This window comes from Limanda limanda, chromosome 13 (assembly GCF_963576545.1).
Source record: "Limanda limanda chromosome 13, fLimLim1.1, whole genome shotgun sequence".
Lineage (NCBI taxonomy): Eukaryota > Metazoa > Chordata > Actinopteri > Pleuronectiformes > Pleuronectidae > Limanda > Limanda limanda.
In genome coordinates, this window is record NC_083648.1 from 2,791,295 (window position 1) to 3,028,794 (window position 237,500).

General features: G+C 42.6%; 11 protein-coding genes, 1 long non-coding RNA gene and 2 pseudogenes across 16 annotated transcripts in view; 9 read left to right on the forward strand and 5 right to left on the reverse strand.

Annotated features, from left to right (window-relative positions):
* The window catches only part of LOC133017781 (receptor-type tyrosine-protein phosphatase N2-like), a gene marked incomplete at its 5' end in the record, with an annotated part of 140,385 nt that extends 122,180 nt beyond the window's left edge, over nucleotides 1-18,205 (forward strand). Inside the window, 8 exons of the mRNA XM_061083968.1 lie at nucleotides 1,822-1,895; nucleotides 4,401-4,478; nucleotides 6,039-6,158; nucleotides 7,136-7,302; nucleotides 9,576-9,629; nucleotides 13,441-13,505; nucleotides 17,615-17,688; nucleotides 18,134-18,205. Of these exons, the coding sequence (XP_060939951.1) occupies nucleotides 1,822-1,895; nucleotides 4,401-4,478; nucleotides 6,039-6,158; nucleotides 7,136-7,302; nucleotides 9,576-9,629; nucleotides 13,441-13,505; nucleotides 17,615-17,688; nucleotides 18,134-18,205 (704 nt within the window). The remainder of the gene's footprint in view (nucleotides 1-1,821; nucleotides 1,896-4,400; nucleotides 4,479-6,038; nucleotides 6,159-7,135; nucleotides 7,303-9,575; nucleotides 9,630-13,440; nucleotides 13,506-17,614; nucleotides 17,689-18,133) is intronic.
* Nucleotides 18,206-37,652: 19,447 nt separating this feature from the next.
* Nucleotides 37,653-46,289, forward strand: lactb2 (lactamase, beta 2). Its single transcript, XM_061083971.1, has 7 exons — nucleotides 37,653-37,867; nucleotides 38,914-39,074; nucleotides 39,176-39,296; nucleotides 40,345-40,523; nucleotides 44,694-44,842; nucleotides 45,062-45,149; nucleotides 45,688-46,289. The coding sequence occupies exons 1-7, from the start codon at nucleotides 37,746-37,748 to the stop codon at nucleotides 45,729-45,731; spliced, it is 864 nt and encodes a 287-aa protein (XP_060939954.1). The 5' UTR covers nucleotides 37,653-37,745; the 3' UTR covers nucleotides 45,732-46,289.
* A 1,195-nt stretch (nucleotides 46,290-47,484) lies between these two features.
* Nucleotides 47,485-95,964, forward strand: LOC133017779 (nuclear receptor coactivator 2-like). 4 transcript variants are annotated; one of them, XM_061083965.1, is made up of 23 exons: nucleotides 47,485-47,625; nucleotides 56,343-56,408; nucleotides 67,038-67,148; nucleotides 68,206-68,378; nucleotides 71,170-71,273; nucleotides 72,322-72,499; nucleotides 74,187-74,375; nucleotides 75,651-75,740; nucleotides 76,758-76,898; nucleotides 77,125-77,272; nucleotides 79,783-80,983; nucleotides 83,698-83,938; nucleotides 84,052-84,273; nucleotides 84,862-85,059; nucleotides 85,150-85,255; nucleotides 85,353-85,515; nucleotides 86,042-86,332; nucleotides 88,608-88,685; nucleotides 90,160-90,616; nucleotides 91,439-91,676; nucleotides 91,753-91,909; nucleotides 92,762-92,830; nucleotides 92,978-95,964. In XM_061083965.1, the coding sequence occupies exons 3-23, from the start codon at nucleotides 67,057-67,059 to the stop codon at nucleotides 92,987-92,989; spliced, it is 4,548 nt and encodes a 1,515-aa protein (XP_060939948.1). In that variant the 5' UTR covers nucleotides 47,485-47,625; nucleotides 56,343-56,408; nucleotides 67,038-67,056; the 3' UTR covers nucleotides 92,990-95,964. The 4 variants fall into 4 exon arrangements, with proteins under 4 accessions (XP_060939948.1, XP_060939947.1, XP_060939950.1 ...); XM_061083964.1 differs by lacking the exons at nucleotides 47,485-47,625; nucleotides 56,343-56,408 and adding an exon at nucleotides 58,042-58,271; XM_061083967.1 differs by lacking the exons at nucleotides 47,485-47,625; nucleotides 56,343-56,408 and adding an exon at nucleotides 58,042-58,271 and having other exon boundaries at nucleotides 90,160-90,430.
* A 1,945-nt stretch (nucleotides 95,965-97,909) lies between these two features.
* Nucleotides 97,910-99,710, reverse strand: LOC133017785 (uncharacterized). The gene is made up of 2 exons (XR_009682787.1): nucleotides 99,552-99,710; nucleotides 97,910-98,721 (listed from the first exon to the last, which is right to left on the reverse strand). It is a non-coding gene; the product is annotated as an uncharacterized LOC133017785 (long non-coding RNA).
* A 337-nt stretch (nucleotides 99,711-100,047) lies between these two features.
* Nucleotides 100,048-102,682, reverse strand: LOC133017784 (ribonuclease inhibitor-like). The gene is made up of 3 exons (XM_061083973.1): nucleotides 102,042-102,682; nucleotides 101,478-101,651; nucleotides 100,048-100,273 (listed from the first exon to the last, which is right to left on the reverse strand). Exons 1-3 carry the CDS (start codon nucleotides 102,293-102,295, stop codon nucleotides 100,087-100,089), a joined length of 615 nt encoding a protein of 204 aa, XP_060939956.1. The 5' UTR covers nucleotides 102,296-102,682; the 3' UTR covers nucleotides 100,048-100,086.
* LOC133018200 (protein NLRC3-like) lies at nucleotides 102,449-108,704 on the reverse strand. Its single transcript, XM_061084518.1, has 6 exons — nucleotides 108,697-108,704; nucleotides 108,317-108,430; nucleotides 107,663-107,865; nucleotides 105,064-107,449; nucleotides 102,780-102,925; nucleotides 102,449-102,465 (listed from the first exon to the last, which is right to left on the reverse strand). Exons 1-6 carry the CDS (start codon nucleotides 108,702-108,704, stop codon nucleotides 102,449-102,451), a joined length of 2,874 nt encoding a protein of 957 aa, XP_060940501.1.
* Nucleotides 108,705-115,767: 7,063 nt separating this feature from the next.
* Nucleotides 115,768-132,438, forward strand: LOC133017782 (ATP-dependent 6-phosphofructokinase, platelet type-like). 2 transcript variants are annotated; one of them, XM_061083970.1, is made up of 22 exons: nucleotides 115,770-115,841; nucleotides 116,942-117,019; nucleotides 117,126-117,315; nucleotides 117,408-117,573; nucleotides 118,477-118,521; nucleotides 118,630-118,738; nucleotides 119,262-119,357; nucleotides 119,639-119,731; nucleotides 119,974-120,099; nucleotides 120,249-120,313; nucleotides 120,476-120,545; nucleotides 122,516-122,662; nucleotides 124,472-124,542; nucleotides 124,621-124,708; nucleotides 125,606-125,758; nucleotides 128,110-128,262; nucleotides 129,164-129,328; nucleotides 129,871-129,932; nucleotides 130,465-130,576; nucleotides 131,354-131,453; nucleotides 131,573-131,678; nucleotides 131,978-132,438. In XM_061083970.1, exons 1-22 carry the CDS (start codon nucleotides 115,770-115,772, stop codon nucleotides 132,126-132,128), a joined length of 2,418 nt encoding a protein of 805 aa, XP_060939953.1. In that variant the 3' UTR covers nucleotides 132,129-132,438. The 2 variants fall into 2 exon arrangements, with proteins under 2 accessions (XP_060939952.1, XP_060939953.1); XM_061083969.1 differs by lacking the exon at nucleotides 125,606-125,758 and having other exon boundaries at nucleotides 115,768-115,841.
* A 526-nt stretch (nucleotides 132,439-132,964) lies between these two features.
* Nucleotides 132,965-146,244, reverse strand: pitrm1 (pitrilysin metallopeptidase 1). The gene is made up of 26 exons (XM_061084084.1): nucleotides 146,143-146,244; nucleotides 145,207-145,309; nucleotides 143,798-144,056; nucleotides 143,422-143,536; nucleotides 143,198-143,294; nucleotides 142,940-143,100; nucleotides 142,551-142,677; nucleotides 141,657-141,745; nucleotides 141,398-141,526; nucleotides 141,076-141,189; nucleotides 140,787-140,883; nucleotides 139,779-139,913; nucleotides 139,543-139,681; nucleotides 139,344-139,460; nucleotides 137,566-137,695; nucleotides 137,329-137,449; nucleotides 136,185-136,261; nucleotides 135,897-136,062; nucleotides 135,706-135,806; nucleotides 135,495-135,615; nucleotides 135,341-135,391; nucleotides 134,557-134,669; nucleotides 134,157-134,282; nucleotides 133,887-134,032; nucleotides 133,467-133,569; nucleotides 132,965-133,305 (listed from the first exon to the last, which is right to left on the reverse strand). The coding sequence occupies exons 1-26, from the start codon at nucleotides 146,169-146,171 to the stop codon at nucleotides 133,212-133,214; spliced, it is 3,060 nt and encodes a 1,019-aa protein (XP_060940067.1). The 5' UTR covers nucleotides 146,172-146,244; the 3' UTR covers nucleotides 132,965-133,211.
* Nucleotides 146,245-148,288: 2,044 nt separating this feature from the next.
* On the reverse strand, nucleotides 148,289-152,617 carry LOC133018201 (NACHT, LRR and PYD domains-containing protein 3-like). Its single transcript, XM_061084519.1, has 6 exons — nucleotides 152,341-152,617; nucleotides 150,081-151,932; nucleotides 149,816-149,989; nucleotides 149,552-149,725; nucleotides 149,424-149,470; nucleotides 148,289-148,863 (listed from the first exon to the last, which is right to left on the reverse strand). Exons 1-6 carry the CDS (start codon nucleotides 152,615-152,617, stop codon nucleotides 148,289-148,291), a joined length of 3,099 nt encoding a protein of 1,032 aa, XP_060940502.1.
* Nucleotides 152,618-164,297: 11,680 nt separating this feature from the next.
* Nucleotides 164,298-166,050, forward strand: LOC133017714 (gastrula zinc finger protein XlCGF49.1-like). Its single transcript, XM_061083870.1, has one exon. The coding sequence runs from the start codon at nucleotides 164,369-164,371 to the stop codon at nucleotides 165,152-165,154; it is 786 nt and encodes a 261-aa protein (XP_060939853.1). The 5' UTR covers nucleotides 164,298-164,368; the 3' UTR covers nucleotides 165,155-166,050.
* Nucleotides 166,051-178,053: 12,003 nt separating this feature from the next.
* Nucleotides 178,054-179,491, forward strand: LOC133017715 (gastrula zinc finger protein XlCGF49.1-like). Its single transcript, XM_061083871.1, has one exon. It carries the CDS (start codon nucleotides 178,178-178,180, stop codon nucleotides 178,877-178,879), a length of 702 nt encoding a protein of 233 aa, XP_060939854.1. The 5' UTR covers nucleotides 178,054-178,177; the 3' UTR covers nucleotides 178,880-179,491.
* Nucleotides 179,492-194,369: 14,878 nt separating this feature from the next.
* LOC133017713 (gastrula zinc finger protein XlCGF8.2DB-like) lies at nucleotides 194,370-195,316 on the forward strand (annotated as a pseudogene).
* An 11,652-nt stretch (nucleotides 195,317-206,968) lies between these two features.
* Nucleotides 206,969-207,984, forward strand: LOC133017716 (gastrula zinc finger protein XlCGF57.1-like; annotated as a pseudogene).
* A 5,257-nt stretch (nucleotides 207,985-213,241) lies between these two features.
* On the forward strand, nucleotides 213,242-220,606 carry LOC133018203 (gastrula zinc finger protein XlCGF8.2DB-like). The gene is made up of 2 exons (XM_061084521.1): nucleotides 213,242-213,309; nucleotides 219,740-220,606. Exons 1-2 carry the CDS (start codon nucleotides 213,242-213,244, stop codon nucleotides 220,509-220,511), a joined length of 840 nt encoding a protein of 279 aa, XP_060940504.1. The 3' UTR covers nucleotides 220,512-220,606.
* Nucleotides 220,607-237,500: the final 16,894 nt, after the last annotated feature.

The following is a 237,500-nucleotide window of genomic DNA, read 5'->3' on the forward strand; positions in this document are numbered from 1 at the left end:
ATTTTTAATACTACAAACCAGTACAGCACAGACGTTTAATACATCTTCAAATTAAAAAAAGAAATTAGCTTGATGAACTCTACAAAGAACTCACCAAGGCAATTTCCTGTATGTGCAAATATACTTGGCATTTAAAAGTATTCTGAACCAGTGGGTTTATTTTGATAAATTCATGTTGCTTGGCCAGGCATGGTACAAACCCACAGAGTTTGATTTGGGGTCAAAGATTAAAAAAACAACCATATCTTATATCATAAACTTTTCACAATGTATTGGAACTTGTAGATTCACAGATATCAGGATATCTTATTCTGAATGTAGGCTAAGGACTTAATGGGAATATAAGGGTGAATATAATCAAGAATAAAATAGGCTAGAATGAAAAGTGAACTGTCAGGGTAAACTTGAACTGTACTTGGTTCATATTTAATGTCACAGTTTGGCATGTTTGTCTTCAGAAATCTGCACCAGCCGTTAACATCCGCAGCTACAAATCAAAATGATCAGGAGCGATATCAAAAACTCTAATGAACGTTCCTATTAGTTAGCATAAAACTGTGAAGTTGAGTTTGTTGAGATTTTTTTTGTTGTTGGCACATTTGGAACTAAAGAGCGTCTGATTTAGCCGGACGTGATATGTAAAGTGAAGTAAACAAACCCGGTGTTCTCCGAGCTCGACCTCTTATTATCAGAGGCCAGGAGCAGATGGGGGGGGGGGGCAGAAGGGCTGTAAATTAGTTTTCTATTAAAGCTCTCCTGCACCGACCTCATCAATGATTAAAATGTTCTAAGCTTCTGTGGAAATAGCCCATCTTAAAAAGTGCTTTCCCCTTCTCGGCTTAATGGAATCCAGGTTGTCAGCAGGGAGAGCAGTTTGTCAGGGATACATTGCTCCTCCTCCTATTTGAAGCACCACTGGCTCCTCCCACAGATTCTCAGAGCTGCTTCTGCCACAGTCAGAGCTTCACTCAGAACAGCACCATGCAAGAAGCTGGGAAATGTGCCACTGACCAAATGTATTCAGTGACCCAGCAGAGCGAAGATCTCCTGAACCTGAGAGAGGGAGAGAAGATTTATCCTCCTGAATAATCCCCTCATCTCCAAAATACACGTCTAACAAGCAGCAGCCACCAGACTCTTCAATTTCACGATTCTGTGCCTAATATTATAAAACGTAATTTATGTTTCTCCTGTTGGAACTTGAACCTTAAAACCAAGGCTGTCGATCATCGGCTGTAAATAAAGATGGACGACGTGACAGTGAAGTTAAAACCCTCTTGATCGCCCCCTTGTGGCTGGCTGCAGTATAGCTCACAAACCATAGCACATTGAGAGCTAAGGACACACGTTGTTGACTGTTTCCTGAACATTAGAGCATGAAAACATTATCCAGTAATAACACAATTTAAAATCATCAACTTGACCCTGAGCTCCTTTAAGTATTGAAGAGCGGACCTGAGTTTGTAAAGACTGAAGCACCGAGAGTTTCAGAACTCAGCCCTCGTGACTGTGAAGCGTGAATTTGATCGAGCAGTCAGAGATCAATCTGTTGAATCTCTGAGGGAAGTTCCTCAAACAAGTCCCCTGATGGTTTTTAATCTCCGAAATGAGAACAGTTCCATTTCCGAGCTGAAAACATCCTTGACGAACGAGAGGGGAATAAACTCGTCCGGTCACGGAGACGTTGAGTTGACGGTAGAAATGAACATCAAGGCCTCAGCAGTGAAGGTTCTGTCAGCTGGAGAATCTCCTGATCACATGTGACATGACTCGTTTCATTCCTCTGACCAAATGCACTGAATTCCTCCGTTTGTGTTCCAGATGATCACTCCAGAATCACCTTGAAGGTGGAGAACAGCCAAGGAAACTCCGATTACATCAACGCCAGCCCCATCGTAAGTACCCCCCCCATGCCAGCCTCCCTCTCCGTCCCCAGGGGGCGTCACGGCAACAAAGGCAGCCGACCGCTCTGCAATATCAATTTTGATGCAACGCTTGCTTAGCTCCAGCAGCAGCTCCACTCCAGTGTGTACGTTCTGCTCCATGAATATTAATCATTGTTTTACCAGAAACACCTCGGGTGAGGATTCACTCGGGGAAGAGGACGAGCTCACTTCTCATTTGTGACAAGAAACAAAAGATCTGTCGGCTGCTGGGAAATGATTGTTTTTGACCTTGGGTTATGCTAATTTTACACGAGTTTGTATTTACTGTTACGGTGCGACTCGCCGGTAGGAAGGAGAAGAGGGAAGTGAGGGAAGAGAGGGAAGAGAGGGAAGAGAGGGAAGAGAGGGAAGAGAGGGAAGTGAGGGAAGTGAGCGAGTGGATCAATTTGGAAACAGTGTTTGGATTCGTAGGTTTACGTTTCCCTGGAGGCAGATACAGTGTGTTCCATTAAAAGCAACAGAGACGCTATGCATTTCAAATCTGGGCGTCGCACCAAAAAGGAGCTGAGAGAGTGTGTGTGTCTGTGTGTGTGTGTTTTTGTGTGTGTGTGTTTGATAAAGACACAGAGAGAGAGAGAGAGGGAATCAAAACTATTGAGGAACAAAGGAACAAGTGCGAGAACAGCAGCGACACGTGTACACACTTTGAGGCAGGCATGTGCAGACACTGAATTGTACTCGAACACAAGAATGAACACACGCACAGACACGCAAAAAGCACACACTCTGAGGTGAAGACCCATTTCACAGCTTCTGTCATTCGTACATTTCCGTGTATAAGTAGACGCCGCCCACGTAGGCGATGACGACAGGAAACCAAAACAAACCAGGTCACATGGAAACAAGGTTTTTCTTTTTGAAACGTCTCTTTAATAAGCAGTGATTCAACCTGGTTGAGTTAAAATGTGGATAAAATATAAGATTATGGAGGTTATTTAAATATGTGGAGCCTCATTCCGTCAGCTTCTCTCTCTTCTCTGCCACTGTAACGTTTTCTCTCTCAGCTCCGGTGATATTTAGTCGTCAAATCTGCAGCGAGTCGAGAACATGAAGCACAGTCAGAGATATTGGCTGCTGCAAATCAATATCCACGATTTTGCCCTCACAAGCTTCAAGTGTTTACCAGACTCACGTATATCTGTAGAATTAAATAGCATCTGACATCTGAGTGTGTGTGTGTGTGTGTGTGTGTGTGTGTGTGTGTGTTTGTGTGTGTGTGTGGGAGAAAGAACAAAACCCAGAGTGTAATCGTTTAAACTGCAGAGAGAGAAAAGAGGTGAAGTGATGAAGAGGAGTGTGCAGAATTGTTTTCTTCTTCATATTGTCTCTACCTTTTCCTCCTCCTTCACCTCCATCTCTCCTCAGCCTTTTACTCCACCATCCTTCTTTTCTGTTTCCACTCTCCTTCAGTTTCTGAATCCCTCCATTCCCTTTCTTTCTCCGTCTCCGAGGCTTTAACACTCGGGGCAAAGACACAATGTGTTTGACCACATGTTGCTGGATTCTGACCAGTTTGGGCTTTTAAAGCTCCCTGAGAATTTAAATTTCACATTTCCTCCTTTGTATAAATGTCTGAATATGTGAAACCAGGGGAAACCAGGACTCTTTGTTCAGTTAAAGCAGAATTATGTGCAGGATATTGTGCGATGAAGCCGTAGAATCCACTGAAACCCCAGTTCTTCCTCCTCTGGATGTTTTAATGAGCAGAAGTCTCCGGTTCCTTGTCGCCTTTTTCTCTCTCTCTCTCTAAGTTACAACATTTTAAGTTCATTAGAAGTGCATTATTATTGTTTGGCATTCATAAAGGGAACAGAGGAACATTAACGACAATTTTCGCGAGGCAGAAAAGCCCCAGAAATGATCTGTCTTCTCTCTGTAATTGCTTCCAGCTAAATTGGTCCTGCTCATTATTACATTTACCGTACAATTTGCATGGTAATAGGCAGGAGTGTCACTCACGTCCTCTCAGATTCACCTCACGTCCGCGTCCTGTCTCGAGCTCTGGACGCCTCGGCCGTGCTTCTGTGATTTCCATTATGCTAAAGAAGTCACCTGCAGCTGCAAATACGAGAACTTTAAAACATATTAGTAACCTGCAGCTCAAAGAGACACGATTCGACTTGAAATGATTTAAATGCAAAGCGGAGGTTTGACAAGGAGAATTACACGGAATAGAATGGGAGCTTTGGTTTTAATTGGATTGTGTAGAAATAAAGTAACAATAAGAGAGGTTGGTCCTGGTTGATATTACAGCTTGTTTTAACGCAGACGTTTTAAAACACACAAGAGGAAAGAAACAGTGAAAAGAAACATCAATATCTCCTTTAAAAATCAACACAATGTAACAATTTAAAAGCTCAGCAAAACATATTTACCAATAAAGTTAAGTGTGAGTTCTTCAGTAATAATTTGATCAACATCTATAACCTCACTTCATCTTCTCTCGTCCTCCAGATGGATCACGACCCCAGGAACCCGGCTTACATCGCCACTCAGGGCCCCCTGCCCTCCACTGTGGCCGACTTCTGGCAGGTAAGCAAAACACACACACACACAGACACACACACACACACACACAAAGACTCATGAAATACAAATCAATACATTCTCGCCTCTTAAACAAGAGTTAACCGTTTTTTATTAGTGCATCGAGTCGCATGGGAGACCGGCCGGTTCTGTGAATGTCGTTATTAATGTCTGTTTCATCATCACACTCACTTACTACCACACACACACACACACACACACACACACACACACACACACACACACACATTCAGGTCCAGTGAGACACATTTTTAATGCAGGAGACAGTTTGCCCACTGTCCCAAGATTGGGTTTGAATCTAAGACCAGGAGATGGATGAGCTAGTTAGTTACACAGTTGTGTTGTGTGTTGTGTGTTCTTCGTCCATGAACCCGTCTCCTCCACTCTCCCTCGTCTCCCTCTCCATCTTTTCTCTCTCTTCTCTGATCTTCATCATCGTCGTCCCAGCTGAGAAAGACACGGTTGAAGCTTTAGTTTGAAACTCTGCGTCTCACCGAGGATTCAGCTCAGGTTCATCCAACAGCTCCTCTGTTCTCCGGCTCGATCCGGGCTTCTTGTTTTCTCGTGACCCGGCGACTCAACCAGCTTTACCGCGTCTTATCAGGCTCTTTAATCAGCCGCCGCCAACGTTATTACACGACATCGTCCTCGCCAGGATCCTGCTGAGACGCCCTCGGGGCAGAGACACCGAACGCACACACGCTCCAGCATCATGGATCCGTCTGAGTTCTATAGGAAAGAAATACGAGTTGAAATAACTTCACGACCTGCTCTCACTCTGTCAGCTGAAGCAAATTAACACCATTCGTCACAAAAAGGGAAAGTGCACGGTCACATCCTGAGGTGCACGAGACCGGAGGGGGGTCTCTAACGAGCGCTAACTCACAACCCCACGCAATTAACATCCGTTAGAAGTCGGTCAAGGTGCAGCAGACTGAGCGGCAGCTGGATCCGTCTTGATTATCTGAACGGGACGATGTGGGAGCGCTGTTGTTTTATGGTTTCCCATTAACAGCTGACTGGGGCGGCGAGGATATGACTGCGAGCAGGAGAAATACGACCCGGCGCTCGCTGTGGAACGACCCGGCTGGGAGAGAGAGAGGGAGAGCAGCCGACACACAAATTACTTTTTATGTCACAACCCTCGACATCGTTGTAGTTGGAAAAGTGCACGTGTTGTTAGATTTCATTTTTACAAAACACACGCACACAAAACACATAACTTCAAAACCATGGAAGGCACCAAAGTTAAAGGAGCCTCATCATGATCAGGAAGCGTTGACAGCTTCATGTGAGATCTCCAGTCACGAGAAGGAGAATCCAACTCTCAGGAAACGGCCGAGGGACATTTCAGGAAAATCATTGTAAAGAACCTTTGGTAACTGAAGCAGACGGCGAGTTCCTCCGTCACAGACACTAAGCTAAACAAAGTCGTTCCTCTAAACAAACTGATTGTTCACTCGCTCCATCATGAGATCAGTTTGAGATGCTGGCGTTGCTCCGGCCGCGGTGACGAGTCTCACGAGGCCGTGCTTCTCTTTGCAGATGGTCTGGGAGAACGGCTGCGTGGTCATCGTCATGCTGACGCCGCTGGTGGAGAGCGGCGTGAAGCAGTGCTACCACTACTGGCCCGACGAGGGATCTAACCTCTACCACATCTACGAGGTGAGACACGTTTTTAAAGTATAAAAGCATTAATATTTACTTCTATAAGAGGGCCTGCATGGAATCTGATATGTCTTCATTGATTTGATCTAATTCTCCCTAAAAACATTACAATTTATTAACTGAAATTCAAGTTTTGACAAGTAAAAGATTATTTATCCCAAAAAATGTTCATCCCTTAGTACATAGGTCTTCAACAGGGGGTCCGCGTGGTTGATTAGACAATTTTTCTATATTTTTAAAATGTAAAAATTAGACAAATTTAAATTGTTTTAAATACACATTAACATAATTCCAGCATATTGTAGTGAACGGATAAATGGAGACAGAAGATGTCATCTTTCATTCAGCGACACACAATAATAAAAACATGGATTTATGAACCTGTGTATTATTTAAATAGCTTAGTATTGAATGCACAATAACAGGGTAGCTATGTTTATACATAGCACTAGGCCCAGTTTTTTTTTTTTTTTTTTTTTAACAATATCACTATTGAAGTTTCAAGTGCATATCAAAGTTTATGACGAATTTACAAACATTTTCATTTATATCCCCTCGAACAGCCACTCATTCACACAGACAAAGAAAAATAAATAAATAAAATGGACAATGACAACAGACATCAAACTAATGGAGTAAAAAAAAAAAATTAAAAAAAAAAGGCAGAATCATTTCACAACCTGTTATTCAATCAGTGTTATCCGTTTCATTGGTCAAAAATTACATAAATGATTCCCAAATATAATCAAACTCCTCCTGTTTACCTTTAACAATGTATGTCAATCTCTCCAGTCCAAGACAAGTCATCAACTCCTTCTTCCATATTGTCTAGGCCCAGTTTAATATAAAACACAATTTTTTACAATATATATAGTAGGGGGTCCCTGCTCCATCTCTCCATCAGTTTGGGACCCCTGCCTTAATAAAACATCTCAAATTAAAACATGAATAAAAGCTCTGTGTGTTATTCGCAGGTCAACCTGGTGTCCGAACACATCTGGTGCGACGACTTCCTGGTGCGGAGCTTCTACCTGAAGAACATGCAGACCAACGAGACTCGGACCGTGACTCAGTTCCACTTCCTGACGTGGCTGAACCAGAACGTGCCGGAGACCAGCCGCACGCTGCTCGACTTCCGCAGGTAGGGAGCTTCTTCCAAACCCGAGAGGACGCCAGCGCCACCTGTAGGAGCTGTGATAAAAGATGTGAATCTTCATGGAGATGCTTCCAACATTTATAATTACTTTTCTAAGAATGTCTACTTTATTGGAGCTTCTGGTTTGAACCGATTCCTGCTTCTCATGTTGATGGAAACATTTTCCAAGGCCGTGAGGAAACCTTTGGAAGAGAAACCCTCAGAGATAAATCCTCTTTGATAAGAGGATTCATTTCCAATGTGTGATGAAGACTGGTCCCTGTGGTGGTTTGTTGAACTGGTTAGGAGTAACACTTTCATGCTTCGGCTGAACAGAGGCAGCTTGAGTTTGGGAAAAACATCTGTGAAAAAGACAATTGAGAAGGTTTGTGTAACTTAAAAATCAAATTTAGCTCTTATTGTAAAACAAGGTAAGAGCAGGACTCATTCCCCACAGTCCAGGAGTAAACTTTGTTATCTGGCACTCACTTGCTGATCTCTATGATCGCATGTGTGTCTCACCTGGGGATTCTGGGAAACTGCCAATTTAATGCAACACGATGAAACCTTCACGGAGCCAAACAGCGCCCCCTGCAGCCACACGCTTTTCTTTTTTAGTTGGGTTCCGTGTCAGAGCAATGAAGTGGTTTTCATGGTGAGACGTCTAACACAACTGAAGGCTGACGATTACCCATGATCCTCTGCTTCCTGAACCAGAAGAGTAAACAAATCCAAAATGTTTTTAAAGGTTGTGTATGTTCAGGTCGAGGCGTGAGGATGAAGGAGGAAACGTTCTCCATGGTCACACTCACTTTAATCAAGCTGCTGATTTAGGGTAAAAATCAGTTTCCCAAAGATCTGCAGCTGATTGAGTGACGAGGCCACGTGAGGATTTTATGGAAAACCAAGTCCAGATGACTCGTGACCCTGAAAACCCGGCAGAGGAGAATCTGTTTCTCCTGAAGCGTCCGAGCATCTTCCAGTCGATGACGGTGGAATCGAAGACGCGTTGAGGGAACCGAGCGAGCGATCCTTTATCTCCGGCCCCTTTTACAGCCGCTCGCCTTCGCCCTCTTCTAACCTGATGTACTGTATAACACCATCAGGTGGGAGTCGCCCTGGCTCCTCCTCTCTGATTCACTGAGGACTTTCTCCAGCGTTAGAGCTCGACTCTGGTTTACGAGTCGGCCGCGGTGTCGCTGGCGCTCATAGATTAGGTGAGAAACCAGGAGGGAGGGGTCTGGCGGGCGTCGCCAGCCACCATCAGCTGGGAGTTACTGCCTCTGCTCGCCAGGCGCCGGGGTCACGACTCGATGAAGGAGGCGGAGCCGAGGGAGAGATGTTTCACTTTTATCACCGAGGACAAAATGCAACTTGTTTCTGTGTCGGTCGTTTCTTCCTCCTCGATGGTTCCTTCCTGTTTGTGCTTGTGCCGGCATGTGTTTATGTATTTTTTTTTTTTTTGGTTTAACCTGACTCACACCTTGACTGAGCCGCGATTCGCCCCCCCTCCCCCCTTTCCCCCCCCCGTCTTACCAGCTAACTTGCGGTTGCCAGTGTCATTTTTGTGATGTTGCAGCTAGTAATATGAGCCCAGTTGCATAGTCACAAAAGTGATCATTGGAGACTGTGGCTCTGCAACCACGGGGCCTCAAGGACCCCCCCTCCCCCCCCTCCTTCACTTCTACTCCTCTTCCATCCCCTCCCTCCCTCCCTCCTCTCTCCGCCTCCTCCTCCATCCCTCCTCCTAGCTCCTCCTCCTCGCCGTGCCAGGTGACCTGAGGTGACCTCTCGCCCCTTTTTGCTTGCTCATGGTTTGCTCGACTGCCTCCAATCTCCTCCCACCTCCTGCCCCACCCCCCCACTCCCTTTCTCTCTGTCACCCTTCTCCCTCCCCCCCGGATCTGTCGCCTCCTCCTCCTCCTCCTCCTCCTCCTCCTCCTCCCTCCTGTCTGTCTCACTTGATGATTTCTGAAAACGTCAGAAGAGAAACTTTCTTTTCAACGCTCGCTTCACCCCCCCCCCGCCGACTGTTTCCATGGTGACATCACTATTGATGCTGTTGATTCTCAAGCTTCGAAAAATATCTTTGTGATGATACTAACGTTGTGGGAAAGTCAATTAAAGAGACAGTTTCCTAATAAACACTAAATAAATAAACCGTGAACGAACTGTCCTGTGCACCATGTTCTTCTTTTCAGATTCAACATGTTCTGCCTGTGTGTTGTTATTACACATTAACAACCGGTTTCTTCTTTCTCTTCTGTGCTTTTTTACAGGAAAGTTAACAAGTGCTACCGGGGACGCTCGTGTCCTATCATAGTCCACTGCAGGCAAGTACCTGAATATGAATAAACCTGAGTTTTTACCATCTATTCCAGGGGTTTTCAACTGGTTTTGTCCCAGGGCCACCATTCAGACTAGAAAGTAATCCGCGGCCCACTGATGTGCATACGCGCACGTGTGCCTACGTGTGTGTGTGTGTGTGTGTGTGCATGTGGATAGAAGGAAGTTTTAACATTTGGTTTTCCATGTTGGTTTTATTTAAAAACCTCAAACAGATCTAGAAAAATCTGTGAAAAAAACACAAAACGGTTGATTTTCAGTGCTTAAGACTTGAAAACAAAATTAAAATGCAGTTTGTAGTTGTACTGCATCTCAGAACCATATGTATATCAATATATAACGTTCATGACTTAAATGTACAGACATGTAGCTGACATGTTGAGAGAACGTTAAAGTAACGGTGATCAATAACAATCAACATAAACTGGGGCTACAACTGAAGAGGGAAGATGACAATATGTCACAAATGACAATCACACAATATCACACAAACAATTGAGGCCTACTTAAGTTTAACCTCATGATCACCAGCACCTTTATATTATTTGAGACATATTTTTCTTATTTTAGATATTTTTCACGATATTCAAGAGTAATCTGGAAACATGTTGAAATATCAAAAGCGAATTTCGCGGACCCCCTGCAATGCCGTCGCGGACCACCAGGGGGCCACGGACCCCCGGTTGAAAACCCCTGATCTATTCCATTATATCTGTATATCTCAAGCTCTGTTGTGGTTCCTCTCCTGTCACTCGTCGCCGTGGAGAGGACGACAAACTCTTTAAATGAGAAATTAGTCCGAAAGTTGTGATTTGATTTGACAAAGTGTCCACGGAGGACGGTAACTTTTAATTAGTCACTTCAGAGTTTTGCAGTGTGACGGTCGGAGCCGATGGGTGAGAAGGAGATGAGCAGAAGAAGGCAGCGTTGCAGCAGCTTTATTTGCATATACACAGCTTGTGTGTGTGTGTGTGTGTGTTTGTGTGTCTGCAGACCCACACCACCTGAGGAAATAACTCAGACCAGTGAGACATAATTAAATCGCTATTTAACGGAGAAATCTGCGACAGTTTTCTGCAGAGACTCCCTGCAATGATTGGATTAGTGGAAAAAAATAACTTCCATCCCAGATTGCCGTTCTGTCTGTCTGCTCTCTCCACCACTAAGTGATGTATTATTCAATATGGCGCTGTGGCTCTTCCAGGATGATGAACCTTTACGTCTCTCAGGCTAGATTGCGAGTTGGCAGCAGCGTATGAAACTTGTCTTTATGAAGCATCAGCCTCAGCAGCTGGAAACATCCTGAACTAACTCTGCTCGTTCTGCACTCGGTTTGCAAACAAATGGACGGAGATCGCAACCGTATTCTCAAGATGGACGACATAAAATCTCCTCAAAAATTAAGCCAAAGCGTCTCAATCGCCCCCTGGTGGGTGGCTGCAGTATAGGTCGTAAACCCAGCCTCCTCCGCGTTAGCAAATGAGACGTGCAACTCAAATGTCAAAATACACGGGAGATTCTCGAAGATGTTTTCAGTAAATTTAGGTAAAGTCCTTATCACACTGATGAATGTTTTCATGTCCATGATAAGTTTGGTTTTGAATTAGATATTTGATGATATAAAAGAAATCCCATAATCACTGCTGCACAGACTCCAAATGACGTCCAAAAAGTAAGATGGCGGCACCGTGAACCAGATGTTTTAGTTTCATCTCACGGGAGGAAGTGAAGAAGCATCGTTCATCTGTATTTACAGTTTCTAGTTTCAATATTAAACACGTTAGTGGAGTTTATAAAATAATCGAACTTTTCACAGCATAAAATGCAGCTTAACCTGCTTTAGAGGGAAATGTAGTTAAAACCAGAGGTGTAAAAAGTACTGAAATATTGTACTCAAGTAAAAGTACCTTTACTTTGATGAAATTTTACTTAAGTACAAGTAAAAGTACCCATCTACAAATCTACTTAAGTAAAAGTAAAAAGTAGTTAATTTAAAATGTACTTTAAGTAAAAGTTACTTAGTTACTTCCAACAACTTGATGGGGGCCGCTCCTATAGAGTGCAAAAAAGGACAAGGGGTCATAAATCCAATCCAACAACAGTTATTTTTAATTAAAGGAGAATCTTTACAAATATAAGTGCAATGACATTAAACATGTCAAACATTAAACATTTAACATGTCAACACAACATTTAAGAACTTTTGGGAGGACATGTCAAGACATGAACCACATGACCTTGCCTTTAACTATGTTTTTTTTTTTACTCAGTAACGGATGTAATTTCCAATGTAGCAATACAAGTACAATACTTCAGTCAAAATCTACTAAAGTAAAGGTAAAATTACCCATTTCAAAAACTACTCAAAAAATTACAAAGTACCCAAAAAAACTACTCAATTACAGTAACGTGAGTAAATGTAATTCGTTACTTTGCGCCTCTGGTTAAACCAGATGCTTAAAAACAGGACATTAGAGGATGTTTGTAAATTAAAACCTTGTGAAAACCGGATGAGTCTCCGGTTCGGTTTACAGGTTGTTTCCATCGTGCCGCTCATTCCTCTGCACAACCGGCCAATCATGTGAGAGGACGTCGTGATGAAAGGATCACGAACGCCTCATGTTCACGCTGTAGAGCTCTCGAACCTGTCGTCCGAATCCGAGTGTGAACAGACATTTATCAGCCTGATGTAGAGGGGGATGAGCAGTGAGCAAACAGACGAGTGCAGATGCAGAAATTCAATAATCGCACCGGGTTCGGAGAGCGTCTCTTTCTCCTCGTCTCTTCTTGCCTTTTCCGTTTCTGTCACACCTTTTTATCCATCTCTCTCTCTTTTTCTGCTCTCCGTCTTTTTCCTCCACCTCTCTCTCTCCTCGTCTCTCTGGTTTTAAATAGACTGAGGGAAGGCGGCAGACGTCGTTACATGTTTACTCGCAGCCGTCGAGCTTCTCTCACACTCGTCACGCGTCTCTGATCGTCTCGTAATGATCCTGACGAGGTGGAACAACCCGGAGTAAACGCACACACACACACACACAGACACACACACACACACAGACACACACACACACACAGACACACACACACCGTCTCAGATCAGAGTGATAGTGGCGTTTGTGAAGAATATGCACACACACGGAGGAGGGTGGGTACTACTCAATTACTGTGTGTGTGTGTGTGTGGGCTTGCAGAAAATAGCCCCAGTGAAAATGAAATATTCACAAAATATGGATGCATGCCAGAACACACACACACACACACACACACACACACACACACACACACACTCACACACACACTCACACACACACACACACACACACACACACACACACACACACACACACACACTGGTCCATGAAATAGAGTGGTCGGGGTGAAGACATCAATTTTCAACACTTGAAATAATTCAAGGATACAAAATGTTCCCTCCACATCCTTCACAGAGTCTAATTCATTTTTTTGAATTGTTGTTCAGTTTGTGTCGTTGCTAATAGACAATTTTTATTCGAGGACAGAAGAACATAGAAGCAGAGAGTCGTAACCGAAGAAAATAGAATGTTCCGGTGGTTTATAACATTTGAGATAAGAAGACGATTGAAAAGATCTTCTCACGTCAGCGGCAGCCGTCGTGGTTGTTAGCGATAATGCTAAGCCACACCCCAATGCCCCCTGTCAATCATATTAAGTTATGTTCATGTGTGACATCATCAAACAGCGACTCATGGAATTAACGCTCCTCTCTCTCTCTCTGTCTGTCTCTCTCTCTGTCTCGTTGTCTCTCGCCCGCCCGTGCAGTGATGGAGCCGGACGCTCTGGGACCTACACCCTGATCGACATGGTCCTCAACAAGATGGCTAAAGGTTTGTTCCTCTTTCTAAGCTCCTCCTCCCTAGAGGTGTTACTGTGGCAACACGATTTGTCCTCCTCCCTACAGAGTGTTTGAAAATACAATTTTTACAGCCTTCAAAATAATGATATTTAATTCGATAATCAAAGTGATGAGCGAGGAACGAATAATCACGAATCCTCCGACTAAAACAAAACAACTGTTACTGTCATTACTACAAACTCACATCTGTATAACTACAGCTGCCTCATGAAAATAAATTAAACTTAAACTCTTTAAAATCCAAAGAGGAAACGTGACTTTTATAGTGAAATGGGAGAAATAAAAGATTTAAGAGGTGAATGAAAAGAGAAAGTAAAACTTCTTCCAGCGTTTAAAGTCCACAAGCTGTTTTTAAATCAGTGAATCTTTATTCAAAGTGTCATCAGGACTCAGTCGTTGGTTTTTAAACACGACATGAGTGTTCGATAATTACTATCATTAAAGTATGATGTAATAAACACAGGGAAGTAATTATGTAGGGGACTGAATATTTTATGGGGCACTGGCAGTTCATGCATAGCATTAAATTAAATGCTTCTCTCTGAAGTTCTGTCTGATTACATTCAATTATATAGTAATATAAAAGTACGTAGATTGATTTTTTGGAGGAATTTTTAGTTTCTCGGTTTGTAACGATCACATCTGTTTGAAAAGTGGGACTAATGTGCACTTACAGGAACAAGTTGTGAGGTAAATACTTAAAGCTCTTAATCATACTACAGGCTTCTGTTTGATAATGAGATGGGAATAAAGGCTTCTTCGATTTTTAGAATATTGGTCCTATCTGCTAACATTAAGGAGGCGGAGTTTATAAACCTTATTGCTGCCTGCCACCAGGGGGCAACATGCGTGATTGGTTGAGTTAATTCAGCGATTTATTTCAGCCAATCCATCCCTAGGAAAATCGAACAGAAAAGTGTTTCCCTACTTTAACATTTCAGATGTTTTGAATTCGCTTATTGCTCGTGTTCGTCTCTTCTTCCGAGCTTGATGTCAGTCGATTTATCTTCTGCAGTACCGCCACCTAGCGGACTGGAGTGGAACAGCTTGTTGTAGCCATCAGCCACTAGTTGAAATACTACGAAATGGAAATTAAGATTAAAGTGTTTATCAGTAAAAATGAAATAATTAAAAAAATGGTAGACTTCTTTATAGAAGATTTGATCGTAGCTGTGTCCTTGTCTGAGATTTTGCAAGTGTGTGTGTCTTTTTATTTCTTTATAAGTGTGTGTGTAGGTGTGTGTGTGTGTAAGTGTGTGTGTGTGTGTGTGTGTGTGTGTGTGTGAAGTGTCCCATGGTGGTGCTGCTGTAGCAGAACGAGCTCCTGGGTCTTTAATTCCAGATCAAAGGAGTCTGTCGGGCATCAGGGGCCTTTTCCCAGAGTCCCACTGTGCTCAGGGGCCACTCCTCCTCTTCCTCAGCACCCAGGGTCCGTGAGGAAGAGGAGGAGCGGGGGGGCGGCTGAGGCTGAATCCCAAAACTCAATGACACAGAGTTTTTCTTTTTTACATCATCTCACCCGGCTCCAGAATGAGGCGAGCGTTTGTAAAAACAAAATGGAAACTGACAGAAACATGGGTAATGATGCACAGCAGGGGGGGGTGAACACAGATGTAAACAGCCGATGGAACAAACGAGGAAGAGTTTTCAGCTTTTAGATTTTCGGTGCAGCTGGAAACACTGGCGTCATTAAGCAGCTCGGTCGTGGTCGAGGGTTCGATGGTGTTTTATTCACCAGTGAGAAAACTAGATGGATCCAGACTGAGGTCAATATTCATTCTGGTTTGTTTGTAGAATCAAAGTGGATTTGATCTGATTTAATGCAACAGTGATCGTTTCTTACTGAAAGTGTAAACGTGACCTGCAGTGACTGTAAAGCTGTGTTTACTATATTGATTTATCATATTGAATCAGATCAGTGGGTCATGAGCTCCAGCTCTATAACTCTGAGTCTCTGTAAAACTCCAGACTTCACACATCAGGACTCAAAAGAATCTTTTAAACTCAGATATAAAAATGTAGAAATTTGCCCCGAGCTCGTAACATTTTACAACCAATTCATAAAAATGATGATGACGACTTTTACAAACTGTAGATAACGTTTTTCCTCCTTATCCACTGTTCAAAAAATATTCAGAAAAATGATTTTAATTTCCAGACGAGTTTCATTTTGTGTCTTTTATAATTTTATATAATCTCAGTTTTTTAGTTTTTTGTGTTGGTCCAGAGAAGCTCGAGAGCCACAGGGCCACGTCCTCCATCCTGATCAAAGACTCCTTCCTCTTCCTCCTTCTCTTCCTCTTCCTCCTTTTCTCTAACACAGAATCACCCCTCCTCCTCTCTCTCTTCATTCCCACTCTTCTCACAAACGAATGAATTGTAGATTTGTCCGAGGATCATTGGAGGTGTTTCTGTGGTTCTCACGTTTTCTCGAGGTCTTTTTGTTTCACTCCTCCACTCCCCCTGTCCCCCCCCCCCCCTCACAGCTTCACCTCCACCACCGCCCGCCACCGTTCTCTTCATCTTAAGAACTGAATGAAACCCATCGAGTGCCCGAGAGCCTTTCAGCATCCCTCTGTTTCTCTTCTCCCTCCCGAGTCCAGCTGCTGAGCTCGGCCCTCGGCTTTCGCGCGTCTTTCTCGACCTCCTCAAGAGTCTTTCTTTTATCTCTCCTCTTTCTCCTCCTACGCCCCCCCCCAGTCCTACTCCTCGACCTCCACCCTGCAAAGGAGGGAAGCTCAAAATGAGGCTGAGGTTTTAATGCCATTCCTCCTTTTTTCATGTATCCAGCATTTTTTTGCAAGGGAAGTGTTTTTCTTTTCTTTTTTTTTTAATGCCGTCCATTTTGAGGTTTTTTTAGAAACGGCACAATAGCCCTCGGCTTGTTAAGACCCCCCCCCCCTCCCTCCCGGACGAAAGGACAGCAGTGAGTAGTGCGCTGCAGCTTTTCTGGCTTGAAGGGAATCTATTGTGTTTCTGAAAAAAAAAGCAAGAAAGCTAAAAATAAAAAAAAGTGAGACAGGAAGAGAAACTGGTGTAAATGAGCAGTTCTCCCAGCGTTCAGTTCCCTGCTCACACAGACCCTGAAGAGACGAGTGATTGTGTCACAACAAGAAGAAAGAAAAGAGAATTCTTCTGCTTCTTGTTTCCTCTGGGTTTGGAAAGAGGAGGAGGAGGAGGAGGAGGAGGAGGAGGAGGAGGAGGAGGAGGAGGAGGAATTAGATGTTTTTACTTTTTTGTTTTCTTTGTGTGTTTAATTGTTGCTCCCGCCTCTTTCTCCCCAATCTTTTCTCAGCAGGTTTTAAATGACTTCTTTTCCCAATAACCTCCGGTTTTCATCGCCAATGGCAAAAGGTCGATTTGAGCTCAGAAGAAGAATGAATTAGATAATGATACTAAAAATATAAATAATAATTAACTTTATTTATGAGCAAGATTATGCAAACATTTCCTGGAACGAGGTTTTGGTCTGAATCCAGATCAGGGGGCAGATCAAGGAGTTTGTTTCCCACTTCCTTTAACTTCTTAGTGATTTCTGAGGGAACAATTTATGGATCCTCATAAAAAATAATATTTATAAGTGTGTGTGATTTAGTGCAGCTTGATTGATTGAAGGGACGGTTGCTACAGCGGAGGTTTACTAAATTAGATTATGATTATTGTTACTAAAAAGAACTTGATCTTGGTCAGAAACTCACAAACAGACACGTGGGAGTTTTACAGGAGTGATGAGCTCTGCAGAGTTTCTTCTCTCACACCACCACCTAGCTGTTTGTAGTGTGTGTGTGTCTGTGTGTGTGTGTGTGTGTGTGTGTGTCTGTGTGTGTTTGCTTGTGCAAAGAGGATGAATGTAATCTCCTTTGGCTGTTCTAAAGGGAGTCTGTATAAAACACCAGATTGACAGATGTTAGCTGGATTATCTGGAACGAGCTTTGAGCGCTGGCCAACACCATCTTATATATGTGCTCTCTCTCTCTGTGTGTGTGTGTGTGTGTGTTTGTGTGTGTGTGTGTGTGTGTGTGTGTGTGTGTGTGTGTGTGTGTGTGTGTGTGTGTGTGTGTGTGTGTGTGTGTCCGACAGGTGCCAAGGAGATTGATATCGCAGCGACTCTGGAGCACCTGCGGGACCAGAGGCCAGGAATGGTTCAGACCAAGGTAACACACACCTGAAACAAAATAATATAACGTATAACTCACCACAGAGTCAGGAGGTACTTTCACAAGATGAATATATTGTAAAGCCAGAAAGATAAAAATCCTATTTGTGGTAATGACGGCACATTAAGTGCACACATCAATTAATTAAACGCACAATTTCAATGCACAGTGAAGTCGTTTGCTCAGGATTCATTGTTTAATAAAGCTGGGGTCGATTCAAGAGAAGAAATCCATGCTCCTTCTTCATTCAGAGTATTGCAGAGTATTGCAGAGTATTGCAGAAATCATAGCCACAGTCTCAGGTTTAACCCCCTGAGCTCGACTAGTCACAGGATCAGGACAGACTGAATCCTGAGAGTCAAAACCCAGGGCAACATTAACCTTCCATTAACTCTCACTGAACTCTCTTCTCCTCCGTCTTCCTTTCTTCTTCTCTCCTCAGGACCAGTTTGAGTTCGCCCTGACGGCCGTGGCGGAGGAGGTGAACGCCATTCTGAAAGCTCTTCCGCAGTAGGAAGGAGACCCTCCTTCTGACGCCCCCCCCCCCCGACAGTACTCCTCTTCTCCTCCCCCTGTCCTACCTGGAGGACGTTCCATGTTATTCCTTTTTGTGTCCTCCTCCGATTCTTTCCATCCCCTTGTTTCTTCTCATATTTGTCATTTCAGTCTCACCGTTCCTCCCCCTTTTCTCCTCCATTCCTCCCTCCCCTCCTGTTGTCTCCTCCTCTCCTTCCGTCTTGTGGGAGGAGTCAGTCCTGTACATCGGTAGAGACCTTCCTTCCCACGCAGCCTGTTTTCCAAAGTGACGTTTCACTGCATTTAAACACATTTTGATAGATTGGTAAAACAAAGATGTTCCTCTATGTTCTTTTAAAAGTATATTCATATAGTTTCTGATTATTAGAAGAGCATTGACCTGATCGGTCGTAGATTCGAGTGAGTGTACGATGTCGATCATCATTCGTGTTTTAGTGCCAATGCTTTATTTTCTAAATCAGTTTTCATTCAATGTGCTGGAGTGTCACATTCCCCCCCACCCCACCCCCCAAAAAAACACGAGTGGCTTTATTTTTTCGTAAATTTAAGTGGTGAAACATTATACTGCATCCCATTTTTTTTGAAAAATTAAATAAGATGCTACGATTGGAAACGAGATGAAAATAGCATGGATGTAATTAATATTTTTTTTTGTCGTGTAATTCTTATCATCCAAGTAGTAGCAATATTGTGTTTCTTCAACACAAGTCGATATCGTGGCTTGTCCGTGAAGTTACACTAATGTCTGCCTTAATAAAAACACAATAGACAAACTGGTAAATGTGTTTAGCAACTGGGAAACGAGGCTCGTGCGTTAAAGCCTCATTTTAAAACGACGTGTTTCCGACTTGTTCTCCCACGATCAAAGGGGGGATAGTTTTGCCTCGATGTAGCATTAACGGATGACGTGTACGTACATTGTAGCTGAAACTGTATCGCATTGAAAACTAGTTTGCGTTTTTTCCCAAAATCATCTTGCAACAAACGGCAGCCTTTTTCTAATCTGCTCTCACTCACAACCCAACGTTTGTTTGTGGTTTCTTTAAGATTCTCGCTGCACAATTAAAATCCTGATCAATCCTCGGATCAGTCGCCAAGTCGCCTGTTTATTGGAAGCTGATGTCAACGTGTGGAAAGCTAGCATTAGCTTCGCCGTGAGCCAAGATGGATGACTTGTCTCTGCTTCCTTCCTGAACAAAACTGAAGCAAACTTACGGCGTGACAGAAACCATCTTTGAGAAGAAACATATTTGATGTACACATATATATTTACGGATTTGGCCGATGTCCCATCAGCTAACATGGAGGAGGCAGCGTGTAGAGGGACTAGTGGGCGATCAAGGCGCTTTGTCCTCACTCCTGTCACGTCGTCCATCTTTAAATCCAATCTCCAATAACTGTGCATAAAGATGGACGTCAGTGGAATAAGAGTAGAAGCAGATTAAGATATTTTGGCTTTGTTTTTGTACAGTAGGAGGAATCTGAGACGTGTCATCCATCTTTATTTACAGTCAATGACTCTAAAGATGACTTTGGGAAACCTGCTTTTATTTCACGCGTTTCATCGACTGTCGGTAAATGAACAGTTTTGAATATTTTATCCGTGAAATTCTAGTTTTCTTCGTCCGATCTTATTCGAATCACCAATAACATGACGTAGACACATTCTGCTACTAGTGCATGGCTGTTGACTCAGCAAACCAGTCGCTGTGTTTTCCTGTTGCCTCGACGACGGTGACACTTTTAAAATGCGTTCTGCACAAGGACCTTAAAAAGTGCAAAAGCCAAGGATTATTATGGTCTGTAAAGTGTGCAGATCGTGGGTTAAACTGAGCTGAGAGGTGTTGCCGTGGCGTCATGATGCAACACTGCAGCAAGCTGGTGTCACGTTGTCGGAATCGACTCCATTTTCCATCAGAAAATTGAAACACGCTGCGAGAAACGTTCCCGTTCAAAGCTCGTTTGATGTGGAACGGAACATTTCTTCTTTCTGCTTGTTTGAAGAAACCGTCTTGTGTGTTGTGAAAATAAGCGGAAATAAGAGAAACGGCATCGAAGGAAATTAAATGATCACATCCCGCTGGTCGTTTCATCCGTGTGAGTCAAAACTGAACTTGTTATAATGGGGCTTTTTCCTTTTTCTTGTTTTTTTGCAGTGATGTTGTGTCATTAGCCCAGTTCCCCCCCGTCGCTGTTCTTTCTTTCTCTGACTCACTCCCATCAAGTATCAACAGACGGCTGCTCTGTTGCATTCACACTGTACATAAATCAAAAGGAAAAACAACAGAAGATATTTTTGTTCTATTGGTGTCAACAGATTGTGAATAAAGTCTCATTGTCGATGCAGTATTGTGACGGAATCCCGACTTGTGAGTTTTGTCTCTTTGCTTTGGAGCCGTGATCAATATGATCTCACCTCACCCACCGGTGGATGGACACACATAAAGTTATCGTCTCCATGATTGAATCACAACAGTTGTGTAGTCGAGATTGAATTAAAGGTGGATTTGGAAGACGGGTGTGGTCCGAGGAAAAAGGTGCCGGAAGTAGTGGGGTTGAAAGTTGAGACACTTTCTCACCCTTTGTCCACAATTTGTTAATTTATTCAGCCTTAACGTACGAAAAGAGAAACATCCCACGTACTTTCATCAATCCACTAGAGGGCAGCGCAGAGTCAAGAGTTTCTAACAACAAAAAAAAGTTAGACGGTAAAGAAGGTTGAGATAAAGTAGCTCTTAAATATTATTATGGATTTACGATGGATTTACGCAGGAGAAGGGATGGAATCCATTTCCCCACAGGTCCTTTACGTTGGCTTGGTCTTTAAACAATACTTCCACTAGAGGGCAGCGCAAATTATCTTCTCAAAAAACGCTGTTAAAAGTTCTTCCTTGTGTCCTATGGTCGTCTCCCTTGGACTATTGGCTACATCCCTCCCCCAGTGGTTGCTGGTGGTACTGCTCTGTTCTGTCTCTGCCCAAAAACAGATCAAATTAAGTACGAATGGAAGGTCTCGTCTGTTTCTATACGTGTAGCTAACGTTAAATGAGCCTTAAGAGATCGGGTTAGAGGAGATCACACCTGTCGACTCTGACTAATCAACGACAAATTGCTCGAGGACGTCGATGCTGAAACGTAACCACACAACTTGTTATCCTTCACTCATCCATCCAAAGTTTTAGGTCAAAGAGGTAAATAAGAAAGGTGCTGGGTCTGTTTCATTCCAGCTGACTCACAAAACTATACTCTCGAAAAAAATATAAATCCACACCGTCATGATCGTCTCAAAGTCAAAGCTGATGCCGTCATATTTCAGCTTTTTACCAGAAGGTTTGTGCAGCTCTGAAGAAGAGTGTAAATAGTCATTATTTTTCTTGTTATCATCATCATCGTGTTATTCGCTGCTGCTGCTGAGGCACAACAATCACACACAGATACATGCATTTGCAAAAAAATGTATTTTTTAAGAGCGAGGGAACGAATGTTGATTTTCTCTTTGACACGAAGGCACATTTCAAATCGTACGTTTGGGATTGAAAAGAGGTTTTTAAGGTCGTGAAAAAACATAATTACACTTTTTCTTCCCCCGTGTAGACACGAGTGTTACCAGACTCCCGGTGGTCGACTTTTTTTCACATCTAAACAAGATGCCGAGCCTGCAGCTGTAACTGGCCCCCCCGCTCTGCCGCCGGTTATTCTCCCGCCGGATAATGAGGTTCACCGAGAGGCAGCACGGTTCAAAATCATCGGCTGTTATTTGTAAAACCACAGAATAGCTGTTCGCCGTCCGAGTCTTCTCCGACCTGCTAATGGGAAGTCGTTATTCTTGCAGCGAGAATAAATCAGAAAAGGCTTTTTTTGCAATTCACCTCCTGGATGCAGATTTCTGAAATGAGGCTTCTGCAGTTGGAATATTCCGTCGGTACATGAGTCAGCGCCGAGCGTTTGAGGGTAGGCAGGTTTTTGTGATTGTTGAGTGAGTCAATAAAAGAGACACACACACAGACACACACCTTCCCTTCCACATCAGTCAGTTTGATTTAACTGAGGGTTTATGGAGCTCACATTAAATAAAACTCGGTCATGAAAACACAGCTGTGAGGGAACAGGCTCCGGTCAAGAGACTTTTTAAAGGTCAACTAAACAGGACTTCTGGAAAGTGTTCGGACCCAATTCTCTGGACGTTCTCCGGAGTTCGTGTTTCACGTATGAAGAACGCAGCAGGAGAGAGTCTCGGGTTGGACCTCCGGAGCAGCAGGAGGAAGGAGAGGATGAGAACATTCCACTGCAGAGATCCTGTGTGTTTGTTTACAGCACATTGACGCCAGCAGCCGCTCTTATTGTGAAAAGCTCTGGAAGGGATCATGGTTTAAAGGACATGATAGTTCATATTCTCTTTACCTCTATTTCTGCTCCTGATGAAATCTTTTATGGTTTCGATGCATCTGTTTATGAGGATTTTCTAAAAGGTCAAATGAAGAGAAATCCTCAGACCCCCTGAGCCTGAGTGGGTGAGACCCTCAGGAGGTTGTGTTGCTGGTTTTAATGGTCTCAGCCCAATTCCCAGTGATATTTAAAACCCAAATGCAACCAGTGCAACGTTCAGGTGCGTTTGAACGGTTCTCTGTCCGGTGAGTCTTTCAAAGGGGCTTGAAAGAAATGATTGAAATGAAAATAAATAAATAAATTCTTTAATTTAAATCGCCCCTCTGATCTCTTCTCATTACGACCTCGTCCAGTTGGATTCCTAATGAAACCCCCGGCTGTGACTGGCAGACGCCACTCGGTCCCTTCTCCCTCGCCTGGTTCACCCGTGGTGGGAAACACTTCTGGTTTTTAGTTGATCATTTTCATCGGTGTGGGCACGTGCAGCGACCCCAATATCCCCCCCCGCCACTCATCATTAGCACCGCTACGAGCAACGCAGGCAACGAAGGCCCTCACGGGGAATTTAACCATTTGCATAGAAAAATTGCTTTCCTCCACGCGACGAGAAAGTACTGTTTTGCATAATTAGAAATGATGTGCGACTGCCGGGCCAGACTGACCTGTGCACGTGGGAGAGGGAGGAGGGGAGTGGGGGGGGGAGAGGGAGGAGGAGACGGACGAGCACAGCTGAAAATACTGGAGATTAAAAGAAGGAGTGTAGATGCAGGTTTTTACAGTTTTTGGAATAAAATATAACAATAAATTACTATAACAGGCAGTGCACCACAATGTGTGAGCGTGTCTGTGTGTGTGTGTGTGTGTGTGTGTGTGGATGCTTTCAGTGTGTTTTCTTATTTATTTTTGCACATTTAGAACCTATGTTTCTGTCCTGTTTGAATATGCATCGGTTCCATTAAAACAAATAGTTCAAAATAAAACCTTTAACTCTTAAAAGGTTAAAATGTAAAGATATGAACAGCGTTGAAAACATTTCCAGAAAATCTCGTCTGAGTCGGGATTTTTTGTTTCTCATGTGAAGAAGCAGCAGGAGATCGTCCGGGTCAGACTCGTTCACAGCGACAGGTCACGTGTTCTAAACGTCATCAACACGCATCTCAATACACAGTCTACGTGTTATCTGTGTAGAAACCTTTAAAAACGAAACAGTCTCAGTTAAAAGTCAACTCTGACGTGATGCTCATGACCTACACGATGAATTCTACACGAACAAGGCTCCAGTCTGATGAAAGGAGCAGCCTGGCTGTCGGTCTGTGAATGGAAAACACTGATTCACAGCCTCCACCTGTGTTTCACTCTGAAATCACGTCTTCTTGGAGGTTGTGAGAGTCGAGAGGTTGGTGAGCAGCTCAACTCATCGACCTGCAGCTCCGATCTGCTGAGGTCGCTCCAGTGTCACCACAGAGCGTGACTTTCCGTCGAGGCCATTTTGCAGCAAACTGGCTCCTCTATCTGTCTCGCTCCGGTGGCCTCGTGCTGGAGGGGAGCAGAGGAGTGAAGAAGAAGAGGAGGAGGAAGAAGAAGAGGAGAAGGACTCAGCGTGATAACAGAGCCGGAGATAAGACGGACACGGGAAACCCACACAACCAGCAGCGGCTTGTTCACACGGATGTGTTCAGGAGCTATTTGAGCTGGTCACAGCTGGCCAGATCTGGAACACACACACAGAGAGACACACACACACACACACACACACACACACACACACACACACACACACACACACACCACCCAGCACCTTACACAAACTTCATTATCGCAAGTGCACACTGTACTCGCCACTTTTGCAATCATGCACACACACTTGTTTCCTTCTTGTGTGTCTCTATGACTTTATCACTCACTCACACTCACACACACACACACACACACACACACACACACGCACACATGGCAGCAGGTAATTCCGACGTCCAGACTTGAGTAATTTTCACAGATAAGAGCTGCAACAGAGCAGAGAGAGAGAGAGAGAGAGAGAGAGGGAGAGAGAGAGAGAGAGAGAGAGAAATGTCTTTACAGCCTTTTAGAGGACACACACTTGTCATCAGAAGCCTTTGATGTTGTCTTTTCTATTTGTTAACAAATAAATAATCACTTTATGAGGTTGTGGATGATGACAATAATGTTTCAGACTAATTAAAGAATGATAACAAATCACCGTCTGTGCATCGTTAGCATTCCACGCTGCGCTAATGTCGTTTCTTAATGTGAAGTCATTATCAATCAATCAATTTTTATTTGTGAAGCCCATATTCACAAATCACACTTTGTCTCACAGATCATAACAAGGAGGAACATCCTCTGTTCTTAACCCTCAGCAAGAGGAAAACTACAGATTCTTAATTCACAACATGCCTCCAAGTGTCCCGATATTCAAATTCAACTCGAAACATCGTCATCTACATCATATTTTTAACCTAAATCCAAAGTCCTGATTCCAAAGATCCAGAGCGGATGCTGTAGAATCATATTGGGCCAGATTGCATCAGCAGGACTTTAACATTTATTCCTGATCTGGAAGCATCAACAGTTTCCTCGTTCTTAGAGGTTTTAACAAAATGTGATTTGTGAAGCCCATATTCACAAATCACACTTTGTCTCACAGATCTTAACAAGGAGAAACATCCTCTGTTCTTAACCCTCAGCAAGAGGAAAACTACAGATTCTTAATTCACAACAAAGCCTAAATCCAAAGTCCTGATTCCAAAGATCCAGAGCGGCTGCTATAGAATCATATCTGACTCTCGATCGACCCAGATTCTATCTGCAGGACTTTAACATTTATTCCTGATCTGGACTCAAATGCATTCAGAAAACAACAAATGCAGAATCTCCACAGGGACCTCGATGCCTCAGATTCACAGGAAGCATCAACAGTTTCCTCATCGATGGAGGTTTCAACTCTCCGGCTCTGGGAAGTTCTCTGCAGCTTCCAGATCATCAAACACTGTTCAGCAGCATCAGGTAAAATGTGTTTCCACAGCACAGGTGTTTCCGGCAACGTTTGGAAAAGTGTAGCCACACTTGAGACTGCTCTCGCCTCCACGTTGCATCATCTGATGTAACAGCTGTAAATCTGATCTCTCGGTGGGGGGGGTGGGGGGGTGGTGGAGGTGTTGTCCCCTTCTCTCCGGCTGGCAGCAGAGGCTTTGATCAGGCGGCTCTTTGATGCAGAACGACCTCGCGTCTCTTTCTCAGTTCATCTCTTTCTCTTCTGTGCAACATGAAGCTAATCCAGAATCTGGGAGAAGAAGAAACTTACAGGAGGATGAAGAAGTTTGACTTCAGTTCACTGAGTGTGTTGAGATGCCTTCAGGGGTTAAAGTCAAATGGAGCTAAACTGGAGGCTGTGAAATCTTAAAAAGTCATTGCACTATATGATGTCATTTCTAAGCTTCATAGTGACATCATGATGACATAATTCCTACAATATGGTCACGGTATATACACTTTTATTCTGTTTCTATATTCCTAGGATGCTGAAATACCTGGTGTTGAACTACATGTTGTTTTTTTCTGACTTCTTCATGAGGTCACTTATCTCATGATCAATAACAGTTTCAGATTGTGTCTCTATTATTTTCTGCGTTATCTTAGAAGATGTGTTTTTTTAACCATATTTTTCTTGACCTCTGACCAATCAGCTCCAAAAGTCAATCGTCTGTTATAAACTCCTGAGAAATGTTCCCATAAAATTCAATGAAGATCCATCCATGTGTTGTTGAGTTACTTTGTACGTGTACACACACACACACACACACACACACACACACACACACACACACACACACACACACACACACACACACACACACACAGGGCAGAAACCCATACGTAATAATAATGCTACCACAGAAAATGGTGAAATAAAAACTCATTTCTCAGTTTCTGATTTTCCAGTCCAGGAGGCTACTTTCCAATTGAATGAACGCAGCGCCCCACTGTGGTCATGTGACTCACCCTGGGACCCCTGAGTCACCGCAGTGTTTTAATGGATAATGGACCAGATACTTCTCTAGGACACTTCATGTAACTTTAATAATTACAGCCCTGACCTTCCCGAACTTCTTCTTGGCACATTTAGTCGTCTGGATAAAAAACAGGAGCCGGAGCAGAGAGAAGCTTCGACTGGAACATTTTAACCACGAGCTCCAAAGAGTCCAGCGGGTCATTTCCACTGAGGTCAGAGGAAACGTTTCCTCCTCACTCCCACATGTTGTCCGTCTGGTTTCCCTTCACTCTTATAGTTTCAGGTTGATCTGGTTCCTCATGTTCAAATTCTCACCTGGACTCTGACGGGCTAAAAAAAGGTTAAGATCAAATGTTTATTTTGGTTTCAAGTTATTTTCCTCAAAAGAGGCTGGAAAGAAAAGATAAGATAAAAGTAATTAAATGGTAAAGACGTGTTCTTTTTGTATTAATGCTGCAAAAACGATTATAAGTGGCTGAAATACCAAGATTTCACATTTCTATTATCACTACACATTTTCCTTTTTTATTTTCCTTTAATCTGTTTTTTAGCTGAAATTCTTTAAATGGTTGTTTTATTCATGTTATGCTCCTGCAGAGGACGACCGGGGAGCCTGTTAAGCGTGTTCGTTTATCCTTTAAGAGAAGAAGAGCCGAACTCGGTTTGCTCAATCAAAGTATTTATTTAGGAAACAATGAACAGATTACAGCAAAGCAATGGGCTTCCAACACGTTAGTCGTATCAGAGCGCCACAAACATCCAACGCTTGTCCATTTTATAATAGTAGATCTTTGTTCCTCCTCCTCGGAAGTGCGCAGGCGTAATCCATCCTCCTGGCTTTTGGAATACGGAAGTAGCCAAAGAATATTATCAATTGAAGAAAAGATTATTATGTTTTCTGCTATAGCAAAACAATCCTGACTGTGTAAACATTCGCATCCTCGAAACTAAACAATGTCACAAAATGAAGTCAACAAAGTCACTCTGTCCGACCTCCAGAACTTATCAGACCGATGCTCGAAATCTATGTGAGTTTAATGAATCTGAGGGAATTACGCTTTAATAGAAATGAGAACAAGTGAAACATTCATTCTTAATTTGTAGATTAAACCCTAGGAAGGAAAGGTTATTTATTAAATAATTTGTACAAAGGCCTCATATCTAGCTAAAACTACTTATATCTTTATTGTTAAGAGTTCTGTCAGCAAGGACTATAGTTAAAAATTTGAAATCCTAACAAGCCACTCGTCCGCAGACAGCTGACTTTGGGTTTTGCATGAAGTAGAAATAGGAGCAGTTCCTTTCAGCCGCAGGAGGAAAACGTTTGTCGTGAACAGAGACTCAGAGATTCAGAGGAAATCCTTTGGAATCCTGAGAAGCAGACAGGACGATGCAGGTGTTCTGGAGCAAGGGATTTGGCCAGATGACCCAGGACTGGATTAAACCACTAGGCGGCCTCCCCAGTGAGGGGGGGACGAGTTTAATTGCAGAGGGGCCGAGAAATTATTAAAATATCCACCTCCCTCTGTGATATTAATCCTGTCCGAATTGATCCTGGAACCATAGAGCTGGGTTGGCAACAGCGTAATTAATGACGGCGCCGTTCCATTAGAGCGAATCTAAATTAGTGACAGGATGATGGAGACAGATTCTCTGAGACAGCTCTGGAACAGATGATGGAGTGATGGAGAGAGAGAGTGATGGAGTGATGGAGTGATGGAGAGAGAGAGAGTGATGGAGAGAGAGAGAGAGTGACGGAGGCGCCGGTCATCAGCATTTCAGATTCGCTCCTCCGTGAGGAAACCAGCCATCCATAATGCATCGCATGTCTCCTAGCAACAGCCGGGAGCCTAGCAACTGGATCTTAGCAACAGCAACAAACTGCCGCCTCCTCGTCCGCGGACCAATCGGAGAGCGGCGTGCCGGATTCGGCGCCGCCAATCAGGAGGAGTGAGGGCCGGTTAAGTGATTGGAGCCAGTGTGTCTCGTTGCACAGCTGATTAGACACACACACACACACACACACACACACACACACACACACACACACACACACAGGAAACAGATGCATTTACAAACACGACACACACATAGACGCAGAGTGAGTAAAAGTTAGAAAACACACACACACACACACACACACACACACACACTCATTTACTCACACACACACACACACACACTCATTTACTCATTTACTCACACACATACACACACACACACACACACACACACTCATTTACTCACACACAGACACACACAGACACACACACACACACACACACACACACTCATTTACTCACACACAGACACACACAGACACACACACACACACACGCACACACACTCATTCACTCATTTACTCACACACACACACACACACGCACACACACTCATTTACTCACACACACACACACACACACACACACACACTAATTTACTCACAGACACACACACACACACACACACACTCATTTACTCACACACACACACACACACACACACACACGCACACACACACGCACACGCACATGCACACACACACACACACACACACACACACACACACACACACACACACTCATTTACTCATTTACTCACACACACACACACACACACTCATTTAATCACACACACACACACACGCACACACACACGCACACGCACATGCACACACACACACACACACACACACACTCATTTACTCACACACACACACACACACACACACACACACACACACACACACACGCACACACACTCATTTACTCACACACACACACACACACTAATTTACTCACAGACACACACACACACATTCCTGGATCCTCTGTCGATGTTTAGTTTTTTCTGAATTGCTCAACATGTACTTTCACCACCTTCATCATTATTTATTCTTTAGTTTTGTGTCCAGCCTGCTGCACAGTTAAAGTTTAAAGTTCCTTGCTCTTATTTGATATTATCTTTAAATATTTCCCTCTCTGCTTCCGGCCCTTTTACCTCAGAAAAGCAGCTGAATATTATTTCTGAAAAACCTTTTCATCTCTCACAGTTTAGATGATGAGGTCGGCCGCTCCCCTCTAAATGGCTTCTCCCTCCTATCTGTTCTCTGCCTGTTTTCCTGGAGGCTAAAGCTAATATCACCCCCCCCCCCACACACACACACACACACACACACTGAGGAGCCTCGGTCCACCCGCAGGCCAAAGACAGACAGACAGGAGGGGGGGAGAGAAAGCTCCATCTTTAACTTTAAATGAGCAGTGTAAATGGCGTCTTCGGGCCTTTTACCCCAGATCCAACATGGCCTCTCGTCCGGCCGGCACACGGCAGCTTTTCAATTCACGAGGCCGAAGGTTTGAGTTTTATCTGGAGATTCATTCCCTCGGTTTAAAGAGAGAGAATGAAAAGTGAGGCTTAAGTCACCTGCCTTTGTAAGAGCTCATTTTTCATTCAGCACCAGGCAATCTTCAGAGCCACAGACGAGGAAGAGGAGGAGGAGGAGGAGGAGGAGGAGGAGGAAGAGTCAGTCGAGGTTTGTGAAGTGATTACTTGAGTGAGTCGTCTCTAGTTTCCTCTTGGATTGATTGATGTCCGGCTGAGAATGAACACAAACACAAACAACAGTCCATAATTAGCAGTTCATCTTGATCATAATCTCTGTCACTGAACATTAAAACAGTTCATGCTCTTTGTAAAGATGAATGTGTGAATCTGGATTTGACCAATTAGGGGCTTCTGTTGTCGGCGGTTGTTTGTGGCTTAAAACATTTTCTTTTCACCGCCTCAATAAATCAATTATTACCGTTTATCAGAGCAGATGCAGATATCGATATCAGGGATTGAACCATTCTCGATTGCTGATATATCAGATGATACATTTGTTCCTGGAAGGATTATGATGAAATTGGATGGAAGAAAGTGGGATAAGGTTGTGAGATCAACATCTTCTTCTAAGTCTCAAAGAATAAATAGATTTTCACATCATCAAATCAATCAACTTTAAAACAGAAAAATGAATGATTATCAACAAAGTAAGTCAATAATGAACATAATTATTTCTAGCATTCAAGATTAATATACACAAGCTCCTATATGCACGTCTAGACTATATAGAAAAACATGTTTTGCAGCACTATATACTTGCCTCTGTGTGTGTGTGTGTGTGTGTGTGTGTGTGTGTCTGTGTGTGTGTGTGTGTGTGTGTGTGTGTGTGTGTGTGTATGTGTGTGTGTGTGTTTGTGTGGGCAGATGCTATTAAAACGTGTGACTCCCAGATGAAGACCAGACGACAGGTGATCTCCCACAATGCATCAGTGTGGGCCGACATGAAGGTGAGTGAATCACCCGTGGAACTGTAAATAAGTAATTAAAGGGAACTCGCTGTTGACATGACATGCAATCATCCAGGATTACGTTTGGACTTTTGGAAATTTAATATTTAAACCTTTTCTCTCACCGAGGTGGTTTGAATCTGAATTGCAAATGTCCTCGGGTCATCGGCGGACGCCACGGCGCTTTGCGGGATCGTGATTTTTGGAGGGAGGTGAAACAAATGACCGGGTAATGAAAGGCTGTCTGGAGCAGATGATGACCTGTGAAGGAAAACACATTCCTGAGAGAGAGCTGGGCCGAACTCGTCCTCCTCTCGACTTCTATAGAAAACAAGTTCCATTTGTTTCTGTGGATCAGATCGGAGACAACAACATATCTGAAGAGCACCAATCCTGAAATGTGTTAAACAATCCAACACATAGCAGAGTCCTTTCTCTTATTGGACAGATTTCAGACCTGAAGTGAGAGGGTCTGGTCCGCAGAGGATTTCGTGATCGGCGCCACCAGCTCACCCCGCCCTTTACCGCTGTTACCTAGCAACAGAGCTGAAGTCGCACTAGCCGAGAAAGTTTGAATGCCTCTTTGTTTTCAAACACGTTTACCGCTGTTTTTTTAGGGAGGTTTAGGCGTGATACTCTCACATCGGACATATTGATGATTGTCATCTCTTTAGAAAACGGTGAATCCAGAGACAGGTTCATAACACTGGAGCTGTTGCGTCTCGGAGATGGAAGGATGAATTCCTAGGCCACGTTTGAAGGAGCCTTCGAAAATCGTAACTTAATCTATTCCACTATCTGAGGTCCGCAGATACAGAAAGAGATACGGCAACTTGAAAATACCTGAACCTGGACCTGGAAACAGAAATCAAACGACAGCATATTCGAATTTGATCTAAAATATGAGAAGCTGAGTCATTTCCTTAAAGACTTCTATAGAAACAACCAGTCGCCCCCTGCTGGTCATTACAGAGAAGGCAGGTTTCAGGCCCCCCAGGGCAGCAGTGCAAATTATTTTGTTCTTATTTTTTCATGTTGTGTATTCGTGTTGCTTGGCTTGTGGATGTACACTGAAGAAACACATCAGACCTGTTAGTGATAATCACCAAATCTTCCCGTCTTTCATTCCGCTCCCACTCGTCCTTTCCCTCTTTCTTCTTTCTCCCCCCCCCTCTCTTATCTCTTCTCTGCCTTCTTCCTTCTCTCCTTCACCGTCTCGCTCCGCCTTTCTCTCCCTTCTCCCATCTGCTCTGTCCTTAATTTCCCCTTTTCACTCCCGCTCTCTCTCCGCTGCCTTTCTTCAGTTCACTTCCTGTTCAGGTTCCTTTATTGGTCCTGAATGTTGCATGAGCAGCTCTGTGAAATCACTTGAATAAACCCAATAGAGAATCTCTGCCACGTAACAATAAGAGTCTCTGCATCCGTCTCTCTCTCTCTCTGCCTTTTGTCAAAACCTCCACATATTTTGCCAGTTTCCAAACTCGCTCTCTTGTCCTTGTTCTCTCTCTTTCACACACACACACACACACACACACACAGGTTTTTATTTTAGTGAGGACCAATATTTCATAACTTTTCACCAGAGATCCAGATTTAAAACCAAGGTGAATCAGTTTTTTTAACGCTTTTAAACTCTCTCCTCACACCCAGGGCCTTAATCTTCTCCAGGGTCTACTTTGAATTTTACCCTCTAACCCGAACCCTTACCAAATATTAATTTTTATTTTGTTTCACGCAGGAAACTCCCCGGACCTCTCACCTAAATATTCACATATATGAACCTTGTCTTTCTTGTTTAATAACAGACATAAGAACCCTATTATTCCAGGTGTTTTAGATTTCAGCGCCAGGATCCTACAACAATATCACAGCTGCTGTGACAAACTCTTGAAGATTCATCTTTCAACTCTTCTTCTCTCCTCCTCCTCTTCCTCGCTTTATCTCTTCACCTCCGCTGCGACAGAATCCATCACCAACTTTCTCCTTCTCCCTCCTCCTCTAAATTTAAATCTCCCTGATTCTCTCTCCTCGTCTCTATCTCCTCCATCTCCCCCCCCCCCTCTCTCCCTCTCCCCCCTTCTTCCTACTTATTTAATTTGGTATCACATTAAGGCTTCGGAGGAGAAGGTTAATTACGTAGCATTTTGAATTATGAATTGTGATACAGTGTAGTAACATATTGCCTCATTTCTCACATCAGACTGATGACATTTTTCACAGCTACTTTGCAGGTATCGAAGGTTTACTCGGATCTTTCATACGACTTCAATCTTTTTTATTAACTTGATATAATCTTTTTTTTAAAGCCCACATGACAGATGAAAGGCTTCGCCCCAAAATACAATATAATATAAAATTAATAACGTGTAGAAAATGACTATCTGAAAGTCCTGTCAGTATTCCTCACTTAGCATTAAGCTATAATGTGGCAGTGGTTATATGATAAATAAGGCAAAGGTACGGCTCTCTCTTTATCTTTACACACCTGTTGAAGTTAAAATTACAATAACAATATAACACTGATGATGTATTTAACTAAAAGATTTGGTAACGTGTTGTTAATCAGACACGATACGGAAACAAACATCTCATAAAACTAATAATTTCGACTGTTTGAGCCAAAAGAGAAGCCACGTTATTTAGATCGCCCCCTGGTGGCTGGGTACAGTAGATGTCATAAGTCCTGCCTGCTCCATGTTCGGAAAAGGGATATGGATCAGAAACACTAAAATACATGTTAACTTTTCTTTCTACAGGTGATCTAAGAACGTATGATGTTTGTTCATGTTCAGGATACGTTTGGTTTTAATCGGCTCTTTGATGATGTAATAAAGAAATTTATTTATTTACAGTCGATCTATATATATATATGTTAAAGGAGACCATCTTTGTTCAGGATCCAATTGAATGTTGCTTGAACTAAGATAATAATTTAATGTTTAACGACAACATAAAGCACGTCGACGCTCAATTTGTAGATATTATAAAGACGTGCGTAACTCAAATATAAGTACGGATTTGTGTTGAGATCAGACTCCCACATTTACACTCTACTTACTGTTCCTGACCCCCCCCCCTTCCTTCCCTTCCTTCCCTTCCCCTCGCTCGCCCCCGTCTCCAGTCATTTACATTTATATTGAATTAGAAGCCGTGGTGGAGAGCGAGTGGAGGCAGCCGAGACTGATCATAATGGGAGATTACGGGCCGACTGCACCACCATTATGTCGTGTAATTACAAAGAGAGAGGGAGAGAGAGAGAGAGAGAGAGAGAGGAGGATGGATGGGACCCCTCGATGCCCAGATGTCAGGATCCATTTCATTTAGGGGAATAATGTGTCTCTGTTTTTTGAGGCCATCTTTTTTTCCACCTGTAAATATTATGGAACGCTGGCCCCTTGTTATGGGTCACGATTTATGGCATCAAGAAGAATGTGTGGGAGTTCACCACTGCATCTTCATCCCGCCCCCATCTGGTGCTCGACAAATATATGTACACACTCACACACACACATATACAGTATGTATAACTTTACCATTTGTCTATGGCAGGGGTTTTCAACCGGGGGTCCGCGGCCCCCTGGTGGTCCGCGACGGCATTACAGGGGGTCCGCGAAATTAGCTTTGATATTTCAACACATTTCCAGATTCCACTTGAATATCGTGAAAAATATCTAAAATAAGAAAAATATGTCTAAAAAAATATAAAGGTGCTGGTGATCATGAGGTTAAACTAAAGTAGGCCTCAATTGTTTGTATGATATTTTATGATTATCATTTGTGACATATTCTGCATTACTTTGTCATCTTCCCTCTTCAGTTGTAGCCCCAGTTTATGATGATTGTTATTGATCACTGTTACTTTAACGTTCTCTCAACATGTCAGCTACATGTCTGTACATTTAAGTCATGAACGTTATATATTGATGTACATATGGTTCTGAGATGCAGTACAACTACAAACTGCATTTAAATTGTTTTCAATTCTTCAGCACTGAAAATCAACCGTTTTTTACACAGATATGTCTAGATTTCTTTGAGGTTTTTAAGTAGATATATCTAGATTTGTTTGAGGGTTTTAAATAAAACCAACATGGAAAACCAAATGTTAAAACTTCCTTTCTTTAATAATTTTAAAACAGCGAATTCACCAGATTAATGACTAACTCGTCCTCTTCTCAGGGAAACATGTCATCATGGATTGAAACACGAGTCGCTATGTAAAGACTCATCTTCATTTCCTCCGGTTTTACAAAAAATGAAGCTACAATATCTCAGAAACGGGCGCCGCCATCTTGAACTTTCCACGTCAGCGCAGTAGAGTGACCGTGGAGAATCCAGGTTCTGCCAATCAGCTGAAATCCATAATGCACCGTGTGCTTTTTATTTTCAAGATATTTGGAAAATGTTCTTTTTTGAGAATAAAACTGTAACCACAGCAGGTCGTGTATTTAACAATGTGCTTGAGAACAAGATGGATATTTCTGGTGGAGAATGTGATTTAAGTTCCTTTTCTCTAGAAGTGTTTAAAATGTTCTACATCTTATTTTAAACTTTGCTGCATCCTTTAGAACCAGGTGGAGATGAAACAGGAGACAAAGGCTCTGCAGTGAAGGAGAAGATCATGTCCTCTTATCCAGGTCGGAGACAGCTGCTTGAAACTTAATTTATTTCTGGTTTCGATGCTGAATTTAAATTCAATCAAATATGTATTTTTTTGCAGGTAATTTCAAATAAAGCAGACGTTAATAAAAAATCTTCCTCTGCTGCAATTTCCTCATCTTCGTCTTTTGAGTGACAGCTCATTACATCACATCCAGACCCTAAAATCACTTTCAACAGGAAATACATGAAATTAAAGAGAGAGAGTAGATTTTTCTCTTGTCTTGTTTGTGATTCAGAGGATTTGGTACAACAACAGAGTGGATTTGTGTTCAAGCAGTGAATTATAAGGCTGTAATTTACCTTCACAAACAATCTCAGGAGCTTTCTAATTCTGTGTTTCTGTCATTTCTGGCTTTGATGAACGTATAATGTCATTATTAGCTGACTCACTGTGAAGGCAAATTATAAGAAAATAATTATATGTAACAGCGCACGAGAGCGAAACGAAGGTTAACATTTTCGATTAGAAGCAGAGTCGAAAAAAGAAGAGGCGGTAAAAGATCACCTACTTTCCAGGAGCGTGAAGAAGGAGAAAAACAGACAAAACAAATAGTAATAGTTGAAAGAGGTTTTCTCAGGGTCGTCCATCAGTAAAAAAACTGGATGGATGGAGGAATCTCAGATCTTATTGTGATACACTTGTATGCTTTATGTCTCATAAACATAAGAAGCTGCTGCTCAGATTGAAGTGCAGGACGAAGTTGGTTTTTATTGTAATATCATTAAAATACAATAAAGTCACCATGAGATTAGCTCTTGAATGAATGATTATGTGATATTTCATTAACCCTCCTGTGGGTGGAGGTCAGAGGTCAGAGGTCAGAAGCTGTCTGCAGTTGTACGTGGTTGATCATCTTTTAATGATTTTCGGTTCCCTGCAGTTTGAGCTGTAATAAAAACACCCATTTAAACTTTGGGATCGATGAGGGGAATAACAACAGTCATTAAGCCTGAGCGTCATTATCATTAACGAGTAATACAATTCTCATTCCGTTAGACGCTGATAATCTTCCACCAGTAAATATTCCAGTAAATATTCCAGTGTCACTTTGGACGTGAGCCTCGACTGAGCCATTATCAGATTGGACGATGGCGCCACCTACTGTTTGGTTCGTCATACTGGGATTTTCATGGCCATTTATTGTGACAGATATTTAAAAATATAAAACATAATAAATATCCTGATAATAGGCTCATTTGGTTGTGAGATGTGTTTGATTTTGTTGCAACTTACTTGAACTTTTATTAAACATATTCATGAGTGATATTAACCATACAACATATTCTTATCCAGTTTCTTTTGTATATATTGTTGCGGTAACGCAGACTACACACTTCTTTCTTTCTATATTTTAATAATAATGAATATTTCTTATTCTGGTAGAGTCTGTGTGACCATAGACTTAGTTCAATAAAACACGTTATTTTATGAAGAACGTAAAATATGAGCACAATGAACTTTCCCACAAATTAAGACATAAAAGCAGAATAGTATCAGATGTGTTTTTATATGTAAAAATACTTTAAACATTGACACACTTTTACATTTTGTTACAAACTGTTGTAAATATTGTTATTTTGTTGACGTGTTCAGTTACCAAAGCATCTTTTGACTTGTGTCTGTTTTCTTCCTGTTAATAAAGTTTGTCTTGGTAGTTTTCCTCTTGTTGAGCGTTAGGAACAGAAGATGTTCCACCTCGTTAAGATCTATGAGACTTATCGTGAATTGTGAATATCAGATAAAATGTCATTGGTTGATAACAAAGACAGATTAATTTGAAAAACATGTATAGTAGCTGCAGTGACTGCATAACAACACATGAATTAGTAACACAGAAGAGGAGGCACAACACACATTCAAAATAAACCATATACCACCACAAGAGGCATTGTGGAGTTGAAGCTTTTACTTTGAAGTCTTCTCCGTCACACAGTCACACACACCGGAAGTAAACATTGATGACGTGGATACCGCATCCTGGTCGCTTCCTGGTTGCTTCTTGTGTCCACCTCTCTCACTTACTGCTCATTGTGTGGTCGCTGTGTGTTTGTTGTGTGTTTGTTTCTCTGATTCTCCGGTGAACCACGGTCCTCCGGCCCCGGTCATGAGCGCCGTCCTCCCCCGGATCGAGCAGCTCTCCGCCCGGGTGGTCCGGGTGCTGGGCTGCAACCCGGGTCCGATGACTCTGCAGGGGACCAACACCTACCTGGTTGGCACCGGGCCAAGGTGACGTCACATGACACACTATATATATATACCTTTATATATAGATAAACACATAGATCTATATATAAAGGTATAGATATATATATGAGGGGGAAAGAACCTCAAAACAAACTCCACTCGGAACTTTATATATTGTTTTTTTCTCTCTTGCAGCGTTAACTATCTGCAGAAATGTAATATAAAATAATCCTAGTAATGTTTTCACGAGTTTGTAATTATCTAAAATTAGTTGTTTCTCTACCCTAGAATAGTTCCTTTATATTTAAATACTTTATATTAACATCAGAGTGGGTCCTGTCTACGGAGGCAGCCATGTTTGTTTTCTACTACAGTAGCCCAGACTGGACAAACTAAACATCTATTGAGTTTCTATGATAACTGTAGCTACCACAGGTTCTCTGTCATGTGTGTAAGAGGGGGGGCTGAACAGTTGATAATTGAGTAGGATTCGTGCTTATGAATGTCAGGGTTCCTACGGTCATGAAAAACCTGGAAAAGTCATGGAATTGTTAAATGTGTATTTCCAGGCCTGGAAAAGTCATGGAAAACAATAAAACCCCAAAAGTTTTGGAAAAGTCATGGAAATTTGTTATATTCATATTTTCACGTCGTTCACTTACGCTGAGTTTTAAATAATTCATATGCTTTTAAAGAAATACGTTCAAAATATAAGCAGGCATACTTCGGTTTGTGTCATTTAAGGTATACTGTATGCCTTGGAATTCTGATCGTTAGTTAAAATACTACATTTTGTAACTTTTTCACGTACACACCGAGATTTCACAAAATGTTGGGTCATGGAAATTTGGTTCAAAGTTATTGAAAAGTCATGGAAAAGTCATGGAAATCCATTGGTCAAAATGTGTATGAACCCTGGAATGTGGATGAATCAATCGGTAAGAACAGGACCTGAAAAACGCTGATTTGCAACGAGGAAATCAAGGCGACATTTTTTAAATAGCAAACTGATCAAGTAAGTTGAACAGAATAGAAATAGACGTACAGAAAAGTCCAAAGAGATTAAAATAATACATTTGTGGTTCCAGACGTGTGCTGATCGACACGGGAGAATGTGCCAGGCCTGAATACATCAGCAGTCTGAAACACGCTTTGACCCAGTTCAACACCAGCATCCAGGAGATCATCATCACGCACTGGCACCACGACCACACGGGCGGCGTGGAGGACATCTGTAGGGACATCGCCGGTGAGGGGCAGGTTCAATGACCCCCAGGGCCTTTTAACCACGTTTTAAAATGGTTACTCTCCATCTCTGACCACCACATCCTCCTGGTTTCCCTCCTGCAGGTTCTGATGTGCGAGTCAGCAAACTGCCTCGGACCGGGCAGGTGGGAGAGTCGTCTGGAGAGAAGAGCTTCACCTACCTGAAGGATGGAGACCTGGTCCAGACAGAGGGGGCTACGCTCAAGTCAGTTCACTTTATATGTGTTCAATATGTAGACGGCATTTCAATCTAGCAGCACTTCATAAGAAATCAAAACAAAAATGTATTGAGAATGGAGCTATGTTTCAAATCTCAGGGTTCCTATGGCCTGGAAAACCTGGAAAAAACCTGGAATTGTTAAATGTTATGTGCCCACAGGGACCAGTTCCATTAGTGTTATATACAGTGCACGTGTAAACAACTAAACTGGGATTTGTGACAGTCGCACCAGAAGAAGTAGAATATAAACAGTTCAAGACAAAATCAATAAACAGAAACACAAAACAATAATAATAAACTTTTATGTAACACTTGTTAAAATCATAGTTTACTAAGTGCTTTGACAGCAAAGCAAGAGAGATGCAAAGTGAGACAACTACGTTCAGGTTTTAAAACAAGGTGTTCAAGTTAAATGAATTCTATAGAGATATGTCACATGAAGACTTGAACTCATAAAACAGTAATATGATGGTAAAAATAAACAAAAAGTAAAAGAAAACGATAAAAACACAACATCACATGGAAAGTCATGGAATTGTTAAATGTTTATTTCCAGGCCTATAAAGTGCTTAAAAAAAATTAAACCCCAAAAGTTTTGGAGAAGTCATGGAAATTTGTTTTATTCACATTTTCATGTCGTTCTTTACGCTGAGTTTTAAATAATAACCTACTTTTAAAAGAAATATGCTCAAAATATAATCAGGTATACTCTCTCATACTAATTGAAAAGTTGGGTGGGGAAGCAGGATAATGCACTATGCCAGGGAAGTGTAGATTTAACCATGCTTGACTACAATACAACAGTCAAAGACCTCAATCAAACTATTGTCTCATTCATTTGTGTAATTCAAGGTATTCTGTATGTTTTGAAATTCTCATTGTTTGCTTAAAATACTAAATTTTGTCACTTTTTCATGTACACACCGAGATCTCACAAAATGTTTGGTCCTGTAAATTTGGTTTAAAGTTATTGAAAAGTCATGGAAATCCATTGGTCAAAATGTGTATGAACCCTGATATGTGTATTTCCCAGAGTGCTGTTCACCCCGGGTCACAGCGACGACCACATGGCGCTGCTGCTGGAGGAGGAGCAGGCGCTCTTCTCTGGAGACTGCATCCTGGGCGAGGGCACGGCCGTGTTCGAGGACCTGTACGACTACATGAGGTCTCTGAAGGTCCTGCTGGACTCTCAGGCCGACCTCATCTACCCCGGTGAGTGAGCTGCAGCTGGTGTCCTGTGTCGTGAGAGGCTTCCTGTGTGTGTTCACAAACACACACAGTCAGCACATCTGGGAGCTGCCGTTAAATGTGGGTCTATAAATGAATGATACTTACAACTAGGGTCGCAAAGGGGCGGAAAGTTTTCTTTTTCTCATCTTATCCTACAGAACAATGCCACGTGCACTCTCTCATGTGTGGAGACATTTCACCCCATCCAATGTAGAAGGAAAGGCTGTGTACATTTGCAAATACTGTGCAAAGACCTATGTTAAGAATGACACAACGATGCAGAAGCATATAGTCAAGTGCCCAAAGTTTCCTCAGGACTCAAATCAGCCTATGACAAAACAAAATGTTTATATTTATGTCTGTATATGACAAGGTAAATACAGTTAGTATAAATTACCTACAACATTTTCAGTTTATTCCCGTTAATTCCTGTATACTCCCGTTAAATCCCGTTAATTCCCATGGAAAGTTTCCAACTTTGAAAATTCCCGGAATTTTGCAACCCTACTTACAACTCACAGACACATCAGTATCTGTGTTGATGTTTGCTCATATGAAAACTTTTATTTTACAGAATAAACACTGCAGGTTAGATGTGAATTTATGTTTATATTTAAAGTTAAAAGATTTTTTGTTCTAAATTCAACTTCCACCTTATATATTTTACTTGAATTATCCTATTTTTATAGTTATCGTTACATTTCTTTGTCGTAAAGGTTTGATAACATCTAAGGAATCATTGACAAAGACCTATACCAGCTCATATATCAGTATTGGAAATTTTTTACTTTCTTATATTGGTATCGGCCTCCAAAGATCTGTGTTGGTCAGGTTCTACTAATAAGAGAGGAGTGAGGGTCAAGTGTTTTCATGTGAGGAAGTGTGTTGGGAGTAACTGCAGTGTTGTGCCCCCCTAACGGCACCTCCCGCCCCCCCTGGAAGGTCAAGTCAATTATTCATTTTATTTTTTATTTTTTAATATGGCGCCAGATTTCTACATAAATCATTTTAAGGTTACATTACCTATAAAACAGGTCTATAGTTTGCATTTCTGTCTCGACATGGTCGCGCGGTTAGAGTTCTCCTCTGCTCTCTGTATCACACACACACAGGTGAGCTACCTCCCACCAGCGGACAGAGAGCATCCATCTGAAAACATGTCGCATGAACCACCTGAGAAGCAGTTCAAAATATCCACGTTTTTTAGCCGGAGGAGGAGCTCTCCTGCTCCGGGTCCGAGTTCAGAGAAGAGCCTGAGTGCTGCACGCCCTGCCCCAGACAAGAATCTGCTCAGTCACCACCGGATGACAGGTTCTGACCCAGCTTGGCTGTCAGAGGGGCAATACTCCCCCTGGTTGTACAAGACTGATCTTGATAACTTAAGTATTACACCGGACGCCGAAGCTCCGCGCCGCGCTGTTCTCCAGCGCGCAGGCGCCTGGCTGTTCTCACGGGAAGTGCATTTCTCAGCGCCGGTCAGCCCGCGATTCTGCTTTCTCCGCTTGTTGTATTTAACCGTGAACGCACCTCGCCTCGCAACCTCAGCCTGAACCATTATTAACCCCGCTGCGTCACTTCCTTCTATCACTGTTTAATCTATTTTCATCGGACCATTGTTCAAAACCGGCAAATCTGACGTGAAAAGATTTCATTTATAGACGGAAGTTTCAAAACAGTAACTTAACACAAACGAGGGTTATGGCGAAGTGCTCTATTCTAACGAGTCCTGTTTGATTGCTGTGGTAACAGTGATTTCAGGTGGTAGAGACGTCGTTATGCGGAGATTGCTAGTAGGATCTCGACTTTAGTCTTCTTTCACTTTAAGCGCCTGCTCCATGACGTCTTTACAGCGACTTCAACCACTGCGTTTCCGTGTTTTCCTGAAAGGGCTTCGTGTAGACGAGTTAAACATAAGTACCGGATCCAAAAATGTTTCCGGATTCCGGCAATCCAGGTTACTCATGAAAATCAGTAAATACATACATTACATACATACATATATACATGCATGCATAAATAAATAGATAGCCAGATAGATAGATAGATAAATTACAGTTCATAGAGAATGAATAGGGGATTATTTCAGTTTTCTTTTTGGTTTTAGGCAGTGGTGGGAAGTAACAAAGTAGAAATACTTTGTTACTGTACTTAAGTAGATTTCTCACATATCTGTACTTTACTTGAGTATTTATTTTCCTGACGACTTTTAACTTTTACTCGCTACATTTGAGCACAAATAGCTGTACTTTCTACTTCTTACATTCTCAAAACTGGCTCGTTACTTGAGCAGCGGAGGTTGGCGGAACGTGCAGCTTTACGCACGGCGCCCCTCTCTCTCTCGCTCTCTCTCTCTCCCTCTCTCTCTCTCGCTCTCTCGCTCCTGCAGGAGCTCGGTTCAGTCTTTATTATTAGGGCCCAGGCACTGACAGACATGTGGCCCTATTCAAATTGTAAGGATTATTATTCAGGCAAATTAATTGGCTTTTTGAGGGCTTTTATTAGGTGACTTTACATCATTTTTTGAAGGTATTCCTTTTTCGATTCACATTCGTTTTCCCTTTCCTGCTTCGTGTCAACATCTGCACATAAATACAAAGCTCGAAGCAGCAAGTGGTTAACTTTTCTTAAAGAAAATATTGGAAGTAGTTGGTTTAAACAAAAACTGTTGGCAAATAGACTATCATAGGTTGGCCGTGTCTACTTAGTCTTACACGTCCACGTAAACAAAACAAACAGATTTAAAACAAGTCGAGATGGAAAAACAAACAACACAACCAATTATATAAGCAAACGCAAAAACAACTTTCAGCCAACACAACCAAAAACAAACACTGTGTCATGGACTACTACTACTGCATATTCACGCACACAATTCATTATTTTAATGGACCTCCCAAATGGAACCCTGGGTAATCAGGCTCAGTTTTCCACTCACTATAATGCCAATATAATTTTTGCAAAGATATTATATATCTATATATTGCCAATTCCAATCCTTAGTCGCCCTTTGTGCTGACTCAACACAACTTAGAAGCTGTTGAGTCTTATATATGTATTGTACAAACTGGCTAATGTGTACAACTTCAGGCAGGGTTGTGTCTTCACTTTGTCGTCCCTACAGGCAAGATACCCTACAGGTGTATTGTCACCCTGCTGGAAACAAATGCAAACACAACCGCAGGCCCATTCAGTGAAGATAGTCTAATGATAAATAAACAGGCTTACATGTAGATTCGTGGACAAGCTGGCGGGCAGGTATACAGGCAGGTAAACATCCAGGCAGTTAAAATGCAAAATACAGCTAATAGACACAAAAGGTTCATTTGGTCTATTAGTGTTCTTAGGTAGAATCAAGAGGAACTTGTTTATTCTGTTGTGTTGATTCTTTGTTGTCTCTAGAAGTTCAGATACCACTTGTCCAAAACTATTTTAACCTCAGCATCTCGGGTTCAAAATTTGTAAAATTATACATTATATATATAGTGTTATAATTTTTTAGTCAGTTGAAATAAAATTTGGTACTTGTACTTTTACTTTTGATACTTAAGTACATTTCAACACCAGATACTTTTGATACTTAAGTACATTTAATATGAGCAACTCTAAGACTTTAACTCAAGTCATTTTCTGACGGGTGACTTTTACTTTAACCTGAGTCACTTTCAAGTAAGATATCTGTACTTTTACTCAAGTATGGCTTTCAAGTACTTTATACACCACTGTTTTTAAGAATGTTATGTCGCATACGTAGTCAGCATTAACAGGCAGTTGTGAGAGGAAACCAGACCCGGCCATTTATAGTCTCCCTGCCAGTCCTACAGAAGGGACAAACTGGACAAACACATGACGTCCTCTGAGCATCACAGAATAGCCTGTCAGCGCCGAAATCCAATGTACAGTTCAAAATCATTAAAAGAAACACAATAACATCATGATTCCTTTAAGTTTTTGTGTCCGTGTTTGTCTGTAAGCCTAGGGGAAACACTGAACTGCCTTGCTCAAGGGCACCTCAGTGGACAAGGGGAGTTCTGAAAAACTTTCTTCTCTTATGATTTCTGATTTTTTACAATCAATCGTTATTGTTCCCTGTTGTTCAACGTCAGTCTGAGGCTTGTTCATTAAAAAGTCTTTGGGTGGCTGTTGTCTGCGCAGGTCACGGCCCCGTGGTCCAGGACGCCGGCGCCAAGATCAGACACTACATCAGCCACCGGCAGCAAAGGGAGCAGCAGATCCTGGCGGCCATTCAGGACGGAGCAGGAAAGCCCTTCTCCTCCATGGAGCTTGTGAAGATCGTGTATAAGGTCAGGACGAAACCCTTTGTGTGAAAAGATTTCCTTGGAACCTTATGACACTAAAGCTAAAGGATTAGATCTATGGAAGCGACCTTAAAAGGACAAAGCCCTTCCACCAATCACACAAGTCTCTCTTCTTTGTTTACGGAAGGGATAATAGCCGTGCTCGGTTTTCTCTTGATTCACAGTAAGAATGCTTCTAACAGCTTTTCACCTCTTCTCCTCCAGGAAACCCCTGAGCACCTGCACCAAGCAGCTAATGTCAACCTGGTCCATCACTTAAAGAAACTGGAGAAAGAAGGACAGATTGTCTTGTGTAAGTAACTCTCTTACCACTGAAGAATTCATTCTGCATCAGTTTACATAGTTTATACAGATGCTCAAGTCAAACTAAAGCAACTTCGCCAGATTAAAATGAGTTTCATGATTCCGTGACGTGGAATAGAGAGAATGTTTCCTCTCTCATTCCCACTCCTCACCCCGAACGTCTGCCAGCTTCAACGGTCCAGCAAGTGAAGCTGAACTGTAGATCAGTCAAAAAAGACTTAGAGGTTAATTAAAAACAAACTGCTTATCTCCAATATTCAGCAGGAAACTTTAAAAGTATGGATGTATAATATGGATTGAAGGATAGACTGAATAAATCCCCATGTGTGGCTGCAGAGGGCGCTGCTGCTCAGTGGAAGTTACATAGTGTCGCTTTAACCAAATCAGAGAGTCTCAGACAGTTTGGATTTTATGTGTGAATATGAAAGTATGTCCATGTGCTGGAATGTAAATCAAAAGCTACACTCACTCAATGCCATCTACATTTTTTCATACTCTAATTATTGTTTTGTTCTTGTTTTTTACAGCTGATGAGTCCTCAGAGAACATCAGATGGAAGAGTAACCTGTGATGTTCACCAAGACGATGAGGAAACGGACTCTGAAGATGTTTTCAGACATGTCCTGCACGGACTCGTTCACAGCAACAGCAACAGACCAAGCTGGAGGCGGAGCAGCAGGAAGTCGAATCAGACTCAACGACTGTTAAAGATGAAACGTGTTTTTCTAACCTCACCAACATTTCAGCTTCTCTCGCCTTGATAATTAACCTCACTGTGACCTGTGCTGCTCAGATATACCTCCAATCACTCACTAGGGGGCAGTATCTGCTAAGTGATTTTACTGGGTGATAACTTGAGGAGTAAAATGTTAAGCTTTGCATTTTTGTTCCTGCAAAATTAACCAAGATTTTTTTTAAAGATGAAACTCGAATGTGAATCAAGTTTAATGTGAATTTAAACTAATGAATCCTCATCATTGTGCTGCTGGTTATTGTTCTGACCACAAATGAGGATTATTGTGTATTTGTGATAATTAAGAGATCATTCCAAGGTAGATAGTGATATTTATCTATATTCTGATAACAAATAATAAAAATGACTAATATAAATAAATATATTCGTTGTGAACTTTTGACCCCAGTTTTCATGTTGACTCACAGAAGGGATGTGGTCGGTGTGGGGACTTTTCTACACAAAGTGATAATTTCTCACTAACTTGACTGAAGGCAGCGTCATCACTTTGAACTTTGTACACATCAGACCTGTGAACCCAGCCAGAGTTCCACAGTAACACACTGATGTGCCCACAGAGACCAGTTCCATTAGTGTTATTCACAGTGTACGTGTAATCCACTAAACTGGGTTTTGTGACAGTCGCACCAGAGGAAGAAGAATATAAATATTAACAGTCCAAGACAAAAATAATAAATAGAAACACAAAACAATAATAAAGTTATTTTATTTAGCACTCTTTAAAATCAGAGTTTACTTAATGCTTTTACAGCAAAGTAAGAGAGATGCAATGTGACAAGGAGGCGAGACAACTACGCTTAGGTCATAAACAACGTGTTCAAGTTAAATTAAAACATATAGAGATATGTCACATGAAGACTTGAACTCATAAAACAGTAATATGAGGACAAAAAATAAACAAGTAAAAGAAAACGATAAAAACAGAACATCACATGAAAGCAAGTCTATAAAAATGGGTTTTATGAAGTGATTCAAAAGAAGTCACAAAAAAAGGTAAGAATATATTATGTTATGATATTGTAAGAATAAGGAAGAGTAAGTATAAGACAATGTTCTGTTATAAGAATAAGAGTTCGCAATATAAGAGAATATTATTATAATAATAAGTTAAAGTATTATAAGAGTGTTATTAGAAGAACAAATAAGAGCAATTATAAGAGTTATGTTATGTGTGATATAAGAATATAATAGTAATTATTATGAGAGTACATATACAGGTATATATATATATATATATATATATATATATATATATATATATATATATATATATAGTAGAAGGTGGGGGGGAATATATTATGTTATGATTTTGTAAGAATAAGGAAGAGTAAGTATTATTAGAGAATGTTCTGTTATTATAAGAATAACATATCTTATGTTATTATAATAAGTTAAAGTATTATAAGAGTATGTTATTATAAGAACAAATAAGAGTAATTATATGTTATGATATTATAAGAATATAAGTAATAGTAGTTATTATAAGAGTACATATGGGGGGGGGGGGGGGGTGTACAGTCAAACATAGGCAGCAGGACCGTGGAGTCTCGGCTCAGTGGGGCCAGAGGCACCAGAGAGCAACATGGCGGCTCCGGCCCTGGACGCCTCCTCGTCCCGCTGCTGACCCGCGTCACGACCCGAGTCCCGCACCGGACCGCACAGACCGACCCCCGGTCCCCGCACAGCCCGCACAGGGCTCCTCGACTCCCGGGTAAGTTCCCCGTCGGTCCCGTCACTTCCAGACATTTAAATAGGACACCTTCCCCCCCCTTAAATGGCGCCGCGACGTCCCCGTGACGACACGTAAAGGCTCGTGTTGACCCGGGTGAGAGAGGCAGGTTAACCCGGGTTAGAACGCGTGTAGTGTGTTGAACCAGCAGGTTGTTTCCCACTGGGACCAGGCTGGTTAACTGGTCCGGAACCACAGCTGCGGGGTTGATCTGCGTGAATCTGCGGGACCACTTCCGGTCGTCAGGTGTCAAAACAAACTTTCAAATCCTGGGGGGATATTTTTTTTTTTCGTGACACGTGTTTGTGTTGATTTGTAGTTTGAATTTGAAGTTTGACGTTTTCAAGTCTCAACTTCCTCAAGTGAGTCGAGCCTGGCCGGGCATTTCCTCTTTGGGTTTTTCAAAATAAAACCTCGCTTTTCAGCAGGTTAGTGAGCTGTTCGCTGACTCAGCTCGGGAGACTGCGTGTGACGACACATCGCGTCACAACAACGCGACTTGACTGGGCTAGTTTGAAGAAAGGCATCAACAGGTGGAACCCCCCCCCTCCCCCTTCCGACCTATCGAAGTCGACGCCGAGCGGCAAACCGATTTTTAAAAGACGTACTCATCCTAGCAAGCAACGAGACATGTGATGCTAACGGTACACACGTTAAAATAACAAAAGGGTCATTGGCGTGTCCAACTTCAGCTCTTGTTGCTGGGTAACAGCAATATGTGCGGGACCCGGGCCACGACGGAGGCGGTCTACGTCACCCGGGTAGGCTAGCTTGTCCCAGTGATGATACTTGGCTGTCCGATTACGAAGGGTTCCTCAAATGTAGTTGACAAATGCGTCCTTCCATCCCCGATAAAACAATGTCTCCAATGGGTGGAGCCAGGCTAATCCCAGAATTCACCAAGCGCTAAGCGACAAACCGACTTTTAAAAGACGTAACGGCGCCTGCAAGGTGGGCGTGGACTTTAGAAATGGAGGAAATAGATTTATATATAAAAACTAGATGTCTCGTCTGCGTTGCCGGCCAACGGAGACGAACGTCCGCACATGGCGGCCATCTTGCTAGGGCGCAGCTCGCTCACCCATAACATTGTGTTGGTAGTGATAAATAACCATAACTTGCTCATCTTCAACTGATTTTTAAACGGTTTGGTTTGTTATAAACGTCAGAGATGTAGATATGACACTGCATACTTATGAATAATTATGTTATTTTCTAAAAAAAATGAATAATTTATGCAGTGTCATAACTACATCTCTGACGTTTATAACAAACCAAACCGTTTAAAAATCAGTTGAAGATGAGCAAGTTATGGTTATTTACCACTTCCAACAACATGTAATGGGTGAGCGAGCTGCCCCCTGGCAAGATGGCCGCCATGTGCGGATGTCCGGCTCCGTCGAACGAGACATCTAGTCTTTATATATAAATCTATGATGGAGGACATGAGAGCTCACCAAAAGTAAAGCCAAGGCGTCTCGAGTGCATCCCCTGCTTTTATTTTGAAGCGCAAGTCGTCCAGTGTCCAGTCTGGTTCCTGTTCACTCTTGTTTATCAGTCCTGGGCATCGAGGTGAAGAGACACACGTTGATCTCTGTAATATTTTATTTTTTACACAAAGTCGTAGTGATGCGTTATTAAAGAATCAACTTTGAAACTGATCCTGGACAAAAGTCTGAATTGGGTAAAAACTAGATAGAATTAATACAATTGACAGAAATCCCAATGGGAAATAAAAGCAGGTTTAACATTAAAGGGTAAAAATAAAAGACTGAGATAATCAGCAGTTCTTTTCATATTCAGAAATTGTGCGTATCAAGCAGAATTCCTCCTCCCATTGCACATTGACCACTAGGTGCTATATTGCTGTATGTGTTTATTGGAATATAAGTACAGCTCAGTTTAAACCACATTAACCTGCAGTCAGTCAGTCAGCTCAGTTGCAGGTGTGATAATTTGTCTTTGTTTGCTGTTGTGCTGGTTTGTCTTTGTTTGCTGACGTACTGGTGTGTTACCATGGCGATCCTGTGCGTTTGCCTACGTGACAGGTGTCATCAGACTCCTCTGGATATGTTATCTTTTGAGGGCTGTACTTTTTTTTTTTTGGCCATTTCCAGCTTATTTGCTCTCCTCTGCACCCCGAGGTGAACTTTGAAAAAGCATTGCAACATGTGCAGCAGGTTGCCAGGTTCTGTGTGTATCCCCCCCCCCCCACCCCTCAGCAAGCTGATTCCTCTAACGTTTGTTTTCTTAAATAGTTGAGCGGGTCCAGAAGTGAAAAACACACAAATGTCTCATGCTTGTTTTCTATGTTCAAGGATCAACCTGGATCTGTTTCTATTTTGGTTTTGTTACCGCTTTATTATGATTTGGTCAACTCGGCTTTAATGTAGCAGGGGGAGTAATTTGTCGACTTAAATAAATGTCAGTACGCTTCAATGCATTTCCAGTGCCAAAAGTACCTTAAAGTGCTGCAGCAAGAGTGCAGGAATGTACTTAAGACCAAGATCTTAACATGAGATTGGCAGCTTGCCCAGAGTGGGATCCTTAGTCGCTTGAATTCACTAAACCACGTGAGGGCTCAGATAAAGTCCTGACCAATGGCAGCAGCAGGAGCAGCAGGAGAAGGAGGAAGGGCAGAGGCTTGACTGTGCACTTCTCTGCAGCCGGTTTTCCACCCGGTCTTATCCTCTGCAAGCAAATCCACGCTAGAGAAAAAGTGGTATGCTCATTTTAAACCAGGGGCTGGGGAACCTTTTCTAAAATCATTCCTCTAACATCCTGCGTGGGCTGTAGATAGATAGATAGATAGATAGATAGATAGATAGATAGATAGATAGATAGATAGATAGATAGATAGATAGATAGATAGATAGATAGATAGATAGATAGATAGATAGATAGATAGATAGATAGATAGATTACTTTATTCATTTAGTCGTCATAGCAGCCGGTATATTTGAATACAATAAAATACAATACAATAGAATAAAATAAAAAATATTGAGGTAGAAAGAATAAAATCAGAAACACAAGATAAATAGGTAGATAAGGTGCAGTGGCAAGATGATGGTAATAGTACTGATGATATGATGGTAATGTTATTGTTAGACAGTATATAAAAATAGTACAGTATATATAGTATATAATATAACTTAATATATATTTATATATGATAGTAATTATACCAATATAATAGCAGTATATAGTAATAATGGCAGCAACAGTATCTATAATAATAAATATAATAATAATAATAATAACATGTACACATGTATAAATATGTGTATATAGACTTATATATACAAAGAATATACAAAGAGTATGATATAATATTATATGATATATAGTAGAGGTATAAGTATAAGTATTTGACTATACAATAGATAATATAATATACTATGAGCGTAAGAATATGTAGACACAGTGTGCAAAAGACAATATTATTGTATAAAAACTAAATTGTACTAAATTATTTAAGAGAAAAATCCCTCTAACCTCTCTGATGCAGTTGCTGCAAGTGCTTATCTTTTACAATGCACCGGATGTCAGATGCCATTGATGATGATGATAAATGATGATGATGATTTATGATGATGATGATTTAGGGCTGTCACCTTTTCAAAAAAAATCCAGTTTGAATGAATTATCAAACCTTCTTCCTTGGCCCATACCTCAGCGTTAGTGAAAGTTATTTTGAAAATAAAGAGCCATTATTCCGACATCTGTTTTCTTTTCTTGATGCTTGGTCTAATGTTGTTTCTATTGACTCTCGGTATGCAGTCAGACAAGTTCACCCTTACCAGCTGATATGAATGTGAACATGTAAAGAAGTCGGACAGCATTGTCCTTGTCGAGTGTTTGAGAGAAACGAAACAAACCCGCTGGAGATTTCTTAGTCGGCTCAGATTCTCCAGAAACATGTTTCAAGTTTTCAGAGGAAGAGTTCACTTCACACCGTTTGACATTTAGTTTCTACTCAGAGGTTTTTTATTACGTGTGAGTGTGTGAGAAAGCTGCTCTACTCAACTGTGTTTGTTTATGTCTGTCTGGCTTCTCACTACCACCTTATCTCACACACACACACACACACACACACACACACACACACAGACACACACACAGCCACCTGGCTTTCTGTCACGCAGCAGAGACAGTCGTCTTCCAGGTCTGATCCTCCTGAGACCAAGTGCTCTAATTAACCAGCGCCACACACACACACACACACACACAGACACACACACACACACACACACAAACACACAGAGACACACACACACTCTCTCTGAAAACCTGCTGCAATTCCAAACCCCACAATTACTGTAATAATTCCTATTCCAGAAGGTCGATTGTAACAAAACTATTGAATATATATGTATGTGTATATAATATATTATACTCTATGTACACGCATAATCTCTACACTGCTCATAGCATTTCCAATAGAAGGCTCTGGTGAATACAGCTGACAAATTAAAGGAAAAAACTAGAATAAAGTGAGTGCAGCCACAGATTTTTCCACATGATCTGCACGGTACAATAAACTACAGGTAGATACAAATTCTGAGCAGGAGGAAATCACTGCTCATGCTCAGCTGGGAACTGTTCTAGGATCAGAGAGTTACGTGAAGTCTGCATTGAGATTCATGGGAAATCTCACTTGATCGAGTTTCAGACTCTCTCTGCCTTTCTGTCCCAACAGGAAGGATTTTTTTTTTAGTATTTGATTATCATCTCTTACACGTATCAGTCTGAACATGCTGCAAAAATAAACAAGCCAACACGTGCACAGTCAGCAGGACCTTCCTGTGAGCGAACCTCAGTGAAAGCTGTGCAGGGTCGAAGCACCAGACCCGCGAGCCAAGTGTAGCAGGTTGCATAACAAGCGCTAATTTGGTTAGCTGGAGCTGAAGGTGGCTGTAATTCTCCTGCTCTGTGACAGCACAGCTGAGTGAGAGGGAGGAAAAGTCCATGGGCCTCCAGCCGGATAATACAAGCTAATAGCATAACAGGCTTTTGCAGAACAAACGTAGGCCGTGGCCTGAGCTGTAACTGTGGTGTTCACCCATTCTTTTTTTTTTTTTCCGAGGTGGGTGACGTTGTTGCTAGGAGGTTAAACCAGTCCAAGAAGCACTGAGGTGGTTATTTAGGGCCAAAATAGTGAGATTGTGTTTAAATTTAATAGTGTGGTTTAACATCACGTTTAACACTTCCCCTGATTTCCACTTTCGCAAAATCCGAAACTGTAGAGAAGTGTTTGATTTCACCATCAGCTATGACATGTGTTGCATCAGAAAGTAAGATCAGAATCCGGCTTTGAGGCTGACACAGCTTGGCTTGTTGTGTTTTTAATTCTCCATCGCACATCTGTGGCTGCAGGCCGCGTGCTGGGAGGAGGTTGTAATAATAAAAGCGTGAATGACTCTAATTGTTGATAGAAAGATTTAGAATCGAGTCTAGAGACTTAGAAATCAACGACCGGAGTGTGAACATGATTGTTGTGGTTATTGTTAAATTGTAATTGTTATTACATGTGATATTGAGGAGTAAAAGTTGTCTTTTTCCAATATATTGGCTTAAGTATAAAACATTAAAATGTCTCTTAATGAAATCTAAGCGAAGGCCAAAGTGAAGTGAGGTTTCCCTCTCGTTCGGCCTTCATGGGTCAGTCTGCTGTCAATCAAACCTCGACACTGACATGACCACGCAGAGGAAGGATATCGTGGGCCGTCCCGTTGTTGAGAATTGTCGTGTCCCGGTGGTAAATACAACTACACAACTTTCAAGTGAGCAAACTGAGCCCAATCACGGCCTCAGAGCCTGACGCTGTGTGCAGGCAGGGACATTTCTACTTGCATGTGTGCTTGTGCAATTCACAAAGCAGTTGGGGTAGAGATTAGCTGTCCATCCCTCCCACACACACACACACACACACACAGAGACACACACACACACACACACTCTTACACACTTTGACGCGCACACATGCTGACACATGCACACATTTGCAGCTCTGAGCGGTGGCAGGTGCATGTTCAAGTGGTTGTATGGTTTTGAGTTGGCTGTGTCCAACTGGCTGGGAGGGTGTCTCTCTCTCTCTCTCTCACACACACACACACACACACACACACACACACACACACACACACACACACACACACACACACACACACACACACACACACACACACACACACACACACACATTAAGACACACACCAGAGGAAAGAGCAAGCAGATGTTTGGGCTTCTGTCCAAAAAACTTAGTTCTTCTTTTTAATACTTTTCTTTTGGTGTTGTCAGTAATCCTTTCCACACACACACATGTTTGTACAGCTATCTAGTGAGGACACTCATTGGCATAATGCATTCCCTAGCCCCTAACCCTAACCACCCAAACTATGAACCTAACCCTAACCTCATTCTAGCCCTAAAACCAAGTATGTCAGAAGGTGGGGACTGGCCAAAATGTCCCCACTTTCCCAAAATGTCCTCAGTCTGTATGTTGCAGCCTCAAAATGGTCCTCACAAAGATATCTGTACGAGAGCACACACTTCCTGTTTCTACCCTAATATGTGTAGGTGTTGCTGTGGCAACCCGGTCTCCTAGAAATCACGTTATGTACATGTAATACATCGATGCAGTAGCCACCGGATTATGTTAGCTTGTTACGTGTTTGGTAAATGGTTTTAATATTTATTAAAAGACAATGTGTAGATGACAGGTCTGGATCTAGTTCCCTGAAGTGTTCCAGCAGGTTTCCCTTAAAACTTTCATACTAAATTTAATTAACACATCTTCCGCAGAAAACTAAAAACACACCTCTTCCGACTGTACCTTTTAATAAAAAAAATAAATAAATAACCACTTTTGAAACTAACACTTTGGTAGCACTAAAATGGCACTTACCAATAGCACTTTGTAGTTTTGCTTGCGAAGAAAGTGTACTGTCTTGATTCTTGTTGTTCTGGGTTTGTTCCCTCGGGGTTGATGCACTTATTGTAAGTCGCTTTGGATAAAAGTGTCAGCTAAATGAAATGTAATGTAATGTAATGGGAAATTGCACCAATGTAGAAATCATCAGCTGCTGCGCTGAAATGAACTGACACTGTCAAATTCTCAATGAATGCAACAAGCTTCAGTTTTAGCAAATTAAAAGCGTGAAGAAGAGATAGAGTCGAAGTCATTGAAACGTGTCTAACTGAAATAAGAAAAGAAAGAAAATGGGGATGTGGTTCACTGGAAAACATGTGATATTTCCTGAAAAGATGAGTTTTCTCTAGGTTACATAAGTTAAGTGGGACGGCGCTCAGCGAGCAGGTAGAGCCTCTTAGTGTTTTTGCTCAAGGGCTCCGCAACACAACATGTGATCTCGTGTTCTGACTTTTCAGTGGGGAAAATAAAAGTTAAAGATCTTTTTAAATGCTTCATAAAGTAAGTTTCCCTCTCAGCTCAGCTGTTCAAATAAAGTTTGTTTCGTAAAATCCGATGTTTGTGAGCCGGCGGGGTGAGAACTGGATGAACCCGGACCGGCACCACACCGGCCCGGGTCAAACCTCACGGCGTGAAGGAGGCTTCAAAACACTCTGACTCGTCCCCTCAGGCAGGGTCAGTGTCTGGGAAAAGCAGCAGGTCTTCTTGTTATTGTGGGCGAGAGTGAGACATCCAGCACAACCAGTGGGTTAGGTTTGAGGTGAAAGTCACACAAATTGTTTTACACTGTAAAAACTCAACGGTGCATTTATCAAACACACACACACTCCCATACATCCGATCCTGGGTGTGTCCTCCGAGCCGTGCGTGATGACAGGGGGATTCCTGTGGAGCAGCGAGGTGACGCGTCTGTGGAAACTGAATATTATTCACTTCAGCGTTTCAATATGACCTGTGAATACATAAATCTATTCATCATGGACAGGAAATGTAGTTTAGCAGTCCTGGGAAGTGTAAAGACAATAAGCGGGGTTACATCCCCAGGTTATCCTAGCGTTTGCTTTCATAGTAAACATTTGGAATGCAGAATTTGAAAGACGCGCTCACGTTAGATGACGTCAGATTGTATTGCATCATGGGAAGTTTAGGCTGGTGAAATAAGATTAGATTGAACCTTTATTGCGGAATAGTGGAATTCCAATTTTACTCAGTGGCTTAAACAAGCAGTAGTTAACAGGGAAATGTAGTAAGGAATAAAGAGTGCACACCTCCCTTTAATAAGACCCTAAAGACGCCTTATGAAAACAAAATTAAATTCCCTAGATCCAGATTTTTATTTGGATCATCTCCAAATTTATTAAAGTATTTTTGGAGAAATCATCAAAAATTTTGGAAAACGACCCAACTTACAAACTTATCCTGGATCCGCCCTCTGATCCAAATCTGCACCAAAATGTTACAGATTCTTTCTTGGACCCTTTTACATCCGTCCACCAAGGTTCGTTGAAATGTAGTTTTTGCGTAATCCTGCGAACTAGCAAACAAACAGATGTCGATGAAAACCGAAATACAGCGCAGCGATATCCACAGCTGAGCCCCGCCCACAAGTTGACATGATTGGTTTCTTAGGTTTGTGACATCACAAGCTCTGGTTGTTTGAATCTTTTATTTATTTTTAATCGAAACTCAAAACCGAAACATGTTAATATGTTTAGAAGCTTGACCTCACATTTCAATCGCTGTTCTTCTTTTATGTGTTTTGCAGACGGTGCAGATTGATGTCAAAATGTAGCACTTTGTGGATATTTACCCAGGATGCTTTGCATATGAGGTAAGTGAGCTCATTCAATTATGCCAAATCATTTCCTTATTGGTCTGGTCTTCCTTTACCTTGTTTCCTTTACACCTAAAATATAGTTAATAACAAAATGCTGGTGTTCTGCATCTGGTCACTTAATTTACAGAGTTAATTTGGTAATCTCTAAATCAGCAAGGGGGATTAATAAAAATATGTTTATGATGATATAAATATGAACGCAAACATTTCAATTAGTTTGAAGCACTCAAATTGAACTCAAATTGGATTCACACATCGTCAGTCGGTAAAACCAGAGTGATGCAGTCGCTCTAAAGGAAAAAAAGAATCAGAATTAGAAAATGACGAGTCAGGTTATGAGAACTGAGAAATTATGAGAAACAAAGGTTGAGAAATACTTTATACACTGAAGCATCAAACCTAGTTCACTGCAACAGGGACGTCCTGACATAACAACACTGGAAGTGAAAGCAGAGAAAGGTGTGTGTGTGTGTGTGTGTGTGTGTGTGTGTGTGTGTGTGTGTGTGTGTGTGTGTGTGTGTGTGTGTGTGTGTGTGTGTGTGTGTGTGTGTGTGTGTGTGTGTGTGTGTGTGTGTCTGCGTACGCGTGTGTGTGTCTGTGTGGCCTGTAAAACACATCTGCTTCCACCAGCACTTAGAGCTTTTGTCATTTTCAAAATGACCTCTCGCTCTCTCTCTCTCTCTCTCTCCCTCTCTCTCTCTCTCTCGCTCGCCCTCCGTTGTGTTTACTGCCATCTCACTTGGAGTGAGGCTGATTATCAAAGCAGCGACGAGGCTTATTATGTAAAAACTGAATGCACAGTAACAGTCTTTGTCTTTCTCTGTCCCTTGTCGGCTTTACTGTTTCTGACAGGCATCCACTTGCTTTTATTTTGAAAGTTTGCGGACAAGGGGAAAGCTCTAAAACTGTGGTTACTTATGAAAATGCATGAATATATATTTTTTTATTCTTTTAAATGTAGCATTGAGAAGATAGACAAAGTAAATGAGGACTCAAACTGCTCCTGCTAACGTGTGATAGCGTCGTCACTCATAGATATTAAATGAATCCAAAATATCCAGGATACATTTTCATATCATGAGAATGAAAATGAAAGTTAACCATCAGCGGCTTTGTCAGGTTAAAAATAAAACACTTGCATCAAACATCAGTGTGATAAGAAATACCTAAAATAATCATCTTTGAGAAAATGTTATTTGACATGTACTCTGACTTTTTTTGCTCGGTCCATGTCCCATTTGCTAACATGGAGGACTGCTTTATATTTTTTTACTTTAACAAATACAGTACAATCATCGCTTTCTGTGTAAAAAATGTCATTGAATAATAATCAGCTCTGCCACAACGTGTAGCTTCAGTTGAAAATACAAGATCAACAGGTCATGTAAATCATTGTGGCTGTAGCTGTGAGACATGGAGGGTTTTTTTCTGCCCATCGGCTAACAAGAGGGAGGAGTGTGTGTGTGTGTGTGTTTGTGTTGTGGGAGGAGACATGGAGGAGCGGTGTGTGTGTGTGTGTGAGTGTACATGATGGGGGAGGGGACAGAGAGAGAGAGAGAGGGAGGGAGGGAGAGAGAGGATTTGTGGCATGTAGTTTGTCAGCTGTCATTAGGCACAGATGACACACACGCACACACACACACACACACACACACACACACACACTGAGCTATCCGGCAAGAGGAAAGAGGGGAAATACAGAACGAGTGTGCATTCATGGTGTGTGTGTGCGTGTGTGTGTTGTGAATCAGTTGTGTTGACTGTGTACATGGAGTGAAGACCAGTGCGTCCGCCCGGCCGGCATGGGAGGACTGGCCGGCTCTGGACTTGTTATGGACTGGTTGAACCGAAGCAGAGGTAAGTGCCTGTCGGGCTCTTCTTCTCCTCTCTGCTCAGTAACAGATGGAAAGACTCCATCCGTCAGGTGGGGACACTTTATTATCTACATTCATATTTTAAATGTTTTTAAATGTCCCAGAGCAGCTGCTGAATTAAATCATATCTCTCTCTCAACTAAAACAAAATGCAGGCTCTGTTTTAATCTGGTTTCTACAAACATTAGTTGTTAGTTATTGTGTTGATTTGTCTGTTAATCAATGAGAAATGCCCACTTAGGTGTTAATATTATTTAGGATTGTGATAATTACTTTTATTTTATTTCTAAATCGCTAATTTTTCTGCTTTATAGTTCACATATTATTGAGTATATGTGGTCATAATGGCAGCGTTCTTATTCTGTCTGTTTATGAGCAGACTGTGATGGGTTTGATGCTCACAGTGTGACTGTCTTAGTCAGAGGTGGACTTTGAGCTGCCATGTATTATTGTGGTTTTGACACTGTGTGTATGTGTGTGCGTGCGTGTGTGTTTGGGGGAGTGGTTGTGAATGACGGACTCACACACACACACACACACACACACACTCACTCACACAGAATGCACAGTCAGCAGGCCAGTAGCTGCTCTGTCACCTGAGGTCTAACCAGACAACTGTTAACTCACTTTGCTCGGCCTCAACAACAACTGTTGTCCACACTCGTCCAGAGAGAATCCACTGTACACACTGTACACACAATCCTGAGCAAACCAGTGAGAATTCCACAGATAAATCGGTTGATGAGCTTCATAACACACAAACAAGTTCACCCGTTCAGAACTTTCCAGTTCCTGTGTGTCACGCGTTGTTCTTTGTTTTTTTTTTGCCTACACACGATGTCTCCAGGAGTTAAAGTTTCCTAAAAAACAACAGAGTTTCTATTCCCACAAAGAGAAACACACACACATGTTGTGTCACATGTCTACCCTCTTTTGAGGATTTGTGCACAATGTGCCCACATAGTGTTGTTTTGTGTCGTCGCCCCGGCTGTGACTGTATGTTAATTTTCACACCAATACTGGCCGCCCCCCCCCCCCCTGCAGATAAGTCATTCAGTGAGCTGAAGGTGGAGTTTGACCTCTCTGCCAGCAGAACCATGACAAACTCCCGCAGTGTGTCAAAGTGTTTTTGCTTTCATTTCATGTCACGTTAGTTTTCTCAAGCTGTGGATCAGGATCTTGCAGAGTCATTATATCATATCAGTCATTAGACGTGTAGATATCCAACTTTAAGGGCGTAATAATAACCACCCGAAACCCAAAGGACAAATCATAGTCAGAATCTGTAAAAAAAGGAAATATTCTTCAGGTTCTGACAAATTTTCAATGGTTTGAATTAATCATGTGTAACATTTTTAAGATTGAAATAGTTATTTGTCCTCAAAATCCCTTTATTCTACTCTTAAATGTTATATTCTTTGACAATCTTTCCCGGAATAACTCGAGTTTCGATTTAGTTTATTGTGAGTGATTTATTGCACTTTATGAGTTACTTGCCATGGTTGTACTTGGGGTTTCAGAGCGTTAAATATGTTTCTTCATAGAGGAAACATATTTAACTTTGCACAGGTCTTGCTCAGCGTAAGCATGGACTCGGGTTTTCAGTCAACATTTACCTGCAGCTGGATGAGAGGACGGAGAAATCACGCTCAGGAGTTTGTGTCCACATGTGTCCACTGTCCAAAGTAAGGAGACGAGAGAGGGCGAGTGTCACTGAGGAAAAACAAAGCTCTCTCTCTCTCTGTCTCTGTCTCTGTCTCTGTCTCTCTCTCTCTCTCTCGCTGTCTCTCTGTCTCGCTGTCTCTCTGTCTCGGTGTCTGTCTCTTTCTCTCTCTCTCGCTGTCTCTCTCTCTGTCTCGGTGTCTGTCGCTCTTTCTCTCTGTCTCTCTCTCTGTCTCGGTGTCTATCTCTTTCTCTCTCTCTCGCTGTCTCTCTCTGTGTCTCTGTGTCTGTGTCTGTCTCTGTCTCTCTCTCTCTAGCTGTCTCTCTCTCTGTCTTGGTGTCTCTCTGTGTCTCTGTGTCTGTCTCTGTCTCTCTCTCTCTCTCTCTCTCTCTCTCTCTCTCTCTCTCTCTCTCTCTCTCTCTCTCTGTCTCTCTCTCTGTCTCTCTCTCTCTGTCTCGGTGTCTCTCTCTGTGTCTCTCTGTGTCTCTCTGTGTCTCGCTGTCTCTCTCTCTCTCTCTCTCTCTCTCTCTCTCTCTCTCTCTCTCTCTCTCTCTCTCTCTCTCTCTCTCTCTCTCTCTCTCTCTCTCTGACTGTGTTTTTCCATGCGTGTTCAAGGGTCCAGAGGTTTAACCACTGGACAGATTTGGGGCACTGTACTATAGAGTGTGTGTGTGTCTGTGTGTGTGTGCGTGTACGTGTGGTTCAGTAGTTCTTGTAGTATGCCGTCAGGAGACGAGGTACTTTTGTGTTAGCTGTCGAGTTCCTGGGACCCATTCCATCATTCACACAGTTCTCATTCATATTGATAAGTTTCTTTATTTGTTTACAATTTTGCCTCAAGACACCGGACACATGTTGGTTAAGTGAGAGAGAAAATCATCACTGGGACTTCTGTGTAAATCGGTGTATACAGGAAATATCAGCCGGAGCAGGATTGCTGTGTGTGTGTGTGTTTGTGTGTTTGTGTGTCTGTGTGTGCACATGCGCAGATCTATGCATACTCACAATTGAATTAGCATCTGGGCAGGCATGTACAGTGTTATTGATTCCGGTCTATAATCAATCAGGCTCTCACATTACAGAGTAGAGTAATGAGCAGCTGTGGGATGAGCAGCCTGCAAACAAACCATCTGTAACCAGTTTAAAGGAATAAAAACCATTTCTCCTCCGGTTCTGTGATGTTTAACCGTCGCTCCGTTGATGCACTTTGAGTTTCTGATTCTCTCCCTCGTCTTCTCCCGGTTAATTTCCCAACGGAGTTCTGGGGACGACTGTTCGTGGCTGATTCAGTTATTGCTCTGTAGAGAAGAAGTTTCTAATTAGAATCATCCGGATCTGAATTGTTTGTGCGGTAGCGCCGGTCACCTGCACGTCCCTCACTTAGCTGTGGCTCCAGCTAAGTTAAGCTAAGTTTACAATGTTGATGATGAGATTAAAAACAAACACATTTCTAAACGGGATCACACTCAGGTGAGACAAAATTAAACGTTTGACCTCTGATGTCACGCAAACACCAATTAGTCTGCGTCTGTTTAGGCAGGGGAGGGTGGCACCGGTGGAAGTGGGTCAGTCCACGTGTGCAGCTTGAATTTAGAGGGGACTCGCTTCTCCACACACAGAAAGGTGTTTGCTCTCCATTCCAGCACACCAGTGTAAGGAGCCTTCGGAAACTTTGACAACAATTCAACAGAATGGGACCGGGCTGCCAGGTGGCAGGAGAGGGCAGCTGCTGAGTCGTCATAGTCCCCAAATATATGTCCCCATTTCTTGGGGTAGTTTAGGAAAAGAGAATTGATTATTGTTTAAAAAGTTGTCAGGACGATCCAGTTCTCAAATATCAATAAAAACAAAAGTGTTTCACAAAAGAGAAAGAGATCTTAGACACTGGAAGTTGTCAGTCACAGCTTCAGTTAAGTTACTGGTTTTTACCTAACCTCCTCAGAGATGATTCACTTTATTTCAAACTGTGGATTTTGTAGTATTTGTTTGTATTGCTCTCTGGCAGAAATTGTAGTTTTGTCATTAAATAGTGTTGTAAGAGTTTTATTTTCACCAAGATTGAATCATCCATATCCATAAACTAAACAAATCAGATTCTAAATCAGTGTAAAGTTTTCATATCAGACTTAAACAACACAGTTTGGAACAAGGTGTTTGAAATGAAGATGCAGGTTTGAGACCTCCTGCCGAGGCCACAGGTCAGATGTGACTCGGCACTTTGCTGCGTCCCCTCCCCCCCATTCTCCCCCATTTCACTCTTGCATTTGTCAATTTAGAGGAAATGCTCAGAAAATATCCCAAAACCAAGAATTAGGTGTTTAGCTGTACAGTACCACAAAGTTGGAGGTCGCTTCTTGATGGCGGAGATTGACGAGGGAGTAAAAATCGCACTTAAAGTTAAGTTTTCATATATTTGTTCTGAGCCTGAGCCAAGTTGTAGTTACCTCGATGTTGTCTAAATCCAGCTAGATCAACAAAATGCTTGTTGTCCCTGGCAACAGGCGGTAAGCCACCGACCATAAAGCCACCAGCTCAGAGGAGCATCACCGTGGCACCGCACAGCAGAGATGTGCACAAAGAGATTGGGCGTATTGACGTGGACACACACACACACACACTGTCATATGTTGCCGGCCCTTCAGTGTCGGAGAAGCCAGTGTTCTTAATCCAGGTATTAAATCTACTTTATGTCTGTGTGATGGAAAGGGTTTGAGGGCTCAGACTCCGGCCTTGAGAGAAGCTCAGGAGCCGGAGGGAGGAGGGTCCCACCTCTCGGGCGCCGCTGGCGTGTTCATCAACAGCAGCAAACACACAATGTGTTTCCAGGGCTCCTCAGAAAATACAGACAACCAAAGCCCGATAACACCTGCTCAGTTCAGATCAGAAGAGAGTTGGAAAAGTTGATATACAACCCAATTAAACCTTAGGACTCAAAGATGTTCACACCTGAATGAATAGCGTCAAATATGTTTATTTTATTGAATTTAAATGTGTTAAAATCCTGCATGTGGTCTCTATTATGGAGTGGAAACAATAAATGAGACTTTATTCATGTACTCTTGGGATAAAAATTAAATAAATAACCACCCAGGAGATGTGCTGTGTTTTTAGATATGACAACAAAGGTTTTTCCACTATCCCTGAAAAACACATTAGCCTTAATTTTCATTATGTAACACTGCATTGTGTGTGTGTTTGTGTGTGTGTGTGTGTTCAAAACCTCAATTGTTATGGAAGCTGTGGTCTGACGATGACTCGTTTCTTTTACACCAACCCTGCGTTTTACCTCCATGACAACTATCACTCTGCTTTAGGTCTTGCACTTGTTTTCATCTTCTCAGCCGTTTATTCTGATCATCGCCTTGGACGGTATTTCTCCTAATTGTCCGGACTCCATTTGCAATCCTGCCTTCTGTTTGTGTGGCGTTTTATTTTTCATAATTACTGCTGAATAGGTTGCACAGCTTTGTTTATCTCCCTCCTCCCATCTGACCTCCAGCTGGCTGTAACGTGACACCTACCTGCTCCCGGTCACATGTCACATACCAGGAAGTGGACACTGCAGGGATATTCCCTGAAAGCTGAACAGACCACAACAATGGTTTATACTTAAATAAATGACAACACACCTGAACACAGGCAACAGGATGTATCTATGATTATGCTACTTTAAAAAAGACTGCAATCTATATATGATGATATTCTTTATTAGGATTGAGTGATTACTGATGTGTACGAGACAATCATGAATCACAGCTCCATCCTGAAAGTGCTCTGTTGCAGTTAGTGAAAGAGAATTGAGAACCCAGCACCTGTCAGAGCCTCACCCTGTCGCCGCTGGTTTTTTCAGAAACCCAAAACAAAGACGTGGAGCAGCGATGGTTTCCATTGACGACAGAGTCCACTTAAGCAGGCTGTGGTCAGCCCTCAGCTTTAATTCCTTAATGGCTGGTTTGACCCTCTGGCCTCGTCTCTTCTCTGCAGCTCAAATTGTTTTTACATGGCTTCACTTTGTGGAGCTCTTGGCTCCTGATTGCATTAGTATTGGGCTGAACGGGCTAAAGGCTTTTGTCGCAGGCTACATTAGTGTTAATTCAGTGTGTGTGTGTGTGTGCGTAAGGCCATATGTGTGTCTTCATCTGTGTTTTCGTTTGTGGACCCATGTGTAACTACCTGAGACATTGATTGAAGTATATAAATCATAATAATCTGCTGTTCACCCAAAGCTGAGACCTCCCCTTCAGTTTCAACGTTTTAATGTTTTTTTCAGTGATTCTCAACTTTTACATTTTAAAGTGCAGTTTAAAAGTATATTCAATGTTCACTTCAGCCCGTAGCCTTATTGTACTACATTATAACTCGATTTCGGGGGTGATTGAGAAGTTTTGGCTTCATCTGTAGGAAGCTGTCTCTTTTGATTCAGTTTCTGTTTGAGTCAGTTTATTATTGTGAAGCTTTATGACCTGATAATAATAAGATGTTACTCTGTTGTGTGCTTGGGATATGTGTTTGTTGATGTAGCCCTAAAAACCAAGTGAGTAGAGGAGGAGAAAATCAAGGAGAGGAGCCTGGAACTGGTTTTCTAGTTCAGTGAAACAAGTGGGTTCGCTCAACTCCGAGGCCTCAAGCTAATTCAAAGCTGTTTCCTCTGGAGCACAGTTGTTATTCAGTGTTTTGTCGATGACAGTCAGACTCATAAAACAAACTCAATCTACGAAAGATAAGAGGAAGGAAAACATAAAGTTTTGTCTCGACACAATACCTTGTATGTCTAAGGCTTTGTTTCCTACAAGTGAGTTCAAGTTGTGGTCTAACCTCTCAGTTGGACTTCATCCACCTTCCGCCGCTGGTGGACTGACTGACAGACATCAGCGTCCCAGCACCACGCTGCTAGCATGGCTAACATTGGGGTCACATCAGGACGTGTTGCTAACTGAATGACTGGTGATGATAACAGCTGATTAACAGGGTCTCTCCTTGCATCATGGGAACTCTCAGCACAACCAGATCCAGAGACTCCACTCCACCTCATGGCCTTTTTCTCTTATCCTTAATTCTTATTTGTGAGCATCAGATGCCAGTTTCCTTCCCTATGTGTCTCTCCCCCACCCCCGACAGCCTCTTATCACAACATTCATACTTGTTTGTTTTTTTTAACAATATTTTTTATTGAAGTTTCAAGTGCATTTCAAACTTTATGACGAATTTACAAACATTTTCATTTATATCCCCTCGAACAGCCGCTCATTCACACAGACAAAGAAAAAGAAAGAAATAAAATGGCAACAGACATCAAACTAATGGAGTAAAAAAAAAAAAAAAAGGCAGGATCATTTCATAACCTGTTGTTCAGTCAGTGTTATCCGTTTCATTGGTCAAAAATGACATAAATGATTCCCAAATACAAGCAAACTCCTACTGTTTACTTTTAACAATGTATGTCAATCTCTCCAGTCCAAGACAAGTCATCAACTCCTTCTTCCATATTGCCAGTGATGGTGGTTCTACATTTTTCCAATATAGTGCAATCACTCTCCTTGCATGGAGAAAGTCCACAGTCACATTCACACTTGTTGATTTGACGTCAGTGTGAGAAAATGTTTCCCGACGAGCTGAACCCGGTTTATTTCCCTTTGCTCTCTGCCAATTTACCTTTCATACATCTTTTATAGTTTCCTTCACCTATCGTCCCTTTTCTCTTTGTGCTTCTCACAAGCTCCTCTCTTCTCTCTCCCTGTTGTTCTCTCTCTCTCTCTTTTCCCTCTCTCTCTCTCTCCCTTATCCTGGTTTCCTGCCTTCATCTGCTCAGTATCAGCCCCACAGACTGTCTGTTATGTAATGGTCAGGTGACGTGGTCAGGTGACCGGCTGCCCTGACAGCCACAGCTTCTAACTGCCACTCTGCCTCTTCAGTGATACAACCGTTTGTCGTCTTCGAAAGCCACAACATGCTTTTAGTGAATCTGGCACTTCCATCTTTTTGATTTCCTGATGTCTATTTGAGAAAATCCTCCTGTCAAAGTCCCATCAGGAGACAAAAGGATTTCGCCTACACTACAGAAACAAAACTTAAACATAAAAGCTAGCAGGTATCGATCGATCTGACTGATTGATCATTTCACATCGGCAGTATTGACTTCCTTATTGTGTAGATATCTGCCGATTTTCGATCTTGTTGGACCAGCGCTCATATGATTGGATTTGATGCTGTGTTTGTGTTGAAGCACATGCGATAGAAATTATTAATTCAGTCCAAGAAGAGAAATCAAATTCTCTCTTCGTCAAAAACACCATAAAAATCTGACCTTAAGAAAGAGAAGGAATAAAACATAAAATCAATAATCCTATTTAATGCCCCCTGGAGGTTGACCGCAGTAGAGGTCATATCTGCAGGACTTTGATTCTGGGTTAGGGTTATGGAGACAGTTTGGTTCTCGACCGACTGGCTCATGTTGAGGACGTCAGCTCTGACAACAGAACTCTTCATGGAAGAGCCGTTTGAATGCCTACATGAATTAGATATTTCTAACTGAGGCAATTATTGACACCTACTTCATTCCCACTGGGCCTCCCACATATTGCCAACGGGCACTTTATAATGGAACATTGTTTTCATGAGTCACGAACACGCTCTCTGTTTGATTATGCACCATTCACACAGGTTGTGTACATCTCCAGCACATGATGTATTCAGAACACTGTGGGGAAGAATGTTGTGAAGCTGGTGGAGCAGTGGAGAGGTTTTCAATTTACCAAGATGCTCTGTTGTAATTGAACCAGTGAATTTAGATCAATAGCATCCTCACTCTGGCACAGACTGAGCAACAATCAAAGGTTTAAAATGATCTATTTGGATGTATTTGAAATCAAAAGCCTAAAGGGAAGTTTGGCAACGAAATGAGAGTTAATTTGGAAGTAGCAGTCTGTTTCAAAATATGATTACGTCCCACTGCGGTTACAAAATCTCAGAGGAATTTCTGTCTCAACGCGACAAAATATCTCAGTGTGTTTTATGTTTGCTAATCGCTCATAATCCAGATAAAAAGCCTGTATGAATATCCTCATGGCTGTGTTTCTTTGGTTTTAGGTGCTGATATTTGCTGAAGATGAGTAGTGGGAGGGCGGACAGCCCGGAGCCCCCCCGAGGGGGAGAGTCTCTGAAGAGGAAGGACTGTCAGTCGGACCTCCTGGGACCCAGGTGAAGACCTTCATCCACACTCTCAATTACTGGTCCACAGTGGTGTACAAAGTACTTGAAAGCCATACTTGAGTAAAAGTACAGATATCTTACCTGAAAGTGACTTCGATAAAAGTTAAAAGTCACCCGTCAGAAAAATGACTTGAGTTAAAGTCTTAAAGTAGCTCATATTAAAGTACTTAAGTATCAAAAGTATCTGGTGTTGAAATGTACTGAAGTATCAAAAGTAAAAGTACAAGTACCAAAATTAAAAATGCAAAGTGCTTTTTATAGTAGTCCTATACAGACACAAAACAACCCAAAATGTTTCTCCTCAAGATTTATCTCAACTGACTGAAAAATTATAACAACAATATGCATATAATGTATATAATGTATAATTTTACCAATTTTGAACCCTAGATGCTGAGGTTCAAATATTAATGGACCAGTGCATCTGAACTTCTAGAGACAACAAAGAATTGTGCCTCTTGTGTCTGCCCAAGAACATTAATAAACCACAGTATAACCATAACCAAAAATCTACTTAAGTACAGTTATGAAGTATTTCAACTTCGTTACTTTCCACCACTGCTGGTCCACTGCCAAAATATTAACTCCGACTACCACATAGTGATTTTCTGTTCATCTTATCTATCTAAACACACTAACACATTCACAGACACAGTGACAGGACACATTTTGTGTAGGGACTGAGCTGAAGAGAAGAGGGAAAGAGGTCGAAGGACTTTGCAGGACAATTTAGAAAAATGCCGCCTCAGCATTTTCCGCAGACAGCGGTTCACATGAGAGCTAACAAGTGGTCTTGCTCTCACTGTTGGAGAGGATGTGTGAAGGTTGTAGTGACGATGCACTGACGTTATAATGAAGAGAATGTTTACTGCTCAGGTTGTTGTGAGGAAAAGATAAATTAATCAAGCCAGCACAGAGTTTGAGACGTGCACAGTTGCAGTCATGCATCCGCCTCAAGTGTCAAACTGCAGATATCCAGCTTGTGCATGTAAAGAAAACGTCTTCACTTAACCATTAAACTTAAAATCCCCTCCCTGTGCGGCAGCCCGAAGAGGAGCACCGAGAGGAGGAACCGGGAGCAGGAGAACAAATACATCGAGGAGCTGGCCGAGCTGATCTTCAACAACATCAACGACATGGACGACCTGAACGTCAAGCCGGACAAATGTGCCATCCTCAAGGAGACGGTGAAGCAGATCAGGCAGATCAAGGAGCAGGGTGAGGATCCAGTTCTTTATAAAGCTTTAAATAATGATGATGAAATTATGTATCATCAGGAAACTTAAATTGACGTATCCTTAAAGTAGTTCATATGCCATCTGCTCAAAGTCGATAACGATGACAGATATTTTTATTGAACATTCATCTACTTAAGCGGAGACGACATGAGTTGTGCAAAGTTTAGCCAAATTTTCTTTTTCTCTCACAACTATTTTGCAATGAAAGAGGAGCTTTATTCTCCCAACCACAATCACGGGTGGGGGGGGGAGTGGAGAATGTGGTTGTTGCAGTGAGTGAGGACTCTTCAGTCATCGTGTGATTTAATCGAGTTCAGCAACGCAATCGCATCAACGGAGGAACTGATGAGATGATTTGGGAATTACTCCTCCACAAGTTATAGTGAAAACAAACGGAATATTAAAGATTCCATCAAGCATCTTTAAAAACTTGTCTCTCTTCTCCTTTCCTTCCCTACCATATCCGCTCCTTTCCTTCATTTGCCATCATGTCCTTTCCTTTTTGCTTTCCTTCATTTGCCATCTTTCCTTCCCTCTCCTTTCCTCTTTGTCCTTTCATGTTATGTTTCTTCCTTTTCTTTTCCTTTCCTGTTCTCTCCTCCCTCACTTGTCTCTCTTGTCCTTTCCTTTCCTTTTTGCTTTCCTTCATTTACCATCTTTCCTTCCCTCTCCTTTCCTTCTTTTCTCACCATGTCCTTTCCTTTTTGCTTTCCTTCATTTACCATCTTTCCTTCCCTCTCCTTTCCTTCCCTACCATATTCGCTCCTTTCCTTCTTTTCTCACCATGTCCTTTCCTTTTTGCTTTCCTTCATTTACCGTCATGTCCTTCCCTCTCCTTTCCTCTTTGTCCTTTTATGTTATGTTTCTTCCGTTGTTCTTTTCCTTTCCTTTCCTGTTCTCTCCTCCCTCACTTGTCTCTCTTGTCCTTTCCTTTCCTTTTTGCTTTCCTTCATTTACCATCTTTCCTTCCCTCTCCTTTCGTCCCCTACCATATCCGCTCCTTTCCTTCTTTTCTCACCATGTCCTTTCCTTTTGCTTTCCTTCATTTACCATCATGTCCTTCCCTCTCCTTTCCTCTTTGTCCTTTTATGTTTTGTTTCTTCCGTTGTTCTTTTCCTTTCCTTTCCTGTTCTCTCCTCCCTCACTTGTCTCTCTTCTCCTTTCCTTTCCTACCATACCCGCTCCTTTCCTTCTTTTCTCACCATGTCCTTTCCTTTTGCTTTCCTTCATTTGCCATCTTTCCTTCCCTCTCCTTTCCTCTTTGTCCTTTCATGTTATGTTTCTTCCGTTGTTCTTTTCCTTTCCTTTCCTGTTCTCTCCTCCCTCACTTGTCTCTCTTGTCCTTTCCTTTCCTTCATTTACCATCTTTCCTTCCCTCTCCTTTCCTCCCTCACTTCTCACTCCTCTTTCTCTTGTCTCACCTTTCCTTTCCTCCTTTCCTCCTATTCTCTCCCTCCCTCCTCTCATCATCTCCCTCCCGTTTTGTCCTCTGCCAGTCGGTGTCCACATGTTGTTGCACTGTTTGTGACTGTAAGACAACAGCTGAATAAACACACACGCCCGCGTACACACACACACACAAAAAATGTTTCATCCCGTTTGTATTGCATGAAATAACAAATTAAAACCACACTTATCAGAAATGTAAGAACTTTAACATACATCATTGTCATAAGAACTGCTAAAAACCACAGAACACATCTTTGAGAAAACAATTATTCTACATTTGAGCCGATGTCCCGTCTATTAACATGGAGGTGGTAAGGTTATGACCTGTACTGTAGCCAGCCACCAGGGGCTGATCGAGTCACCTGGACATCACCTCTGCGTATTGTGGTCATCTTTAGAGTTAAGTTGTTGGAAGCACACATCTCTGACGGCGGATGAGTTGTGTGTTGCTCAGTTGTGCAGATTGGATCAAGTGCAAAGTTAGATTTTGTGTTTCACAGGGATTTTCCTCTCTGTGCCCGATGGTTGACGACGTTCACATAAAAACCATTCCCGTGAATCCCCGTTCAAACACACGCAGCCTGTGGAAACACAACGACCACATTGAACCGTGTTGTTCAGAAAGCCGGCGCTGTGACTTTAACGCTCCTCCACCTACATGACAGGCGCAGCGGGCTCGGCAGTGACAGGGTTTAAGGGCTGATGACTCTGTACAGCTCTGGTCCCACAACAGGAATGTGAGCTATGTGGCCTAATGGGGCCATGGGAGGCTTAACAGTCCAGTGGTACAAGCAGGGAGGAGAGAGGAGACCGGCCTCTAATATGACTCTAAATGTGTGTAATGCACCGTGCGTTAACTTGGCCGATACCTGCTCCCTGTGACATCCCAGGCACTCAGACCTGCGGGTTTATCACCACGCTGCTGGAAGACGGTGGTTTAGAGCTGACGTTATTATGAGGTTAAACGGAGGTTAAGTGATGTGTGTAATCAATGAAAAGTCCTTGTGTATATATATATATAACTCAAAGTGTGTTGCTGTATTTTTGCCTGAAGGCGAGATGAATATGTGTGAGCATTGAATCATTTTCTAAGAAGCTGAGATTTATTTTCCAGGGAAACTAACAAACAAACGTGTGTTTTGAATTTCAGCCTGAACTTTTGACCTCCCATCAAAAACATCACTATATTCAACAAATTCCTCAAAACACATTGTCAAGGATTTGCTTTCTTTTTTATAAAATATGTGTTTTATTTCACTTATTGAAGAAAAGGATAAATAAAGGCTCTTCACTCCTCCCGTGTTTCTCGTTGTGTTTCACAGACAAAGCTCCGGTGGCGGATGCTGAGGAGGTGCAGAAGGCCGACGTCTCCTCCACGGGACAGGGCGTCATCGATAAGGACGCCCTTGGGCCCATGATGCTGGAGGTGGGTCACGACAGCAGTAACACAAAGCAGAACACAGGAGGAGGGGGAGGAGGAGGAGGAGGAGGAGGAGGAGGAGGAGGAGGAGGAGGAGGAGGAGGAGGAGGTGCAGCGATGACACAGAGAACGATGATTCATTTCTTTTGAGGCCACTGACCTGTACCTGACCACAACATTAGTTCGTAATCACGTTTTCACAAGTGACGCAACAGACTGCATCCGTCCAAATTAAGTCGTGCTCCTTCATCATCATCATCATCATCATCATCATCATCATCATCATCATCTGATAAGGAAATCTGTCGTCAGTCGGACGGCCAGCGTTTCGTCTACGTTTGTTATTCGAAACACGACTGAGGCGCCGATCTGACTTTAAATGGTGTTAAACTTTCACAGTCACAGAGAGATAAGAGTCCCCCTGGTTAGTGGCAGCGTCATCTAGCCTTCTGGAGTTTGTGTGTGTCTGTGTGTGTGTGTCTGTGTGTGTGTGTGTGCTGTCTTTACGGGCACGGGTGTGTGGTGACGTATAACATGACACCCGGTGAAGTAAATACCTGACTGAAAAGCCAGATTAGAATAGGAGAGAAGGAGGGTGGGCACCACACACACACACACACACACACACACACACACACACACACACACACACACACACACACACACACACACACACACACACACGGGATATAAATAGCTTTCATCAGCCGTATTATTGACAAAGGCTTGAAGCAAAGGTTCGATTCTATTCTACTCCAGCATATATTTACAGTAGTAGTTGTGTAGCTTGTGTAGTCATGTGTGTGTAAAGCTAAAGGACAAATCACAATCTGTACATATAGGTGGAAAATGCTGAGTAGACAGGAATGACAGAATGGAAACACACACACAAACACACAATGCATAAACACACAAATCAAAACAAACAATCCAGATTTATTTAAAAAGGGTGAAACTATTCTTATGTCTTCTGATCCTTCTATTCATCACTCTCTCTTCTCTGCCTCCCCTTTCCTCCCCCCCTCATCCCTTCCACTGACTCCTCCCCCCTCAGGCCCTGGACGGCTTCTTCTTCGTGGTCAACGTGGAGGGCAACATCGTGTTTGTCTCGGAGAACGTGAGTCAGTACCTGCTCTACCAGCAGGAGGAGCTGATGAACACCAACGTCTACAGCGTGCTGCACGTTGGAGATCACGCCGAGTTCATAAAGAACCTGCTGCCGAAGAGCATGGGTAAGAACCACAGCCGGTGAACCGGACCACAACTGATGGAGGTGTCCGTTCAGCTCCTTCATGTCGCAGAGGGGAAAGAGAACGTTTAGCTTCAGGGGGCTGAGTCCTCCGGAGGCAAATGCGTCCTTCCCTAGCTAAGGAATGAAGGATGCAGCGGGTGGATCCTTCTCCAATCGACCTATCCCAGGATTCATTGCACGCTGGTGGTGAAACTTAGCATCTAGCTCTGCAGAGGATTAATATGCAACAGTAAGAGCGAGACAAGCTGGTGACGCACATTTTGAAATCCTCCGTAGACCTGACTGACCGTTTGGGCTCCGCCTTAGTGGACTTCTTGGTCTTCAGATACTTAAACTTCATAAAACAAGTCCCCCGAAGGATACAGACCCTGAATTGGGACTAGGGTTGCAAAGGGGTGGAAAGTTTCCGGTAAATTTCCGTAAACTTTCCGTAAACTTTCCATGGGAAGTTAAGCTTGGGAATTTTGAAGAAAAAAAAAAAAGGCAATTAAACGCTGAGCAATAAAAACATCATTCAAAACTCTATTTTAAAGATGTATGGAACGTTGAGTTTCAACCCTCCACTGTGCATTCTTCCATCACATGCACAGATAACTCCCAGCATCCTTCACTCTACAGCAGGGCTATTGAGGCCTGCTGTAGAGTGAAGGACTAGTCAGGTAAGTTTCCATGATATTACTGGGAAAATATATTAGCATGCTGATTGAGGATTGTTCATCTGTTCATCTAGACTATTTCCATTCATTTATCCATCAATTGTTAAATATTTTTACAGACGATTCCAATTGTTTGGCTAACTATTTATATCTCTGGCATTGTATTAGTGTTTTCTTTCAAACTTTTTTCTCATCTTATTCTACAGAACAATGCCACGTGCACTATCTCATGTGTGGAGACATTTCACCCCATCCAATGTAGAAGGAAAGGCTGTGTACATTTGCAAATACTGTGCAAAGACCTATGTTAAGAATGACACAACGATGCAGAAGCATATAGTCAAGTGCCCAAAGTTTCCTCAGGACTCAAATCAGCCTATGACAAAACAAAATGTTTATATTTATGTCTGTATATGACAAGGTAAATACAGTTAGTATAAATTACCTACAACATTTCCAGTTTATTCCCGTTAATTCCCATGAAAAGTTTCCAAGTTTGAATATTCCCGGAATTTTGCAACCCTAATTGGGACCCAGCTCTAGTCTTTATAGCCCTGTAACACACTTGGAATTAATATGTGGTTTTTGTGATCCAATCTCAAGTGGACAGATCTAAGCACAGGTGTGAATATAGGTCCCGATCACGCCAGACCACGTGTCCACATTCTTTTAACAGTTTGAACACATATCTGTCCTGGGCCACATATGAAGAACCTCCGACTTCTCGATGATTTGTTAGATGAGCTAAATGAGCTTGACAGTATGAATAGGAAATGATTTCTTTAGCTAGATGATTGAGCTCCAACAGGCTTTATTAATATCTTATTGTTTTCCTCCTTCATCTTAGTTCACCCTTGTTGCGTCTCTAGTAGCAGGTAGTAGCTTTACCTGCCTTTTATACTATAATTTAGCTTTTCAGTTTCTCTGACTTCAACGCTGCAGTGCTTATATCTGTTTCTTACGACGTCGACTCCTTTGAATGTTCAGTCTCTGTGTTTCTCTGTGTTCCAGTCAACCATCGCAGCGGTGACCCCTCCCACAGGAACAGCCACACCTTCACCTGCCGCATGCTGGTCAAGCCTCACGTAGACGGAGACGATCAGCCGACCTCTGACCTGCAGGACACGGCGCCGCAGAAGTACGAGACCATGCAGTGCTTCGCTGTGTCCGAACCCAAGTCCATCAAGGAAGAGGGGGAAGGTACTGACTTTAACCCACATTGTCTTTTTCCACTTTGTGTCTCTCATTTAGTTTTTTCTTTCTTTCATTTTGTTTATTTTTCTCTCAGACTCTTTTCTATTCACCATATCTCTCCGTTTGTTTCTCTGACTTCTCAGTTTTGCCCTTCATCATAAAATCTCTTCTTCTGTCCCCATTTCCACCTCTGTCTCGACTTTCCGTCACTTTCCCATCACTCCATCCATCCCCCATCCTTCTCGTCTCTGGTGTCCTGTCCTCCTTTCCTCACCACTCCTCTCTACTTTTCCTCCCATCCATTGGGAGACACTAATTAGTGTGTGGCACTTTGTCATTTCCCCATCTCATCTTATCAAACCACATGCACACCAGGGAAAAGAGTCTTTCTGGTGCTCTCGTTTTAGACGTCTGACAGCAGATCCTGTGCTGATCTGTCCCCTGACGGCAGGAAGACGCCTGGTGGACAGACCGAGCGCTGCAGGTTGAGACGCAGGTTGAGGGTGTTGTGTTGAAACTGAGTTAAAGGAGACCTGCTGCTCATATTCAGGTTCATGAAGGTTTACATCCGCTAATGTTTAGAAACACGTCTCTTTCCTCACATAACAAAATGTCAGACTTGAATGTGTTTTGTTACGCGTCTGATAAACTGTCGAGTGAATTAAACAAACACAAATTTGACTTCAAGGAGTGTACGTTTTCTAATAACTTCTGATTAGTGTTGGTGTTTATTGTTAATGTTGACAGGATTGGTTTCCTTAGTAAGTGACATCTGAAACAGTTTATTAAAAAACCACAGGACGGTGTATCACAAGACTTGGAAGGATGTGGTTTGGATTAGGAAAGAACCGATTGAGTTTTGTTGTGGATCCGGATCAGGGGACGGATCCAGGATTATTATGAGCTAGTAAATTTAAATTGTGTTAACTGAATCGTTAAAGTGAAAGCACTGGTGATGGTGTTTGACTCGAGTACATTACATTTAAAGGTATTTCTAATATTCTCCTTGACACGTGTACATTCCTCGTGATAAAGTGCCGACAGGGTCAAATAAAGCGAACTTGTTTCCTTGTGTTTTAATGAGGGAAGAGCTGAAGCTTCAGCAGGTGTGGAGCCCGAACAAGAGAGAGAGCGAGTGGTCAGGACAAAAATAAATCACGTTTCTTTATGTTACCGCTCCCCATACACATTCCTACATACATTATATTATTGGTATTGTGTGTAGTCGCAGGATGTGACGAGAAATGGATTCCATCAACCCGCATTTTTCCAAATGTGCAGATTTCCAGTCTTGTCTCATCTGCGTGGCGAGAAGAGTCCCGGTCAGAGAGAGACCTGTGATGAAGTTCACCACACGGCAGGACCTTCAAGGTTTGTTCCTTAATGCAATGTCCTTATACGTGGATATCCTAGTATGTATATATTATCGTAGGTTGTTTGAAAACCTGATTACCTCAGAGTAGGGTTGCAAAATTCCGTGAATATTCAAAGTTGGAAACTTTCCATGGGAATTAACGGGAATTAACGGGAATATACAGGAATATACGGGAATTAACGGGAATAAACTGGAAATGTTGTGGGTAATTTATACTAACTGTATTTACCTTTTCATATACAGACATAAATATAAACATTTTGTTTTGTCACAGGCTGATTTGAGTCCTGAGGAAACTTTGGGCACTTGACTATATGCTTCTGCATCGTTGTGTCATTCTTAACATAGGTCTTTGCACAGTATTTGCAAATGTACACAGCCTTTCCTTCTACATTGGATGAGGTGAAATGTCTCCACACATGAGAGAGTGCACGTGGCATTGTTCTGTAGAATAAGATGAGAAAAAAGTTTGTAAAAAAACACTAATGCAATGCCAGAGATATAAATAGTTAGCCAAACAATTGGAACAGTCTGTAAACATATTTTACAATTGGTGGATAAATGAATGGGAATAGGCTAGATGAACAGATGAACAATCCTCAATCAGCATGCTAATATATTTTCCCAGTAATATCATGGAAACTTACCTGACTAGTCCTGCACTCTACAGCAGGCCTCAATAGCCCTGCTGTAGAGTGAAGCATGCTGGGAGTTATCTGTGCATGTGATGGAAGAATGCACAGTGGAGGGTTGAAACTCAACGTTCCATACATCTTTAAAATAGAGTTTTGTATGAAGTTTTTTATTGCTCAGCGTCTAATTTGCGTAGTTTTTTTTTTTTTTTTCAAAATTCCCAAAATTCCCGAGCTAAACTTCCCATGGAAAGTTTCCGGAAAGTTTCCGGAAATTTACCGGAAACTTTCCGCCCATTTGCAACCCTACTTCAGACACACAGTAAGGGTTAGAGCTCCACATCACCTGCTAACCCCAGTTCCATCCCTGTACGTGTCCAGGTAAGATCACATCGCTGGACACCAGTCTGCTGCGGGCGTCCATGAAGCCGGGCTGGGAGGACCTGGTGCGACGCTGCATTCAGAGGTTCCACCTGCAGAACGAAGGCGACATGTCCTTCGCCAAAAAACACCAGCAGGAAGGTGATTATTAACAGAACCAACAGAATCTCTTGGTTGCTGCTGTGTTGTGTTTTTAGATCAGTACATCTGAACTGTGCTGTTGGTAACCAAGTATGTTTATTGTGGAGATTTTGAGGATTTAGTCAAATTTCTACCTTATAGCCTGTTTTTAATATCAGCAATGATAACTATCTGCCACTCGACTCACAGTAGTCTGTCTTGCTTGTTTCTGTTTGGGTCTCTCCAGTGTTGAAGAACGGCCAGGCGCTCAGCCCCATGTACAGATTCTCCCTGGCAGACGGGACCACGGTCTCGGCTCAGACCAGGAGCAAGCTGGTCCGGTCTCCCACCACCAGTGAGCCTCAGCTCTACATGTCGCTGCACAGCCTGCAGAGGTACCAGCCACTCGGACCTTAACTCTGTCTCTGCTGCAAAGTGTCTTCAATTCTCAATCTCAGGACGTTTTCCCACCCGAGAGTCTGAATCCAGTTTAGTTTTGGTAGTTTTTCACCTACGTGGGCGGGGTCTACCTATACAAGACTCTGATTGGTTTGAAGTGAATGAAGCGCTTCATTTGGTTGCCATGGTAACATCATTATGGTATTACTCCCAGCATCAGCACCTTCAGGCGCAGTACCCTACACTACCACAGTACTCTACCCAATAGTTCAAAAGCACCAGATGAACGTCGTCGTGTTTCAAACATTAGATCGTCGGAGGTGAAGACTGCAGCCATAGACATATATAAAGGCTAGATGTCTCGTTCGATGGAGCCGGACGTCACCACATGGCGGCCATCTTGCTAGGGGGCAGCTTGCTCAACCATAACATTGTGTTGGTAGTGGTAAATAACCATAACTTACTAAATTTTCAACCGATTTTGTAACGGTCTGGTTTGTTATAAACGTCAGATATGTAGTTATGACACTGCATAAATTATTATATTTTTTTAGAAAATTACATAATTATTCATAAGTATGCAGTGTCATATCTACATCTCTGACGTTTATAACAAACCAGACCGTTTCAAAATCGGTTGAAAATTGAGTAAGTTATGGTTATTTACCACTACCAACACAATGTTGTGGGTGAGCGAGCTGCCCCGTAGCAAGATGGCCGCCATGTGGTGACGTCCGGCTCCGTCGAACGAGACATCTAGCCTTTATATATGTCTATGTCTAACCCTAACCCTTCTTCTTCTACAGTTTAATGCTGTTTCTACTTCCTGTGATTTTGTTCAAAAGTTCCCAAATTTGTTCAGAAGATGTTCGTCCTCAACCTGCAGCGATTCTGTCCCGAGAGCTTCAGACACTTCTCCTCCAATCAGCGGAGAGGAGTTATACGATTTCATGGTAGTGAGTCACGAGTTTCGCCCTGTAGCAGCCGCTCGAGAACAAAGTTCATATTAAAATCTAAATTCGCATTAAAATGTTAAAGTTAACATTTACTTTCCACTCATCTTAGAAATACATCATATCATGACTCTAGTTACATAACAACAGACTTCATTTTGAGGCCGTCTCTTTCTTCCTTTTCTTGTCGACCTGTATTGATCACATGTTCCCTCTCAGGCTCTTTGGACAGGGGGGGGGGGGCATCACTGTAGTGTGGGTAACAAACAAAGAGCCTGTTATCAACAGCTTCCGACCGCATGTATAGACCAAAACTGACACAAGCATCACCGGCCGGTTCAGTCTGCAGCACTTCCATCCCCTCCTCCCTCTGCTGGGAGCCACTCCACCAGGATCCAGCTGCTGGCTCCACCCCCCCCCCCTTCATGGTTCTGACACCGGGTCAGAAAGCGACGCCAGGACTCGTTACCAGCAGACTTGGCCTTTTCTACTTCCACAAGTTTCACATTCAAATGCATGGCTCCAGTATTCAGCACAATGGGAGCTTTGTGTGTTTGGTGTTTGGCTGAAGCCGAATCCATGTTGAAGTCTCTCTCTCTCTCTCTGCTACGTCTTTGTTTCCCCACTTGTGTACACGGCTGTGAAGAGCTGCTGTCTGTTTATCTCTTCATGACGAGACTAATTGAAGCTGAAAGAAACCATATTAACGAACCTCTTCAGAATGCTACTCATCCCTTTCCCTATGTATTCACTGAAATGCAGCAGTTGTTCTGGAAAACAGAAACTTTATTGTATTTTTTATTTTTAAAACAACATAAAAACACTACTTAACTGTTATTAAATTAAAAAAATCTTGCTTTTCTTTTTTAATTACAGATGGTAGTTGACTTTTGTTATTACGAGAAAATGTAATTGTTTTACACAATTAAAACAACCAGCACTGCACTGGACCAGAGGGTTGCAAAATTCCGGGAATATTCAAACTTGGAAACTTTCAATGGGAATAAACGGGAATATACGGGGATTAACGGGAATAAACGGGAATATACGAGAATTAACGGGAATAAACTGGAAATGTTGTGGGTAATTTATACTAACTGTATTTACCTTGTCATATACAGACATAAATATAAACATTTTGTTTTGTCATAGGCTGATTTGAGCCCTGAGGAAACTTTGGGCACTTGACTATATGCTTCTGCATCGTTGTGTCATTCTTAACATAGGTCTTTGCACAGTATTTGCAAATGTACACAGCCTTTCCTTCTACATTGGATGAGGTGAAATGTCTCCACACATGAGAGAGTGCACGTGGCATTGTTCTGTAGAATAAGATGAGAAAAAAGTTTGTAAAAAAACACTAATGCAATGCCAGAGATATAAATAGTTAGCCAAACAATTGGAATCGTGGTTTATTTATCCATATTTTTTTTTTTTTCAAAATTCCCGAGCTAAACTTCCCATGGAAAGTTTCCGGAAATTTACCGGAAACTTCCGCCCCTTTGCAACCCTAACCAGGACTGACTCTTGTTCCTGTTTCCTTCTCCCTTCAGGGATAATGTTGGTGGACTGACCACATATGCACCAGGCGGGCAGGTCGTGGTCAAGCCGATGACCCCGACCAGTGCGAGTGGTCCCTCCGCTTCCCCTGACGCCAGCGTCACCAGCAACTCCCACCACTCCATGTCAGCGCCCAGCACCCCTGGACGGGGTTTCGGGGGGGCGTCGGGTCGGGCGTCCACGCCTCAGGGGAACAGCCACGGCCCTTCAGCCCAGGGCAGCCCCAGCGTCAGCTCCGGGGCCCAGGGCGCCATGCTGTCTCCTCGCCATCACCAGAGTCCCGGCGTCCCGGCCAGCAGCAGCAGCAGCTGTAGCAGCCCTCACCTCCCGCAGCACCCCCCAGGTTCCTTATCTCCTGGCGGCGGCCTCCACTCGCCCGCGTCGGTGTGCAGCAGCACCGGGAACAGCCAGGTGTTCAACTCCCTCAGTGCCCTGCAGGCGCTCAGCCAGGGCCACCGGGTCGCCCAGGATCCAGAGTCACCTGACAGGAAGCTGGCCGGCCTGCAGAGCCCGCTCCGCTGCAGCAGCACAGGAAGCAGCCAGCTAGCCAAGAACCATCCCGGCTCCGAGGCTGACCTGTTTGGGACTTTTGGGGAGCAGCAGGACTTGTTGTTGTCCCAAAACCAGGAAGGTGAGCAGGAGGAGGACAAGGACGGTGACCCCGACAGCTTGGACAGTAACGGCGGTGAGCTCGGCGACGCCACAAACCGGCTTCTCAACACCAAAGGGCACACGAAGCTGCTCCAGCTCCTCACCACCAAGTTAGAACCCTCCGACCCCGGCTCGCCCCCGGGGGCCCTCAGGGACGAGCAGAACTGCAAGGACCCGCTGAGCCGGGTCGGGGGGAACAACTACTCCACCTCGTTAAAGGAGAAGCACAAGATCCTCCACAGGCTGCTGCAGAACAGCACCTCGCCCGTGGAGCTGGCCAAGCTCACGGCGGAAGCTACCGGAAAAGACGCCATCGGTCCCGAGTCGGCTTCTGCGGACAACATGGCGTCGCTGGCTGAACTCTGCATCAAGCAGGAGCCGGGTTCCCCCAAGAAGAAAGACAACGCGCTGCTACGCTACCTGCTGGACAGGGATGATAACGGCATCCTGGACAAAACAGCGAAGATGGAGCCGGGCGATGGACCGAAGATAACCAACATTAAGACGGAGAAACAGGAAGTGGGTTTCAACATGGCGGACCAGGTCAGTTTACAGAATTTACAGATAATCCAGTGAGTCATGTATGACATTTCATTATCTCAAATGAGAGGTTTTGCTGCTTTTCACTGTTTTTATATAATTTTAGATGAAATATCTTTGTGTTTTTGGACGGTTGGTCAGGTAAAAGAATCCCTCTGAAGACATCACCTTGGTAGCAATCAGAGATTTAGCTGAAACAGTATTTTAGTAGTAATATCTAGTAGGGACGGGAATCGGCAGGGACCTCCCGATACGATACTATCACGATACTTAGGTGGCGATACGATATGTATTGCGATTCGATATTACGATTTCCTGGGATTTCGTTTGGTTATTTTTTTTTTTTAAATACTGGACCATGGAAAAAAGTTGAATCATACCTTCAATACAACACAGTCAAATTCACTTAGAGCTTTACAAGTTTTATTTCAAATATTAACATTAATATATAAATAAAATAAATAAAAATGTTCCCTATTATTGTATAGCCCCTGTCAACTGCACACAAACTGACAGATTAAGAAATGTAAGCCACTTAGGCTACTTTTAAACAATAAATAAAAGGTAAATTAAATAGAATGAATAAAAGTTTACTTAAAATATAAACTTTGAAATAAACAAAAAGTAGGCTATTGTTGTTTGCATGTAGGCGATGCAAAGCTAGTGCTTGGGTGTGTTTAGATTCTTGTGCAAAAACAAGAGCTGGTCAACATGCTCTGGGGTGATGTTGCCCCCCCCCCATATATCCCCACCGGTATAAACCAATAAATATGTTTTTTTTTTAAATCGATTTGGGAGGCAGCATGGCGATTTAAAATTGTCATTCACAAGAATCGTGATTTGTAACTGAATCGATTTTTCCCCCATTCCCTAATATTTAGTGGATTCGGCTTCTCTCGGGCTCCATAGTTTTGCCAAAGTTCGTATTTTGTGGCCTCCGGTGGTGAAAGTGAGAGGTACACCCGAACTCTAACGCGTGTTCTAAGAGTGTAGCTGTTTTGTTTGTTTCTCACACAACAACGTTTAACCATTGAAAGTGCAGGTGCTTTCACACAGAGGCAGAACCTGTTGATCAGTTGTTCCTCCGGAGTGGAAGTGGAGGAGAGTCCCTCCTCTCTCAGGAAGGTTTCTCCTTCGCTCTTTGTAGAACTAGACGTGGTTTTGTTGAGCCGGAGCTGAATAAGCCAGGAAGCTGTTTGTGTTGTTCCTCAACAAACGTTTGAACTCCTCTGATGAAGTTCCAGCTAACGGGAACAGGAGAAACAGAAAGATGAAGCGAAGGGCAACATGCATGCAAAGCAGCAGGTCACTCAGAAACGTGTGTTATCGAGGGTGCAAGTTGTGTTCACAGTCGAAATTAACACAACGTTTCACAGACTGGTGTAAATCAGATATAGAATTAAAGAAATAAAGAATAAATTGAAGGTGCAGTAGGTGTGAGCGTCTTTAGGGTTTGCAGGAGCAGGCAGAAGAACATGGGACTGTTTGTGTTGTGTATCTGGTTTACAGATTGTGTGTTCATGTGAGAATGTGTTGGATTTTGTTCCACTGTGTTTGTGCTTCCAGAGTAATTGAATATGTAAATGTGTCAGTGTGTAACATTCACTGGTGCAGATCAGACCTAAAATTTAAAAATGTAAATGTCAGGCTTGAAATATTTGACTCCTCTATTGTGTCAAAGACCCAAAGTGGCTTTTTAGTGACACCTAGCGGCAGCTGTGTGTAACTACAAAAAGCTGTTTCGTGAATGCAAGTTCAAATCTTGCTTTCTGTTAGTTTACTGACATTCAGATCAGATGATGTATGAGCCTGTTTATCACAGTTATGTTGATCGTTCACTCACTCGTGCATCACAAATGTTGGATATCATCTGCATGCAGATGATGGATATGATGATGATGGATATATATACATATATATACATATATATATATACATATATATACATATAGTTGAAGAGTAATGGCGGTGAGCTCGGCGACGCCACAAACCAGTATATACTCTTCAACTACGACTGGACGTAGACAGTGTTTTGGGGGCATGTCCTTCACATCCCCTTTTGAAATGTTCCCCTTAATGCGTGGTAATATAGAGGTCACAGTGTGTGTGTGTGTGTCAGTGTGTGTGTGTGTGTTTGTGTGTGCGTACTGAAGCTAAAACCGAGCTATGAGTGTGTGTGTCTTATTGTACATCACACATGACCTCATTAGTGCCGGCAGTTTATTTTTAGCTCCTCCTCTATTCATCAGCCAAATGCCCGGAGGAAACCGTCCCTGTCAGTGTGTCCGGTGTGTGTGTGTGTGTGTCTGTGTGTGTGTGCACAAGTGCATGTTTGAGTTATGGGTGTGTGTTTGTGTGGAGAGTTAATTTGCAATGTAACACTGAGTTGTTATCAATAGTGAATATACAAGTTCATGATGTAAAAATGCTTTTTTTTCACATTTTACCTTTGATTTATTGTTATTTTTTGTGTCACTCTTAATCCAAAAGTGAGTAAAACAAACCACAAAGACTTAACTTCTTTTAAATGTTTTAATTATATCAAATAAATGGGTCGAAAAAAACATTTTGTGAGGTTTTGCAACATTTTAAAAATGTTTAAAATATATAGAATTCTAAGTTTGGTGGATGTCTCGACCGACGCCGTCCCAGGGGAAAACGTCTTGTTGCATTTTGTGTTGTAATTTAAATGTTTGTGTTGTTGTTGCTGACCTCAGAGCAGTGAACTCGAGGACCTTCTGGACGACCTGCAGAGCGGCGCCCAGCAGCAGCTGTTTGGAGCCCAGCCACCGGCTAGAGGACCACCCTCCTCTTCCTCCTCTTCCTCCTCTGTCCTTCCCGGGTCCTCGGTGGACAAACAGACCATCATCAGCGACATCCTGCACATGAGCGACAACAGCGGCGGCAGCAGCAGCCCCCCCGGCCAGCACAGAGCCTTCCCCCCCATGGGCCCAGCAAGTGCGTCGGAAAAAATGCTGAAATCCTCAGAATCTCAATCCGAAAATTTGAGAAACATTCGTCACATTTGTCCCTCAGTAAACGTGTGTGAACAACGTGTGTCTTCTCCTCAGCAGGTTTCAGTGGAGCCAGGCAGCCCCCCCCGGGCCGAGCTGCTCCCCCGGTCAGGAGCATGTCCCTGGACGGCAGCATGGGCGCCAACCCCAACGCCGCCAGGTCGTTCCCTCCTCACCACAGGAACATCAGCCCCTACACCTTACTGCAGCATCAGCAGCAGCAAGGCATGATGGGAAGTCACGCCGGCATGAACAACCAAGCTGCCATGGCCAACTCGGGTGAGGCTGGGAAAAGAAAACTAGCTAATGCAGCTTTTTATTTTTTTTTATATTCTTTATTTTTTTGAAAATCAGCCCAAGGGCAATTTTCTTTCTTCTGCTGTCAACCTTTTTCATAATTGGGTAACTTTCTACATTTTGGGAGAGGTACAGTGCGTACATGTAGACAATAATCACAGATCAGTAAAAACAAATTAATAAATAAATGAATAGAAACAAGCCGAATATAAAACAACAACATGTTAGAGGGTGACTTGAGAGAGAATGGGATAGAGGTTGGTGAGGCTCGCTAAATCAAGACAACATTACAGGGTCATTCATTCAATACTTCCACAAAGTCTGGCCTTAGGGGTTTTACATATCTCACCCATTTGCTCCATAATTGGATGAACACAGTTTTCTGAAAATGCAGCTTTTTAACAAAGACTCAAGCTCTGATGTCATATCTTAAATAGGTTTATGGAATGAAACATCCTGAAAGTTGATCTCGTGTCTTCTCACTTCTTTATCGTTTCTAATAAAAGAAAATTTGAGCTTCTCTATTTTATAAAAATTACCCAACTTGTGTAATCCGTGCCCCTGAATCAGGCATGCTGACCAACGGGTCGATGAGAGGCTCCATGCAGCAGGGCTGGGGTCCCCAGGGGCCGATAGGGGGTCCCCAGGGGCAGATGATGGGCCAGGGGATGGGACCGGGGCGCATGGTCCCCACCATGAACACTGGGCTCCCCACCAGAGGGCCCCCTGGATCCAGAGCCATGGTGAACATGCAGATGATGGGAAATGGTGAGAAACAAAAAGATGGATGGATAATAGAAAGAGAAAATCAGAAAGCAAAGCAGAACCGATCCTGACATTTGCATTTCTTTGCTGCAGAGATGGAGATGGCGAACCCTTCCTACCCTCAGCAGCAGGCCCCGCCCAATCAGACGGCCCCATGGCCAGACCGGATGATGATGGATCACTACGGAAACCAAAGCAGGTTTGGCTTTTATTTCACCTCTCAGCCGATCAGCGGTTCGGATGTGATCTCCGTGTGGATCCTCGTCTCGTGACACTAACGGCGAGCTGTCTCTCAGGTACGGCGTTCCCCAGGCGGAGGGGATGGGCTGTTGCTCCATGGCGCCCGAGGGCCAGCCGGACGAGGGGGCGCTGCTGAACCAGCTATGCTCGGTGCTGAAGGACTACGAGGGTCTGGAGGAGATCGACAAGATGCTGGGAATCCCAACGCTGGCCAGACAGGTGAGGCCCTTTCAGACTTATAACTTTATTTAAATAGATTGTCTTTTATATTGTTTTTGATTACTTGTTTTGAGTCCAGCAGTCCCCTTAAATTTCAAGTAGCACCATATTTCCCACAGTCGTAGATATTAATTCTGTATTCTGTGTTCAACCCGACCCAAGCCCCCTTAACCCCCATGATTACCAGAAAGTTAAGTGTAATAAATCAAGTAAAACGCCCAGAAAACATGACTGAATAGAATCTAAATATATTTTCAAAACACGTTACACATTTTGTATTTATTCTCCTTCCTCATATCTCATAACATTATTTAAATAGAATGTGTGATTACTTGTTTTGAGTCCAACAGTTCCCTTGAATTTCACACAGTCGTAGATATTAAATCTGTATTCTGTGTCCAATAAATCAAGTAAAAAAACCCAGAAAACATGACTGAATACAATATGAATATAGTTTCAATACACGTTACACATTTTGTATTTATTGCCCTTCCTCATATCTCACCCCCCCCCCCCCCCCCTGCAGGCTCCTCTGTCGGACCAGGACGGTATGAAGCCCCCCCAGTACAGCCAACACTACGGCGGGCAGCCAGGTTATGGCGGCATTCCGTCTGATGGCGGGTTCCACGGACCCTCCATGCTCGGCCACATGGGGCAGCAGAGGATGCCACCTGCTGGTTACCCCCCAATGATGAGGATGCCTGGTGGGGTGGGGCCCAGGCAGGCAGGAATGAGGCCGGGGGGTCCCGGTGCCGGAGTTCCACCGCAGCCCAACAACCTGAGGCTCCAGCTGCAGCACAGGCTCCAGGCACAACTGGTAGGTCACGTGTTGAATCCCCCCCTCAATCAAACAATCGTGACTTAAACGAATAACTAGTTGAAACCTAAAATGACAAAAAAACTATAGATATATTATACAGGGTTCGTACGGTCATGGAAAACCTGGAAAAGTCATGGAATTTTAAAATGTGTTTTTCCAGGCTTGGAAAAGTCATGGGAAAAAATAATCTCCCAAAAGTTTTGGAAAAGTCATGGACATTTGTTATATTCATATTTCTATGTCGTTCATTTATGCTTTAAATGTTTTAAATAATTCAAATGCTTTTAAAGAAATACGCTAAAAATATAAGCAGGCATACTTGGGTTTGTGTCATTTAAGGTTTACTGTCTGCCTTGGAATTCTCATTGTTAGTTTGAATACTACATTTTGTCACTTTTTCGCGTACACACCGAGATTTCACAAAATGTTTGGTCCTGTAAATTTGGTTTAAAATTATTGAAAAGTCATGGAAATCCATTGGTCAAAATGTGTATGAACCCTGATTATAGATATATTAATATTTAACGTGCATACTGACTTTTTCTTCATTATTCCTGCATTAGTTTTGAATGAGTTTTATACAGTAAACCCTTGCAACCATTCATAAAGGAAAAAGCGTGTTAAACTAATTTCCTTATAAGTTGTAGTAATAATAATAATAATAGTAGTGAAACGATATTGGGATTAAACCGGTGTGGAGTGGTTTGTGTTGGTTCCATTGAACACGTGGCACAACTGGTAGGTCACGTGTTGAATCCCCCCCTCTCTCAGTTCTGTGATGCTTGATCGACCTCTGACCTATGGAAGTGGGACACAGACCCTCACATGCACCTGTGACTGTCTGCTGAGACGTCATTGGGTTTGATTCCTACTTGTTTAAATGATCGTCTCTGTCCGATCGTCTCAATCTGTCCACAGAGTAAATTCACTTCTCTTGCTTTGCTCGTTCTCTGGGTTCTGCACGGGGTTAATTAACCTAATTGGTTAATTGGAGACTCCAAACCTCCTGGAGATGTGATGCAGACCCATCGTCCGCTGGGATTGGCTCCAGCTTTCCCTGCGACCGCAAAGGCGATAAGCGGCGTAGATAATAGACGGATTGTTTTTTTTTTTGTTAAGAAATTGAAAAGTGGATCCTCACGATTGTTTGATAAGTGCCAAACCTCATTAGCATGAAAAAGATGGTGTGATTGTTCCGTGCTGAGATTCTCTTTCTGCAGCCGCCTCCACATGAAGCTCACACACATTGTTCTTCTCACGCCCGGCGCTGGAGAGCGAACGGTGACGCCGACCGGGTTCATCGGGTTTAAACTCGACGGCAGCAGCAGCAGCCAGAGAGGAACAGACGTGTTTCAGCTCGCTGCCTTCATCAGCAACTCCACTTAACAATCAACACACATGCATAAGTGTTGTGCACTTAAACACACACAAAGCCATACACGCACTCATAGAGATTACTGCTCGACTGTACGTTATGTTCCTGGCTGTTAACACACACGTTTGTGTATTTCCCTCATAACGTTCCTCTTCTGTTACCGTGGTGTTTATACATTCAAGTACTTTTTTCAGTTTCTGCATATGTTCATGTCTTTGGATACTAGTTAATTTATGTTGAGGCTCCAAATTGTCCAATAATGTTGAAATGTGATAATTCCCCACGAGTGACTGATCTCTGAACAGCCCATTCCTACGATACATTACAGTCTAGACCGCCACCTGGTGGAGAGTTCTGACTTCTGCACACAAAATCTTCACATTCCTGCCAGTTTGGAAACAGTGAAGTCAAAGTGTGGAGAGAAAATACATATTAACTGCTGCTGATCTGCAGATACATAAATGCGTCATTCAAACGTCTGTCTTCGTGCTTTAGATGGAAGTGTCTAAAACAAAACTTGTAGAATCGAATCATCTGAATTTCAGACCTTAAATAGTCTTGTATTTGTTTGGTTCTCAGTTCGCTTGTCAGTGGGAGAGACTTTAAATAGCTTCTGTCTCCGTCTGTGTAGTTTGAGGGATAATGTGCTGCAGGATTATTCATCTTCAGGTATGAGGAAGTGATTCTCGGGCTCTGATATTCCTTCTGATATTTGTACTTGATATAGATCTTAAAAGGTCTTAAATCTGCAGAAACCCCGAGGGCCGATAAAAAGTGAACAGAACCTTTGAGCAGAACGTGACCACAAACTTTGAATTCACGTGGATTCACTTTTCAAACATGAGAGTAATAACGACTGTGTTATTTATTATTATTTATTATGTTATTTCCCTGTAGAACCGTCAGCCGGGGGGGAACCAGATGAGTGGAGTCTCCAACATGAATCTACCTCTAAGGTCTAATGTACCAAACCAGGTCAGTGGGTGTAGATGATGTGTTTCCATGGTAACTCATTGACTGTGTGTTGTATGTTTGCTGATAGATTGTTGATATAGATGGACGATACATCTGTTGTACAAAAATTAAGCCAAAATATCTTGCTGCCATCTTGCACTGATGTCATCATCTGGAGTTTGTGCCGACCAATCACAATCCTCAGCTGTCGAGCTCGATATAACAGCTGAAAAACTTAATCGAATAACTAATTGAAACCTAAAATGACAAAAAAAAACATAGATATATTATACAGGGTTCGTACGGTCATGGAAAAGTCATGGAATTTTAAAATGTGTTTTTCCAGACCTGAAAAAGTCACGGGAAAAAATAATCTCCCAAAAGTTTTTTCTAAAAGTCATGGACATTTGTTATATTCATATTTTCATGTCGTTCATTTATGCTTTAAATGTTTTAAATAATTCAAATGCTTTTAAAGAAATACGCTAAAAATATAAGCAGGCATACTTGGGTTTGTGTCATTTAAGGTATACTGTATGAATACTACATTTTGTCACTTTTTCGAAATTTGGTTTAAAATTATTGAAAAGTCACGGTAATCCATTGGTCAAAATGTGTATGAATCCTGATTATAGATATATTACTATTTAACGTGCATACTGACTTTTTTCTTCATTATTCATGCATTGGTTTGTATTAGTTTTATTAGGGACGGGAATCGGCAGGGACCTCCCAATACGATACTATCACGATACTTGGGTGGCGATACGATATGTATTGCGATTCGATATTACGATTTCCTGGGATTTCTTTTGGTTATTTTTTTTTTTTTTAAATACTGGACCATGGAAAAATGTTGAATCATTCCTTCAAATACAACACAGTCAAATTCACTTAGAGCTTTACCAGTTTTATTTCAAATATTAACATTAACTTAATGACTGCTGGGCAGCCAATAGAGACAATAAATAAAAATGTGCCCTATTATTGTATAGCCCCTGTCAACTGCACACAAACTGACAGATTAAGAAATGTAAGCCACTTAGGCTACTTTTAAACAATAAATAAAAGGTAAATTAAATAGAATGAATAAAAGTTTACTTAAAATATAAACTTTGAAATAAACAAGAAGTAGGCTATTGTTGTTTGCATGTAGGCGATGCAAAGCTAGTGCTTGGGTATGTTTAGATTCTTGTGCAAAAACAAGAGCTGGTCAACATGCTCTGGGGTGATGTTGCTCCCCCAATATATCCCCCCAGGTATAAACCAATAAATATGTTTTTTGTTTTTTTTAAATAAAAAAAAAATCGATTTGGGAGGCAGCATATCGATTTAAAATCGTCATTCACAAGAATCGCGATTTGTAACAGAATCGATTTTTTACCCCATCCCTAATATTAGTAGTGAAACGATAATGGTATTAAATCAGTGGGGAGGGGTTTGTGTTGGTTCCATTGAACGGCGTGGTCATCCCTCTCCGTGTTTCCTCCTCCAGGGAACGCTCAACGCCCAGATGCTCGCCCAGCGGCAGCGCGAGTACCTCAGCAACCACCTGCGCCAACGCCAGCAGCAGCAGCAGCAGCAGCAGCAGCAGCAGCAGCAGCAGCAGCAGCACCTGCACCACCAGCGGGCCATGATGATGCGGACCCAGGGCCTCGGCATGCCCAGCGGGGGGGCGGCGCCCACGCCCATGCCCATCGGCGGCACCAACCCGCGTCTCCCGCAGGGCAACCCGCAGCAGTTCCCCTACCCGGCCTCCAGCTACGGTACCGGCCTGCCCTCTCCTCCTCCACCTCCTCATCCCAGCTCCTCCTCCAGCCCCTTCTCCTCCTCCCTCTCCCCCAGCCGACATCTGAGTAGCCAGGGCATGATGGGAAATGTAGGCGGGCAGTACGGCGGGGGGGTAATGAGTCCGCCGGCTCAGCACAGTGCCTTCCAGTTCAGCAGCTCAGGTACATGATGGGAGTCTGGGTTTGACTCTGGGTGGTGGCTCGTGAAATATAATATCTGTTGAAATCAAGTTGATTGGCTGCATGAAAAAAATGTCTGTGTGGAAATCCACAAAGTTTCCTTGAGATTGTTCTAATTCCACCCAGTCAGGAAAATAACTGTGGTGGATTTGGTAAAACTGAAATCTTCTCTTTCCGTCTCCTTTTTTCTGTTTGTTGACCTCATGCGTCTGTCGGTGTCGTAGAGATTCTACTTCCTGTTCCTGTAGAATAGAGATTTTTCAGAAGTCGAGTCTGTCCTGTTGTTAAAGATCTGAGAGGAAACAATCTACAAGCCATACACGCACTCATAGAGATTACTGGTGACCCTCACAATGTTCCTGTTCTGTTACCGTGGTGTTAATGCATTCAAGCACTTTTTCAGTTTCTATAATTTGTCTTTAGATACTAGATCATTTATGTTGAGGCTCCAAATTGTCCAATAATGTTGAATCGGATAATTCCCCACGAGTAACTGATCTCTGCACATCCCGTTCCTACGATCCAGTACAGACTAGACCGCCACCTGGTGGAGAGTTCTGACTGCACACGAAATCTTCACATTCCTGTTGGTGCCAGTTTTTAATCATTGAAGTCAAAGTGTGGAGGAAAAATACATATTAACTGCTGCTGATCTGCAGATACATAAATGCGTCATTCAAACATCTGTCTTCGTGCTTTAGATGGAAGTGTCTAAAACAAGAAGTGTAGAATCAAATCATCTGAATTTCAGATACAACCATCTGTCCCATCTCCTTTGACCCGTTCACCTGCTTCCTTCTCCAGGGATGAGCCAGCAGCAGCAGCAGCACCAGGATCCGGTGTCGGGCTTCTCCTGTGGGGCCGCGACCCCCCAGAGCCCCCTGCTGTCCCCCCGGATGGGGCAGGGTCAGAGCCCCATGCTGCTGCAGAGCCAGGGCCAACCCCAACCCCAGGGTCCCAACCAGGGAGGACCCCCCAGCTACCAGACCAGCACAGACCTCAACGGGTGGTCCCAGGCGGCCAACATCTCCACCAGCAACAGGTAGAACCAGATTCAGGATTCACGGGAACATGCGTCTCAGCAGCAGGGATCTGATCAGTCTTCTTCTTCTTCTCAGTGTGTACCCACAGCAGTCCCAGTCCCAGTTCTCCACACAACCCAACGCAGGAATGTACAACGGCAACAACCACGGCATGAACCTGGGAGTCCTGTCCGGCAGCGGTGGCAACATGAGCCAGATGTCAGGACAGATGAGTTCCATGAGCACAGAGCAGGTGAGAGAGTGAGGATTCACTGCTTCATTTCGACTGTTGGATTCATTATGATCATATCTGCTTCTCGGAGTTAAACTTGTGTTTCCTGTTTTTTTATTCCTCAACTAAAGCAGCAAATTCATTGTTTGTGTTGTGTTTTTAATCGAATTTTCTAAAGACAGTTGTTGGTTAAATCAAGTGCATTTTAGGGGAAATTTGTTTTCACACCCATTTTAGCTCAGAATAACACAAATAGACCCTTTTTTCTGGAACATGTGGCCAATAAATGTCAAATCATTGAAAAATGTAAAAAAAAACATATAGGAAATGTATCTCTTGACATGTCCTCAGTTGTCATCCTTAGTATTTGGGTGTAATTCAGCAGTTGTGTTCATGCTGCTTATGATTGTGTTATAGGCAGCATGAACTCCCCTGACTTTGACTTTTATTCCACCCCCACACCTCTAGGATGTGTTAAATTAACACATTATATCATATCATATTATATTATACTGCATTACATTGCATATTGCAATATGACACTGTTCACTGTTTTGCATTTAGCTTTTCACTTTTTTACTTCACTTTTTATATCTTTTATCTTTTATATATTTTTATTCAGAAATGTTTATCTCAAAATAAATGTTACTTTGTATAAATATTGGTAAAAAGTGAGTAAATAAGAAGTAAACAGTGAGTAAATATATACTGGTTTCCCATTTTTTATTGCTCTCCTATGCATGTTGTATTTATTGCGTTTTTATGTTTCTATGTTCATTGTTTGCACCAATTACTAGAGCAAATTCCTTGTATGTGTGAACGTACTTGGCAATAAAATACTTCTGATTCTGATTCTTCTGATTCTGATTACAGGTGAGTGACAACAGCCTGATCCTGGAGCAGCTGTGTCAGGAGCTGACGCAAGACGATGACACCAGTTCTGTAAGAAAAGATCATATTTTTTAATAACCTCGACATCGTGTTATTTACGGTTGAACAGAAGCTTTCATGGAACCAGTCTGATTATTTGATTTCAAATAAAAACGTGACCTGATTTATTCTCTGTCTTTGATTTTCTGCCTCTCACAGAACTTCTGCTGACCCCTGCTGAGGTCAGGGGTCAGAAACACCAGCTTCAGCTCATGAAGAAACGAGGAGTGGGATGGAAACACTGCCCCCCCCCCCTCACTCGTGAAGGACATGATGTAAAAACCCTCTGAGCTGCATCCACTTCACTTCGGCTCGTTCAGAAGATCAGACTTTATAAGGAAGCTGCGGTCTGAGCCATCCTAACAGCAAACACACAAACTGAAGAATCACATTGTCACAGCACATTCAGGTTTTTATGATTCATTCCTAAGTTATGAGATAATTTACATGTGTCTGGAAATTCGGATTCAAGCTGGAGTCGGATGAAACGAAAGCAGAACATCCATTATAATCTTCACTAACTCCTTCATTTTTAAGTTAATGTCGACTAAACACTGGGTTTTAACTAAGAAAACGTTTCATATTCTTTTCAAAATAAAAGGAAGCACGATAAACACTGAAATACAAACAGAGACAGGTTTTGCTGTTAGCATGTGCTCTGATCAGATGAATGTATTCCTAAGCTTTTACCTGTGGGTCTCTCAAGTCTCTGAAGCAGTGTGTGTGTGTGTGTTTGTGTGTGTAAGTGTGTGTGTGTGTGTGTGTGTGTGTGTGTGTGTGTGTGTGTGTGAGAGCGAGAGACTGAAACCAGTTCCCAGATTGACACTGGAGAAGTGAACGATCGACAAGCATAAACAAAACCTCTTGATTTTAACATTTATGGTTCTATTTTCGAGCCCGACTGAAAGACGTCAAATTAGACGTTTCTGGAAAAAAAACAATATTTAAAAAAAAGATATTTATAGTTTTGAAGAAAATTTTTAGAGAGATTATTTGTATGACATGAAAAAGAAAAATCAAGGATATCTTTCTTCAAAATGAAATCTCTTCAGAATGGTACATTTTGATGTCGATTTTAATATAATTAATATATTTCAACTGCTGTAGTTACTGGGGAGCTGTATCCCCGTCTAATGACTTTTTGAATGAAGGTAAATGTGTATAGATAGTGTACATACTTAGATTTATAAAAAAAATACATTTTCCCCAGAGTGGTAAAGCAAAGCAGCAGAAGAGAAATCATTTCACAGGTTGAGTGAAAACCTCAGTGGGCGACTTGGCTAGCATTAGCATTAGCAACTCCAAGCTTTCTGGTTAAAGAGCAGATTGTTTTTCAAATACACGTAATATTTCTTTTTTCTCCTGGTCGGACGCTTTGGTTCTGAATCACACGGCTTCTCGGCTGTTTCATCATCAGGTCAAAATTCAGATTCCTGCGGTTTATGACTAACAAAACCACCATCGCTTCAAATGCTAACACTCTAAACTAAGATGGCGTCCGTGAGTAAACGCCGCTGAACTCCATCCTGTTGTTTGTGCGTTGGCTCCGCCCACTGAGATGTTTTTCCACTGTGAACATTTCTGCCTCCGAAGCAGCTTTGCCTCGACACAACTTGTGTGTGTGAAACTAATAAAAACTCTTATTTGAAATGAGGCTTCGTGGTGGCGACGCACTGGCAGGACTCACCTTTGAATTACAAGCTGAAGGAGAAAGTTGTGTGTCGGTTTGTTGTGTGTCGGCTGCGATCTTTGAACGACGACACATTCTCTTCGTGCCCCTGAACCGTCGACTGCAAATAAAGACAGACCATGTTTCTCCTGATTTGAAGCCAAAGTCGTGACTCGTAATTAAAACTAGCTAAACTAACAGAAAAATGTATTTAACATACTAAGTACTTTGGCTCATTAGTTTGGTCCATTTCCCATCTGCTAACATGGAGGAGGGGAGGTCACCAGGGGGCGATAGAGGGGATTTGGCTTCACTTTTCTGAGCTACTACGTCGTCCATCTTTTATTTCAAGTGTAAGAAAGACGTGAAGTCACAGACTGGACCTCAGACATCGTGAGGATACTTGAACTGAACCGATTTAAAAGGTGCTCGCTCACATGAGCTTGTAAAACTCACTGGAACTACGACACACGTGGATTTGTTATGTGTACGAATGATTTTACAAACTCATAAATGTAAACTCATTCTGACTGATACACTATTTCTTTCTCTTACTCTCTCTATTCATAGAAACACGTGTGATCAATTGCAAAATACTGTAATGCATGAATGTACCTGAAGATGCTAAACACGTAGCATAAGGCCTTAGCTCTGTGGTTGGCTGGTGTGTAACTGTAAAGTTTGCAGGTTGTTGTATGTGTCACACTTCATACTGTAGATGTAAAAATTACACAACCAGGAATTTGAATCTTCTCTCCCAAGAAACGACACAAACCGAATTAATTCGAATTCATAACAATGCTTTTTTATCGCATTTTGTAATGAAAAGTCTTTAAGTTTGTTGTTTTTACCTTTGCTGGAGCTACATCAGTTTATCTCTATCTGGATTTTGCAGGATTCTAGTTCTGCCAAAATAAAACACACATCTCTGATATGAAATCCTCCCACATTGCACAAAATTAGAAAATATTACTGCAGCTTAGAGGGAAAGTCAAAATGCTCTCATGTGGTTTCTGAGATTTCACTTTAACAACCGTTTTGTGGAGGGATGAATATCAGCATCACAGATTTTCAGAAAAAGCTCCAAACAAATGTAAAAATGAAGATGTGTCCTGAATACAATAATCTATAAATTTAATCCAAAAATGAAATCTGTAATATTTCTTTTGTGCTGTAATGTTTTTAGAGAATATTCAAAATATTTTTAGGACCAGTTTGATTTGAGGTGTTTCTCAGTAAAATGATATTTCCGAGCAAAAAGGTCAAAGTGTGAGAAGAGAGTCTGAGTTCACAGATCCGTGTCTGCAGGTTTTCAGGAGGTCGTCGGTTCAGTTCTTTACTCACAGTGAGTGTGTTATTATGCAAAAGTCCAGACGTTCACACCACTTTATGCAAGCTGTTCCCACTAATGTTGCTTCTGCCAATGCTACTCGTTAATTTATGATTCATGCCACTGTAAATAAATTATTTTTATGGAGCGGAGCCGCGTCTGTCTTTTTATCCCTCAGCTGAGATGTGAACTTTCCTGTGTTATTGTTTCCATCGTTCACGTTGATGATATTAATATATGCACGTTTAGCTTAATAATAATTTATCTTCATCCACCTGAGAGATTTAAGATTTTTCATCCTTTTAAAACTGAATGTTGGTTCTGCCTGTGTGTGCAATGCTCTCTTTTCACCAGCAGGAGGAGACAGTATCTGCGAAGGTGGAACAATTTTGCTGAGACGCTGTAAAATATAAATATTTTCATAGTTTCTCCTAAAGTTTTATCCTAATATTCTAAAATAAACTCAAATATTAATCACATCAATCCATGTGTCAAATATCATGTTTTATATTCTCATATTCAGATACAGTCAGGAAGATAAAGCTTCCAGCAAACAGTCAGTCAAGGTCATGAACTTTACGAAAGGTCGTGGGTTCACTCCTCCCAAGTCCAAATAAATCTGAAATAACGTCTTTACACACATTTACAAGTATAAACTATAATAATAAAGAAGATTAAAATGACTCGGGACCACAGAGATGATTAAATCCACACAGAACAGTTTATTTTAAATATATAAAATGTTTAGGTTCAATTCGTTCGTTTGAGCAATGACATAATATGTATGAGTCGAATCTCTTTGTGTTAAATTGTGTTGTTGCTCTTTACAAACTCGTATCTCCTGACTGAGATGTTGCAGCTTTGGTTCTAATGAATTTCCCTCAGTACGTGATGTAGACGCTCATTGGTTGATTGAAGCTGCCAATCAAAAACAGACTCTTCTCATTGGCTGTCTGGCCTCCAAGACCATTTTACAACCAGGAGATAGTTGAAAAAGTAAAGATGTATCACTCTGATTTTTATTTCCAGTTTAAATTTAAACTGGGGTGGGGGTTCTTAATATAATTACATGTGAATCTACTAAATGTATTTATTTCACATAATGAGTCACTTCAGATATAAGATATAATTTCCTTGTTTTTTTATCGCTGTTTGTTTGTTTGTTAGCAGAAACCTCTCCCTCTCCCTTCACAGCAGGAGATCCGCTGGAAATAAGAAATATAACAAAGAGAAAACTAATATCTCAAAGATTCCTCTGTTGTCTCTGGGGTGAAATCCCCTCTGTGATTTAATGTTCCTCTTGAATCTTTCAGATTCCATGTGAGTGATCAGAGGTTCATCTTGTGAGTGAGATGTCAGCTGAGCGCTAAGTCAATGTTGGTTTGTAGACCACGACGTGGAAGTTTGATCTTCTTACTAAGTTAAGTTTGAGCTGAATATCAGGAAGGTGAAAACAATCTGAGTTTATGATTCTTTATAATGGGCCAAAAAGCTTCAGATTCTCTCAGACGGATTTAAACACATGAATCCAGAGTGAGAGTGAATCTGAACTCAGTGAAGAAAGTGAACAGATTCAAAAGCAGTAAAAGACATTAACATGTTCTCTGATCCACATTCAGAAATTGAGGAATATTTATGAAGCTCTGCATTGTCAATTAATATCCGTATTAATGACATGTGAGTTTTGAACACTCTCTCTCTCTCTCTCAATTAAATCCACTGATAAATAATCAAAAATAAATGTATTGATCTGCTGTCAGGCTGTTTATATTGAGACATATTGATCAGATGTAGAATTTCATTATGATCACAAGCTTTTCCTTATAAGTGGGTTAGTGTTTGTATAAAACGGCCTCGGGTCAGTTTTCTATTAAATATGGTAAAATGTTTATGAAACAGTTTCCTCAGAGACTTAAAGATGCTCTGCTCTTCATCGACTCTTCTTCATTCTGTAAATGTCTCATTCACTTTTCTTCTGCCTGTTTCCATTATGTCAAACTGGTGATTTTGTTCTTTTACCTGCACCAAGGAAGAGATGTTTCCACCTGTTTGTTTGAAGAGGAAAGAAACGCTGAGTCATGATTCCAGTGAAGTCGGTGGAAGGATGTTTATTGAGCATTAAAGCAGAGACAAGTAGAAACAGAACTTTTCTCTCTGAGATGTTTTTCTTCTCTTTACATCTGGTTTGTCACAGAGGAAATGATCCATGTGTTTGACTCATAGACTGCATATAAAGGCTTTGACTGGGATGTGCTGCTGTTATACTGCAGCGCCACCTGTGGGTCAAAAGTAGAAAAGACACCACGCTCTGCACCTGATGCAGAAATTAAAACGTTCCATTTTATAGTCCAGAGTTTTGATCTTTTGTGTCAAAGACAAAACTCTGATTTTAAACTCAAAGTGATTTCAATGTGTTGAACTTTGTGTTGAACTAAATCAATTTGTGACGTGAATCCAGGAACTTTAAGATCATAAACAAACATCTACACAGAAGGTGGTTCTACACACATGGAGACATACTGAGGGACAAAGGTGGACAATAATAAAGACAAACTTAAACACACTGTATGTGACTCTTTATAGAGGGTTTATATATTCTGCTTGTGTTGTGTCATTTCAATAAACACATTCTTCATGTTAATAAACACAATCGGGGCAGGAAGGTTGCTGGTTTGAATCCGGTTCAGATGGGTCTTCCTGTGTGGAGTCTGCATGTTTTCCACGTGTTTTCTCCAGGTGCTCCGGCTTCATCTCACAAACACATGCAGATTAGGGGTTGTGTAGATGGGAGACTACACACAAGCTGCTGCTGCTTCAGCCTCTGGATCCTCAGGACACAGCTCAGCCTCCGTCCACACACACTGTCCTCTTCACTCTCAGCTCCACGAAGATCACTCCCTCAATCTGTTGAGAGAAGAAGACATCAGTGTCACAGAGACTCACTTCATCAGCTGTGAGTCAGTGATGCAGCTCATCCAGTAGAAAGAGCAGCAGGGACTTCAGTCCTGTTCAGAGGTGGAGCAGCTTCCTCTCTGCTTCATGTTCACGTGTTGGAATGAACACGCTAAGAGCTCAGTGTGTGTCCTCTGCATGTCAAAGTGCAGAGTGGACACCTGAGAGGTGGATGTACTGCTGTTACAGGTGAAGACATGTTTCACTGTGTGTTGATGAACATTTGCTTCTGACAAACTGGGACCAGATGAGACAGAGGACCTCAGCTGAGGTTCTGCTCTGTATAAAGAGCTCCTGGTTACCATGGTGATGAGGAGAGGCTTCAGTCCCACTGATCTCAGGGCTGTGACAGAGATCTGAGGACACACACTGTCTCACTGGTGTTTTGGTGGCAGGATGAGTCTGGAGACATTGAGATGTTCTGGGTGAGTTAGAGATCAACTGAACCAACCAGACGTTGATTTAAACTTCCCTTATCCGTCCCTTTAAGGAGAGTGTGCACCACACAACAGTGGAGAGTCACTGTGGTCAGTGGGCGGAGCTTCTATAAGGGTTGATCTCCAACTTAACCTGGAGCAGGTCAGCCGTTCATCAGAAGTTACCATGGTGATTTACCTCGTTAAGAAGTAGACGAGCTTCGTAGGAGTGAAAAAACTAAAACTGAAGTTAACCTTAAAACCACAAATCCTGCTTGGTAGCACAGACCCTGGATCTGTGATCCTGACTGTGTTTAGTAAAATACTGATGAAAGCAGCGTGGACTGACTCCAACCATCTACTGACCTCAGAGTCTCCAGTCGACAGGTTGGACTCTGCTGTAGATCAAGCAGCTCCTTCACTGCTGAGTCCTGCAGTTTGTTTAGACTCAGATCCAGTTCTCTCAGATGAGAGGGGTTTGACCTCAGAGCTGAAGCCAGAGAAGAACAGCTGATCTCTGACAGACTGCAGACCCTCAACCTGGATAAAGAATAAAACTTAACTGTAAATTAAACTGAGTTCATGTGTGAAAATAACAGACACATATTCATGTCAGCACATAACATGGAAGATAAATATGAAATCAGACATGTTGGACTAAAAACAAGTCCTGTTTCAGTACAAAGAGATTATTTGGACCTGGTCTCTGTCCTGCAGATCAGTTTAGGAAATCCAGAACTAAACTCAGTGTTTTAACAAGTAGCTGAATATTTAAAATGTCACAGATTAATTAATGAATAGATTCAAGTTATGTTTGAAGAAGAATTATATTAAATTTTAATAAAGTGAGATAAATTGTGTATAAATGCTGTTTTATAGATATGATATCTACAAAAGTCAGTCAGTGAACTGACCTCAGAGTCTCCAGTCGACAGGTTGGACTCTGTAGAAAACCACACAGCTCCTTCACTCCTGAGTCCCGCAGGTTGGTTCCACTCAGATCCAGTTTTCTCAGATGAGAGGGGTTTGACTTCAGAGCTGAAGCCAGAGAAGAACAGCTGATCTCTGTCAGACTGCAGCCATTCAGCCTGGATAAAGAATCAAACTTAACTGTAAATTAAACTGAGTTCATGTGTGAAAATACAGGACTTTGACTAAACATCACTGTCTCTGTTTTCAGACCTGAAGTCTGAGTCAAGTTGTTCTGGACATTTTCTGGAACTTTTCCTGCAGCCTCCTAATAAAGTTTCTGGGTGAGTCCATGTGAGAATAGGATTCAGAGGATTCACAGAGAGCGAGTGGACGTGTTGAGGACACAAACACGTGAGATGGACGTGAAACTGGAAGAACACAAACATCTCAGGATGAAGAAGAGGAGCCGTACACGTAGAAGACGAAGACGTCAACTTGGAAACAACAGCAGATTCCAGATCTTCTGGAAATGAGGACCGACGTCGGTGTGGATGAGCTGTAAACAACAACACTGATCTTTCCACAGCAGGATTTATACTTCATGTCCGGCCTCCTGCTACTCTACAGGCTCCGCCTCCTGCTTCTCTACCCGTTCTTCATATGTGAAAGTCAAACTCCAGAAAATGTCCAGACACTATTTTACAGAGTTCATGACTGAAAACAGCTTGAAAGTCCTCGTGAACTCGGGTTCAGTTGTTTGTAATATGTAACTTCACCACTAGGTGTCTCTAAATATCTTGCTGGACATGTTCAGGAGTCTTACACGTGAACAAGTTGACTGCGTTCACATGTACGACACCTGGAGACGTCACCAACTCCTTCACAGTGAACCTGTAACTTAACATAACTTAACGTAACCATGGAGATATGTGTTTTGGCTCCGCCCCTCGTCTGAATGTTCCCACATGTTCCTGTTGCTGTGAACGAGCCTGACTCTGTCCTTAGCGCTCATTCTACAAACATCTCTCAGCTCAGTATCAGTGTTCACTGTTAGGAACACATGTTCTGACCTTTGACCTTAAAGCTCCAGTGTGGAAGATTCAGGTGAAAGGATCCATTGTTAGAAACTGAAGAGAAAAGAATCCTAGAGATGTTTTCACTAGTTTCATCTGAATTGTACCAATTGTTGTTTTCTTTCATTTAATTTATAATGAGACATTTATATTTATATACTTTAAATTAACAAAATTAACCTTTTGAGTTTCTATTACAACTGAAACTACCACAAGGGGGGGGTTTCAGCTGCAACATGACACTTCACCACTAGATGTCACTACATTCTACACACTGAACCTTTAACATTAAAACATGATGTCTGACCTCAGAGTCTCCAGTCGACAGGTTGGACTCTGTAGAAAACCACACAGCTCCTTCACTGCTGAATCCTGCAGGTTGTTGTAACTCAGATCCAGTTTTCTCAGATGAGAGGGGTTTGACCTCAGAGCTGAAGCCAGAGAAGAACAGCTGATCTCTGACAGACTGCAGCTGTCCAGCCTGGATAAAGAATAAAACGTAACTGTAAATTAAACTTACAATTAAAAAGTTCATGTGTGAAAATAACAGACACATATTCATATCATCACAGACTCATAACATGGAAGATAAATATGAAATCAGACATGTTGGACTAAAAACAAGTCCTGTTTCAGTACAAAGAGATTATTTGGACCCGGTCTTTGTCCTGCAGATCAGTTTAGGAAATCCAGAACTAAACTCAGTGTTTTAACAAGTAGCTGAATATTCATAATGTCACAGATTAACAAATGAATGGATTCAACTTATGTATGGAGAGGAATTATGTTTAATTAGAATTAAATTAGATGAATTGTGTATACTTGCTGTTTTATATATATGAGATCTTCAAAAGTCAGTCAGTGAACTGACCTCAGAGTCTCCAGTCGACAGGTTGGACTCTGTAGAAAACCACACAGCTCCTTCACTCCTGAGTCCTGTAGCCTGTTGCCTCTCAGATCCAGTTCTCTCAGATGAGAGGGGTTTGACCTCAGAGCTGAAGCCAGAGAAGAACAGCTGATCTCTGACAGTCTGCAGTTCTTCAACCTGGATAAAGAAATATGAATATTAGAATGCGTCCTCCTGTTGTTTTGGATCGTCATCATGTCAACACAGACTTTCAACATGCTGCTGACCTCAGTCAAGTCTGTGACCTGAAGATAAATATCAGATCAGACATGTTGGACCATTGTTTCATTCATCAGCTTCTTCTCTGTGTGTTGGTCACTGAGCAGGTTTGCTTAATTAAACACTGTTTAAAGTAGAGACGGCTCCTGAGGTCACTTCCTGTTTGTTTCTATACTTATCAACTGTCCAACGTGTTTCAATAAGAATGTGTCTTATTTTGAAAACCTGAGGAGGACGAGTGCTCGGCCTCAGTCCACATGTTATTTACTGACACTTTCTCAGTGATCAGGAGCAGGTGAGTGCAGGTGAATGGAGTTGATGAGGTGGACGTGACTGACAGGCTGGGTGAGGGACAGATGACTGAGGGACAGTGAGCAGAGCAGAACTGAGACAATTTAAATAAATAATGACCCAATAAGAAAGAAAGTCTGAAAAGTGAAGAAGGATTTAAGGACCTCAGAGTCTCCAGTCGACCGTTTGGACTCTCCAGTCCAGAACTCAGCAGCTTAACTCCTAAATCCTGCATCTCGTTGTTACTCAGATCCAGTTCTCTCAGATGTGAGGGTTCTGACTTCAGAGCTGAGGCCACGACTTCACACTGAGTCTCTGAGAGTCGACAACCACGGAGTCTGTAATTAAAGAAAATATAAAATCTGTGAAACTTAAATCAGAAAACACAACATTCATACAAAACGTGATCATGTGACTCTCACCCTGGTATATCCCCTTTTTGTTAAAAACTCCTCAAGAGAATCCTTTCAGATTTGGTACAAGCGTTCATTCAGACTAACAGAGGAACTCATTCGATTCAGGTGGTCAAAGGTCAAAGGTCAAGGTCACAGAACATGTTCATGGCCTCTTGAACATGATATCTCAAGTCTGTCTTTAGGGGATTTCTTCACATTTTAACTCAAAAATAAAGTGATTAGATTTCAGTGGTCAAAGGTCACAGTGACCTCATGTTATTGTGAAGTCAACATGTCAGGAACCTGGAGGGACGGATACTGCACTGGTTGGTGGTGGAGGACAAACGCAGGGTGGGAACTCTAGTTTGACAAGAAAGAAGAAGAAACTATATTTTCTGCTACTTCAGTTTCAAGGAACCGTCAGTGATTCTCATCCAAAACACTGATTGAGTGATCGTCTCCTCACACTGTGCTAGCTGTTTGATGATATATATATATATGAGGGCTGTCAATAGATTAAAAAAAATTAACTAATTAATCTCACATTTTGAAATTCGTTAATCGCGATTAATCGCGATTAAGAGTTTGTCTTTCTTCTGAAGACTAATTCCTATAAATTAACAAGTAATCACTTCAGACAGCCTGTATTTTACACAATGTTGTGTTTTCAAAGAGGCTCAGGCCTATAACACCTACCTATAAAGTGGCAGCCAGGTCGTTAAATATCATGTCTGATAAATTGTGTAAAAAATAAATAAAAAACCCAGCTGAAAATATTACCAATGTCCTTGGAAAAAATAACACTGCGTCTTTCTTCAGTGAAACATCCAGATTAGGAAGAAAGAAAAAGGTAGAAAAAAATGTGTATTTAAGACACCATTGGTACTGTCATCTTTAACATTGAACAACACACACAACAGCATAACAAGTGGCCTTGGTAAACTGCACTGACATTCAAATCTGTCATGTTAAAGTGCAAAAACTTAAAGTGCAAACAAACATGGAAAACAGGAAGATCTCTGCTACTCTAAAGGTCCCATCGTATGCCCATTTTACCACACTTGATATGGTTCCTTGGGGTCTTAATGAAATGTCTGAAACATATTTTGGTAAAAATACCACAGGGATCATTTAAAACAGCACCCTTTTACCCTGTCTAAAACAGCCCTCCTCAGATTGACCTGTTTTGAGTGCTGGAGACGAAGATACAATCTTGCAACCATATCGTTTTGAACCAGTCAGGTGGACCGAAGCCCGGCTGCTAGAGCCCCAGCGCAGGCCTGCAGTGGGAGCTGGAGCAGTTAGCTCCCACTGGTCATAGCCCACTGCCAATAGCTCCAGTTAGCAGCCTGGTTAGCTCCGGAGCTAGCGCCGCGCAGCGCAGAGTAGTACTACACACACGAACATGCTCACAAACACACACACACACAGTTCGAGGAAGATAAAAAAAAATGCACATGAGAGGACGGAAAGAGTGGAGTTGCCTGCCTGGTTCAAGTAGCTTCTCCAACTTCTCCAGTTTAGCCAGCTCCGGTGAAATCAACATCGAGATGTTGGTCTTGTGCTGAGCCAGGGTGGAAGCAAGCGGACCTTCCTGCTGTCCTTGTGCAGTTTGCTGTGCTTTCATTCAGACGGGACTTATCTTTTGACGGGCTGTATTTGAAGTGCGTCGAGGAATTCCTCCGCACAGTTCTCCGCTGTATATAGCGCCTCTGTTTTTTTTTACTTCCAATGCAAAAGATCTAAATTTCCGTACATTGTCAATAAAATGAGCCGTGACACCCAGGTAATTGTCATTGCTGACTGACATCCAGTGGTCACCGGTGAGGGCGACGCTGGCAGCTTGCTCGAGGAGCTGAATTTTCTTCCGCACACCGGAAGTAAACAAAGTTGCGTTAACTGCAGTAAAATATTTTATCGCATTAATCTCGGGCACATTCATCTCATAGATTAACGCTTTGACTTTGACAGCCCTAATATATATATATAACACAGTATATACAATAACCTCCCTTACACACACACATACACACGACTCATCTCCACTGATTGAACATGTTATTGATCATGTCTGGACTCACCGAGCCTTCCTGCAGTTCCTCACAGCTGGGATCAGTCTCCATCGACCCTGGTCTGATGTGTTGAACTTCTTCAGGTCCAACTCATCCAGAACCTCCTCTGACATCTGCAGCATGTAGGCCAGAGCTGAGCAGTGGATCTCAGAGAGTTCCTCCTCTGATCTGTTCTCTGACGTCAGGAACTGTTTCATCTGCTGATGAACTGAGTGGTCGTTCATCTCAGTCAGACAGTGGAAGATGTTGATGCTTCTGTCAGGAGAAATGTCATCACTCTTCATCTCCTTCAGGTTGTTGATGACTCTCTGGATGATCTCTGGATTGTTCTCTGTCCGACCCAGCAGGCCTCCTAAGACTCTCTGGTTGGACTCCAGACTGAGGCCGTGAAGGAAGCGAACAAACAGGTCCAGATGACCATTTGTACTGGTGAGGGATTTCTCCATGGTTCTCTTCAGGAGGTTATCCAGGGAGAAGGTTCTGTCTGTTTTCCCATATGTTCCCCAGTAGTCGTTGAGTTCTTCTCTGTCCTCATCTGTTTCCGAGTAGTAGTTGGGTTCTTCTGTGTCCTGATCTGTTTCCGAGTAGTAGTTGGGTTCTTCTGTGTCCTGATCTGTTTCCGAGTAGTAGTTGCGTTCTTCTGTGTCCTGATCTGTTTCCGAGTAGTAGTTGCGTTCTTCTGTGTCCTGATCTGTTTCCGAGTAGTAGTTGCGTTCTTCTGTGTCCTGATCTGTTTCCGAGTAGTAGTTGCGTTCTTCTGTGTCCTGATCTGTTTCCGAGTAGTAGTTGCGTTCTTCTGTGTCCTGATCTGTTTCCGAGTAGTAGTTGCGTTCTTCTGTGTCCTGATCTGTTTCCGAGTAGTAGTTGCGTTCTTCTGTGTCCTGATCTGTTTCCGAGTAGTAGTTGCGTTCTTCTGTGTCCTGATCTGTTTCCGAGAAGTAGTTGAGTTCTTCTGTGTCCTGATCTGTTTCCGAGTAGTAGTTGCGTTCTTCTGTGTCCTGATCTGTTTCCGAGAAGTAGTTGAGTTCTTCTGTGTCCTGATCTGTTTCCGAGTAGTAGTTGCGTTCTTCTGTGTCCTCATATATTCCCAAGAAGTTCTTGATTTCTTCTGTGTTCCTCTCGGTGTAACAGTGGAACATGTAGACTGCAGCCAGAAACTCCTGAACGCTCAGATGAACAAAGCAGTAAACTGATTTCTGGAAGATCACACACTCTCTTCTGAAGATCTGTGTACAAACTCCTGAGTACACTGAGGCCTCCATGACATTAAGACCACACTGCTCCAAGTCTTCTTGGTAGAACATGATGTTTCCTTCCTCCAGATGTTCAAACGCCAGCCTCCCCAGCTTCAGCAGAACATCCCTGTCAGCCTCCGTCAGCTGCTGTGGAGTCGTCTCATGTCCCTCACCGTACTTGTTGTTCTTCCTCTTTGTCTGAACCAGCAGGAAGTGTGAGTACAGGTCAGTCAGGGTCTTGGGCAGCTCTCCTCTCTGGTCTGTGGTCAACATGTGCTCCAGAACTGTAGCACTGATCAAGCAGAAGACTGGGATTTGACACATGATGTGGAGGCTCCTGGACGTCTTGATGTGTGAGATGATTCTGCTGCAGAACTTTTTTTTACTGAATCTCCTCCTGAAGTACTCGTCCTTCTGGGCGTCAGTGAAGCCTCGTACTTCTGTGACCCTGTCAACACATGCAGGAGGGATCTGATTGGCCGCCGCAGGTCTGGAGGTTATCCAGACGAGAGCCGAGGGAAGCAGATTCCCCCGGATGAGGTTTGTCAGCAGCACGTTGACTGATGACCTCTGTGTGACCTTAGACACACGCTTCCTGTGGTTGAAGTCCAGAGAAAGTCTGCTTTCATCCAGGCCGTCAAAGATGAACAAAGGTTTACAGACAGTGAGCGTCTCAGCCGTGAGCTTCTGTAACGCTGGATGGAAAACACGGAGCAGCGTGAGGAGACTGTGCTGCTGGTCCTTCACCAGGTTCAGCTCCCTGAACGAAAGCACAGTCAGCAGACCCACATCCTGGTTTTCTAAACCCTCGGCCCAGTCCAGAGTGAACTTCTGCACCGAGAAGGTTTTTCCAACGCCAGCGACGCCGTTGGTCAGGACGACTCTGATGCTGCTCTGCTGGTCAGTGGAGGCTTTAAAGATGTCGTGGCACTTGATGGGAGTGTCGTGGAGGATCTTCTTCTTGGAAGCCGTCTCAAGCTGCCTCACCTCATGTTGAGTATTAACCTCTTCACTCTGTCCCTCTGTGATGTAGAGCTCAGTGTAGATCCTTTTGAGGAGGGTTCTACTTCCTGTTGCATCACTTCCTTCAGTCACATGTTCATATCTCCTCCTCAGACTGAGCTTATGTTTATCTGAAACCTCCTGCAGACCACGATCTGCTGAAAGACAAAAAACAATGTCAGAGACAGAGAATCTGAGAATCTGCTGATTGTTTTCATCAGATACAGAAAAACTACAGAAAATAAAAGCTTTTCTAACGATGTTAAATGTTAATGCTGTAGGAAGGAACAAAATAAAACCACATGTGCTGTTGTCAGAAGTGAAGACATCAGCAGACACATGTACAGTGCTGCTCTGACCGGCTGTCTGACCTCCAGCTCCTGTTCGGGATCTTTGTCCACACTGGGGACAGGAGGAGTCTCCTGAAGAACCAGACTGGTCCCAGTATGAGGTGATGCACTGTCTGCAGAACCAGTGTCCACAGCTGGTGGAAACTGGATCCTTCAGGACGTCCTGACACAAAGCACAGCAGGACGACTGCTCCTCCTCAGAAACATCACTCCTCTTCCTCTCCCTGTGAAGACATTTCCTGATAACTCACATGTCACAGTCACAGGTTGTCATCACTTCTGTCAAGGAGGTTTTGTTTTCACCCAGTATGTTTGTGTGTTGGTTGGTTCGTTAGTGGGATTATAAAGAACCACAGATTACCAGTGAACCTGGTGGAAGGTTGTGGTCTGTGAACCAGATCGGGGGGGGGGGGGGTCCTCTTTGACAGACATGTTCAAAGGACTGATGTTTACCAGTGTGTGGAATTTGGTGCAGATCCAAATCAAAATGAGTCTCTAGTGGATTTCAAAGTGGTTTCATAAGGAGCGTGTTGGTACTTGGTGGAGGTCTGAGCTCTTTGAGTGATTCTGAGAGATTAGTCACCAACTTCAATGAAGCTGTGTCCTAATGCAGGGGCCACACTAGAGGAAACTAGATCCTCTTCAGAGCAGGTCACAGTAGAAACAGTCTCTTACTCTGTGTGTGAAGGTCCAGGTTCATCACTGAAGAATGGAGGAGGTTCTTTGGACTGGTCACTCTTCAGAGACAGACAGCTGGACCCTGGGGACTCTGCTCTCAGTCTCTGGTCCTGACCTCTGCAAACACAAACAAGTTTTTATTCAGAACACATCATTCACTGGTTCATTCTCAGAGGGTTGAGTTTGGAGTTTCACGTTTGTAGCAGGTCTCTTACTTTGTGTGTGAGGGTCCAGGTTCATTACTGAAGAATGGAGGAGGTTCTTTGGACTGGTCACTCTTCAGAGACAGACAGCTGGACCCTGGAGACTCTGCTCTCAGTCTCTGGTCCTGACCTCTGCAAACACAAACAAGTTTTTATTCAGAACACATCATTCACTGGTTCATTCTCAGAGGGTTGAGTTTGGAGCTTCACATGTTTGTAGCAGGTCTCTTACTCTGTGTGTGAGGGTCCAGGTTCATTACTGAAGAATGGAGGAGGTTCTTTAGACTGGTCACTCTTCAGAGACAGACAGCTGGACCCTGGAGACTCTGCTCTCAGTCTCTGGTCCTGACCTCTGCAAACACAAACAAGTTTTTATTCAGAACACATCATTCACTGGTTCATTCTCTGAGGATTGAGTTTGGAGCTTCACATGTTTGTAGCAGGTCTCTTACTTTGTGTGTGAAGGTCCAGGTTCATTACTGAAGAATGGAGGAGGTTCTTTGGACTGGTCACTCTTCAGAGACAGACAGCTGGACCCTGGAGACTCTGCTCTGTCCTCTTCCTCCTCAGAATCACTCATCTTCAGTCTGAGAGGAAAAACACTGTGAGCTGAAAGGAACCAGGACAAACAAGTGTGTCTGTTCACACGCTAGGGCTGCTCAATTAATCGAAATATAATCGTGATTACGATTATTGGGTCAAACGATCTCCAAACTACTATAATCGAGTTGAAACGATTATTATGGCATTTTTTTCTAAAGAGACACGCATTCGCAATTCAGTCTCTCCCCTAAAGCATTCAGCGCGACCCCGCTGACTGGCACTCACTCTCAAGCAGCTGTGAAGAGGAGGAGGCGAGTTCTGTGTGTGGGGACCGGAGGTATTTAAAAAACAGACCGAGTGGAAAATGGCAGAGGGAGGGCAGCCCCGTCTGATCGACAAAAAGTGTAGAAAAAGTTATGTTGTATGGCAGCAGAGCGTCCACTCTACAGCACGCAGCCGCCCAGCTGTTCACATCGGACCGGCGCGGGTCAGCTTGTGATTCTCCGCTTGTTGTTGTATGGAACCCGTTCAATGGGTTCTGGGGTAAATGATGATGGTCCTCATAGCCCCCCCCCCACCCCTCTCTTTCTCTCTCTGTGCTTGTAGTGGGAGGGGGCAGATGGGGACATTTAATATTGAGAGGAAATTTCAAAGTTCTCAGTTACAAAGTGTTTTTATGGAGAGTGTTAATGTTGCCATCATTAAGGGTTTGAATAACCAGGCACCGATATCCTGGTTTCACGGAGGAAAAAGACACGCAGCCATGATCGGTGTTAACCGGAACCGGAAGTGACTGGTACTTCCGGGTAGTCATTAAAAAAAATAATAGCACATATTAATTATCGTTTCAATAATCGTGATTTTGTTTTTGTCCAAAATAATCGTGATTATGATTTTTTCCATAATCGAGCAGCCCTATCGCACGCACGCACGCACGCACGCACGCACGCACGCACACACACACACACACACACACACACACACACACACACACACACACACACACACACACACACACACACACACACACACACACACACACAGGGGGGTCATACTCAAATACACACTAAGAAATGCAGTTATACAACTTTATCTGTTCAATGCACAATATTCCCATAAATATTAATTCATATTTACAGCATCTGTTCAATCTTTATCTTCTCAGTTCAACAATGTTTTGCAGAGTTCTGCTACTGCAGCACAATGTTTTTTTTACAAAGGTTTTCGACTTAAGTATATAGTCATAAATATGAATATTACCTTGTATATAAGTATATATTGATCATTAGTTCTCCAGCTGTCAGTCTCTCACTTCCATTGTGTGTGATAAGGACTGAACTCTGTGTGTGTAGGAGTGAGTCATGTGACCTCAGGAGGCCTCAAGTAGTTTGGAGGCAAATTTAAATCAATCACTCGATTATTCAGCCTGTTGCAGCCATTTTAATTAATTACGCAGAAATTAAATTAATAGAATTTATGTCTCAAAGTTTGCAGGAGTTCAGCTTTTGTACAACTACAATAATTAATTTCCCTTTCATGTAATATTGGTTACTGTCATTTTTAATTACACCAATAAACCTGCATAGCCATAAACAAACGTTGATAAAAAAGTATTTTTGCAACTTGAGCATTTCCTGATCTACACTCAAACCAATCAACTACATTAAAGTTAATGAATACAAGCTTGTAAAAGTTCATGTGTCCTTCAACCCCCTGCCACTAAGAGAAGGAAACTCAACATCTAGTATCATGTTCACGTCATAAAGGCTGGAAATGAATCACAGAACTTTATAGACAGTAACACTGAGAGCACATCAGTCAGCAGCTTGAAGCATCTCCACTCAGTTCTATGGCTTTGTGCCCAAATGAAGGTCAAACACGAGCTCCTCAACTTTATATTCACTTTAAAACTCACAGAAAACCAGCATGAAGTTATATGTGTGTCTGTGTCTGTGTGTGTGTGTGTGTGTGTGTGTGTGTGTGTGTGTGTGTGTGTGTGTGCGTGCGTGCGTGCGTGCGTGCGTGCGTGCGTGCGTGCGTACCTGGCTCTGCAGGTCGATGTTCCTCACACCTCAGCCAGTGAGTCCAGAGCTCTACTGGGATCCACAGTGAAGACTCTCCACTGGTTGGTGACCACTGCTGTAACGTATGATCATGAAAACACGTTCTGTTATTAAACACTTGATGAACAGATGAAGATAAAAAGTGAAACTGTGAGTTCACTCTGTTAATTAGTCCTTTGAAGGCTCTTTGATCCAGACCTGCTGTTCACATCTGTCTCTGGGATCCGATCACATGACGTCTGTCACCAGGTGTGAACTGACAAACTTAGAGTCATGTGATCAGCAGACGGATGCTAACAGCAGGTGTGAGAGTGAGACAGTCAAACTTTCAGAAAGTTGTGTTCACACTCACCTGCTCACTTTCCTTCCTTCTGCTCGTCCAGGATAAATGGAGTCTGACCGCTCCCTGTTCTCAGGCTCCTCCTCCTCCCTGTGGAACCGTTCACTCTTAAAACAACAAGTTCATGAAGATGAACATGTCATGTCAGCAAAGAGCCAGAGTAAACTACTTTCTATGAATACAATAAATATAATAATACTGACTCTGAGTCTGTGACAGTAAAATAATATGAATGAATAATATAAATGTTGCTGAACACTCACCAGCCTCAGACTTCACGTCTTCTCCGTCTGCTCCTTGAAGTTAGAACGAGTCTGAACACTTTCACTTTCACTGGAGGCTCCTCCCCCCTCCGCTCAGCAGTTACTGCTAAAATGGAGGAGGGGGGGGTCACCAGGGGGCGATCAAAACAAATGTAAAAATGAAGATGTGTCCTGAATACAATAATCTGAATTTAATCCAAAAATGAAATCTGTAATATATATTTTGTGCTGTAATGTTTTTAGAGAATATTCAAAATATTTTTAGAACCAGTTTGATTTGAGGTGTTTCTCAGTAAAATTATATTTCAGAGCAAAAGGTCAAAGTGTGAGAAGAGAGTCTGAGTTCACAGATCCGTGTCTGCAGGTTTTCAGGAGGTCGTCGGTTCAGTTCTTTACTCACAGTGAGTGTGTTATTATGCAAAAGTCCAGACGTTCACACCACTTTATGCAAGCTGTCCCCACTAATGTTGCTTCTGCCAATGCTACTCGTTAATTTATGATTCATGCCACTGTAAATAAATTATTTTTATGGAGAGGAGCCGCGTCTGTCTTTTTATTCCCTCAGCTGAGATGTGAACTTTCCTGTGTTATTGTCTCAATTGTTCACGTGGATGATATCAACATGTGCACGTTTAGCTTAATAATAATTTATCTTCATCCACCTAAAAGAGATTTATGATTTTTCATCCTTGTTAAACTGAATGTTGGTTCTGCCTGTGTGTGCAATGCTCTCTTTTCACCAGCAGGAGGAGACAGTATCTGCGAAGATAGAACAACTTTGCTGAGACGCTGTAAAATATAAATATTCTCATAGTTTCTCCTAAAGTTTAATCCTAATATTCTATAATAAACTCAAATATTAATCACATCAATCCATGTGTCAAATATCATGTTTTATATTCTCATATTCAGATACAGTCAGGAAGATAAAGCTTCCAGCAAACAATCAGTCAAGGTCATGAACTTTACTAAGGTCGTGGGTTCACTCCTCCCAAGTCCAAATAAATGTGTAATAACGACTTTACACACATTTACAAGTATAAACTATAATAATAAAGAAGATTAGAAATGACTCGGGACCACAGAATCCACACAGAACTGTTTATTTTAAATATCTAAAATGTTTAGGTTCAATTCGTGTATTGAGCAATGACATAATTTGTATGAGTCGAATCTGTTTGTGTTAAATTGTGTTGTTGCTCTTTACAAACTCGTATCTTCTGACTCACTGAGATGTCGCAGCTTTGGTTCTAATGAATTTCCCTCAGTACGTGTTGTGGACGCTCATTGGTTGATTGAAGCTGCCAATCAAAAACAGACTCTTCTCATTGGCTGTCTGGCCTCCAAGACCATTTTACAACCAGGAGATAGTTGAAAAAGTAAAGATGTATCACTCTGATTTTTATTTCCAGTTTAAATTTAAACTGGGGTGGGGGTTCTTTAATATAATAACATGTGAATCAACTAAATGTATTTATTTCATAATAAGTCACTTCAGATAAATCCTTTTAACCGCTGTAGATATAACTTCCTTGTTTGTTTGTTTATTAGCAGAAACGTCTTCCTCCTCTGGTACTTGTTGCTGTGGACTGAGTCATCTGTGTTATTAGACGATCTTGGTGAATGGGTGCGTTTGTGCAGGATGGGGGGGCGGTGACCACTGCGGTTCTCCTCCAGTTTATCTCCGCCCGGCTCTGACTCCCGGCGGCTCCTCTCGCTCCCCAGTGCGTCTTTATTAATTTTCTTTATATTATTATTATCATAAGGAGCAGCTCTTCCTCTTCCTCTTCCTCCTCTTCCTCCTCCACGCTCCGTGATGGCGGTCGCGAACGCACCGAAGCGGCAGGACACCCGCAAATTCTTCGAGAATTTGGACGGAGCCGGGAAATCCATCGGGGTGCTGACCAGTGGGGGGGATGCTCAAGGTAAAGGGATGCGGGGGCTGCGGGTTCCATTATCGGACCATCCACCTGAAACCCATCTGTTGTTGTGTCAGATTTACACTATGATCACTGGGAGAGAACTGACCTGTCCGATAATGGAGTGAGAGTGAAGTTACACCTCTTCAGAAACAGTTCATTCCTTGTTGTGTTTTATATTGATATCCAATCTATAGTTAGTATATCAAATCTATAATAAATCATATATATGAATATTAATTTCCTCTAATGTTATTAGTAATTGTGATGAATCTGGCTGGTTATGCAACAGATGACGCTCCCTCTCCCTCTTCCAACATGGATGCTGCTTTATTAGTTTGATAGAAAAGATAATAAAACATCTGATACATGAGAAATCTGCAGCGTCACCAGGGAGAATTTCTCTGGAAAATAAAACCGACTCATGCATCCTGCAGCAGCTGCACCCTCACACGCACGATCACCTCCTGCAGGTCGGGGGCGTGCGTGTGTCCACAGTCTGCAGATCACTCCATGCACACTATCTGTAATATATCATCACTTCACATGCACTTTGCTGCAGCTGTGATGGAGATGAGGCTTCCTGCTCTCAGGAATCAGCTGTGGGATGACGTCAGTTATTGATTATTGATTATTAATAGTGACAGAGTGCAGGTGGCAGCGCTGGAACTTTATGTACTTGTCGCATCTCAGTGGAAACATCGTGCATCACAGAGGATGAGTCGTGAGAGGAGCTGGAGTCAAGCTGGAGGAAAAACACACGTTTTCGATGGAGCCTTTCACAGTAAAAGTCGTGAATCCAAGTTTTCCTTGTCGGGCTTTTACTGTGAAGGCGCTTTCCGCTGGCTTCCGGTGTGTCTGCGGCTCACTTCCTTGATGCCTACGTGAGGAGCAGCGAGTATCAGTGATGTAGGAACTGAAACGTCATCATTCAAAAGTGAATTTGCATCATATGAATAATTAATAATCGATATTAAATTGTCCACAACCAGACGCATTGATGCTCAGACTCCAATAATCGTCTGGTTTTATATTATTATAATAATCCTGAAGCATCATCATTTAAATCTGATATTATACCACTTAATTAACCAATAATTCATATTGAAATACAACACATTCTTAGTTTGTAGTTTAACATTATAATAATAACCCAGACGCAGCATCATATGTTTTAACCGTGACACATACAAGCGGTTTATCTGGACACGTGCTGCAGCTGGATTACGTAACGCTGAGCTCCTATAGGACGATTTCTCACAAGCACAGAAACGTTTGTGTGTCGGAGGCAGATCTTCATCAGACAGTTTCCAGACTGAGATCACACATGATCCTCAGAATGAGAGTGATGAACATGATTTCTGCTCATTTGTTAAAACTTGCTTCAACAAAATCGTCATCGTACAGATGTGTTCTTGTTTTGCTTCACTGTGGCGTTTCCAGTTCGTCCGTCATTATCTTGTGAACACAATTTATCCAGAATGCCTCAATGGGTCGTTTTCAAACTCGGTACAAACATTTACTGGGACTCAAACATGAACTGATTAGATTCCAAAGGTCATAGGTCACAGAAAACTAATATGCATAGCCAAAAAACCACACTGGTTGATGAAGGCAATATCTCAGACTATGACTGTCACTGTTTATGTGAAGTTTCCTACATGTTTCCATAAGGATCCGACTGATATTGATCTCTGATATTTGGGAATCAGATTCAGATATATTATCCTGAGTATAGTGTTCATCATTTTTCATGAGGTTAGATCAATCTGTCATTTCTGGATAAGGGTGTTAAATATCATTTAGACACAAATCAAACATTTTAATGTCTGCTGATTTTAGAGCTCCACTGTTTTATTGATCAAGAAAATTTGAAAGTATGATTGCAATTTTTTGATAATGGTTTTTTAAGAGGTTTCACAACACACAGTTTTCTCTGGGGACAGTTCCTTCCTTCACCGAATCCTCAACAAACACTTTGTCCATTTCAAACTCATCCATCTCCCATTTTGTACGTCGATCCTCTTCAACCAATCAGCAGTGGCTCTGGTCTCTTGGTGACTTGGCCGCTTGTGTCCAGACACAACCACCAACACCTCTCTGTCCTTTTTCTCCAGGTATGAACGCAGCCGTCCGGGCGGCGGTCCGGATGGGGCTCTACGTGGGCGCCAAGGTCTTCTTCATCCACGAGGTGAGACGAGACCCCCGGGGACGAGACCCCCGGGGACGAGACCCCCGGGGACGAGACCCCCGGGGGGACGTCTGTGTCCTCTGTCTCACTCTCACACAATGAGCTGAGTCAGAAGGGACGAGTCTGTGAATGTGGCAGCCGGATCCTAGAATCAAATATCAGATATAGATATAGATAATGACAGATGTAGATATGTAGATGTAGATAAAACATAGATAGACTCAGAGGGATGGATTTATTCCTCACTAGCTTCTTATCTCCAGTGAACTGAGGTGATCAGTGGTTTAGAAACCCTGTGACCTCAGTGTGGATTTAAGTGGATTAGCTTCTCACTCTCATCTTCATCAGCCTCGAATAACCAGCAGGCTCTGAGTAACCAGAGCTGAGGCCAATGATGCCTTTATTTTGGCGAGGACTTGTGCTCAACATGTTCTTTTCCTGTTTATATTATATTTTAGAATTATCCCTCTTCGTTAGCGAGTCATCCTCAAACTCTTCTACAATAATCTATTACTTTTTTATTGTTTGTGTGCAGAGCTTTTTTTAACAGTCTGTGGTGCAGAGTGTTCATCCTGCCTGGTTTATCTGCAATGACGGTTTTATAGTTGATTGATTTTCAACTGAAACTGAATTTACTTTATTACTGTTCACGTGTGGTTTATATATAAGTTTTTAACCACATGTCGACTGTTTTCTGAGGTTTGTTGAGCAACCTACGCAACGTAGTTCAGCTCGATGGGAAACATTACAGCAGCAAATCGAGCGTTGCTGTTACTCTGTAGACAAAGTGCGAAAGACTAAGTGATTCTGTGAAACGTGGTTACCATCAAAACGACCTGGGGGCCTTTTAGACCCGAGGTTCGACCCAGTTGACAGATGCTTTAGTTAATCTGAGGACCTAGAAGAAGACATGTTCAACCGACCCACTGACCGCTACAGAGCGCCTGTTCACTTATTATTAATCTTTGAATACATGTCCAAATCGCACCAGACTCGACAGCACATATCTCTGGGCCGCCAGGAATACACGAGCCAAGTGTGAAGTGTATTCAACATAGTTTCAACATGAAGATCCCTGTCTGATGTGCTCCTCCTCCCAGGGCTACCAGGGGATGGTGGACGGGGGGGATAACATCGAGGAGGCGTCGTGGGAAAGCGTCTCCAGCATGTTGCAAGTGGTGAGCAGGACGCCATCCGTGTTTCCTCTTCTCTTCTGAAAACGTGAGCGGTTATTAAAAGCATCCACCCGTGTGCCATCTCCTCTCTGCTGTGTCCGGTCCTCAGGGCGGGACGGTCATCGGCAGCGCTCGCTGTAAAGAGTTCCGGAGCCACGAGGGCCGGCTGAAGGCCGCTCACAACCTGGTGAAGCACGGCATCACCAACCTGGTGGTGATCGGAGGAGACGGCAGCCTGACCGGAGCCAACCTGTTCCGAGAGGAGTGGAGCAGCCTGCTGGACGAGCTCCTGCAGGGAGGTGAGGTCTCGCCGCCGCCGGACGGGTCAGAGCGTCTCTCGCCCAGGTGTGGACAGGACTCACCGACTCTCTCTCTCTGGTTTGTGTTTCAGGTCTGATCGACCAGGAGGCGACACGCGCCAACTCCCAGCTCCACATCGTCGGCATGGTCGGCTCCATCGACAACGACTTCTGCGGCACGGACATGACCATCGGCACCGACTCGGCCCTGCACCGCATCATCGAGGTGGTGGACGCCATCATGACCACGGCTCAGAGGTGAGAGAGATGAGTCCAGGTGTGACCCAACAAAAGAACGAGCAGGAAAAGAACCAGAGATGAATGAATATTACAATTTCCAAGTTAAATGTATTTTGTTACGTCCGGCCTCGATGAGTCGTTTTCAAATTTGGTTCAAACATTAACCGGGACTCAAACATCAACTGATTCGATTCCAAAGGTCATAGGTCAAATAAAACGAATATGCATAATCAAAAACCACGCTGGCTGATGAAGGCAATGTTTCCATAAGGACCCGACAGATGTTGATCTCTGATATTTGGGAATCAGATGCAGATACGTTGTCCTGTGTATATTGTTCTTCCTCACACTGCAGAGACGAGCTCACTGAGGTCAGATCAATCTGTCATTTCTGGATCATGTTGTTAAATGTCATGTAGACACAAATCAAACATTTTAATATCTGCTGATTTCAGAGCTCAACTGTTTTTTACAATCAAGGAAATTTGAAAGTACAATTATAGGTTTTGTTAATGGTTTTTTAAAAGGTTTCACAACCCTCTTTGATTTCAACAGACTTTACACACAGTTTTCTCTGGGGAAAGTTCAACAAACACTTTGTCCATTTCAAACTCAACAGACTCTCAGAGGTGAGAGACATGAGTCCAGATGCGACAAACAAAAGAACGAGCAAGAAAAGACCAGAGATGAATGACTATCACTTTACACAAACATGTAAAATGTAATTTGTTACGTCCGGCCACAGGAACTGACTCATGTAGATCTGTCCTCCTGCGACTGGAAGGACGTTGAGAATAATCAGGGAACATTTCATTGTCTCTACAAACCTCAGAGAGGAGGAGAACCTCAGGGTGAAGGTTTGAGGTTGAGCTTCCACTCACATGTGCTGTGTCTTGTTTCTGTGCGTTTGTTGTTTTCCAGCCACCAGAGGACATTTGTTCTGGAGGTCATGGGCAGACACTGCGGGTAGGAACCTGTCTGTGTGTCAGATTACATCAGTGCACTGCACACGCATATGAAAACAAATACACACAAACCAGTGTGTGGTGCTTTAACATGAACCTTGTGGTGCAGGTACCTGGCGCTGGTCAGTGCTCTGGCATGTGGAGCAGATTGGGTCTTGATCCCTGAAATGCCACCAGAGGACGGCTGGGAAGACAACATGTGTCAGAAACTGTCTGAGGTAACACACACACACACACACTCACACACATGTATGTATGTCAGGACCACAGCTGATGGAATAACTGCATCAAAACAAATTAATAAAGATGTTAAAAACCACATCAGTGAATCAAACGGCTTCAAACAGTAAAATATGAAGTGAACTCTCGAAGCTGAAGGAACCTGCAGACGACTCGAGTGAGTTGATGCTGTAAACACGACCTCAGGATACATCACATTTCATGGAAGAAGGTCTCATGGAAAGCAGGAGTTATATTGACTGTAAAACCTGTGACTCTGGTGGGACTCGAACCCACAACCTTCGAATAGCATCTTGTTCTAAGATTAATTTACAGTAATTTATAGATTTTTTGTGTTAAAGACGTTGTGCTGTTATGTTGTTATTAGATCACCACATGTTTTGAAGAACATTATTTTTACAGGACTTTAAAACAAGTAGAATAACGTTCGATGTATATTTGACGTTTTTTTCTGTCATGTTTGGTTATAAATTCAAACTTTGCTTATTTACGTCTCTGCAGAACCGAGCTGATAAGAAAAGACTGAACATTATTATCGTAGCTGAAGGAGCCATAGACGCCCACAACAAGTCCATCACTCCTGATTACATCAAGGAAGTGAGTATGATGGAGAATCTACGTCAGTGTGGAGAAAACGCTCGTGTGTGACTTTTTCTTTTGCATGTTTCATGTAAGATCTTTTATTTTTAATTATCATAAAAACTGTTTTATCTTCATTCCCATCACATGTTATTATATTATAGATTAAATTTAGTTTTTTAAATTGTACTGTAAAGTGAGAAGAAGTAATAATCTGCTGTGGTATTTAGATCATGCATTTAACTTTGGTTAGAGCTTATTTCCCGGTGATCACCCCCCCCCCGTGTTCTGTCTCCCAGCTGGTGGTCCGCTGCCTGGGCTTCGACACCAGGGTCACCATCCTGGGTCACGTGCAGAGAGGTGGGACCCCCTCGGCCTTCGACAGGATCCTGGTAAGTCAGCACCGATCATCTTAAGTTTTATTTTATGTGTTTATTTGAGGGCTGAACAAATGGATTTGATGGATTTGTCGGTTATTTCAAAAGTTATTCTTCTTGATCAACGTCTAAAATATCCTGAGAACATGTTTTACTCCCTGAGTCAGCAGACGTTCTGCTCCTCAACTTCTCAATCTTTACCTGAGGTCATGTGTGTGACCAGTAGCCGACATTTACATGACCTTTGACCCCTGCAGGCCAGTCGTATGGGCGTGGAGGCCGTGCTGGCGCTGCTGGAGGCGTCTGCCAACACCCCCGCCTGCGTCGTGTCGCTGGTCGGAAACCAGGCCGTTCGACTGCCTCTTATGGAGTGTGTTCAGATGGTAAGAGGTGTGTGTGTGTGTGTGTGTGTGTGTGTGTGTGTGTGTGTGTGGAGTTGAGTGTACAGCCCTGAGGCCTGATTATAGCCCTTCACCTTTTCATGTGATTGACAGTTATATAAATATTCTGAACATGTGACCCTTGTCCTCAGACCCAGGAAGTGCAGAAGGCCATGGACGAGAAGAAGTTTGAAGAGGCCGTCCGACTGCGTGGGAGGTATCTGCTTCTCAATCAGTTATAAAACTACGAACAAATTTAAAACCAATATCACTTGTTCTCTTGTCTTTCTGTGTTTATTGATGAACGATTGACTCTGACGGTGACAGTGTGGATTTTGTTCTGCAGTGGATGAACTTCCTGTTTCTCTGTCTTTTGCAGGAGCTTTGAAAACAACCTGAGAACCTACCGGCTCCTCTCCTACCGCAAAGCAGACTCTGAACTTCCCAATGTAAGAAACACCTCATGATCCCAGAACAGAGAACAACTCTGATCATATCAAACCAGTGAATTCTCAACGGTTTCATTCCTCTGATGTGTTTTCCCACCAGCGGCTCAGAGATTTGTGTGTTAGCAGTCCAGGTACTTCCTGACCTGTAGTCTCTTATTTCTTTCTCTGACACTAACGCTGAGTCTGCTTCTCTGTGACTGTCGGTGCTGAGGAAGAGGAGGAGGACGAAGAGCAGCTCGTCCCTCCAGCTCCGGCCGTCACAGACAATCACAGACACTCAGTTGTGATCCGCTTCCAATGAAACTGAAGTCGCCTGTTTACAGTTTAATGTCACGGCTGAAAATGACTTTGCTCATTCTCAACTGAAAGCGTGACAGGCTCCTCCCACTCTGTTAGAACTGGCTGCTGAAGAGAATGGCTGATGCAGGTTTTTCTGAGCGATTCATCAGGTGGCAGATTGAAATCGGACGATATCCTATATATCGATATTTGTGCTTGCAGACATATGAAAACTTTTATTTTGCAGAATGAACATTTCAGGGAAAAAAAGGTTTTTCCTTATATTTCTAGTTGTATTTGAGTTTTCTTTTTATTTACAGTATATTTAAGTTTAAACTAATAATATCAAACATTAGTTACATCCATTTAACGTAAGGGTTTGATAATGACATCTTAGGAATCATATGCTAATTTAGTTTTTAATATTTATCGGTTGCTATATTGATTGATAGTGATAGAGTCCTAAATTATATCTGTTACCAGTAATATCAGGGTTTCTTAAGATGAGCTTACACATCAACTGAAGTCATTACACCCAGTTTTATATTTAAATAATCTATTTATCATCAATAAGTATAATTACATAGAAGACTTCATCATAAAGGTTTAAATTCACTTTAAATAAATCAAACCTGAAACAACACAAACATTATGAACAAAGTATTTGAACAACAACAACAATATTTAAATCTGATGTCAGGTGTTGAAGACAGAAGGTCGACAAAGCGTCTGAGAGTCAGGACAAAACAAAGCTTTGTGAAACCATCACGCAGGTTGGTGACAGTGGAAGTTACAAGTTTTCAGCAAAGACATTTTGGTGATTAAAATCTTAAATGGTACAATTAACCTTCAGGAAACTAACCTTCAGGAAATTAACCTTCAGGAAACTAACATTCAGGAAATTAAGCATCAGGAAACTAACCAGGATTTAACTGTGAAACCGGTTTCATCCACGAGATGAAACCTGGAAGTGTGTGAGCCGCTCCGGGTGCGTTTCTCCAGATGAGTTTGAGTCCGACAGGAGAGAAAACTGTCTGTGAGAGTTTTCATTTACCTGCGACCGATGAGAAGCAGCTGCAGCTTCACACGTCTTCTAGCAGCATGTGACCTCGTGCATGGGAGCTGATCTCTGGCTGCTGCTGCTGACGTCCTGCTCACTAAGTGTCTCCTCAGCCGAGACCTGGACGGTTTTACGAGGCAGTGGAGATGATGATGTTGAATTTCCAGGAGAAATGCAGAAGGACTGGGTCATAAAACGATAAAGAGAAAAATCATCAAATATCAAAATATCTACATTTTGTTGATGCTGAAAGTGTTTTTGTGAAATTTCTTTGCTGTTTGAAAAGTAGATTTTCTGCCCAATCACAAAAATGTCAAACCACAATCAACTGGCTGCAGTTTCAATTTGAAAAGAACATTGTTTTGACTTTTATAATTGATAATTTCAATCATAACTTTATTAATTATCCCCTGATATTAATTTTTTCACCCTGACAACATCTGGGCTCAGTCCTGATCTGCAGTGAATCACCTGTTCCTCTTCACTGCCTCTAAACGTCTCCTCCAAACCGAGCATCGTACAAACTGTGTGTTCACAGAATGTAAGATGTGTGCAGATGTTTCAAAATGTGTTGACGCCGAATATGACACTGTGTTGTGTGTTTATGTGTGTTTGTGTGTGTCACCCACAGAGCTCCTTCAACGTGGCCGTGCTGAACGTCGGAGCGCCGGCCGCCGGGATGAACGCCGCCGTGCGTTCTGCCGTCAGAGTGGGAATCACCGAGGGACACAAGATGTTCTCAGTCAGCGACGGCTTCGAGGGATTTTACAAAGGACAAGTGAGAGACAAGGACACAAACTGCTGGTTAATTGTCATTTATTGTGTGTTTGTGGTGAAACATGTTCTGCAGACAGAGCTGCAGCTGAGAAGAAGGAAAACTCGAATAGGAATTAATAGTTTATGAACGGGTTCAAACTTCATTTTAGATTTCAACCTTTCACAGTTTTATTTTTATAGTTTGAGTGTCTCGATATTTATCCCACACACTTTCTCTAAAAGCTTCATTTACCCAAAATATAATTGAATCACTCAGTGAACTCTTTCTTAACAAATCCACAAATTAAATGTAGGACGTCTGTGTTAATTTCCTCTAACAGAATATTGGTGTATTCACCTGTAAAAGTCTGAACTCTGGAGAATATCTTGAATGGATTTGCAGGAGGTCTCAGTTCCTTCAGGAGGTCTCAGTTCCTTCAGGAGGTCTCAGCTCCTCCAGCAGGTCTCAGTTCCTTCAGGAGGTCTCAGCTCCTCCAGCAGGTCTCAGTTCCTTCAGGAGGTCTCAGCTCCTCCAGCAGGTCTCAGTTCCTTCAGGAGGTCTCAGCTCCTCCAGCAGGTCTCAGTTCCTTCAGGAGGTCTCAGCTCCTCCAGGAGGTCTCAGTTCTTCCAGGAGGTCTCAGCTCCTCCAGGAGGTCTCAGCTCCTCCAGGAGGTCTCAGTTCCTCCAGGAGGTCTCAGCTCCTCCAGGAGGTCTCAGCTCCTCCAGGAGGTCTCAGTTCCTGCAGGAGGTCTCAGTTCCTCCAGGAGGTCTTAGTTCCTGCAGGAGGTCTCAGTTCCTCCAGGAGGTCTCAGTTCCTGCAGGAGGTCTCAGCTCCTCCAGGAGGTCTCAGCTCCTCCAGGAGGTCTCAGTGACTCTCCTCTCTCTCTCTCTGAGCTGATGGTGATAACACAGATCAACAGCCCTGATTACTGTGATCCAATTAGTCCACTCCCACAGCTGCTGCACTCACATGCACCATGTTGGATTCTGCTCATTGTGCTGCTCTCCACACACACACACACACACACACACACACACACACACACACACACACACACACACACACACACACGCTCATGAAGTCGATGAAGCCCAGAGGCGAGCTGACATGCAGCAGGATTAGATGTGATAGAGAAGTGAAGCCGTGATAAGAGACGAGAGCAGATAACTTGTCACGGCTCTAAGTTCCTGCAGCTCTCCAGGATGGAGACGCTTCACACGGATCCTTTTCTCTCATTTATCCCACACAGCGTCTCACAGCTGCTTTGTGTGTAGAGACATCAGATATGCACATCTGCCTCACTGAGTATGTCTCCTCCCAGAAATAAGTCCCTGATAATTACCTGAGTTTAATTGGCAGGATTATGTAAAAACTACCGAACACATTACAGTGTAACTTGAACGGAAGTGTTGCAGGTCAGAGAAGACCTCATTTAGTTTCGGTGTGGATCAAGATCAGGGGGCGGATCCAGATCAGGGGGCGGATCCAGGCTTTAAACTTTTCCTTCATCTGTCTGAGAATTAAAAAATTAGGCGAATTAAAGGGACTGAAATTAATGAGAGTTTGTAATTTGGTGCAGATCGGAATACAAATTTGGATCTAGTGTCGTTGGAGTTATAGTTTAGTTATTATAATTTAGCTTCAGACTCAGATGTCCATTTCAGTATATGAGAAATAAAATAAATGATTTAGGGGATTTAAACCTGTTCAGATGTTTTTCCCATTGTTTCTAAAAAAAACTCTGAGTTGGTTGTTTTGAGATTAAAACGTTTTTTGTTCCCGTTTTAGTTTGGGAACAAAAGAATAATCCCGACGTCTTTCTTTGGTCAGATCAAGGAGATCAAGTGGGGCGATGTCGGTGGTTGGACGGGACAGGGCGGCTCGCTGCTCGGGACCAAAAGGTAAATCGCTGCTATATGATATGATAAGACAAATCATTTCACGGAGTCGGACTTCACGGGAACATCTCTCTGTTCCAGAACTCTTCCAGGAAAACATCTGGATAAGATAGCCGAGCAGATGAGGATCCATAACATCAACGCTCTGCTCGTCATCGGAGGATTCGAGGTTCGTGTTTAATCTTCGATCCTCAATAATTCATCTTTCTGAACATCTCCAGTCACTCACAGTTAAACAATGATCATAGACTTATTCTGAAATGTGAAATACTTTATTCCTGATATTGTTTCATTCCTCAAAGCTAATTATAATTTAATATTTCTGTACCTTTTAAACATCATAGTCACATTTTCACCTTGTTGTCCAGTGTTTCATTTTCACTTTTTCCCTTTTTGTTCAACAATGAGTCCATTTAATCTTTAATCACAGATTCGACCTCTTTGTCATTTTAAATAGAAAAACATTTATGACTTTATTAAAAGGAAATAGTATTCGGAGACAGTTAAATGTTCCAGGCTTTCTCTTTGATTTGTTTGTAAAGACTTAAGATGAAGAAGTAGAGAGAGATCGTAGAAGCTAGCTTTATCTCTACTTGGACTCTACTTCCTGTGTGTGTCTCACTCTCCATCGGGATTGGCTCGGCTCTCTCCTCTTGGCTCCTCCCTCCCCTCCTCCCACACCTGTATTCCTCCCTGTATTGCTTTGTTTACACCACGATAGCTTTGTGCTAAAAAAACTGCCACTTAAATAAAGTTTAATATTATTATATTATTGTTATATTTAATTATATTGTTCATATTAATTCACACGTTCAACTTCCCGCTTCACATGCATTTACGTGTGACCTTACTTAGACGTCCAGGCCCCTCCCACCCCAGACCACACCCGTTTCCATTCCACATCCAGTTTTAATTAAATTATAATAATAATAATCACACTCAGCTCATCCCACCAGTTTCCCTTCGACCCCCCTTCGTCTCTCCCTCATCTTTTCATTCATCATTTTCTCGTCTCGCCACTCATCCCGAACGTTAACCAATGCGACGCTGGCTCTCACCGCTGCAGGCCTACGTGGGATTACTGGAGCTGTCCTCAGCCCGGGACACACACGAGGAGTTCTGTGTCCCCATGGTCATGGTCCCGGCCACCGTGTCCAACAATATCCCCGGGTCCGACCTCAGCATCGGCTCAGACACGGCTCTGAACGCCATCACTGATGTAAGTGAGGCGGGATCACAGTGTGAGTGTGTGTGTGTGTAGTCGGACTTCTCACACACACACACAGACACACACCTCCCAGGGTTCTGCTGATTGACAGCTCGTATCCACACATGATCAGTCACAAGGTTTATTTGACAGGTTCAGAGACATCAGCTTAAAACTACAGGATTCTCACAAAAAGGATTTTCTGAAATATCTAACTAAATATGGAATCAGTGACATAAGTTAAAAAATGTGGGAAAAATCATTTCTGAGCTCTTGGAATTTGTGGAAATTTAAGTATATTGAAAGTTTCTATTAAGTATTGACGGAATGAGGTGGAAAAAAGTAAAATCAGTTGATCCAAAACATCTCAAATCCAGAAAGTGTCCCAGGTTCAGTTACAGCAGCAATGTTTTATTTTCATTTCAACTTCTGAGAAACAAGAAAATCAAGATATTATAAATGAAACTATTACAAATTAATTACTATTAACTAATATATAAGAATAGAAAATCCTTTATTAGTCCCACAAAGGGGGAAATGGAAAGAGGATCATAGGAAAGACTTTTAGAAACAAGAAAGTCAAATTAAGTTTCCAGAGCTTTCAGGTGAAAATCTTCTGCAGAATTCGATAATCAGTAGAAACTAATATTCAGGATCTGGACGATGTCCACACACCTCAGGACACGTGAAGTGTAGAAAGCCTGAGTGTCTCTTAGTGTCTCTTAGTGTCTCTTAGTGTCTCTTAGTCTCTGGTTGTGGTTGGAGACGAGCTGCTCAGTGCAGGTAAGTGCTGGAGCATGAAGTCACGTGTGTAGCATGTTGTTAGCACGTGGCAAGTTGTGTGTTTGTTTGGTAAACAGCAGAGGACCGGAGAGTTCAATGCATCAGGGACTCGTCTGTCTCTCTCTCTCTCTTCTGTCTCGCTCCCTCTCTTCTGTCTCGCTCCCTCTCTTCTCTCTCGCTCCCTCTCTTTTGTCTCACTCCCTCTCTTCTGTCTCTTCTGTCTCGCCCATTCTCTTCTGTCTCTTCTGTCCCAATCCCTCTCTTCTGTCTCGCTCCCTCTCTTCTGTCTCGCTCCCTCTCTTCTCTCTCGCTCCCTCCCTTCTCTCTCGCTCCCTCTCTTCTGTCTCTTCTGTCTCACTCCTTCTCTTCTGTCTAGCTCCGTCTCTTCTGTCTCTTTTGTCTCTTCTGTCTCGCTCCCTCTCTTCTGTCTCTCTCCCTCTCTTCTGTCTCGCTCCCTCTTTTCCCTCTCTTCTCTCTCTTCTGTCACTTCTGTCTCGCTCCTTCTCATCTGTGTCGCTCCCTCTCTTCTGTCTCTCTCCCTCTCTTCTGTCTCTTCTGTCTCTCCTCTGTCTCTCTCCCTCTCTTGTGTCTCGCTCCGTCTCTACTGTCTCGCTCCCTCTCTTCTGTCTCTTCTGTCTCTTCTGTCTCTCTCTTCTGTCTCTCCTCTGTCTATCTCCCTCTCTTCTGTCTCGCTCCCTCTCTTCTGTCTCGCTCCCTCTCCTCTGTCTCGCTCCCTCTCTTCTGTCTCGCTCCCTCTCTTCTGTCTCTTCTGTCTCTTCTGTCTCTCCTCTGTCTTGCTCCCTCTCTTCTGTCTCGCTCCCTCTCTTCTGTCTCGCTCCCTCTCTTCTGTCTCGCTCCCTCTCTTCTGTCTCTCTCTCTCTCGCTCTCTCCCTCTCTTCTGTCTCGCTCCCTCTCTTCTGTCTCGCTCCCTCTCTTCTGTCTCGCTCCCTCTCTTCTGTCTCGCTCCCTATCTTCTGTCTCGCTCCCTCTCTTCTGTCTCGCTCCCTCTCTTCTGTCTCGCTCCCTCTCTTCTGTCTCTTCTGTCTCTCTCTCTCTCTCTTCTGTCTCTTCTGTCTCGCTCCCTCTCCTCCTCGATGGCCTCGTACACGTCCACATTTTGAATTGTCTGACCTCGTCTCCTCCGTTTATTGGACATAAAAGGAAGCGAAGCTCCGAGCGTCTGGAGTCCGTCCCCTAATCTCTATCTGTCACGTCAACACTGTCCCATGTCAGCCAGGGTGAAGCCTCCACTCCCCCCCCCTCCCCCCCCTCCCTACCTCCCCTCGGTCTGTAGGAAGCCAAAGCCACCCGTCACCCGGAGAGAGCCAGAGACACACACGCACACACACACAGACACACACACACACACACACAGACACACACAGACACACAAACTGCACGTTTTCAAACTTTTATAATGTGCAGCATCATATTGGAAACTTGGCTCCTCAGGAACCAGTGGAGTCTCTGTGCAGCATGACAGAGTAAAACCACTAGTGTCCTACACAAGGTCACATGTGTCAGAGGTGTAGTGCGCCCCCTGGGGGTTCTAACCCACTGTTGCGGCCACCAACCATCAGGCGCTCGAGTCCCTGCTGCAGCTGATCGAGGCCCGAGCCGACCACGAGGAGTTCTGCGTCCCCATGTGCATGCTGCCGGCCACCATTAGTAACAATGTGCCCGGCACCGACCTCAGCATCGGCGCCGACACGGCCCTCAACGCCATCGTGGAGGTAAGGTCCGGAGGAAGAGGTGGAAACATGGCAGCTAGACGTTTCGTAGTGTTGTAGAATCACAAATAAACGAGTGATCACGAGAGCTGGATCATAAGAGCTGGATTTTAATCAATCGTCTCAAACCATGTTTGTTCACAGATGTTTCTATAAAGAATCTGTGAGTACACGTTTCTATATTTAACAAAAGGAAAGATGCAGAACTCTGATGTGCATGTGCTCGTCTGTGATTGTTGTTGTATTGTGTTGATGAATCTTTAAAACGTGCTCGTCTCCTCCGGCTCGTACAGTTTGTAAAGTTTCCTCAGGTATGGATTTGAAACTGTTTATGATGTAAACTCTGATCTCATCTCGTTCGAACAAATCATCACAATTCAGTTCATCTCAATATCTGAATATTTATTCAGCAGAGGTACCACACTTTTAAACACTACTACACAGAAGTGATGAAGTAATAAAAGGCTTTTGTTGTTACAGTATTAAATGTTTGACATCTGGTGCCTTTAATAATCCACATGTGGATGTTACAGGAAAGATGAAGCAAACTTTAAACACTCTTAAAAAGGACGTTTTTATTTAGTTTTCAAAATCCTGCATCAACAAACATGATCCTGAGTTGGAATGTGATTGATTCAGATTTGAGGAGTGAGGCTTCACCCTGTGCACGGCTGCATGTTTGGTCTCCTTTCAGTAGCTGATCGTAATCTCGTCTCATCACAGACAAGTGAAGACATGAAACAGATAGAAGCGCATTTAGGAACCTGCAGCCTGAGGCGACTCAGTTCTTCTCACTCGTAGGATTCATTAGTTTCAGCTCTTCGTGTCAAATCGTTTTATTTTTTAATCAAATCTCCTGTGTTTTATCTTCAATAACTGTGAACTCTGTGCACGTGGGAATCAGACGTGCGACCGCATCAAGCAGTCGGCCAGTGGCACCAAGCGCCGGGTGTTCATCATCGAGACCATGGGGGGCTACTGCGGCTACCTGGCCACGGTGGGGGGGCTGGCTGCCGGAGCGGACGCCGTCTACATCTACGAGGAACCGTTCGACATCCGGGACCTGCAGGTCAGAGACCAGCCACTTCCTACAAGGGTTTTAGACCCTAACCCTAACCCATCTCGTGGCCTACCACACTCCTGACCCCTGACCCCTGTGATGAGTCTCCGGCGTGGGCATGTGACCCATGACTGGTTTATTAATAACCTCTGAGCTGCATCACTGGATGATTGACAGCTGTCATCAGATCAGGACGATTATACGCCACTGTATTTTATAAACTACAGACTTTAACTTGACTTTATCATGTAAGTTCTGTTACATTTCTTCGAATTAGTAATTTATTCCTAACACTAAATATAATAGAAAATTGATATTGTCTGTCTTTTTTAAATCTGAGTAAGAAATTTAAATAATAATGTATTTAATGGAGATAGACGGAGCCCAGTCAGGCCTCTCTGTTGTGTTTGAGGGTCTCTGGCGCCCCCTGGTGGTCCGAGCACCACCCTGCGTGTGTCTCTTTTCTGGGGAGTCGAGAGGCGAAGGTGTGATTTGGATCTGGAGCCTGAAGGTCGGAGGTCACTGCTCAACGCTCTGCTCTGTGTTTCCAGGCCAACGTGGAGCATCTGACGCAGAAGATGAAGACGAGCATCCAGAGAGGTTTAGTGATCAGGTGAGGATCCACTCGCTCTTTGTTTCTCCGGCTTCACCTCGAACTCTGAGCTTCTGACCGACTGAGGGAAGAAACTGATGCAGATATATTGAGATGTGTGATTTTTATGGTATATTTTTAATAACTAATCGTACTAAACCAGTGAGTCTGAGAATATATTTGACATCAGATCGACCTTACAGACAGTAACTCGTGTCAGGTGGTGTGTGGCTATTTATGTCCTCTGCACCATCCTGCTGTTTTCAAGCAGGTCGGAGGAAATAGGACGAAAGTAATAATTTGTACATTGTGTTTGTGTTCTTCATTATCAAGACGCACTGCAGATATAGAGATTTAAAAGGTTAGTTGAAGAAGTGCAAGGTAGTTTGGATTTGTCCAGGTTTTGAGATTCATCTGATTTCTGTCTCTCTCTGCGTCTGCACTGAAAACAAAAAGTCTTCACGAAGGAAAACCTCCACAGCGAGATCGTTATCTCTGCAGCTTTCATTTGACCTTTGAGTGAACCGACCCTTTTCAATGTCGTCGTTTCCAGGAACGAGAACTGCAACGAGAACTTCACCACGGACTTCATCTACCAGCTGTACTCGGAGGAGGGTCGGGGCGTGTTCGACTGCAGGAAGAACATCCTGGGTCACATGCAGCAGGTCGGACGCACGCCAGCAAACACACGCTTCACTGAACCAGCTCTGTCTGTTCATCTCCAGCAATCTGCAGCGTGATGACCTCTCTCAGCCGCTGTAGAAACCTCCTATCAACTGTGTCACAAGAGGATCTGTAAATGAACACTGGTCCTTTACTGGGTCAGGTAGAGCTCCAGTCTTTCCCAGCATGCACTGGGAGGGAGCTGTCCTAATCGTAGATATATATATAAAGACTATATGTCTCGTCTGCGTTGCCGGGCCAACGGAGCTGGACGTCACCACATGGCGGCCATCTTGCCAGAGGTTGCTCGCTCACCTATAACATTGTGTTGAATTTGAAACGGTCTGGTTTGTTATAAACGTCAGAGATGTAGTTATGACACTGCATAAATTATAAATTTTTTTAGAAAATAACATAATTATTCAAAAGTATGCAGTGTCATATCTACATCTCTGACCTTTATAACACAATGTTATGGGTGAGCGAGCTGCCCCCTAGCAAGATGGCCGCCATGTGCGGACGTCCGGCTCCGTCGAACGAGACATCTAGTCTTTATATATATCTATGGTCCTAATACTGTGGATGTGCTTCAGTCGAGTCGTGATCAGTTGTCACTTGGTCTCAAAAGATGAACTGATAAAATGTCACAGTGACATCTTACAATTCTGATTGAGACGGAACCTGCAGTGTGATAATTCTAGATATTTATATACATCTTCAATTATCTGTTTTAATAGTTTAGAAGCCTTATTTTAAATATATGTTCCTTCTCTCCACAGGGAGGAGCTCCGTCTCCATTCGATAGAAACTTTGGCACCAAAGTTGCAGCTAAGGCGATGCAGTGGATCACACGGACGCTCAAGGACTCGTACAAAGGAGGTAAAGCAGACTCTTACTTTGAAGAGGACATTTAATTTGTTTCTCTGGGTTCATCCGGGGATTTATTCCTAAGCACACACACACACTCGCTGGTTGTTGACGCTTGTCTCTCGATGCAGGACGAGTGTTTGCCAGCTCCGAGGACACCGCCTGTCTCTTGGGGATGAGACGCCGGGCGATGGTCTTCCAGCCCGTGGCCCAGCTCCGGGACGAGACCGACTTTGTGTAAGAGACAAGATGTTTCCTGACTTTCTTCACTTCACCATCGGTTGTACGATACTTTTCCCGATGCATTGTGGGAAACTATGAGTCCACTATAAAGACATTTAGACGACAACATGGCAAAGTCACTATAGATCAGTGAATTCAGACTCAGCCTTTGACACTTTCATATATTTTACAAACATGAGAACTGTTTTGTTTCTAACATTTAACATCTTGGTAAATAAGAACAATTTGATAAAAACACTAAACCTTTAATACTTAACACTCAGAATAAAACCCCTTTGTATTGTCTCATCCAGCCACAGGATCCCGAAGGAGCAGTGGTGGCTGAAGCTCCGCCCACTCATGAAGATCTTGGCCAAGTACAAGACGAGCTACGACGTGTCCGACTCGGGTCAACTGGAGCCTGTGACCCGGGTGCGGCCCAGAGAGAGCGCCGCCGCCATCTGAACCGACGACCACGACGCCGCCCGAGAGATTCGCTCCAACGTGAAACCAGCTTCACAAAACCGTGATGGCTCCTCCCACCAGGACTAATGACAAATAAATTATGGCAGATTTTAAAAGGCGGATGATGATATTAAAGGTTCACCGTGTGTGGATCGTGGATATTTTAGATTTTGACAGAATTCGAGGTTGGTCGTTCGGAATCGAGCTTTTCACATAATTTCAAGAAGCGAGTCTTTCCAACTTTGATTGGGGGAGGATCTACAAAATTAATTTATACCTAAAGATATATAAAGATATATAAGCACTCCTCAATATGAACTCTAAAATTCAAGTTCTGGTCCTGAAAATGTAGCTTTATCTATTTATTCCTAAGACGCCGAGCTGAGCGAACGTCCATGTTGCATCAAAACAGAAATATGGAGTCGGGTTATAACTGTCACGTTTTAAATGTCGCTTTTGTCGTTTTGATTTCCCTCTGCACTTTGAGCCCCGTGATGAATGTAATTCCCCCAAAGCTGCTGATACAGAGAGAAGGTTCCCGAGGATCAGACCCGCGGTCCGAGAGCTGATCACAAACATTTCAACCATTTGTCTTCTTTCCTTTTGAACCTTTTGAACCACGTTGTTGGAAGTGAGGCAGAGACCCGTGGGAAACTGAGTTCATCGTTAACCTTTGTGCTCGCAGTGTTTCAGTGTCCTGTCCGAGTAATAAAGCATTTACTGTGTGGAAAGTTATGAGGTTGTGTTGTTTTTCTTTAAACCACAGAAACATGAACGTCATCATTTAAGGCGTGTTGACTCTGTAAATCACAAAATAATCAAGAGCCAAGTCAGAGTTTATATTCCAACATGATAATATTTAATTTATCATTTTCCAAGGATATGTACAGAAGGGAATCTATTGAAAGAAAAGCAGAAATCTGAGGAACAACATAAGAACAACAATCTTCAGGCCACTCCTCCTCCTTGGGTTGTGCGCTTCACTTTGTTTGCCACCGTTTAAAAGAATTCTTTGGGTTCTCAGTACATCTGGTCACTGCAGTACGCTGGAGGTTCAGTCAAGTCTTTAATAATAAATATAGATTATTTTACAATCCACGAGGGATCTTTCTTAATCGCCTCATTCTCCGGGCCGAGGATGGAGACGCCACACGTCCTCTGACCGACGCTCAGATACCTGCAGGGACACGAGAGACAAGGAAATCAATGATTCACCCGTCCTCCATCCTGAATAACTGTTTTAACAACCGACATTAAATCTACGAGTACAACAAAGAAATATTTCAGTAGGAATACATTGACATCAGAATAAGATCTAAGGTTCAGGTTCTCTTTTACCTTTCGGCCACGCCCACCAGGTTCTTATGAGTCACAGCGAAGAGTCTTTCTCTGTGACTCTGCTTCATCTCGTCTGTGATTCCACTGAGGAAACGACCGGAGCCTGCAACACAACAAACTACCATCAGATACTGGGACCAAGAATGGGATTTCAGAGTAGAGACTTAAAAATGTTAAATAAAAGTCAGGCTAATGAGAAAATTTTGAGATTAAACCTTAAAGAGATTTAAATCCGGTGGTTTATTATATCAGAAACTGTGGTTAAACCTCTCAACACAGAAAACGTAGAGACAACCACCATGATATGTAAAGTTAAATGAACCCTATCACACATTTGAACAGTTCCATACTAGCAGAGTTCTCAAACAGCGGGTTTGGATGAAAGAGTTCGATGCTTCAGTGGATGAGTTAGAGTCTGACCTTTGTCGGCGGGCGCCACGGGAGCGTCCACAGCGGAGAAGATGGACAGTTTGGCTTCATCGATGTCCTGCTGAGTGAACGGTCCCGACTTGGCCCAGTCGACTCCTTTACGGAACGCAGAGAGCGTCTGCACCGAGTTGGGATCCCTGAGGGACACACAAGACACAAGGGTCAACACACAACGTATACACAACTCTATGATGATGTGCTGCTCTACACACTATACAATAACTATAATAACTGTGATGGGTTTGATGAACGTCTGCCAACCTGTAGGAGTAAAAGGTGAACAGGCCGCCTCCTCCCATCCTGGCACCGCCCCCGTAGGCTCCGCCCTTCTCTCGGATCTCCCCGTGGAGATACTTAGCCGTCATCATCCTCGCGAGGACACTCAAACTGAGAAGGAGAACAGAAATAAAGTCAGTTTGACGATCGCGTTGGACTTTATATTGATGATTTTGTTGAGAAACGCTCGACCAGCAACAAGTCCATTTGAGGTTTTTTCTCAGGATGAATACAAAGCAGTTTCCATGGTGATGTTAATTTGAGCAGAAACGTAAGTGGTGGTAATTTAATTCAGACAAAAGTCACACAAACAGTTACTTTTATGGTGAAATCTTGAAAGATGAGCCTGGAAAACTATATGAATGTAAGAAAGAAGTGTGAGTACCTGGCGTAGTCCTCATGGGCGAACGGCACCGTCCGGATAATCTCACTCACGAAATTCACAGGAAACGGCATCTGGAAGAAGGTTTTCATCTGACACGGTTGGAAATTCTGCTCCTGTGGAAAAACGGAAGTTATTAAATCACGTGGAGATTTGACGACATGCATCTTAGAGGAAGAAAGTTTATCAACATGTGCAGGGTGTTTTTTTTTACACCATCACATCACAAACTGGACCATGTTTGACATTTATAAGCAGACTGTTATTCTATGAGCATTAAACAGGAGGGTTTCAAGTTCAAATTTGACTTTTCTACGACCAGAATGAATAAGATTTAAGTCCGGTGTCAGATATGAAGCAATATCTGAGTCCGGGACATATTCACACTTTAAAACTGATGATGAGTTGATGAAGAATAACCCTGGAAACTTCAAAGTTCAGACATAGACAGAAGGTTTCATAGTCTCTGAGTTTGTTGAAGTTGTATAATCGCATGTTAATATCTAGATCGTTGAGGAGTTACAACACAAGCAGACTTTACAAAATATAAAATATAATATAAAATAAACCTCAACATCATTTCAACTTTTTAAGACACCGTGGAAAATCCCACTTTCTTTATTTCCTTCCAGCTGCACAAACAACTTTCTATTTCCTGTGTTCTTGTAGAACATGTGCACCTGACACTCCAGCCCCCTGTTTTATACTTTCTGAAATTAATAAACTTCATGTAACTTATCGTGACAGCTTTAAAATGGAAAAACAAGAAAGGCTCGACTGAACTTACACAGATAAGTTTCCTGCTCGGTCCGGATTCATGGAGCGGGTCGAGTGGTCTCTGTGTCGGAGGAATAACATCGAATCAATCAGGAGGACAAAGTTAAAAGAGCTTTTCATTTGTTGAGATGTATTTTCGCCCCCGGTGAGTTCCGACACTTTACCTCAGATATGTTCGCTCTGACAGGTTTGCGTTGTTTCCTGTTTCCAGCGACGTCCCGGATGAAACTCTCCAGCTGAGCGGATGTGTCGGACAGTTTCTGTGGAGTTGTGTTGACTGCACATCTGTAAGGAAGAAGTTGGATTTCCTTTAGTGAGGAGAGGAAGCAGCTTTTACAGGAAAACCCTCTCAGAGCAGAGATCCTATGAACCCACCTCATGTTGTCGGGGTTGAGCAGATGCTTCTTGATTCTGGGTAATGTTCTGATAACCTGGGTGAGGTCCGACATCTCGGCAATCCTCTTCATAAACTTCACCTAGTTTATCAAACAACACAAACACAGGGTTTCAGATCTACCGACACCGGGACGTCCACACACCTCGTCTCCTCTGGAGCGGATCAGTACCTGTTTCATTCCCCCGAAGGTCTCCTGGAGGTCACCGGCTGGGGTCAGGTGACGGCCGGCCCGGGTCATCGCGTACATGTGCCCGGAGTACGAGATCCCATTGGCCAGTTCCTGTGCCGCCCTCATCACCAGAACCCTCAGACGCTCCTCGTCATCGAAGTGGGGACTGAAGGGGACGAAGATACATGTTCTACCACAGGTTCTCTGCATCTCACAACATCAACAATACGACTAGCAGTGTATCTGAAGTGGAAAGGATAACGTGTGTCCCGCTGCTGGAGGTCCTACCTGTTGAAGATGTCACTCCACAGCTGGAACATGTGAGGGAGGTTCCTCTCCAGGCAGGAGGAGAACAGCAGGACACCCTGGAACCCAGAGAACAGCCGGAGCATTCAATCATCTTCAGGGAGGTTTCAAGTTTGATTCCATAATTCATATACTTCTTTACCTGCTTCTTCTTTATCAAGATTGAGACGTCCTTAATATAAAACGTATTGATATTATATATCATTTTATACAATAATATTGTCTTTTGCACACTCTGTCTACATATTCTTACACTCATAGTATATTATGTTATCTATTGTATAGTCAAATACTTATATTTATACCTCTACTATATATCATATCATATTATATCATACTCTCTGTATATTCTTTGTATATATAAGTCTATATACACATATTTATACATGTGTACATGTTATTATTATTATTATATTTACTATTATTATTATATATACTGTTGCTGCCATTATTACTATATACTGCTTTTATATTGGTATAATTACTATCATATATAAATATATATTATCTTATATTATATACTACATATACTGTACTATTTTTATATACTGTCTAACAATAACATTACCATCATATCATCAGTACTATTACCATCATCTTGCCACTGCACCTTATCTACCTATTTATCTTGTGTTTCTGTTTTTATTCTTTCTACCTCAATATTTTTTATTTTATTCTATTGCATTGTATTTTATTGTATTCAAATATACCGGCTGCTATGACGACTTAATTTCCCTTTGGGGATGAATAAAGTAATCCATCCATCCATCCATCCATCCATCCATCCATCCATCCATCCATCCATCCATCCATCCATCCATCCATCATACCTTTACTTTTCTACCTTGACTTCTTTAATTTAACAAGATTATTATTGTTTTACAAACATGTGACCACACAACACAGACTCCAGCTGCTGTGGCTTCCTGTTTGTTTTCACATTGATTTAATTTTTGACTTTTAAGATAAAACAAAGGTCTTATGTATATGAAGGATGTACTGTTGGTTCATCCCAGCATGCACTGGGCCAGCACAAATATTATAATACACATTTTCTGATTTGGAAACCTCTGCACTGCAGCCCCATGCATCCTCCAGAGGAACAGGAAGGACTCCAGTCACTGACCTGCTCGTACATGTCCAGGTGGGTGGAGTCAGGGACGACCTGGGGGGACACGGACATGCCTCCGGTCCTCAGCTCCATCTGCTGGGCCTGTTGCCTGTAGTCCAGATCTCCAGATCCCATCCTGCAGGAAACACAGAGGCACGGGGATGAATATCAGTTGTTAAACCCAGAGAAAGCCCTCCCTGCCCCCCCGCGGTGCAGCCTCACGTGGTCCCGGTCTCTGTTGGACGGACTCACCGGGTGATGACGCTGCAGAAGAGCGGGACGTAGAGCCTGAGATCCTCCGGCAGCGTGTTGAGACTGCACATGGCTCTGAAGTAAACCAGACCGTTGGTGGGCTGCTCACAGAACTGAACCGGGACTCCTCCTGAAGACAGAAACCACAGTGCTGCTATGACTGTGCCAGTGGGACGGATGTGAAGAGGGACGTGAAGTGGGACGTGAAGTGGGACCGGAAGTGGGACAGGAAGTGGGACAGGAAGTGGGACGTGAAGTGGGACTGGAAGTGGGACATGAAGTGGGACAGGAAGTGGGACAGGAAGTGGAACGTGAAGTGGGACGTGAAGTGGGACGTGAAGTGGGACGTGAAGTGGGACATGAAGTGGGACGGGAAGTGGGACGGGAAGTGGGACGTGAAGTGGGACAGGAAGTGGGACAGGAAGTGGGACAGGAAGTGGGACGTGGAGTGGGACATGGGGGACGCCATGCTGTACCTGCAGATCCCATCTGAACAGCCGTGGGACAGGAAGTGGGACAGGAAGTGGGACAGGAAGTGGGACTGAAAGTGGGACTGGAAGTGGGACAGGAAGTGGGACCGGAAGTGGGACCGGAAGTGGGACCGGAAGTGGGACGTGAAGTGGGACGTGAAGTGGGACAGGAACTGGGACGTGAAGTGGGACGTGAAGTGGGACCGGAAGTGGGACATGAAGTGGGACGTGAAGTGGGACGTGAAGTGGGACGTGAAGTGGGACAGGAACTGGGACATGAAGTGGGACGTAAAGTGGGACATGAAGTGGGACATGAAGTGGGACGTGAAGTGGGACAGGAAGTGCGACAGGAAGTGGGACGTGAAGTGCGACTGGAAGTGGGACAGGAAGTGGGACGTGAAGTGGGACGTGAAGTGGGACAGGAAGTGGGACAGGAAGTGGGACAGGAAGTGGGACGTGAAGTGCGACTGGAAGTGGGACAGGAAGTGGGACATGAAGTGGGACAGGAAGTGGGATGTGAAGTGGGAAGTGAAGTGGGACGTGAAGTATGACAGGAAGTGGGACAGGAAGTGGGACATGGGGGACGCCATGCTGTACCTGCAGATCCCATCTAAACAGCCGTGGGACTAGAAGTGGGACAGGAAGTGGGACAGGAAGTGGGACAGGAAGTGGGACTGGAAGTGGGACGTGAAGTGGGACAGGAAGTGGGACCGGAAGTGGGACCGGAAGTGGGGCGTGAAGTGGGACGTGAAGTGGGACATGAAGTGGGACAGGAACTGGGACATGAAGTGGGACCGGAAGTGGGACGTGAAGTGGGACGTGAAGTGGGACGTGAAGTGGGACGTGAAGTGGGACGTGAAGTGGGACGTGAAGTGGGACGTAAAGGGGGACGTGAAGTGGGACGTGAAGTGGGACGTGAAGTGGGACGTGAAGTGGGACAGGAAGTGCGACAGGAAGTGGGACGTGAAGTGCGACTGGAAGTGGGACAGGAAGTGGGACAGGAAGTGGGACGGGAAGTGGGAAGTGAAGTGGGACGTGAAGTGGGACGTGAAGTGGGACGGGAAGTGGGACGGGAAGTGGGAAGTGAAGTGGGACGTGAAGTGGGACGTGAAGTGGGACATGAAGTGGGACGTGAAGTGGGACAGGAAGTGCGAAAGGAAGTGGGACGGGAAGTGGGACGGGAAGTGGGACGGGAAGTGGGAAGTGAAGTGGGACTTGAAGTGGGACGTGAAGTGGGACATGAAGTGGGACGTGAAGTGGGACGTGAAGTGGGACGTGGAGTGGGACATGGGGGACGCCATGCTGTACCTGCAGATCCCATCTGAACAGCCGTGGGACTGATCTTCGGCTCGATGTCACACATTTTCAGCGCCGGCAGACAGGAGACGTCCTGGGTTTCACTCTGAGCAGCCAGCAGCTCCAGACCTTTCCCAGGAGGACACATGCATGTTATTGAGGGTTTGATGTTTTGTAAAGGAAAACACATCATCAGGGAAATCATCGGTACCTTTCTCGTAGATCTCCTTCTTGTCGCTGTCGGACAGAGCCTGGATCTTCCTCTGCAGCTTCTCCTCCTCGGCCTGGGCCTGTTTCTCCAGGTAGGCTTCATCTGGGCTCATGGACAGGGTCAGTCTGTGTGTGTTCTCCTGCAGGAGGTTCACGGAGAACAGAACACGAATGAGCATGAAGCCTGAGGGGAAATCGTTGTATATAATGTGTTTAAAATGAAATGGGTTCATTCACCTTGAAGTAATGTTTGACTTTGTCCTGCAGGAAGCGAGGGTTTTCCACCAGCGCTTGTTTGAACTTGGCCACGCTGTCGCTGATCTGCAGCAGCTGCACCGGGTCACCGTCGTGGTTCCACGCCGACGCGATGTACTACAAACACAAAGTCCAGGGTGAGGAAACAGCTCTGAAAACAACACTGAAATAATGTGGTACCTCGATTTACTCTTGTTTCCTGTATTTCAGGGACATATTCCAAAGAGGACAAAGACAAGTTGACCACCAAGGCTCATACGTATTTCGCTTTAAATATTGTTATAGTTAGTCCAACTGTTAAAATCGATCTTTTTAATGATCGAACTCTGAATCAGCTGCTCAGAGAACACAATCTAACCTTGACAGGGTATTTTAAAAAATTTTTAGAACATTATTGAAGAGAAACACAAACATTCCTTGACAACATCACAAATTATATATGACAGACTGATTAGTGAAAAATAATAAATAAGTAAATAAATAAATGGACAGTTAAGACATTCCATCGTACCACAGGATTCCCCTCAGTTAGAGAGGTATCCATCAATAGGTAGCCTCCTCCTCACAAAAACATCAGACCTTAATTGTAATTGAGCAGTTAAAGCCTCCATACACCTCCCTCAGCTTCTGTTTCCACTGTAGGTGGCTGTGGATTCAACCATTTTATTGTCACCATTTTCCTAGCAGTCATCAAGAGTATATGTAACAAGTGCTCTTGGTCTCTTGTGTACATGCCTTCAGGAGTTAGATCGAAAAGAAACAGACTTGGGGTGAATAGTAAATTAATTCCCAAAACTTTATCTATCTCGCTCTTTATTCCCTTCCAAAAAGGAAGCGTCATTGGGCAATCCCAAAATATGTGTGAGTGGTCGCCAACCATTCACCTTGACAGGGTTTTAACGACCATGTGGAGGTTGATAAACACACGCAGGATCCTTGAGGTTGTGAAAACAAAATGTGATGAGATGTGAGAGATAAGCAGCAACTCACCGAAGCCAAGGACAGACCGAAGTTGGTGGACTGGTGTTTCATTTGGATCTCGATCTTATGGAGCAGCGCCTCGATTCTTTCCTCCTCGAAGCCGTTCCTGTGATGGATGAGAAGAAGAAATGTGTGGAAATCTGTTTCTGCTTTCTTTCATTAAACAGGCTGGACTTATTTCAACATGTGGATCGAACAGATCTCTTTGAAACCATTAAAATGCCGTTAGTATCATGAAATGCTCCCATTCCCTCATTTCGAACTCCATGACAAAGACGACTGGGACTGTGGGACTCACTGGATAATGTCGTCCATGGTTTGGCTGATGATTTGTTTCACCCGCTCCGTGTCCTCCTCAGCCATTCCCTGCAGGCCGATGCTGAACGACGCTTCCTTGGTGCTGCCGTCGTATCTGTAGAGAGGAAGCTTTTCGTTTAGCCGTCGTCAAAGAAACACATTTAACCTGTTTCCTGGTTTAACACATCAGGTGATTGGATTTCTGCCATGAGCTGGATAAGCAGGCGCTGAGATGTGTGTTTCGATTAAAAGGAACTAGAAGGTTCCTGGTAAAATCTAATTATTAACTAATCCAAACTTGGGACAACAGCCCACGTACACACCCTACGACGGAGGAGAAGTCGGATCCTATCTTGGGTTCGATCAGAGCTTTGTAGAAGGGAGAGTTGGGCCCAGAGATCATCAGCTCGGAGAGAAGACTGACAGTGAATCCCTCAAACGTGTCCGTGATGCTGGTGAGAGACAAAAAAACAAGCTGAATCAGAGATCAACTGAAGCTGAACGTGAAGATCATGAGCAGCATAAGAAGGAGAATCTCCTCAGTGTCTGAGCAGGAGAACAGGAGGGAGGAGGTGGACTTACTCTCCCAGCAGGTAACTCACACACAGCGAGTTCTGCCGGGCGGGATCCGGCGCCAGAGCATCAGGACTGCAGGTCACATGGTCTTCTCTCTGAGGACGAGAGAAACTCACGGTGACTCCGAGGCAGGAAGACGTGCAGTTTGAGGTTTGACAGTCGTTGGGATTGTCAGAGGGGTTTATTGTTACGTTAAATAAACGGTAACATGCGAGATCTGTGATGTTTTTGGACTTTGTTAAGACATTGAAGAGGCATTGGAAATGTGAAGTGACTAATCTATTGTGATGATTGTGTGCTGTACTCTGTTCCATGTTTGTGACTGTATATAAGTAAAATAAAATGGTTTTATACAGTTTTATACATTTACATCAATTTACATACATCCCAAACCTGACCATATGGCAGTATAAAATGTCAGTACATAATACAAATATCACAAAAAAAGTTATGATTAAAACATCAATTCAAGGACAAAAAATACAATGAAAATACTAATTTAGTTTAAACTAAAAACTAAAAAATTAAAACTAAATTAAATATTTATATATATATAAAAATATTTAATTTAGTTAAGAATGGTGACATTGAAGAGGCATTGAAAATGTCACCATTTTCCTCCAATCTGAGCCTACGTTTCTTTCAATTAAATATTAAATTCTGTTTTAATTTAGTTTAAACTAAATTTGTATTTTCATTGTATTTTTTTGTCCTTGAATTGATGTTTTAATCATAACTTAGCCATTTTTGTGATATTTGTATTATGTACTGACATTTTATACTGCCATATGTTCAGGTTAGGGAAGGTTCATGTATATGAATTGATGTAAATGTATAAAACTGTATTAAACCAATAAATATATGTTTAAAAAAAAAAACATGTGAGATCAGTGCACTTACAGGGCTGCTCCAGTGAGGCTGGGGGGGGACGTCTGTGTTGGGCTCGATGCGTTGGAACCTGGACAGAGCTTCCTCCTCGATCTGCTGCAGGTGCTGCTCCAGAGGCAGATCTCCATAAGTGAAGAACCTGGTGGAAAAGATGTGCGTTGGTTTGAATTCTTCTTTCAAAGTAAATGTGTTGTTTTTGTGTGTTTGTTGTTGCAACTTTCAAAGTAGATAAAGTTCATTTTGTGGCTTCACAGGCCAACGTGCTGTAAACAAAACCACTTAATTTCCACGTAAATTGGAATTTATGGAATTTAATGTGTTCCCCATATGTAAATGGAAATGTCAGCATCAGTGTGTGTGTGTCTGTGTGTGTGTCTGTGTGTGTGTGCGCCTCCCTCTACCTGGCGTTGCTGGGGTGGTAGTGTGTGGCGTGGAACTGCTTGAGCTGCTCCCAGGTGAGGTCGGGGATGACCAGCGGTTCCCCCCCCGACACCACAGAGTAGGTGTGGTCTGGATACAGCTTGTTCTGCAGGTGCTGGGCGTACACACGCTCGTTGTCCGACTGTAACACAACAGACAAAGTGGATTTTTTGTGTTAATAATCACGTTGTCAACAGGATTAGAGGGGTTACAACTTTTGTTTTTTATTTTATTCTTACAAACACGCCCTTCATCTCGTTGAACACCACTCCTTTAAACACCAGAGGGGAGCTGGGATCTGTGGCCTCCTCGTTCTCCAGCCTCCAGCCCTCCTGCCTGGAAACACAACAACACACACAACCCCGTCGATATGACTGAGACACACACACCTCTTCATACGTATCATGACAGTAGAGTTGTACTGGGTTTGAGTTCAGTGTTCACTAAACACAGTCAGACTCACCAGAAGTCCTGCTCTCGTAAACAAGGGAAGAACACCGCGTCCAGATAGACGGACAGAAGGTTCTGGAAGTCTTTTCCATTCTGGGTTGAGAACGGATACATGGTGTAGTCACTGGCTGCTCAGGAACACACAACAGAAACACACAAAAGAAACACATCAGCAAAACTTCAGCAACATGTAGAACCTTCATTTTGACTCATTGGATTTATATCCAACAAAAGCCGACAGGAAAGGATTTAAATTCAGTTATTCTAAGTAATTTAACACTATTATACTCTTGTACATGTTTTAACTTCTATCAGGAGCTTATTGTGGATATTAACAAACGTTTCACCGGCTCTGAGGTCATGTTTAGCTGCAGGGGGGGTCTCTGTACCTGTGAAGGCGTTCATGAAGGTGGACAGGGACCTGTTGAGCATCTTGAAGAACGGGTCTCTGCAGGGAAACTTCTCCGAGCCGCACAGCACCGTGTGCTCCAGGATGTGAGGGACGCCCGTGCTGTCCCTGGGGGTCGTCCTCAGCAGGACGCTGAACAGGTTGTTGGAGTCGTCTCTGGCTGCGTGAAGGTACTGAGCTCCGGTTCGGTCATGAGTCAACTTCACTGCCGTGAGGAACAGGTCGGGCACCGGGGCGACCTGGAGGAGAAGAGAATCCAGTCAGGAGAGAGTTCCTATGGATCCTAATGGCGGCAGTGGACAATGACTGTGGACGATAGTGGATCATGATCTTGCTGGATGCTGACCAGAGACCATTATGCAGCAGGACTGCTTGATATATAGTATTGAAGTTATCCCAGGGTTTCCCCCAGAAAACTTGCTAAGCCTGGCGGTAGGGCTGCTAGAGACGCCGAGCGACAGCGTCTCTAGCAGCCCTACCGCCAGGCTTAGCAAGTTTTTTGTAAAAAAAAAAAATGTTAAAAGTTGAAAGGAATTTTGAAATTATGACAATTATGTGTTATTGTAAGACATTTATTAACAATACTTATTAACATTACATAATACAGTTTACAAACACAAAAAAATAATAAATAAAATAAAAATAAATAATACCAATTCGTTTTCAAGTAAAATCTAAGTGAAACTAAAAAAACAAGCCATTTCTGGTCACATTTAAAAGTAAAATAAATTGTCGTATGATTTTATTTTGAAATGGTTCCGGTAGAGTCGCCCGGTGATGACGACAGCGGTGCGACGGAAGAAGCTATGTTATTCAGCGACCCTCCTGTTTTTTAATGATCAAGAGGCACAATTTCTTACGGTGTTTCTAAGTTGTTTAAAGTTTTATTAAGGTGTACGGTGACAAGGACGGTTCAATAAACGACCTGAACATCAGTTAAGTCTCATCAATCTTTCGGGGGATCTGCTACACCGTCTTTGGTATCATGTTTCTGGTGCATAACATTTTTTTTTTTTTTAAATAAATAAACAAGCGAAAATCGATGCTGCTAAAACCTTTAATCCTGATGATGTTTTCCTACACTTGACATCTGACCACTTGTGTCCGTCCTGGGAGACGGATCCTCACATGTGTCTCTCTGAGGTTTCTACGTATTTTTACCTGTTAAAAGGGTTTTTAGTAGTTTGTCCTGACTCTTGCTGAGGGTTAAGGACAGAGGATGTCTCACCATGTCAAAGCCCTATGAGACGAATTGTGATTTGTGAATATGGGCTATACAAATAAAGTTTGATTGATTGATTGATAGTTCCGTTAAGGATCCAGGTTCAATAACGAGAAGAGACTAAATCCATATCCCGTGTGCTCTTCTATCCGTGACCTTTCACTGACCTCTCTGACTGTGAACCCGTGGATCTTCTGTCCGGCTCGGTACTGAAGAGCTCTCTCTGCCGCAGTGCTCTTGAGCCTCCAGGCACTCTGCTGTCCACGGAGACTGTGAGGGACACACAGAAGAATTCAGCCAGATATAAATATAATGAAATATAGTGAAATGTGATTCATGTGGTCCAGGGTCACAAACATCTGGTTCTGTCATCTAATGAAATCAGTCAGGAAACTGAGTGTACACTGAGTATACGTATACTGTTCCAATGTTAACATACACATATATATATATTCACCCACATAAACATAATGAAATATGAAATATTAATCACGTGGTCCAGAGTCACAAACGACTGGTTCTGTCATCTGATGAAATCAGTCAGGAAACTGAATGTACACTGTATACATATACTGTTCCAATGTTAACATACAATTATATATATATATATATTCACTCACACGTATATGTACAAACATGCATGTATAAACATATACAGATATGTGTGTATGTATATTTGTTAATACACACAAACATATGTACAAATATATGTATGCCTGTATGTATATAAACATACGTACATTTATATACATGTATTTGTGTATGTAAACTGACAGTTAAAATGTACATACATGTACACTTATATAGTACACACACATTGTCCTGACAGTCTCTCTCCAACACAACACACACACACACACACACACACACACACACACACACACACACACACACACACACACACACACACACACACACACACACACACACACACACACACACACACACACACACACACACACACACACACACACACACACACACACACACACACACACACACACGTTGTCCTGACAGTGTCACACACTCACAACACAAACACACACACACACGTTGTCCTGACAGTGTCACACACTCACACACACAGACACACACACACTCACCGCAGCAACGCCTTCGCTTGTCGGAACATATTCACCGGTGAGATTAGAAACCACTCAGGATGATTCCGGTGTCATCGGTGAATTTCCGTTACTCCAGATTGTAAAGTTATCTCCTGCTCAGTTTAGTTTATCCTGCGGAGATGATGATCTACACATGTCATCAGCAGGGGTCACAACCCGGAAGTGAAACCGGCACCTCGAAGCACTAACCCTGTTTCTGATTGGTCGACCCGTGAGGAAGAACTCATCTGATTGGCTTAAAGCAAATATTACATTCAGGGATTTTCTATTTGTTTATTTTAATTTAAAATCAACCCCGTCTTCTTTGAGATCTGAACTTTATCTGAATTTAGAATGATTGGTTTATTAATAATTATCGGTTTATATTTTACACACAGCCAGATATAAATATAATGAAATATGAAATATGATGGGTCACAAACATCTGGTTCGATCATCTCATTAAATCAGTCAGGAAACTGAGTTTATACTGAGTAATCATATATACTGTAATAATGTTAACATACACATATATATTCACTAACACGTATATGAACAAACATGCATGTATAAACATATATAACCCTAACCCTATTTGTATATACACACAAACATATGTGTACAAAGATATGTGTGCCTGTATGTATATACACATACATACATTTATATGTATATACATGTATTTGTGTATGTAAACTCACAGTAAAAATGTGCATACATGTACACACATATATAACACACACACACACACGCACACAGAGCGACATAGGCTACACGTTGTCCTGACAGTCTCTCTCTCACACTTTCAAAACACAACACAAACACAAACACACACACCCGCACCAGATCACATGACCTTAAGTCAGTGGTGTCCAAACTTTTTATCCCGAGGGCCACCTACAGAAAAAAATACAAAGGTCTGGGCCACTTCTGAGTGACAGCTGGCAGGTCAGGGGTGAGTTGGGCGCCACCTAGTGTCTAAACTGAGAAGTGCAGCACAGTGGGCCATAGTCCATTACATTACTTTACATTACATTACATGTGCTTCAACCCCGAGGGAACAAACCCAGAACAACAAGAATCAAGGAAGTACAATTTCTTCAAAAATAAAGCAAAACTACAAAGTGCTATAAGTAAGTACCATTTAAGTGCTACTAAATTGTTAGTTTCAAAAATTGTTAGTATTTTTTTTGTTTTTATTATTATTACATTTTTCAATTCAGGCCAATTAAAAATGGATGGCAGGCCGCAGTTAGCCCGCGGGCCAGAGTTTGGACACCCCTGCCTTAAATTAATTTAACAGGACGTACGGAGGAATCTGTGTTTTCTGTGTTGGACTTTTCTTTATTCCACAGTCTGTCCCTGTGAGTTGTGATCAGAGCTTCTCAGTGTCCGAGGCCGAATCAAACGCTGAGCAATAAAAACATCATTCAAAACTCTATTTTAAAGATGTATGGAACGTTGAGTTTCAACCCTCCACTGTGCATTCTTCCATCACATGCACAGATAACTCCCAGCATGCTTCACTCTACAGCAGGGCTACTGAGGCCTGCTGTAGAGTGAAGGACTAGTCAGGTAAGTTTCCATGATATTACTGGGGAAAATATATTAGCAGCTGATTGAGGATTGTTCATCTGTTCATCTAGCCTATTTCCATTCATTTATCCATCAATTGTAAAATATGTTTACAGACGATTCCAATTGTTTGGCTAACTATTTATATCTCTGGCATTGCATTAGTGTTTTTTTACAAACTTTTTTCTCATCTTATTCTACAGAACAATGTCACGTGCACTCTCTCATGTGTGGAGACATTTCACCCCATCCAATGTAGAAGGAAAGGCTGTGTACATTTGCAAATACTGTGCAAAGACCTATGTTAAGAATGACACAACGATGCAGAAGCATATAGTCAAGTGCCCAAAGTTTCCTCAGGGCTCAAATCAGCCTATGACAAAACAAAATGTTTATATTTATGTCTGTATATGACAAGGTAAATACAGTTAGTATAAATTACTCACAACATTTCCAGTTTATTTCCAGGAATTCCCGTATATTCCCGTATATTCCCGTTAATTCCCATGGAAAGTTTCCAACTTTGAATATTCCCGTAATTTTGCAACCCTACTGGCGTGTCAGCGCTCCCTCAGCAGTGAGAGACGTCATCCATCTCACACAAAGACACAGACGACCCAAAGTCCGTAAATCGATAACTGAACCCAAACCCGAATGCGGGGTACAGAGGCTCCGTGAACGTGGATTTGAACGTGTGGAGATGGATCAGTGCATAAGAGGTCACTTCGTAGAAGGACAGAATGCCGGCCTGAAAGTCCAGGAAGACCGCCACTCTGTCCGAGGCCGGAGACAACCGAGGCCGAAGGTGAGTCGCCTGGTCTCCGTGCTGGACAGAGTAGCCACCGTCCCTCTGACACAGCAGCGTCCAGGAGTGATGGTTCAAACCGAGACAGCTGTCGGCCCCCTCTCCTTTCCGTATGATTCCTTTGTACGTCACTGCGATGTAAACCGAGCCTTTAAACTTGACCTCCCAGTAACAGCGACCAGTCAGTCCAGTGCTGCCCAGCACCTGCAGCCAGCAGTCGAATCTCCCCGGGTGGTGTCGGTACGGCTGCTTCTCGAATACGGTGGTCGCCGTCCTGCAGTTGTCGGAGAGCTCGAGGTTTTCCTGCGCCGTGTTTTCATCCAGGACGAGTTCATAGACGTCTGATGGACAAGACGAGAAACAGCAACAGTTCATCAACGCGTCTGATGTGGGAATTAAAAGCAGCAGTTCTACATTTTGTGATGCTGCTGAAAAGTTTTAGTTGCCTTAAATTCGTAATTAATTCTACGTTGGCTGTCGTGCTTTGGAATGAATGATGTTTGTTTGTTTGTTTTTTAATGATCAAATTTGTGCAGCACCAGTGCTTTATAGACCTCCTAAATATCAACATTGGACTGACTTTCATTCCAGCTGCACATTTTAAAATGGCCGTGGGCTTCACCTTTGCTTTAAGTCAGTGTACGTCTTTAGTTGCCTCCTCATTCTGACTCTAATTGAACTGTGCCATGTAGTCGTACAGATTAGCTGCTACCTCTGCACAATTTGTTTTGAAATTCCTTTTCATTGCCATAATTTTTAGGCCCGTCAGAGTTTTCTTTTCAAAATTATTTGTAGCTTTGAGTGTAATTTTTCAGGAGCTTCCACTTTACAGAGCTTCATTTTAAATAAGTACTGTAAAAAAATAAAACGTAAAAGTTGAATCCGCTGACGGTAAACTTACATTTCTTGAAACCAGGCGTCAGTGTTTGCTCTCCACAATACTCGAGGCTACAGGAAGAAACAGAGTCCCAATCAGACCAGGAATCGTCCGGTTCTATTCAGTAAGTGTTTGTCACTGTGAGTTCTTACGTGAGAGTTTCCAGAGGATAGTTTGGATCCTTCAGTAGAGCGGTCAGCACTTTCACCCCCGAGTCTCCGGGATGATTGAAGCTCAGGTCCAACTCTTTCAGGCTGGAGTGGCTGGTCCTCAGGGCCGAGGCCAAGGAGGCGCAGCCTTTCTCAGAGAGCATACAGCCTGACAGCCTACAAACACACACATGCACACGCACACACACATAGGATTGTCAACCAGCTTGTGACGGTCATCAGATGATGAGATGAACGAATCCTCACCTGAGACTCTGCAGGACACAGTTTGGACTCTCCAGTCCAACACAAAGCAGCTTCACTCCTGAATCCTGCAGGTTGTTGTCACTCAGGTCCAGCTCCCTCAGCTTAGACGAGTCGGAGCTGAGAACCGAACCCAGAGCTTCACAGATGTTGTCAGATAGATTGCAGCTACTCAGCCTGAGAAGGTATTGGTCAGATCAAGCTGATTAAATAAACAGATAAAACCCGATTTGATACAGCTGAGGACTGTAGTTTTCTGTCTACTTACAGTGATTTGTTGGACGCCTTGACCACTGGTATCAGCATGAGGAGACCCTCCTCTGAAGGACAGTATTTCTTCAAGTCAAACACCTCCAGCGTGTCTTCCGATGACAGGAGGATGAAGACCAGTGCCGACCAGTGAGCAGGAGAAAGATTTCTTTCAGACAGACTTCCTGAACTCAGGTTCTGCTGGACCTCCTTCACCAAGGAATCGTCTCTCAGCTCATTAAGACAGTGGAATAGATTGATGCTCCTCTCTGGGGATGTATTGTCCCTTATCTTGTTCTTGATGGACTGGATCGTGGGTTGATGGTCGGTCTGATGGAACCCTTTGGACGTATTCAACAGACGCTTTAGAAGATCCTGATTGGTCTGCAGGGAAAGGCCCAGGAGGAAGCGCAGGAACAAGTCCAGCCGCCCATTTGAACTCAGCGCTTTCTGAATTGCAATCTCGTGGACCTCAGTTATGGATTTTCTCCTGCATAGCGTACACAGATCTCCCAGTTTCAGCTTCTGCTCCGACAGAACGTTCTTGTTGTCGTTAATGAGTGACATCACAACATGCAGGGCAGCCAGATACTCCTGAAGGGTCAGATGGACAAAGCGGTACATCTTCTCCTTACCGTTGTCCTTCCACTTGAACACCTCTTTAAAGACCTCTGTGAACACTCCAGCGTTCTGTGACACTTTGAGTAAATCAATGCCACTGTCTTTCAGATCTGTCTCGTAGAAGAGGTTGCCCTTCTCCAAACGGTCGAATGCTAGTTTCGCTAAGGACTTGATGTACCTGATGCTCTTCTTTGAGCCACACCTCTCTCCTGTCAGTGTGATTTGATACAGCAGGAATTCTGTGTACATCTCCGTCAACGTTGTGGGCAGATCTATGTTCGCTTTGCTTTTCAAAACGTCCTTCAAAACTGTGGAAGTGATCCAGCAGAAAACTGGGATGTGACACATGATGAAGAGGCTCCGTGAGGCCTTGATGTGGGCGATGATTCTGCTGCCGTGTTCTGGGAACTTCATCTTGAAGTACTCCTCCTTCTGTGGGTCAGTGAATCCTCTCACCACTGTCATTCTTTTGATAAAATCCTGATGGATCTGACTGGCGGCTGCAGGTCGTGTGGTTATCCACACCCGGGCAGAGGGAAGCAGGTTCCCACTGATCAGGGCAGTCAGCAGAACCTCCACCGAGGTCGACTGTGTCACATCAAAATCAACCTGCTGAGGTTCACGTCGCGTCAAATCCATCTGAAGGCGGCTTTCATCCAATCCGTCCAACACAAACAGAAGTTTATATTGACTGTTGTTAAAGTCGCAGTTTCCTGACGCCTGTAGTTTAGCAAAGATACGGTTCAGATCTTCGTCTGTGATGTCTATGGTTTCCCGGATACTCTTATGAATTAGCTCTGCCAGGCTGATCCTTTCCCCCTTCAGTTGATTCAGTTCACTGAAGCTAAAGGGGAATATCAGATGCACATCTTGATTTTTCCCTCCTTCGGCCCAGTCCAACACAAACTTTTTCACGAGGATTGTTTTGCCAATTCCTGCAACTCCAGTCGTCAGCACTGTTCTTAAGGGTTTACCAATAGGACTTTTGAATATGTCACTGGGGTCGATGGGTTTCACTGCTGCCGCCCTGTAGTTCCTAATCAGCATGATCTCATGCTGTTCGTTGATGTGAATTTCCCCCCCGTCTGTGATGTACAGCTCTATGAAGATGTCCTTCAGGCTCTGCTCATCTCTCTTCTCGGCCATACCCTCTTGAACACACATGAACCTGCTCTGGAAATGCGTCTGTATCGTGCGTTGAAACAGTTTGATCTGTTTTTCTAGAGGCTGAAGCTCGTGCATCTCCACATCTGCAAGAAACAAAATTACCAAAAAAAAATTACCTGTTACCTTAGTTGTGTCTCTTTTTCCTTTTCACTCCTTGCTTTGACCCGGTCTGGATCCAATACTTTGACCCACTAGGCTTCATATGGCATCCTACAGTCAACTGGATTAGAAATGGACACAACCGGACTTCTAAGAAAGATCTACAGAAACATCTTCCTCTGCTCGTCATGTTGGCCTCACAAAGAACATCTTTACCTTCAGGTCTGCTGCTGGTGGCTGGACGGCGAGGAAGAGGAGGAGCCTGCAGTGGGATCGAGGAAGCTCCTGTGTCTTATTACAAAAAACAAGATGCCTTTTTTTACAATATACAGTTGATATTATACCAAGATTTAGCGTTTTGAAGAATATCTCCTTGTCTTTCCACGTGTTACCTTTCAGTTCTGAGCTCCTGTCTGACAGTTTCTGGACCAGGTCATACATGTTCATCTTCCCCAAAGCCGTCTCGGCCAGCTCCACGGCGTGATGGGAGTATTTCTGCACCATCAGCGTCACTGTTTCCAGCCGGTCAGCCTCCTCCAGCTTGGACCACGGGATCGGGGTGATGCCGCTGTAGATCTCTCGCAGGTGCAGGTACCACCTGAAGGCCTTAAAATCTTCATGTCCCAGGCTCTCAAGGGTGTCCAAGAGCAGTTCCTCAACTGTCACCATCGCTGCTTCCTGATTGGATCACACAATCTTTTCTAATGGGTTCCATACAGATTTGTGTCTTCTAAGTCTTAGCAAAATCAGCCTTTATCTCCAATAGTGCTTTTGTTCAATTTCCAATTCAACACGTCCTCGTGGGGATTTTTGATTTGTAGTTCCTCCATGTGATTTCTCTGCAGAGTCACAGGGACATCCCAGTGTTGAGCAGGAGCTTAATGATGATTGGTTGATATTCACTGTCATTGTGACGTGTTGCCTTCAAACAGATTCTGTCTGTGCTGTGTGAGTGGTGCTGTGTTACCAGGTGGGTTCAGGGGTGATCGTCTCAAATCTCAATCTTTATTCCCTCTTCATCTCGACAGGAACTTCAGGAAGCTCCTAAAAAAAAAGGAAATCAACTTCAACTTAATTGTCACCATTATGGAAGATCCAAGGTGGGAAGTAACAAAGTACAAATACTTAGTAACATAAAGACAGATTTCAACCAAAATGGACAATAACACAGAAAATTCCTTGTTATCTCTCAGTGCAGATCCGAATTCCAGAAGTCCCACAGCGTAAAAAAGACGTATTGAGACGAAAGAGACGAGCAAGAGAGAGAGTAAAGTATGTTGGGAGTGGGACAGTGTTTTTGTGAAACCAAGGGCCTCCTCTTCAGCCTACATGGGTCGTCAAAAGCCTGAAACCGCATGTTCCTGAAAACCGACAGGAGACACAAGTTTCAAATCCTATTGGTCACTCTGGGCCCATGACCTGTGAAGTCACCGGGCTAATATAAGGCCATTTCTCTCCCTTTCTATCTCTCTCTTTCTACAATCCCTCCGAGGGCAGAAGACTTTCCAGCCTCTTCTCCTGGGGAGAAGCCTGGTTTCTCCACCTCAATTCTTCTCTTTCAATCCAACTCTTCGAGAGGAGCACAAAGGTGCAGATTCCAGCTCATTTCACAAAGGAAACCTCCTCGCAACCCAAGCTCTACCAAACACCTATTTGCGCCCCGATGTCCTGCAGGAAAACTTCAACCAGCATCTGAGCTGCACAGCTCTACAGAACCACTAAGGCAGGAGCCACACAACCAGCCAGACGACTTCATAGAACTTCGAACTGCAGAGCAACGTCGGCTTAATTATTATACTAGGCGAAGCAAGACTGTTCATTCGATTCTGTGTGATGTTTATAAGTTTGATAGGTGTTGTGTTATTTTGGTTACAAGTTATTTGAACGGCTTTTTAAAGTTCTGAGAAAATCACGTGTTCTAATATTGAAAATACAGTTTGTTTTCCTGTTGATTCTTTAATGAGGTTAAACTGTTGTTTACAGCAAGACGTTTGCCAGCTCCCGTCAGCCAATTAGAATCATTTCTGTTGTCGGGATATAATCTAACTTTGACAAATATTGAGGAGTTCACAAGACTCGTAATCAAAAGTGAAAACAAACATTATTAAAAATAAGTAAATAACAATATTAAATACAGGTAAAGTCACTTACTGAGGTTTGCTGTTTTCCCAGGTGAAACTGAGTTTCTGTCTCCAGCAGCTCGAGCTGGTGGAAATGACCCTGTCTGTTTTTGTATCCAGTGAAATGTGAGACTTTTCCTCTGTGAAACTTCTTGTAAGAGTCTTATCAGCGTTTGTAAGAACCAGTGCGTCACACTTCCAGTATAGAGTTGGTGCAAAGTCCTCAGAGCAGCCTTGACCTGAAACTACATGACTTCAATGCCCACGTGGGATATTCTTCTGAGTTATAAACCATGGAGCGGCTTGTTATGTAACATATGTAATAAATAATCAACCTTATTCTCCTGACTTACTTTGACCTTTAAACCATTCCTTTGTATTTTAAATCTAAAAAACTTAGAGAGTCTATTAGGAACCGCAGCTGAAATCACGATTTGAGAATTAATTCTGTCTTCAAATTAAATTACTGATAATAACTGGTGCGTTTTTCACAGTTGAGTAGAACTGTGTTGTGTGAACTGTGTGAGGGGCGGCGTGCGCTCCGTCACACACACCCCTCCTTAAGAGAGAGCGTCCATGTCATGGCGCGAAAAGGAAGTCCGCAATAACATTGTCTTTGCCAGCCTTGTACTTCACCGTAAACTTGTAGGGCTGCAACGACAGGTGCCAACGGGTAAGTGAACAGAGAAAACAAATGAGTCCAAGATCAATTAAAACTTACAAATATCTCACTTCATTAAAACACAAAAAGAAACTTACTCTGTTTTATGTTTTCGATGAAGGCCGACATTATGTGACGGACGCAGGAAGTGAAGCGTTTAGTGAAGCGTGAGTTACATATGCAAAACTCATGCCTCTCTTCAAAACGCATGTGCTCGGGCCGTTCAGTGCTGCTTTTCAGTCCTAGAAATTGTCGTTTATTTTTGGGTTTACTGCTGAGTGTGTTTAATTTAATTATTGAGTATTTCTACTTCACTGTCTTAGTGCTTTTACTTGTAATGGAATATTACTTTACCGTCTTGATAGAATACTTCAGAGTACTTTATTATTCAACCCAGAAGGGAAATTAAGTTGTCATAGCAGCCGGTATATTTGAATACAATAAAATACAATACAATAAAATAAAATAAAAAATATTGAGGTAGAAAGAATAAAAAACAGAAGCACAAGATATTATTAAATAAAATAGGTAGATAAGGTGCAGTGGCAAGATGATGGTAATAGTACTGATGATATGATGGTAATATTATTGTTAGACAGTATATAAAAATAGTACAGTATATATAGCAGTATAGTAATAATGGCAGCAACAGTAAATATAATAGTAATAGTAATATAATGATAATAATTATAACATGTACACATGTATAAATATGTGTTTATAGACTTATGTATACAAAGAATATACAGAGAGTATGATACAATATATGATATATACTGATATTGATCTTGGACTTGGTACTTTTACCTTAGTGAATGATCCGAATTCTTCTTCCACCATTGCTTAAGTTTATTTCGTTGCCTATACTTTAGAACTTGTTTAACAAGTACTTGTAACAGAGTATTTCTACTGGGCAGTATTAGTACTTTCGTTTCCTCTTCGTCCTCCAGTCCAACAGGTTTTACTTGTAATGGAATATTACTTTACTGTCTTGGTACTTTTACCTCAGTGAAAGATCCGAATTCTTCTTCCACCATTGGTTAAGTTTATTTCGTTGCTTATACTTTAGTACTTGTTTAACAAGTACATGTAACAGAGTATTTCTACTGGGCAGTTTTAGTACTTTCGTTTCCTTTTCGTCCTCCAGTCCAATAGGGGTCGCTGCTGGGTCGGAGCTCGGAGTCTCTGCTTCCTGTCTTTGTCCCCTCTGAGCCTCAGAGAGGAGCAACATGGCCGCCATGCAGCTGCTGCGGTTGTTGGTACATGAGCGGATCCGCGCTGCCGCTGAAGACTTCCTGCTGCAGGTGGAGGAAGGAGGAGGAAAGGTTCGAGTCCCGGAGCTGAGAGCGATGCTCACCGAGCGGCTCGCAGCGGCAGGGGAGCAGATCCTCGCGGGGCTGGAGGAAACCTTGTTCGAGTCCGAGGTGCGAGTGGAGCGGACGGAGCGGTCCCAGCGGGAGGTCTGCCGCCGGAGGAGGCTGCTGGAGGCCGCGATGCAGCCCGTAGTCCGGCTGCACAGAGCAGGTCAGTCCCGGGAGGAACCGCTAACAGGCTAACGTTAGCTAGCATAATATATATCTATATCTAGTAGCAGGTCAGTCCCTGGAGGAACCGCTAACAGGCTAACGTTAGCTAGCATCATATCTATCTATATCTAGTAGCAGGTCAGTCCCTGGAGGAACCGCTAACAGGCTAACGTTAGCTAGCATCATATCTATCTATATCTGGGTGGATGACATGACGCATGATTTTTATGTAACTAAGTGTGAATGTCTATTTAGTTGCATTTAACCACTTAAACAACACATGGATGTGATGCATATTATGGTACTTTGTTTTAAACTTATGATTTTGTATGAAATATCTCTTATGTTTTGATTATATTTTAAGGTGAATACGCAAAATGTCCTGCGGTGTGACCGTAACATAGGTGAAGCATTAAACTTACATATTAACAAAATAAACCAGAAATATCTGGAGCAGGTAATAACTGCCTTGGCCTTATATTGTATATAATGACTTTATTAATATTAGGTTTTAATATGCACAAAACTAGTATATTAGTTTTTACAGCAAAATAACTTTCGTAACACAGATGCTGTCCTGCGGTGTGACATGGAAAATCAGATTTTTGAAACGGCAGTTACATGGACAACTATAGGGGCCCTTAGTTTATTCCACTACCAGGAAGCCCCCAGATGTTGGAATGTACTGTGTATGTTGAAAGGTGACTGTTAACCTCTGATCTATTTCATAAATTTCACTCTTTCTGTCAGACAATGAATGTGTCATTTTTTGAAAGTCCTGCGGTGTGACGGCTGTAGTTAAAGATTTGAAAAAAAAAAATTGTACAAAATTTTTAAAATTTTTTATTTAATTTAACATATTAAGGTTAAACTGTGTTATTATTCAGTTAGCATAATAGCTAAGGTCAGTCTTGTATAGCAATCACTTAAAATGGCCACATAGATGAAAATGTCCTGCGGTGTGACGGCCAGTCACGCCACAATGAAATTATACAAAAAATCCATGGAACACTAGCAGTTTAAAAAATTCAGCATTTGAATATTATAATTTCATACAACTGTAATCCTCATTAATCCGAGTGGCTCATGTTCACTGACTCCTCCGCCTCCATTAACAGTAGAGCTACATGTAATAGATGCAGTGTGTTGGTAGCGATGGAGGCGAGAGGCTCAGCGACCTAGAACCTCCGTTAGCTGTAGTTAGCTTAGCCGCCGCGGAACCACCTAGCTTAGCACGTAGCCACCTAGCTTAGCACGTAGCTTAGCCTCAGCAAGCAGTCCCTCGACCGGCCAAAGGAGACGAACCTCACCACATGGCAGCCATCTTGCTAGGGGGCAGCTCGCTCACCCATAACATTGTGTTGGTAGTGATAAATAACCATATGGCTCACTCCTCAGCTGCTTTCATCAGCACCTCCGGTAAAACGCCGTTTAGTTCCGCTGCGCGGCACGAGAAACACGCGCTATGACGTCACCAACGATTCATCGACTAGTTAATTCGTCGCCGACTATTTTGGTCATCGATTTTGTCGACGACGTCGACTAATCGTTGCACCCCTATTAAGAACACATTTCCAGGTGTTCATGAATCTGACTTTGAATATTCCCGGAATTTTGCAACCCTATTCAGAACGAACGAAGAGACAGGCTACTCTGATAATTCACTGATTTACTACATTGCATTTAACATAATCAATAGGGGTGCAACGATTAGTCGACGTCGTTGACAAAAATCGATGACAAGAATAGTCGCCGACGAATTTACTCGTCGATGATTCGTTGGTTACGTCATAGCACGTGTTTCTCGTGCCGTGCAGTTGAACTAAACGTCGTTTTACCGGAGGTGCTGATGGAAGTACCTGAGGAGTGAGCCATCTCGCTTCCTTCCTATCTCTGAAAGTCGCGCATGTGCAATAGCGTCAAAACACGGGCCAATGGCGGCCTCCGCTGCAGCAGCATCGCGTACCAGAAAGTAAAAAGTTCCGGAGAACTTCACCCGTAACAGCCCGAAAAAAAACTACCTGCAGTATTTGTTGCGACGGACCTGTTCTCCATGGAAGCAGGACACACGCATTTGAGGAGGAGTCACGTGTGACTTCGTAACGGAGACGATGCGGACTCGCCTCTGTCAGATGTTATATATACACGTATATACCTGCGCGCAGGATTCTAGCATCCATTACAAAAATATGGTTTAAACTTTTTATTAACGAGTTTAAAAGCGAAATGTTATCCTATTGCCTGACAAACGCCTTTTATTTATCATAATTATTTAGTCAGAAGAAGACTGTAGTTTCGTTTGTTGATGTTTTTATTGCTGTTACTTTCCCTGTCATTTTTGTTAACAGGAAAAATGAATACTTGATTTTTAATTTATTTGTTTTATTAGCACTTTGCCTGTCCTTGCTTTTAAATGGACAAAAACTTGATTTGTCTTTGATTTTGTGTCAACAGTACCCTTATATGAAACAAAGTTTATTAAAAGACATTTTTTTTTAATGAAGAATCAATCTTTATTGCCTTTATTTTCAGTCATCACATGCCTCGAACAACCTCAAGCTAAATTTAAAAGCTGTTTGCTAAATAAGAGCAATTGAGAATTTGTGTTATTCATAATCCGATTAGTCGATTAATCGTTTCAATAATCGGTGACTAACCGACTATCAGAATAGTCGTTAGTTGCAGCCCTAATAATCAAATAGCGTTAGCAAGCATCCTCCAAGACACGTTCTGTTTTTCAACATGTAAGTGTAAACCTTACGATAAGTTAACAAGGCTAACGTTACTCAGGAGGTTAATTTAAACTTACCCATCAGGAGGAGAAGACTTGGTGGCTCCAGGATGCTTCCGTTTCAAATGTTCATGCATTGCCGTGGTGCTGCTATGAAATGCTAATTCCGTTTTGCAGATGCTACATTGTACTTTTTTATTTGGTTTGGTGGTAAAATATTCCCAGACTTTTGAAAGTCTCGGTCGAGCTTGTTTTGGCTCTCCCACACTCTGTTCTGCCATGATTCCAAAACGTTCTTCTTCTACGTCTTGGTGCATATAGGCAACGGAAGCGATACTGCCCCCAGCACTTCCGGTAGTGCATTACAATGCCGGATGAAAATTACCGGCAGCGCTGAATCGTTGTATAATATATGACGCGTCGACTATAAAAATCCACATCGACGATTTTTCACAATCGACGTCGTCGATTTTGTCGACTATTCGTTGCAGCTCTAGTTGTAATGTGTGACTTTCAACTCCATTGGCCGAGACATCTAGCCTATGCTTCTACTGATCAGAGTAAATGTTATGATTACTTCATTACGGTAAGCGTGCTGCGTCATTTCCTGTTTTTCGCTGCCGCTGGTCGCTCTCTGAACTAGCTCCTCTGCTAACAGCTGTTTCTCTGCATCACTCCGGCTACAATCACCGGTCTGTAGTTAAACAGCCACACATCCCAGCCTAGGGCTGCTCGATTATGGAAAAAATCATAGTCACGATTATTTTGGACAAAAGCGAAATCACGATTATTCAAACGATTATTAATATGTGCTATTATTTTTTTAAATGACTAACCGGAAGTACCAGTCACTTCCGGTTCCGGTAAACACCGATCATGGCTGCGTGTCTTTTTCCTCCGTGAAACCATGCAGGATATCGGTTCCTGGTTATTCAAACCCTTAATGATGGCAACATTAACACTCTCCATAAAAACACTTTGTAACTGAGAACTTTGAAATTTCCTCTCAATATTAAATGTCCCCATCTGCCCCCTCCCACTACAAGCACAGAGAGAGAAAGAGAGGGGTGGGGGGGGGCTATGAGGACCATCATCATTTACCCCCGAACCTATTGAACGGGTTCCATACAACAACAAGCGGAGAATCCAACGTGTTCCCATACAACATAACTTTTTCTACACTTTTTGTCGATCAGACGGGGCTGCCCTCCCTCTGCCATTTTCCACTCGCTCTGTTTTTTAAATACCTCCGGTCCCCACACACACAACTCGCCTCCTCCTCTTCACAGCTGCTTGAGAGCGAGTGCCAGTCAGCGGGGCCGCGCTGAATGCTTTAGGGGAGGGACTGAATTGCGAATGCGTGTCTCTTTAGAAAAAAATGCCAAATAATCGTTTCAACTCGATTATAGTTGTTTGGAGATCGTTTGACGTAATCACGATTATATTTCGATTAATTGAGCAGCCCTATCCCAGCCCCTCCTCTCTGGTGCTCCGTGACTCTGTGTTCTGTGTGAGCTCAGCCTCGTAGTCTAACAGGCTGATACAGCAGCGATGGCTTCTCTCTCTCCCTCTTGCTCCGAGTGGCTCATGTTCACTGACTCCTCCGCCTCCATTAACAGTAGAGCTACATGTGATAGATGTGGTGTGTTGGTAGCGATGGAGGCGAGAGGCTCCGCAGCTTAGAAGCTCCGTTAGCTGTAGTTAGCTTAGCCGCCGCGGAGCCACCTAGCTTAGCACGTAGCTTAGCCTCAGCTAGCTGTCCCGAGCAGCCGGAAGACCAGGGCAGTGGGTGACGGTCCGGACGGGGCACAGTGCTACTAGGGGTGGGAATTGGCAAAAATGTGGCGAATTAATAGTAATGCGATATTTGGGCCACGATTCAATAGTATTGCGATATTTTGGCCACGATTCAATAGCATTGCGATAATGCAAGTATTGCGATTCTGCGATATATTGCGATTCATGTCCCCCATATTATTTTGGGGAGGCATTCAAAGGCATTACAAAAAATGAGTTAAATAAGACTGCCCAACTCACTTCAAATGTCACATTTAATTCTGTGAACAACATTGTCTGCTACACATTAACTGAAGTGCAAAAACTAAGAAAGGGTAGTGCAAAAACTTTGTCCTTGAACATTCAGGACACAGGACCTTTGTACTTATTTTCTGAATAGGAGACCTCTCACATGAACGCTGAGCTCCCAGCACATATAGTCAAGTGCCCAAAGTTTCCTCAGGGCTCAAATCAGCCTATGACAAAACAAAATGTTAATATTTATGTCTGTATATGACAAGGTAAATACAGTTAGTATAAATTACCCACAACATTTCAAGTTTATTCCCGTTAATTCCCATGGAAAGTTTCCAACTTGGAATGTTCCCGGAATTTTGCAACCCTAATTACAACATAGGTTTATTGCCTTTAACTGAGACGTGGCTGCATCCTGATGAATATGTCAGTCTTAATAAATCTACTCCCCCCAGTCATATATATTCACACGTTCACTGAGAATTCGGCCGAGGAGGTGGAGTTGCAGCAATTTTTAACTCCAGTCTATCAATTAATCCTAAACCTAAACTCAGCTACAACTCATTTGAATGTCTTGTTCTTATTCTTCCACACCAATCCAGGAAACACCAACAGCCAATCATATTTGATGTAGTTTACAGTGCTCCTGGGGCTTATACTGAATTTTTAACAGTATTCCCAGAGTTTTATCAAACCTAGTCCTAAAGACCGATAGCATTCTTATTGTTGGTGACCTTAATATTCATGTTGACAATAATAAAGATTAGGGATGGGCATTCGATTAAATTGTCTTATTCGATCGTCAGGAGTGGTAATGACGCATTTTCGATAAATCGTTAATATTTGTATGTTCAAATTCACTATTTATAGGCTGTTTAAATGCAGTGAAAATAGAAAAAATACAGCGTGTTTCCTCATTGAGATCTTTATTACAAGATGAACAACTCTTGTGGCCGTTAAACGGAATCCGTTCAATGGTTACACTTGAAAATATGCGCTGCTGTACTCTTCAGCCCCGCTGAGAGCTAGCTGGATTTCGCGGTTCTCGACCTCTTACTCCGGTTGTTGTCACGTCCTCACTCCCGGAACCCCTCAACCAGACCCGGCTTTGTCCGGGTCCGAAGGGGCTAGATTTGGAGCTAGCCTCTGCTAGCTCCGGAGGCTAGCTGCGGAGCTCGGCTTCATGTCCGCACACGGACCCTCAGTCTACGGGGAAGGGAACCCGGACAGACCCGGGTCTGGGTGAGGGGTTCCGGGATTGATGACGTGACAACTACCAGACTGAGAGGTCGAGAACTGTCAAATCCATCTATCTCTCAGCGGCTAGCTGCTGGTCTTTCAGCGGGGCTAGTAGAGTATAACTCTGGGCTGCTTCCTTCAGCTGCTAACATCCTCACTGTGCTACGTTCAGGCAACTCGGATATTCCGACCTCCTACTTGAAGAACTGCAGTGGACTCCTCATGCGCTCATGGAGACGTATAGCTTCCCAGTGTTGCCAGTAAACGCAACAGAATTTCGTCGATGAAAAAATAATGTCATCGACAAAATTCTTAATGATCAATTAATCGATCGTCGATTAATTATACCCATCCCTAATAAAGATAGCCTAAGTGTAGGGCTGTGCAATTAATCGATTTTCAATCGCGATTTAGATTTTTGGGTCAAACGATCTCCAAACTAATATAATCGAGTAATGATTTTCACACTGGACCCGCATTTCTCCGCACCAGTCAGCCCGCATTTTTCACTTGTTGTATGTTACCCGTTCAATGTCGGTGTTCGGGGGTAAATGATGATGGTCCTCATAGCCCCCCCCCCCCTTTTTTCCCTCTCTGTCTGTGTGCTTGTGTGCTTGTAGTGGGGGGGCAGATGGGGACATTGAATAATGATACGAAATTTCAAAGTTCTCGTTTACAAAATGTTTTTTTGGAGAGAAATACTGAATAAATGCATCATGTTTTCAAACTCAAAAGTAATCGTTTGAATAATCGTGATTTCAATATTGTCCAAAATAATCGTGATTATGATTTATTTCCATAATTGAGAAGGAACCGCTCATAGGATAACGTTAGCTAGCATCAGCTTCAGCAGCGGAGTTAATACGCCACTTCCTGTCTGTGTCTGCTGCACCCGGCTGCTCCACCTCTCACCTGAATAATGAGGAGGATTTGATGCTGTTGTGAACGAGTCTGTGCAGAAAACCTGCTGCTGTGAAGGAAAAACTTTTTGACCAGAAACCCTTTGTTTTATGCTGCTTCCTTTACGAGCTGCGTCGTTACACCAACTGTAAACGACCTCAACATCTCTACTTCCTGAATGTGATCTTTCAAAAATCACAACAGTCGACATTAACACAAGTTTTTCAAAACACTTCAGGAAACTCTGAAATAATAAACGTGTGTATTTGTGTTTCAGTGTGTCTTGCAGACGTCCAGCAACTGATGGTGATTAAAGAAGAGGTTCCCCCCGAGGAGCAGCAGTGGAGCCCCCTTGTGGACCAGGAGGACCCAGATCCCCCCCACATTAAAGAGGACCAGGAGGAACCGTGGACCAATCAGGATGGACAGCAGCTTCAAGGACTGGAGGAGGCTGATATCAAGTTCACATTGACTCCTGTCGCTGTGAAGAGTGAAGAAGATGAAGAGAAACTTAAATCGTCAAAGCTTCTTCCGAGTGAGATGAAGGAGAAGAGAGCGGACTGTGGAGGACCAGAACCAGCCAGGAACTCAGGTCCTGATGGACGTTTACAACCAGGTCCTGAGGACAAGGCTGAAGACTCTTCTGAGACTGAAGTCAGTGAGGATGATGGGATGGAGACCAGGGAACCTCAAACAGGTTTGAATACAAGAAATAACAAACAGCCTCAAAGTGATATATCGACATTAAACGACACAACACAAGTTTTTCAAAACAGTTCAGGAAACTCTGAAAAGATAAACGTGTGTATTTGTGTTTCAGTGTGTCCTGCAGACATCCAGCAACTGATGGTGATTGAAGAAGAGGTTCCCCCTGAGGAGCAGCAGTGGAGCCCCCTTGTGGACCCGGAGGACCCAGAGCCCCCCCACATTAAAGAGGCACAAGAGGAACCGTGGAGCAGTCAGGATGGACAGCAGCTTCAAGGACTGGAGGAGGCTGATTTCCATTTCACATTGACTCCTGTCACTGTGAAGAGTGAAGAAGATGAAGAGAAACTTAAATCGTCAAAGCTTCTTCCGAGTGAGAGGAAGGAGAACAGAGCGGACTGTGGAGGATCAGAACCAGCCAGGAACTCAGGACCTGATGGACATTTACAACCAGGTCCTGTGGAGAAGACTGACTCTTCTGAGACTGAAGTCAGTGAGGATGATTGGATGGAGACCAGGGAAACTCAGACTGGTTTAAATAGAAGAAACAACAAACAGCGTCAAAGTGATATGGGATGTAAGACAGAAAAAAAAACGTTTAGTTGCTCTGAGTGTCGTAAAAGATTTAAACATATGGGCAATCTAAATAAACATATGAGGTTTCATACAGGAGAGAAACCGTTTAGTTGCCCTGAGCGTGGCAAAAGATTTACCGAAAGGGACAGTCTAAATACACACATGAGGACTCATACTGGAGAGAAACTATTTAGTTGCGCTGAGTGTTGTAGGAGATTTAAACATTTGGGCAATCTAAATAAACATATGAGGATTCATACAGGAGAGAAACCGTTTAGTTGCCCTGAGTGTGGTAACAGATTTACCGAAAAGGGCAATCTAAATACACATATGAGGATTCATACAGGAGATAAACTATTTAGTTGCGCTGAGTGTGGTAAAAGATTTAACATAAGATCAAATCTAAATACACATATGAGGACTCATACAGGAGAGAAACCGTTTAGTTGCGCTGAGTGTGGTAAAAGATTTAACAAAAGATCAACTTTAAATAAACATATGATGTATCATACAGGAGAAAAACCGTTTAGTTGCTCTGAGTGTGGTAAAAAATTTACCGAAAGGGGCAATCTAAATACACATATGAAGATTCATACAGGAGAGGAACTGTTTAGTTGCTCTGAGTGTGGTAAAAGATTTAAGCGAAGGGGCGATCTAAAGAGACATGTGAGGATTCATACAAGAGAGAAACAGTCTAGTTCCTCTGAGTGTGGTTAAAGAGTTAAAGGGACTCTCACCTTTGTTGCATTTTTACACTTTTTTTGGATAAGGTTAAATTGGTATTAATAAGGTAATGACACTCTAAAATGCAAGACAGACCCACCCGGAGTAAAAACAAACAATTATTTCACTCTCATAATATTTAGTGAAAACTTCAACCAATAAAATTCTTCGGACCGAAGGACCTTATTGGCCGACAGACCTGTCTGTTTGCTGCATGGACATGCAGGTTTTCCCTCTGCTTCTTGTGGCGCATTCGGGCCCGCGTCATCAAGGCGCGTCCTCAACTAGAGGGTTTGTTTTGATTCCAAGGCAGACAGTAGCGAGTAGCGACCGTAGCGACTGACGATGTTGCAGAGGTCATGATTTTTAAAACAAATAGAAATATTGGCTGCTGGACATCTAATCCAAAGACAATAATAATAAGAAAATACTAATATGATGCTGCTTTACCTGCTCAGCGGCAATCCTCTCCTGCTGAAATTGCTGAACTCTGAGTAAATCATCATGAGTAAGAACAGCAGGTCCACGTCCCCGGCGACCTCTTGCTCTTCTTCTTGCTCTGCTAGGAACATCTCTGCTGGTTCCTGGTCTCTCATCATCACATTCCTCTCCACCCTGTGTCACACCACGGCCCCTCCTGCTTCTGCCTCGGCTGCCTCTAGAAGGGCCTGTTCTTTTTCTGGCTGCTGCAGGAGTACCTCCTCTGCTTGTTTCCTCTGCCTCCACAACTTGTTGGCCTGATGTATTTGTTTTTTTTTTGTGTTGTGGAAAACCACGGCCCCTGCCTTTCATTCCCCTGCCATGGTTTCCTCTGCCTCCACTTTCAGTCCTTGCTTTCTTCCTCCTACTTGAGGTGTCTTCGCCTGGAGAATCGTCATCGTCATCGTCATCGTCATCATCATCAATATCAATATCATCATCTTCCTCTGTGAAAACATCAAGGCTGTAGTCAGGATCTACTACACTGTCGTCCTAGAAGCACCAACATGTAAAAACAAAGACAGAACATGTTTTACTTTATAACAATATCAGGGTGAAGAGAGACATAGGAACACTTTCTGAAAATACATGTTTTGCATATTTTAATTTTACTATAAATCATATCTCTGTGAAATTATTGTAGTGAGATTCGTGAGATCAGACAACATAAGCTGTGCCGAGTCTGATGATGGGGGGTGGGGGGAGGGGGAGACAGTCTGAAGTCAATAGGCTGGTTGTAGGTGTGAATACACATAGTAGGCCAAGTGAAGAGGGGAGATTTCTAAAATGCAGACACTGTTAGAAGCAGCATCAGTTTGCAATGTTACAATGTTTCCAATTGCAGATATAAGCATTCTATCATTTGAGATCATATTGCAATTAGAGCTGTCAAACGATTAAAATATTTAATCGCGATTAATCACATTTTGTCATAGTTAACTCGCGATTAATCGCAATTAATCGCAAATTTGTATCTATTCTAAATGTCCCTTCATTTATTATTTTTCCATAATTTTACTTTCGTTTTAATGCTCTTATCAACATGGAAAAGTGGATTGGCTTGCTTTATGCAAATGTTTTATATTATTGAAAAACAACATTGCCAAACAGGGCGGTACAAAATAAAATTATAAAGTGCACATTTCAGGTAAACAAGGACTCAGCCTATAGTGCAGTTAAACCATGGCTTAATATTTTCTTTTTTTCAAGTTTGCTGTGAACATAGCAGTCAGGCCTCTTATTTCAGAAACAATGAACCATAACAGTTAGGTTACCAATAAAAGGTAAGCCTACTACTTCTTTGCTTTCAGCCAGCTACTCAAACAGACAAGCAACAAAATAACAAACAACCAAAATACACAGGCAGGTGTCGGCCTACTTTGAAATAAATGAAACACAGAACTTTGTAGGGCTATTTGAGTCCTCCCCTTATTTGTGGAAAATGTATGAAATAAGAAGTACCCTATTTTTAAATAAATAAAAACATATAGCTGCAGCCTAATAGTGTAACGGACTGGGTTTATGTTTATGTTTGGTTTTGACGTATGCTCAGTAAAACACTGTTGAAGGAGCGCTCTGATGTCTGACGGTCACTGAAGGGGTCTGGGTGGGGCATGTGACTGTTTGGACCAATAGGATGGGGGGATCGGGGATCAATGAGGAAGTGAAGTGTTGATGTCTGCGAGTGACGGAGTAACAGCAAGAGGTGCATATGTTCGTGTAGAGGAAAATACCAGTTACTAAACCACGAAGAAGTTCCGTGTCCTGTGGGACGCTACAATAGCTTTAAAATATATATTTTAGGTGGCGAAATACTAAAACAAAAAGCGAGAGCAGGTCAGACTGGAGGCGAACACAGATACTGAAGCTGCAGCTGCAGCTCTGCTTTAACTCGAGTTAAAAAAATTGACGGCGTTAAAATGGGTTTGCGTTAACGCCGTTAATAACGCGTTAAACTGACAGCCCTAATTGCAATATTTCCCATTACATTATGCTGATGAAGCTAACATTCAAGATCAAAAGCATAGCAAAATGTAATTAGGGCAGTGTGTTATTACTCTTGCTGTGGAGAACTCCCCAGGGTCCCACAATGTCTATTTATTATAAAGTTCAAACTTTCGACATCGAAGAATAATTTTTTGAACAGAGTGATAAAGTTAACCACCGGTAACCGACGTTACACTGAAAACAAAACAGCTGAGACTGCTTATTAGATAACGTTAGCCGTACAGTGTTTGCAAGAAAATACGACGAATTCTACAAAAAAATGTATGACAACTAAAAGAATAAAGCAAATAAATGGTGCAAATAACCATTGAACTGAAAAATATATATGTGAATGTAAATGTATATAACTTACCGGTGCTTCTGAATCCGAATCCATTGCTTTGGTAAACAAAAACTCACGTGCGTGCGCGGAGGCAGTAGGTTGTAAGTCTGCTTGTAAATAAAGTTTCTTCAAAAAAAATAAAAACACCGGGATGGTTGTAAGTCTGCTTGTGTAAATAAAGTTTCTTAAATAAAACACCGCGGATGGGAACGAGGGGGTGGGGCACTGGAGGAAGGCGGGATGATTTGAATGTGCTGTAATTCTCAAATGCAACAAAGGTGAGAGTCCCTTAAAAGGAGACATATTATGCCCATTTTACCGCAGTTGATATAGTTCATTGGGGTCTTAATGAAATGTCTGTAACATATTTTGGTCAAATTACCACAAGGATCATTTAAAACAGCACCTTTTTACCCTGTCTAAAACAGCCCTCCTCAGATTGACCTGTTTTGAGATCCCCGCCCCCCTCTCACCCCTCTCACCCCTCCTCCCTCCTTCACGAGATACAAGCATCCAGATTTTTAGCTATCCATTACCTCTGTAGAAATATGGCTACTGGAGACGACGATAGAATCTTGCAACCTCATCGTTTTGAACCTGAGTCAGGTGGGACGGTTTTTGGGACGGTAAACATGCTAGAGCCCCAAATTAACGTGTAGAAGCTGTCTAACAACACCATTACCATCAAATCATCAGTATCACCTATTTTATTGTATTTTATCTTGTGCTTCTGTTTTTTATTCTTTCTACCTCAATATTTTTTATTTTATTTTATTCTATTGTATTGTATTTTATTGTATTCAAATATACCGGCTGCTATGACAACTTAATTTCCCTTCGGGGATGAATAAAGTACTCTATCTATCTATCTATCTATCTATCTATCTATCTATCTATCTATCTATCTATCTATCTATCTATCTATCTATCTATCTATCAGAGTGAGGTGGGACGGTTTTTGGGACGGTAAACATGCCAAAGCCCCAAATTAACGTGTAGAAGCACTACAAAAAGTGGAATTTTCATAATATGACCCCTTTAAGTTTCAGTCCTATTGTTCGAGACGTGAGGATTAATAAAGGAGAGAAGTGATTCAGTTGCAACTTTTGCAACAAAAGATTTATTAGGATATATCAGCAGATATTCATATTATACATATTCATAGTTCACTGTTTTAAGTAGACTATTAACAGTTTTATGTCCCTTGAAAATATAACTAATTGAATAACACGAAAGCGTTGTGTTTAAATATCTTGTTTCTACTGATTTCTACATAATTTATCTATTTTTCATAAAGTCCTTCATGTCATTTTAAGGTTAAAGTGTGTTCCTTGCACCGTATGAACGTGTGTTCTTAACTAGTTCATATGATTAAATATGTTTGTTTCAAGACAATGGTTTCTTGGTTCGTTAGATTCAATGACAGTGTGTGTTCTCCTTTATGTATTGAATGTGTTTCCAGGAATAAAAGTCTAATAAAAAGATAATGGCGTCCTCGCCCTCCTCCTCTTTGTTTCTGTATGAACGGAGGCTGCACTGGCTACATTTGAATTGTCTCATCACGAGACAAATTAATCAGCTTCTCACAGTCAGACATGTTACGTTTGACGTGAAGTCGGAACTGTGCAATTTCAGGTCAGAATATCTGAAATACGAGTCGTCTGGAACGCAGCATTACACTCACACACACGGACAGTGAAGCAGCGATGGCGGAGGAGCCCTCGTTGACATGAATGATGGTAAATGTCAAACAGCAGGATTGTTAAATTCAGGGACAGCTGTGATGTCCCCAATCTATGAAATTTCAAAACTTATGTGCTCAGGCCCGCTCAGTGCTGCTCTACAGTCCTAGAAATTAGGAGTTTAATTGTTTCCATTCCAATTGGAAGTTGATCTGATGTAAGCCCTGGTACAATACCTCAAAGTAAAAATGTGGAAATTGGCCACTAAATGCAAAACTTTTTCATAATGCCCCTTGATTTTTGTTTGTCGGGTGTTGTTATTTACTTAAATATTTAGAGGTTAGGGGTTAGAGGACGTCCGCTGAGTAGGTCCTTCCTATTTGGCCCATGATGCATTTTCCTTCACACATGAGTAAGATGCGTGCACATGCGCACCAGACAACATTTCAATGTGGTCTGTGACATATCTAAGTGAACTTAACAATGATGGGAGCTCCAGTTTTGATGCTACCGATAAGTGCTTTTAACCGAGAACTACTGAAATGATTTTAAATGGAAGTCTGTAGCAAAGGTGAAAGTCTGAGGTCAGTTCAAAAAACAAGCACCGCAAATAGTGCAAATACCATCAAAACAGTGCTAATGCCATAAAACTGTACAAAATGCCATAAAACTGTGCAAAACTGCAAACATGTTTTCCTACATGTGCAACATTTAAACATTTACATCTACGTAGCACAAAAAACAGATTTACAATGCAAGCTCATTTTTCAACGTTTGAATTTTCGGTGTCAGCGCACTTCTTCAAAGGTCGAGCATTACCTGCTGAACAAAGTTGAAAGTGTTTTTCATATACTTAGGGTAATCGAGGTGCAGGGCATAAAGTAGTCCAAAAAGAAGGCAGAAGGCCTGAGGTAGGTTTGCCAGGTTGTCCATCACCACGCTCCATTCCAAGATGATCCCTACTTTGGATGGGTTGAGTTGTTTTGAATTTTCCACATCCATGCAGAGGATTCCCACTGCAGTTTGACTGTATAGTCCATTCTCATATACATCCTAACAGAGAAAGAAACAAATAGACGAGCAGATGACATAATTATGCAACCTAGATTATGTAGAGCAGGGCTCTTCAATTAGTTTGGAGCTGGGGCCGGTTCTTGAAACTGAGGCAAAGTCAGGGGCCGGAGGATATGAGTGATCACGGAAACAAGAAATTACAACAACATACTGAAGGAGTCAATATATTTTATTTTGTAAAATCTTTACAACATATGCCCAAGAGGACGCATAGGCCCAAGGATTCAAAAATCAAACCAGGTGAGCAATAACCACGCCATATTAACAGACAATTGGAGAAATGCAATTAACTAACAAAAACATGCACTTCATTGTACATAGCTGTACCAACACAACTTTACTGGTCATTATCCTCAATACTTAAGATTAAACTGATTTGAGTGACAGGCAGAATCAAATGTATCTCCACCAACAACGTGCATTGCATGGAACTGAATAGAATTGCAATAACTTAAAAGTGCATGGTAGTCTATCAAGGAAATGTGTTTCAAAATGAATCACTCAGTTAGGTGAACTGTATCAGTTGTTTAGAATTTACTTAGAACAACTTTCAAGTGCACCAACTAATACAAAATAAAACTGCATTGTATGCCTCTGAAATGAATTACAACATAACAATGCATGACAATTAATGAGGTGAATAACATCATAATTAAATCATACTGTTACAAAAATGAACCTTAATTGCTTGCTTGACTAACATGCCTATTAACTTTGATGTAATTTGCCTACATTTGCCATCTAATGAGAGAAATGGCATCTTTTTGACTTGGCAAGAGCAGTGAAGTCAGGATTATAAGTTGTCAGGGCAATGCGCATGCAGTCATGTAGATGCTGGTCAGTAAGGGATATGCCATTGTGAGTTTTAATGGCATTCATGTGTGAGAATGATGACTCACAAGTGTATGTTGAACCAAACATTGTCAGAACAAAAAGTGCAAGATCCCTTGAGTGTGGAAATTTCTCACAGCTGACTTCATGGGTCCAGAATTTTTCAAAACCTGCCTGCTGCCATGACTGACCCAAGTCACTTGATGACTGAATGCAGGGCCGGCCCTGGCAATGTTGGCGCCCTAGGCGGGATTTCAGAATGGCGCCCCCCCCAACATACACACGCAAATTGTCGTGCATCCCCAAGAACTTTTGGACTGTAAACAGATGCACACACAGGCAGACAAAATTCTAAGCTATAAAAAATAATAAAAATGTATAATAAAAATATAAAAAGTCTGAACTCAGCTGTAGTGACAGCATATCATGTCAGTTCGACAAAAATAAACATTAATGATGTCCGCAATTGGGGTGATTCTACCTCTATATTGTTCTTTCTTCTCCTCCCCTACTTTGCTGTGCTTTCTGAATCGTGCACCTGATAATTTAATCCTTTTTTGACTCATCTTCAACTCTTACCACAGTCTAACACGCCCCCCCCCCCCCCCCCCACACACACACACATACACAAGAGAGTATGTGCTTGTGTGTTTCTGTCTGTTTAGACACAACTGACAAATGTGTGGATTAAGCAGTGTTTGGCAAGTTACTGAAAATTTGTAATAAGTTACAGTTAATAGTCACTTCTTTTAAAAGTAATTGATTTACCCCACCAGTTACTGTATATCAAAAGTAATTAGTTACTAGGGAAAGTAACTTTTAAGTAACCTTTATGTCTGCTTTTTAAATGTAATGAATATGAACATTACTGAACAGTCAAACACAATAAACATATTTTTTAGACCTATTTATTGTAATCAACAGGGCAACAGGCCCATGTGTGGGTCATTTGGTACCGGGCCACACAGAAAGAATAAACATTTTACGTGTTTTCTGTTTTATCTATTATCCGGTAATTTTTCAAAATAAAACCGTTTTATTTTGAAAAATTACCGGATCCTCTGCGTTATGACTCATGCTTTATGCATGTCAAGAGGCTTGTCTCGGTCACGTCACTTTTTCGCTGAACACAAACCAGCACGGTATTTGTAAGACCCATTTGTCAACAAACCAGGTGAATCCAGCATGTCTGGTTAAGAAGAAGATCAGCTGCTGGAGATCGCAAATGACAGCGGCCTTAAAAGTATTTTTGAGAAAACAACTCTGCCGGTGTCCTGGATTAAAGTCACGGCAGAATGCCCTGAGATCGCCACAACAGCATTAATGAATGTCAATGGTTTCCAGTTGTAAAGACCCCTCATCCACAGAGGATAAAAGCTCCTTTCCTTTCAATGCAAAGTCAGATTGAACGTTCACAGAGAAAGGATCCTTCACAAATGTCATAATGCCACTGGGGATGCTCAAATCATGAAACCTTGAGGCAAAGTTGTTTTTCAACAAGATAAATATGACAAAATATAATGATATACGACTAGCATAAAAACTGGGGTATTTTCTAAATATAATAATAATAAATGTGAAACTGATGTGTATTCTTACGCAACTTTATTAGCAGCGTCCTCGTAACATTGCACCGACAACACAACAGTGCGTAACAATGAATCAATCACAAATAAAAAACAAGTATAAAGTGCATGAAAGAAACACAATGATCCTGTGAGATGAAAAATTGAGTTGTTTATTTTATTTTATTGAGAACCTATAATTATCTCAAATAAACACAATTTAGTGTTTCAAGCGAATGCAAAACGCTTCCGTAGAAGAAAGCTCATTTGTAGTTCTTAACATATTTAGGGTATTTTTTTCTCACTTTTTGTACGTCCTACTACAGAGACCATTACCATTATGCAAATGAGGCAATGACGTCATTTAGCGATTTTTAGATCAGCCAATAGCTACTCTCCTTACTGAGGAGTCGGCAACTCTGAGAGTGAGGAGGAAGGAGCAACATGGCCGCCATGCAGCTGCTGCGGGAGTCGGTACATGAGCGGATCCGCGCTGCCGCTGAAGACTTCCTGCTGCAGGTGGAGGAAGGAGGAGGAAAGGCTCGAGTCCCGGAGCTGAGAGCGATGCTCACCGAGGGGCTAACGGCGGCGGTGAAGCAGATCCTCGCCGGGCTGGAGGAAACCGTGGCTGGGTACGAGGAGCGAGTGGAGCGGACAGAGCTGGAGATCTGCCGCCAGAGGAGGCTGCTCGATGCCGTGATGCAGCCCGAAGTCCGGCTGCACAGAGCAGGTCAGTCCCTAGAGGAACCGCTAACAGGCTAACGTTAGCTAGCATCATATCTATCTATATCTATCTATGCTGCTCACGCTCTCTGAACTAGCTCCTCTGCTAACAGCTGTTTCTCTGCATCACTCCGGCTACAATCACCGGTCTGTAGTTAAACAGCCACACAGACCAGCCCCTCCTCTCTGGTGCTCCGTGACTCTGTGTTCTGTGTGAGCTCAGCCTCGTAGTCTAACAGGCTGAGACAGCAGCGATGGCTTCTCTCTCTCCCTCTTGCTCCGAGTGGCTCATGTTCACTGACTCCTCCGCCTCCATCAACAGTAGAGCTACATGTGATAGATGTGGTGTGTTGGTAGCGATGGAGGCGAGAGGCTCAGCGACCTAGAAGCTCCGTTAGCTGTAGTTAGCTTAGCCGCGGAGCCACCTAGCTTAGCACGTAGCCACCTAGCTTAGCACGTAGCTTAGCTTCAGCTAGCAGTCCCTCGACCTGCCCTGTGCAGCCGGGAGCCCAGGGCGGTGGGTGACGGTCCGGAGGGGGCACAGTCCTCCCCTTAAAGAGCCCACGATTAAAGAGCCACCAGCTCACGGTTCAAACAGACTCTCCAGCGACCACAGTCAGCTGCATCCCAGGGACCAGAGCCGGTGTTCCAGTTTAACTGGCGATCATGGCAACTGGCGATGTGTTTACCTTGTTCCAGATGTTGATGGTCGGCTGCAGAGCTGGTCGCAGATTCGTCATTTTCACAAAGCTCCTGTGTGTGAAGTGCGGTGATCTACTGAAAGTCTCGCTGAAATAAAAATCATACAGAAACCTTTCACGAGTTCATGTGTCTGTGTCAGCATCACGTTGAGACAATATAAATACTTCAGAACTCCCTGTGTCTCCTATGAAGAGGAGCAATAGATTGTGAAGCCTGGTATTAAGTATTTATGCGTTTTGTCTGTGTTGGGACTATCACCAGATGATCTGGGCGTTACCTTAAAGCTCATCTGTTGTTATACAGCTGACAAAGCAAGGAACGATACATCTATCTATTGCACAATGGAAATTTCAGTGGCTCCGTGGCGTAGTGAGATCGTCATCAGGCCAGAAGTTATTAGTGCTTCGGCTCGCTGTTTTAACCATTTAATTTATATTGAAGTCTCAACGTGATTCTGACACGGATACATGAACTCGGGAAGGGTTTTTGTAGGATTTTTATTTCAGCGAGACTTTCAGTAGATCACCGCACTTCACACACATGCGCTTTGTGAAAATGACGAATCTGCGACAGCTCTGCAACCCACCATCAACATCTGGAAAGAGGTAAACATATCGCCAGTTAAACTGGAACACCGGGGCATCGAATCCAAACTGAAGCTGCTGGCTGGAAGTAGAGATCGTGTCTGTCCACCGTCAGATTAAATTATTTAAATTAAACAATAACAGAGCGAGAACTCCACACAACAATCGAATACAAATTAACACAACCTCTGCAACAACGCAGGAAACTAAAGGCCGGCGCATGCTTCTGCGTTTACACGGGCCCGGAAGCGTAAGAGCCCTTCGGGACCCTTAAGTACTTACGTATCCCTTCTTACATGCTTACGTGCGTCGCCCAAATTTTTCTAACTAGATGGCAAAGCTCCACAAGCGTCACGTAGCCGGCAAGGCTGTGGTTGGTCTGCTAACTACATCATTTCCGGAGTCGCATATCCGGTTCATGCCCGATAATACCGGTGGAAACCACGGAAGATTTAGAAGAATGAAAATGGACCAAATAGAAGAGCACTTGGCAGAAGAGATCCCAAACTATGACCACTAGTATAACCCATCACTGACTGGTGGATTTGTCCGCCAGAAAAAGGCTCTGAGGAGCCGCCGTGGCGATGTAAATAAACCGCTCTTCTTCGTGCCACACACGAAGAGGGGATGACTTCGACAAAAAACATTACTCCGCCTATTGTTCTGGCGGGGAATTGCATGGCAACACACGCAACGCTTGGAAAACCATGAATGACAAAGAGTCCTGCGTCACAACTGCGTGAAAAGCCGCAGACGCCGTTGCAGAAGCATGCGCCGGCCTTAAGACTTTTAAAGGTGGTCTTTTAAACATTAGATCACTTTCATCAAAGGCTATTATAGTTAATGAACTAGTCTCAGATTACAACACAGATTTATTGCTATCCATTAATCCTAAACCTGAACTCAGCTGCAACTCATTTGAATGTCTTGTTCTTTTCTTCCACACCAATCCAAGAAACACCAACAGCCAATCATCCTTGATGTAGTTTACCGTGCTCCTGGGGCTTATACTGAATTTTTAACAGAATTCCATGAGTTTTTATCAAACCTAGTCCTTAATAGGGGTGTCACGATACCAAAAATTCAGTTGTCGGTGCCAATACCAGTAAAATAACACGATTCTCGATCCCAATTTCGATACCACGGTAAAAAACAACAAAAAACACAGCGTGTTTCCTCATTGAGATCTTGATTACAAGACGAACAACTCTTGTGGCAATTAAACGGGATCCGTTCAATGGTTACACTTGAAAATATGCGCTGCTGTTCTCTTAAGCCCCGCTGAGAGCTAGCTCGATTTGACGGTTCTCCACCTCTCAGTCCGGTTGTTGTCACGCCCTCACTCCCGGAACCCCTCCCCCAGACCCGGGTCTGTCCGGGTTCCCTTCCCCGTGGACTGACAGTCTGTGTGCGGACATGAAGGCGAACAGCGGAGGCTAGCTCCGGGCTGCTTCCTCCAGCTGACAACATCCTCGCTGTGCTGCATTCAGGGCAACTCAGATATTCCGGCTTCCTGCCACATAGCGAACATTAGTTCGCTATATAGTTTTATCGATGAAAAAATATTTCTTAATAATCAATTAATCGATCGTCGATTAATTATGCCCATCCCTACTTGCAAGAAACATGCTCTCTTTCTCTCTCTCTCCTTCTAACCAAGCATACTGCCCCAATCAGTTCCAGAAGAGGCGCAGCACCGTTGCTATCAGCTGGCATCGGCGCTTACGGTGCTTCAAAAAAATTGGCATCGTCCGTGTTTTGTTATTTTAGTATCGTAAGTATCGGTTCTTCTGACATCCCTAGTCCTAAAGACCGATAACATTATATTGTTGGTGACCTTTATATACATGTTGATAATAATAAAGAGAGACTTAGCGTAGGGCTGTGCAATTAATCGAATTTTAATCGTGATTTCGATTTTTGGGTCAAATGATCTCCAAACTAATATAATCGAATTAAATGATTTTCTGAAATTGCATGCGCAATTCAGTCCTTCCCTCAATTCATTCGACGCGGCCCAGCTGACTGGCTCTCACTCTCAAGCAGCTGTAACGTGAAGGAGGCGAGTTGTGTGTGTGGTGACCGGCGGTATTTAAAAAACAGCGCGGATGGAAAATGGCTGAGGGAGGGCAGCCCCCGTCTGATCGACAAAAAGGGCAGAAAAACTTATCTTGAGAAATACTGAATAAATGTATCATGTTTTCAAACTCAAAAGTAATCGTTTGAAAAATCGTGATTTCAATATTGTCGAAAATAATCCTCATTATGATTTATTTCCACAATCGAGGAGGAACCGCTCACAGGCTAACGTTAGCTAGCCTCAGCTCGAGCAGCGGAGTTAATACGCCACTTCCTGTCTCTGTCTGCTCCACCTCTCACCTGAATAATGAGGAGGATCTGATGCTGTTGTGAACGAGTCTGTGCAGAAAACCTGCTGCTGTGATGAAACACTTTTTGACCAGAAACCTTTTGTTTTATGCTGCTTCCTTTACGAGCTGGGTTGTTACACCAACTGTAAACAACCTCAACATCTCTACTTCCTGAATGTGATCGTTCAAAAATCACAACAGTCGACATTAAACGACACAACACAAGTTTTTCAAAACACTTCAGGAAACTCTGAAATGATAAACGTGTGTGTTTGTGTTTCAGTGTGTCCTGCAGACGTCCAGCAACTGATGGTGATTGAAGAAGAGGTTCCCTCTGAGGAGCAGCAGTGGAGCCCCCTTGTGGACCCGGAGGACCCAGAGTCCCCCCACATTAAAGAGGAACAGGAGGAACCGTGGACCAATCAGGATGGACAGCAGCTTCAAGGACTGGAGGAGGCTGATATCAAGTTCACATTGACTCCTGTCGATGTGAAGAGTGAAGAAGATGAAGAGAAACTTAAATTGTCAAAGCTTCATCCGAGTGAGATGAAGGAGAACAGAGCGGACTGTGGAGGATCAGAACCAGCCAGGAACTCAGGTCCTGATGGACGTTTACAACCAGGTCCTGAGGACAAGGCTGAAGACTCTTCTGAGACTGAAGTCAGTGAGGATGATTGGATGGAGACCAGGGAAACTCAGACTGGTTTAAATACAAGAAATAACAAACAGCCTCAAAGTGATTTGGGATGTAAGACAGAAAAAAAACCTTTTAGTTGCTCTGAGTGTGGTAAAAGATTTAAACATAGGGGCCATCTAAATAAACATATGAGGATTCATACAGGAGAGAAACCCTTTAGTTGCTCTGAGTGTGGTAAAAGATTTAAACATAAGGGCATTCTAAATAAACATATGAGGATTCATACAGGACAGAAACCGTTTAGTTGCTCTGAGTGTGGTAACAGATTTAACCAAAGATCAAATTTAAATAGACATATGACGACCCATACAGGAGAGAAACCGTTTAGTTGCTCTGAGTGTGGTAATAGATTTACCGAAAGGGGCAATCTAAATTCACATATGAAGATTCATACAGGAGAGAAACCGTTTAGTTGCTCTGAGTGTGGTAAAAGATATAGCAGAAGGGGCAGTCTAAATAGACATATGAAGATTCATACAGGAGAGAAACTGTTTAGTTGCTCTGAGTGTGGTAAAAAATTTACCTTCAGCAGCAATCTAAAATCACATATGAAGATTCATACAGGAGAGAGACCGTGCAGTTGCTCTGAGTGTGGTAAAAGATTTAAGCGAAGGAGCGATCTAAATAAACATGTGAGGATTCATACAAGAGAAAAACTGTTTAGTTCCTCTGAGTGTGGTTAAAGAGTTAAAGGAGACATATTATGCCCATTTTACTGCAGTTGATATGGTTCATTGGGGTCTTAATGAAATGTCTGTAACATATTTTGGTCAAATTACCACAAGGATCATTTAAAACAGCACCCTTTTTACCCTGTCTAAAACAGCCCTCCTCAGATTGACCTGTTTTGAGTGCCCCGCCCCCCTCTCACCCCCCTCACCCCTCCTCCCTCCTTCACGAGATACAAGCATCAAGATTTTTAGCTATCCATTACCTCTGTAGAAATATGGCTACTGGAGAGGACGATACAATCTTGCAACCTTATCGTTTTGAACCAGAGTCAGGTGGGACGGTTTTTGGGACGGTACACATGCTAGAGCCCCAAATTAACGTGTAGAAGCACTACAAAAGTGGAATTTTCATACTATGACCCCTTTAAGATTCAGTCCTATTGTTCGAGACGTGAGGATTAATAAAGGAGAGAAGTGATTCAGTTGCAACTTTTGCAACAAAAGATTTATTAGGATATATCAGCAGATATTCATATTATACATATTCATAGTTCACTGTTTTAAGTAGACTATTAACAGTTTTATGTCCCTTGAAAATATAACTCATTGAATAACACGAAAGCTTTGTGTTTAAATTAGGGCTGGGCAACGATTAAAAGTTTTAATCGGATTAATCGCATTTTTTCCCTGATTAATCACGATTAATCGCATTTGTATACGCAAAATCCAATAATGAATTAAAAAGTAGTGTATCGCACAATTTTATTTTCAATGTTCTGCCATATGAACGAAAGTGCCATAACATTTGTTGTGCAAACACTTTTAACATCAGCATTTAATACAGTAGCAGTTAAATAAAATATTCAGTGTAAATCTCAACTTAACAATGTTATCAAAGCAAATACAAAGTTAAAGCTCAATGCCACTGCCAGGGCATAAATGTTATCCTCTTCGTTATGAAAAATGTATACTCCTCCCTGCATCTAACGTAGTCTGCCGAAGCCTCGCTCCACTCGCTGTTTCGTTGAGTGATTTGCTGATATCAACTGTATGTTTTGCATTGAGGTGATATTTTAGACTGGAAGTACTCCGGTGATAAGAAAATTCACCTTGGCAGTGGCTACAAATAACTTTGGTTCTGTCGACTCCGCCGTCTGGAAGAACTTTAAAATGAAAATGGCCATGTAAAAGCTCCGTACCCTTATCCATGGTTGTTTATCCGCCAATTATTTTATTTTTTCCGGTTCCGCAGCAGTCAGCAACAGACTTTCACAAAATAAAAGCCTGACTTTCACAATAAAACAATAAATAATCAAACCTGAGTTAATGCGAGATAAAATAATTAATCAAGTTAACTCATCACTTGAGTTAACTCGTAATTAACTAGTTAACTTGCCCAGCCCTAGTTTAAATATCTTGTTTCTACTGATTTCTACATAATTTATCTATTTTTCATAAAGTCCTTCATGTCATTTTAAGGTTAAAGTGTGTTCCTTGCACCGTATGAACGTGTGTTCTTAACTAGTTCATATGATTAAATATGTTTGTTTTTCTTGGTTCGTGAGATTCAATGTCAGTGTGTGTTCTCCTTTATGTATTGAATGTGTTTCCAAGAATAAAAGTCTAATAAAAAGATAATGGCGTCCTCGCCCTCCTCCTCTTTGTTTCTGTACGAACGGAGGCTGCACTGGCTCCAGTTGAATTGTCTCATCACAAGACAAATTAATAAGCTTCTCACAGTCAGACATGTTTGTTACGTTTGACATGAAGTCAGAACTGTGCAATTTCAGTTCAGAATATCTGAAATACGAGTCGTCTGGAACGCAGCATTACACTCACAGACACGGACAGTGAAGCAGCGATGATGGAGGAGCCCTCGTTGACATGAATGATGGTAAATGTCAAACAGCAGGATTGTTAAATTCAGGGACAGCTGTGATGTCCCCAAACTATGAAATTTCAAAACTTATGTGCTCAGGCTGCTCTGCAGTCCTAGAAATTAGGAGTTTAATTGTTTCCATTCCAATTGGAAGTTGATCTGATGTAAGCCCTGGTACAATACCTCAAAGTAAAAATGTGGAAATTGGCCACTAAATGCAAAACTTTTTCATAATGCCCCTTGATTTTTGTTTGTCGGGTGTTGTTATTTACTTAAATATTTAGAGGTTAGGGGTTAGAGGACGTCCGCTGAGTAGGTCCTTCCTATTTGACCCATGATGCATTTTCCTTCACACATGAGTAAGATGCGTGCACATGCGCACCAGACAACATTTCAATGTGGTCTGTGACATATCTAAGTGAACTTAACAATGATGGGAGCTCCCGTTTTGATGCTACCGATAAGTGCATTTAACCGAGAACTACTGAAATGATTTTAAATGGAAGTCTGTAGCAAAGGTGAAAGTCTGAGGTCAGTGCAAATCAGTGTTAATTTTGGCAGCTATATTTGATTTAGTCTTAGTCTTAGTCTTTTGACGAAAATGCATATTAGTTTTAGTCTAGTTTTAGTCATTTTTATCCTTCTTAGTTTTAGTCTAGTTTTAGTCGACGAAAACAAATTACATTTTAGTCTAGTTTTAGTCACATTTAATAGCCACATTAAACTCCTTATCTTCCCTTCTCAGGTCCAGGGACCCCCTGTGTTGTGTCTACAACTGCATACTAGTCTAGCTTTCAGTACTTAGGTTGTCCATTAGATGTCCCTCCTATAGATCTATAGCAGGGGTCGGCAACCTTTACTATCAAAAGAGCCATTTTGCCCCCTCTTCCCCCAAATAAAATTTGTCTGGAGCCGCAAAACATATTTGATAACAAAGCTGATAAAATGTTATATAAAGTTATACTATACTAATCTGTAGATTATTGCATTTATGAAATTATAGAACAACAATAAAGAAAACTGTTGACGTTTTATTTATTTTTACCTGTTACAACAAAGGGAAACACCAAATGCTTATGAAGAGGAGAAGAAAATACACAGGCAAGTGTAGGTCTACTTTAAAATAAATTAAACGCAGAACTATGTAGGGTTATTTGAGTCATCCCCATATTTGTGGAAAATGTATGAAATAAGAAGTACCCTATTTTGAAATAAATAAAAACATATAGCTGCAGCCTATATATTTTAGTTGGCGTTGGCGAAATGTGAAAACAAAAAGTGAAAGCAGATCAGACCGGAGGAGGAAACTGAAGCTCGGTAGAAACCAGCTGCAGCCTCTGCTCTGATCCAGAAGCTGCGGCGCTGATCTCAGAGCAGCTGAGACCAGAGGAACTCTGTGTTTTCACTGTTTCCATAGTTAAGAAGTCAGTGACCGGCCTGCTTCACATGAACGAGCTCTGATCTCACTGTCTCTCTGAGCGAGTGCGCTGCGGCAGGGGGCGGAGCCTCGGGACCGGTGCGCTGTCTGACAGACACACACACTCGCCGCTCAGGGTACTTCATGACGGCCTGATACGATTATGTTTTTAAAAATTGTTGTGACTTAGTCAACCGCCAACATTTTCGTTTCGTCTCGTCTCGTTAACGAAAATTAAAATAGATTTCGTCATAGTTTTTATTTTCAAAGATCCATTTCGTTACGTCTTCGTCTCGTCTTAGTCATGGGAAAAGGGGCGTTAACGAATATTTTTCGTTATCGTCAACGAAATTAACACTGGTGCAAATAGCAAAAAACAAGCACCGCAAATAGTGCAAATACCATCAAAACAGTGCTAATGCCATAAAACTGTACAAAATGCCATAAAACTGTGCAAAACTGCAAACATGTTTTCCTACATGTGCAACATTTAAACATTTACATCTACGTAGCACAAAAAACAGATTTACAATGCAAGCTCATTTTTCAACGTTTGAATTTTCGGTGTCAGCGCACTTCTTCAAAGGTCGAGCATTACCTGCTGAACAAAGTTGAAAGTGTTTTTCATATACTTAGGGTAATCGAGGTGCAGGGCATAAAGTAGTCCAAAAAGAAGGCAGAAGGCCTGAGGTAGGTTTGCCAGGTTGTCCATCACCACGCTCCATTCCAAGATGATCCCTACTTTGGATGGGTTGAGTTGTTTTGAATTTTCCACATCCATGCAGAGGATTCCCACTGCAGTTTGACTGTATAGTCCATTCTCATATACATCCTAACAGAGAAAGAAACAAATAGACGAGCAGATGACATAATTATGCAACCTAGATTATGTAGAGCAGGGCTCTTCAATTAGTTTGGAGCTGGGGCCGGTTCTTGAAACTGAGGCAAAGTCAGGGGCCGGAGGATATGAGTGATCACGGAAACAAGAAATTACAACAACATACTGAAGGAGTCAATATATTTTATTTTGTAAAATCTTTACAACATATGCCCAAGAGGACGCATAGGCCCAAGGATTCAAAAATCAAACCAGGTGAGCAATAACCACGCCATATTAACAGACAATTGGAGAAATGCAATTAACTAACAAAAACATGCACTTCATTGTACATAGCTGTACCAACACAACTTTACTGGTCATTATCCTCAATACTTAAGATTAAACTGATTTGAGTGACAGGCAGAATCAAATGTATCTCCACCAACAACGTGCATTGCATGGAACTGAATAGAATTGCAATAACTTAAAAGTGCATGGTAGTCTATCAAGGAAATGTGTTTCAAAATGAATCACTCAGTTAGGTGAACTGTATCAGTTGTTTAGAATTTACTTAGAACAACTTTCAAGTGCACCAACTAATACAAAATAAAACTGCATTGTATGCCTCTGAAATGAATTACAACATAACAATGCATGACAATTAATGAGGTGAATAACATCATAATTAAATCATACTGTTACAAAAATGAACCTTAATTGCTTGCTTGACTAACATGCCTATTAACTTTCATGTAATTTGCCTACATTTGCCATCTAATGAGAGAAATGGCATCTTTTTGACTTGGCAAGAGCAGTGAAGTCAGGATTATAAGTTGTCAGGGCAATGCGCATGCAGTCATGTAGATGCTGGTCAGTAAGGGATATGCCATTGTGAGTTTTAATGGCATTCATGTGTGAGAATGATGACTCACAAGTGTATGTTGAACCAAACATTGTCAGAACAAAAAGTGCAAGATCCCTTGAGTGTGGAAATTTCTCACAGCTGACTTCATGGGTCCAGAATTTTTCAAAACCTGCCTGCTGCCATGACTGACCCAAGTCACTTGATGACTGAATGCAGGGCCGGCCCTGGCAATGTTGGCGCCCTAGGCGGGATTTCAGAATGGCGCCCCCCCCAACATACACACGCAAATTGTCGTGCATCCCCAAGAACTTTTGGACTGTAAACAGATGCACACACAGGCAGACAAAATTCTAAGCTATAAAAAATAATAAAAATGTATAATAAAAATATAAAAAGTCTGAACTCAGCTATAGTGACAGCATATCATGTCAGTTCGACAAAAATAAACATTAATGATGTCCGCAATTGGGGTGATTCTACCTCTATATTGTTCTTTCTTCTCCTCCCCTACTTTGCTGTGCTTTCTGAATCGTGCACCTGATAATTTAATCCTTTTTTGACTCATCTTCAACTCTTACCACAGTCTAACACGCCCCCCCCCCCCCCACACACACACACACATACACAAGAGAGTATGTGCTTGTGTGTTTCTGTCTGTTTAGACACAACTGACAAATGTGTGGATTAAGCAGTGTTTGGCAAGTTACTGAAAATTTGTAATAAGTTACAGTTAATAGTCACTTCTTTTAAAAGTAATTGATTTACCCCACCAGTTACTGTATATCAAAAGTAATTAGTTACTAGGGAAAGTAACTTTTAAGTAACCTTTATGTCTGCTTTTTAAATGTAATGAATATGAACATTACTGAACAGTCAAACACAATAAACATATTTTTTAGACCTATTTATTGTAATCAACAGGGCAACAGGCCCATGTGTGGGTCATTTGGTACCGGGCCACACAGAAAGAATAAACATTTTACGTGTTTTCTGTTTTATCTATTATCCGGTAATTTTTCAAAATAAAACCGTTTTATTTTGAAAAATTACCGGATCCTCTGCGTTATGACTCATGCTTTATGCATGTCAAGAGGCTTGTCTCGGTCACGTCACTTTTTCGCTGAACACAAACCAGCACGGTATTTGTAAGACCCATTTGTCAACAAACCAGGTGAATCCAGCATGTCTGGTTAAGAAGAAGATCAGCTGCTGGAGATCGCAAATGACAGCGGCCTTAAAAGTATTTTTGAGAAAACAACTCTGCCGGTGTCCTGGATTAAAGTCACGGCAGAATGCCCTGAGATCGCCACAACAGCATTAATGAATGTCAATGGTTTCCAGTTGTAAAGACCCCTCATCCACAGAGGATAAAAGCTCCTTTCCTTTCAATGCAAAGTCAGATTGAACGTTCACAGAGAAAGGATCCTTTACAAATGTCATAATGCCACTGGGGATGCTCAAATCATGAAACCTTGAGGCAAAGTTGTTTTTCAACAAGATAAATATGACAAAATATAATGATATACGACTAGCATAAAAACTGGGGTATTTTCTAAATATAATAATAATAAATGTGAAACTGATGTGTATTCTTACGCAACTTTATTAGCAGCGTCCTCGTAACATTGCACCGACAACACAACAGTGCGTAACAATGAATCAATCACAAATAAAAAACAAGTATAAAGTGCATGAAAGAAACACAATGATCCTGTGAGATGAAAAATTGAGTTGTTTATTTTATTTTATTGAGAACCTATAATTATCTCAAATAAACACAATTTAGTGTTTCAAGCGAATGCAAAACGCTTCCGTAGAAGAAAGCTCATTTGTAGTTCTTAACATATTTAGGGTATTTTTTTCTCACTTTTTGTACGTCCTACAGAGACCATTACCATTATGCAAATGAGGCAATGACGTCATTTAGCGATTTTTAGATCAGCCAATAGCTACTCTCCTTACTGAGGAGTCGGCAACTCTGAGAGTGAGGAGGAAGGAGCAACATGGCCGCCGTGCAGCTGCTGCGGGAGTCGGTACATGAGCGGATCCGCGCTGCCGCTGAAGACTTCCTGCTGCAGGTGGAGGAAGGAGGAGGAAAGGCTCGAGTCCCGGAGCTGAGAGCGATGCTCACCGAGCGGCTCGCGGCGGCGGTGGAGCAGATCCTAGCCGGGCTGGAGGAAACCGTGGCTGGGTACGAGGAGCGAGTGGAGCGGACAGAGCTGGAGATCTGCCGCCAGAGGAGGCTGCTCGATGCCGTGATGCAGCCCGAAGTCCGGCTGCACAGAGCAGGTCAGTCCCTGGAGGAACCGCTAACAGGCTAACGTTAGCTAGCATCATATCTATCTACATCTATCTATGCTGGTCGCTCTCTGAACTAGCTCCTCTGCTAACAGCTGTTTCTCTGCATCACTCCGGCTACAATCACCGGTCTGTAGTTAAACAGCCACACAGACCAGCCCCTCCTCTCTGGTGCTCCGTGACTCTGTGTTCTGTAGTTCAGTAAAGTTGGCAACACATTCACAGATTCGGACTTCCCGGATCAATAAGTCATAAGCGAAATGTTGTTAAAGCACAAACGCTGCATAATTCCCACCGTAGTAACGTGGACAACGGGCTACAGGCGAGTTTTCATCAACATGAGTCGTCCTCCGTGATGGACCCATAACATGGGTGTCTACGTACAGCCTGCTGAGAAACGAGTGCGCAGGGACCGTCTACAAAGTGCAACACCGAAAAGAGATATTACAAAAATATTCAATAACTTCCCTGTAATACTGTTTATTCTCACCAAAATCACGTCACATGTCCAGGGAGTCCTGCTGACTATGCTACCCTACAAAGGTTAAAAAAATGTCATTTATCATAATTTTTGTAAATATTTTAATGAAGATTATTCCATAGCTTCACCTTTAATACTGTACATGTTCACCAAAATCACTTCACAGGTTCAGTGAGTCCTGTTGGCTATGCTACAATACTAATTTTGGGAAAAAGTGATTTCCGAAAATTTTGGGAAATATTTTTGATATAAAATATTCAATAACTTTGGGCTAATACTGTATATTCTTACCAAAATCATGACACTGGTCCAGCGTCTCCTGCTGGCTTTGCTACAGCAATAAGTTTGGAAAAATTGTGTTTTGTATAATTTTGGGAAATATTAGATATGAATATTATTCAATAACTTCGATCTCATACTGTATGTTGTCACCAAAATCACGTCACAGATCCAGGGTCTCCTGCTGGCTATGCTACAGCAATATGTTTGGAAAAATTGTGTTTTGTATAATTTTGGGAAATATTATATATGAATATTATTCAGTAACTTCAGTCTCATACTGTATGTTGTCACCAAAATCACGTCACAGATCCAGGGTCTCCTGCTGGTTATGCTACAGCAATAAGTTTGGGGCAAAAGTGTTTTTGTTTAATTTTGGGAAATATTATATATGAATATTATTCAATAGCTCCACTGTAATACTGTACATTTTCACCAAAATCCCATCACATGTCCGGGGAGTCCTGCTGGCTATGCTACAGCACTTAGTTTAGGAAAATGTGGTTTTGTTTAATTTTGGGAAATATTTTTTATGAATATTATTCAATAGCTCCACTGTAATACTGTACATTTTCACCAAAATCACATCACATGTCTAGGGAGTCCTGCTGGCTATGCTACAGCACTAAGTTTAGGAAAATGTGGTTTTGTTTAATTTTGGGAAATATTTTTTATGAATATTATTCAATAGCTCCATTGTAATACTGTACATTTTCACCAAAATCACATCACATGTCTAGGGAGTCCTGCTGGCTATGCTACAGCACTTAGTTTAGGAAAATGTGGTTTTGTTTAATTTTGGAAAAATATTTTTTATGAATGTTATTCAATAGCTCCACTGTAATACTGTACATTTTCACCAAAATCACATCACATGTCCGGGGAGTCCTGCTGGCTATGCTACAGCACTAAGTTTAGGAAAATTCGGTTTTGTTTAATTTTGGGAAATATTCAGTCCCACAATAAAAACATTAAAAACATTTTCTCAAAAAAATTTGTTGGGAACCTCCCTTTGTTTTTATGACCAACAAGCGAGATCATATAGAATCACTTTTGACAGGTCTTGTCCAACTCTCTTTGTGCTGAGGATTTAAAATGATATTGGTTTAAAGTAGATTGTGATTAGGTCAAAATGGTGGAACTGGGGACCAATGACGTTTTTTAATCGTGTATTTGTTTCAATAACAATATACTCACATTCATGAAAAGAAAAGGCATCAATAAAAAACAATATTTCCCAAAATTAAACAAAACCACATTTTCCTAAACTTAAAGCTGTAGCATAGCCAGCAGGACTCTTCTCGGTGTTGCACTTTGTAGACGGTCCCTGCGCACTCGTTTCTCAGCAAGCTGTACGTAGACAACCATGTTATGTGTCCATCACGGAGGACGACTCATATTGATGTGGTCAATATGATTGATGATCCGTTGTCCACATTACTACGGTGGGAATTATGCAGCGTTTGTGCTTTAACAACGTTTCGCTTATATCTTATTGATCCGGGAAGTCCGAATCTGTGAATGTCTTGCCAACTTTACTGAACTTCTGTGAGCTCAGCCTCGTAGTCTAACAGGCTGAGACAGCAGCGATGGCTTCTCTCTCTCCCTCTTGCTCCGAGTGGCTCATGTTCACTGACTCCTCCGCCTCCATTAACAGTAGAGCTACATGTGATAGATGTGGTGTGTTGGTAGCGATGGAGGCGAGAGGCTCAGCGACCTAGAAGCTCCGTTAGCTGTAGTTAGCTTAGCCGCCGCGGAGCCACCTAGCTTAGCACGTAGCTTAGCCTCAGCTAGCTGTGATTTTTAACCCTTCGAACACAAGTCACCTAACAGACAGAGTGTGTGTGGAGCCACAACACAGCAGACATGAGGCGCTGTAAAGCCTTGAGCATCCCGTTCATGTGCGGGTGGTCGTGCAGCGGTACGGAGGCGCCGGGCCTCAGCAGGAAGACCCCCATGCGGAACACCTCCGTCTCGCAGATGTGCGTGTAGGTGACCGGGGGGCTCCGGAGCCCCGCCTCCCCGGAGCTCGGCTCGCCTCCCCGGCGCTCGGCTTGCCGACCCGGTGCTCGGCTTGCTTTTCCGGGGAGTGATTTTCAGGTCCGCTGCCCGCACCACGGTCACCAGCGAGACGAGGTGATGCCGGCCTGCTTCGCTGTCTTCTGGATCAGCGGAGTTGTGTTGTCCCGCGGCATTCTGGCTGCGGGTGAGGACGGCAGCCCGGTGCGCTACTCTCGTTCGCACGTTAAAATCGCGCATGTTGCGATTAGGAAATCGCGTTTTATCATATCGCGATTAAATCGCAAATGCAATTAATCGTTCAGCCCAAGTCCCAACACAGACAAAACGCATAAATACTTAATACCAGGCTTCACAATCTGATGCTTCTCTTCATAGGAGACACAGGGAGTTCTGAAGAACACACACGCGTGACCAGCTCCACGCCAAGTGCTTGTGTTTGACGCTGGTGATCATTACAACGCGCACACACCAAAGCAGTGTCAGATGTAAACATCGTCTCACAACAACAAGGCGGAAGCTCCAGAGGTGTTTTTATGATTAAAGTTGGTGAACGTGCTTCTAATGGACGAGTGAAGCTTCACGTGTCCTCCTGTCGCTGCTGGTTAAAGTCAGCAGACGTGATTTTAAAACACAGATTATAAAAGTGATAAAGAATAATAATAAAACTATATTTTGTTGTATTTTCACAAACAATGTGGTGTGGTGATACAAGCAATTGCGGACGCTTCATGAAACATCATCATTACAAATAAAGTGCATTTTGTGTCACTATCATCATATCTGTGGTCCACACCAACCATGATATCAACGAGCACATGAAACGCCCACTCATAGTAAGCAGGCAAACTATTTGTGGCTTTTTCTTTGTCTGTGCGCAGGATGTAGCAGTTTTTCATGATGTCGTATATACGTGTGGTCGGCACACGGGCGCAGCGGTGTCCAAATGTGTCAAGTATGAATGATAACTCCGAGTTTTTGGGGAAATTGTGACTGTCAAGTTAACCTGGGCGTGTTCCCTGACAAAATAACTCATGTTAAGATGTGCATAGGCTTCACAGTCACCGGAATGATTGCCAGTTAAACTGGAACACCGGTGTTCCAGTTTAACTGGCGGCCAGATCAACTGGCGATATGTTTACCTTTTTCCAGATGTTGATGGTGGGTTGCAGAGCTGGTCGCAGATTTGTCATTTTCACAAAGCGCATGTGTGTGAAGTGCGGTGATCTACTGAAGGTCTCGCTGAAATACAAATCCTACAAAAACCCTTCCCGAGTTCATGTGTCCGTGTCAGAATCACGTTGAGACTTCAATATAAATTAAATGGTTTAAACAGCGAGCCGAAGCACTCATAACTTCTGGCCTGATGATGATCTCACTACGCCACGGAGCCACTGAAATTTCCATTGCTCCAGCGGTGTTTTTATGAGTAAAGTTGGTGAACGTGCTTCTAATGGACGGGTGAAGCTTCACGTGTCCTCCTGTCGCTGCTGGTTAAAGTCAACAGACGTGATTTTAAAACATGTCTAACGAGGCAAATCTGGAAAACGAACTTAGCGTCTTCATTGTTGAACAACGTGTTGTGTATTTCTTCTCTTCTGTCAGATGGCTGCGGGCTTTATTGGTGCTGTGTCAGTCGAAGGAGAAAATACAGTTCCCAGTGTAATCATGACAACTCTGGCAAATCATAATAGTGATAAATAATAATAATAAAACTATTTATATTTTTTTGTATTTTCACAAACAATGTGGTGTGGTGATACAAGCAATTGTGGACGCTTCATGAAACATCATCATTAAAAAGTGCATTTTGTGTCAGTATCATCATATCTGGTCCACACCAACGTGTGTGTGTTCTTCAGAACTCCCTGTGTCTCCTATGAAGAGGAGCCTCAGATTGTGAAGCCTGGTATTAAGTATTTATGCGTTTTGTCTGTGTTGGGACTATCACCAGATGATCTGGGCGTTACCTTAAAGCTCATCTGTTGTTATACAGCTGACAAAGCAAGGAATGATACATCTATCTATTGCACAATGGAAATTTCAGTGGCTCCGTGGCGTAGTGAGATCGTCATCAGGCCAGAAGTTATTAGTGCTTCGGCTCGCTGTTTCGAGTCCCGGTCAAGATTTTTGTACTATTTCCTTTTTTTTTAACCATTTAATTTATATTGAAGTATCAACGTGATTCTGACACGGACACATGACCTCGGGAAGGATTTTTGTAGGATTTTTATTTCAGCGAGACCTTCAGTAGATCACCGAACTTCACACACATGCACTTTGTGAAAATGATGAATCTGCGACCAGCACTGCAACCGACCATCAACATCTGGAAAGAGGTAAACATATCGCCAGTTAAACTGGAACACCGGGGCATCGAATCCAAACTGAAGCTGCTGGCTGGAGGTAGAGATCCTGTCTGTCCACCGTCAGATTAAATTATTTAAATTAAACAATAACAGAGCGAGAACTCCACACAAAAATCGAATACAAATTAACACAACCTCTGCAACAACGCAGGAAACTAAAGGCCGGCGCATGCTTCTGCGTTTACACGGGCCCGGAAGCGTAGGAGCCCTTCTAGCCCCTTAAGTACTTACGTATCCCTTCTTACATGCTTACGTGCGTCGCCCAAATTTTTCTAACTAGATGGCAAAGCTCCGCAAGCGTCACGTAGCCGGCAAGGCTGTGGTTGGTCTGCTAACTACATCATTTCCGGAGTCGCATTTCCGGTTCATGCCCGATAATACGGGTGGAAACCACGGAAGATTTAGAAGAATGAAAATGGACCAAATAGAAGAGCACTTGGCAGAAGAGATCCCAAACTATGACCACTAGTATAACCCATCACTGACTGGTGGATGTGTCCGCCAGAAAAAGGCTCTGAGGAGCCGCCGTGGCGATGTAAATAAACCGCTCTTCTTCGTGCCACACACGAAGAAGAGACGACTTCGACAAAAAAAATTACTCCGCCTATTGTTCTGGCGGGGAATTGCATGGCAACGCTTGGAAAACAATGAATGACAAAGAGTCCTGCGTCACAACTGCGTGAAAAGCCGCAGACGCCGTTGCAGAAGCATGCGCCGGCCTTAAGACTTTTAAAGGTGGTCTTTTAAACATTAGATCACTTTCATCAAAGGCTATTATAGTTAATGAACTAGTCTCAGATTACAACACAGATTTATTGCTATCCATTAATCCTAAACCTGAACTCAGCTGCAACTCATTTGAATGTCTTGTTCTTTTCTTCCACACCAATCCAAGAAACACCAACAGCCAATCATCCTTGATGTAGTTTACCGTGCTCCTGGGGCTTATACTGACTTTTTAACGGAATTCCATGAGTTTTTATCAAACCTAGTCCTTAATAGGGGTGTCACGATACCAAAAATTCAGTTGTCGGTGCCAATACCAGTAAAATAACACGATTCTCGATCCCAATTTCGATACCACGGTAAAAAAAAACAAAAAACACAGCGTGTTTCCTCATTGAGATCTTGATTACAAGATGAACAACTCTTGTGGCAATTAAACGGGATCCGTTCAATGGTAACACTTGAAAATATGCGCTGCTGTACTCTCAAGCCCCGCTGAGAGCTAGCTCGATTTGACGGTTCTCCACCTCTCAGTCCGGTTGTTGTCACGCCCTCACTCCCGGAACCCCTCCCCCAGACCTGGGTCTGTCCGGGTTCCCTTCCCCGTGGACTGACAGTCTGTGTGCGGACATGAAGCCGAACAGCGGAGGCTAGCTCCGGGCTGCTTCCTCCAGCTGACAACATCCTCGCTGTGCTGCATTCAGGGCAACTCAGATATTCCGGCTTCCTGCCACATAGCGAACATGCAATAGTTTTATCGATGAAAAAATAATTCTTAATCAATTAATCGATCGTCGATTAATTATGCCCATCCCTACTTGCAAGAAACATGCTCTCTTTCTCTCTCTCTCCTTCTAACCAAGCATACTGCCCCAATCAGTTCCAGAAGAGGCGCAGCACCGTTGCTATCAGCTGGCATCGGCGCTTACGGTGCTTCAAAAAAATTGGCATCGTCCGTGTTTTATTATTTTAGCATTGAAAAGTATCCTAAGTATCGGTTCTTGTGACATCCCTAGTCCTAAAGACCGATAACATTATATTGTTGGTGACCTTTATATTCATGTTGATAATAATAAAGAGACTTAGCGTAGGGCTGTGCAATTAATCGAATTTTAATCGTGATTTCGATTTTTGGGTCAAATGATCTCCAAACTAATATAATCGAATTAAATGATTTTCTGAAATTGCGTGCGCAATTCAGTCCTTCCCTCAATTCATTCGACGCGGCCCAGCTGACTGGCTCTCACTCTCAAGCAGCTGTAAAGTGAAGGAGGCGAGTTGTGTGTGTGGTGACCGGCGGTATTTAAAAAACAGCGCGGATGGAAAATGGCTGAGGGAGGGCAGCCCCCGTTTGATCGACAAAAAGGGTAGAAAAACTTCTCTTGTATGGGAACACTTCGGATTAGAAGAATCCGACGAGGAGCAGAACCACACAATGTAGCGGCCGCGCTGCGCAGCGCCATTCTCCAGCACGCAGCCGCCTGGCTGTTCACACCGGATCGCATTTCTCCGAGCCGGTCAGCCCGCGTTTTTTTTTGGAGAGAAATACTGAATAAATGTATCATGTTTTCAAACTCAAAAGTAATCGTTTGAATAATCGTGATTTCAATATTGTCCAAAATAATCGTGATTATGATTTATTTCCACAATCGAGGAGGAACCGCTCACAGGCTAACGTTAGCTAGCATCAGCTCAAGCAGCGGAGTTAATACGCCACTTCCTGTCTGTGTCTGCTGCACCCGGCTGCTCCACCTCTCACCTGAATAATGAGGAGGATCTGATGCTGTTGTGAATGAGTCTGTGCAGAAAACCTGCTGCTGTGAATGAAACACTTTTTGACCAGAAACCTTTTGTTTTATGCTGCTTCCTTTACGAGCTGGGTCGTTACACCAACTGTAAACGACCTCAACATCTCTACTTCCTGAATGTGATCGTTCAAAAATCACAACAGTCGACATTAAACCTCACAACACAAGTTTTTCAAAACACTTCAGGAAACTCTGAAATGATAAACGTGTGTATTTGTGTTTCAGTGTGTCCTGCAGACATCCAGCAACTGATGGTGATTAAAGAAGAGGTTCCCCCTGAGGAGCAGCAGTGGAGCCCCCTTGTGGACCCGGAGGACCCAGAGCCCCCCCACATTAAAGAGGAACAGGAGGAACCGTGGACCAATCAGGATGGACAGCAGCTTCAAGGACTGGAGGAGGCTGATATCAAGTTCACATTGACTCCTGTCGCTGTGAAGAGTGAAGAAGATGAAGAGAAACTTAAATTGTCAAAGCTTCATCCGAGTGAGAGGAAGGAGAACAGAGCGGACTGTGGAGGACCAGAACCAGACAGGAACTCAGGTCCTGATGGACGTTTACAACCAGGTCCTGAGGAGAAGACTGAAGACTCTTCTGAGACTGAAGTCAGTGAGGATGATGGGATGGAGACCAGGGAAACTCAGACTGGTTTAAATACAAGAAATAACAAACAGCCTCAAAGTGATATGGGATGTCAGACAGAAAGGAAAAAACCTTTTAGTTGCTCTGAGTGTGGTAAAAGATTTAACCATAGGGGCCATCTAAATACACATGTGAGGATTCATACAGGAGAGAAACCCTTTAGTTGCTCTGAGTGTGGTAAAAGATTTAAACATTGGGGCATTCTAAATAAACATATGAGGATTCATACAGGAGAGAACCTATTTAGTTGCTCTGAGTGTGGTAACAGATTTAACCAAAGATCAAATTTAAATAGACATATGACGACCCATACAGGAGAAAAACCGTTTAGTTGCCCTGAGTGTGGTGAAAGATTTAACCAAAGGGGCAATCTAAATTCACATATGAAGATTCATACAGGAGAGAAACCGTTTAGTTGCTCTGAGTGTGGTAATAGATTTATCAGAAGTGGCGATCTAAATAGACATATGAAGATTCATACAGGTGAGAAACGGTATAGTTGCTCTGAGTGTGGTAAAAGATTTATCAGAAGGGGCGATCTAAATAGACATATGAAGATTCATACAGGATAGAAACTGTTTAGTTGCTCTGAGTGTGGTAAAAGATTTACCTTCAGCGGCAATCTAAAATCACATATGAAGATTCATACAGGAGAGAGACCGTGCAGTTGCTCTGAGTGTGGTAAAAGATTTAAGCGAAGGAGCGATCTAAATAAACATGTGAGGATTCATACAAGAGAAAAACTGTTTAGTTCCTCTGAGTGTGGTTAAAGAGTTAAAGGAGACATATTATGCCCATTTTACCGCAGTTGATATGGTTCTTTGGGGTCTTAATGAAATGTCTGTAACATATTTTGGTCAAATTACCACAAGGATAATTTAAAACAGCACCCTTTTTACCCTGTCTAAAACAGCCCTCCTCAGATTGACCTGTTTTGAGATCCCCGCCCCCCCTCTCACCCCCCTCACCCCTCCTCCCTCCTTCACGAGATACAAGCATCCAGATTTTTAGCTATCCATTACCTCTGTAGAAATATGGCTACTGGAGAGGACGATACAATCTTGCAACCTCATCGTTTTGAACCAGAGTCAGGTGGGACGGTTTTTGGGACGGTACACATGCTAGAGCCCCAAATTAACGTGTAGAAGCTGTCTAACAATACCATTACCATCAAATCATCAGTACTATTACCATCATCTTGCCACTGCACCTTATCTACCTATTTTATTGTATTTTATCTTGTGCTTCTGTTTTTTATTCTTTCTACCTCAATATATTTTATTTTATTCTATTGTATTGTATTTTATTGTATTCAAATATACCGGCTGCTATGACAACTTAATTTCCCTTCGGGGATGAATAAAGCAATCTATCTATCTATCTATCAGAGTCAGGTGGGCCGGTTTTTTGGACGGTAGACATGCTAGAAGCACTACAAAAGTGGAATTTTCATAATATGACCCCTTTAAGATTCAGTCCTATTGTTCGAGACGTGAGGATTAATAAAGTAGAGAAGTGATTCAGTTGAAACTTTTGCAACAAAAGATTTATTAGGATATATCAGCAGATATTCATATTATACATATTCATAGTTCACTGTTTTAAGTAGACTATTAACAGTTTTATGTCCCTTGAAAATATAACTAATTGAATAACACGAAAGATTTGTGTTTAAATATCTTGTTTCTACTCATTTCTACATGATTTATCTATTTTTCATAAAGTCCTTCATGTCATTTTAAGGTTAAAGTGTGTTCCTTGCACCGTATGAACGTGTGTTCTTAACTAGTTCATATGATTAAATATGTTTGTTTAAAACAATGGTTTCTTGGTTCGTGAGATTCAATGACAGTGTGTGTTCTCCTTTATGTATTGAATGTGTTTCCAAGAATAAAAGTCTAATAAAAAGATAATGGCGTCCTCGCCCTCCTCCTCTTTGTTTCTGTATGAACGGAGGCTGCACTGGCTCCAGTTGAATTGTCTCATCACGAGACAAATTAATCAGCTTCTCACAGTCAGACATGTTTGTTACGTTTGACGTGAAGTCGGAACTGTGCAATTTCAGGTCAGAATATCTGAAATACGAGTCGTCTGGAACGCAGCATTACACTCACACACACGGACAGTGAAGCAGCGATGATGGAGGAGCCCTCGTCGACATGAATGATGGTAAATGTCTAACAGCAGGATTGTTAAATTCAGGGACAGCTGTGATGTCTCCAAACTATGAAATTTCAAAATTTATGTGCTCAGTGCTGCTCTACAGTCCTAGAAATTAGGAGTTTAATTGTTTCCATTCCAATTGGAAGTTGATCTGATGTAAGCCCTGGTACAATACCTCAAAGTAAAAATGTGGAAATTGGCCACTAAATGCAAAACTTTTTCATAATGCCCCTTGATTTTTGTTTGTCGGGTGTTGTTATTTACTTAAATATTTAGAGGTTAGGGGTTAGAGGACGTCCGCTGAGTAGGTCCTTCCTATTTGGCCCATGATGCATTTTCCTTCACACATGAGTAAGATGCGTGCACATGCGCACCAGACAACATTTCAATGTGGTCTGTGACATATCTAAGTGAACTTAACAATGATGGGAGCTCCAGTTTTGATGCTACCGATAAGTGCTTTTAACCGAGAACTACTGAAATGATTTTAAATGGAAGTCTGTAGCAAAGGTGAAAGTCTGAGGTCAGTGCAAATAGCAAAAAACAGTGCTAATGCCATAAAACTGTGCAAAACTGCAAACATGTTTTCCTACATGTGCAACATTTAAACATTTACATCTACGTAGCACAAAAAACAGATTTACAATGCAAGCTCATTTTTCAACGTTTGAATTTTCGGTGTCAGCGCACTTCTTCAAAGGTCGAGCATTACCTGATGAACAAAGTTGAAAGTGTTTTTCATATACTTAGGGTAATCGGGGTGCAGGGCATAAAGTAGTCCAAAAAGAAGGCAGAAGGCCTGAGGTAGGTTTGCCAGGTTGTCCATCACCACGCTCCATTCCAAGATGATCCCTACTTTGGATGGGTTGAGTTGTTTTGAATTGTCCTCATCCATGCAGAGGATTCCCACTGCAGTTTGACTGTATAGTCCATTCTCATTTACATCCTAACAGAGAAAGAAACAAATAGTCGAGCAGAGGACATAATTATGCAACCTAGATTATGTAGAGCAGGGCTCTTCAATTAGTTTGGAGCTGGGGCCGGTTCTTGAAACTGAGGCAAAGTCAGGGGCCGGAGGATATGAGTGATCACGGTAACAAGAAATTACAACAACATACTGAAGGAGTCAATATATTTTATTTTGTAAAAGCTTTACAACATATGCCCAAGAGGAAGCATAGGCCCAAGGATTCAAAAATCAAACCAGGTGAGCAATAACCACGCCATATTAACAGACAATTGGAGAAATGCAATTAACTAACAAAAACATGCACTTCATTGTACATAGCTGTACCAACACAACTTTACTGGTCATTATCCTCAATACTTAAGATTAAACTGATTTGAGTGACAGGCAGAATCAAATGTATCTCCACCAACAACGTGCATTGCATGGAACTGAATAGAATTGCAACAACTTAAAAGTGCATGGTAGTCTATCAAGGAAATGTGTTTCAAAATGAATCACTCAGTTAGGTGAACTGTATCAGTTGTTTAGAATTTACTTAGAACAACTTCCAAGTGCACCAACTAATACAAAATAAAACTGCATTGTATGCCTCTGAAATGAATTACAACATAACAATGCATGACAATTAATGAGGTGAATAACATCATAATTAAATCATACTGTTACAAAAATGAACCTTAATTGCTTGCTTGACTAACATGCCTATTAACTTTCATGTAATTTGCCTACATTTGCCATCTAATGAGAGAAATGGCATCTTTTTGACTTGGCAAGAGCAGTGAAGTCAGGATTATAAGTTGTCAGGGCAATGCGCATGCAGTCATGTAGATGCTGGTCAGTAAGGGATATGCCATTGTGAGTTTTAATGGCATTCATGTGTGAGAATGATGACTCACAAGTGTATGTTGAACCAAACATTGTCAGAACAAAAAGTGCAAGATCCCTTGAGTGTGGACATTTTTCACAGCTGACTTCATGGGTCCAGAATTTTTCAAAACCTGCCTGCTGCCATGACTGACCCAAGTCACTTGATGACTGAATGCAGGGCCGGCCCTGGCAATGTTGGCGCCCTAGGCGGGATTTCAGAATGGCGCCCCCCCCAACATACACACGCAAATTGTCGTGCATCCCCAAGAACTTTTGGACTGTAAACAGATGCACACACAGGCAGACAAAATTCTAAGCTATAAAAAATAATAAAAATATAAAAAGTCTGAACTCAGCTATAGTGACAGCATATCATGTCAGTTCGACAAAAATAAACATTAATGATGTCCGCAATTGGGGTGATTCTACCTCTATATTGTTCTTTCTTCTCCTCCCCTACTTTGCTGTGCTTTCTGAATCGTGCACCTGATAATTTAATCCTTTTTTGACTCATCTTCAACTCTTACCACAGTCTAACACGCCCCCCCCCCCCCCCCACACACACACACAAGAGAGTATGTGCTTGTGTGTTTCTGTCTGTTTAGACACAACTGACAAATGTGTGGATTAAGCAGTGTTAAGTTACTGAAAATTTGTAATAAGTTACAGTTAATAGTCACTTCTTTTAAAAGTAATTGATTTACCCCACCAGTTACTGTATATCAAAAGTAATTAGTTACTAGGGAAAGTAACTTTTAAGTAACCTTTATGTCTGCTTTTTAAATGTAATGAATATGAACAGTACTGAACAGTCAAACACAATAAACATATTTTTTAGACCTATTTATTGTAATCAACAGGGAAACAGGCCCATGTGTGGGTCATTTGGTACCGGGCCGCACAGAAAGAATAAACATTTTACGTGTTTTCTGTTTTATCTATTATCCGGTAATTTTTCAAAATAAAACCGTTTTATTTTGAAAAATTACCGGATCCTCTGCGTTATGACTCATGCTTTATGCATGTCAAGGGGCTTGTCTCGGTCACGTCACTTTTTCGCTGAACACAAACCAGCACGGTATTTGTAAGACCCATTTGTCAACAAACCAGGTGAATCCAGCAGGTCTGGTTAAGAAGAAGATCAGCTGCTGGAGATCGCAAATGACAGCGGCCTTAAAAGTATTTTTGAGAAAACAACTCTGCCGGTGTCCTGGATTAAAGTCACGGCAGAATACCCTGAGATCGCCACAACAGCATTAATGAATGTCAATGGTTTCCAGTTGTAAAGACCCCTCATCCACAGAGGATAAAAGCTCCTTTCCTTTCAATGCAAAGTCAGATTGAACGTTCACAGAGAAAGGATCCTTTACAAATGTCATAATGCCACTGGGGATGCTCAAATCATGAAACCTTGAGGCAAAGTTGTTTTTCAACAAGATAAATATGACAAAATATAATGATATACGACTAGCATAAAAACTGGGGTATTTTCTAAATATAACAATAATAAATGTGAAACTGATGTGTATTCTTACGCAACTTTATTAGCAGCGTCCTCGTAACATTGCACCGACAACACAACAGTGCGTAACAATGAATCAATCACAAATAAAAAACAAGTATAAAGTGCATGAAAGAAACACAATGATCCTGTGAGATGAAAAATTGAGTTGTTTATTTTATTTCATTGAGAACCTATAATTATCTCAAATAAACACAATTTAGTGTTTCAAGCGAATGCAAAACGCTTCCGTAGAAGAAAGCTCATTTGTAGTTCTTAACATATTTAGGGTATTTGTTTCTCACTTTTTGTACGTCCTACAGAGACCATTACCATTATGCAAATGAGGCAATGACGTCATTTAGCGACTTTTAGATCAGCCAATAGCTACTCTCCTTACTGAGGAGTCGGCAACACTGAGAGTGAGGAGGAAGGAGCAACATGGCCGCCGTGCAGCTGCTGCGGGAGTCGGTACATGAGCGGATCCGCGCTGCCGCTGAAGACTTCCTGCTGCAGGTGGAGGAAGGAGGAGGAAAGGCTCGAGTCCCGGAGCTGAGAGCGATGCTCACCGAGCGGCTAATGGCGGCGGTGGAGCAGATCCTGGCGGGGCTGGAGGAAACCGTGGCTGGGTACGAGGAGCGAGTGGAGCGGACAGAGCTGGAGATCTGCCGCCAGAGGAGGCTGCTCGATGCCGTGATGCAGCCCGAAGTCCGGCTGCACAGAGCAGGTCAGTCCCTAGAGGAACCGCTAACAGGCTAACGTTAGCTAGCATCATATATATCTATATCTATCTATGCTGCTCACGCTCTGTGAACTAGCTCCTCTGCTAACAGCTGTTTCTCTGCATCACTCCGGCTACAATCACCGGTCTGTAGTTAAACAGCCACACATCCCAGCCCCTCCTCTCTGGTGCTCCGTGACTCTGTGTTCTGTGTGAGCTCAGCCTCGTAGTCTAACAGGCTGATACAGCAGCGATGGCTTCTCTCTCTCCCTCTTGCTCCGAGTGGCTCATGTTCACTGACTCCTCCGCCTCCATTAACAGTAGAGCTACATGTGATAGATGTGGTGTGTTGGTAGCGATGGAGGCGAGAGGCTCAGCGACCTAGAAGCTCCGTTAGCTGTAGTTAGCTTAGCCGCGGAGCCACCTAGCTTAGCACGTAGCCACCTAGCTTAGCACGTAGCTTAGCTTCAGCTAGCAGTCCCTCGACCTGCCCTGTGCAGCCGGTAGCCCAGGGCGGTGGGTGACGGTCCGGAGGGGGCACAGTCCTACCCTTAAAGAGCCCACGATTAAAGAGCCACCAGCTCACGGTTCAAACAGACTCTCCAGCGACCACAGTCAGCTGCATCCCAGGGACCAGAGCCGGTGTTCCAGTTTAACTGGCGATCATGGCAACTGGCGATGTGTTTACCTTTTTCCAGATGTTGATGGTCGGCTGCAGAGCTGGTCGCAGATTCGTCATTTTCACAAAGCGCCTGTGTGTGAAGTGCGGTGATCTAGTGAAGGTCTCGCTGAAATAAAAATCCTACAGAAACCCTTCCCGAGTTCATGTGTCCGTGTCAGAATCACGTTGAGACTTCAATATAAATTAAATGGTTAAAAAAAAAAAAAAAAAACAGTACAAAAATCTAGACCGGTTATTGAAACAGCGAGCAGGAGCACTATTAGCTTCTGGTCAGATGATGATCTCACCACGCCGCTGAAATCTTCGTCGCACAATAGATAGATGTATCGTTCCTTGCTTTGTCAGCTGTATAACAACAGATGTGCTTTCAGGTAACGCCCAGATCATCTGGTGATAGTCCCAACACAGACAAAACGCATAAATACTTAATACCAGGCTTCACAATCTGATGCTCCTCTTCATAGGAGACACAGGGAGTTCTGAAGAACACACAGGCCTCACCAGCTCCACGCCAAGTGCTTGTGTTTGACGCTGGTGATCATTACAACGCGCACACACCAAAGCAGTGTCAGATGTAAACATCGTCTCACAACAACAAGGCGGAAGCTCCAGCGGTGTTTTTATGAGTAAAGTTGGTGAACGTGCTTCTAATGGACGGGTGAAGCTTCACGTGTCCTCCTGTCGCTGCTGGTTAAAGTCAACAGACGTGATTTTAAAACACATGTGTAACGAGGCAAATCTGGAAAACGAACTTAGCGTCTTCATTGTTGAACAACGTGTTGTGTATTTCTTCTCTTCTGTCAGATGGCTGCGGGCTTTATTGGTGCTGTGTCAGTCGAAGGAGAAAATACAGTTCCCAGTGTAATCATGACAACTCTGGCAAATCATAATAGTGATCATGAAACATCATCATTAAAAAGTGCATTTTATGTCAGTATCATCATATCTGGTCCACACCAACGCGTGTGTGTTCTTCAGAACTCCCTGTGTCTCCTATGAAGAGGAGTAATAGATTGTGAAACCTGGTATTAAGTATTTATGCGTTTTGTCTGTGTTTGGACTATCACCAGATGATCTGGGCGTTACCTTAAAGCACATCTGTTGTTATACAGCTGACAAAGCAAGGAACGATACATCTATCTATTGCACAATGGAAATTTCAGTGGCTCCGTGGCGTAGTGAGATCATCATCAGGCCAGAAGTTATTAGTGCTTCGGCTCGCTGTTTCGAGTCCCGGTCAAGATTTTTGTACTATTTCCTTTTTTTTTTTAACCATTTAATTTATATTGAAGTATCAACGTGATTCTGACACGGACACAAGAACTCGGGAAGGGTTTTTGTAGGATTTTTATTTCAGCGAGACTTTCAGTAGATCACCGAACTTCACACACATGCGCTTTGTGAAAATGTGTCGCCCAAATTTTTCTAACTAGATGCAGGGTTTCCCCCAGAAAACTTGCTAAGCCTGGTGGTAGGGCTGCTAGAAGGCACCCGCGGGGGGGGGGGGGGGTGTTGAGTCGGATTTTGAGCTGGACACCATTGTTTCTTATACTCTAAACATTTGCACTTTGTATAATATGCAGACCTAACTTTTTTATTTTGATAAGGGGTTAAATAGAAACTTTGATATCTTTTTGAGTTGCACTGCTGACTTAACTTATAAGCCCTCTTTTTATTCATTTTTATCACGTTGGAGTTGCTAGTTTAAACCTACAGATTTGCACTTTAATATTTGAGCCTTTGTTTACATTTTGTTTTGTGCTGCATTATACATTGACATACAGTTTGTTGAACTGAATTGAAATGGTCAATTGGATTTTTTTGGAGGAAAATTAATCGTATAGATTAATCGACTAATCGATAAAATAGTCGTCAGATTAATCGATAGAAAAATAGTCGTTAGTGGCAGCCCTACTTAATATTAAAAAAAATTCAAGTTTGCTGTGAACATAGCAGTCAGGCCTCTTATTTCAGAAACAATGAACCATAACAGTTAGGTCACCAATAAAAAGTAAGCCTACTACTTCTTTGCTTTTAACCAGCTACTCAAACAGACAAGCAACAAAATAACAAACAAACAAAATACACAGGCAAGTGTCGGCCTACTTTGAAATAAATTAAACACAGAACTTTGTAGGGCTATTTGAGTCATCCCCATATTTGTGAAAAATGTATGAAATAAGAAGTACCCTATTTTTAAATAAATTAAACCATATAGCTGCAGCCTAATAGTGTAACGGACTGGGTTTATGTTTATGTTTGGTTTTGACGTATACTCAGTGAAACACTGTGTTGAAGGAGCGTTCTGATGTCTGAGTGTCAGTGAAGGGGTCAGGGTGGGACATGTGACTGTGTGGACCAATAGGATGGGCTTGTCCAGGCATCGGGGCTCAATGAGGAAGTGAAGTGTTGACGGAAGAAGCTATGTTATTCAGCGACCCTCGGAAGAGGCACAATTTCTTACGGTGTTTCTAAGTTGTAAGTCTAAGAGGGGGGGGGGGAGGAAAGACTGGCGGCCCGCCAGGCCTATAAAGCACTGGAGGAAACCCTGCAAACTGAAGCTGCTGGCTGGAAGTAGAGATCGTGTCTGTCCACCGTCAGATTAAATTATTTAAATTAAACAATAACAGAGCGAGAACTCCACACAAATCGAATACAAATTAACACAACCTCTGCAACAACGCAGGAAACTAAAGGCCGGCGCATGCTTCTGCGTTTACACGGGCCCGGAAGCGTAAGAGTCCTTCGGGCCCCTTAAGTACTTACGTAAATTTTCTTACATGCTTACGTGCATCGCCCAAATTTTTCTAACTAGATGGCAAAGCTCCGCAAGCGTCACGTAGCCGGCAAGGCTGTGGTTGGTCTGCTAACTACATCATTTCCGGAGTCGCATTTCCGGTTCATGCCCGATAATACCGGTGGAAACCACGGAAGATTTAGAAGAATGAAAATGGACCAAATAGAAGAGCACTTGGCAGAAGAGATCCAAAACTATGACCACTAGTATAACCCATCACTGACTGGTGGATTTGTCCGCCAGAAAAAGGCTCTGAGGAGCCGCCGTGGCGATGTAAATAAACCGCTCTTCTTCGCGCCACACACGAAGAAGAGACGACTTCGACAAAAAACATTACTCCGCCTATTGTTCTGGCGGGGAATTGCATGGCAACACACGCAACGCTTGGAAAACCATGAATGACAAAGAGTCCTGCGTTACAACTGCGTGAAAAGCCGCAGACGCTGTTGCAGAAGCATGCGCCGGCCTTAAGACTTTTAAAGGTGGTCTTTTAAACATTAGATCACTTTCATCAAAGGCTATTAGAGTTAATGAACTAGTCTCAGATTACAACACAGATTTATTGCTATCAATTAATCCTAAACCTGAACTCAGCTGCAACTCATTTGAATGTCTTGTTCTTTTCTTCCACACCAATCCAAGAAACACCAACAGCCAATCATCCTTGATGTAGTTTACCGTGCTCCTGGGGCTTATACTGAATTTTTAACGGAATTCCATGAGTTTTTATCAAACCTAGTCCTTAATAGGGGTGTCACGATACCAAAAATTCAGTTGTCGGTGCCAATACCAGTAAAATAACACGATTCTCGATCCCAATTTCGATACCACGGTAAAAAAAAACAAAAAACACAGCGTGTTTCCTCATTGAGATCTTGATTACAAGATGAAAAACTCTTGTGGCAATTAAACGGGATCCGTTCAATGGTTACACTTGAAAATATGCGCTGCTGTTCTCTTAAGCCCCGCTGAGAGCTAGCTCGATTTGACGGTTCTCCACCTCTCAGTCCGGTTGTTGTCACGCCCTCACTCCCGGAACCCCTCCCCCAGACCCGGGTCTGTCCGGGTTCCCTTCCCCGTGGACTGACAGTCTGTGTGCGGACATGAAGCCGAACAGCGGAGGCTAGCTCCGGGCTGCTTCCTCCAGCTGACAACATCCTCGCTGTGCTGCATTCAGGGCAACTCAGATATTCCGGCTTCCTGCCACATAGCGAACATGCAATAGTGTTATCGATGAAAAAATAATTCTTAATAAACAATTAATCAATCGTCGATTAATTATGCCCATCCCTACTTGCAAGAAACATGCTCTCTTTCTCTCTCTCTCTCCTTCTAACCAAGCATACTGCCCCAATCAGTTCCAAAAGAGGCGCAGCACCGTTGCTATCAGCTGGCATCGGCGCTTACGGTGCTTCAAAAAAATTGGCATCGTCCGTGTTTTGTTATTTTAGTATCGTAAGTATCGGTTCTTCTGACATCCCTAGTCCTAAAGACCGATAACATTATATTGTTGGTGACCTTTATATTCATGTTGACAATAATAAAGAGAGACTTAGCATAGGGCTGTGCAATTAATCGAATTTTAATCGTGATTTCGATTTTTGGGTCAAATGATCTCCAAACTAATATAATCGAATGAAATGATTTTCTGAAATTGCATGCGCAATTCAGTCCTTCCCTCAATTCATTCGACGCGGCCCAGCTGACTGGCTCTCACTCTCAAGCAGCTGTAAAGTGAAGGAGGCGAGTTGTGTGTGTGGTGACCGTCGGTATTTAAAAAACAGCGCGGATGGAAAATGGCTGAGGGAGGGCAGCCCCCGTTTGATCGACAAAAAGGGCAGAAAATCTTATCTTGAGAAATACTGAATGAATGTATCATGTTTTCAAACTCAAAAGTAATCGTTTGAAAAATCGTGATTTCAATATTGTCGAAAATAATCCTCATTATGATTTATTTCCACAATCGAGGAGGAACCGCTCACAGGCTAACGTTAGCTAGCATCAGCTCGAGCAGCGGAGTTAATACGCCACTTCCTGTCTCTGTCTGCTGCACCCGGCTGCTCCACCTCTCACCTGAATAATGAGGAAGATCTGATACTGTTGTGAACGAGTCTGTGCAGAAAACCTGCTGCTGTGAAGGAAACACTTTTTGACCAGAAACCTTTTGTTTTATGCTGCTTCCTTTACGAGCTGCGTCGTTACACCAACTGTAAACGACCTCAACATCTCTACTTCCTGAATGTGAAAGTTCAAAAATCACCACAGTCGACATTAAACCTCACAACACAAGATTTTCAAAACACTTCAGGAAACTCTGAAATGATAAACGTGTGTTTGTGTTTCAGTGTGTCCTGCAGACGTCCAGCAACTGATGGTGATTAAAGAAGAGGTTCCCTCTGAGGAGCAGCAGTGGAGCCCCCTTGTGGACCCGGAGGACCCAGAGCCCCCCCACATTAAAGAGGAACAGGAGGAACCGTGGACCAATCAGGATGGACAGCAGCTTCAAGGACTGGAGGAGGCTGATTTCCATTTCACATTGACTCCTGTCACTGTGAAGAGTGAAGAAGATGAAAAAAAACTTAAATCGTCAAAGCTTCATCCGAGTGAGAGGAAGGAGAAGAGAGCGGACTGTGGAGGACCAGAACCAGCCAGGAACTCAGGTCCTGATGGACGTTTACAACCAGGTCCTGAGGAGAAGACTGAAGACTCTTCTGAGACTGAAGTCAGTGAGGATGATGGGATGGAGACCAGGGAAACTCAGACTGGTTTAAATACAAGAAACAACAAACAGCCTCAAAGTGATATGGGATGTAAGACAGAAAGGAAAAAATCTTTTAGTTGCTCTGAGTGTGGTAAAAGATTTAACCATAGGGGCCATCTAAATACACATATGATGATTCATACAGGAGAGAAACCCTTTAGTTGCTCTGAGTGTGGTAAAAGATTTGAACATAGGGGCATTCTAAATAAACATATGAGGATTCATACAGGAGAGAACCTATTTAGTTGCTCTGAGTGTGGTAACAGATTTAACCAAAGATCAAATTTAAATAGACATATGACGACCCATACAGGAGAGAAACCGTTTAGTTGCCCTGAGTGTGGTGAAAGATTTAACCAAAGCGGCAATCTAAATTCACATATGAAGATTCATACAGGAGAGAAACCGTTTAGTTGCTCTGAGTGTGGTAATAGATTTATCAGAAGTGGCGATCTAAATAGACATATGAAGATTCATACAGGTGAGAAACGGTATAGTTGCTCTGAGTGTGGTAAAAGATTTATCAGAAGGGGCGATCTAAATAGACATATGAAGATTCATACAGGATAGAAACTGTTTAGTTGCCCTGAGTGTGGTAAAAGATTTACCTTCAGCGGCAATCTAAAATCACATATGAAGATTCATACAGGAGAGAGACCGTGCAGTTGCTCTGAGTGTGGTAAAAGATTTAAGCGAAGGAGCGATCTAAATAAACATGTGAGGATTCATACAAGAGAAAAACTGTTTAGTTCCTCTGAGTGTGGTTAAAGAGTTAAAGGAGAAATATTATGCCCATTTTACCGCAGTTGATATGGTTCATTGGGGTCTTAATGAAATGTCTGTAACATATTTTGGTCAAATTACCACAAGGATCATTTAAAACAGCACCTTTTTACCCTGTCTAAAACAGCCCTCCTCAGATTGACCTGTTTTGAGTGCCCCGCCCCCCTCACCCCTCCTCCCTCCTTCACGAGATACAAGCATCCAGATTTTTAGCTATCCATTACCTCTGTAGAAATATGGCTACTGGAGACGACGATCGAATCTTGCAACCTTATCGTTTTGAACCAGAGTCAGGTGGGACGGTTTTTTGGGACGGTAAACATGCTAGAGACCCAAATTAACGTGTAGAAGCTATCTAACAATAACATTACCATCAAATCATCAGTACTATTACCATCATCTTGCCACTGCACCTTATCTACCTGTTTTATTGTATTTTATCTTGTGCTTCTGTTTTTTATTCTTTCTACCTCAATATTTTTTATTTTATTTTATTCTATTGTATTGTATTTTATTGTATTCAAATATACCGGCTGCTATGACAACTTAATTTCCCTTCGGGGATGAATAAAGTACTCTATCTATCTATCAGAGTGAGGTGGGACGGTTTTTGGGACGGTAAACATGCTTGAGCCCCAAATTAACGTGTAGAAGCACTACAAAAGTGGAATTTTCATAATATGACCCCTTTAAGATTCAGTCCTATTGTTCGAGACGTGAGGATTAATAAAGTAGAGAATTAATTCAGTTGCAACTTTTGCAACAAAAGTTTTATTAGGATATATCAGCAGATATTCATATTATACATATTCATAGTTCACTGGTTTAAGTAGACTATTAACAGTTTTATGTCCCTTGAAAATATAACTCATTGAATAACACGAAAGCTTTGTGTTTAAATATCTTTTTTTCTACTGATTTCTACATAATTTATCTATTTTTCATAAAGTCCTTCATGTCATTTTAAGGTTAAAGTATGTTCCTTGCACCGTATGAACGTGTGTTCTTAACTAGTTCATATGATTAAATATGTTTGTTTCAAGACAATGGTTTCTTGGTTCGTGAGATTCAATGACAGTGTGTGTTCTCCTTTATGTATTGAATGTGTTTCCAAGAATAAAAGACTAATAAAAAGATAATGGCGTCCTCGCCCTCCCCCTCTTTGTTTCTGTATGAACGGAGGCTGCACTGGCTACATTTGAATTGTCTCATCACGAGACAAATTAATAAGCTTCTCACAGTCAGACATGTTTGTTACGTTTGACGTGAAGTCAGAACTGTGCAATTTCAGGTCAGAATATCTGAAATACGAGTCGTCTTGAACGCAGCATTACACTCACACACACGGACAGTGAAGCAGCGATGATGGAGGAGCCCTCGTTGACATGAATGATGGTAAATGTCAAACAGCAGGATTGTTAAATTCAGGGACAGCTGTGATGTCCCCAATCTATGAAATTTCAAAATTTATGTGCTCAGTGCTGCTCTGCAGTCCTAGAAATTAGGAGTTTAATTGTTTCCATTCCAATTGGAAGTTGATCTGATGTAAGCCCTGGTACAATACCTCAAAGTAAAAATGTGGAAATTGGCCACTAAATGCAAAACTTTTTCATAATGCCCCTTGATTTTTGTTTGTCGGGTGTTGTTATTTACTTAAATATTTATCTTTTTCTGGGATTAATAAAAAACATAAATGATAGGTTCTCCGAGTCAACGGAAAGCCAATGAACTGTCTAATTGCCCTTCTCCCTTATCTTGTTCTTATTGATTTGAATTGTCAGACGGGGTAAAAGATGAACATATACATCAAAACAAAGATTATTGAACCTGGAAAGAAACCAGACCTGACTCTGAGAAGAACGACAGACGAGTTAGAATCTGCAGAGGAACCCGAGCAAACACAGACACAAGTATCTGCTCTTTACTTGGGGACACTCAAGAAAACCTTATATGTAGGTTAGTGAATCTTCTGATATAAATAGTAACTCTTAGTGAGACTAGTCAGGACGACGGCTGGATAACTGGAATCTAATGATATCTAACAAATATAATTTTTCCCTTCAGTATCAACAGCAAAATATTGGATCTCAAGAACAGTCAGATCTTGAAAGCTGTGAAACATGGTGTGTAGCACCCCCCAGTGTCCATTACAGGTACAAGCACGTTCAACAAAAAAAATAGTTCACATATATAAAAGAGTGCATTTACATTTTTGAAAGATGTTTTCTTTATTGCTGCTCGTTTCATTTTCCAACGGCCTTTTTCTTCTTCTTTCTGGGTTTGCTCTCGTCTTCCAGAACGACTTTGTTTCACAGAATTGTGTTTATTGAAAGCTTGTTATATAATTTACACACTGTAAGGCCGGAGTAGCAGTTTACTTAAAAAATTTGAGGAAATAGGTTGCCCTAAAAAATTTGAGTGATGGCAAATTGAAAACTTGAGTTGATTTAACTTAAAAGCTTTGAAGGCTAGAATTTTTATTTTAAGTTCAATGCATTAAATGTCTAATTGATTTAACTTAAAAACAGTTGTAGTCAGTAGTTTTATATACTTAAAATATTTGGGAAAATAGGCCTGAAAATGTTAAGTTGTGTGCATTGAATAAATGAGTGGATTTAACTTTAAATCATTTGTAATATCAAATACTCCTCCTTATTACTCTACTTAGTTTTGTTAAGTTAAAGTGAGATACTTTTCTTTTCTTTTATTATTTGTTGAACTAGAATAAAATAATTTAATGACAAAAATGCAGTATTTCAGCTTTATTCATTTGAACATACAAAAAAAAGGTAAACTATACCTTTTAAAGCCTAACAGCTGCTGGTAGCTAGAACAACCCCAGAAAATTAAATTATGATGAATTACAACAAAAAAAAGTACAACTTTTTACGCCTTAGCGTAAATCAACATATCAAAATACTTAGATCCTTGGCAAAATTGTAACGCCAGCGGGTTAGAGGACGTCCGCTGAGTAGGTCCTTCCTATTTGACCCATGATGCATTTTCCTTCACACATGAGAAAGATGCGTGCACATGCACACCAGACAACATTTCAATGTGGTCTGTGACATATCTAAGTGAACTTTACATTGATGGGAGCTCCCGTTTTGATGCTACCGATAAGTGCATTTAACCGAGAACTACTGAAATGATTTTAAATGGAAGTCTGTAGCAAAGGTGAAAGTCTGAGGTCAGTGCAAATAGCAAAAAACAAGCACCGCAAATAGTGCAAATACCATCAAAACAGTGCTAATGCCATAAAACTGTACAAAATGCCATAAAACTGTGCAAAACTGCAAACATGTTTTCCTACATGTGCAACATTTAAACATTTACATCTACGTAGCACAAAAAACAGATTTACAATGCAAGCTCATTTTTCAACGTTTGAATTTTCGGTGTCAGCGCACTTCTTCAAAGGTCGAGCATAACCTGATGAACAAAGTTGAAAGTGTTTTTCACATACTTAGGGTAATCGAGGTGCAGGGCATAAAGTAGTCCAAAAAGAAGGCAGAAGGCCTGAGGTAGGTTTGCCAGGTTGTCCATCACCACGCTCCATTCCAAGATGATCCCTACTTTGGATGGGTTGAGTTGTTTTGAATTTTCCTCATCCATGCAGAGGATTCCCACTGCAGTTTGACTGTATAGTCCATTCTCATTTACATCCTAACAGAGAAAGAAACAAATAGACGAGCAGATGACATAATTATGCAACCTAGATTATGTAGAGCAGGGCTCTTCAATTAGTTTGGAGCTGGGGCCGGTTCTTGAAACTGAGGCAAAGTCTGGGGCCGGAGGATATGAGTGATCACGGTAACAAGAAATTACAACAACATACTGAAGGAGTCAATATATTTTATTTTGTAAAATCTTTACAACATATGCCCAAGAGGAAGCATAGGCCCAAGGATTCAAAAATCAAACCAGGTGAGCAATAACCACGCCATATTAACAGACAATTGGAGAAATGCAATTAACTAACAAAAACATGCACTTCATTGTACATAGCTGTACCAACACAACTTTACTGGTCATCATCCTCAATACTTAAGATTAAACTGATTTGAGTGACAGGCAGAATCAAATGTATCTCCACCAACAACGTGCATTGCATGGAACTGAATAGAATTGCAACAACTTAAAAGTGCATGGTAGTCTATCAAGGAAATGTGTTTCAAAATTAATCACTCAGTTCAGTTGAACTGTATCAGTTGTTTAGAATTTACTTAGAACAACTTCCAAGTGCACCAACTAATACAAAATAAAACTGCATTGTATGCCTCTGAAATGAATTACAACATAACAATGCATGACAATTAATGAGGTGAATAACATCATAATTAAATCATACTGTTACAAAAATGAACCTTAATTGCTTGCTTGACTAACATGCCTATTAACTTTCATGTAATTTGCCTACATTTGCCATCTAATGAGAGAAATGGCATCTTTTTGACTTGGCAAGAGCAGTGAAGTCAGGATTATAAGTTGTCAGGGCAATGCGCATGCAGTCATGTAGGTGCTGGTCAGTAAGGGATATGCCATTGTGAGTTTTAATGGCATTCATGTGTGAGAATGATGACTCACAAGTGTATGTTGAACCAAACATTGTCAGAACAAAAAGTGCAAGATCCCTTGAGTGTGGACATTTCTCACAGCTGACTTCATGGGTCCAGAATTTTTCAAAACCTGCCTGCTGCCATGACTGACCCAAGTCACCTGATGACTGAATGTCAATGGTTTCCAGTCGTAAAGACCCCTCATCCACAGAGGATAAAAGCTCCTTTCCTTTCAATGCAAAGTCAGATTGAACGTTCACAGAGAAAGGATCCTTTACAAATGTCATAATGCCACTGGGGATGCTCAAATCATGAAACCTTGAGGCAAAGTTGTTTTTCAACAAGATAAATATGACAAAATATAATGATATACGACTAGTATAAAAACTGGGGTATTTTCTAAATATAATAATAATAAATGTGAAACTGATGTGTATTCTTACGCAACTTTATTAGCAGCGTCCTCGTAACATTGCACCGACAACACAACAGTGCGTAACAATGAATCAATCACAAATAAAAAACAAGTATAAAGTGCGTGAAAGAAACACAATGATCCTGTGAGATGAAAAATTGAGTTGTTTATTTTATTTTATTGAGAACCTATAATTATCTCAAATAAACACAATTTAGTGTTTCAAGCGAATGCAAAACGCTTCCGTAGAAGAAAGCTCATTTGTAGTTCTTAACATATTTAGGGTATTTTTTTCTCACTTTTTGTACGTCCTACAGAGACCATTACCATTATGCAAATGAGACAATGACGTCATTTAGCGACTTTTAGATCAGCCAATAGCTACTCTCCTTACTGAGGAGTCGGCAACACTGAGAGTGAGGAGGAAGGGGCAACATGGCCGCCATGCAGCTGCTGCGGGAGTCGGTACATGAGCGGATCCGCGCTGCCGCTGAAGACTTCCTGCTGCAGGTGGAGGAAGGAGGAGGAAAGGCTCGAGTCCCGGAGCTGAGAGCGATGCTCACCGAGCGGCTAATGGCGGCGGTGAAGCAGATCCTAGCGGGGCTGGAGGAAACCGTGGCTGGGTACGAGGAGCGAGTGGAGCGGACCGAGCTGGAGATCTGCCGCCAGAGGAGGCTGCTCGATGCCGTGATGCAGCCCGAAGTCCGGCTGCACAGAGCAGGTCAGTCCCTAGAGGAACCGCTAACAGGCTAACGTTAGCTAGCATCATATCTATCTATATCTATCTATGCTGCTCACGCTCTCTGAACTAGCTCCTCTGCTAACAGCTGTTTCTCTGCATCACTCCGGCTACAATCACCGGTCTGTAGTTAAACAGCCACACAGACCAGCCCCTCCTCTCTGGTGCTCCGTGACTCTGTGTTCTGTGTGAGCTCAGCCTCGTAGTCTAACAGGCTGATACAGCAGCGATGGCTTCTCTCTCTCCCTCTTGCTCCGAGTGGCTCATGTTCACTGACTCCTCCGCCTCCATTAACAGTAGAGCTACATGTGATAGATGTGGTGTGTTGGTAGCGATGGAGGAGAGGCTCAGCGACCTATAAGCTCGGCTCCGCAGCTTAGAACCTCCGTTAGCTGTAGTTAGCTTAGCCGCGGAGCCACCTAGCTTAGCACGTAGCCACCTAGCTTAGCACGTAGCATAGCCAAGCAGTCCTTCGACCTGTCCCGTGCAGCCGGGAGCCCAGGGCGGCTGGGTGACGGTCCGGAGGGGGCACAGCGCTACCCTTAAAGAGCCCACGATTAAAGAGCCACCAGCTCACGGTTCAAACAGACTCTCCAGCGACCACAGTCAGCTGCATCCCAGGGACCAGAGCCGGTGTTCCAGTTTAACTGGCGATCATGGCAACTGGCGATGTGTTTACCTTTTTCCAGATGTTGATGGTCGGCTGCAGCGCTGGTCGCAGATTCGTCATTTTCACAAAGCTCCTGTGTGTGAAGTGCGGTGATCTACTGAAAGTCTCGCTGAAATAAAAATCCTACAGAAACCCTTCACGAGTTCATGTGTCCGTGTTAGAATCACGTTGAGACTTCAATATAAATTAAATGGTTAAAAAAAAAGAAAAAAACAGTACAAAAATCTAGACCGGTATTTGAAACAGCGAGCAGGAGCACTATTAGCTTCTGGCCTGATGATGATCTCACTACGCCACGGAGCCGCTGAAATTTCCATTGCGCAATAGATAGATGTATCGTTCCTTGCTTTGTCAGCTGTATAACACCAGATGTGCTTTAAGGTAACGCCCAGATCATCTGGTGATAGTCCCAACACAGACAAAATGCATAAATACTTAATACCAGGCTTCACAATCTGATGCTCCTCTTCATAGGAGACACAGGGAGTTCTGAAGAACACACGCGTGACCAGCTCCACACCAAGTGCTTGTGTTTGACGCTGGTGATCATTACAACGCGCACACACCAAAGCAGTGTCAGATGTAAACATCGCCTCACAACAACAAGAAGGAAGCTCCAGCGGTGTTTTTATGAGTAAAGTTGGTGAACGTGCTTCTAATGGACGGGTGAAGCTTCACGTGTCCTCCTGTCGCTGCTGGTTAAAGTCAACAGACGTGATTTTAAAACATGTCTAACGAGGCAAATCTGGAAAACGAACTTAGCGTCTTCATTGTTGAACAACGTGTTGTGTATTTCTTCTCTTCTGTCAGATGGCTGCGGGCTTTATTGGTGCTGTGTCAGTCGAAGGAGAAAATACAGTCAGGGTTCATACGGTCATGGAAAACCTGGAAAAGTCATGGAATTTTAAAATGTGTTTTTCCAGGCCTGGAAAAGTCATGGAAAAAAAAGAATCTCCCAAAAGTTTTGGAAAAGTCATGGAAATTTGTTCTATTCTTAGTTTCATGTCGTTCGTTTTAGGGATGGGCATAATTACTCGACTATTGATTAATTGATCATTAAGAATTTCATTGATGACATTTTTTCATCGATAAACTATTGCATGTTCGCTATGTGACAGGAGGTCGGAATATCCGAGTTGCCCTGAACGCAGCACAGCGAGGCTGTTGGCAGCTGGAGGAAGCAGCCCGGAGCTAAGCCTCTGCTGCTCGGCTTCATGTCCGCACACGGACCGTCAGTCCACGCGGAGGGTAACCCGGACAGACCCGGGTCTGGGTGAGGGGTTCCGGGAGTGAGGGCGTTACAACGACCGGACTGAGAGGTGGAGAGCCGTCAGATCCAGCTAGCTCTCAGCGGCTAGCTGCTCTCTCTCGGGGCTCAAGATTACAGCAGCGCATATTTTCAAGTGTAACATTGAACGGATCCCGTTTAACTGCCACAAGAGTTGTTCATCTTGTAATAAAGATCTCAATGAGGAAACACGCTGTTTTTTCTATTTTCACTGCATTTTAATATAGGCTATAAATAGTGAATTTTAATATAAAAATATGAATGATTAATCGAAAAATCGATCGTTAATTCTTCCGACGATCGATTAAGACAATTTAATCGAATGCCCATCCCTAGTTCATTTACGCTGAGTTTTAAATAATTCATATATTTTTAAAGGAATATGCTCAAAATATAAGCAGGCATACTTGGGTTTGTGTAATTTAAGGTGTACTGTATGCCTTGGAATTCTCATTGTTAGTTTGAATACTACATTTTGTCACTTTTTCGCGTATACACCGAGATTTCACGAAATGTTCGGTCATGGAAATTTGGTTTAAAGTCATGGAAAAGTCATGGAAAAGTCATGGAAATCCATTGGTCAAAATGTGTATGAACCCTGACAGTTCCCAGTGTAATCATGACAACTCTGGCAAATCATAATAGTGATAAATAATAATAATAAAACTATTTATATTTTGATGTATTTTCACAAACAATGTGGTGTGGTGATACAAGCAATTGTGGACGCTTCATGAAACATCATCATTAAAAAGTGCATTTTGTGTCAGTATCATCATATCTGGTCCACACCAACGCGTGTGTGTTCTTCAGAACTCCCTGTGTCTCCTATGAAGAGGAGCATCAGATTGTGAAGCCTGGTATTAAGTATTTATGCGTTTTGTCTGTGTTGGGACTATCACCAGATGATCTGGGCGTTACCTTAAAGCACATCTGTTGTTATACAGCTGACAAAACAAGGAACGATACATTTATCTATTGCACAATGGAAATTTCAGTGGCTCTGTGGCGTAGTGAGATCATCATCAGGCCAGAAGTTATGAGTGCTTCGGCTCGCTGTTTCGAGTCCCGGTCAAGATTTTTGTACTATTTCCTTTTTTTTTTAACCATTTAATTTATATTGAAGTCTCAACGTGATTCTGACACGGACACATGAACTCGGGAAGGGTTTTTGTAGGATTTTTATTTCAGCGAGACCTTCAGTAGATCACCGAACTTCACACACATGCGCTTTGTGAAAATGATGAATCTGCTACCAGCTCTGCAACCCACCATCAACATCTGGAAAGAGGTAAACATATCGCCAGTTGTTCTGGCCGCCAGTTAAACTGGAACACCGGGGCATCGAATCCAAACTGAAGCTGCTGGCTGGAAGTAGAGATCGTGTCTGTCCACCGTCAGATTAAATTATTTAAATTAAACAATAACAGAGCGAGAACTTCACACAAAAATCGAATACAAATTAACACAACCTCTGCAACAACGCAGGAAACTAAAGGCCGGCGCATGCTTCTGCGTTTACACCGGCCCGGAAGCGTAAGAGTCCTTCGGGCCCCTTAAGTACTTACGTATCCCTTCTTACATGCTTACGTGGGTCGCCCAAATTTTTCTAACTAGATGGCAAAGCTCCGCAAGCGTCACGTAGCCGGCAAGGCTGTGGTTGGTCTGCTAACTACATCATTTCCGGAGTTGCATTTCCGGTTCATGCCCGATAATACCGGTGGAAACCACGGAAGATTTAGAAGAATCAAAATGGACCAAATAGAAGAGCACTTGGCAGAAGAGATCCAAAACTATGACCACTAGTATAACCCATCACTGACTGGTGGATTTGTCCCCAGAAAAAGGCTCTGAGCAGCCGCCGTGGCGATGTAAATAAACCGCTCTTCTTCGTGCCACACACGAAGAGGGGACGACTTCGACAAAAAACATTACTCCGCCTATTGTTCTGGCGGGGAATTGCATGGTAACACACGCAACGCTTGGAAAACCATGAATGACAAAGAGTCCTGCGTCACAACTGCGTGAAAAGCCGCAGATGCCGTTGCAGAAGCATGCGCCGGCCTTAAGACTTTTAAAGGTGGTCTTTTAAACATTAGATCACTTTCATCAAAGGCTATTATAGTTAATGAACTAGTCTCAGATTACAACACAGATTTATTGCTATCCATTAATCCTAAACCTGAACTCAGCTACAACTCATTTGAATGTCTTGTTCTTTTCTTCCACACCAATCCAAGAAACACCAACAGCCAATCATCCTTGATGTAGTTTACCGTGCTCCTGGGGCTTATACTGAATTTTTAACGGAATTCCATGAGTTTTTATCAAACCTAGTCCTTAATAGGGGTGTCACGATACCAAAAATTCAATTGTCGGTGCCAATACCAGTAAAATAACACGATTCTCGATCCCAATTTCGATACCACGGTAAAAAACAACAAAAAACACAGCGTGTTTCCTCATTGAGATCTTGATTACAAGATGAACAACTCTTGTGGCAATTAAACGGGATCCGTTCAATGGTTACACTTGAAAATATGCGCTGCTGTACTCTTAAGCCCCGCTGAGAGCTAGCTCGATTTGACGGTTCTCCACCTCTCAGTCCGGTTGTTGTCACGCCCTCACTCCCGGAACCCCTCCCCCAGACCCGGGTCTGTCCGGGTTCCCTTCCCCGTGGACTGACAGTCTGTGTGCGGACATGAAGCCGAACAGCGGAGGCTAGCTCCGGGCTGCTTCCTCCAGCTGACAACATCCTCGCTGTGCTGCATTCAGGGCAACTCAGATATTCCGGCTTCCTGCCACATAGCGAACATGAAATAGTTTTATCGATGAAAAAATAATTCTTAATAATCAATTAATCGATCTTCGATTAATTATGCCCATCCCTACTTGCATGAAACATGCTCTCTTTCTCTCTCCTAACCAAGCATACTGCCCCAATCAGTTCCAGAAGAGGCGCAGCACCGTTGCTATCAGCTGGCATCGGCGCTTACGGTGCTTCAAAAAAATTGGCATCGTCCGTGTTTTGTTATTTTAGCATCGAAAAGTATCGTAAGTATCGGTTCTTGTGACATCCCTAGTCCTAAAGACCGATAACATTATATTGTTGGTGACCTTTATATTCATGTTGACAATAATAAAGAGAGACTTAGCGTAGGGCTGTGCAATTAATCGAATTTTAATCGTGATTTAGATTTTTGGGTCAAATGATCTCCAAACTAATATAATCAAATGAAATGATTTTCTGAAATTGCATGCGCAATTCAGTCCTTCCCTCAATTCATTCGACGCGGCCCAGCTGACTGGCACTCACTCTCAAGCAGCTGTAAAGTGAAGGAGGAGAGTTGTGTGTGTGGTGACCGGCGGTATTTAAAAAACAGCGCGGATGGAAAATGGCTGAGGGAGGGCAGCCCCCGTTTGATCGACAAAAAGGGCAGAAAAACTTCTCTTGAGAAATACTGAATAAATGTATCATGTTTTCAAACTCAAAAGTAATCGTTTGAAAAATCGTGATTTCAATATTGTCGAAAATAATCCTCATTATGATTTATTTCCATAATCGAGGAGGAACCGCTCACAGGCTAACGTTAGCTAGCATCAGCTCGAGCAGCGGAGTTAATACGCCACTTCCTGTCTCTGTCTGCTGCACCCGGCTGCTCCACCTCTCACCTGAATAATGAGGAGGATCTGATGCTGTTGTGAACGAGTCTGTGCAGAAAACCTGTTGCTGTGAATGAAACACTTTTTGACCAGAAACCTTTTGTTTTATGCTGCTTCCTTTGAGCTGCGTCGTAACACCAACTGTAAACGACCTCAACATCTCTACTTCCTGAATGTGATCGTTCAAAAATCACAACAGTCAGCATTAAACGACACAACACAAGTTTTTCAAAACACTTCAGGAAACTCTGAAATGATAAACGTGTGTATTTGTGTTTCAGTGTGTCCTGCAGACATCCAGCAACTGATGGTGATTAAAGAAGAGGTTCCCCCCGAGGAGCAGCAGTGGAGCCCCCTTGTGGACCCGGAGGACCCAGAGCCCCCCCACATTAAAGAGGAACAGGAGGAACCGTGGACCAATCAGGATGGACAGCAGCTTCAAGGACTGGAGGAGGCTGATTTCAAGTTCACATTGACTCCTGTCGCTGTGAAGAGTGAAGAAGATGAAGAGAATCTTAAATTGTCAAAGCTTCATCCGAGTGAGAGGAAGGAGAACAGAGCGGACTGTGGAAGACCAGAACCAGCCAGGAACTCAGGTCCTGATGGACGTTTACAACCAGGTCCTGAGGACAAGGCTGAAGACTCTTCTGAGACTGAAGTCAGTGAGGATGATTGGATGGAGACCAGGGAAACTCAGACTGGTTTAAATACAAGAAATAACAAACAGCCTCAAAGTGATATGGGATGTCAGACAGAAAGGAAAAAACCTTTTAGTTGCTCTGAGTGTGGTAAAAGATTTAAACATTGGGGCATTCTAAATAAACATTTGAGGATTCATACAGGAGAGAAACCGTTCATTTGCTCTGAGTGTGGTAAAAGATTTAAGCAAAGGGGCAATCTGAATACACATATGAGGATTCATACTGGAGAGAAACCCTTTAGTTGCTCTGAGTGTGGTAAAAGATTTAAACATAAGGGCATTCTAAATAAACATATGAGGATTCATACAGGACAGAAACCGTTTAGTTGCTCTGAGTGTGGTAACAGATTTAACCAAAGATCAAATTTAAATAGACATATGACGACCCATACAGGAGAGAAACCGTTTAGTTGCTCTGAGTGTGGTAATAGATTTACCGAAAGGGGCAATCTAAATTCACATATGAAGATTCATACAGGAGAGAAACCGTTTAGTTGCTCTGAGTGTGGTAAAAGATATAGCAGAAGGGGCAGTCTAAATAGACATATGAAGATTCATACAGGAGAGAAACTGTTTAGTTGCTCTGAGTGTGGTAAAAAATTTACCTTTAGCAGCAATCTAAAATCACATATGAAGATTCATACAGGAGAGAGACCGTGCAGTTGCTCTGAGTGTGGTAAAAGATTTAAGCGAAGGAGCGATCTAAATAAACATGTGAGGATTCATACAAGAGAAAAACTGTTTAGTTCCTCTGAGTGTGGTTAAAGAGTTAAAGGAGAAATATTATGCCCATTTTACTGCAGTTGATATGGTTCATTGGGGTCTTAATGAAATGTCTGTAACATATTTTGGTCAAATTACCACAAGGATCATTTAAAACAGCACCCTTTTTACCCTGTCTAAAACAGCCCTCCTCAGATTGACCTGTTTTGAGTGCCCCGCCCCCCTCTCACCCCCCTCACCCCTCCTCCCTCCTTCACGAGATACAAGCATCAAGATTTTTAGCTATCCATTACCTCTGTAGAAATATGGCTACTGGAGAGGACGATACAATCTTGCAACCTTATCGTTTTGAACCAGAGTCAGGTGGGACGGTTTTTGGGACGGTACACATGCTACAGACCCAAATTAACATGTAGAAGCACTACAAAAGTGGAATTTTCATAATATGACCCCTTTAAGATTCAGTCCTATTGTTCGAGACGTGAGGATTAATAAAGGAGAGAAGTGATTCAGTTGCAACTTTTGCAACAAAAGATTTATTAGGATATATCAGCAGATATTCATATTATACATATTCATAGTTCACTGTTTTAAGTAGACTATTAACAGTTTTATGTCCCTTGAAAATATAACTCATTGAATAACACGAAAGCTTTGTGTTTAAATTAGGGCTGGGCAACGATTAAAAGTTTTAATCGGATTAATCGCATTTTTTCCCTGATTAATCACGATTAATCGCATTTGTATACGCAAAATCCAATAATGAATTAAAAAGTAGTGTATCGCACAATTTTATTTTCAATGTTCTGCCATATGAACGAAAGTGCCATAACATTTGTTGTGCAAACACTTTTAACATCAGCATTTAATACAGTAGCAGTTAAATAAAATATTCAGTGTAAATCTCAACTTAACAATGTTATCAAAGCAAATACACAGTTAAAGCTCAATGCCACTGCCAGGGCATTAATGTTATCCTCTTCGTTATGAAAAAGGTATACTCCTCCCTGCGTCTAACGTAGTCTGCCGAAGCCTCGCTCCACTCGCTGTTTCGTTGAGTGATTTGCTGATATCAACTGTATGTTTTGCATTTAGGTGATATTTTAGACTGGAAGTACTCCGGTGATAAGAAAATTCACCTTGGCAGTGGCTACAAATAACTTTGGTTCTGTCGACTCCGTCGTCTGGAAGAACTTTAAAATGAAAATGGCCATGTAAAAGCTCCGTACCCTTATCCATGGTTGTTTATCCGCCAATTATTTTATTTTTTCCGGTTCCGCAGCAGTCAGCAACAGACTTTCACAAAATAAAAGCCTGACTTTCACAATAAAACAATAAATAATCAAACCTGAGTTAATGCGAGATAAAATAATTAATCAAGTTAACTCATCACTTGAGTTAACTCGTAATTAACTAGTTAACTTGCCCAGCCCTAGTTTAAATATCTTGTTTCTACTGATTTCTACATAATTTATCTATTTTTCATAAAGTCCTACACGTCATTTTAAGGTTAAAGTGTGTTCCTTGCACCGTATGAACGTGTGTTCTTAACTAGTTCATATGATTAAATATGTTTGTTTTTCTTGGTTCGTGAGATTCAATGACAGTGTGTGTTCTCCTTTATGTATTGAATGTGTTTCCAAGAATAAAAGTCTAATAAAAAGATAATGGCGTCCTCGCCCTCCTCCTCTTTGTTTCTGTATGAACGGAGGCTGCACTGGCTCCAGTTGAATTGTCTCATCACAAGACAAATTAATCAGCTTCTCACAGTCAGACATGTTTGTTACGTTTGACATGAAGTCGGAACTGTGCAATTTCAGTTCAGAATATCTGAAATACGAGTCGTCTGGAACGCAGCATTACACTCACAGACACGGACAGTGAAGCAGCGATGATGGAGGAGCCCTCGTTGACATGAATGATGGTAAATGTCAAACAGCAGGATTGTTAAATTCAGGGACAGCTGTGATGTCTCCAAACTATGAAATTTCAAAACTTATGTGCTCAGGCTGCTCTGCAGTCCTAGAAATTAGGAGTTTAATTGTTTCCATTCCAATTGGAAGTTGATCTGATGTAAGCCCTGGTACAATACCTCAAAGTAAAAATGTGGAAATTGGCCACTAAATGCAAAACTTTTTCATAATGCCCCTTGATTTTTGTTTGTCGGGTGTTGTTATTTACTTAAATATTTATCTTTTTCTGGGATTATTAAAAAACATAAATGCTTCTTTTAATAGGTTCTCCGAGTCAACGGAAAGCCAATTAACTGTCTAATTGCCCTTCTCCCTTATCTTGTTCTTATTGATTTGAATTGTCAGACGGGGTAAAAGATGAACATATACATCAAAACAAAGATAATTGAACCTGGAAAGAAACCAGACCTGACTCTGAGGAGAACGACAGACGAGTTAGAATCTGCAGAGGAACCCGAGCAAACACAGACACAAGTATCTGCTCTTTACTTGGGGACACTCAAGAAAACCTTATATGTAGCTTAGTGAATCTTCTGATATAAATAGTAACTCTTAGTGAGACTAGTCAGGACGACGGCTGGATAACTGGAATCTAATGATATCTAACAAATATAATTTTTCCCTTCACTATCAACAGCAAAAATATTGGATCTCAAGAACAGTCAGATCTTGAAAGCTGTGAAACATGGTGTGTAGCACCCCCCAGTGTCCATTACAGGTACAAGCATGTTCAACAAAAAAAATAGTTCACATATATAAAAGAGTGCTGATAATAAATGGTGCGTTGTTCACAGTTGAGTAGAACAAGAAAGTCTGAAGTCGTGCTAGCAGCCTCTACAGGCCACTTTGTTCATTACACCCCAGAGCAGCAGTGTTCAGATCCTTCACCGGGGTCAAAGTAATGAAACCACATTTCAAAACACTCCAGTGGATCATTAGGACTCGTGAGAGCACACGTTCTCTTCTGGATTCATTTGTCCAGCTGTCGTGGAAGCTCATGAGCAGCAGGGGGAAAAAAAATCAACTCCTTCTTGAGATCTGAACTTTACCTGAACGTAGAATGATTTGTTTATTGAAAGAAAACAATTATTATATGATTATATTTTGCTTTCCTTCATTTTCAGTGTGCTTCACTCTTTCTTCCAGCAGAGGACGCTGTAGGATCACGTTTTGTCCACTTCATCCCATGAGTCAAAAGTTAAAACACAGTCAGACACAGACAGCAATACATTCAGATGGTCTTATTATTATTAAATATATTTCATATAAATATATCATTGTATCTCTCTATTCAGCGTGTGGTCATCTGGTCCCAATCAAATGAATTTAGCGCTCGGAACCTTTTTAATAAAATGTCAGGTCTGTAAACTAGATCTCGACTCAGGGAATTAAGCAGGATTATCGGGTCAATTGATATTTTTTGCTGGTATTTCTTTTCTGCATAACCTGGTTGAAGGACCGAGACATGGACCTGGAGAGAGATCTGGTCAAAGGAGCAGATCTTTGTCACTTTCTTTAGGTATAATCAGATGAATGGTTTAACCTGGTGACGTTTGATTGAATGGGCCTGAAGAGGAAGAGGTGTGCGCTCGCCTCCAGTTTGTGTTTCAACCTCACGTGTGTGTGTACACAAACTCAAAAAGCCATTATTATCCAGCACCTGGTCCTCGGATCATCAATTCAAATCGAAAATCTCAAGAGCATCTTCCACAGCTTTGTACACATTCTGTTGGACTAAGGGTCACAGAGTTTGAACAAAGCTCCGCCTCCACCAGCTTGCGTCTGTGCGTTCGGCTGCTCGAGTCTGGCAGGGTATGAAATTATGAGATCAAAGCACCGACCTGAAATCAGCCGGTAAATTTGTTTTATTACAGGAGGAGGAGGTTGTGAATAATCTGTGTACGTTAGGCGGGCTCTCTTCTTCAGGGGACCCCCTGCTGTGCAGAGACTAAATCCTTTTTCAACAGCGGTAATGAAGGTAAAAGCTATTTACTACAAACCCATCCCATCCTACAGGAGTGAAAGAGTCAGTTCTCCTCATGGTTTGGACTCTCCGGCACAATGTGAGACTTCTTTCCTTCGTGCTGAAACCACTGACAGCAGCAGCAGCGGACCGCCTTCCTGTTTTCCACTGAGTCTTTTGAGGAACCCACGGCCATCCCTTGTGTTTCCGCTGACAGCATGTGGGAGATTTTCCAGCAGCTTGAATAGGAGGCCTTGGCGAAGGAGGCAGGAGGGTTTCTGACGTGGTAGCGAGCTCCAGTCGGCCTCTGCTCGTTCATTATCGGCGACAAAACCTTGATCACACAAAGTGGAGAGAGGCAAACACGTTCATCTTGAACATCTGATTCTCGGGAAAAGCAAAGTGTGGCCGTGAGGTGATGTAATTTGGTTTCGTGGATGTTTTAAGTGACATTAAAGCGGTGATTTCATAATGTCACTATTCCATGAAGCCTCACAACAATCTACAAGTGGAGATTTTTATGTTTCAAGGTTAAAGGCAGAAAAGAAACATGTTGGCAGCCTGAATCGTGCCTCGTTAATTCGATGTTCTGAAGGAGAGCACAACACAGGAGTGATCAATCAAAAGTATAAAAGTATGAGATCTCAGGGGAATAAAAACTCCTGAGTTTTATTCCCACATGTTTGCTACATCGCTGTTTACCAGGAAGGAAAGGGCTGACATAGAAAATACATTTTCCTTTTGTGTTTACTACGTGATAAAAAATAAAAGTACCCTCATCAATTAAACAGTAAAAATCGAATAAAACTCGGTCACAAAATAAAAACCCACGCAGGTGAAACACAAAGTTTTGCAATTTATTCATATATGGGATTATACTGTAGTGTGGAAAATTAGCAAACAAGCTGACGCGGACTTTTTTAATTTCATGGTGACTTTAAGGTCAAGTGAAGGATTACATACGCCTCTGTAGGGTTGAGCAAACTCTCCCTCTGCTCTTAAAGCCCTTATTTGAATAAAGTAATGAATGCATGATGGTCAAGTTATAAAGGAGACAGTTTTGTTTCCATGAAAAGTTGATATTTTCACATTTGACGATGTGGCTGGGTTCAACACAGCTTCAAATGGAAAGGAAAAATACTTTCCAGCTATACTATACTTTAACCTATTTTAAATGATGGTAAATATGAAATCCCTCCATATATCCAGTACTGTATGCAGTGTAGTCGGAGTTGTGAGTGACAGGTGGCGTGTTGGTGTGGATGTGCTCTTTCCTGCAGGTAATCCACAGGATTTTATAAAGGTCTGGACTGTCCAGACGCCGATTCATCCAGCTTAAGCTATCCATCAGTGTCAGAGGGAGAAACAACAGCTCTCCTTCCCCACTCCACGTGTTACCCAGCGACAGACTGTGAAGGTTTCTACCTGAAGCAACAACCTGCTCCATATTCTCAGTTCTATATACGGGAACAAATAATCCAGTTCACAGACTCTGGGTTAGTTCCAGAGAAAGGAAATCCTTGTGGAAAGCACTTTCTTGTTCTGACGTGACAATACCTCTCGTGCACAAAGCCAGGTTCATTAAGATCGTCTGGTTCCCTGCACCCAGCTCAGGTCCAACAATGCAGAGATGAACTGGCTGCAGACCTGAGATCAGTGTTGAACCTCACTAATGCTCATCTGGCCGAATGGAAGAAAGATCCCTGCAGCCATGTTCTCAAATCTGACTACAACCAGGAGAACGGAGGCTGCTTGAGCCACAGATCAACCCCCATGGTTTTGGGACGTTCTTTGGACAAGCGGGTCCGTGCAACATCAGCAGTCACGTGGGTGAAAGAGAATAACCACAAGAAACATGGTGGACAGACGGGCCACCATCGCCAACACCTGCACCATAAACTGCTGATATAATTTCGTGCAAAGGATAAATTGGAAATAAATCAACAATCATGACATTTCTATCTTTGTTTGACAGGATGCTTTCTGCAGGAGCCGCCCTCAGTGCACACGGAGCCCTGCACTGCACCTGCTGCTGTATCAGCACTCCGGTTTATCACACTACGCCCTCACCACGGCTTTATCACTCCCTCCACAAAGGGCAAATAAAGGTTGGGTATTTGATAAAATAAATTATACACGGGCTGTTTACTTTTAGCCTGGTCCACCTATGGAAGGCAGAGCTTCAAGCCTGTCTCCTGCAGCGGGTCACAGGAGGGAGCTGCTGCAGAGGATTGTGTATTTATAGAGCTGTATTGTTGAGATATTGAACAATAATCTACCAACATTTGTGTCTTTCTGAAATTGGTTGATTTGGGAAAATGTGCTTTGGAATCAAACTGTTTCCAGGCTGTAATAACAGGATTGTGGATTAAAGTCAGAAGTTATCAGTGCAAAAACACTGAGGCCGAAAACAATGACACAGGATTTGAAAGGTTCAGCCGGACGTCCTCACTCGGGATCTGTGTCCTCGGCACAGTTTCCCTTGCATGTGTTTAAACAGGTAAATATTCTTTACATGCAAAAGAGCTCAGATTCTGTGTGTGGACACGTGTTGTGATAAAAGAAAGGACGGATTCTAATTAAAACCTTAGAGCTGCTCTCAGAACACACGTCCCACCGGGCTCTTTGCTCGGCCACTCGCCCGATCTGACACGCCTTTGCTCTTTTTGCACCGAAATGTCAATCTCTCCCCAGACCTTTTCATTAGTGCACATTTCAGATGGATAGTCGGCCGCGGGTCTGCACTCCCATCCCCTCCACTTTGCTCCTCACCTCTGGGGCCAATTAGGCCACTGGAGCTGAAGATAAATGAAACGCGTTGGCAAAACAGCGTTTACTTCAAAAAACCTCGCGCCTAATTTGAAGATCTCTCCCTCTGATCTGGAGTCGAATTAGCCGGGTGATATTCCTTTTGATCTGGCAGGTTTTTGCATTTGTGGCCAGTTTATTGAGCGGAGACTCCAGAGGAACACTGAGCGTTAAGTGTGTAGACACAGTGGGTGCACACACACACAGACACACAGACAGACACACACACACACACACACACACACACACACACACACCTACAAACACACGAGGAAAGCTCTTGTGCAGTGTTACACAGAAACATAAAGCTTTATCTTGTCCACTCCCTTTGCTAAAGCACTGGAAAAGTCAATGCCCCATGCAGACAATTACACACCCAGCTCATGTAGAGACATTTACACGTGTGTGTGTGTCTGTGACGACCCTCATTAACAGGTCACATTAGCATGAGAGACACCACTACCTGCCCGACCAGATCATTCACCAGATTCTTAAAAGTTCATTCTGGGTCGTTAAAAGCAGCGTTTCTATCAGTAATGATCTCACGGGTTGTTAAATAGCTCCAGGTCATCAGACGCTCCCTCGCTTCACCGTGTGGAGGGCGTTCTACTCTCTGATGTGCACACTTTAGTTTTTTGAACAGGTTACTTATCTCTTGGTTTCATGCAAGAAAGTTAGAAGTAAGACGCATCCTCCCAGAATCTCTTTTCAACATTTACTCAGACACACGAAGGCTTGAAGGATGATTCCTGAACCTAAACACCTTTCACGTGCAGCTTTGATTTCTGTTTTCATTCCACAGTAGCTGTTGTGTTTTAAAGCTGATCATTTAAGTTCGTTCCCGACCATGGAAACAGGAGTTTGACGAACAAGTCGTATCTCAATGTTCGTTTACTAACTCTCAGTTAAATCCTGAGGAAGTAGATTGAGTGTTTGACTCTAATCTGGAGGAATGGTCTGGACGGGTCACCTGGACAGACGCTGTCCCTCGTCCCTCAGAGACAGATCCGGAAACAGCCTCTGCCTTGTCTGCCTTTTATTTTCTGCATTTTCGAGTACACGCACACACACACACACACACACACACAACCACACTGTTGCCATCTGAGCAGCGGTGAACCACACACTGTGTCTACGTGCAAAGGGAAATCGATAACAAGTGAGGCCACTGGGTTCAGAACATTATTGGCTGTGGATTCTCGTGTTCAGGTGTTGTGGCTTCGCTCTATTGAGCTGCTGGCCGGCTGCTAATGGCCCCGGAGTGTGAGCGCGTGCTGCCACCGAGCTGGTTTGAGTGGGATTGATTCACGTTCTTCCGCCGCGGAATATCTGAACAGTGTGAAGCAGTGTTTTTGCTTTTTTATGATCCCAATTAGAAGTCATTAGAAACCTCAACACTGTGAGTAATGTCCCAAAGACTAAATCAGCTGGGGGCTCATTTATGCAGCTTTCACAAAATGAGAAGAGTCAGTTTAAAACAATGTCCTGTACGTTAGCGTGGTCGTTATGAGGTGAATCCACTAGAGGGCAGTGCAGAGTCTGAAGTTTCTGACAATGACAAACATCAAGAGTTCGGTTGCCAGCAGGTAAAATGACGTCTGGACCTGAAAACACCTTTAAACCGATCACTTTTGGCCTCAGAGACTAATTTGTTGTCTAACGATGACGGATAATGTAACTTTTAGGAAAGACACAAAAGCAGGTAGCATCTGTAGAATCTACATGATGATACTTTGCTATTTGCAACCTGCTTTTGTATCTTTCCTAAAACTTACATTATCAAACAGGGGCCAAAAGTGATTGTTTTATTGGTGTTTTCCGGTCTAGACGACATTTTATCTGCTGGCTACCGAACTCTTGATGTTTGTTATTGTCAGAAACTTCAGACTCTGCACTGCCCTCTAGTGGTATTACCGCGTAACGACCAGGCCATCCTACAGGACACAGTGAGGGTTTCATCGTTTTAAACTGACTCGTCTCTTTTTGTGAAGGAAGCATAAATGAGCCCCAGCTGATTGGAGAAGTTGGTAAGTTGGTAAGAAACTACATGTTGTAGTTTCTGACCAACTTCTCCAGATGACGTCTCACAAATGACCTGTGGTGATTTTTAAAGTTAACAGAACTGACGGAACGACAGGAAATACAACATAAAACTTCTCCTTTAATACTTTGCATAAAATTAAGTTAATAAGTTGAAATGGAAAGAATAGTTGAAATAAGGAGTCTGAATTCTTCCATGACTTCAATCTATTCGTCCATCCATCCATCCTTCCACATGACATTTTCTCTGAGGTCTGGGGAATAAATGAAGGCTCATATCGTTCTCTTCAGTGTGTGCTCAGTCTTTTTTTCTCTTCCTGTTTGAGGAGACTTCCCAGAAGCCTCGGCGGCGACCTCTGGAGAGGACGGATAATAACTTCACTGCAATGAATGTTCAAAGTTAGTTTGCCCTCCACCCACAGCCATATCTCCAATTTCTGCGTTCGCTTTCAAGCTCGCGCTCTCCCACTCCCTCAGACTCTCTCCCACTCCCTTAGACTCTCTCTCTCTTCCCCCTCTCTCTCTCTCACACACACACACACACACACACACACACACACACACACACACACACACACACACACACACACACACACACACACGCAGGGTCTATCTCTACATCTCTGCCCGTGCACATTCCCTCTCAGTACATGGGATTCAGCCTGTTCCTATACAGGAGTTCTTATATATTCTTCTGCACGTGACTAAAAAACAGAAAAGTAAATCTTAAAAAAAAAGTACTTTATCCAACATATTCACCTCGTTTACAAATTGTTTTACATAATCTCAGTTCAACCAAATCCACTGGAATGTGGAACGTGTCAGTTTTGAGTTCGAGACGCGACAGTTGTTCTACTTTCAAGCGAATGGATCTAAAAACCGAGGAATGAACGTGTGAGTTCTGCGACAATCATCCCCCAACTCAGCATCTGCCTGTTTTCTTTAAGCCTCTTTAAACTCGCTGCTTCACATCCACTGTGACATGTTTGTTATAAGATTCAACCTCGGACTCGGGTCGTGTTTGTTTCCAGGAGAAGAAGAAATCTTAGTTTAATCCAGCGAGTCAGCGGCAGACAGGACAGACCAGGTCGTGGTGAAGACAGTGGAACGTCCAATAACTTTGAACATCTCTTCTTCTATAGAACTATTGTTGTTCCATTTCTATATTTCTCTTGAGCTGTATATATATTTATTTTTAGATATATACATTTTATTTTCTATTTAAAATTTTTGATATTCTATTTTATTCTATTTTATAGTATTCCCATTTAATTTTTTTGGTTGTAATTATTATTGAGCATTGCTAGAAGAGAGCCTGGGACTCAAGCATTTCATTGCCAGCGACTGCTTTATGTTATTGTTGTGCATTTGATAATAAAATCTTGAATCTTGAATATTCTGCGTCCTCAGGTAAAATCCAGATTGTTTGGATTATTCCATTTTTTCTATTTCACCATATTGGATCACCTCCACTTCCTCACTTCCTCACTTCCTCACTTCCAGTTGTTCTTCAAATCAAAAACACAACATCTGGTTTTGTTCTGGCAATGATTCCTATCGAGTTTGAGCTTTTATTTTGAAAAGCTGTGGACTCGGGTCTGAAGCTTGGCGTCGGTTGTTCAACAGACTTTGAAACAGCAGTAAATCATTCAACTTTTATATTAAATGTTAGATGCACACTTATCAGTAACAGCGCAAATTCGGTTTAAGTTTATGAAAATCACTTAAATCTTTTCTCCAGAGGAACCAGGTGGGATGTGAATAAAAAGTGACAGCGTATCGTGTTGTTTGAGGAATAATCACAAAGTATCAACACAACATGACAACCAGGGACTGATTGTGTTGAAGATTCCCTCTGTCCTACGTACAGTAGATCTATATATAGATGTATATTTTCTTTTTTACATTTCTCTTTGTTCTGCTGCAGGATGAAAACTCTTTGAACACGTTGTTGTTTTTATTATTTCATCCAGAATCTGAACGTTTGCTTTGAAACACGTGAACTGTTGTTGTTCTTTTTCTCCTCTGTTTGTTCAAACCTAACCTACATTCTGCACTTGGCAGATTTGTCTCTTCTGTGAACACCTGTCAGGCGGGTGAAGTCGGGAGTTCGAGTGCAGATTGACAGGGGGGTGGGGGGGGGGGGGGGGGCTCCACCTGCTGCAGCCTCCCTGTAACCTTGCTGAATATTTCATATCTGCCAATATGTTTCTGTGTCGCACTTTTGAAGTCGTGCCGTCGAATTTCACAGGGGTGGAATTTTGTTTTTTTTTCTTTTATTGTTTTGTGTCAACCCCGACCCCCCCCGACCCCCCCCCCCCCACACACACTCCCAACACAACAATGTCAATTTAGCATCAGAAGCCACCTTGTCTCCAGCTGCTGAACACAAACCTCTTCTTTCTGAGCCGGGCTGTTGTCATACGTTTAAATTATTCATCCCCAATTTTAATAGACAGGAATATGATTATATAGTTTGACAATGAAGAGAAGGGGGGTGGTGGTGGTGGTGGTGCAGGGGGGGGGATCCTCCAAAATTCATTTCAAACATTCATGCATATTTAATGGGCTGGGTGCCAAGACTTCACACGGAAGCATAATCCCAATATGCGGCGAGTCGTTATCGCTGTCATAGGCAATGTGCAATAATTCTGCCACAGTGGATCCTCCATGGAGAGGAACCCAACCGGTGTTCAGGCGCCAGGAGAGAAGAAGAACACACGGCTTCAGAAGTCACAACCCACTGCAACCACACACACACAGACACACACACAGACACACACACACATTCCTTCACTCTACTCGACAGCACTCCTGTCCTCTCTGCTTTCTGATGGGAGTAAATGGTTGACGCGTCCCATCAGCCAGCATCAACCACCCCCCCACCCACACACACACACACACACACTTCAGAGAGAGGGGGGGGGGGACGCACAAAGTCCACATGAGGTTTCACTCTTTTTTATCCCAAACTCTGGAGACTTTATCTCCGAAGAGAAATATTCATGAAATGACGACAAACATTTCCTCTCTCGCACTCTTTGTGTGTGTGTGTGTGTGTGTGTGTGTGTCTTTCCCTGGTGGAAACTTTTAATTGCACACACTCTCTGGTGTCCCCCCCCCCCCCCGGTTGTGGAGAACATGTGAGAGAAAGTGTCTCCAGCAGCTGAATGGAACTCAACCATCTTCTGATTGTGTTATTTTCCTTTTATTTATTTCATCTTATCTGACGGGTCGGAATGTGGAAAACAAAGGGATAAATGGTTGAAGTGCCAGGAGAGCTGTTAAAATACATATGAGGATATAGAGTGATGGTGATAGAGAGGTGAAGTGTGTGTGTGTGTGTGTGTGTGTGTGTGTGTGTTTGGGGTGGGGGGTGATGATGGAAACCCTCATGGGCTTTCCTCAGTGGAGCCACAAAAAGAGAGAGAGGTTACTCAGTGGTTTTATATTCATTCACACCTCAATACGAGCATCTCCTGAAGTGTGTGAGTGTGTGTGTGTGTGTGTGTGTGTGTGTGTGTGTGTGTGTGTGTGTGTCATCATGAGATCATGGTGCTGGTGGTCTCCTCTCCACTGAGCTCATAGATCATTCATTAGCCTGCTTCAGTCAACACGCAGGTTAGAGAGTTTATATAGATCACACCTTTTTATTTTGCTGCAGCAAACAGTGGAAGAGGAAGTGTGATCGTGTGAGTTTGAACAGCGATGGTGAAATGCAACAGAAGGAGAAGAAGAAGAAGAGCAGCAGGAGAAGGTCATCATCAAGTCCCGCCCCCTCCACACTGTGTGATTGACAGGTGATCTGTGGGAAGAGAGAAGAGCCACGAGACAGGAAACATCATTTTTATTTCTTCAATGAGTTCTGTCACATTGATGGACAACACAATACAGAACACACAACACAATACAGAACACACAACACAATACAGAACACACAATACAGAACACACAATACAGAACACACAATACAGAACACACAACACAATACAGAACACACAACACCATACATAACACACAGCACAATACAGAACACACAACACCATACATAACACACAACACAATACAGAACACACAACACATTTGAAAGATATTGCTGAGATGCATGAAAGGATGAGATGATTTAAAACAATATGCTGATAATAAAACAAGAGTAAAAACCTTTATATTTAAAATGTACATGTTCACTTCGAGTCAAACGTTATTTAAAATGTAATCTAATAAAAAAAGAAAGAGATTTTGAATGTTCCTGCTGGAGTGGAAACAGCTCGACAGGTTTTAAAGTTCAACTCCAATCAGCGTTCACATTTAAAGCTCGGACGTGTGCGACTGCTTTTCCCTTGATTGAGTCTGTGAAGTCGAAGGGAGAGCGGATCAAATTCTGCTTTTTAAATAACAAGGCAGGAAATTACTCTTTCCATCCTCGGCTGCACAGAGACATGTGGTTAGAAACCCGGTAAGGACACACACACACCGGACCAACCGGGCCGGTGATATGAGAAAACTGCAGATTCATCTCTTAACGAGATGTTTAGAGAAACTCATGAATACTTCGACTTTTCTTTCTTTTCCTTTTTTCCTACTGTCCTCCAAAAAAGTGACGTTTGAGAAAGTGTCCTTCAGAGTTCAGCTGATGAAACTCCTCGTGTAAACGCTCCCAACAAGCCCCTGGTCGCCCGTTGGAGGGAGAAGCGGGGGGGTCCGACAGCCCACCTGCTTCCCACGAGCCTCCTGTGGGCTGTTGGAGGGGGGGGGCGGGCTCTGGTGGGCTGTTGGCCTCCAATCAGAAACGTCTGGGAAATCACACGTGTCAGCTCCGACCTGGACGGGCATGTAATGGGCGGCTCGCATAATTAACCCGGAGGACGTTTATTAGTCCCAACAGCATCGTGTGTGTGTGTGTGTGTGTGTGTGTGTGTGTGTGTGTGTGTGTGTCTGTGTGTGTGTGTGTGTGTGTGTGTGAGAGACGCTGGAAGGCTGGTGTGCTGTGATCTAAGTGAGGACCAATTGGAGACACTTAAGGAGACATTGTTGGAACGTCTTCAGACAGTGAGAGGGGGCTGTGGGTGTATTACTGAGATGGGGGGGGGGTGGACATTTTTTTTCAAGGTGATGACATTTTGGAAACAGAGGATGATTTTTATGAAACATTTTTTAATGAAACGAGGACACATAAGGAATAATCTGGTGTGAGGAAACAGTGAATCCCCTGTGAACCAAACCGCCCCATTCATTTATCCATCAATTGTAAAATATGTTTACAGATGATTCCAATTGTTTGGCTAACTATTTATATCTCTGGCATTGCATTAGTGTTTTTTTACAAACTTTTTTCTCATCTTATTCTACAGAACAATGCCACGTGCACTCTCTCATGTGTGGAGACATTTCACCCCATCCAATGTAGAAGGAAAGGCTGTGTACATTTGCAAATACTGTGCAAAGACCTATGTTAAGAATGACACAACGATGCAGAAGCATATAGTCAAGTGCCCAAAGTTTCCTCAGGGCTCAAATCAGCCTATGACAAAACAAAATGTTTATATTTATGTCTGTATATGACAAGGTTAATACAGTTAGTATAAATTACCCACAACATTTCCAGTTTATTCCCGTTAATTCCCGTTAATTCCCGTTAGTTCCCGTATATTCCCGTTAATTCCCATATATTCCCGTTTATCCCCGTATATTCCCGTTAATTCCCGTATATTCCCGTTAATTCCTGTATATTCCTGTTAATTCCCGTATATTCCCGATAATTCCTGTATATTCCCGTTTATTCCCGTATATTCCTGTATATTCCCGTATATTCCCGTTAATTCCAGTTAATTCCTGTATATTCCCGTTAATTCCCGTATATTCCCCATAATTCCCGTTAATTCCTGAATATTCCCGTTAATTCCTGTATATTCCCGTTAATTCCCGTATATTCCCGTTAATTCCAGTTAATTCCTGTATATTCCCGTTAATTCCCCATAATTCCCGTTAATTCCTGAATATTCCCGTTAATTCCCGTATATTCTCCGTTAATTCCCGTATATTCCCGTTAATTCCCTTATTTTCCCGTTAATTCCCGTTAATTGCCGTTAATTGCCGTTAATTCCCATGGAAAGTTTCCAACTTTGCATATTCCCGGAATTTTGCAACCCTACTCACGACTCAGTTCCATCGATCTCTTTCCTCCACCACGACAACAAAGTGAATCTCGTTTGGAAGGTGAAACAATTTACCGCGGCTCTGTCATAGATCGGTCTGCCTCCCTCTAAAAGCGTGCCAGGCTTTTGATGCCCCTCCCCCCCTCCCTCCCTTGCTCCTCCTCCCAAACCTCCCCTATCCCCCCCCGGTCTCACCCGTCTCACGGTTAGATGTTGTTCCGGCTATCGCTGCTGGCCAGTCGTCCTGCTGTGTGAGATGTGTGCTCCCTGTGCTCCCGTCTGGAGGGAAGCTGTGACAGGCTTATCCCCCCCCCCCCCCCCGCCCCAACCCCCCCGACGCTCACTCACCTGGAAAAAAGGAGGAAGAGACGAAAAAAGCTGAAGGGTTTTTTGCAGCTTCACCAAACACAGAATTTCCTCCCGATGTTGAAACCAAACCCTGGGAGGGAAAATGTCATTTGAAGAATCGACTCCATTGGGGAATCAGGTCTGAACGCTAAGAGGCGTTAGGGGAGGGAGGAGACATTTATGAGATATATATGAATAAAGTTATTAGAAATATCGGATTTGACAATTCAACGAACCTCGATTGTAAAGAAAACGCCTCAGAGAAAAGACACAGAGGCTTAACGTCTAATTAGATCTGGACCCAGAACTCCTCCTCTGCTCTGAGGAACCGTTCACACCTGATGTTCAGGTTCAGAGTCTGAAGCTCAGACACAAACAAGTCGTTGTGGTTGAACGTTCCCTCAGAAATCACCCAGAGCTTTCTTGAAACTGGAGAAAATCAGATATACTCTGAAAGGTTCCATACAGAGCTTTGAGAGAACCTGGACCCCTTTCTTGTCGTACTATGAGAGGATACAAAGCCCACTACAACAACCAACCCCCCTCCCCTCTCCCTCCTTTATTTTTATTTCTTTTAAATTTTATTTACCTATTTACTGTTTTTTTTTTAAATTAATTGATTAATTTGTTTTAATTTTAATTTTAATTTTAATTTTAATTTTAATTTTAATTTTAATTTTAATTTTAATTTTAATTTTAATTTTAATTTTAATTTTAATTTTAATTTTAATTTTAATTTTAATTTTAATTTTAATTTTCGTCTTTCTTTCTTTTCTCTGCTTTCTCCCGCAGCAGTGATGTATGCAATTGTATTGTAATAATCTAATATTCCTATATACATATATAGATTCATTCTAAAGTGTCTCTATTGTATGTACTTCTGGTGCATGGGGTAGGCTGGCCCGGGGTGGGTGGGTCTTATTGTGGGTTAGGGTATATCCTTCAGATTTGTGATGTGTAATTGTATAATTGTATTGATTACCCTAAGAAAACCAATAAAAAAGTGTCAAACAGAGAAATCACCCAGAGACAGAACAACCTGCAGAGAACTGAAGGTTTTTAAATGTTTAAATGCTGTGACTTCATCAGGATCTCACAGAAAAGCTTTAGTGTTTTTTAATATCAGTGTAGAAAGCAGCAGCAGCCTGAAGCCTCCTCCTCCTCCTCCTCCCGTTATCACTCGTTCCCTTCCTGCTCAGAGACGCTTCCACCTCTGGATGTGTGACTGCTGCTTTTGTTTGAGAACAACTTATCACACTCTGGTTTCCTGATGGTTTCTGGAGCGTTCACCTGCTGAAGAGATGAATCCAGAAGCTGCTGGTTCTCGTTCTCACGACAGCACAAAGAGACAAAAGGTGCAAATTCACATTCATCATCCTCCTGCTGCAGGTAATGGTGAACATTTTGCGATGGTTACACAATCACAAAAGTCTTTCATTAACACCTTGCCCCTCGCGTTTCCATGGAAACAAGCTTGGCAACCGCACACATGTGAACGTGTTGGAGAGAGGAAGGTCTGTTTTCTCACTCACAAAGTGTGTGTCTGTGTGTGTGTGTGTGTGTGTGTAGGAGAGAGAATGATAGCATATGGCAGCGGCAGCATGTGCAGGAGTGTGTCACTGAGTAAATGTGTGTGACTGTGTGTGTGTGTGTGTGTGTGTGTCTGTGTGTACTTTCAGCATATGGCTGCAAATCAGAATCAGAATTTGATCCGATGTTTTAATGACCATGTTGCTGAGGTGGA

Bases quoted from the DNA above. Each gene is read 5' to 3' on its own strand.
- LOC133018201 (XM_061084519.1), bottom strand. From the start codon at position 152,617: ATGGTGACAGTTGAGGAACTGCTCTTGGACACCCTTGAGAGCCTGGGA. The intron at 149,990-150,080 runs GTAAGTAGACAG...ATACCTTCTCAG, and splicing joins AAGGCGTCCAACAAATCACT to GCTGAGTAGCTGCAATCTAT. The intron at 149,726-149,815 runs GTGAGGATTCGT...GTGTGTTTGTAG, and splicing joins TGTGTCCTGCAGAGTCTCAG to GCTGTCAGGCTGTATGCTCT.
- LOC133018203 (XM_061084521.1), top strand. From the start codon at position 213,242: ATGCTCACCGAGCGGCTAATGGCGGCGGTGAAGCAGATCCTAGCGGGG. The intron at 213,310-219,739 runs GTACGAGGAGCG...GACCAGGGAAAC, and splicing joins CTGGAGGAAACCGTGGCTGG to TCAGACTGGTTTAAATACAA.
- LOC133017714 (XM_061083870.1), top strand. From the start codon at position 164,369: ATGGAGACCAGGGAAACTCAGACTGGTTTAAATAGAAGAAACAACAAA.
- LOC133017715 (XM_061083871.1), top strand. From the start codon at position 178,178: ATGGAGACCAGGGAAACTCAGACTGGTTTAAATACAAGAAATAACAAA.
- LOC133017782 (XM_061083970.1), top strand. From the start codon at position 115,770: ATGAACGCAGCCGTCCGGGCGGCGGTCCGGATGGGGCTCTACGTGGGC. The intron at 118,739-119,261 runs GTAACACACACA...ACGTCTCTGCAG, and splicing joins TGTGTCAGAAACTGTCTGAG to AACCGAGCTGATAAGAAAAG. The intron at 119,358-119,638 runs GTGAGTATGATG...TCTGTCTCCCAG, and splicing joins CTCCTGATTACATCAAGGAA to CTGGTGGTCCGCTGCCTGGG.
- lactb2 (XM_061083971.1), top strand. From the start codon at position 37,746: ATGAGCGCCGTCCTCCCCCGGATCGAGCAGCTCTCCGCCCGGGTGGTC. The intron at 44,843-45,061 runs GTCAGGACGAAA...CTTCTCCTCCAG, and splicing joins TTGTGAAGATCGTGTATAAG to GAAACCCCTGAGCACCTGCA. The intron at 45,150-45,687 runs GTAAGTAACTCT...TGTTTTTTACAG, and splicing joins AGAAGGACAGATTGTCTTGT to CTGATGAGTCCTCAGAGAAC.
- LOC133017779 (XM_061083965.1), top strand. From the start codon at position 67,057: ATGAGTAGTGGGAGGGCGGACAGCCCGGAGCCCCCCCGAGGGGGAGAG. The intron at 75,741-76,757 runs GTTTGTTCCTTA...GTACGTGTCCAG, and splicing joins CACACGGCAGGACCTTCAAG to GTAAGATCACATCGCTGGAC. The intron at 85,516-86,041 runs GTGAGGCCCTTT...CCCCCCCTGCAG, and splicing joins TCCCAACGCTGGCCAGACAG to GCTCCTCTGTCGGACCAGGA.
- LOC133017784 (XM_061083973.1), bottom strand. From the start codon at position 102,295: ATGTTGAAAGTCTGTGTTGACATGATGACGATCCAAAACAACAGGAGG. The intron at 101,652-102,041 runs GTCAGTTCACTG...TTCTTTATCCAG, and splicing joins TGTCGACTGGAGACTCTGAG to GCTGGACAGCTGCAGTCTGT. The intron at 100,274-101,477 runs GTCAGACATCAT...TTCTTTATCCAG, and splicing joins TGTCGACTGGAGACTCTGAG to GCTGAATGGCTGCAGTCTGA.
- pitrm1 (XM_061084084.1), bottom strand. From the start codon at position 146,171: ATGTTCCGACAAGCGAAGGCGTTGCTGCG. The intron at 134,283-134,556 runs GTACTCACACTT...TCTCCTTCTCAG, and splicing joins GCCCATGAGGACTACGCCAG to TTTGAGTGTCCTCGCGAGGA. The intron at 133,306-133,466 runs GTAAAAGAGAAC...GTGTCCCTGCAG, and splicing joins CTGGTGGGCGTGGCCGAAAG to GTATCTGAGCGTCGGTCAGA.
- LOC133018200 (XM_061084518.1), bottom strand. The intron at 107,866-108,316 runs GTAAGAGACTGT...ATGTCTTCACAG, and splicing joins CCTGGACCTTCACACACAGA to GGAGAGGAAGAGGAGTGATG. The intron at 107,450-107,662 runs GTCAGACAGCCG...TTTGTCTTTCAG, and splicing joins ATCCCGAACAGGAGCTGGAG to CAGATCGTGGTCTGCAGGAG.